General features: G+C 43.3%; 2 protein-coding genes and 1 long non-coding RNA gene across 5 annotated transcripts; 2 read left to right on the plus strand and 1 right to left on the minus strand.

Annotated features, from left to right (window-relative positions):
• Positions 1–82,111: 82,111 nt before the first annotated feature.
• LOC140741746 (protein shisa-5-like) lies at positions 82,112–188,186 on the minus strand. Of its 2 annotated transcripts, XM_073072095.1 has the most exons (5): positions 187,962–188,186; positions 171,029–171,083; positions 106,418–106,536; positions 88,184–88,405; positions 82,112–84,621 (listed from the first exon to the last, which is right to left on the minus strand). In XM_073072095.1, the coding sequence occupies exons 1-5, from the start codon at positions 188,023–188,025 to the stop codon at positions 84,401–84,403; spliced, it is 681 nt and encodes a 226-aa protein (XP_072928196.1). In that variant the 5' UTR covers positions 188,026–188,186; the 3' UTR covers positions 82,112–84,400. The 2 variants fall into 2 exon arrangements, with proteins under 2 accessions (XP_072928196.1, XP_072928197.1); XM_073072096.1 differs by lacking the exons at positions 171,029–171,083; positions 187,962–188,186 and adding an exon at positions 149,675–150,240.
• A 56-nt stretch (positions 188,187–188,242) lies between these two features.
• Positions 188,243–191,798, plus strand: LOC140741748 (uncharacterized). Its single transcript, XR_012102121.1, has 3 exons — positions 188,243–188,404; positions 189,819–190,017; positions 191,296–191,798. It is a non-coding gene; the product is annotated as an uncharacterized lncRNA (long non-coding RNA).
• A 16,099-nt stretch (positions 191,799–207,897) lies between these two features.
• Positions 207,898–228,903, plus strand: alas1 (aminolevulinate, delta-, synthase 1). Of its 2 annotated transcripts, none has more exons than XM_073072098.1 (11): positions 207,898–208,063; positions 214,349–214,563; positions 215,780–215,980; positions 216,862–216,999; positions 217,121–217,343; positions 217,749–217,933; positions 218,846–219,025; positions 221,112–221,276; positions 223,555–223,823; positions 225,288–225,450; positions 228,602–228,903. In XM_073072098.1, exons 2-11 carry the CDS (start codon positions 214,362–214,364, stop codon positions 228,760–228,762), a joined length of 1,887 nt encoding a protein of 628 aa, XP_072928199.1. In that variant the 5' UTR covers positions 207,898–208,063; positions 214,349–214,361; the 3' UTR covers positions 228,763–228,903. The 2 variants fall into 2 exon arrangements, with proteins under 2 accessions (XP_072928199.1, XP_072928198.1); XM_073072097.1 differs by lacking the exon at positions 207,898–208,063 and adding an exon at positions 213,029–213,104.
• The last annotated feature ends 37,178 nt before the right edge of the window (positions 228,904–266,081 follow it).

Raw genomic sequence — 266,081 nt, forward strand, 5'->3', positions numbered from 1 at the left:
CACTTAAAATTTTTGGATCCGTCACAAAGAACTATTGACTGAGGTCAGTTTGACTCTCACTTATTAATCATTAATCTCACTATCCAAACTTTATGAATACGTTACCCTCTTCTGTTATGAGAATTCCTTTGATAATGATTAACTGTTGTAGCCTTCGTTCCTGTGATAGCAGGAATAGTAGAGCCATGGAGTCGTATAACATGGGAAAAAATTCATGCATGCCCATGCTGGTCTAGAAGTATACTCAATCTCATCTCATGTCCCAGCACTTGGCCCACATCCCTCTGAACTCTTGTTGTCTATAGAGCTGTCTGCATACTTCTAATATCCGTGTTTCGTGTCTCGTGTTTCTAATATCCCAGCCTCGATCATTTCCTCAGTCGGCTGATTCTATAAATATGCCACCCACTGTGTAAAGACGTTGCTCTTTAGGCTCTTATGAAACCTTTCACCTTTAACCTCAAAGATATGACTTCTAGTTTTGAACTTCCCATCCCTGGAAAAAAAAGAGACTGCCCACTCCATTATAAGTACAAGAGATTCTGCAGATGCTGCACATCCAGAGCTACACACAAAATGCTGGAGAAACTCAGCAGGTCAAGCAGCATTTAGAGAGCAATAAACAGCTGGTGTTTCTGGCCCTGTTGGAGGGTCTCAGCCCAAAACATTGACTGCTTATTCCTCTTCATAGATGCTGCCTGGCCTGCTGAGTTCCTTCAGCATTTTGTGTGCTGCTTATCATAAGACATTAAGATATCTATCTATGTCCTCATGGTTTTATATCACTACAAAATCACCCTCACTCTGCTGCATATCCATAAGACCATAAGCAACAGGAGCTGAATTAGGCCATTTGGCCCATCAAGTCTGCTCTGTCCTTTCATCATGGCTGAACCATTTTCCTCTCAGCCCTAATTTCCTTTCTTCCCCCCATAACCCTCCATGCCCTGACCAGTCAAGAATTATCAACCTCTGCCTTATATATATCCAAAGACCTGGCTTCCACAGCTGCCTGTAGCAAAGAATTCCACAGACTCTCCACTCTCTGGTTAAATAAATTCTTTCTCATCCCCATTCTAAATGGATGTCCCTCTATTCCGAGGCTGTGTGTTCTGGTTCGAGATTTCCCCCACCACAGGAAACATCCTCTCCACATCCACTCTGTTGAGACGTTCCAACATTCGATTGGTTTCAATGAGATCCATCCCCACCCATTCTTCTGAATTTCAGTGAGTAGGGGCCCAGAGCCATCCAACCCTTCATATGACAAGCCTTTCAAGCCAGGGATCATTTTTGTGAACCGCCTTTGAACCCTCTCCAATGTCAGCACATTCTTTCTTAGATAAGCGGGGCAAAAACTGCTCACAATACTCCAAGTGAGGACTGGCCATTACCTTTGTGGTGAACTACATATACCTGTCTGGACACGCCCCTCTGCTGTCTGCTCCTGTGGCTCCTCTCACAGACCCCGGTATAAAGGCGGTTGGAGGTACTGCTCCCCCCTCAGTCTCCAGGATGTTTTGTGGTCGTTTCTTGCAGCTAATAAAAGCCTGTCGTTTGCCTCCTGTCTCCGAGAGTTATTGATGGTGCATCCACTTATAAAGCCCCGGCATCACATCTGATCTTGATATATTCAAGAGTAATTGGCCCGGCCTGATTTCCCTTACTCATTTCCTTAAACCAACATCCTTGTCAATCCTGCTGGAACTCTTTGAAGCTTAGTCATATCCTTCCCACAAGAAGCTGTGCAAAACGGAATGCTGATATGTTTGTGGTGCCAGAATGCTGGGTGGCCATAAATAACACACGAGAGATGGGGGAAGGTGAAGAAGTGAAACATGTGCTCTTTATTTTACTTGAATGCCTTCTTCCCAGAATGCCCTCTCACATTATGTCATTAAGTCAGTACGTTACAAACACAGGGAAGCTTGACAGCAACCCATAGAGATCAAAGTACCCATGAGTAAATAACTCGGTACACCGAGTGTGGCCTCACCAGCATCTTGTGCATTCACAGCAACTTCTATATTCAATGACCTGACTGGTGAAGGCCAGCAAGACCTTCTTCACTGCCCTATTTACCTGCGACTCTACTTTAAGGGAACTATGCACCTGTACTCAGAGGTCCTGTTGTTCTACAACGTTCCATGGGCCCTTCCATCCTTGATTTTCAAAGTTCGCACTTCTCTGAATTAATTTCCTTTTGCCCTTCCTCAGCCTACCTGCCCACCTATCAAAATCTCACTGCAACACTTGATCCTCCTCTTCACTGTTTATGGCACGTTAGTATAATCTGCAGACTTAATAGCCAGTCCTGTCACCCATCATTTATACAGAGGACAAATAACAATGGGCCCACCACTGATCCTTGGGGCACATCACTAGTCCCAAACTTCCAATCTGAGGAATATCTTTCTACCATCACCCTCTGGCCAATTTTGTGTCCAGTTTGAGAACTCTCCGTAGATGCCATGCAATCTACCCTTCCAGAGTAGCCTTCCACATGGAACTTCATCAAAACCTGTACTGAGATCTATATATAATATGTCTGCTGGTCTCCCCTCAGCAACCTTTCTAAGCGTAAGCAGGCTTTTTCCACTGAGGTTGGGCGGGACTACAACCAGAGGTCATGGGTTAAGGGTGGAAGGTGAGAAGTTTAAGGGGAGCGTGAGGAGAAGCTGCTTCACTCAGAGAGTTGTGAGGAGTGTGGAACGAGCTGCCAGTGCAAGTGGTTCCTGTGAGCTCAATTTCAATTTTTAAGAGAAGTTTGAATAGGTTCATGGATGGTATTGATATGGAGGGCTGTGGTCTGGCGCAGGTCGAAGGGAGTAGGCACTTTAAATGTTTTTGGCATGAACTAGATAGGCGGAAGGATCTGTTTCTGTGCTGTCCTTCTCTATGACTCAATGACTGTAAATTTGTAAGAAGAGTTCTCTCACATGGGCCAACCCTAGTCAACCTTTGCCCTTCCAAAATTGAGTATATCTTATTCCTCAAAATATCTTTCAGCAACTTGCCTACCAGAGATGGTAGACTAGTTACCAGGTTTATCCTCACAGTCTTGATTAAATAAAAACTCCTCTAGTCTTCCGGTTCCTTGCCAGAGGTTATCCCTAGTATGAACATCTCTAGCTTCCCATAGTGTTCTTAGACATATAGTACTGTGGAAAAGTCTTTGGACATATATATAGCTAGTTGTCGACGTGGAGCAGAGAGTGAGTTTGTAAATCTGGTGGGAGCAAAGGATGGTGGGACTGGCGAGGGTGGAGCACCACCAGAGGGGTGTGGGACAGGTGGCAGAGAGGGAGTGCCAGGGTCGGGGGGGGGGGGCGGGAGGTAGAGGGTGGCACAGGTGCAGACACACCCAGCCCTGAGACACTAGGCAAGGTCGTTTGATTCCAAACAATTGGTTTGCTGATTACTACAGAATGCCTCTCTGGTCCTTCCTGCTCCCTCCCCTTCCTTTCCTCTTTACCCAAGCACAATTCCCCTCTCCCTGCCCCCTTCCCACTCTCAGTCCACAGTGGAGACTCATATCAAAATCATTCTTATCATCACTCACATATATCATTAAATTGGTTTTTTTTTGTAGCAGTACGATGCAATACATAAAATTACTACAGTACTGTGCAAAAGTCTTAGGTGCCCTAACAATATATATGTGCCTAACACTTTTGCATATTACTGTTCCCCATTCAGACCTGGAGATCAATCTACCTTTATACAACTTAACACATGCAGCAACTATGCTTCTGTAATATGAACTGCTGCCAAAACATCTCGATTAACTTTGCCAGGTTCTCAAGCCTTCGCCTCTTTTTCCATAGTGAAAACAAAGAAGAATTAATCATTGAAAACTCTGACCACCTCCATTGGTTTCACACTTAGATTTCTATCCTGGTCTTTGAAAGACACTATCCTCTCCCTTTGTTATTGTTAAGTGCCATGGAATGGTCGTCGACTCATGGCAGCCCTATGGATAGTTGGCCTAAGTGAGTTTCAATCCTCGCAAATGCAGCCCATTGTTGATAACATTGCGTTTATAGCTGTCTTTATTGTGTCCATTCATCAACTTGGTGGCCTTCCTGTCTTCTGTTGTCCTTCCACCTTGCCAAGCTGCTTCTTCACATGATATACAATTGTCATTTGAACCTCCAGAAAGAGACTTGGTTTGATCTCGTTGAGGACCAATTCATTTGTTCTCTCCCTAGTCACTGTTTTCTCCCTTAAGAAAATCTCTTAGGATTCTCCTTAATATCCTCTGCCAAGTCTTGGAGAAAATTATCCACTTGGTCCCTTTCCATTGCAATGTGCCAAGCCCTGTAAGTGATTTGCCTTCTTATATTTATACAATTTGAAGCTGTCATTAATCTTCTCCCATCACCCTATCTAGTCCTTTCATTTGAAGCTGGCATTGGATAGGGACCGGATGACTTTCACAAGAATGATCCTGGAAATGAAAGGGTTACATATGAGGAGTGCTAGATGGCTCTGGACCTGTACACATGGGGGGGGGGGGGGGGGGTGGATTTCATTGAAATTGATCGAATATCGAAAGACCCAGATAGAGTTAATGTGGAGAGGATGTTTCCTTTATAGTGTTGGACCAGAGGGCACAACCTCAGAATAGAGGAGCATCCAACAATGTTCCCTTTAATTTGTAATGATTTGTATCTTGTGCTGTGCAATTTTTTTCCCAGTGACATGTGCACACTGAAGTATATAAGAGATATTAATTTTAACAGCTAGCAAAACACTTTCAATAAGAACTTTGATCTCTGTGTTTAATTGTTTTCGCTCATGTTTATCTGCACTGTCACAAAACACACGTAGCAGGCCTATAGCAGGTAATGAAGAATTTTCTCACTAGAACTTTTGCACGCCGTCTGTATGTGATTAATGATGCTTCAAAAAGTCAAGTTTCCAAATATCCATCCATTTCTTCCCACTTACAAATTCTCCAGCAACTTTTGCATCAAGACAATACACAGGTAACACCAGTTTCTGTATTATACATGAATATTTCTCACAGCTGCACATTCCTGACCTCACGAGCTTTCAGTGTAGTAGCTTCCACTGTTTTAGCAAGCTATTCCATTTTAAATGAACAAGAAGTTCTTTTGTGTTTCACACCCATTGCTTCTTTGGAATTCAACATAGTGAATCAATAATTTCTCCAATAAGAACAGTATAAATAAGCCAGTTCTAAAATCCACGGTCAAATCAATGCAACTCCACATTGTCAATACTGTCTGTATCAGAAACTGGAAGAGGAAATGTGATTGTGTCTGATCGTGAAATATACTTAACATGCCAATGAGATAGAGGGTGACAATGTTTTCGTGCGCAGTTTAACTTCCTTCATGCACTAGTAGCAGAAGATATGTGCGCACACATGTTAGAGGAAACATTCTTACAGAGTTGTCTTGTCTCAGGTTTTATTGATATATTTATCTACTTACCTATCTAATTAATTAATTGTTTATTTGTCTTTTTAAATTTATTATATTTGTGTTTGCACAAACTTGTCCTCTTTTGCACATTGGCTTTTTTTGTCAGTCTTTGTGCATATTTTTTAGACCATAAGACCGTACATTATAGGAGCAGAATTAGGCCATTTGGCCCATCGAGTCTGCTCTGCCATTTCAACATGGCTGATCCACTTTTCCTCCCTTCTCCCCATATCCCTTCATGCCCTGACCAATCAAGAATCTCACACACACACACACACACACACCACACACACACACACACACACACACACACACACACACACACACACACACACACACACACACACACACACACACACACACACACACACACACACATCCATTTAGAACAGAGATGAGGAGGAATTTCTTTAGCCAAAGGGTGGTGAATCTGTGGAATTCATATCCACTGACTGCTCTGGAGGGCAAGGCATTGGATATATGTAAGGTGGAGATGATAGGTTCTTTATTAGTAAAGGTGCCAAGGGTCAAATCAAATCAAAGTGAATTAATGATAAATATATATATCATATTCAACCTTGAGATTCATCTTATTGCAGGCCCCTACAAAGCTAAGAGTCAGTGAAAGACCACACACAACAAAGAGCAATAAATATATATGTGCAAGAAGAGCAAGCTGTGTAAACAATAAAAAAGAAAGCAAATAACACATGGAACATGAATCACAGAGTCTCTGAAGGTGAGTCTGCAGGCAGTGTAGTCATTTCAGTGCTGAGGCGAGTGCAGTCAGTCCAGAAGCTCGATAGCTGTAGGGCAACATCTCCCGAACCTGGCCGTGTGGGACCCAGGACTCCTACACCTCCTGCCCGATGCTAATAGCGAGAATAGGGGGGGGACAGGTCAAACGCAGGCAGATAGGATGGGCTCAGGCAGGCCAATCTCACTCTGGCACGGAAAAAGTAGGTCGAACACCGGTTCACTTTCCATTCAATGATCTGGCTCAGGAGAGTGTGGAAGAAAGGGAAGGGGGAGGAACACCAGAGAGAGGTGATGGGCAGGTAAGAAGGGAAAGGGTGAGGGGGGACCATGAATGCAGAATGGAGAGGGACAGGAGGAAGGAGGGCAATCAGCAGAAGTTCAAGAAACTGATGTTAAATGCTGTATATTTTAACAGCTTTCTATGGCTGTTTTTCCAGTTTGTATCTGCATATGCAGTTCGAATACTGTGTTGTGTATTTAATGTTTCAGCAATATTTGAGTAATCTCACTTAGAGAAAAGTCAAAGTTAGGCCCACATTCCCAGACACCCGTGTCTTTCTTTGAATTAGTTTCATGTTTTGAAGTTACAGAACTTAACACTTCTGCTAGCTCCTCAGCCTTTTGCAACATCACGGCAAGTGAGAGTGAGAAAGTGTGGGTTTCGAAGTGCTGTCGATTGTGAGTACTGAGTGAGTGTAAAACTCTGTTGTTGTTCTATACACACATCTCTGGGGTAGAGGTCGTTCATCTCCAAACACCATTAATTTCCTTTGCTGCCGGTAATTCACCAGCATCTCACTACGCCTGTTGCCTCTGAGTCAGAAAGTTGTGGTTTCAAGCGTGGGTTAAAGATCAGATTTGAAGCCGAGTGGCAGTTCAACCCTGTGTGAGGTACTATCCCCTGGTTTAGACTTAAAGTGGAGACTCACTATCCTCATGAGCCTCTCTGGTACAATTCCAAAGAGAAGCAGATGTCTCCTGATGTCCTGGCTAATATTAATCCGCTAACACTCGGTAAAATATTAGCACTATATGGCCATGTATCTCACCACCTTTTGTAGAACAACGTTCTGTGTCAGTTTATGAAGTTTCACACATTATAGCAAAGAAAGCATGTGCTCAGGAAGGGAGAAACTAGGGAACACACACCAGTCCTCATTGAGAGATCAGAGGCAGTTTCAAGTTCCTGCCTGTCCTCATCTCTGAGGATCTATCCTGGGCCCGATATACCGCTGCAGTTACAAAGAAGGCACAACAGTGGCTGCACTTCATTAGGAGTTTGAGGAGAAAACCAAGGACACGTGCAAATTTCTTCAGATGCACTATAGAGAGCATTCTAACTGATCACATCACCATCTGGTATGGGGGGGGGGCGGTGTTAGATGGTCAACTGCACGGGATCGAAATAAGCTGCAGAAAGTGATAAATTCAGTCAGCTCCATCATGGGCACTAGCCTCCCCAGCATCAAAGACACCTTCAATAGACAATACCTCAAAAGGCAGCATAAGACCATAAGACATAGGAGCAGAATTAAGCCATTTGGCCCATCGAGCCATTCATTCACGGCTGATCCTTTATTCCCCCCTCCTCAGCCCCACTCCCCAGCCTTCTCCCCATAAACTTTGATGCCGTGTCCAATCAAGAACATACCAAGCTCTGTCTTAAATATGCCCAACGATCTGGCCTCCACAGCTGCCTATGGTAATAAATTCCATAAATTTACCACCCCCAGCTAAAGAAATTTCTCCACATCTCTGTTCTGAATGCATGCCCCTCTATCCTGAGGCTGTGCCAGGGAAACATCCTTTCCACATACTCTGTCTAGGCCTTTCAACATTCAAAAAGTTTCAATGAGATCTTTCTGAATTCCAGCGAGTACAGAACCAGAGCCATCTTCGTTTGATAACCCTTTCATTCCCGGAATCATCCTTGTGAATCTCCTCTGAACCCGCTCCAATACCAGCAATCTTTTCTTAGATGAGGGGCCCAAAACTGTTCACAATACTCAAGGTAATGTCTCACCAGTGCCTTATAAAGCCTCAGCATCACATCCCTGCTCTTATATTCTAGTCCTCTTGAAATGAATGCTAACATTGCATTTGCCTTCCTCCCCACTGACTCTACTTGCAAGTTAACCTTTTGGTTGTTCTGCACAAGGATTCCCATGTCCCTTTACATCTTAGAATTTTAGGTTTTCTCCCCATTCAGAAAATAGTCCTCACATTTATTTCTTCTACCAAAATGCACGACCATGCATTTTCCAACATTGTATTTCATTTGCCACTTTCTTGTCCATTTTCCTAATCTAAGTCCTTCTGCAGCCTACCTGTTTCCTCAACGCTACCTGTCCTTCCATCGACAAAGCCATCTATTCCATCATCTAATTTATTGATATGCAGCATGAAAAGAAGCAGTCCTAACACTGACCCCTGCGGAACACCACTAGTCACTGGCAGCCAAACAGGAAAGGATCCTTTTATTTCCATACACTGCTTCTTACCAATCAGCCAATGCTCTAACCAGGCTAGTAATTTTCTTGTAATACCATGGTCTCTTAACTTGGTGAGCAGCCTCATGTGTGGCACCTTGTCAAAGGCCTTCTGAAAGTCCAAATATACAATGTCTACTTTTAGTGGATAGCTTTTACAATCCACTTTAATATTGTTTGCTAGCTTGCTTTCATATGTTGTCTTTTCCCTCCTAATTATTCTTTTAGTTGCTCTCTGTAGATTTCTAAAAACTTCCCAATCTTCTGTCTTCCCACTGGTTTTTGCTTTGTTGTATGCTCTCTCTTTTGCTTTTAAATTAAGCTTTGACTTCCCTTGTCAGCCATGGTTGTACAATTTTGCCATTTGAGTATTTTTTTGTTTTTGGAATACATCTACGTTCCTCATTTTTCCCAGAAACTCACACCATTGCTGCTCTGCTGTCATCCTGCCAGCATCTCCTTCCAGTTTACTTTGGCCAACTCCTCTCTCATACCACTGTAATTTCCTTTATTCAACTGAACACTGCTACATCAGACTTTACTTGCTTCCTACATCAGTCAATGAAAGCAAGCATGCAGATACAGCAGGCAGTGAAGAAAGCAAATGGTATGCTTGCTTTTATAACAAGAGGAATTGAGTATAGGAGTAAAGAGGTCCTTCTGCAGCTGTACAGGGCTCTGGTGAGATCCCACCTGGAGTATTGTGTGCAGTTTAGGTCTCCAAATCTGAGGAAGGACATTCTTGCTATTGAGGGAGTGCAGCGTAGGTTCACGAGGTTAATTCCCGGAATGGCGGGACTGTCATATGTTGAAAGATTGGAGCAACTGAGCTTGTATACACTGGAATTTAGAAGGATGAGAAGGGATCTGATTGAAACATATAAGATTATTAAGGGATTGGACACACTGGAGACAGGAAGCATGTTCCCGCTGATGGGTGAGTCCAGAACTAAAGGCCACAGTTTAAGAATAAGGGGTAGGCCATTTAGAACAGAGATGCAGAAAAACTTTTTCACCCAGAGAGTGGTGGATATGTGGAATGCTCTGCCCCAGAAGACAGTGGAGGCCAGGTCTCTGGATGCATTCAAGAGAGAGTTAGATAGAGCTCTTATAGCTAGCAGGGTCAAGGGATATCGGGAGAGGGCAGGAAAGGGGTACTGATTGTGTATGATCAGCCATGATCACAGTGAATGGCGGTGCTGGCTAGAAGGGCCAAATGGCCTACTCCTGCACCTACTGTCTATTGTCTATTGCCTATCAAATTTCAAGTTGAACTGAATCATATTGTGATCACTGGTTCCTAAGGGTTCTTTTACCTTGGGCCCCATAATCACCTCCGGTTCATTACGTAACACCCAATCCAGTATATCTGATCCCCTAGTAGGCTCAATGACAAACTGCTCTAAAAAGCCATCTTATAGGCATTCAACAACCTCACTCTCTTGAGATCCATTATCAACCTAAGTTTCCCTATTGACCTGCATGTTGAAATCTCCTATACTATCATAACATTGTCCTTTTGACACACCTTTTCTATTTCCCATTGTAATCTGTGGCCAACATCCCATCTACTGTTGGGAGGCTTGTATATAGCTGCCATCAGAGTCCTTTTACCCTTGTAGTTTCTTAACTCAACCCACAAGGATTCAACATCCTCCGATCCTATGTCACATTTTTCTGCTGACTTAATGCTATTCTTCACCAGCAGAGCCACACCGCCCCCTCTTCCTACCTTCCTATCCCTCCGATACAACATGTAACCTTGAACATCCAGCTCCCAACTACAACCATCCTTCAGCCACGATTCAGTGATAGCTTCAACATCAATCTATAATAGTGCAACAAGATTATCCACCTTATTTCTTATATTCTGTGCATTGAGATATAACGCTTTGAGTACAGTATTTGCTACCCTTTTTGATAGATAGATAGAGATAGATAGATAGATACTTTATTCATCCCCATGGGGAAATTCAACTTTTTTTCCAATGTCCCATACACTTGTTGTAGCAAAACTAATTACATACAATACTTAACTCAGTAAAAAAATATGATATGCATCTAAATCACTATCTCAAAAAGCATTAATAATAGCTTTTAAAAAGTTCTTAAGTCCTGGCGGTAGAATTGTAAAGCCTAATGGCATTGGGGAGTATTGACCTCTTCATCCTGTCTGAGGAGCATTGTATCGATAGTAACCTGTCGCTGAAACTGCTTCTCTGTCTCTGGATGGTGCTATGTAGAGGATGTTCAGAGTTATCCATAATTGACCGTAGCCTACTCAGCGCCCTTCGCTCAGCTACCAATGTTAAACTCTCCAGTACTTTGCCCACGACAGAGCCCGCCTTCCTTACCAGCTTATTAAGACGTGAGGCGTCCCTCTTCTTAATGCTTCCTCCCCAACACGCCACCACAAAGAAGAGGGCGCTCTCCACAACTGACCTATAGAACATCTTCAGCATCTCACTACAGACATTGAATGACGCCAACCTTCTTAGGAAGTACAGTCGACTCTGTGCCTTCCTGCACAAGGCATCTGTGTTGGCAGTCCAGTCTAGCTTCTCGTCTAACTGTACTCCCAGATACTTGTAGGTCTTAACCTGCTCCACACATTCTCCATTAATGATCACTGGCTCCATATGAGGCCTAGATCTCCTAAAGTCCACCACCATCTCCTTGGTCTTGGTGATATTGAGACGCAGGTAGTTTGAGTTGCACCATATCACAAAGTCCTGTATCAGTTTCCTATACTCCTCCTCCTGTCCATTCCTGACACACCCCACTATGGCCGTGTCATCAGCGAACTTCTGCACATGGCAGGACTCCGAGTTATATTCTGCTTTTCTCGTGCGATGATACTCACCCTGCTGGCTGCAATTTTGTCCTATCATCTGCCTGCCCTTCCTGCACGCGATCTTTGCTTTTTTATCATCCATCCTATCCTGAGTCCCTTCACTTTGGTTCCCACCCCTCCCTAATGACTCTAACAAACTTGCCCGTGAGAATATTGGTCCTCCTTGGGTTCAGGTGCAACCCGTCACTTTTGAACAGCTCATACCTCCCACAGAAGAGATCCAAATGATCCAAGAGCCTGAAGCCCTGCCCCCTGCACCAGCTTCTCAGCCATGCAGATCATCCTGTTTTTAGCCACACTGACGCGTGGCCCAGGAGGCAATCCGGAAATTACTAACTCGGAGGTCCTGCTTCTCAGCTTTCTACTTAGCTCACCAAATTCTCTTCAGGACCTCCTTGCTTTTCCTTCCTATGCACAAAGACAGCTGGCTGCTCTGCCTCCTCTCTAAAATGCCGTGGATGCGTTCTGAGACATACCTGAACCTAGCACCTGGGAGACAACGTACCATTCAGGTGTCCTGTTTACTTCCACAGAATCTCCTGTCTGTCTGTCTCTGACTGTTGAGGCCCCAACCACTACCCCTCCCCTCTTCTCCATCATTAAGTATGCCCGTCACTCAGGACATGCTCTCGTCTCATTGCTACCATCAGAGAGGAGATACAGGAGCCGGCAGGCACACACTCAAAATTCCAGGAACAGCTTCTTCCCCTTTGCCACCAGATATCTGAATTGACAATGAAACCAAGAACACTGTCTCAGTATTTTTCCCTCTCTTTTTGCACTAATAATTTATTTTAATAGATATAGTACTTCTTAATGTAATTTATAGTTGCCACTATTATGTATTACAGTGTACTGTACCACAAATTTCACGACATATGCCAGTTATATCAAACTAGACTGAGATTCTGATTATTTTATTAACTGTACAGGATTCTGGGATATCCTTTTATTGTGAGTATCACTATATCAATTAAAGTTTTTGTTCCTTTTTCTTTCTTATGACAGCAGTTTTCTACCCTCTCGTGAACAGCTGTTTTCTACCCTTTCATGGACAGATGTTATCTACCCACTCATGGATAGCTGTTTTCTACCCTCTCATGAACAGCTATTTTCTACCCTTTCGCGGACAGCCGATTTCTACCCTCTCGTGGATATCTGACTTGATTTCCCTATCTCCGTTGTAGGAAAAAAATCTGCTCTGTCCACAGAGATACTCACAAGTTTTTCTTTTGGTTATTATTTGCCACATTAAAGTTATCTCTGTGTGTTTCAATATTACTCCCAAGCAAAGCAGCTCTGGAAATGTTTATAAAACTCAAAATAGGTAACAAAGACAAAATAACAAGTTTATTGAAAGAAGCATATATGTGAAAATATCAGCAGGTTCCAAAACAGACTTTAAATTTGCAAAAGTGTAAGTAACATCATGTAAACTAAAGCAAAATATAGTGTCACCATCATTTGCGGTGTAGCTCACAGTCTAAATCTAAATTACTCACTTACATTACTGAAATCCACTACAGACTTTTACATATAGTCTTTGCTTTGCACATCATAAAGCAAGAAATTGGCAAACAATATTGATATTAACATAAAGATACAAGAAATATAAAGAATGCTATTATTAGAAAGTAGTATTTTTTGTGATATTTAGCATGATACCATAAAAATAAGGTGGAAATTGTTACCAATAATTTGTCATGTTAAATCACTCCTTTACCTGAGTTCCCTTGTGTGTTGAAATCAAGTAGGCCCACTGCCTAGATTTGTTTATGTCAGGGAAATGGTCCACGGCATAGTAATTCTTTGGTTTGATCTGCTATTGCACTTTCATTATATGTAAGGTGTTAATAGTATAGTTGGCCAAAAGTTTGCTTAAGGAGGTGGAATTAATACAACCTTTCAAAAAAGGGGGACAAGAAAAGGACAGGCAAGTCCAAGTGGTTAGAGTCAGGCATCTGATGGTAGGCCTGAAATGGCATAGCAGGTAAATTCAAAAGGCTAACATTGAAGGGGAGTAGGAGGGCTGGAGGACGCTATAGGTGAACTCACACATTGAGGAACAGGGGATTTGAATGCAAGGAAGAGAAGTTTGGGTTTAAGGTGGCAGAGTTATGGATGCTCGACTTTGTAGAGGCTTCATAGGAATTTGGCCTGGAGAGTTTTGAAACAGCCAAGTCTGAGGATAACAAATAATTAAAGACAACTGGAGTTGGAGGACTGTCATTGTGAGTGGGTGGCTGGGAGTGTTTGGAGGAAAGGGGCTTGTTTTGCTGTTGTGGTTTTGTTACTTGCTGTGTTCTGTGTTGATCTGTAGAGCATTGTGGGAATGCTATATTGGCACTGGAATGTGTGGCAATACTTGTGGGCTGCACCCAGCACATCCCTAGGTGGGTTGATTGTTAAAGCAATTAACACATTTTACTGCATGTTTCGATGTATATGTGATTGATAAATGAATCTGAATCGGAGTGAAGGTCCCAGAAGGAATACAGCTTGTGCTAAAGACCAAAAACTTTCCTCCAAGAGGACCACAACCGTGTCGTAGGGTTTGGTGGCTTGCGTGTCTCAATGACTCGGTGAGCTACATTGACTCGAGCCCAAACCTTGTGCTTTAGCACTTGATTGGGTCACCCATGCCAAACAGGGCAAAGAGCAGAGGCCAAACTAAGAGTGGCCTGCCAGCTTCTCCAGGTTTGAGGGTTCAGCTCAGGGCAAACAACCCTGACTGGTCAAAAAATATTGTTATATAAACAGCAATGAAGAATCCTACATTGGTGTGCGACGCCATGGACAGATCAATGGAGGATCTTCACTGCTGCCATAAATGCCAACAGCCTACTGGGAAGTAACTAACTACCAAAAATCTTGGCTTTAGTCTTGAAAGTAGAAGGAAGAAGTTTCTGCTTACTAGAAATGGTGTTTGAAATACATTGCACAAATAGATTGTTAACACAATAAACACATTTCACTGTATGCTTCAATGAGCAGATGACAAGTAATCTTGAGTCTTGTAATTTGTTCATTGGGAAACATATAATGATTTTTTCCAACTATAATTTCCCCTGACTCTTCCTGGCATGTTCATCTGTTTAGATTTTCACCGTAACTTCTCAAAATCCATCCTTGGCTGCTTAGTTGAAGACTACTAGGAAGAATGAAAGCAGATAGAAGCTTTTTAGTGTGAAGCTAGCAATGTTTTCACATTCCAGGTTGCACTACATCAACGAAGGTTGGATTATTGTTACACTTTACAGCAGGATGGTATGAAGAATGTCCCGCAGCAGGATACAAAGGTTGTTCAGCTATAACAATAGAGGAAATATAGTTTTTAGTATTGAACAGTTGGTCAACATAGGCTACACAGCTGCTGTGCCAGTTAAGTTTACATGCAAAAGTAAGTGAAATGATTCAACTTTCACCAAAGTCTTCATTCTATATTCTATATACTATATACTTCCTGCTGGAGCAAGTTGGGCAAAGTTGGTGCTTTGCTGCTGCTTCTGCATGGGAGGGAGGAAGGGGAGCTTTGGGATTCTAACATTTTTTCTATTATGCCTTCTTTGGGGCTTTTCTTCTGTTTTGTGGATGTCTGTAAAGAGTAAGAATTCCAGCTTGTATACTGTATGCAATATCTGATATTAAATGGAACCATTGAAGGAATCAGTGCATAATTTCAAATCATACTTTTAGACCATGTGTTCTCATGACACTTCAGAGAACTGGAAAACAAAGCGTAAAGTAAGGACATGGAATTCACAGCACACGTAGTTTTCAGCTCCCTTGGTGAGCATTCATTAGCTAAGTGGGAGAGGTGTCACTACAGCCCAGATTTATTTTTATTCTGCATAATTTATGTTAATTTATTAGGTCTATGTAGTTCAGGATTGTCATGTATGGTGCTCCTCCAAGAGGACCACAAACTTGTTGTTGGGTTTGGAGACCTCCATGTCTCAATGACCCAGATAGCAATTTTGGCTGGAGTCAGGGCTTTATGCTTTGGCTCTTGGTAGGGTCACCCGTGCCAAACAGGTCAAAGGGTAGAGGCCAGACTACGACTGGTCCACCGGTCCTCCAAGTTTGGGGATTCAGCTCAGAGCTAACAACCCTGGTTGTTCAAAGAAAGTATTGTTACAGAAACAGCAATGAAGAATCCTTCTACATGTGAGTGGGTGGCCTAGGATAGATAGAGATGGAGGACCTTAGTACGTATTGTGCTGCTACTGCAGTGTGCTGATTATCCTGGCATTTACATGCTGGGTGTGTCTGACCAGGAGAATAAGCTCGAACTTGGGCTTAAATTGATCCTAGAGGATTCTTCAGTGGATACTGAATGGGGCAGCTCCAGAATGGTTTACTGACGCCCAGGCTCTGTTCCTTTGCCATGATGGGCTGTGCTGTCCCATCACTCTTAACGGACTTACTGTCACTCAGTGGGAAGTACAGGCAAATATTTCCACCATCTGTATCTCGGGGCACCAGAATTTTGACCACTGCCTGTTGCCCCAGTGCCTCCAAAGAGCCCCAGATAGATGCATCCAATCGCAGTTCCTTGCAGCTGAGATTACATGCTCAGAAATATGATCAGAAGTTAAATTCACCCTTGTTTTCTGATGAATAAGTCCAGGAAATTAAGAAGCTGCAGATAGTAATGGACTCAACCTAATATAGCATGGACATAGCCCTCCCCACCTATGCTAGTATCTACAAAAGGCATAGCATCAAAAAGGCAATGTCTGTACAAAGGTTCCCAACCTGGTGTCCACAGACTGCCTCGGTCAATGATAGGGGTCCATGGCATAAAAAAGACTGGGAACCCTTGATCTATAATAAAAGGATCCCCACCATCAGGCCCATGCTATCTTCTCATAGCTACTATCATGGAGGAGATACAGAAGCCTGAAGTCCCACAACACCAAGTTCAAGAACAGCTACTCCCCTTCAACCAGAATGCTGGAGGAACTCAGCAGGCCAGGCAGTATCGATGGAAAAGAGTTAACAGTCGAGACCCTTCATCAGGATCTTGGCCCAGAACATCGACTGTTTACTCTTTTCCATAGACAGTGCCTGGCCTGCTGAGCTCCTCCAGCGTTTCGTGTCTGTTGCTTTGCATTTCCGACATCTGCAGATTCTCTCATATCTGTCATACTCCCCTTCAACCGTTCAGTCCTTGGACCAGTCAGCAATCCCCTGATCACAAGAGCTTAGCAAGCCCTAAGACCACCTTACATTCTAATGGACTTTTATTTTCCTTCATTTTATGTTCTTTCTTGCAGAAAAGTGTGTACAACTGTATGCTTAATTGATGTTTTTCTTGTGAATAATGCCTACCTAATGGAACATGTGATGAAGCTACTGCAGGGAAGTTTTACGTAGCAACCGTGAAAACATTTATCTGTGCATCTGACAGTAAACTTGGCTTTGACTTCATATTTCAAGTAAATACTCATTGAAATTAATTGTATTCTCCCTTGTAACCAAAGTTGTGAGGTCTGATACATTACTAATATCTCCTTACCAGCACTCACTATATAGGGGGAAAGATCTGGGATTCAGAAAATTAAAAAAAAAAGTGACTTAGAATCAAATACAGGAATAAATTCTATATAAGCAAACAACTAAGACCTCCAAGAGGACCACAACCTTGTCACAGAGTTTGGAGGCTTGCCTACCTCAGTGACCTGGAGAGCTATTTTGGTTAGAGTCAGGACCTTGTGCTTTAGTTCTTGGTAGGGTCACCCTTGTCAAACAGCTAAAAGGGTGGAGGACAGAGTAAGAGTGGTCCACCAGTCCTCCAGATTTGGGGGTTCAGCTCAGGGATTTCAACCCAGTCTGGCTCAAAGCAATTGTTACGGAAACAGCAATAAAAAATTCCTTCCATATCTGGAGGAGACGGAGGACCTTCATTGCTGCCCTAAATGGCAGCGGCCAAATCAGCAGGAAGCAAATAAACAGCCCTGAGGTTTTAAGACTTTCTGCACCATCCGATGAATATCACTTCCTTTCTTTTGTGGTTTTTCTGCTTTATGAACAGATTCAAGATAACGTTAAAGAGATCACGGTGTGCAAATTTCATTTACCGGATGCAGCCTCTTGGTATGAAGGTGGTTGTCCATGATATTGCGGTGCCATTGCATAAGGCTGGCTGTAAGGAGCTGGACCCATGGGCAGCTGTGCAGGGGATAGTTGAACCGGCACAGGTTGGTAGCCCTGGCAGACTGGATACGTCTGGATAGGTTGCGAGTAGTTTATTGGCACCACTGTGGTAGCTGATGAGCTCATAACAGCTATAGAACAAGAGAATAGCAATGTTAATTAAGCAAAAGGAACCATACCTAATTCAAATATTTCTAACATTGTTTACAAAATGCAAGTATAATCATGATTTCTCTCTTAGGCATTATGGATGATTTTAGGAGGTATACTTTTTACAGAGGTGGTGGGGTGGAGATACATCTCTACCAAAGGTGTAAGGCACTTCTTCCCTCCACTAGTCTGCAGGTCGGCCTTGGGCAAGGTGTAGCACCTGCTTAGCGCCCCCCCCCACCCCTCCATCAGGGTCATGTGAAGCCATGGGAGCAGGTGGTGGATGGTCGTAGTGCATATCACGTCCTGGTTATGTGACCACTGATGCCAGGCAGACAATCTCTGAAGAGTATTGATAATGGCTGGGGTCACCCATCTTGTAAAAACACTGTCCAGAAGAAGGCAAAGGCAAACCCCTTCTCTCTTGTTCTATTCTTCAACTCTGGCCTATTACCTCACCTGCCTATCACCTCCCTCTGGTGCCCCTCCTCCTTCCTTTTTTCCTTTAGTCCACTCTCCTCTCCTATTAGATTCCTTCCTCTCCAGCCTTTCATCTTTCCCACTCACCTGGCTTCACCTATCACCTTCTAGATATCTTGCTTCACAAGACAAGACAAAGGAGCAGAAGTAGGCCATTCGGCCTATCGAGTCTGCTCCGCCACTCCACCATGAGCTAAACTGTTCTCCCATCTAGTTCCAATTTCCAGCTTTTTCCCCATATCCCTTGATACCCTGACTAATTAGATACCTATCAATCTCCTCCTTAAACACCTCGGGCCTCCACAGCTGTATGTGGCAACGAATTCTATAAATCCATGACCCTCTGGCTAAAAAAATTTCTCCTCATCTCAGTTTTAAATGGGTACCCTCTAATTCTAACACTGTGACCTCTTGTCCTGGACTCACCCACCAAGGGAAACAGCCTTTCCACGTCAACTCTGTCCAACCCTTTCAACATTCGAAATGTTTCTATGAGATCCCCTCTCATTCTTCTATACTCCAATGAATATAGTCCAAGAGCCGACAAACGCTCCTCATATGTTAGCCCCTGCATTCCAGAAATCATCCTCGTAAATCTCTGAACTCTCTCCAATGTTAGTACATACCTTCTAAGATAGGGGGCCCAAAACTGCACACAGTATTCCAAATGAGGTCTCACCAGTGCCCCATAGAGCCTCATCAACACCTCCTTACTCTTGTACGCTATTCCTCTTGAAATGAATGCCAACATAGCATTCGCTTTCCTTACTGCCAATCCAACCTGGTGGTTAACCTTTAGGGTATCCTGCACGAGGACCCCCAAGTCCCTTTGCACTTCCGATTTTTGAAGTTCTTCCCCTCCCCCTGCATTTTTATTCTGGCATTCTTCTCCTTCCTTTCCGGTACTGAGTAAGTTTCTCGGCCCAGACCATCGACTGTTTATTCATTTCCTTCAATGCTGCCTGACCTGCTGAGTTCCTCAAGCATTCTGTGTGTGTATGTGTGTTGCTTTGGATTCCCAGCGCCTGCAGAATCTCTTGAGTTTCTAGATCATTGTTAAAATTAAACCTTCTTGCCCTTTGTCCTGGCTGTCAACAGAGTCCTCCGCTCTGCTTCTGTCTGTGCCATGTTTGTGTATGTATGCACATTTTATTCTATATCTGTACTTTAACCTCTAACTTTATTTCAATATAATTCTTTATTCTTTATATCTGTTGAATGTTGGTGTATTTTGTTGCATGTCACACCCTGACCAACAAAGCAGAGCAAATTCCTAATACACGTACATGTATATGGTGAATAAAGCTAATCATTGATGCTGCAGTCGGTTTCTGTACTTATGCCTGAGTTTTTCAAAGTTCTCCCATGGCTGCACCCCCTCACGATAACTCAGTTCAGGAACAGCTGGAAGTAGTCAATGACGTACAGAAGCTGTTGCCACAGTATGTTCCCTTCCCAGGGGTCATGGAGAGAGGTCGTAATAAGCCAGGGGCTAGCACGGAGCGACAGTTTGCCTGGAGCAGATGGTGTATCAGATACATACAGAAGGGTTTTGGCCTGAAACGTCGTCGCTACCTCCTCCCATAGATGCTGTCTGGCCTGCTGAGTTCTGCCAGCATTGTGTGTTTTTACATACAGAGTGTGAGGGGTTGCAGTCTCAGTCTGAGTATCTGAATGGGGCTGCAGCTCAAGTTCTGGCTGCACATCAGTCCCACGCTCCGCATCTTCGGTCACCCGCTCCAGAGGGCGATGGGTCTCTCGGGGATCTCCTGGTTGGTTTGCTGTAGGGCCCAGCCAAGATACCCACTCAAGTAGCTGGCAGTCAAAGGTTCTGTCCAAACCGAATGCCTACCCCTCTTCTGAGACCATGTCTGTGCCCATGGGTGCCTGGAGAAGGAGTATGTATTGTCCAGGGATATCAAGGGGGATTTCTGGGACCACTGGACATGTCAGGGGCTTAAGCGTGTGCTGGATAGTGATAATTGTATCATAATTTGAATCTGTAAATGGTATTCATGAAGACTGTAATATCGTGTTCATGTGATCCTGTAATCAATTAATAAATCAACTTTCGAAAAGGAAGGAAGACAAAAAAAGAAATGGCAGTTTCCCATTTGTTCTGAAGTCATGGACAACACTGGAGGCTTTCAGGGTGACTGTGTGTCAGAATGAGGAATTTAAGACTGATTCCTCCAGATTACAGAGATTATAGACACTAAACTGAGAGTGGCAGGGGTCATGAAGTGTGTGAAGTTGCCATTACTGCGGAGAAGGTAGAAAAGAGAACATAGAACACCTACAGCACAATATAGGCCCTTCGGTTCACAAAGCTGTGCCGAACCTGAGAAATTACCTAGACTTACCTATAGCCCTCTATTTTTGTAAGCTCCATATACCTGTCCAGGAGTCTCTTAAAAGACCCCATCGTATCTGCCTCCACCACCATCGCCGGCAACCCATTCCACACACTCACCATTCTCTGCATAAAAAACTTACCCCTGACATCTCCTCTGTACCTACTTCCAAGCACCTTAAAACTGTGCCCTCTCATGCTAGCCATTTCAGTCCTGGGTCAAAGCCAGTGACCATCCACATAATCAATGCCTCTCATCATTTTATACACCGGGGAAACTGAAAGATCTGAAGGTAGATAAGTCTCCTGGACCAGGTGCTATGCATCCAAGGGTTCTGAAGGAGGTGGCTGAAGAGATTGTGGAGGCATTAGTAATGATCTTTCAAGAATCAATTGATTCTGGCATGTTTCTGGAGGAATGGAAAGTTGCAAAATCTCACTCAACTCTTCAAGAAGGGAGAGAAGCAGAAGAAAGGGAATTATAGGTTGGTTAGTCTGACCTCAGTGGCTGGGAAGATGTTGGAATCGATTGTTCAGGGTGTTGTTTCGGGGTACTTGGAGGTGCATGATAAAATAGGCTCTAATCAGAATGGTTTCCTCAAAGGAAAATTGTGCCTAACAAATCTGTTGGAATTCTTGGAAAAAACAGCAAGCAGGATAGACAAAACAGAATCACTTGATGTTGTGTACTTGGATTTTCAGACGGCCTATGACGAGGTGCCAGTCGAGAGGCTACTTAACAAGTTATGAGCTCATGGTGTTACAAGAAAGATAATAACCATGGAATGAGCATTGGCTGATTGGCCGGATGCAAAGAATAGTAATAAAAGGAGCCTTTCCTGGTTGATGGTGCTCCATAGGGGTTTGTGTTGGGACCACTTCTTTTTAAGTTATATGTCAATGACTTCGATGATGGAATTGATGGCTTTGTGGCCAAGTTTGTGGACGATATGAAGACAGGTGGAATGACAGGTAGTTTTGATGAAATAGAGAGGCTATAGTAGGACTTGGACAGATTAGGAGAATAGGCAAAGAAGTGGCAGATGGAAGACAGTGTCAAAAAGTGTGTGGTCTGCACCAATAGAAGAAATAATAGGGTAGACTGTTTTTTAACTGGAGAGAAAATCCAAAAATCTGTGGAGCAAAGGGATTTGGGAGTCCCTGTGTGGGAAATCCTACAGGTTACCTTGCAGGTTGAGTCAGTAGTGAGGTAGGCAAATGTGATGCTAGCATTCATTTCAAGAGGACTATAATTTAAGAGACTCCTGGATAGGTACATGGAGCTTAGAAAAATAGAGGGCTATGGGTAACCCTGGGTAATTCATAAAGTAAGTACATGTTCGGCACAGCATTGTGGGCCCAGGGGCCTGTATTGTGCTGTAGGTTTTCTATATTCTATATAAAAGCAAGGATTTAATGTTGAGACTTTATAAAGCACTGGTGAGGCCTCATTTGGAGTATTGTGAGCAGCTTTGGGCCCCTTATCTAAGAAAGCATGTGCTGACATTGGAGAGAGCTCAAAGGAAGTTCACGAAAAATGATTCTGGAATTGAAAGGTTTGTCATATGAAGAGCGTTTAATGGCTCTGGGGCTGTACTCACTGGAATTCTGAAGAATGAATGGTGACCTCATTGAAACCTGTTGAATGTTGAAAGGCCTCACTAGAATGGATGTGGAGAGATTGTTTCCTAATAGGGGGGGGGGGGGGGGGACGGGACGGTCTAAGACCAGAGGACAGAGCATCAGAATAGACGGGCAACCTTTTAGAAAGGAGATGAGGAGGTATTTCTTTAGCCAGTGTGGTGAATCTGTGGGTAGGAGGTATGTCTCCTCCAAAGGAGGTGTAAGGCATTCCTTCCTTCTGCTAGCCTCCAGGTCACCCTTGGGCTAGGTGTAGCACCTGCTTAGCCCCCCCCCTCAACCCCGATCGAGGTCATGTGGAGTCATGGGAGCAGGTAGGGGATGGTCGTATGAGCAGCTGGTACATATCCTGCTGATGTGACCACTGACACCAGGCAAACAATCTCCGAATAATATTGATAATGGCTGGGGGTCACCCGTCTTGTAAGGACACTGCCCAGAAGGTGGCAATGGCAAACCACTTCAGTGAAAAATATTCCAAGAACAGTCATGGAGAATGAAAGACCATGGTCGCCAATGCCATACAATAGGCATTTCCAGCATTTGCTTCCTTCTGAAATGCATAAAAATTTTTATTATAATTTTACTAATTTGAATCATTCTGATATTTGTTCACGGTTTTTGAATTTCTCTAAACGGGTTAAGTATACACAGATTTTGATAGCTGGCAAAGCTGTCTATGTTTTTCCAGCAACACACACAAGATGCTGGAGGAACTCAGCAGGCCAGGCAGCATCTATGGAAAAGAGTAAACAGTCGACAATTCAGGTTGAGACCCTTCATCAGGATTGGAGGAAAAAGATGAGGTCAGAGTACGATGGTGGGAGGAGGGAAGGAAGAAATACAAAGTACTAGGTGATAGGTGAAACCGTGGAGGTGGATGGGTGAAGTAAAGAGCTGGGAAGTTGATTGGTGAAAGAGATACAGGGCTGGAGAAGGGGGAATCTGATAGGAGAGGACAGAAGGCCACGGAAGAATGAAAACGGGGAGGAGCATCAAAGGGGGGGTGACAGACAGGTAAGAAGATAAGGTAGAGGGAAATGGGAATGGGAAATGGTGAAGGAGAGGGGAGCGCCGTTACCGGAAGTTTGAGAAATCGATGTTCATGCCATCAGGTTGGAGGCTACCGCGATGGAACATAAGGTGTTGCTCCTCCAACCTGAGTGTGGCCTCATCGTGACGGTAGAGGAGGCCATGTCAGAATGGGAACTTGAAGTAGAATTAAAATGGGCAGCCACAGGGAGATGACACTTTTTTCTGGCGGACAGAGCGTGGGTGCTCAGCGAAGCGGTGTCCCAATCTCATCGATATACAGGAAGCCGCAACGGGAGAACTGGATATGGTTGACGACCCCGACAGATTCACAGGTGAAGTGTCGCCTCACCTGGAAGAACTGCTTGGTGCCCTGAATGGTAGTGAAGGAGGAGATGTAGGGGCATGTGTAGCACTTGTTCTGCTTGCAAAGTTTTTCTAGCTGTTTTGTGGTTAGGACTGATTCTGTTTCACATCCTCTACTCAACTCACACAAAATGGCCTGTGTTATGGAAAGTTATGACAGTGTGAGGGGTCCTTCAGTAATCTATCTATCTGACTCCTCAGCAAGCTACCAGATTTGGAGTCATTGACGCAAATGTGTTTTTTTATATAACTCAAATGCAAAGCCATAATAGTATTGTTGCATGTGGTGCTTGCAGTCTGCAAATTGGCTACTTTGTTACCTACGTCACATCAGTGACATGCAAAATATTTTGTTAGCTGTTAAGTGCTTTGCTTATCAACCAGAGCACCTTTTCTTTACGAGAAGCATTCAGAAGTTTTGTAAGAACTGGCCAAGTCAGCCACTCGGCGTTTAGTAACGGTGGAAGGAGGTACAGCCTGTCTACCAGCACATGGAAGTGGCATTTTGTCCAACAATGTCAATATAGCTAAGCTTAAAAGATGAGCTTATGTCGTTACATGTACATCAAAGCATACAGTGAAATATGTCATTTCTGTCAAATTGGATCAGGGAGGATTGTGCTGGGGTCAGTCCACACCTAGTGTGCCCACAACTCACCAACTCTAGCCCATATGTCTTTAGAATGTGGGGATAAACCAACACAGTCAACAGAAAAATGTACTAATGCCTTAGGACAGGGATGGGAATTGAACCCTGATTGGTTATTACTGGTGATCGCACTAACCGTTATGCTACATTGCTGTCCCCAAACTTAAACCTTAAAGGAAAGACACCCATTGTTTCAGCAATGGCTCAAGACAAGATTATGTCCTTAAATTCTTATCTGCAACAACCATTTTCAATGGACATTGGGAAGACTTTCATTAAATTCCTGTGATAGATATTCACTGTCCAGAGCCACAAGGCCTTTTTCGTTTTGCCAGACTCAGCCAGCTAACATAGCAGCTGACACTTGTAGGGATCAAAGAGTTTTGAGTGAGTTAAACTTCAAACCAATGTTCTTTGTTCAGCTTCTTGCCACAGTTTTCAGTTCTTAAAATAAATGGCAAGTAATAATCACTCTGAAGTTTAAAAGACAGCTTTGCAAACAAAGAGCGTTCTCTATAGAGCACAGAATTCTGGTCCACAGAACCTGGGTTGGCTGCTCAAGACATGCGGTGTAAGACAATGGAGTTATGTTAATTGGCCTGTTATTTAGTCCAAGGAAGCTTGTGGACCAGATTGATACTATCACTTAGCCCATCAAATAGCTCATCTATTAATAGTTGGAAGATTTGTGTACTTAAAGAGTCAGCTTCACAGCAATAATTGTGGGTATCTGGGAACTCTGTCCCCTGAAGCTTTTCGACCACTTGTGTAAAAAGGTATTTGAAAAATATCACATGTGCGGGAATTCACCAAGGTGGCAGAAAAACAATATAAGTGTAAGTTAGGAATAATCATGAAGCAAAGAAGAATGATGGAAAGACAGGTTGACTAGAATCCACTCCTCCGTCTATGATTTTTGCAACAGATAATTTGTTCATCAGCAAGTCGTTGGAATGTCTTTTTAGCTTTTGGATTTGTAGCTGTGTTTTAGAAATCATTTGTAATTTTGAAATGTTTTATTAGATCGAAAAAAATGTAAGTCTGAAATGTGTTTCAAAATTTTTGTGTGATTTTAAACGTGTATCACTGAAAACAAATGAACTTGGTTTAAGCTACTTTGTTAGCTGGAAATATCTCCTCCTTAGTAGAGAAAGGGGACCTACCACTCAAATAGTGGGTATTGGCAGCTAAATGCACTGCAGAGGATAAACAGGGTACTAAATGTGACAACAGTATAACTTCCATTTAGTGAGGGTACCCATGTCTATCTACATCAGATAAGACTTAAGATCTTCATTTGAGTTTAGAACTTCACGGTCAGCAAACCCAATTCCAGCACACTATGAGTGCCGTTGATGACAGCTGTTCATGCAGTTACTTACTGGGATGGCGCGGTTCGGATCGGCAACAGGCACAGCAACCACAGCAGCAGCACGTCAGGATCGCAATCACCACTCCAGCAGCAAGGACCGCACCAACTCCAATTAATATCTTTTGACTGAGGGAAAAAGAAGGAAAAATCAATTAATATATGAGCAAAGACCCAAAGTCCTGGGTCTGCAAGAGCACTGAGGCCTGGTGTCTGTGAGCCGTCGAGTTTACTGGAGGACCGGAGGGGCACTGGACGCCTATCTGGGTGTGTGTGTGTGTGTGTGTGTGTGTGTGTGTGTGTGTGTGTGTGTGTGTGTGTGTGTGTGTGTGTGTGTGTGTGTGTGTGTGTGTGTGTGTGTATCTAGTATAGAGCTTGAAGAATCTTACAACATTTTAAAAGAAAGACTGCTGCCTGGGAAAGGGAGTAACTCAGTTTTCAACAGGGAACAACTAGAACGTGGGATTCATCACAGTGACATCATAATCCCTCATTTAATCTGAACCTTAATATTTCCAGACCAATGGAAAAGGATCGATTTTCCATCTTCCACAGCAGGGAACTGACATTATTGAACAAATGGATTAGCTTCCACAGCATGGGGCATGGCCTTCAGGTAAACCTTGCTGTGTGGGAGGTTGACCAACCCTGCTCCACAAGAAAAAGGGAGGGAAGCACGAGAAAGTAGCTAAAGCTCTTCTGGGGCTCATTTGTGTTTTTCTTTCCCCGCTCTCCTCCTCTCACACACAGGTGAGATGTGGGGAGAAAACTGAAGAGATGTTGATCAGAGCATTGTTGTTTGCCTTTTCTCTGTGTGCGTGTGTGTATGTATGCGTGTGTGAGTGTGTGATTGTGCGTGTGTGTGTGTATGAGTGTGCGTGTGAGTGTGTGATTGTGCGTGTGTGTGTGTATATGTATGTGTGTATGAGTGTGAGTGTGTGATTGTGCATGTGAGTGTGTGTGTATATGTATGTGTGTGTGAGTATGAGTGTGCGTGTGAGTGTGTGATTGTGCGCGTGTGTATATATGTATGTATGTGTGTGTGAGTGTATGAGTGTGAGTGTGTGATTGTGCATGTGAGTTTGTGTGTGTATGAGTGTGTGTGTGTGCGTGTGAGTGTGTCTGTACATGCATTTGTAAATCGGGATGACAGTATTTTCAGAATTTCCTCGTTCACCAGATGCAAATACACTGGCCTATAACAGTATCACACAACATTTCAACAGGAAGCACATCTTCAGACAAAGTCACGTAGGGAGAAATGTACGCAAGATCTCAAAATTCCTGCTTTAATAAAATAGTTAGGTAACAAACCTGCAGATTTTCTGTGAATCAGTAGGGTGGAACATAAATTTATTTGATCTTTTAAGTTACAGGAAACCTTTCTGACCTATTCTGTAGGGTGTTTCGGAATGAAAAACAATGAATACAGTGTTCTGCGGGGTGTGTCCTGTAACTTTTAACTTGCTGTAGAAATGCTTGATGTGTTGTTGTTGGTATAAAATGCCCTTGTCCACCTACTCACTTATTCACACTCTAATTACTGAGGTTGACCTTTGTATGTAAACTTTTGATAGGTTTCAGCTTTGTATTTCAGCATTATTCAGTACTTAAGGTCTTTTCTGAAAAAGTTCTGCTAAAAGTATTGGATCAAGGCACTGCAGTTCAGAAGCTTCTGCTTGGAGTTGTTTACAATTGGCCCAGATAAAGACAAAAGGAAGGAAATTAGTATGAGAGGGGGGAAAAAGCATTGGCTAAGATCCTTTATCAGGACTGGAAAGGAAAAGTGGAGAAGTGAAAGTGAAGTGCTGGTGTGGGGGGAGGGGAGTGGATAGGGAAGGTAGGTAGGTGGGGAGAAGAGGGATTGATTTGAGATGTTGGGAGGTGATAAGTGGAAGAGGCAGGAGATGGTGGCCTGATGTCCTACTGCCCTTCCACTTCTACTAGCACTCCCCACCCACCCCTGGATTCTCACACCTTCCCATACCCCTTATCTCCCATTTCACTCCTCTGAGCCCCTCTCTTCCTGCCACCCCACTTTCCCTGACATTCTACCCTCACCTGACCCCAGCTCAGACCCATCTTTACCATCCCCTCTAAACATCCCCTCCGAGGTGCAACGGGCCTTACCTTCATCCCCCTATGCACACATAGTTCCGCACCGGCCACGGTGTCGAGATCTTCTTCCATTGCCTCCATTCCAGGCCTGCTTCTTTGGTACAGATTTCCCACCCTCCCACCTCAAATGCTCCTCCTCTTCTAGGACACTCCTCTGGCCTTCTGTCTGCTCTGAATCTTACTGCCTACAGTACATTAACCATCTCTATTTCCCTCTTCTGTTCCAACTTCACCCCATCTGAATGCACAACTCTCCACCAAATGCACAGTTGTGGGCGATGCTGTTGTAGTTTAGGGAACTGACCTACACCTTGCTGAGTCCAGATCGCAACTCTCAGACACCCCCATTTGCTTACTCCCAAACTGGGATCCCACTAAGAAGCACCTGGCCACCATCTCCTGCACCATCTCTGACCTCATCACCCTCGGAGATCTCCCCTCGACAGCCTCCAACTTCATAGTTACCTTGACCCATACTGCCTGTTTCAACCTGCTGCCTAGATGCACAAACCTAACTGCCCAGGTAGGTCCATTGCTTCCACCAGCTCCTGCCTGCTGAGCTCATATCTGAACCCCATTTTAACCCCCCCTGGTTCAGCCCCTTCCCACTTACATCACCTGCTCTCCATCATTTCCACAACTCTCAATATCTGTTTGTGTTCTCATCTGTCACAGGAGCGATACCTCTCTTTCCCTCGCTAGTGAGAGAGAGCCTGCCTGAGGTGGACAGTGGTTTTTTGGTGGGTTCTATATCATGTTCTCTTCGGGGGTTTTGCTATTGCTTGCACGGTGGGGGGAGAGGATCGGTGTTTTTGCTGGAGCAAGTGGGGTGGGAGGAGGGGACGTTGATGTTTTTGCTGCTGCTTGTGTGTGAGGGGGGCCTGTGGGGTTCTGACATTTCTGTCATTCATTTTTTGGGGTTTTTCTTCCATTTTGTGGATGTCTGCAAAGAGTAAGAATTTCGGGTTGTATATTAAATCGATCCTTTGAACACTTCCTTTTGACTACGGGCATCCAGTTCACGTCACCTCTCTCCCCTTCTTCGGACTCTCTGTCTCCAGAGACAGATTACCTCCTGACATCTTTTACAAATCCACAGACTCTCGCTGTTACCTTGACTACAGTTCTCCACTCTGTTGCTTGCAAAGATGCCGTTCCCTTTTCTCTGTTCCTCTTTCTCCAGCGCATCTGTTCTCCTGAGACTTTCCATTCCAGGACATCCAAGATGTCTTAAAGAAGAGGGATTCCACCTCCTTTGCTATCAATGCAGCCCCCATCTGCATTTCCTCCATTTCTCACATGTCTGCCCTCACCCAACATCTCCCCACTGACATGTCCTCAGCCTCCACATCCAACCTACCATCCTCCGCAAGTTCTGCCACCTCCAACAGAGGTCATGTTTGAGGACTGTAGATTCATTGCAGCACAGAAACAGGCCCTTCAGCCCATCTACTCTGTGTCAAACCGTTATTTTGCTCCATCCCTTCGACCTGCATCTGGACTATTGTCCCCCTCCCATCTATGTTCTCAATGAATTTCTCTTAAATGTTGAAATCAAGCCGACATGATTTGCAATATTTCATATCATACCTTTGGAAATGCTATGTAATCTCATGTAGTATCATTTCCTTTATCAATTGCACAATTTGTTTATTTACTGTTTTTGTGCGTGGGGACTTGTGGTTGAGGTTCTTGTTGCCACTTACACAATTTTTTCCTTTTTGTGCATGGGGGTGGTTTGGATGTTTTTCTTTAAACAGCTTCCATGGTTTTCTTTGTTTCATGACTGTCTGGAGAAGACAAGTCTCAGAACTGTATACTGCAGGCATACTTAGCCCCAATAAATATACTTTGAACATTGATTTACAATGATTTTATTCACGTCATTTTGCTTGTAGTGTTGGCGCGTGGCCTAGTGGATAAGGCATCGGTCTAGTGATCTGAAGGTCACTGGTTCGAGCCTCAGCTGAGGCAGCATATTGTGTCCTTGAGCAAGGCACTTAACCACACATTGCTCTGCGATGACACCGGTGCCAAGCTGCATGGCTCTTAGTGCCCTTCCCTTGGACAACATCGGTGGTGTGGAGAGGAGAAGGCCTGCAGCTTGGGCAACTGCCGGTCTCCCATACAACCCTGCCCAGGCCTACAAAACCATGGTCTCACGAGACTAACGGATGCCTATATTTTCTTTGTGGTGTGATGCTCAGTTGGGTTTTAACAGTTTAAAACAGCTCTGAGGACACGAGGGACTACAGATATTGCACATGGGCGACAGTGTGCTGGAAGAGCTCAGCATTGTCATGAGGAGAGAATGACATCATCGATGCTTCGTGTCGGAACTGAGAGTGGGGAGGTGGGAAGGCCGGTTATAAAGAGGAGAAGGAGGCGTGACAGAAAAGAAGGATTCCGAGGTAACTGGTGGTCTGACAGAGGGTTTGAGATGATCTGCAGGAAGAGCCAGGTAGGGGAAGAGACTAAGGGAGTTCAAAGATTCGAAAGTACATTTGTTATCGAAGGATATATACAGAGTACAACTGTGGGATACATCCTCCCACAGACAGCCATGAAACAAAGTTGTGTCATTCCATGAACCCTGTCTGATTTCCTCTCCATACTCTGAAACACAACAGCAGTGTGTGAATCTGTCTGCTCTAGTTTCAATATTTTCAGGATCACATCTGAATCGCGGGAACAATCATTTAAACTCATAAAACTCAAGAAAAATATCTAAAAACAAACAAGTATTTGTTTAGTACTTACGTAGTGTTGTTCTCTCTGCAACTCACTCCTGTGAAACCGAAGCTGCATTCTATGTCTAGAGCTATAAAGTAATGAGATGAAGTGAAACCTTAGATTAAAGATTATCTTTACTTGTCACATGGACATCAAAACATACAGTGAAATGTGCCGTTTGCATCAATTCAAGTCAATGAGGATTGTGCTGGGCATTGCCACGATTCCAACACCAACACAGCATGCTCACAACTCACTGGCTGCTTGTCTTTGGGAATATGGGAGGAAACCCTGGCGGCCATGGGCAGTACGTACAAACTCCTTGCAGGAGGGAGAGGAATCGAACCCCCGTCCTACTTTGCACAGTGCTGTGCTGATCACTGCGCTACTGAGCTGTCCTAATCAAAAGTGTTAAAATCGAATCAAATTGCTCTTGAGCGACGACCGCTGTTATAAAGCCAGCGGTTTTCAGCCAGGCCTCTTGGGTCAAATCAGTCCTGAAGAAGAGTCACAGCCCGAAACGTCAACTGTTTACTCTTTACCATTGATGCTGCCTGGCCTGCTGAGACCGTCCCGCATTTTGTGTGTGCTGCTGAGGCAAATCAGTCTGTACCCGAGTATGTAGTGAAAAACCTGGGAGGTGTTGGTCTCCCCTAGCTGTTGTTTTATGGACATGACTTGGAGTTCTGGCTGTTTATTCCGATGGACAAAGAGATCCTATGACACTACTTTGAAGGTAGTGCGGCCATTAGTATAATACCGTGCCAGTGACCTGGGTTCAATTCTGTCTCTGACTGTAAGGAGTTAATACGTTCTCCTTACGACCACGTGGGTTTCCTCCCACATTCCAAAGACGTAATGGGATATTGGTCACATGGGTGTATTGGGCTGTGTGGGCTCGTTGAGCTGGAAGGACCTGTCGCCATTCCATATTTCTAAATAAAATGCAAATAAGTAAAAGAGCTGAGGACTTATCCTGAATGTGCTATCCAATGTTAAACCCTCAATTGACACCTCAGAACCCAGGTTATTCAGCCATTATCACATCGCTTTTTATGGGAGCTTTTTAATGCTCTATGTAAATCCGCCACCAGGGCCTCAACTTTGACGTTGAGTTTGGAGGCTTGCGTGCCTCAATGACCCAGAGAGCTATGATGGCTGGAGTCAGGGCTTTATGCTTTGGCTCTTGGTAGGGTCACCCATGCCAAACAGGTCAAAGGGTAGAGGCCAGACTAGGAGTGGTCCACCTGTCCTCCAGGTTACAGGGTTCAGCTCAGGACTAACAACCGATCAGACAAAACTGATACAGAAACAGCAATGAAGAATCTTTCTACATCTGAGTGTAATGGTATTCCTGAGTCTCCATCTGGGACGTGTGTGACTGACAGTGGTGAAAACCGCGAGGAAGCTACTGACACAGTGAAGGTAGCTCTGAACACCACCAAAGATGGCAGACCTTCATTGTTGCCCTAAACACCAGTAGTGCAGTGGGCAGTAAGTACGTTAAGTAAACTCTCTGTAAACCAACAGTTGTGTTTTCTACACTGCGACTGTGATTACTGTTTCACTGGGGGAATGTTTCAGGATGACTTCAGGCCGCGAAGTCTACCAATTCAACTCAAGCCTTTCATTATGAAAGATTTGGCTTATTCATTAGGAATATTTTTGCAACAGATTTCCAAGCAAAATAGGGTTGCAGATGGAATCATAGACCTGTGACATGCAGGCTGGTAAATCATCATGATCACGTGTAGAAAGTTCAGCCACAGTCCAACTTTTGGATGTCTGAAGCTGGTGAAAGATCCCTGGTCGTTTTGTCGTTGGTTTTATGGGGTTGAGTTTGAACCTTGGGTGGCGAGGTGGGGGTTATGTCTCTACCAAAGGAGGAGTAAGACGCTCCTTTCCTCCATTAGCCTGCAGGCCACCCTTGGGCAAGTTATAGCGCCTGCTTACTCTCCTGATCAGGGTCATGTAAAGCCAGGTGATGGATGTTCGTATTAGCAGCTGGTGCTTACCACAGGTCTCGGTTATGCGACACTGACCCCAGACAATCTCTGAAGAGTATTGATAATGATTGGGGCTACCCATCTTGTAAAGACACGGCCCAGAAGAAGGCAAGAAACATTTGCCAAGTGCAATCATGGACCTTTCCTAAATTACTTTTCCAATTTATAAAGTTTAACAGTGCACAGACTTTTATGTATATTTTTATCTTCTCTTCTTAAGTGAATATGTTTTTTTTCCTAATTATCCATTGTCATCCATCAGCTTTTTTCTTTGCTAGTTGGTAGGGGGTTGACCTTTTTTTATATAAAAAATTTGTTTTATGATGTATGACTTATCTTTAAATTTTTGATTACAGAGTGGTATACCTTTATGTGTTATGCTATAACATTTTGATCAATTTTATTACAATATATGAATGTACACAAGTTACGTTGAGATGTATCTATGTGTTGCACTCTGTAAATCTTTTCTTTCTTATGAATAAAAATATTGTAAAAAGAAAGAAAGAAAGTACAATCATGTCACGGATAGACCATGATCACCCACGTCATGCCACATGGCACATAATGATGATGTCATACAACATGGCACATAATGATGATAGTGATGATGGTGATGAGTTTGAACCATATTGTTACAGTAGCAAGCTTTGGCTGTAATTGGTGCCACTGAGTGACCACTGACCACTGCTAATCTCTTGACTGAGGTTCTGACAAAGGCTCTCAGATCTGAAATGCGAACCCTGTTTGCTTTTCCCCAGATGCTGCCTGACCATATGTGTGCTTACAGCGTTGCTTTGATATCAATTTGTAACATATTCTGTGACGTTCGACAAGCTTTGGCAAGCTGGGTGGGGACTGTGGGGTGTGGCATATGGCTGCCTCCAGCAGTAGTGATAATGGTCAGCAAGTTTCTAAGTAGAGTCATTTCATTTGGTTTGGGATGGTCCCCAGAAAAAAAAACATGATTGAAAAACATTGTCTGAGTTTTCTGTGTCAGTCCACAGAGCAGGAGGAGCAGATAAGCGATTCATCTCCCTTCACACTCCCAACACTCTTTCCTTCACTGAATACACAACCCTGATTTTCCCCAAGAAATCCTTACTAAACACCACTTTCAGTCCACAACCTGTCCTGGGATATCCCATCTTCATCGAACCGCAGACTACTCCTATGATGTCGAAGGTGCTGCAGCTGGTAGTGGCCAAGGTCCAATTCTGACCTCCAAAGCTGTCTGTGTGGAGCTTACTTGCTTTCCCTAGCCATATAAGCACCATGGCGACCAGAGCAGGTCAAAGGCTCGGAATCCTGTGGCGTGCAACTCACCTCCTGACTCCCCATAGCCTGTCCACCATCAACAAGGCTCAGGTCAGGAGTGTAATGGAATACTCGCCACTCACCTGGATGAGTGAAGCTCCATCAACACTCAAGAAGCTTGACACCATCCAATACAAGGCAGCCCACTTGATTGCTACCCCATCCACAAGCATCCAGTCACTCCACCATTGACAAACAGTTACAACAGTGTGTACTATCTACAAGACGCACTGCAACAACACACCAAAGTTCCTAAGGCAGCACCTTCCAGAACCACGGCCACCACCATCTAGAAGGACAAGAACAGCAGATACCTGGGAACACCACCACTTGGAAATCCCCCTCTAAGTCACTCACCATCCTCATTTAGAAACATATTGCCGTTCTTTCATTGTCGCTGGGTCAAAATCATGGAATTTCCTCCCTAACAGCACTGTGGGTGTACCTACACTTCAAGGACAGCAGCGGTTCAAGAAGGCAGCTCATCACCACTTTCTCAAGGGCAACTAGGGATGGGCAATAAATGCGAACACGAGGAAATCTGCAGATGCTGAAAATTCAAGCAACACACACGAAATGCTGGTGGAACGCAGCAGGCCAGGCAGCATCCATAGGAAGAAGTACAGTCGACGTTTCGGGCCAAGATCCTTCGTCAGGACTCCCTGATGAAGTGTCTCATCCCGAAACGTCAACTGTACTTGTTCCTATAGATGCTGCCTAGCCTGCTGCGTTCCACCAGTATTTTGTGTGTGTTCAATGGCAATAAATGCTGGCGATGCCCATATCTCATAAATGAAAAAAATTTAAAAACTGTGATAGTTTCCTTTGGGTGCTCTTGATTACTCCCACAACCGAAACCATTTGGCCACTGTAAATTGCCTTGAATGCTTGGTTACATAGTTGAAACTTTATCTTAAAGATAAAGATCTAAGATTAGCTTTACTGCACTTGTCACATGTACATTGGCACACATCGTGAGATACATTGTTTGCGTTAAATCAAATCAGCAAGAACTTTGCAAGTGTCTCTGCACATTTGGCACCAACGTGGCATGCCCTAAACCCAGTCACCCTCACCTTGGGAACAAAATCAGAAGGTGCTGGAACTACTCAGCTGGCCAGACGGCATCTGCGTCGGTGAGAAACAGACTCAACGTTTCAGACCAGGGACTCAGAATAACTTACTCATAATTTGAGTAAATGGACGTCCATGGTGACTGGAGGGAGGGTGGGCATGGTGATCAGTGATATAATGGTCTCAGTACCAATCAATTCTAAAAAAAATGATCTAGGTTGCGTGTGAGCACCAGGTAGGCCGAGAGAGATGTGGACAGGCAGCGGAAGGAGAGTTGAAGCAGGCACATTATAATACAGGAAATGTGTGATTGAAAACCAAGCCAGATGCTGAACAGAATGTGGAAATTGTGTTTTTTCTTGAGCTAAGCCACAGAAAGCAGAGTGGCGTAAGATTTGATAGCAGTCAAAACAACATGGTAAGAATTTCCACCTGCCCTCTCCACACATTTTATAAATACATTGCTCTTTCCGCTGGGTTCCGTATGCCCATCATCCGTGCCTTATCTGGTTCCAGCCTCCATCTCCACCACCCCATTCCCCCCCCCACGCCCACATGGTTCCTTCTGCCCCTCAGAAATACTTGTATCAGAAACAGTTAACTCAGCAACCTCTTTAGCATAAACACAAGAGATTCTGCAGAAGCTGGAAATTCAGAATCAGAATCAGGCTTGACATCACCAGCACCAGGCATCTCGGAGAGAAGACTTTTTTTTTAACTGATCGGGGAAAAGAGGCTGGACTGTGCAGATGTGTGACGTAGCTCGCCAAAGGTTTAAGAAAAAGACCACCATATACAGCAGCCATCGTCAGAGTGGACTGAGTCAGAGTGGGACGGCTTTGGCTCAACAGGCTTCAGCATGAACAGGCAGAGGCGAGAGTAGGTTCCGGTAAGTTTTGTTTAGCTCATTTAGAGTAGAGAGTATGCCAGGCAGGATGTTGGAATGCTCCTCTTGCAGGATGTGGGAAGTCAGGGAGACCTCTGGTGTCCCTGACAATGGCACCTGCAAGAAGTACATCCAGCTGCAGCTCCTAACAAACCGCGTTAGGAACTGGAGCAGGAGCTGGATGAGTCCGGATCATTCAGGAGAATGAGGAGCTAATAGATAGTAGCTACAGGGAGGCAGTTACGCCAAAGGAGCAGCGCACAGGTAACTGGGTTACCGTCAGGCGAGGGAAGGGGAAAGGGCAGGCAGAGCAAGGCTCCCCTGTGGCCATTCCCCTGAACAACATGTATACCAATTTGGATACTGTTGGGGGGAGATGACTTACCTGGGACAAGCTGCGGAAGCTGGATCTCTGGCACTGAGTCTGGTTCTGCAGTGCAGGGGGGTGGGGGGCAGAAGAGGAGAGCGGTAGTGATAGGGGACTCGATAGTTAGAGGTACAGACAGGAGGTTCTGTGGTCGTGACAGAGACTCCCGAATGGTTTGTTGCCTCCTGGGTGCCAGGGTCAGGGATGTCTCTGATCGCGTGCACAGCATTCTGAAATGGGAGGCTGAGCAGCCAGATGTCATGGTACACATCGGTACCAATGACGTAGGAAGAAAGAGTGAGGAGGTCCTGAAGAGTGAGTGTAGAGAGCTTGGTAGGAAGTTAAAAAGCAGGACCTCGAGGGTGGTAATCTCAGGATTGCTACCTGTGCCACGTGCCAGTGAGGGTAAGAATAGGATGCTCTGGAGGATGAACACGTGGCTGAGGAACTGGTGTAGGGGGCAGGGTTTCAGATTTCAGGATCATTGGGACCTCTTCTGGGGCAGGTGGGACCTGTACAAGAGAGACGGGTTGCACCTGAACTACAGGGGGTCCAATATCCTTGCAGGGAGGTTTGTCAGTGCTATTGGGGGGGGGGGGTTTAAACTAGATTTGCAGGGGTATGGGAACCAGAGTGCCAGGGTAGATAGTGGAGCGGGGGTGAAAATAAATTATGTTAAAGTTTCATGCAAAGTCACAAATAGAAGGGTTGTGTGTGGTGGTAATAATCATCTGAGGTGTGTCTATTTCAATGTGAGGAGTATTGTGGGGAAGGCTGATGAACTGTGGATTGGCATGTGGAATTATGATATTGTAGCCATTAGTGAAACTTTGCTACAGGAGGGGCAGGACTGGCAGCTTAATGTTCCAGGGTTCTGACGTTTCAGACGTGATAGAGGCAGAGGGATGAAGGGTGGGGGGCTGGTGGTGGCATTGCTAGTCAGGGAAAATGTTACAGCATGCTCAGGCAGGACAGATTAGAGGGGAGTGGACCATGGGAGAAAAGGAAGAAGGAGATGATAGGCAGATGAGAAGAAGAGGTGAGAGGCCAGAGAAGGGAAATGAAAAAGAAGGGATAAAAATTACAGGAGTTTGTAAAAATTGATGTTCATGTCATCAGGTTGGAGGTGACCGAGATAGAATATGGGGTGTTGCTCCTCCAGCCTGAGAGTGGCCTCATCATGGCTAAAGAGGAGGCCATGGGCCAACATGTTGCAACAGGAATGGGGATACCAATTGAAATGGTCGGCCACTGGCTAATTGTGCTTTTTGCGAATGGAGCAGAGATGCTCAGTGAAGTTGTCCTCCAGTTTATGTCTAGGTAGGCTGGGCATTGAACACATTTACAAGGCACACTGCAACAATAAGGCAGCATCCATTAATTATCAAGGACTCCCACCATCCACACCATGATCCTTTCTCACTAATACAACCGGGCAGGAGGTACAGGACCTAAGGTCCCACACTACCAGGTTCAGGAACAGTTATTACCCTACAACCATCTGGCTCCTGAACCAATGTGGACAACTTCATTCACCTCAACACTGAACTGATTCCCTAAGCTATGGACTCACTTTCTAGGACTCAACAGCTCATGTACCATTATTTATTTATTTGTATTTGCTCTGTTTGTGTCATTTGCACATTGGTCATTGCCCAGTCTTTATGTATAGATTTTCATAACTTCTGTTGTATTTCTTCATTTTGTTGTAAGTGCCTGTAAGAAAATGAATCTCAAGGTAGTATATGGTGACATATGAGAAGGAACTTCTCTAGCCAGAGGGTGGTGAATCTGTGGAATTCATTGCCAGAGATGGCAGGGGAGCCCAAGCCGTTGAGTATTTAAAGAAGAGGTTGATAGGTTCTTGAGGTTTAAAGCAGAGGTTGATAGGGCATCAAAAGCAATGGGAGAACCCTGGAGAATAGGGTTGAGAAGGATAATAAATCAGCCCTGATGGAATGGCGGAGCAGAATCAGTGGGGCATTTGGTCTAACTCTGCTTCTAAGTCTTATGGTCTTACAGTATGTACTTTGATAATAGATTTACTTTGACTTTGATTGGCTTTCTTGCAGAAGGTTGTAACAAGCTGGAAACCTCTGCTTGAAAAGGTCATGAACACAGAAGCCCTCATTAGAATTTACAGACTCCTTAGTTGAGTCGTTGAAAAGTAGTGACCCACAGAACTAGTTCACACCATTAGACCGGATTGCTTTTTTTGAACTGTCATGAAAGTAATGGATTAAGTGCTTTTTTTTTGCAAGTTGGGCACCAGTGAATCACAGTGACATTTTTCAGGCTGCTTACAAAAGTTCTAAATATACCTCCTCTGAATTATTCTCACTGCAACCTGTAATTTCTCTTTCAGCAACATACTTTTGAACTAGCTATTTCACAGTCTTCTGAAAGACTTGGCAGTCTTAAGCATATGGGTACGGCTCCTTTAAGCGGCTGGAAGTGCATCACCATGGCCGGAAGAGAGGAAGGAGATGAGGACTCCAAGCCAGGCTGAGATACAGATGACTGAAATTCCCTCTACCCAGCATCTTGTTAGTAAATGTACGGTCGCTGGAGGACAAGATTGAGAACCTAAAGGTAAGATTGCTGTATCGGAAGGAAATGAGGAATTGTTGTGCTCTGTGTTTCATGGAGACATGGCTCACTCCGGACAGGCTAGATGCATCGGTAAGACCCGAAGGCTTCTCAATACGCAGGATGGACTGAATTGCTGATTTGGAAAAGGCAAAAGATGGGGTTCTCTGTTTCATGATAAACACGTTGTGTTGCTCGGATGTGGCAGTTTCGTCATACTCTAGTTCACCTGACTTGGAACATTTAATGATTAAGTGCTGACCGTTCTTCTTACTCAGAGTTTACCTCCATGATCCTGGCCACAGTTTAAACACTGCCAAAAGCCAACATTAATCAGGCACTTGAGAAAATGCTGCCATTCCAACACATTTCCAGTCATATCAGGGATTTCAAGCAGGCTTGTTAGAAGCAATCCCTGACCCGTTATCATCAGCATATAACCTGCAGCACCAGGGGTTCCAGCACACTCAGCCACTGCTATGCAATGATAAGGAATGCCTACAGTCCCATGCCTAGATCACATTTTGGAAATCTGATCACTTGGCTGCCCTCCTACCTGCATACAGTCAAAGGCTAAAGAGTAAGGCTCCAGTGATAAGGACAACAATGAGGTGGTGCCAGGAGGCAGAGGAGCAGCTACAAATTGCTTTGAGTCAGTGGATTGGGCCATGTTCAAGGACTCACCGGAGGATATGAATGAATACACCACGGTGTTATGAACATTATAAAAATGGTCATAGATGAATGTGTCCCCACAGAATCATACTCTTCCCCTACCGGAAGCCCTAAATGAGCCATGAGATCCATAATCTGCTGAGGGCCGGATCAATGGCATTCTGGGAGACCAAGTAAGGTACAAGAGGTCCAGGTACAATCTCTGAAAAGCCACCTCACATGCTAAGTGGCAATCCCAGGCCAAACTTGAATCAATGCAGGATGCTCAAGAGGTGTGTAAGGGCTTCAATACTATTACCTCTTACAAAGTGAAACCAGGCGACATGGGTGATGACAAGGCTTGGCTCCCAGATGAGCTGGACGTATTATGTGCTCGTTTTGACATCAAAACAAGGAGGAAACTTCACAAATTCGCAAGGCCCACCGATGATGCTCTGATTTCGACGTGAGAGCGTCTTTCAGCAGGGTGAACCCACGGAAAGCATCTGGCCCAGAAGGGGTACCCAGCCGAGTACTATAGACCTGTGCAGATCATCTGGCTGGAGTGTTAACTAAGATCTGTAACCTCTCACATCAACAGTCTGAGGTACCCGTCTGCTTCTGGCACGCTTCAATTATACCAGTGCCTATGAAGAACGTGGTAATCTACCTCAATGAATATCGTCCAGTAGCACTTACGTGCATGGTGATGAGTGTTTTGAGAGGTTGGTGATGAAACATAGCAGCTTCTGCCTGAGAAGCAATTTGGATCCACTCTAGTTTGCCTACAGGACCCCAGCAAGTACTCTTTTATTGGCTCTTCACTCAACCCTGGAAGATCTGGACAGCAAAGATGCATAGGTCAGGGAATCTCTCCATTGACTACAGCTCGGCATTCAATACCATCATCTCTTCAAAACTAATCAATAAGATCCAAGACCTTAACCTTCGTTATACCTCCTTGTGCAACTGGATGCTCGATTTCCTCACTTGCAGACCCCAGTCAGTTTAGGTTGGCAATAGCATTTCCTCCACAATCTCCATTATCACAGGTGCACCACCAGGCGGGGTGATTAGCCCCCTACTCTATGCTTTGCACTTATAACTGCGAAGCTAAGCACAGCTCCAATGCCATATTTAGGTTTGCTGACAACCATCATTATTGTAGGCAAATCAAAGGTGGTGATGAATCAACACATAGAAAATAGGTACAGGAGTAGGCCATTCGGCCCTTTGAGCCTGCACCGCCATTCAGTATGATCATGGCTGATCATCCAACTCAGAACCCTGTACCTGCTTTCTCTCCATACCCTCTGATCCCTTTAGCCACAAGGGCCATATCTAACTTCCTCTTAAATATAGCCAATGAACCGGCCTCGACTGTTTCCTGTGGCGGAGAATTCCACAGATTCACCACTCTCTGTGTGAAGAAGATTTTCCTCATCTCGGTCCTAAAAGGCTTCCCCTTTATCCTTAAACTGTGACCCCTCGTTCTGGACTTCCCCAACATCAGAAACAATCTTCCTGCATCTAGCCTGTCCAATCCCTTTAGAATTTTATACGTTTCAATAAGATCCCCCCTCAGTCTTCTAGATTCCAGTGAGTATAAGCCTAGTCAATCCAGTCTTTCTTCATATGTAAGTCCTGCCATCCCAGGAATCAATCTGGTGAACCTTCTTTGTACTCCCTCAATGGCAAGAATGTCTTTCCTCAGATTAGGGGACCAAAACTGCACACAATACTCTGGGTGCGGTCTCACCAAGGGAGATTGAAAATTTGGCTGAATAGTGCTACAACAACAACCTCATACTCAATAACAAGACCAAGGAAGTTATTATTGAGTTCAAGAGGAGGAAGGCGGAAGTCTATAAGCTAGTCATTAGGGGATCGGAGCTGGAGAAGGCCACCAACTTTAAATTCCTCGGTGTGATTACTTCAGATCATCCATCCTTGGACCAGCACATAAGTGAAATGACAAAGAAGGCACGGCAGCACCTCTACTTCCTTAGAAGTTTCCAAAGATTCAGCATGACATCTAAAACTATGACAAACTTCCATTGATATGTGGCTGGGAGTGTAGTGACTGGTTGCGTCACAGCCTGGTATGGAAACAGCAATGCTCTTGAACAGAAAATCCTACAAAAAGAAGTGGATATGTCACAGTTGGTCACGGGTAAAGCCTTCCCTACCATTGAGCACATCTGCAATGAGTGCAGTCGCAGCAAAGCGAGATCCATCGTCAGGGACCCCCACCACCCAGGACATGCTCTCTTCTTGCCACTGCTATCTCTTCAGCAACCTCTTTCAGAACTCTGGGATGTAGTCCATTTGGTCCAGGTGACTTAAAACCTTAAGACCTTTCAGTTTGCCTTGCACTTTTTCCTTTGTAAAAGCAATGGCGCTCACTCCTGCTCCCTGACACTCACAGACCTCTGGCACACTGCTAGTGTCTTCCACAGTGAAGACTAATGCAATATACTTATTAAGTTCTTCTGCCATTTCATTGACCCCTATTACTAGCTCTCCAGCATTATTTTCCAGTGGTCCAATGTCAACTCTCACCTCCCTTTTACAGTTTATAGAACTGAAGAAACTCTTAGTAACTTTTTGATATTGTCATTTTAAAAAAAAGAAAAAAAATGGATAGGCTGTTCCCCCCAACAGTACTCAAAATGGAGTACTTATTGTTGAGGGAGATGGCCATAGGCGTGCTCGCTACTATCTGACGTTTACTCTTCTCTATCCTGGCAGTCACCCATTTATCAGTCTCTTACATCCTTGGGGTGACTACCTCCTTATAGCTCCTGTCTATCATCTCCTCACCTGTCCCGTTACTGAACTGTTCCCACAACCTGTGAACTCGCACTCTAGGATTCTTCACCTCATGTTCTTAATAGTTTTCTTTCTTATTTATTTTTTAGTATTACTTCTGTTTTCTTTGGTATTTGCATATTTTGTTGTCCTTTGCACATTGGCTGTTTGTCCACCTCTTTCATTGACTTTTATGCTTCTTGGATTTACCGTGTATGCCCACAAGAAAACAAACATCAGGTTGAACATGTACTTTGATAATAAATTTACTTTGAACTTTGAAGTGCTCCTCTTCTACATCATAATTTGTCTAAGATTAGCCTATGTAAAGGAGCAATTAACATCTGCTTAAGTCATGGGGAAAAAACTATCATACCGTGTTTGTTTCTTCCCTGGGTGGAGGGTGTCACATTTTTGTAACCAGAGTCTTACAGGTGCTTCCTTTCTGCCACTTCAGGGCCCCCAAAGCCTTTTAGTACCCGGAAACTCACAACATTATGTTGTCACTAATCCCGGAGTACGATTAGATGACCAGTCTCAACTTTACCAACTTGGTTGATGTTAAGGAACTGAATTGTGACTTTTGTGGGAATGGATAAACGTGCCATGTTGAATCTCATTAAGTCGCATTCTATAAAGTTTCTGTGGATCTAATATTTTAGCAACAAATTTGAAATATGGGTTTGTATCTAACAGGATACCGAAGTGTTGAATACATTGGTGGTTTGGACAGTTAGAGGAGAGCGTAACAATTTCTGAAACTTCGATAGCTGCAGAGGAAGGAAAATGCAAATCACTTTGACTATAACTTATGCAAAAGGTTACGTGTAAAGAGAGAAAAGCAGACTTTGGGAGGTTAATCACCACACTTTAAAATCAACTGGAAGGCAAGTTAAATGAATAAATATTCACATCTAAGGGAATCTGATCCATCAAGTGCCTCATAGAAAGTGAATCAAATGAAGAGATAAAATTTAAACATCAGAGGGTCTGCAGATGTTGCAGATTCAAAGCAACACAACGCAAAATGCTGGATGAACTCCACAAGTCAGCAGCATCTATGGAAAGGAATAAACAGTCAACCAAGGGTCGCAGCCTGAAACATTGACCGTTTATTCCTTTCCATAGACACTGCCTGACCTGCGGAATTCCTCCAGAGTTTTGTGTGTGTCGCAAAGGATAGAATTTTACTCTATAAATTAATTCAGAAAATTTAAAGTCTCACAATTAATTCAGAAATTTTAGCATAATTTTGTTTTGCAAAACCTTTGTCAACACAGGGTTAAGATTTGAATTCATTAACTAGACTAGTACAGCGCTACCCAGAACAGTACAATTTTAATTTCACTTTAGCCTTATTTTAGAAAATCTGAGGACAATAGATTCATTCTGAAAAAAATTATATTTAATTCACTGCAGAACAATTACCAGGTGGCTTGTTGTAACTCATAAAACTAGTCTGTACAATTTGGACAAAATTAACATTTCACAAAGTTGCCTATAAATACTCCAATATGTTTTAAAAAATTAAGAAAGTAATATACTTCCAAACTTACCAGAAGACTGAACTACCATGCAAACAATCAACAAATACGTAGTCTGCCAGCGCATCATTTCTACAGATTTTTTCTTTCTAGTTCTTTAGAGAGCTCAGTTGAGATGTGTTTCTCCTGTGCCTGCAGAAGAGAATGAGGAAGTTAGTGTAGCTCATGCACTCTGCTACTATGAAAATGAGTTTGGTCAGGAAACTGTGATAGAATCATGTTGGAGAACTAGAACAGTGTCCTCTGGTGTTTAATGATGGTGATGACTGTCATAAAACAGCTTTTGCTCCCTCAGCTGAAGGTTCTTCAACTTAAAGATATAACATCAACATCTGGATTAAAATGGTGGGGAGATAGTTAATAAAGTTATAATTGATGCAGTACTGAGGAGACCAAAAGTTCCCAGAACTCTAACAAAACTCGCAAAGGGCCTTTTAACAAGTTATCATGTGGCAGATCACAAAAATTAAAATCTCATAGTTCAAAGATCAAAATAAATTTATTATCAGAGTATGTACATGTCACCATATGGTACCTTGAAATTTATTTTCTTGCAGGCATTCATACTAGAACTGAGAAGTACAATAAAATCAATGAAAAACTACACACAAAGACGGACAAGGATACAATGGGCAAAAGAAGACGAAGTGTGCAAATGAAATATAAATAAGTCAATAAATAATACTGAGAACATGAGTTCAAAACTCAAAGTTCAAAGTAAATTTATTATCAATGTAGGTACAACCCTGTAGGTTCCTGTTCTTGCAGGCATACTGAAAAATCCAATAACTGTAATAGAATCGATGAAAGACTGCACCATAGGCAGACAACCAGGGTGAAAAAGGGAGTAAACTGTTCAAATACAAAAAAGAAAAAAACAAGAAATAATAATAATAATAATAAATAAGCAATAAATACTGAGAGTATGTGATGATATGTGCTTGAAAGTGGGAACAGTTCAGAGATGAGGCAAGTGAAGTTGAGGGAAGTTAGCGCCTCTAGTCCAGGAGCTGTGAAAGTGAGTCCGTAGGTTGTGGAGTCAGTTCAGCGTTGAGGGGAATGAAGTTATCCACTCTGGTTCAGGATCCTGATGGTCGAAGGGTGATAACTGTTCCTGAACCTGGTGGTGTGGGATCTCAGGTACCTGCCCCTCCTTCTCGACGACAGCAGCAAAAAGAGAGCATGGCCTGGACGGAGTGGGTCCTTGCTGGTGGATACTGTTTGCTTGTGGCAGCGCTCTTTGTAGACGTGCTCAATGGTGGGGAGCGATTTCCCTGTGATGGACTGGGCTGTGTCCACCACTTTTTAATAGGCTCTTCCATTCAATTATGTCCTCTCAAATTCTTTTTTTTTAAACTTTTTTTATTGAGTTTTCAAATGATTACAGAAAGAAAAAAAATATATACCCTTCCCCCTCCCCTTAGCCCCTCCCCCTAACATCCCTATAGAAAAAAAGAAAAAGAAAAAGAAAAAAAAAAGAAAGAAAGAAAGAGTGCCTGGATATTGGAAGATCCCCACATGCTCCACGGAGTTCGTAATAACTTTAGTATATATATTTATTTCTTTCCCCAAATAACCAATTATTTTATCTTCGGAGCACCTATATATTTAATCCTGTCTTTTGTAAATAAGGGCGCCAAATTTTCAAAAATGTTTCATATTTATCTCTTAAATTATAAGTAATTTTTTCAAGTGGAATACAGCTGGAAATTTCATTCTTCCAACGATCTATACTTAAGTATGAATCCGATTTCCAAGTAACTGCAATAGCCTTTTTGGCTACTGCCAGTGCAATTTTTATGAATTCTTTCTGATATTTATTCAATTTGGGTTTCGATTTTATCCCTTCAATATCGCCTAATAAAAATAATATTGGATTATGTGGAAGTTGTGTTCCAATAACTTGTTCCAATAAAACTCTTAAATTTGTCCAAAAAGGTTGAATTTTAGAACAAGACCAAGTAGAATGTAAAAAAGTATCGATTTCTTGGTTACATCGGAAACACTGATCAGATAAAGTCCTCTCAAATTCTTGTGCTAGTTCAAACATCTCAAAGTTCATCCTGTCATGAGCCCCACATAGAATATGGTTCAATATTATACACTATACTCCATCAGTCTTCTAAATCTAGAACAATTAGATCTGCTCCCTGAGCGCGGGTAAGTCTTCGTCATGTCATTCTCCTACTGAAGCTATTTGTTTAGCATTGCTTTCATCCGCAGTTTGCACGTGGTAAAGTTGCTCACACCACAGAGGCTAAAACCACATCCACAAGATCATGGCTAAGCCTCTCAACACCTCTTTGGGGGGAGAAAAAATACCCTTCACTGAACTAACAGAACTCTTCAGTAGAGGTGGGTATGCTGGCTTTTTTAGCCTTCATTATTTCAAAGTTCAAAGTAAACTTATTATTTATGTACATATATGGCACCATATACAACACCAAGATTGATTGTCATATGGGCATACTCAATAAATCCATAATAGAATAATGACTATAATAGAATCAATGTAAGACTGCCCAACTTGGGCGTTCAACCAGTGTGCAAAAGGCAACAAACTGCAAACACAAAAACAAAGAAATAATAATAATCAATAAACATTGAGAATGAAATGAAGAGTCCTTGAAAGTAAGTATATAGGTAGTGGAAACATTTCAATAATGAGGCAAGTGAAGTTGAGTGAAGTTATCCCATTAGACTCAGGAGACTAGCAACACACACAAAATGCTGGAGGAGCTCAGCAGGCCAGGCATCATCTATAGAAAAAGTACAGTCAATGGTTTGGGCTGAGAGAGAAAAAGATGAGGAGTTGATTTAAAAGATGGGAAGGGGAAGGAGAAACACAAAGTGATAGGTGGAACTGGGAGGGGTAGGGATGAAGTAAAGAGATTGGGAAGTTGATCAGTGAAAGAGATACAGGGCTGGAGAAGGGAGAGTCTGATAGGAGAGGACAGAAAAGCATGGAAGAAAGAAAAGGGGGGAGGAGCACCGGGGGGGGGGGGGCGATGGGTGGGCAAGGAGATTAGGTGAAAGAGGGGAAAGGGGATGGGGAATAATAGTGAAGGATAAGGAGGGACGGCTATTACTGAAAGATTGAGAAATCAATGTTCATGCCATCAGGTTGGAGGCTACCCAGACAGAATATAAAGTGTTGTTCTTCCAGTGTGAGTGTGGCCTCAGCTTGACAGTAGAGGAGGCCATGGACTGACATGTCGGAATGGGAATTGTAAGTGGAATTAAAACCAGTGATCTCCCTCCTGGTACTTACCCTTGTAAGTAGAACAAGTGCTACACCTGCCCCTACACCTCCTCCCTCACTACCATTCAGGGCTCCAAACAGTCCTTCCAGGTGAGGCAACACTTCACCTGTGAGTCTGTTGGGATCATCTACTGTGTCCAGGGCTCCTGGTGTGGTCTCCTATATATCAGTGATACCCAACGTAGATTGGGAGACTGTCTCACCAAGCACCTATGCTCTGTCAGCCAGAAGAAGTGGAATCTCTCAGTGGCCACCCACCTTAATTCCACTTCCCATTCCCATTCCAATATGTCAATCCACAGCCTCCTCTACTGTTGCAATGAGGCCACACTCAGGTTGGAGGAACAACATCTTGTATTCCATCTGGGTAGCATCCAGCCTGATGGCATGAACATTGATTTCTCTAACTTCCGGTATTGCCCCCCACCCCAGCCCTCATCCCCTTTTCCTTCTCTCAGCTTATCTCCTTGCCTGCTCATCACCTCCTTCTGGTGTCCCTCCCACTTTTCTTTCTTCCATGGCCTTCTGTCTTCTCCTATTGGACACCTACTTCTCCAGTCCTGCATCTCTTTCACCAATCAAATTCTCAGCTCGTTACTTCATCCCTCACCCTCCCGGTTTCACCTATCACCTTGTGTTTCTCTTACCCCCTCTCCCACCTTTTAAATCATTTTTTTTTCTCCAGTCCTGCTGAAGGGTCTCGGCCCGAAACGTTGACTGTACTTTTTTCCCCATAGATGCTGCCTGGCCTGCTGAGTTCCTCCAGCATTTTGTGTGTGTTGCTTGGATTTCCAGCGTCCGCAGATTTTCTCTTATTTGAGGTTAAAAAGCCTGATGGTTGAGGGGTAATAGCTGTTCCTGAACCTGTGGTGTGAGTTCTGATGCTCCTGTACCTTATTCCTGATGGCAACAGCGAGGAGAAAGCATGTCCTGGGTGTTGGGATGAGGTCCCGAACAATGGATGCTGCTTTCCTATGACAATGATTCATTATATGTGCTCAGTGGTGATCAGGGCTTTACTCGTGATGGATTAGGCCACATCCATCACTTTCTGTAGGACTTTCCATTCAAGGGCATTGGACATTATTACTGGATTGGATCAGAGGGTGCGTCATACGGGATAACTCCCCGTGCTCGGTCTGTAGAAACAGCACTGGATTGTTTGAGTGGCATCGCTGACATACGATGTGAAATTTATTGTTTTGCAAAAGCAGTGCAGCGCAGAGACATGAAATTATTCTAAGTTATGAACATAAAGAAAATAGTGACAAATAATGAGGTGGCGGTCACATCCATTCAGAAATCTGATAGCAGAGGAGAAGGAGTTGTTTCTGAATCGTTCAGTGTGTGACTTCATGCTCCGAAACCTCCCTGCGGATGGTAGTAAGAGGGAATTGCATGTCATGGACGATGGGGATCCACTTTGATGGACTCTGCCTCCAGGCTCAGGAACGGTTGCAACTCGGGGATCACCGGGCACTTGAATGAAAGTGGATAACCACACTCTCTTGCCCATCCACTGAGATGTTCCCCCATCCAATGACTGAATTGCACTGACTTTATTTCTTACGTCCTTCACATACATGAGGAGTAAAAATCTTTACGTTACATCTCAATCCAAATATGCAATGTGCAATAATAGTAATTAATAATAATTTATAATAAATTGAACAGTCAACTTGTCAATCACTCCTGCTGGGGACCACTTCTACAAAGAAGGGATCTGTATGCTCCACAACCACTGGACTAAGCGTGTACATCTGGGAGAGGACTATGTTGAAAAATAAATGTGCTAGGTTTTCTAAAATTGACTCCTTCTTCCTTAGGCCACAAACTTATCAATCAGCCCTCGTAGAGTTTTACTGAAATCCACTTTAAGGACTCTTTATCTCGCTAGCTCATATTCTCATTATTTATTGCTATTTGTTCATATTTGCATTTGCACAGTTGCATTCTGCACTCCAGTTGCTCTTTCATTGATCCTGTTATAGTTACTATTCTATAGATTTGCTGAGTATACCTGCAGAGAAATGAATCTCGGGGTTGTATGCGGTGACGTATATGCACTTGGATAATAAAATTTACTTTGAACTTTGAGACACCGTCTATTGAAGATGTCCTCGATGACAAGGAGGATTGTGCCCATGATAGAGATGCCTGTATCTACAATGCTCTACATACTCTTGAAAGCCTGTATATTGGAGGCTCTTATATAGGTATAAGAACGTCACCAATTTACCTACAAGGGATCCAATCAGAATGAGTGCAGAGAGAGAGGGAGAAGGGCTAAGGTTACACATTTGCCTCACCCCCCCCCCCCCCCAGTTAGAAGCTATTGCTGGTATCGTACAATTTGCTTTGGTGGTATGCTTTTTGTAGTTGAATGGTTGATAGTCTGTGCGAGGGGGAGATCTGAGGTGGTGCTCTGGACACGGAGTATGGGAATGGTTTAATTCGGTGTCCTAAGTGACTAAGAGTACCGGTGGGAAATTACTGAGTGTGGCCAAGTCTGAAGGCATGGCATTTGAAGCTGGACTCACTGAGCCTGCCCAGAACATTGAACTGTTTGCAACACCCTATTAGCAACCTTTCAGTTTAATTGTGGCATCAGTTTGCACAGCCTTTGGGGAGACCTCTAGCCTCTGGACCAGTCAGAGCATTGTTCCTCTCCACCAAAGGCTGCCGTGTAGCACTGGAAAAGAGTAGAGCCTGTTGACTGTGAGATTCATGCAAGCAAGGGATTTTATGGCGCCCTGGTGTATATGAGTATAAACTCATCTGAATCTGTCTTTCTTATTTTCCAGATTAGAATGATATCAACTGACAACAGATGGTGTCTCTGACCAAGACGTGGCATTGACGTCTTGCAGAAGATGTTATAAATGTTTTAAGATTTGCCATGGAAATCTCTTGCTGTGTAAGTTATAAAAGTACAGCGGAAGCCATGTAAATATGTGCAAAAAAGTGCTCAGTACTTATAGAGAACAGTTTTGTACATGCTAATGGTAAATTACCTCCATTGGAGGTGAAGTGTAGAACTTAAGGGCCATTGCCAACTTCACAGCCAACGCCAAGGCTCAGCACGGAGTAGACTGCACTTTCAGATCCAGCATCAGCACTCCAGAAATAGCCCATTATTTTCCACACTGAGATGCAGTCATAACTCATCTCCCGATTGCCCTGCAAACTGCAAGGCGCTTCACCGAGCTAAATAAATGCAAATTATGTCGATGCATTATTCTGCAGACTCAGGTTCCAATTGCATTTTCAATAGATACTGATCTGTTTAAATCTACAGACATGATAAAAGACGCTTTTAGCTAACAGTCAGAATTGGTTGTCAGTAAAGCTTAGCATGGGATTGATACTCCTAGAGGGAACTACACATATTATGAGAAACGCACATGGTTAGACGTCAAGATTTTATTTATATCCTCTATTTGTCTCTCTTCCTCTTCTATGATTAAGAATAACTTTCAATGTGTGTCTCTAACATTAAAAAGCTATATCCCTAAAACAAATCCGCAAACTCCAACGGCTGATTAGGTCGGCTCAGCACATCATTGGGACTCAACTACTGAACCTGGAGACTATCTACAACTCTGAACGCTCGCAACACCATTAAGACCCATCCCATCCTGGATGCTGTCCGTTCAATCTCCTGCCATCGGGTCGGAGACATAGACACAGCTTAGCCAAGACAGTGAAACTGAAAAACAGCTTCTTCCCAAGGGCTGTTGTGCAGCTGAATAATACGGCACCCCAGCTTGCCAATGGCTTTTGAGAATAACGGACTATCAAAGTCTCTTGTTGCATGTAAATATGGAATTTTTAAAAAATTAAGCCGTACCACAGGCATTGTAAATATCTGTTCTACACAGACTGGAGTAGCACCACAATCTCGTTCTCCTGAGCAACGACAGTGAAGTTCTATTCCATATTCTATTCCAGACATCAAAAAATGTTTGGTTGTCAAGATTCAAGATTAATTTATTATCAAAGAATGTATAAATCATACACCCTTGAGATTTGCTTGCTCACAGGTAGTCACAAAGCAAGAAACCCAAAAGAACCCAATTAAAGAATAAAAACAAAAGGCCAACACCCAATGCACAAGAAATGGATTTACTAGGATGTTGCCGGGTCTTCAGGAGTTGAGTTACAGGGAAAGATTGAACAGGTTAGGACTTTATTCCTTGGAGCGTAGAAGAATGAGGGGGGATTTGATAGAGGTTTACAAAATTATGAGGGGTATAGACAGAGTAAATGTGAGTAGGCTCTTTCCACTTTGATTAGGAGAGATAAATACAAGAGGACATGGCTTTAGAGTGAAAGGGGAAAGGTTCGGGGGAACATTAGGGGGAACTTCTTCACTCAGAGAGTGGTGGGAGTGTGGAACGAGCTGCCATCTGACCTGGTAAATGTGGGCTCACTCTTAAGTTTTAAGAATAAATTGGATAGATACATGGATGGGAACGGTCTGGAGGGTTATGGACTGGGTGCAGGTCAATGGGACTAGCAGAATAAAGTTTCGGTACAGACTAGAAGGGCTGAATGGCCTGTTTTCTGTGCTGTGGTGTTCTATGGCTCTAAATACAAATCATGCAAACGACTGCAGCAAACAACAGCATTCCGGACCGAAACTGCATCGTCAGATCTGAACCCAGGAGTAGGCCCAAAGCCTCAGTCACCAGTTCATCATACTAGCGGGCACAGAGCACAGCAGCCGCGGCAGTCTTCGTAGCCTCAGCGCCATGGAGAGTGGAGTGACCGTCGCGGACAATGATCATTCTTTTATCGAACACCTTTACTATCAAGAACAGTTGAATGAGAAAGTCCAGGACTTTTTTTTGTATTTTGAGGTTTGTTTTTTATTAGCCTTTTTCACTGTTTCACTTCACTATGTGTGAACATCGACACTGGAGGGAAAGGGCTGCCTTTCCAGATATCACATTAAATCGCACAGAAACCGAATGAGGAAGTTAGTCTCGGTTGCAATCTCTGCCGTGATATTTATATGCATGGTTAGTAAGTTGCCAGCTTCAAAATTTCCATTTCAGAGCTGGAGTTGTAACAAGCAGTAGAGAGGGCGTCAATAGTCTGGGAACTGCATTGGAATTCAACTTTGTTGTCTTCTTGAGGGGCACCTTTAATGTTAAGGTGTGCAACTGTGTTACTGTTGGTGTGTGTTACTGACCGCTATGCCACTGGTGCTTAGGGCAGCAATGAAGGTCCTCCATCTCTGTCCGTGTTCAGGGCTTCCTTCATCGTGTCAGTAGCTTCCTCTCGGTTTTCACTACTGTCAGTCATGCAAGTCCTGGGTGGAGACTCAGGAATACCGTCGCACTCAGATGTAGAAGGATTCTTCATTGCTGTTTCCATAAAAGTTTTGTTTTACCCGTCAAGGTTGTTATCCCTGAGCTGAACCCCTGAATCTCGAGGACTGGTGGACCACTCTCAGTCTGGCCTCTACCCCTTGACCTGTTTGGCATGGGTGACCCTACCAAGAGCCAAAGCATAAAGCCCTGACTCCAGCCAACATAGCTCTCCGGATCATTGAGGCACGCAAGCCTCCAAACCACGACAAAGTTGTGGACCTCTTGAAGATGTGCCATTGTGCCCACAGGAAAATGAATCTTGTATATGGTGATAACTATGGACCCATCTTCAATGATTATACAGCTCTCATTCTCAGTATTATTTACTCTATTTATTTATTATTATTATTATTATTTTTGTAACACACACAAAATTCTCGAAGAACTCAGCAGGCCAGGCAGCATCTATGGAAAAAGTACAGTCGACGTTTAGGGCCGAGACCCTTCAGCAGGCCAGCTGAGTTCCTCCAGCATTTTGTGTGTGTTGCTTGGATTTCCAGCATCTGAAGATTTTCTCCTGCTTGTGATTTTTATTTTGGTATCCGTACAGTTTCTCTTCTTTTGCACATTGATTGTTTGTGTGCTGTTTTTAATTGATTCTAATATATTTTTTTGATTTACTGTGAATGCCCACAAGAAAATGAATCTCAGGGTAGTATATGGTGACATATATGTATTTTGATAATGCCTTTACTTTGAACAAGATTGAACATTGACATCAGTGTCCTGACTGAGTGACAATGGACAAGGGACAGCTGATTAAAGTAGTGGATGTATCTTTTCCTGGAAGGAAGTAAACAAAAAGAACAGAGTCTTTATGGAGGTGGTTTTGCAATTAAGTATGAACTAGACTAGCATGTTGGTGACACCGCCCTGTGGGATTGAGGAACTAATTATGATCCTCCAGCTCGATCTAACTATGGTTATCAGCTCACGTGCCCTTGGAGGTAACATCATCACAATCATCAGCAGTGGAAAATGTGAGCAGGTTGCTGGGTGTCACCATCCCCGAGGGTCTATCCTGGGCCCAACATATTGATGCAATTACAAAGAAGGCACGACAGCAGCTATATTTCTTAAAGAATTTGAGGAGAACTGATATATCACCAAAGACTTGAGCAAATTTCTACAGATATACCGTGGAGAGCATTCTGACAGGTTGCATCACCGTCTGGTGTGGAGGGGCTGCTGGACAGGTTTGGAAAAAGCTGCAGAGAGTTGCAAGCTCACCCAGCACCATTGTGGCCACAAGCCTCCCCACCATTGAGGACATCGTCAAAAGGAGGTGCTTCAAGAAGGCGGCGTCCAAGATAGAGTAGAGCTGAGGAGGAATTTATTGAGCCAAAGGGTGGGGGATCTGTGGAATTCATTGCCACAGACAACTGTGGGAGGCTAAGTCATTGGGTATATGTAAAGCAGAGGTTGATAAGTTTATAATTAAGGCATCAAAGGTTAGGGGAGAAGGCAGGAGAATGGGGTTAAGAGCGAAATTAGATTAGCCATGATTGAATTAACAGACTCAATGGCTGAATTCTGTTCTCATGCCCAATGGTCTTATTAAGGACTCTCAACATCCAGGACATCTTCTCATTATTACTATAAGGGAGGTGGTACAGGAGTCTGAAGACACATTGTCAATATTTTAGGAATAGCTTCTTCCCCTTTGACATTAGATTTCTGAATGGTCCATAACCCATGAACACTATTCCTCTTTTGCTGTATTTATTTATCTTATTCTTTTCTGTGACCTATAGGATTTTTTAAATGTCTTGCACTGTACTCCTGCCACAAAGCCATAAATTCCATGACACGACAGTGATAATAAACCTGATTCTGATCTACATTGAATCCACTATAATTATTTTTTCAGTCAGAAAATATGTGGATGGTTATGTTGAGAATGGTCGGAAAATCCAACAGCTGATAAATCATAAATGCATGGTGTCCTTGGACTGGGGTCATCATCTCAACTCCAGAATGAAAAAAATAAGATATGAAGGCATCTAAAGACCAAGGTCTAATGAAAATCCTGGGACTAAAGAGCAGATGCCATTTGCATAGATACTTCAGTACTGGCAAGATCATTGTCAGGGTCAGGCACCAAATGAGCAACCTTGCTAAGAGACGTTGTCTGGGGAACCAGTCAGTGCCCACTTGGAGGACCACTTTGAAGATGTCTGTCTTTGACGTGAGCATCCACACTCTCTACTGAGGTTCCAACACTGTGAAACAACAGGCCTTCTGGGGCAGGTGGCATCCTTGTTGAGATACCAAACAGGGCAGGAAGATAATTCTGGGATGGATTTGTGACCTCATTTCTCTCAACAGGGGAGAGAAGACTAATCCAGGGGATCTCGAGAATTTTGAGACGTCAAAGAATGAAGAATAGTATTTCATTATCCTTTATATTATATTTTGTGCTTGTCCATGCAATTTTAATCAATGAGGTTCACGAATCTCCAAATTTTAGTGACCTCCAGCTTTTGGCCATTTAGAAATGTTCTGTCCTTTCCCTTGTGTGTCCAATGTGGATGACTTTGCATGTGATGAGTTGAACTGTTCCTGTCTCCTACTACTGGTAGAAATGATTGGAAAGTACAATTCTTTGAAGCAAGTGACCTGACTACCTGTTAGAGGGGTCATTCCTGAGACAGGCTGGACAGTTCGAAGTCTGCCTGTCTTCAAGTCTGGTCAGCTGCTGCTGCTCATTTGGATCTGAACAGCCAGCAGGAAAGTGAAATGGGACTTGACATTACTAGGCCTGAAATTGCCGGGATACGCAATGGCCTCACTGACACCGGAGAGAGAAATGCCGCAGATGCATGCAAACCACTGGCTGAAGTGCAGCCGTGGCTAGAAAGTGCTGGCAATGATGGTGGGAATAAGAATGGAAAATGCCCCCCCCCCCCCCCCCGTTTATCTGGGAAAATTTAGCATTCCAGCTACGGCAGATTCAAACAATCTCCTGCCTTCTCCCCATATTCCTTCATACCCTGACAAATCAAGAATCTATCAGCCTCTGCCTTAAATATACATAAATACTTGGCCTCCACAGCTGTCTGTGGCAACAATTTTCACAGATTTACCACTCTCTGGCTAAAGAAATTCCTCCTCATCTCCATGCTCAAAGGACACCCCTCCATTCTGAGGCTGTGTCCTTTGGCCTTAGACTCTCCCACCTTAGGAAACATCCTCTCTACATTTACTCTATCAAGGCCTTTCACTATTCAATAGGTTTCAGTGAGGTCACCCCTCATCCTTCTAAATTCCAGTGGCTACAGGCTCAGAGCCATCAAATGCTCTCCATATGACAAGCTATTCGACCCCAGAATCATTTTCCTGAAACTCTTTTGAACCCTCTCCAGCTTCAGCACATCCTTACTAAGATAAATGGCCTGAAACTTCTCACAATACTCCAAGTGAGGCCTCACCAATGCTTTGTAAATCTTGCCTCTTGACTATTCTAGTCCTCTTGAAAAGAATGCTAACATTGCATTTGTCTTACTCACCACAGACTCAATCTGCAAAATAACCTCTAGGAAATCCTGCAATAGCCCTCCCAAGTCACTTTGCATGTCTAATTTTTGAATTTTCTCCCCATTTAGAAAATAGTCCACACCTTTGTTCTTCCTACCAAAGTGCATGACCATACCCTTCCCTACACTATATTCCATCTGCCACTTCTCTGCCCACTCTCCCATTCTGTCTCAGTCCTTCTGTAGACTCCCTGCTTCCTCAACACTACCTGTCCCTCCACCTATCTTTGTATCCTCTGCAAATTTTGCCAGAAAGCCATCAATTCTGTCATCCAAATTGTTGACATGTAACTTGAAAAGAACCTGTCCTAACACCAACCCCCTGTGGAGCACCACTAGTCACAGGCATCCAACCTGAAAAGGCCCTCTTTATTCCCGCTCTTTGCCTCCTGCCAGTCAGCCGATCTTCTATCCATGTTAGTTTCTTTCCTGTAATGTCAGGGGCTCTTACCTTGTTGGGCAGCCTCATGTGTGGCACTTTGTCAAAGGCCTTCTGAAAATCCAAGTGAACTCTCCTTTGTCTATTCTGCCTGTTATTTCCTCAAAGCCTATGCCTCTTACACTCTTATGCACCTCACATCAGCTCTCGTCATCCTTTGCTATAGAAAAGAAAAGCCCTAGTTGCTCTAACTTTCTATACAAGACAGGTATTTATATTGTCCTTGAAAAATGCTGCTTCTCCAAGGAAATGTGCCTGGGATGCTGTGTTTTCATTGCACCTGTGTACACCTGAACTTGTACAGGTGACAATAAACTCTACTTTGGTATGAAATTCAGAGAAAATGGCAGCGCGCGCGGCCACTCCAGGAATGAATATCTGTTATCTGTAAGTAGGGGCCGTGCACAATCCCGATTTGATGGGGACGGACGTGAGAAGCACGGAGGAACATCTGGTGAAACTTCTGAAACGCCTGTTTTGCTGCTGCTGCTACTGTGTGATTGGAGAATCTCCGGAGAGGAAGGCCCCGAATCCTCGGCTTTGCCTGTTGCTTGGCGGCCGGGGCCGGGGTCGAAACGCTCGGCAGAGATGGTGCTCGGTGATCGGTGTCGGAGGGCTGGTCGGAGGCTCGAAGTTTTTCGGACGGTCTCAGAATTGGCTGTGGTCGGATGCTTCCAGAGGCTGCATCGGGAAGCTTTGCGGCGCTGGAGGTTCATGGCAGGAAGAGTTTTTCTTCCTTCTACCGTCTACGTGAGATGATGGGCTATCGAGGACTTTGAGACTTTTTACCGTGTCCATGGTCTGCCCTTATCAAATTACGGCATTGTTTTGCACTGTTGTAATTATGTGGTTTTTGTAAGTGAGTCTTGGTCTGTCTGGTGTCTTTGTGATATCATACTGGAGGAACATTGTATCATTTCTTAATGCATGCATTACTAAATGACAATAAACGAGGACTCAGTGTCTTCATAATCTAAAAAAAATTACCTGGTTACTTGGATGTGATACACACTTCAGCTGGCCTAGGTTTCTCCAGCAGTGGCTAGAAGCCTCCTTGGTGCCACTGCTTGCTTCCCCCTTGGGGCTGTTGGGTACAACCGGTGACCTCTGTCAAGCTCTTGAAGTACAAGCAAGAGCTTGTAGCCCTCTGTTGCATTTGGGTCTGGTTAAAGGGAGACTGCTGACTTTGGCAGACCAAACTGGGCACTTTCAGATCTGACTGAAGATTGTTTAGGTACTGAGTAACACCTACAAAATGCTGGATGAACTCAGCCGGGCAGTTGGCATCAATGGAAAAGAATGAAATGGAGATTTTAGGCTGAGACCCTTCACCAGGCTAGAGTTTAAGACTGTTTAAATGCCATCCAATTAACACAGAGTATGCTCAAACTAAGAGGAAGAGCTTTCTGTGACACTTAGCTGTTGAGATAAACTTTTCAGTGGGTGACTCATCAGTGATTCTATTGACAACATACCCCAGGACGGTGTGAAATAACGGGACAGGAGCCAAAGACATGCCCCCTGTGCAAACCTATTTCAGCAATGCCTTCCTAAGTGGATCTCTCCAGAGAACGATGTGGCTGCAGTTCCAGCCATCCCAAGCGTGCCGTTAAAGAGATGTGCAACCTCAGTGGTGAGAGATGCAGCCAGATTCTCGAGACTACGCTGTTCTCTCTGAGTAAAAGGTCATCTTGAATCTTCACTTCCTCTCCACAGCCACAGCAGATCACTGTTCTACAGTCTGTTGTTCACCATAGTCTCAGAGAAGCCACCCAGGTCCCACAATTCACTCAGAAATAATCCCTTCTGACACAAGAGAGACAGTGGATGCTGGATATGCTGAGCAAGACAGACAAACTGCTGGAGGGCCCAGAAGGTCAGGCAGCATCTGTGGAGGGAAAGAGCAACCAACGGTTTTGGGCTGAGGCTCCCCTTTTCTGTCACCGGCATTCGCTGGGAGTCACATGTCTGTACATTGCAACGGAGTCGTAACGCAAAGACTTTTCCTCCCTCACGTTGTGGGATGAATGTAAGATGTAAATAAACTCAAGTTCCGCTTGCTGCTCCACGGCATTAACTCCACTCTCCACGCCTCCGAGTCCGACAATTTGCCCCGCTGTGTGATGAACTGAGGCTCTGGGCCTGCTCTGGGCTTCGTGTCTACGGACTCACTTTCATTCAGAATGGTGTTGCTTGCCTTTATTGTTTCTATGATTTGAGTTGTTTCTCTCTCAGCTCAGTGGGTGCTTGTCTTTTTTTAAAATTGGGCTCTTCTGGGTTCCTTGTTTTGTGGCTGCCAGTAAGCAGGCCAATGTCAAGGTTGTATAATTTATACATACTTTGATAATAAATGCACTTTGATGTTTGAACATTTATAGTCATAAGCACAGTGCCATGAAGAACCAACTTGCAGCAGCTCCACAGACACCTAGCTTCAGATAAGCAGCACTCATATTAACTGAAGTACTCTGCCAACATGGCTTCCCATGGGTCAGCTATTCAACAAGGAAGTCTTCTACTCCCTTAAAATTCAGGCTGTTGAAGATCAGCTTGACAGTGACGACTGTGCTTCTGGCGAGCTATCCTCCTCAGTGAGGCCAAACCCTCAGGCACTTTCGCGGCCAGCAATCCACCGAGGGTTGGTTCCAGGGGCACTAGCGATGCTCCTCTTCCCTGGCTCCCGGCTAACTCACTGCCTTGTCGTAGGATCTGTGAAGTGCGTGAGAACCCGAAACACTGTGGTAAACATCCTTGTTCCTCTGAAACTCAGGTTCTGTGCGAGGAAATGAGCATAAGGACCCTGTGGTGTGTCCCCAGATGGAACAGAAACTGCCATTCACTGTGAGCTGCACCAACGCACTGCCCGGCCAACAGCAGGCAGCGGCCTGCTCGGGGTGATGAGCAGGACCTGGACCTGAAGCCCGAGGGAGCCCCTGGATGAAGAGCAGCAGGAACAGAAAGAACAAGAGGAGAAAGAGGGGCATAAAGGCCCAGCAGAGGATGCCCAGCCTCACCCCACAGCAGGCCTCAAGAGGAAAGCACTAACAGCACCAGAAATAAGAACTCGCCGATAGATGGCTTGCAGGTAACTGAAGCCACACTCCCAACAATTTAAGAACAGCTTCTTCCCTTCTCATCAGTTTCTAAGTTTTCCGTGGACTTCATTATTTATTTATTTTTAATTTTGCCATGTTTATTGAGTAATTTATAGTGATTTTATGTCTGCATTGCACTGGTGTCACAGAACAACAAATTTCACGACATATAAGCCAGTGATAAAAAAAAACCTGATTCAGTCCGTTCCAGGCACCCACAGATCTTTACGTAAAGAACTTGCCCTGCATACCTTCCCCAAACCTTCTTCCCTCTTAAATGCAAACCCTCTAGTATTTGAAATTTTTGCCATGGGAACGAGATTCTGACTTATCTATGCCTCTCAGAATTTTATAAACTTCTCTCCCTCATTCTCTCTCGCTCCAGAGAGAACAATCTGAGTTTGTCCAAGCTCTCCTTATGGCCAACCGTCATCATCATTATGCGCCATGTCATATGACATCATCATTATGTGTCATGTTGTATGGCATCATTGTTATGTGCTGTGTCAAATGACATGTGTGATCGTGGTCTTTCCAGGACCATGATTGTTCTTGGCAAATATTTCTACGGAAGTAGTTTCCATTGCCTTCTTCTGGGCAGTGTCTTTACCCCTCCTTTGGTAGGGATATAGCTCCACCCCGCCACCCATAACGAGCCTGCTAAATTATTGTTTCCATCCAAGACCAACTGATCATTCCACCCTTCAGCCCTTCCCTCGCCAGCAGACATCTGAATGATGACACAAGAACCCCTCAGGACCACTCCCACTGACCAGAACAGATCACTGAAATTAGAAATTGGTTTATTATTGTCACATGTGCCAATGGGCAGTGAAAAACTTTTGTGTTGCATGCCATCCAAGCAAATTGTTTAATCACATCAATACATTGGAGCAGTTTAAGGGAAAACCGTAAACAGAGTGCGGAATAATGTGTTAGAGCTACATGGAGCGTGTGGGAGTCCATCTTATACTTGTGTCAGGAAATGCAGAGGAGGCTTGGACCAAGAGCCACATTTAGGACGATTTAATAAGAAATGTTCTTTTACGAATAAGCCACAAAACAAGAGAGAATAGATACTGAACAGCTCAAGCAACAAGGGAACTGAAAGCTAGGAGCAGCTGGTTGCGGCCGGCTGGTTTGTATGAGTGAACGAGGATTGTGGATTAGAGCCGGGTTTAAATAGGCTGCAGGTGATGACTTGGAAACGAGTGGCGGGTGACTCCTGTTAGTGGGGTGGAGACTGGAAGGTGCCTGCCTCCACAAGGCCTGACAGGAATCTCCTCCTGTGGTCTGGGGAAATCCGGGTGGGTCTGACGGAACTCTTCAATGAGCGATGGATCCTAGATGGCACCTTCAAGTTTTCCTCCAGGCCAAACCCTTCCCAGTTGACCAGGTACTGAACCCACCCCCACCCATCCACAATGACATGAATCCATCAACTGACCAACTGTGTACACTGGATCACCTTCCACCATTCTTGGTCCCGGGGGGGGGGGGGGGGGGTGCAGGATCAGGAATGTTGAGTGGTCCCACGGACAATGGGCTTGAGGCAGGACACATGGAAGATAGGGGTTATCCTGAGGGATGGTAGCAGCTGGAGATGGTAAGTGACTCAGTTGATGTGATGGGTAATCATAAAGAGACCGGTGAACCAGGATGAGAGCTTGTGGGAGTCCGTGCACAGGGCCAGCTCTCAGGTGGGCAGCCAGACACGGTCCCCAGGTTACAAATGCCTGACTTATGGACACCTGGAGATACAAACAAATTCCCTTAATGTTATTAAATTCAAGAGTTCGATGTATGTACTTACATTCATACCTATGAAAAGTAGAACTAATTTCTTCTCTCTCTCCTCTCTTCCCTCCCTTTCTCTCTAGTTCTTCCCTCTCTCCTCTCTCCCCCCTCCTCCCCTCCCCATTTCTTTTCTTTCTCTCTCCCCCTCTCCCTCCTCTCTCTCTCTTCCCCCTTTCACTCCCCACTCTCCCCCTCTCTCTCTCCCCCCTCTCTTTCTAACTCTCCCTCTCCCCCTCTCTTTCTAACTCTCTCTCTCTTTCTTTCCCCACTTTTACTACCTCAATGTTCAAAGTAAAATTTATTTATCAAAGTATATGTATGTTACATTCATTTTCTTGTCTGCATTTGCAGGAAAATACAACAGCATGCTTGAAAGTCTCTACATGAACAGTCCAAGACTGACAAACACCAATGGCAAAAGAAGACTAACTGCAAAATAAAACTGAGAGCATGAAGTGTAAAGAGTCTATGAAAGTGAATCTGCAGGTCATAGAATCAATTCAGAGTGGTGGTGATGAGCTTCATGGTTGTAGGATAATAATTGTTCCTGAACCTGGTGGTATGGGACCTAAAATTTCTCTCCCTCCTTGCCTAAGTGTCACATTCCGGGCCTGGCCTGGAATGTGGGGTATTTGATGATGGGTGCTGCTGTCTTGTATTCAATAGTGGGGAGGGTTTTGCTTATGATGGACTGGGCTGTGTCCATCACTTTCTGCAGCCTCTTCCATACCAGGCTGCGATGCCATCAGTTAGAGTAGCCTCCAGTGTGCACCTGTAGAAGATTTTGGTGTCGCACCGAATCTACACAAACTTCTAAGGAAGCAGAGGTGCTGTCGTGCCATCTTTGTGATGACACCCGTGATATATACTCAATGATATATTAACACCAACGTAGTTAATCTACTGACCCTCTCCACCTCAATGAGGACTGGCTCTTGGGCCTCCAGTTTCTTCCTCCTGTAGTTAATAATCAGCTCTTTGGTCCTGCTGACATTGAGTGAGAGGTTGTTGTGGCACCACTCAATTAGATTTCCAACCTCCCTCACCTATGGCAATTCATCACCACTTCTGATTCGTCAACAGCAGTGATGTTGTCAGCAAACTTAAATACACGCTGGAGTTGTGCTCAGCCACAGACTCACTAGTATAAGGTGAACAGAGTTTATTTCAAAACTACCTGACGTGATTTCGATGCCATTTAAGTTCAAAATTCAAACTACAATGATCAAAGTATGCATATTTTATAAAACCTTGAGATCTGTCTCCTTACAAACAGCCACAAAACAAAACAAAGAAACTCAACAGAACCCATTGAAACAAAACAAGGCCTTCGAACACCCAATGTGCAACCTCACCCGTGAGTCTGTTGGGGTCATATACTGCGTCTGGTGCTCCCAGTGTGGCCTTCTGTATGTCGGTGAGACTCGATGTAGATTGGGAGACCGCTTTGCTGAGCACCTATGCTCCATCCCCCAGTAAAAGCGGAATCTCCCAGTGGCCACCCATTTTAATTCCACTCCCTATTCCCATTCCGATATGTAAATCCATGGCCTCCTTCGCCATCGTGATGAGGCCTCACTTCGGTTGGAGGAACAACACCTTATGTTCCACTTGGGCAGCCTCCAACCTGATGGCATGAACATCGATCTCTCGAACTTCCAGTAATGTTCCCGCCCCTCCTCACCTCCGCCATTCCCCATCCCCTTTTCCCTCTCTCACTGTATCCCTTTGCACGCCCATCACCTCCCTCTGGTGCTCCTCCTTCCTTTTCTTTCTGCCATGGCTTTCTGTCAGACCTCCCCTTCTCCAGCCCTGTACTTCTTTCACCGATCAAATTCCCAGCGCTTTACTTCATCCCTCGTCCTTCAGATTCACCAATCACCTGGTGTTTCTCTCTCCCCTCACCCCCCCCCCCCCACCTTTTAAATCTGCTCCTCAGCTTTTTCTCTCCAGTCCTGATGAAAGGTCTCGGACTGAAACGTTGACTGCACTTTTCCCCGCAGATGCTGCCTGACCTCTGAGTTTCTCCAGCATTTTGTGTGCGTCGCCAGCAGAATCTTAAGAATGGTTGACAAGAGCGCCCTCCTGTGGTTGACTTTGGCTTAGCAACATCTCTCAAAACACAAAGAGATCCGACAGAGCGGCACACAAAGTGCTGGAGGAACTCAGCATCGATGGTTTTCCCTCTCCATAGATGCTGCCTGACCTGCTGAGTTCCTCCAGAAAGCTTCATCTGATGCACCACGGAAAATAACTAGTCTAGAGGTTTGTAATAGCTTGCTTGCTTATTATGCGAGACTATTGAGCCCCTTGTGTCCATGATAGATCCAGTACGAGCAATCTCTTCAATCCCATTCCCTTTACCTCATTTCCTTCATTTGCCTTGTAACTCCTTTTTTCTCAGATACCCTTTTGATTCCTGTGCCACTTAACGATGCAAGTGGGTAACTTAACCAAACTGCTTTGGGGTGTGAGAGGAACCTAGATCGGGGGCACCATGAGGAAAGCACAGGCACAAGGAAAAGGCACAAACTGCAACGAAATTGGACCCGTGCCGCGCACCGGTCCGGGAAGCTGTCTGGCAGCAGCACTACCCGCTGCGGCACTGGGACACGTGATTTCCAACCGTTTTGAAGAAAGTCATGTGTGTGATAGAAGCAAACAGGAGGAAATCTGCAGATGCTGGAAATTCAAGCAACACACACAAAATGCTGGTGGAACGCAGCAGGCCAGGCAGCATCTATAAGGAGAAGCACTGTCGACGTTTCGGGCCGAGACCCTTCGTCAGGATTAACTGAACAGACAGACAGACAGACATACTTTATTGATCCTGAGTGAAATTGGGTTTCGTTACAGCCGCACCAACCAAGAATAGTGTAGAAATATAGCAATATAAAACCATAAATAATTAAATAATAATAAGTTAATCATGCCAAGTGGAAATAAGTCCAGGACCAGCCTATTGGCTCAGGGTGTCTGACACTCCGAGGGAGGAGTTGTAAAGTTTGATGGCCACAGGTAGGAATGACTTCCTATGACGCTCAGTTACATCTCGGTGGAATGAGTCTCTGGCTGAATGTACTCCTGTAAGGAGTACATTCCTGAAAGGAAAGATAGTATGAAATTTTAAAGTAGGAGGAGAGGGGGAAATGCGAAATGATAGGAGAAGACAGAAGGGGGTGGAGTGAAGCTAAGAGCTGGAAAGGTGATTGGCAAAAGGGATACAGAGCTGGAGAAGGGAAAGGATCATGGGACGGGAGGCCTAGGGAGAAAGAAAGGGGGAGGGGAGCACCAGAGGGAGATGGAGAACAGGCAAGGAGTGATTGTGAGAGGGACAGAGAGAGGAAAAAAAAGAAAAAAAAAGAGGGGGAAAAAACCAAATATATCAGGATGGGGTAAGAAGGGGAGGAGGGGCATTAACGAAAGTTAAAGAAATCAATGTTCATGCCATCAGGTTGGAGGCTACCCAGCCGGTATATAAGGTGTTGTTCCTCCAACCTGAGTGTAGTTTCATCTTGACAGTAGAGGAGGCCATGGATAGACATATCAGAATGGGAATGATAGATAGATAGATAGATAGATAGATAGATAGATAGATAGATAGATAGATAGATAGATAGATACTTTATTCATCCCCATGGGGAAATTCAACATTTTTTTCCAATGTCCCATACACTTGTTGTAGCAAAAACTCATTACATACAATACTTAACTCAGTAATAATATGATATGCATCTAAATCACTAACTCAAAAAGCATTAATAATAGCTTTAAAAAAAGTTCTTAAGTCCTGGCAGTTGAATTGTAAAGCCTAATGGCATTGGGGAGTATTGACCTCTTCATCCTGTCTGAGGAGCATTGCATCGACAGTAACCTGTCGCTGAAACTGCTTCTCTGTCTCTGGATGGTGCTATGTAGAGGATGTTCAGGGTTTTCCATAATTGACCGTAGCCTACTCAGCGCCCTTCGCTCAGCTACCGATGTTAAACTCTCCAGTACTTTGCCCACGACAGAGCCCGCCTTCCTTATCAGCTTATTAAGACGTGAGGCGTCCTTCTTCTTAATGCTTCCTCCCCAACACGCCACCACAAAGAAGAGGGCGCTCTCAACAACTGACCTATAGAACATCTTCAGCATCTCACTGCAGACATTGAATGACGCTAACCTTCTAAGGAAGTACAGTCGACTCTGTGCCTTCCTGCACAAGGCATCTGTGTTGGCAGTCCAGTCTAGCTTCTCGTCCAACTGTACTCCCAGATACTTGTAGGTCTTAACCTGCTCCACACATTCTCCATTAATGATCACTGGCTCCATATGAGGCCTAGATCTCCTAAAGTCCACCACCATCTCCTTGGTCTTGGAATGGGACGTGGAATTAAAGTGTGTGCCCACTGGGAGATCTGCTTTCTCTGGCGGACCGAGCGTAGGTGTTCAGTGAAACGGTCTCCCAGTCTGCGTCGGGTCTCACCAATATATAAGAGGCCACACCGGGAGCACCGGACGCAGTATACCGCACCAGCCGACTCAGAGGTGAAGTGTCGCCTCACCTGGAAGGACTGTCTGGGGCCCTGAATGGTGGTGAAGGAGGAAGTGTAAGGGCAGGTGTAGCACTTGTTCCATTTACAAGGATAAGTGCCAGGAGGGAGATCGGTGGGAAGGGATGGGGGGGACGAGTGGACAAGGGAGTTGCGTAGGGAGTGATCCCTGCGAAAAGCAGAAAGATGGGGGAGGGAAAGATGTGTTTTCTAATGGGATCCCGTTGGAGGTGGCGGAAGTTACGGAGAATTATATGTTTGACCCGGAGGCTGGTGGGGTGGTAGGTGAGGACAAGGGAAACCCTATACTGAGTGGGGTGGCGGGCGGATGGGGTGAGGGCAGATGTGCGGGAAATGGGAGAGATGCGTTTGAGAGCAGAGTTGATGGTGGAAGAAGGGAAGCCTCTTTGTTTAAAAAAGGAAGATATCTCCTTCGTCCTGGAATGTGTGATAGAAGTGTTAATTTGTGATTCATTGCGTACCCCAGAAGCTGTTTCATGCCTGACTCCACAGGTGAGTTTATTTATTGATTCAAGGGGTTATTCCACTTCCCTTTTGTTCATTCATTATGTGCTGTGTCGTATGACGTAGGTGATCATGGTCTTTCCATGACCATGATTGTTCTTGGCAAGATTTTCTACAAAAGGCCATTGCCTTCTTCTGGGCAGTGTCTTTACAAGACGGGTGACCCCAGCCATTATCACTACTCTTCAGAGATTGTCTGCCTGGCGTCAGTGGTGACATAACCAGGGCTTGTGATATGCACCAGTTGCTTGTATGACCACCCACCACCTGTTCCCATGACTTCATGTGACCCGGATCAGGGGGCTAAGCAGGTGCTCAACCTTACCCAAAGCTGACCTGCAGGTAGCCTAAGGCCCTCCTTTGGCAGAGACATATCTCCACCCGTCACCCACACTTCCCTTTATTTCAACTTATTTGGTTGGTGGTGGAATCACTAGAATTCACTACAATCACTCTTTGACATTAACAGCAACTTTCAGGTCGCTGCTTTTGTGTCAAATGAAGTTGTTGCCAGTGATTTAGGGCACTTCCTCACGCTTTGCTGGACTTCTGCTGCACAGTCAAGGTAAGCCACTTGCGGTGATGTGTTTTTATTGCATTCACCAACTGGGACCGAGGTCAGACCGCCGTTTCTGGATGTTTCCTTGCTATTTTTGAATGTTTTTGCACCTTAGCATTCAGCTGTATCTATGTATGGCTCGAATGACAATTAAACTTCATTTGATTTGAGATACTCTAAAATACTTATTTTTTTGCATGAGGGTTGCGTATTTCTAATGGCCTAATAAGAACGTAATTACCGTTTAGTAATCCTATTTTGGCCCGAAAAGTTAATGATAAATAAGATATGAATTTTAGAATGGCTGCTTTATGATATCTCAATATCTATGGTTATGTAAATATTCTAATTTTTATTTAGCGCTCGGCAAAATAGGAGAATTCTTGAATGTGATAGAGCGTTGAATAACATAAGAACTGGTGGCCATGAAATCATAAGCTTTTCTCTGTATGTGACAATAATAAATCGATTAGATAGATAGATAGATAGATAGATAGATACTTTATTCATCCCCATGGGGAAATTCAACTTTTTTTCCAATGTCCCATACACTTGTTGTAGCAAAACTAATTACATACAATACTTAACTCAGTAAAAAAAATATGATATGCATCTAAATCACTATCTCAAAAAGCATTAATAATAGCTTTTAAAAAGTTCTTAAGTCCTGGCGGTAGAATTGTAAAGCCTAATGGCATTGGGGAGTATTGACCTCTTCATCCTGTCTGAGGAGCATTGCATCGATAGTAACCTGTCGCTGAAACTGCTTCTCTGTCTCTGGATGGTGCTATGTAGAGGATGTTCAGAGTTATCCATAATTGACCGTAGCCTACTCAGCGCCCTTCGCTCAGCTACCGATGTTAAACCCTCCAGTACTTTGCCCACGACAGAGCCCGCCTTCCTTACCAGCTTATTAAGACGTGAGGCGTCCCTCTTCTTAATGCTTCCTCCCCAACACGCCCACCACAAAGAAGAGGGCGCTCTCCACAACTGACCTATAGAACAGTTAATAATAATTATTATTATTATTATTTAGATTCTTCTTTCTGGTGGTTATGCTTTCCATCTTTCAGTCACTGTGCTCTCACCCTTTGAACCTCTCCAAAGTTTTCTTCAAACTCAGAGCTACTTTGACCACGTAATGATTTAGTCAACCTATTCCTTGCTGTTTCTTAACTCCACTTGATACTCCTATCTTCCCAATAAAATGTCTTACTGCAACAGTATGGCATCCTCTCATCTCCCACATAGGAAAGCTTTGATGGACATGCGTTTCCCACACCAGGCACGTCCATTATCAAAGAAATCTTAAAGTATTCCCAAACATGCAGAAAGCCTACACGATGGACATGGTTCAAATGTGAGACATTTTTAAACTGTTAACTTTAACTAATTTCTCATTAAGGAAACAAATTTCCGGATGTATAGTGTATACATTTCTCTGGCACTGAATGTAGCTATTGATCTATTAAATTGGAAATTTTCTGTTTGAAATATTTCAAACAGAACAGATTTCTTTACTTTGTGAAAAACTGTACAGAATAAAGAGGAACATCAATTATAAATGGAACAGGCTTGGGGTCAAATCGAAGCAGCAGGGCCTGGGCCCGAGAGTGAGGAGCAAGCTGATGTTGGGGCCGGTTTAAGCGCAGGGACAGATCGAAAAGGTTGGGGATCTCGGGGCCGAAGGCGAGGGACTGGCCAGCGTTCAACTCGTCTCTGCTCCGAACGGAGGCTGCGGCCTGCAACTAACGGACCGGCTGCAGCGATGGACTGGTTTTGTGCTGTGAATTTTAGTGAACTCAGGTCCAGAGTGTAATTTGTTTACTTTTTGTCTGCACAACTTGTTTTCAGGACATTGGGTACCCCTGGCAGTCTTCTTTCTTAACGGGTTCTCTTGGCCGTCTGTGTTCTGTGGCTGCCTGTAAGGAGATAAATCTCAAGGTTGTACACAGTATACACACTTTGATAATAAATCTGCTTTGAACTTTAAAATTTTGCCTTCATCATCCAAGCTAGTTATGTTCAGTTTGCTTTTATTAATGTGAAATGAAGAATGAGATATTTCTAACCCTGTAGGATTCATATCTGACATATGACTGTTTCTACACAAAGCTCCCCCTGCCTTAAATACCACCTGCTTGGTTTAGTAATGTTATTTTGTAGGAGTTCCCTGTTTTAGAAAATCAGATGCTACAGGCCAACAGAGGGAGCAGTAAACCGATCACCGCTGGTATCGTATTTTTCCACACATTGCAGTTCATTTGCAGCGATTCACTAGGGGTCATATATTATCCATGCTGAGTGGTTCTGTGTTTACAATAGACCTGTAATCTGGTGGGACTGCTAACTATTTTCTAATTAACATCCTGCAGCAAAGGCAGTCAACAAGGTTTTAGGGGGTCAGGATCACACAAATTCCTTGGTGATGATAAAATATGAAGAGGAAAATCGGGAGGGCAAAGCGAGGGTATGAGGTGGATTTGGCTGGTACGGTTAAGGAAAACCCAAGGGCGCTTAATATAACAGTTGGGGTGTTACGTTGTGGTTCTGTAAGTTGTTGGTGAGGCCACATTTTCCGTCACCCTGTTGTAGGAAAGAGTGCAGAAAAGATTTAGTGGGTGTTGCCAGTACTCGTGAGTTATAGGGAGAGATTGGCCAGGCTGGGTCTTTATTCCTCCGAATAAAGGAGAATGAGAGACGAATTTATGGCGATGTACAAAATTAGGAAGGCATAGGCGGGTGGTCAGTCTTTTCCTCAGGTAGGTGAGACCCAGATTTCGGTCTTGGCCAGAATTGTTGACTGCTTATTCCCCTCCTTCGATGCTGCCTGACTTGATGAGTTCCCCCACCATTTTGTGCGTGTTTGCCCGAAGATTCCCAGCATCGCATTTATGCGTTTATGTATATAACACGGTATTGTGTTCTGATGAGCTTTAGCATTCAGAAGGTTCAGGGGAAACCTCAAAATTGAGGCTTTGATGAAGAATAAAGAGTGAATCGTCTCCGTTTACTGCTGGGTTGCTGGCAGAGAATACAGATTTAATTGACCAAAACCCCAGGGGGTAAATGAGCAGGTTTTATTTACACAATGAACGGTGATTATGTGGAAAGCACTAATTGAAAAGGTGACGAAAGCAGGTTCAATAACAACTTTTGAAAATGAAGGAAGCTAAAAAGCATTCCAAAAGGGAGCAGCGAGTGTGTGTGTCAACTTAGATTTAGATAGATCTTTAAAGGGGCTGACAAGGTTAAAATAGACCATTCTTGTGGTTATGTCCATCCCTGATCATGAAAAACTATTGTGCAGCATCTCTCCTGTATTTCTATCTTTTTCTGAGGTGGTCGCTTGGAACGGAGGATGACTTGCTTGCACTCTGGTTTTGTGGGACCTTATGAAGCCAATATGGTAAACACAGACCCTTCCATGGATGGGACGGGAGCTTCACCAAGAGGAGGGCAAAATGGCCTGATCCCATCGGCAGCCTTGGTGAAAAAGGGTATTGCATTGGTTTATAATGGTCACGTGTACCAAGGTACAGTGAAAAGCTTGCCTTGCAAAGTTCAAGGTAAATTTATTATCAAAGTACATATATGTCCCATATACATACTCAACTTTCTTGCAGCCATACTCAAAAAATACATAATAGAATAATAACCATTATAGAATCAATGAAAGACCAGACTAACTTGGACGTTCAACCAGACAACAAACTGTGCAAGTACAAAAAGAAAGAAATAATAATAATAATTAAATAAGCAATAAAAATTGAGACCATGAGATGAAGAGTCCTTGAAAGTGAGTCCATAGGTTGTGAGAACAGTTCAATGATGGAGTAAATGAAGTTAAGGGAAGTTATCCCTTTAGGTTCAAGAGCCTAATGCTTGAGGGGTAATAACTGTTCCTGAACCTGGTGATGTGAGTCCTGAGGCTCCTGTACCTTCTTCCTGGTGGAAGCAGTGATGAGAAGAGAGCATAACCTGGGTGGTGGGGTCCCCGATGGTTGATGCTGCCTTCCTGCAACAACGTTTCATGTCGATGTGCTCAATTGCGGGCCGTTATCTTTTTGCACACTGTTCATCCAGATCAAATCATTGAGGTAGAATAAGGTAACACCATAACAATGCAGAATAACATGTAAATGTTGCTGAAAAAGTGCAGTGCAGCTAAATATAAAGTGCAAGAGCATAACGAGGTATAGATTGTGAGAACGTAAAGTCCATCCTATCATACAAGAGGTCCATTCAAGAGTTTCTACCAGCGGGATAGAAGCTGACCTTGAGTCTAGAGGAATGTGCTTTCAGGCTTTTGTATCTTCTGCTGGGTCAGAGAGGGGAGAAGAGAGAATGTCTGGAGTGAGTTGGTCTATGATTATACTGGCTATTTTACTGAGGCAGTGAGAAATACAGACAGAATCCACAGAGAGAAGACTGGTTGCTGTGATGTGCTGAGCTGGGTCCACAACTCTCTGCCGTTCCTAGCAGTCACATGCCGAGCAGTTGCCATAACAAGCCATGATGTTTGCAGACAGAATGCTTCCTGCAGGACCATTTTATGAGGCAGGATAAGGTTGATCGGACCCGTATTCACAAGATCTCAGGGGAATAAGAGATCATGTTGAAGTACACAAAACGCTGACAGGAATTCTGTTTCTTTGGCTGGCAGCTTTATAACTGTGATCATAGTCTTATTACGTTATATTAGGCGATAACGTATAAGACTGAGATTGACAGAGATTTCTTCACTGAGTGGCTGGTGAACCTATAGAAATCTTTAGCTCAGAAAGCCATGGAGGAAAAGATGCTGAATATACTGAAGGGGAGGATAGATTTCTCGATATAGTGGGGAGACAATGGAAAAGAATATTGAGACTGCGGACCAGCCACGATCATAACAACGGCACTGGCGGAGTGACCTGCTCCCACTGCCATTCTGTGTTTCTGTTTCAAAAACCTTGAAAAACATAAACAGCTAAACATTTGGAACCAGGAATCAGAAGGTTCAGGTAAGCCTCCTTGTAGAATTGTGAAATATTTATGTCACAGGACTAGTTCTTTCGAACTGCTCCCCTAAACTCTGGAGCTCAATACCTAAAACTATAAGGGTTGAAGACTCAGTTGACACTTTTAAGCGCCAGCTCGAACCGTATTTTTTTTAACCTTGATTCTAACTAACATCTTTTTGTTTATTAGTTTCACGTTCACACTTTACAGATTTATGGAGAGTACAGCACAGAAACAGGCCCTTCTGCCCATCTAGTCCATGCCGAAACCATTTAAACACCCTACTCCCGTCAACCAGCACCGGGACCACAGCCCTCCATAGCACATCCATATACCTATCCAAACTTCTCTTAAACGTTGACATCGCACTCACATGCACCACTCGTGCTGGCAGCTCGTACCACTGTCTCACGAACCTCTGAGTGAAGAAGGGACTTCATCCCTTTGCTGAGCACTTTGAATTCCATCGTTTGTGCTCTATAAGATATTGTTATAAATATTATTCCCTGCTATTAACTTACCGTCCCCTACTACAGTCACCAAAGTAATGACAACTGGTCACAGATGACTGACAAAGATTGGGACAGAAAGTGAACGGAAGTGCTTAGCTTGGGTGCTTCAAAAACACAACTTGTGTCACTAGTGGGAAAGTTTGCAGAAATGTTCAGGCTACTTCCAGAAACAGAATAAGGTTTACTATCACTGACGTAAGTCATGAAATGTGTTGTTTTGCGTCATGGTCCAATGCAAGACATAAAGAACTATTATAAGTTACAAAAAACAACGAACAATGCAAAAGAGGTATAACGAGGAAGTGTTTGTGGGGTTAGGAGTTGCTCGGTGATCTGTTGGCCGAGGGGAAGAAGCTCTTTCTAATATGTTGTGTGTAGGTCTTTAGGTTCTTGCACCTTCTGCCCAATGGAAGTAATAAGAAGAGGGCATGACTCTGATGGTGAGGGTCCCTAATGATAGGTGCCGACTCTTAAAGCACCGCCTCAGCCAGAAATCTTAGACGGTGGGAAGGGATCACTTCATGAGGAGGTGGCTGAGTCTACAACCCTCTACAGAAAGCCAGGTATAAAACTGCACACGGTACCCCAGCCGTGGAGTAATGCTTTATATAGTTGTACTGTAACTTCCTCGTACTAGGAGGCTAAGAAGGGCAAACTCGCAAAGTTCTACAGATGTACCATGGAGAGCATTCTAACTGGCTGCATCACCGTCTGGCGTGGGGGGTGGGGGTGCTACTGCTCAGGGTCGACATAATTTGTGGAGAGTTGTAAACTTAAGTCAGCTCCATCATGGGCATTAGTCTCTGTAGAACCTAAGTCATCTTCAAGGAGCGATGCCTTAAAGTGGCGTCTATCATTAAGGACCCCCATTGCCCAGGTTATGCCTTGTTCTCATTGCCACCACCAGGAAGGAGGTACAAAAGTCTGAAAGCACACACCCAGGAACAGCTTCTTCCCCACTGACATCCGATTTGTGAATGGACATTGAACCCATGAACACTACCTGACTTATTTAACTATTATAGTTAATAGGCATCCGTTAGTCTCGAGAGATCATGGATTTGTGCCTTGGAAGGTTTCTAGGGCGCAGGCCTGGGCAGGGTTGTATGGGAGACCGGCAGTTGCCCATGCTGCAAGTCTCCCTTCTCCATGTCAGCGATGTTGCCCAAGGAAAGAGAAGGGCTTAGGCTGATACAGCTTGGCACCGGTGTCGTTGCAGAGTAATGTGTGGTTAAGTGCCTTGCTCAAGGACACAACATGCTGCCTCAGCTGAGGCTTGAACTAACAACCTTCAGATCACTAGACCAACACCTTAACCACTTGGCCATGTGCCAACACACTATATAGAGACATAGAAACATAGAAAATAGGTGCAGGAGTAGGCCATTCGGCCCTTCGAGCCTGCATCGCCATTCAGTATGATCATGGCTGATCATCCAACTCAGAACCCTGTACCTGCTTTCTCTCCATACCCCCGATCCCTTTAGCCACAAGGGCCATATCTAACTTCCTCTTAAATATAGCCAATGAACCGGCATCAACTGTTTCCTGTGGCAGAGAATTCCACAGATTCACCACTCTCTGTGTAAAGAAGTTTTTCCTCATCTCGGTCCTAAAAGGCTTCCCCTTTATCCTTAAACTGTGACCCCTCGTTCTGGACTTCCCCAACATTGGGAACAATCTTCCTGCATCTAGCCTGTCCAATCCCTTTAGAATTTTATACGTTTCAATAAGATCCCCCATCAATCTTCTAAATTCCAGTGAGCATAAGCCTAGTCAATCCAGTCTTTCTTCATATGAAAGTCCTGCCATCCCAGGAAACAATCTGGTGAACCTTCTTTGTACCCCCTCTATGGCAAGAATGTCTTTCCTCAGATTAAGGAACCAAAACTGCACACAATATTCTAGGTGCGGTCTCACCAAGGCCTTGTACAACTGCAGTAGAACCTCCCTGCTCCTGTACTCAAATCCTTTTGCTATGAATGCCAACATACTATTTGCCTTTTTCATCGCCTGCTGTACCTGCATGCCCACCTTCAATGACTGGTGTACAATGACACCCAGGTCTCGTTGCATCTCCCCTTTTCCTAATCGGCCACCGTTCAGATAATAATCTGTTTTCCTGTTCTTGCAACCAAGGTGGATAACCTCACATTTATCCACATTAAATTGCATCTGCCATGAATTTGCCCACTCACCTAACCTATCCAAGTCACCCTGCATCCTCTTAGCATCCTCCTCACAGCTAACACCGCCGCCCAGCTTCGTGTCATCCGCAAACTTGGAGATGCTGCATTTAATTCCCTCGTCTAAATCATTAATATATATTGTAAACAACTGGGGTCCCAGCACTGAGCCTTGCGGTACCCCACTAGTCACTGCCTGCCATTCTGAAAAGGTCCCATTTACTCCCACACTTTGCTTCCTGTCTGCCAACCAATTCTCCATCCACATCAATACCATACTCCCAATACCGTGTGCTTTAAGTTTGCACGCTAATCTCCTGTGTGGGACCTTGTCAAAAAAGCCTTTTGAAAATCTAAATATACCACATCCACTGGCTCTCCCCTATCCACTCTACTAGTTACATCTTCAAAAAATTCTATAAGATTTGTCAGACATGATTTTCCTTTCACAAATCCATGCTCACTTTGTCCGATGATTTCACCTCTTTCCAAATGTGCTGTTATCACATCTTTGATAACCGACTCTAGCATTTTCCCCACCACCGATGTCAGACTAACCGGTCTATAATTCCCCGGTTTCTCTCTCTCTCCCTCCTTTTTTAAAAAGTGGGGTTACATTAGCCACCCTCCAATCCTCAGGAACTAATCCAGAATCTAAGGAGTTTTGAAAAATTATCACTAATGTATCCACTATTTCTTGGGCTACTTCCTTAAGCACTCCGGGATGCAGATCATCTGGTCCTGAGGATTTATCTGCCTTTAATCCCTTCAATTTACCAAACACCACTTCCCTACTAACATGTATTTCCCTCAGTTCCTCCATCGCACTAGACAGAACCAAAGTAGTTATTCAATTGGTCTGCCATGTCTTTGTTCCCTATGATCAATTCACCTGTTTCTGACTGTAAAGGACCTACATTTGTCTTGACCAATCTTTTTCTTTTCACGTATCTATAAAAGCTTTTACAGTCAGTTTTTATGTTCCCTGCCAGCTTTCTCTCATAATCTTTTTTCCCTTTCCTAATTAAGCCCTTTGTCCTCCTCTGCTGGTCTCTGAATTTCTCCCAGTCCTCAGGTGTGCCGCTTTTTTTTGCTAATTTATATGTTTCTTCTTTGGACTTGATACTATCCCTAATTTCCCTGGTCAGCCACTGGTGCACTAGCTACCCTGGTTTATTCTTTTGCCAAACTGGGATGAACAATTGTTGTAGTTCATCCACGCGATCTTTAAATGCTTGCCATTGCATATCCACCGTCAACCCTTTAAGTATCATTTGCCAGTCTATCTTAGCTAATTCACGTCTCATATATATTCACACACATTTACTGTAATTCAGTTCCTTCTCTATCATCAGGTATTCCATAGTGCTGCTGTCGCAAAGACAACACATATTTTGACATATGCCGGTGATATTAAACCCGAATCTGATTCTGATAACACGTGTCACCTTCACGACTTGAGGGACCCTTGAACTTGTACGTCGCGTCGCTCTGCTCCTCTGTACTTTCTGTGAATAGTAGTAGTAAGTAGGCAGCCCAGGGGATCATGGGTCCGCACCTCGGGTGGACTGCGTCCTCTCCAGAGTGGGAAGATTCGAAGAACCGGCTGTTGCCCACGCAGTGGGCTCCCCCTCTCCACGTCACTGATGTAGTCCAAGGGAAGGGCAAGGCCGATACAGCTTGGTACCAGCGTCGTCACAGAGGCTGCCAGAGTGAAGTTGTAAACATCAAACTGCCTTAGGGACCCAGGCTCCGGATTTCTTCCTCGGGGTTTACTCCTGAAGCCTTTCCCATGGGTGGGTATGGCCGCAAGGCAGTGGAGGTTTAAAATCAGAGTTTTCCCTCACCTCCTCCAGGGCTATTTCTGTGAATAGCCCTGCCTTATTACTCTTCCGAGAGTGCACCCCTTCACTCTTGTCAGGGCTAAATTCCTTCTGCCATTACTCTGCTCATTTTACCAACTCATCGACATCACCCTGTAGCCCAAAACTACCCTCCTCACATTTAACGTCCCTACCAATTTTCATGGCAACTGTAAATTTACTGCTCATACCTCCTGCATTTTCATTCAGACTATTGGGGCAGCGCAACGCTTTGCAGTACCAGCAACCTGGGTTCAATTCCCCACTGCTGCGGTTTCCTCACACAGTCCGAAGTCGCACCGGTCGGCAGGTTAATTGATCGTTGAAAATTGTCCCGTGATTAGACTAGGATTAAATCAGGGGATTGCTGGAAGGGTCTATTCTGCATTGTATCTCAGTCAATCGCATTATTAAAATAAATGATTAAATTATTAAATGATTTAAATAAATAACAAACACTAAATTTCCCAGCATCAATTTCTGTAGTCTATAGTACGATTCTGATTATAAAAGGCCTCTGCCTTCCCCTCTCTGCTTCCCAGAAATTGACCTGACGTAGTTTGAGAAGTCATGAGGTAAGATTCTTTCAAACTGAGTCAGGAAATGGTGTCTTCCTCAAATGACACAATCACTCAAAGATCAAAATATATTTCAAAGTATATTTATTACTGATGTATGTAGACTTGTCTCCTCACAGGCAGCATCAAAACAAAGCAACCCAATAGAACACATTGAAAAAGACTGTCAGATACCCAATGTACAGAAAATAACACAAATTTTGCTAACGAAAGCAAGCAAACAGCTGAAGCTGACGAAGTGAGTCTACAGCCACAAAGTCAGTTATTGCAGACGATCCAGTAGCCCATTAGTTGCGGGCCACTGTATCAGTTCAGTGCAGAGACGAGTAAATCTCACACAGCAACAGGCTGGTCCAGCCCCGACACCCTGACCTTCTCGGTCTTGAATCGTCCAAACCTTCCATCGTTCCTTGCTCTCAGACCAAGGCCCAGCCGCTTCGCTGTGCTTTCGTGCTCGGACCGGGGCTCAGGAAAGCTGCAAATATCCAAAAACAAAATTGAATGCACAAAATACTCTTTTCAAAAAAAGGCAGAGGAGATTGCTGGATGGCAAGTCTGTCTTAAGTATAGAATGAAGTACGCACAACCAGGATGCTAGCAGAGTATCTGTAAGGAATTTGCACGTTCTCCCCATGACTCTGGGTGCTCCGGTTTCCTCCTACAGTCCAAAGATGTACCGGTTGGTAGGCTAATTTGTCTTTGTAAATTGTCCCGTGATTAGGCTTGGGTTAAATCAGTGGTTTCTGGATGGAGTGGCTCGAAAGGCCATGAAGGCCTATTCCGCACTATATCTCAATCAATAAACAGCGCCTAATGGCCACTCCTTTCATCTTCAGAAACTGCTCTATTTCCATCTTTATTTTTCCCTTTCAGGGTTCTTTTAAAGACCTTGACCTGGAGTTACACGCCAGAGGTGCGATGTAAGAGTTCGGCTCACCTTTAGAGGCCTAGGATCTGAGGGCTCTGGAGACGGGTGGATCGAAGGTCGGTATCCCGGACCGGTGTGTAGTGGGAGCCGGAAGATCTTCGGCTGTGTGCCCAGAGACCTGAGATCTTCAGGCACTGAGCCTGGAAAAAGCAACACAACAGACTTTTAACATCGTAAACCAGCGAATTGATTGTTATGTCTCCCCTCTCGCTGTGAAACGGAGACATCTCTTTCTCCCTTATTAGGGAGAGCGAGACCTGTGGTATGTCGAATACTGGGTGAACGAGTAGCCTTTGGAGTGCTGCATGTCCGTTCCATTGCTGTTGCTTTTGCTGCACACTTCAGTGCTTGGTGGTGGGTACCGCTGTTTTGCTTTGCCGGTGGGGGGGGGAGGGAGATCATTGCTTGCTGCCGATACGCGTGGGAGGGAGAGGAGCTGGCAGGGACTTTGGGGTTCTAGCATTTAACAATCATTCATTCTTTGGGGCACTTCTCTGTTTTTGTGGATGGTTGTGAAGAAAAAGCATTTCAGGATGTATATTGTATACATTCCTCTGACATTAAATGTACCTTTGAAACGTTTGAAATAACAAGGCACATGCTTTACCAGATTCCCACGTCCCTTGGAGAGTATTTTTATTTATATCAAAGTAAACTTCACTCATAATAAAAACATTATTTACAAAAACTAATCTGTGCAATGCCTTTTCACTCTTACAATCACTGCTGTAAGTACTGTTGGGCTTGAAATTGTGTCCATCGGGCACTTGTGTCCATCTTATTGGCCCGATGCCATACACTCACGAGTTACCTGTTTCTTTTGTTTACTGAATCGCGTGACACTAGTGGTTTCGGTGTAGCGGAATCCCCAGTTTCGCTTCCCCCCTCCCTCGCATTCCGGTCTCCTAATATTACGTGAGCCACTCCTGACCTGTAATGGCAGTCTCGAATTAACCCTAACATTAACCCTAACACTCCCTCCCTTGGCCTCCCAGAGGCCACATCCCTTACAAGCTTTTCTGCGGCTGCCGGGATCAGGCAGGGAGGTGAGCGTCCCCCGGCACTCTTTGGCGTGTCCTCCCTATTTGCTTATCCTGCTTTGTCCGACCTAGGGTCACAAAATATGGGTAGGGGTTCCCTAAACATCCGCAATTTTTACAAGTAGCATGCAACATTTCAGAAAACTTATTCAAGAACAAATTCACAATCCCCCCCTTGCCATGGTCCATTTCAGTCCGTGTCCTCCCATAGCGCGTCCGCTTTCCGGGAGGGCCGTGTCCTCCCCTTCCACCAGGAACAAGGGTGCCTGGTACGCCGGTGGAGGTCCATTCTTTCCAGTCAAGGCTCGATCTATAGTCCGGATGACTAGGGTCCTGATACAGGGTATGCAACAACAACCACACGTGATAAAGGTAGCAATTGAAATAGACAGTCCTAGAGCCGACTGTCCCAGAAACGCTCCCCACTTGCCAGAGGTCTTATTTAGCCAGTAGAAAATGATGCCAGTTATTGTCCCCCTCCCTTCTTACCTTTTAATGCCCTGTTGGAGACCTCGGTGACAGGGTATGGACCATGCCACCGTTTTCCGTTCCAGGTGAGCTTCCCCGGGCCTCGGAGGAACACTTCCACTCCTACCTTGATGGTGTCCGACCTCTGCGGCTGCTCACTGTTAGATTATTGAACTCGCACAGTTATCAATTTTACCATATTTCTAAAAACTCTCATATACTCTGTTACTCAACACGCAAATGTCTGAGTTTTGGTAACTCGAAATTGAAGTGCTCCATGGCTCCCTAGTACACAGAGAGGATCAAATGTGGGACGGTCGCCTTTCAAAACCTGACCTTCGCGTGGGAGATTTCTCCTCTTAACAACCAGTCTAAGGTAGGCGCCGTCAGTATCCCTGTGTACTATGGTGTACCGCGACACTTTTCTCCTCCTCACTCCTGAGACTTTTATGTCCTTCGTGGGCGGCGGGTACCCTCACTCAGAAGACTTTTACACGGGCGGAGGATCTTCCTAAAAACAGATAAGAGTTAGTACTTACCAGTCACGATTCTGCACCGGGAATGATCTCTCCCAGGGTAATTTGGGGTTGGTCAGGATCCGTCAGCAGACAAGATCTAACTCGGTGATTTAACTATCTAGTGGAAGTCTTCGATATAACAGGCACTTCCTGACCTTAGTCGAGCTTGCGGCCGCAAGTTGTCTGCCGTCGGACCCGCCAGCCTGTGTTGTCTCTCCCTCCCCACGTCGGGGTCACCAAATGTTGGGCTTGAAATTCTGCCCTGTGTTCGTTTAGGAAGAGAGACAACCGACACCTGATTAGTACAAAACTTGGGTTTATTGCAGAATTCGTAACTGGCACAGCGAATCCACGGAGTCGCTGGAGAAGGAACGTTCCGACTTCCCCTTACAATCTGCTCTTATTTATACCCCTTTTCCCCCAGCACAACCCCCCACTACATATTAGGTAATATCGGGCACTTGTCTCCATCTTATTGGCCCGATGCCATACACTCACGAGTTACCTGTTTCTTTTGTTTACTGAATCGCGTGACACTAGTAGTTTCGGTGTAGCGGAATCCCCAGTTTCGCTTCCCCCCTCCCTCGCATTCCGGTCTCCTAATATTACGTGAGCCACTCCTGACCTGTAATGGCAGTCTCGAATTAACCCTAACATTAACCCTAACAGTACTGTTCCAGTTCATTCCTTAAAACCAATGGGACTGTTGTGGGGTGATACACTATGACAGTAATTGAGGGGTTTCCTACCCAACCTGGGCCCTCCCTAGTGGAAGAACCCCACACTGTGGTCCTTCCCCATTGAGCCCTTGCGGTGGCTGCACCAAGCTTCAGTGCATCCCTCAGCACGCACTCCTGCAGCCTGGAATGCGCCAGTGGGCAGCATTCCCCCACGGACATCTCGATATGCCGGCAGACCAACGACACGGGGGGGAAACTAAAGGGCGGCTTTTACCACCTTGGTGACCTGCCGGCAGCACTTGATTTCCACCCGCGTGCCTGTCCCCTGGGAACGGCCCAGAGGTCTGTCAGCAGCTGCTTGGGATCGACCGTGACCCAGGCCCCCCGCGCCTTTCTCCGCACCCGGTTCGCGAAGCGACAGGTCTGCAAAGAGGCGAGCGATTGTCTCACCCCCATTACGGTCATCCTGTGGGAGAGATGGTCTGGCACGCAAGCAGGGTCTGACTGGGACGACTCCTCTCGCTGTCAGCCGGGCAACGTCTTGGTGTCTGTTGGCGAGGTGTGGTCAGTCTGCTCAGGGAGCCACCCCACTGTGTCCAGTTATTTCCTTCCAATGGAAAGGACAGCTGGAGACCAGTGCTGCCCACTGCCTGGTGGTCAGAGGTGTTGGGCTGGAAGAAGTTTTCCACGAAGGGCAGGTAGTGTGGTAACATCCAGCTGATGGGACCAGACACATCCTTCTTTGCAAGCAAAACCCTGTTACGTCGTGGTACTTGGTGTCCACGTACTTGCAACTTGATGAAGGTGTTCATCAGGGTGAAGGCAACGTTTTTTTTTGCTCACCTTCTTCAGGGACCTGTGACCCATCTGATCTGCTCCATCTCGGATCAAGGTGATCTCTAAATTGAAGGAGAGGGGGTACAGGCCACGCCTGCACCACGTACTGTAGCCCTGAGAGCATCTCCAACCTGATGACCAAGTTCTTCCCAGTTGGTGACTAATATCCTTTGGTAGTCTCTTGCAATTATTTGTTTCCAATGGAAAGGACAACTGGAGACCAGGCCTCAAACAAGAGGAAATCTGCAGATGCCGGAAATCCAAGCAACACACACAAAATGCTGGAGGAACTCAGCAGGCCGGGCAGCATCTATGGGAAAAGTAGTCGACATTTCAGCCTGCAACGCTGTCTGGACTCTTTACCATAGATCTGCCCAGCCTGCTGAGCTCCTCCAGCATTTTGTGTGTGTTGCTTGGAGACCAGGCCTGCCGGTTAGACTTCCACACGCGCACACAAAATCAGGTCAGCTTTTACTCATACAATGGAATCAATTTTAAAAACAGATAAAACTAACAACATTTTGACACAGCATGCTTTTTATTTTATTGTACAGATACTAGTATTTGAACATTTTGTTATGAATATTTTTTCCAACAATACTGCATCTGAATGGTTTTGCTTAATCCTGATAATATACAAATTGCGATTCATTGAATTGAACCAAAAAGTCCTTGGGCAAAAGAGACTAAATAATTACAAAGCACAAAGGTATGAAGGAACTCATAGTTAGTCTTTGGTTAGGGGAGAGGTCAGTTCGGGTGACAGAGCAAATGAGATACAGCGTGATTTCTATCTGCGTACATACTGCACACAACTTATTTCAGTATTCATCTGGCTTTTTCCCCCGATGCTGCTAATCAACTTCCTAACTGGTTGGCTTGACAGAAACATCCCCATTTACTTTTGCAGGTGAATGAAAACAGCAGTAAAAAAAACTTCAAATATTGTGGTTTTACGTCACAAGTATAATAAAAGACACAAAGTCGCCAGTCAATAGTGCTGATCCCATTTATTCGGAATGATTCTGTTTCTGCCATTTCCTTTTGGTCTCCCTGGGCATCTCATCAAACTCCCTTGAGAACGGAGGAACAAAAGAAACAGGAGCTCTTCCGGGCTGTTCTGCCGTTCTGTAAGATCTATCTGATTATCTATCTGGGTGCAATTTTCCAACATTATCTGCACGCCTCAACCTGAGCTATCAATATTCACCACTACCCAAAACTATCCCTTTATCCCCGGATTCCCTTAATATCCATCACTATACTTTCAAGAACCTAACAAATGAACCTCCACAGCCCTATGGGGTAGAGAATTCCAAATGTTCAGCATCTCAAAGAAATTCTCTGTATCTCAGTCCTCCGTAGCCAACTCCTCCTTCTAAAGTGGTACATCTAACCTGTCAAGTCTTAGAATCATTGAGAGAGATACAACACTTTAAGAACTTCATATTCTACAATGAGATCTCTCATTTTTCTAAATGCTGGAGAATACCGTCCCCGTTTATTTAATCTCCTCTCATTACTCAAACCTACCATCCCTGGAAAGAGTCTTGTCAATCCTTGCTGGCATATCACGCCAGCCATGTCTGTGTTTTTAATTGTGCCTCACTCAGTGGGTGAGACCCGGCACTATGTGGCAGAAAGGGCCAGATAAGCAACAGATCTGAACCGCAATGAGGTTCTTACTTTAATAACATCTTGCCAATGGGGCTGCAGCAAATGTTAGTGTGCCTTCACGAAGTCATAGAGAGAGACACCATGGAAACCAGGTCTTTAGGCCCAATTAACCTGCCCAACTTCCAATACTCGTTTACACTAATTCTATATTACTTTCATTTTTATTCTGTCTACACTCTCCAATTGTTATGACTCACCTCCACCCTACATTTACACTGATCATTTGATCTACCAATCCACGTCTTGGGATGTGGCCTACCCACCTACAGAAGATCTAAACTCTACACCAGCAGTATTCAAGGTCGGGATTGAACCCACAGCCCCTGGCGTCAGGACGAAGCAGCTCTTCTCGCTGCGCCACTGTTCCGCCCTAGAACATATTGCAGCAGATGCTTGGAATAATTCTGCCACATGGAAAGAGCAGAACCAGAGAAGGGGAAATTAAGAGACCCGCCCCCAGATAAATCCAATTATTGGCCAATAACGTGCTGCTAGCCTGAAGACTGGGGAGGCCAGAGATAAACTGACGAGTGCAAGATCAGAAATCTACATGGTTTCAGCTTCTCTTTCATTTTAAGACAGAATTCCCCAAATGGTGTTAGCATTATGGAAACGGTTTACAGAACCTGCTGCCATACCCATGCCACTTCGTTCAACTTACAAAACACAACCTACACCAAACAGCAAAAAAAAAAGCAGAAAAGAAAATGGACGTGATAATGTTTGGACAGAGGGCGCTTACAAAATGTGCTACTTTTTAATTAATGGCAAGTGGTGACACGTAGCCTTCACAGAAGGGGAAACTTAGGGAATATCAAAAGACCTATTTTGTTAACGCAGGAAAAAGAGACGTTTAAAACCAACTTTCAGGTTGACCAAAATGGTTGGAAATACAAGATAATCAAAAGGTAACGTTTGCACTTAACACATCTTCTTAGGAATTAAAAATGGAGACGTGAGGCTGGGCATAGGGGATGGGGATGCCAAGTGCACTCTTTTAAACTTATGAAACTGCTGAACAGTTTAAATGCTTACAAGGTAATTCATCTCCAGCATTAAACTCGTACAAAATAGTAACAGACTAAATTAAATCAGTAAATGCACTTGATAACCAAGTTGGTCAGGTGTCCATTAATGTGCCTTCTCTGGAGATCCATAGGCAGGATTGTAGGGCGGTTGTGCAGACGGATTGTAGGGCGGCTGTGCAGATGGGTTGTAGGGCGGCTGTGCTGACGGGTTGTAGGGCGGCTGTGCAGATGGGTTGTAGGGCGGCTGTGCAGACGGGTTGTAGGGTGGCTGTGCAGACGGGTTGTAGGGCGGCTGAGCCGCAGGATAAGGTATGCCAGCACCAGCTGAAATCAAAGCAGAAGACGATATTAGAGAAAAAATGTGATTCGGTGTAAAGATGCATCCAGCAAAATACTTAAAAGGCTGTTTTTAACTTCCGGTCACTCTGTCTGAATTGGTGTTTAAATTTACCCACTCTCTTCTTGACCCACCTTGTTGACATAATCCCTCTTCATCAACTGTCCATCCAGCTCAGTCTTAAGGTCAAGTTGGTCACTGCTTGAATCACATGTTCTGGAAATGCACTTCAAAGACTCACAACACAGTACGTGTTAGATGCATCCCTCTACTGTCAATGAATATATTCCTTCATTTTTGAAGGCAGCATCGTTATTTCCACAGCAGATTGGTTGGTTGTTTCCATTTTCAACAGCTAAGATAAATTCATCCCTGCCTGCCTCTATTCGTACATCCTCTTCCTTACCCTTGATGTTTTTTCACCAAATATCAGATATCTAACAGGGTTGTGGGCTTGCTAGTGAATCCTGGAAGGTATCGGCAGTTCCACACCGAATCACTGTCATTTTATACATTAAGGACAATTTGGATTTTGGTTGCTTCCAAATATTTTGCTACAATTGCAGCTCAAGGAGAAGGAGGCACTGGGAATTAGTGAGCAGAACTGATTAGACAGCAGGTTTCGTGTGGAAGAAAGCAATCAACCAGGCATCAAAGGCTACGGGGAGAAGACAGGGTTGAAAGGCAAAATAAATCAGCCATGATCGAATGGCAGAGCAGAATCAATGGACCAAAAGGCCTGATTCTGCTCCTATGTTTTGTGGTTTTATAGGCTTGAGGTCAAAGGCCTGGCTAACATGTGTAAACTCAAGCTCCACTGTGACAATCAAGGCAGTCTGGAAATTGGATACACCTTTAAAAAAAAAATCAGGAGATGAACAACAGTGCCAGAAGAATGAAAGTGAAGCTGTCAAAGTGGCCTGAACCAACTTCCCTCAGGGAAATAAATTCAAGATGTTCCTCAGTCTGGATATACATTGATCCCTTTCCCAATACAGAGTGATTAACTCAACTGACCACTGGGGTCTCTGTTGGGACAGATTCGTTTTACGTTATATGTTAGTGATTTGGATGATGGAATTGATGGCTTTGTTGCAAAGTTTGCATACGATGTGAAGATAGGTGGAACGGCAGGTAGTTTTGAGGAAATAGGGAGGCTACAGAAGGACTTAGACAGATTAAGAAAATGGTGGAATACAGTATTAGGAAGTGTGTGGTCACGCACCCTGGTGGAAGAAATTAAATGGTTGAATATTTGCTAAATGAAGAGAAAATACAAAAATTAGAGGTGCGAAGGGATTTGGGAGTCCTTGGGCAGGATTCCCTAAAGGTTAATTTGCAGGTTGAGTCTGTGATGAGAAAAGCAAATGCGATGTTAGCATTCATTGCAAAAGGACTAGAATACAAAAGCAAGGATGTAATATGTTGAGACTTTATTAAGTACTGGTGAGACCTCACTTAGAGTATCGTGTTCAGTTCTGGCCCCTTAGAAAGGGTGTACTGAAACTGGAGGGGATTCAAATGAGGTTCACGAAAATTATTCCAGGATGAAACGGCTTGTCATATGAAGAGTATTTGATGGCTCTGGGTCTGTATTCACTGGAATTTAGAAGAATGAGAGATGACATAATTAAAACCTATTGCACGGTGAAAGGCCTTGATAGAGCGGATGTTTCCTATGGTGAGGGAGTCTAAGACCAGAGGACACAGCCTCAGAATAGAGGAGTGTCCTTTAAGAAAGGAGATGAGGAATTTCTTTAGCCAGAGAGTGGAATTCATTGCCACAGGCAGCTATGGAGGCAAAGTCTTTAGGTATATTTAAGACAGAGCATAATAGATTCTTGATTGGTCAGGGCATGAAGCGATATGGGGGGAAGGCAGGAGATTGGGGCTGAGAGGAAAAATGGATCAGCCATGATGAAATGGAGGAGAAGATTTGATGGGCCAAATGGCCTAATTCTGCCCCTATATCTTACGGTCTTAAATGCTCTGGCATTTAATTATTATGGAATATACACACAGGCTGGAGCAATTGACAAAAGCAATCCACCAGCATCTTCTCAGGACATCTGGGGGTGTGCAATGAATTTATGACTGTAACCAGAACCCGTGTGTCTTGTCCCTGCACTTAAGTGTGGCTGGGCTTTATGCTGAGTGGGGCAACTCATAAACCAAGAGTGAAGGAGGAAGAGGGCAGGCAGCAAGAACCCCCAAGGCTGAACAGCTGGCCAGGCTACTCACCAACAGGCCAGGGGCAAAACCCTTTGTTTCAGCCAAGGAGGTGTGGCTATCCTTGATCGCCCCTTTGTGATCCAGCCTTCACTGATTACGGAAACCTTTATGCCTCGCCTGACTGTGACAACAGTAAATCTACGACCTCGGAAGGACGCTTATCTGCCTTTTTCACCCTTTCCATTCAGGTCTTGTCCAGATTTGGACGTGCACACAGTCTTTACACTGCCTGCCGAGAGTACCGATCTTCAGCAGAATGCACCCATCCAAGGCCAAATGCTAATGACAATCAAAACATAAGGAGGGTGCTCTGCTTTCATTACGAAAGCGCAACGGATAAAGAATCATCAAGCACTGTTCGCTCCTGCTTGTCACTCTGAGAGACGTGTGGCTCTACAGTCAAACTTGGTTTCTGCTTGCTTCTTGAGCACACTGCACTCTGAATGTGATTACCAACACAAGACTCCTCCCCAAAGACACTAGAGACACCTTATATTCTGTCTCCAACCTGATGACATGAATATCCATTTCTCATTCTGGTAATGTTTTTCCTCCCCCCATTCCGGCCCTTTATCTCTTCTCACCAGTCTGTCTCCTCTCCCTGGGTCCCCTCTTCCTTCCCTTTCTCCTGTTGTCCACTCTCCTCTCCTATCAGATTCCTTCTTCTCCAGTCCTCTACCTTTCCCATCCTCCTGGCTTCACCCATCACCTTCCAGCTAGCCTCTTTCCCATTCTGGCATCTTCCCCCTCCCTCCTCAGCCCTGAAGAAGGATCCTGGCCAGAAACATTGACCATCTGTCCTTTCCGTAGATGCAGTGCCATGCTGAACTACATTACTGTCCTACCACACCTTCCCTGCCTTTAGCGAGCCAGTTATTCAAGATTTTCTTCTGAAATGCCCAGAAGCTCTAATCCAACACATATACCAGATGCCTTCCTTTCCTCGCTAGAGGACGTTACTTTAGCCCAGTGCTGACCTGGCTCTTTGATGAGCAGGTTTTGGTGTACTGTGTGTAGCTGCCCCACGCCACACTGCGGATGGCACGGTAGTGCAGTGGTTAGCGCAACACGTTACAGTACAGGTGATAGGGGTTCAATTCCCGACACGGCCTGTAAGGAGTTTGTACGTTCTCCCTGTGATTGCATGGGTTTTCCCTGAGTGCTCCAGTTTCCTCCCACAGTCCAAAGACGTAACAGTTGATAGCTTAATTGGTCATTGTGAACTGTCCTGTGATTAGACTGGGGTTAAGTTGGAGGGTTATTGTGCAGTACACTCCAAGCTCTATATTAATAAACAAACAAATAAAGCTTACTTACTTGCCACGGTATCTTGATATGAAGGAGGCTGCCCGGAATACGGAGTTGGATATGGTGGTGGATAGGGACTACTTGCATGGTAGGGGACGCCGAGAGCCGGTCCTGGCTGTGCTGGCATCGGTGTGTAACCTTGGTACGGGACAAACCCTTGAGCGGGTACCGGTTGGTGTGACGGATATGCAGACTGGACCACCGTAGTCGTGGTTGAACTTGTGACAACAGCTGAAGAGGAAAAATTAATCGTTAGCGACAAGAATAGATATCTTATTCATCCTGTTTGTTAAACGAACACATCAATCATGCATGTTGAAAGTAGTTAAATTTAAATGTGAAACTCCTTTCAGACACAGTGGCACAGGGTGTTGTTAAAGCTGCAAAGTTCAAAGTGCATTTATTACCAACGTACATATAGGCAGCGGTTCACGAAGGCAGCTCAACACCAGCTTCTCAAGGGCAACTAGGGATGGTCAATAAATGCTGGCTTAGCTGGCGAGGCCCACATCCCGTAAATTAATTTTAAAAAACATACGTGTCACTATATACAATCTTAAGATTCATTTTCTTGTGGGCATACACAATAAACCCATAACAGAATAATAACCATGGAGTGCTGTGTCCAGCTTTGTTCTTCTTATCTAAGAAAGGATCTACACACCATAGAGTGCAATAAATGCTCCCAGTTGCATTCACCCGTTTTTCCTGAATTTACCTTCCACAGTGGATTGGATAGTGGACTACTTGACAGATAGACCTCAGTATGTGCGGTTGGGAGACTGTAGGTCTGACACAGTGGTCAGCAGCACAGGAGCGCCACAGGGAACCGTACTCTCTCCGGTCCTGTTCACCCTGTACACATCTGACTTCCAATATAACTCGGAGTCCTGCCATGTGCAGAAGTTCGCTGATGACACGGCCATAGTGGGGTGTGTCAGGAATGGACAGGAGGAGGAGTATAGGAAACTGATACAGGACTTTGTGATATGGTGCAACTCAAACTACCTGCGTCTCAATGTCACCAAGACCAAGGAGATGGTGGTGGACTTTAGGAGACCTAGGACTCACATGGAGCCAGTGATCATTAATGGAGAGTGTGTGGAGCAGGTTAAGACCTACAAGTATCTGGGAGTACAGTTGGACGAGAAGCTAGACTGGACTGCCAACACAGATGCCTTGTGCAGGAAGGCACAGAGTCGACTGTACTTCCTTAGAAGGTTGGCGTCATTCAATGTCTGCAGTGAGATGCTGAAGATGTTCTATAGGTCAGTTGTTGAGAGCGCCCTCTTCTTTGTGGTGGCGTGTTGGGGAGGAAGCATTAAGAAGAAGGACGCCTCACGTCTTAATAAGCTGATAAGGAAGGCGGGCTCTGTCGTGGGCAAAGTACTGGAGAGTTTAACATCGGTAGCTGAGCGAAGGGCGCTGAGTAGGCTACGGTCAATTATGGAAAACCCTGAACATCCTCTACATAGCACCATCCAGAGACAGAGAAGCAGTTTCAGCGACAGGTTACTGTCGATGCAATGCTCCTCAGACAGGATGAAGAGGTCAATACTCCCCAATGCCATTAGGCTTTACAATTCAACTGCCAGGACTTAAGAACTTTTTAAAGCTATTATTAATGCTTTTTGAGCTAGTGATTTAGATGCATATCATATTATTACTGAGTTAAGTATTGTATTGTATGTAATGAGTTTTTGCTACAACAAGTGTACGGGACATTGGAAAAAATGCTGAATTTCCCCATGGGGATGAATAAAGTATCTATCTATCTATCTATCTATCTATCTACATCATTGCTTCCAAGATTCTTTTCTTTTCCTTAACTGCACTTTCCTCTCCACCATTGCTGACCGTGCTATCAGCCATCTGCCCTCCTCATTCCCCCCTCCCCCACCAAGATTTCATGGCTTCAATTCCACCCCATGCACTTCACACTCAAAGGATACCTCCTGTAGCTTCTGACAGGTACATGCAACACGATGCCGTCACCAGGATCCCTCAGCACTCTTTAGATACCATACCTTCTGCAATTCTCTGGGCCAGAATTCTACTCGTCTTTCACAGCACCCTCCTAGGCCGCCACAGGAAACCCAACACCTCCCTTTATTAACCTCTTCCCACTCCGTCACTCAGGGACCCAAATAATCTCTAACCTACTGCCTACCTTACCTCTCAGTCTTTGAATTTCATTCACACAGTGTGGAAGGCAGATATAAACTCGAAAAACAGTATCATCTTCTGACTAAGCAGATCACGTCATTCAAGACAATTTCAAGTTCATTAGTGTCAGGACGGGCATTTTGATCTCGTTTCTTACATTTCCACCATGCTGCTCATTTCCCCTCTTCTATTCCAGATCTTATTCATCTCCTCCTACTTAGATCCAGACGTGTCTTCTACCTGCTTTCAAGTCTGCAACAGCACGGCCTATCTTTAATCACAGAACCTGCCTCTCATTCTTCACACTCCTTTTCACTTCCTCCAGAATTTCTAACTTATTTTGTTTCTAACTTTGCCAAGTTCAGTTCATTAACCCGGAGTATTACCTCTGCTTCTCTCTGTAGAGACGCTGTCTGGCCTGCTGAAAATTTCTGCTGAAATGCAAGATTCTCAACACCTGCAATATTTTGCTTGTGGAGAGAGATCAGGGGAGGCAGTGGAAAGTTCTGCTTAAAGACCAAGATTTTAAGAAACTTTTGAACATGTGACCGGATGTTTAAACAATGCTGCAGGATTGGGGAGGGAGGGAGAGGGAGGGAGAGGAAGAGGGGGGGAAGAGAGAGGGAGAGAGGGGGAGAGAGGGGGAGAGAGGGGGAGAGAGGGGGAGAGAGGGGGAGAGAGGGGGAGAGAGGGGGAGAGAGGGGGAGAGAGGGGGAGAGAGGGGGAGAGAGGGGGAGAGAGGGGGAGAGAGGGGGAGAGGGGGGGAGGGGGAGAGAGGGAGAGAGGGGGAGAGGGGGGGAGGGGGAGAGAGGGAGAGAGGGGGAGAGGGGGGGAGGGGGAGAGAGGGGGAGAGGGGGGAGGGGGAGAGAGGGGGAGAGAGAACGAGAACGAACACACAAACATAGAAGTCTCACTTTGGGGAGGTTGCAGTGTGGGAGTGGTACAACACACAGTTGCATAGCTGGAGGCAGAGATTTTGAGCCGGCCTCAATAACACCAGGAAACACAAAGGAGCCTGTCAGTAAAGAACAGATGCTTGGGTGGGAGTTGGTTTGGATCTGGACATGGCTAATGGGAAGTTGGAACTGGAACTGGAGGGAAATTGGACCACTGGAGATTAGGCAGTCTCACAACCAAACAGCCAGATCCAGTAGGTGATAATCGGTGGAATCGGCTGTGTAAACACCCATTTCACCAAATAAAACATATTAATTTAATTGCTGCCATGGGAGCTTGCTGCATTCAAATTGCCCACTGGACTGCAATACTTTGCACAAGCCATTGCTGAAGTGTATCGGTCTAATCTGAAGTTATCAAAGATGTTTTTTTCTTTCTTTCTTTCCTAATTCTACCAAAGAAAGCTTAAGAAAATTGGTCTACGTTCCATGAGTGGGTGCTGAGGGCAGTGCCGAGTTTCACGCTCCAGTGACCCGGATTCTACTCGAGTTTGGGTTTAAGTTCACATTTAAGTGTAATTATCATTCATGAATACCCAAAAGAAACTGTGTTACTCCATGGCCAAGGTGCAAAGCATACACAGCACAAGACACGTATAACACATACTGTATAAGATAGCAAGCACATACAAGATATAGTCGCACAAAAAATATAGTCCAAGACCCTGAGTCTGTGAGTCAAACACAATTCAGCTTGCCTCCTGCTGAGTGACCAGAGGGGGGCAGCACTGACTCCACTTGGATGCCACGCTGCACCGACTTTGACGTCTCAATCCTGGACGGCTGCAAAAAGCTGACAACACGGGCCTGACATCTCGTCCTCACTACGACCGAGGCCACGCAGATCCCACATTAACGATGCCCAACAGGGTCTCGCAATCACAAGACAAGCGACTAAGATGATCACGCGCAGTCAGACTGCGCACCGCCTTTGTTCACTGTGCCCTCCACCGGCTCTCTGACGCAGGCAGCAGCACTAAGGTCAGCACTAGGTCCGGCTCCTTCACTTCCTCCGTCAGCGAGCAACTTGCTGATGGGGGTGGGCCTGCAGTGCTTGAAGTTCTTAATGTCCAGCAGGGCCTTGTGATTGTAAAAAAATGTTTTTAAAAAGACAAGAACCCTTTTGGTTGACCTGGAGCAATTGAACATGCCACCATCTCACTGGAAGTAAATTGTGTGAACTCTAACCTCTCAGGTGCTTTTTTTGTGAGTGTGCTTACATTTCTCCCTGGTTGCCCCAGTCCCACCACACCCCAAATACCATGCCAATTGTTAGGTGAACCTGTGAGGAGAACAGGGGCTGATAATCGGCATATATGAGGAAGTGGGTCACAGGGAAACACCTGGGGCAATGAGATTGCTGTAAGAACCAGCACAGACTTAATGGGCCAAATGGACTCCTCCTACATCTTAACAAAGTTATGATTGAAAATAATTGTATCTTATTAAAACATGTGCCACAAATTCCAACCATTTTTTACCAAAAAAAAGAGCAGGTAAGATGATGTTTGGCGTGCTTTCAGTAATTATACATCTTTCTTTCATATTATTTTCCATTGGAAAAAGTTATTTCTCACACTGTAATCCACAGACTTCAGATCATTAGGTCTATGCCCTTTGTCCACTTCCCACACCTTTGTACGCTGACCTACACTGGCTCACAGTTAATTAGTGCCTTGATTTTAAAATTCCTCTTCTCAATCCTTCCATTGACTTGTTCTTCCCGACCTCTGTAGTCTCCTCCTCTTCAATAAACCTCGGCAGTATTGTACAGCCCTTCAACACTGGCCTCTCAGCAATGCCAAACCACCATCTCCACCGGTACGGCCATTGGCTGCCAACAATCCAAACAAATCTTCTCCCTTACTCTCTCTGCTTCTCCTTGCACCCACCTTTCAGTCACAAGCTTATTGTCTCCCGTTGGAGCACACAACCATTTCTTCTCCTTGATAATGATCTTGTGATAGCTAATGAGAATTTTGTTACTTTTCCATAAAACATAGAACAGTACAGCACAATATAGACTCTTCAGCCCACGATCTTGTTCTGGACTTCGAACCAACTCTAAAACCAGTCTAAAGCTTTCCACCCTCGTAGTCCTCCATTTTTCTTTCATTCATGTGCCTAAATCTCCCTTTGGCTAGAGATGGACTCACAGGCTCTTGCTTTTGGTAACGAAGTGAACTGGGTCTTGTTTGTCCATGTGACGCAGCACACGCGCATTCCGCTGCGTGAGTCACTTGTGACGAAGGCAACCAACAGGAAGAACGAAGCCTTCCAAGCTTTTGTACCCAGAGGTGGGAAAATCAGCAAGCTCCCATGAGCATTGACGGGAACATTTATAGATACAGAAAACTGCTTCAGAAAACCACAGCTCCGCGGCTTCAAAGGCAAACGAGGCACTCAAAATGCCAATGTGGAAAACTGGTTTCCTGTATCACCTCAAAGCAAACAGATGATATCCGCAGTATTCCCTTTAATAATCCTTATTTGACGTTCCATGTTTACTCTTCAGTACGCCCACATTATATCAGAAGGTCCACCCAGTGCACTGGGGAAGTGATGATGCAGGCTTGTTATTGAATTTTCCCATATTTACTTCCTCTGTGCACGCTCTGAAGCTGGGCATAATGAGCACTGTAAACAGAAGACAAACACTTGAGGGAGCCTACCCTTCGGACAAATAATCTTGCACAGCACTATAGACTGTTGACTTCAGTGTCCCCAACGGACAAGAACGGTGACGGCTCCCGTCGTTAAAAAGTGAACTGATCCCTTCAGAACTGCAATTATCCCAGGCTGGATATTAGATATTGTAACGTGATCTGGGCTCATTCAAGTTCAATTATCATTCAACCATACGCGAATACAGCTGAACAAAACAGAGTGCCCCCGGGTCCAAGGTGCAAAACAGACACAGCTCAAGACAGCTAGCACGCATAAAGTCACGCAAAAAAGGTGTAAACTTAATTATAGATAAACAGCGCTGACTAAATGTGTGTGCTTGTGCTATTCCAGTAACACAGGCACAACAGTGTTGGTGTTCTTGTGAATAATGACAAGAAAAGCAGACAGAGATTCCAAAGCCTATAGCAAAGGTTATCCTAATATAACAACTCTCTTGGCAGTTCAGGGTCAAATTCAATAAAGCCAGTGACATCTCATAGGATCTATCCACGCAATACCCACATTGATACAGTTACAAAGGCGGCTGCATTTCACTAGGAGTTTGAGATTTTGTATGTCACCAAAGACACTTGCAAATTTCCAGAGATGTACTGTGGCGAGAATTCTAACTGGCTGCCTCACTATCTGGTATGGGGGGAGGGGGGGGAGCTAATGCACAGGATCAAAGCAAGCTGCAGAGAGTTGTGAACTCAGTCAGCTTCACCATGGTCACTAGCCTCCCCAGCACCCAGGACACCTTCAAGGAGCTTTGCCTCAAAAAGGCAGCATCCACCATTAAGGACCCCCATCACCCAGGACATGCCCTCTTCTCATTGCTACTGTCAGGAAGGAGGTACAGGAGCCTGAAAGGACACACTCTCAATGATTCAGGAATAGCTCTTCCCCTCTGCCATCAAATTTCTGAATGGGCATTGAACCCATGAACAATACCTCACTACTTTTTCCCCCTCTCATTTTGCACTACTTAGTTAACTTTTAAAGAAATATATACTTACTGTAATCTATTTTTTTTTGTGTATTGCAATGCATTGCTGCCGCATAACAAGCAATTTCACAAGATAGTCCAGTGACAGTAAACCTGATTCTGATTCGATCTTTAAAAAAATAATTTCCACAGCAGTTCTGGGCATCATTTATCAGGAGTCCTCATCACAAGTTCCTCAAAAACCATCTTTTGAGATGGAAACAGCCCCAGCTTCAAACTTAAGGTCTCAGCTGATGGACTTGTTTAAGTACTGGTTAGTTAGATGGGAGGGCAAGTCAGGGAGGAAGAAAAGGAAAAGACATGCGGCAGACAGGTTTAATCAGCGAAAAAGACTCAATGCCGCAGGTGAAGAATACACACAAACAGTGCATTACCCAGGACAATGGGACAAAATTGACAGTTAAGTTTCACAGGCAGGCATGGAGTGTAAATCAAGGTTTGCGAGCCATTCACAAATGATCAAAGTACATTTATTATCAAAGTACATATGCAACGTTCAACCCTGAGATTTGCCCTCCCACACACAGTCACAAGACAAAGAAACACCATGGAACTGGGTCAGATATAGAAAGGATGGAAAGAGTTTCCTTGTCCAAGAGCTTTTGAGTTCAAAGACTGTAACAAGAAAGCACTGACATTGATTACTGCAAGGAGCGTGCCAAAGAGACTAATTTTATTTACCAAAATTGACTCTGAAGTACATCTCATAGTCACAGAGTCTCTGCAGAAAAACTAGAGATCCTATTTTTGGACACAGTACAGAAGCTGGATCAGTAATTTAACCAACAGTAATTTAAGGTAATGGAGAGTTACAGATTTGGCAACTGGAAATTAGGATAAACAGTGAGTGATTCACTGAGAGATCTATCAAAGCACAATGACTTTGGAGAGGTAGGCTTGTATGTGCTCAGAATCTCACAATAAGTTACAGAGAAAGGTTGAACAAGTTAGGTCTTTATTCTTTGGAGCGTAGAAGGTTGGGCGGGACTTGATACAGGTATTTAAAATTATGAGGAGGATAGATAGAGTTGACGTGAATAGGCTTTTTCCACTGAGAGTAGGGGAGATTCAAACAAGAGGACATGAGTTGAGAGTTAAGGGGCAGAAATTTAGGGGTAACACGAGGGGGAACTTCTTTACTCAGAGTGGTAGCTGTGTGGAACGAGCTTCCAGTAGAAGTGGTAGAGGCAGGTTCGATTTTGTCATTAAAAAAAAATGGATAGGTATATGGACAGGAAAGGAATGAAGAGTTATGGGCTGAGTGCAGGTTGGTGGGACTAGGTGAGAGTAAGCGTTCGGCATGGACTAGAAGGGCTGAGATGGCCTGTTTCCGTGCTGTAATTGTTATATGGTTAATTACTATTTCAACTATGTAAACCCAAGGAGCTTCAGAAGTAGACCATGAAAGAATGATTTTCATAGAACAATTTATCGATAAGAACTTTCCAGAAAACTCAGGCAACTCAACAAAATGTGCTACAAACACACACAGAGGACAGGCCCATGAGAAGATGTGTCCATGTGCAGACTACGACAGCAACAGCTTTGAAATCTCAACAAAGGCAGAGTTGTTTGGAGTCATTAAACCATTGCCCCAAATATTCTTCGAAGACTGAGCTTGTGTGAGCTTTATGAGAACAAAGTTCAAAGTACAAATGCACACAAGAAGCGATGTAAGAAAACTTTGCTCTGAAAAGCGGAGACACATTACACCACAGCGGAGCTGAAGGATAAAAAGAGGAGAAACATCTCTTTAAAGCATTTGCACAAAACGGGTACCTGCAGAACATCATAAGAAGATGCCCTCAAGGTCAACAATGTACCAACCAAGAAGTGTACAAATGGGCTGTCCTTTCATAGGTTGGAAACATCTTGGAAATGGCGGCCCAAATGCACCAAGAATGCAGAATATTGGTTGCACTTAAACCAACAGCAACATCGAGGACAGTACTCCGCAGACCTGAAGATCAAACTAAGCTACTGGACAAGACCAATGTGGTCTACAAAATCCAACGTGGGGAGCACAGCAGATATTACATCAGCCAACTGGCCAACTGGGAGAAAACTATCCACAAGAATCCATGAACATCAAGTGGCTGTAAAACTCTCCCTAAGCTCTACCCATGAAGGTCAAGAGGGGCACAAATTCGACTGGGCATCAGTGAAAGTCATAGTGCAGCCAAACACGCAGCACAGTTTTCTGCAACAATTCTATAAGCAGACATAAAGATCTCGATCCCATTTATAAGCCAATGCAGGCAAAGTTCCAGACACCACACAGAGTTCGCCACACAAACAATCAGCGACAGGCCCCCCCTCCATGTCAAAATTGAGCTTCTGTAATGACGACTAATCAACTGATTGGTAAGTATATAAAGGCCAAGCATTCGGAAGACACACCACAAGTGAACAGCGCACTGATGGTGCCCACTTGTACGCTGACGAAACATTTGCAAAAGGATTGCCAAGATCGGAGAGCAACTCAACCCAACCATCAACTACCGAGTGACACACTTTCTGAGTTATTTCCAAAGTGCAAAGTAAATGTTATTATCAAAGTACATCTATGACATCCTGAGATTCATTTTCCTGTATGCATATTCAGCGATCTACGGACAGTGACTATAACAGGATCAATGAAAGATCAACCAGAGGGCAGAAGACAATAAACTGTGCAAATGCAAATATAAATAAATAGCAATAAGTAATGAGAACATGAAGTAAAAAGATAAACAACAAGAACACGAGATAAGAACATGAAGAGTCCTTAAAGTGAGATCATTGGTTGCGGGAACACTTTCAGTGATGGGGCAAGTGAGCGTAGTTTTCCCCTTTTGCTCAAGAGCCTGATGGTTGAGGGGTAGTAACTGTTCTTGAACCTGGTGGTGCGAGCCCTGAGGCTCCTGTACATTCTACCTGGTGGCAGCAGCGAGAAGAGAGCATGACCTGGGTGGAGGGGATGTCAGATGACAGTGCTTCATGTAGGTATGCTCAAAGGTTGGGGAGGGCTGGGCCTAATCCACAGGCTTTTGTTAGATTTTCCACTCCAAGGCATTGGTGTTTCCATACCAGGCCGTCAATATTACACATCTATAGAAGTTTTGTCAGAGTTTTAGATGTCATGCCGGATCTCCACAGACTCCTAAGTAGAGGTGCTGCCGTGCTTTCTTAGTAATTGCACTTGCGTACTGGTTCAATGACATGCTGTCAGAAATAGTAAAACCCAGGAATTTAAAGTTGCAGACCCTCTCCATCTCTGATCCTCCAAGAAGGACTAGCTCATGAACCACTGGTTTCCTTTTCCTGAACTTTTATAAATCAGTTGCTTGGTCTTGCTGACAATGAGTGAGAGGTTGTTGTTATGACACCACTAGCCAAATTTTCAGTCTCCCTCCTACATGCTGATCCATCAGCATCTTTGACCTCAAATATTATTGATATTAAAGCAAATGCTATGAATTATTGCGCATTAGTGGTAAGATACAAGTCGTGACAACATTTACGGTATTTTAGCAAAATACAGCAATGGCTACCCAAGACACTACTTCAACTGTAGATCGTTCTAGCGAGCTAGTGTCAGCGTTGGTCAAAGACGACACAATGATTGATGCACGTCCAGCTGTGAATTGGCTGGGCTCTGGCGCTCCTGAAGGGGCCTCCCCTACATTTGTGAGACCCGGCATGAATTGAGGGACCGCATCGTTCAGCACCTCTGCTCTATCTGCCAAAAGCGTTAGTTCCCGATGGACGAACGTTTTAATTCCAATTCCCACTTCCGTCTCAACACGTCGCTCCATGGCCTCCTCTTGTGCTGAGACGAGGCCGCCTTCAGGTTTGAGGAGCAATACCTCAGACTCTGTCTGGGTAATCTCCAACCTGATGGCATGAATATTGATTTCTCCTTCCAATAAATAAATATCCCCCCACCCTCTATTCCTCCCTCTGGCCTCTTACCTCTTCTCACCTCTACCTTCACCCCGGGTCCAAGACCTTTTCTCAGGACGGGAAAGGAAGGGGAAAGACACCAAAATAAAAAGGTGAAGAAGGGGAAGGAGGATAGCTAGAATGTGATAGGTAAGGCCAGATGGGTGGGAAAAGTAAGGGGCTGGAGGAAGGAATCTCAGAGGAGAGTGGCCCATAGGAGAAAGGGAAGGAGGAGGGGACCCAGGGGTGAGAAGAGGTTAGATTCAAGAAATATCCAAGCAGTTCATGTCCAGTGTAGGACTATTACCCCTTTTGACTCTTTATAGAAACATAGACAATAGGTGCAGGAGTAGGCCATTCGGCCCTTTGAGCCTGCAGCGCCATTCAGTATGATCGTGGCTGATCATCCAACTCAGAACCCTGTACCTGCTTTCTCTCCATACTCCCTGATCCCTTTAGCCACAAGGGCCATATCTAACTTCCTCTTAAATATAGCCAATGAACCGGCCTCAACTGTTTCCTGTGGCAGAGAATTCCACAGATTCACCACTCTCTGTGTGAAGAGGATTTTCCTCATCTCGGTCCTAAAAGGCTTCCCCTTTATCCTTAAACTGTGACCCCTCGTTCTGGAGTTCCCCCAACATCGGAAATAATCTTCCTGCATCTAGCCTGTCCAATCCCTTTAGAATTTTATACGTTTCAATAAGATCCCCCCTCAATCTTCTAAATTCCAGTGAGTATAAGCCTAGTCGATCTAGTCTTTCTTCATATGAAAGTCCTGCCATCCCAAGAATCAATCTGGTGAACCTTCTCTGTACTCCCTCAATGGCAAGAATGTCTTTTCTCAGATTAGGGGACACAATACTCTAGGTGCGGTCTCACCAAGGCCTTGTACAACTGCAGTAGAACCTCCCTGCTCCTGTACTCAAATCCTTTTGCTATGAATGCCAACATACCATTTGCCTTTTTCACCGCCTGCTGTACCTGCATGCCCACCTTCAATGACTGGTGTACAATGACACCCAGGTCTTGTTGCATCTCCCCTTTTCCTAATCAGCCACTGTTCAGATAATAATCTGTTTTCCTGTTCTTGCAACCAAAGTGGATAACCTCACATTTATCCACATTAATTGCATCTGCCATGAATTTGCCCACTCACCTAATCTATCCAAGTCACCCTGCATCCTCTTAGCATCCTCCTCACAGCTAACACCGCCGCCCAGCTTTGCGTCATCTGCAAACTTGGAGATGCTGCATTTAATTCCCTCATCTAAATCATTAATATATATTGTAAACAACTGGGGTCCCAGCACTGAGCCTTGCGGTACCCCACTAGTCACTGCCTGCCATTCCGAAAAGGTCCCGTTTACTCCCACTCTTTGCTTCCTGTCTGCCAACCAATTCTCTATCCACATCAATACCATACCCCCAATACCGTGTGCTTTAAGTTTGCACACTAATCTCCTGTGTGGGACCTTGTCAAAAGCCTTTTGAAAATCTAAATATACTACATCCATTGGCTCTCCCCTATCCACTCTACTAGTTACATCTTCAAAAAATTCTATAAGATTCGTCAGACATGATTTTCCTTTCACAAATCCATGCTGACTTTGTCCGATGATTTCACCTCTTTCCAAATGTGCTGGTATCACATCTTTGATAGCCGACTCTAGCATTTTCCCCACCACCAATGTCAGACTAACTGGTCTATAATTCCCCGGTTTCTCTCTCCCTCCTTTTTAAAAAAGTGGGGTTACATTAGCCACCCTCCAATCCTCAGGAACTAATCCAGAATCTAAGGAGTTTTGAAAAATTGTTCCTAATGCATCCACTATTTCTTGGGCTACTTCCTTAAGCACTCTGGGATGCAGACTATCTGGCCCTGGGGATTTAACTACCTTTAATCCCTTCAATTTACCTAACACCACTTCCCTACTAACATGTATTTCCCTCAGTTCCTCCATCGCACTAGACCCTCGGTCCCTTACTATTTCCGGAAGATTATTTATGTCCTCCTTAGTGAAGACAGAACCAAAGTAGTTATTCAATTGGTCTGCCATGTCTTTGTTCCCTATGATCAATTCACCTGTTTCTGACTGTAAAGGACCTACATTTGTCTTGACCAATCTTTTTCTTTTCACGTATCTATAAAAGCTTTTACAGTCAGTTTTTATGTTCCCTGCCAGCTTTCTCTCATAATCTTTTTTCCCTTTCCTAATTAATCCCTTTGTCCTCCTCTGCTGGTCTCTGAATTTCTCCCAGTCCTCAGGTGTGCCGCTTTTTTTTGCTAATTTATATGTTTCTTCTTTGGACTTGATACTATCCCTAATTTCCCTGGTCAGCCACGGGTGCACTAGCTACCCTGGTTTATTCTTTTGCCAAATTGGGATAAACAATTGTTGTAGTTCATCCACGTGATCTTTAAATGCTTGCCACTGCATATCTACCGTCAACCCTTTAAGTACCATTTGCCAGTCAATCATAGCTAATTCACGTCTCATACCTTCAAAGTTACCCTTTCTTAAGTTCAGAACCTTTGTTTCTGAATTAACTATGTCACTCTCCATCTTAATGAAGAATTCCACCATATAATGGTCACTCTTACCCAAGAATTATGAATGTTTTATGCTATATCAGAATCAGAATTTAATCGCCAAGTACCTATGCACATACAAGGAATTTACTAAACATTTGTTACCTTCCCTTAAATGGTACAGCAGATGGAGCTACACATTTACTGAAGAGAACCCTGTTCACTTGATTACGAAGGCGAAATTCTGTTTACATACCACATCATCACATTCTTTCACGGGCTGTTGCCCAGCAGAAGTGACGTCACCGTATGTGCAGAGAGGAGATTGCTGCTGTTCAGCTGTAGTAAAGGACACACCCTTGTTCTGAATCCCAGCTGACGTCTGGATACTCTTGTAATGTGAGCTTGCTAGAAATCCCCACCAAGTTTCCAGATCACTCCCAAATACTTTGCTGATGATCAAGTCATGAGAGAGATGAGGTCAAAACTGAGTGGGGGAGGGAGGAAGGAAGGAAAGTAGGAACTAAGGAAGGGGGAAGGGGGAAGGAGGGGAGGGAAGGGAAGGGAAGGAAAGGAGGGAGGGAGGAGAGGAAAAAGGGAACAGGAAAGAAGATGGGAATGAGGAAGAGGTTAGGGAGGAGGTGAATGAGAGGGAGAAGGAGGAGAAGGCAAGGGTGAGGTTATACTGAGCAACTGGGCCACCTCATCTATACATGCACGTTACTGCAGTACAAAGCAGAGCAAACACAAAATGCTGGAGGAACTCAGCAGGTCAGGGAGCTTCAATGGAATGGTTGACATTTTGTGCACAGACAGCTTCACCAGGACTGGAAAGGGAGGGGAAGAGGCAAAAATTAAAGAGAGTAGGGGGAGGGGAAGGAGTGCAAGTGAATGATGTGATCAAGTGGGGAGGGGGACTAGAGCTGCTGGAGCGGACCTGGAGGCAATTCGATGCAGTGGAGCTGAAAAGATCCGAGGTTTGATTGACTTAACTGCTGAGCCAAATTGGAAAGGTGGTGCGTGGCCAAGTGGTTAAGGCGTTGGACTAGCGATCTGAAGGTTGTGAGTTAGAGCCCCAGCACAGGCAATGTGTTGTGTTCTTGAGCAAGGCACTTAACCACACACTGCTCCTGTCCACCCAGCTGAAAATGGGTACTGGCAAAATGCTGGGGGTTAACCTCACGATAGACTGGCGTCCTATCCGGTGGGGGGGGGGAGGGGGAAGAGTCTCTTACTCTCAGTCGCTTCACACCACCGGCCTGATGAATCTATAAGGCTCGGGACAGACTTTAACTCACTTTAACCAAATTGGAAAGGTCAGTTTATTCGACAGCAGAGGTTTAATAAATGTACTTTGAACATTGAAGAGAAAAGCGGTGATAAAGTGGAAGCGTTGAAGACTGAAGAAGGAATCTGATAGGAGAGGAGAATGACTCATGGGAGAAATGTATAAAAAGCACACACAAAATTCAAATTTATTAAAATATATAATCTTAAGAGGATAGCTAGTCCAGCGACTGATTTGCAGCAAGCGAATATTCTTGATTTACAGGAATACTGCCAAGATTGATGGAATTCTGCAGCTAAGAGGCAAAGAACAGTCCAAGAAACACATTTTTTTAAAAAACATAAACTCAGATATATTTACAATCCTGAACAGTTGGGCTCAGTTTTCCCACAACTTACGTCTGAATTTCTTACTGCCATGCATATGGTTTCCAATAAGGGCATCAGCAACAGCCAAGTTCCAAATTCTGAGAAGTCCACAACCCAGCACAGAAAAACGTGCAATTTCAAATTATGGCAGGCCAGGGACCTACCATATCTAGCCATCAAAACAACACAACAGGTTACAGCTGGCTCACTCAAACGGTCAGAAATCCGATACATAACGCAAATGCACAGCAGCTGCTGGGGGTGGGGGGAGAGCAGTAAATGTGTAAACTCTAAATACACCAAGAATAATCAGGCTAGTTATACCCTCCATCTTTTTTATACCGACTGTCCTTCAAAGTCAAAGTAAATTTATTATCATTTCACCATATAACCATATAACAATTACAGCACGGAAACAGACCATCTCGGCCCTTCTAGTCCGGGCCGAACGCTTACTCTCACCTAGTCCCACCGACCTGCATTCAGCCCATAACCCTCCATTCCTTTCCTGTCTGTATACCCATCCAATTTTTTTTATTTTTTTTAAATGACAATATCGAACCTGCCTCTACCACTTCTACTGGAAGCTCGTTCCACACAGCTACCACTCCCTGAGTAAAGAAGTTCCCCCTTGTGTTACCCCTAAACTTTTGCTCCCTAACTCTCAACTCATGTCCTCTTGTTTGAATCTCCCCTACTCTCAATGGAAGAAGCCTATCCACATCAACTCTATCTATCCCCCTCATAATTTTAAATACCTCTATCAAGTCCCCCTTCACCTTCTACACTCCAAAGAATAAAGATCTAACTTGTTCAACCTTTCCCTGTAACTTAGGTGCTGAAACTCAGGTAACATTCTAGTAAATCTTCTCTGTACTCACTCTATTTTGTTGACATCTTTCCTATAATTCGGTGACCAGAACTGTACACAATACTCCAAATTTGGCCTTACCAATGCCTTGTACAATTTTAACATTACCTCCCAACTCCTATACTCAATGCTCTGATTTATAAAGGCCAGCATACCAAAAGCTTTCTTCACCACCCTATCCACATAAGATTCCACCTTCAGGGAACTATGCACCATTATTCCTAGATCACTCTGTTCTACTGCATTCTTCAATGCCCTAACATTTACCATGTATGTCCTATTTTGATTAGTCCTACCAAAATGTAGCACCTCACACTTATCAGCATTAAACTCCATATATATGCAATTCAAGTTGCATATATGTCACTATACCTTGAGATTCATTTTCCTGTAGCATTTACAGGACAATAAAGAAATACAGATGAAATTATGAAAATCTATACATAAATAAAGACTGACAATAAAAATGTGCTGAAGGCCTTTGACAATGAGGCACATGAGCTATTACAGGAAAGATACTAATATGGATAAAGCAATGGCTGATTGGCAGGAGGTAAAGAGTGGGAATAAAGGGGGCCTTTTCTGGCTGGCTGCTACTCACTAGTAGTATTCCACAGAGTCAATGTTGGGACCACTTCTTTTACGATGTATGTCAATGATTTGGATGATGGATTTGATGGCTTTGTGGCCAAGTTTGCATATGATATGATGATAGGTGGAGGGTCAGGTAGTGCTGAGGAAGCAGGGAGCCTGCAGAAGGACGGAGACAGATTAGGAGAATGGGCAGCTGGAATACAGTGTCGGGAAGTGTATGGTCATGCATTTTGGTAGAAGTATAGCCTATTTTCTAAAAGGGGAGAAAATTCAAAAATCTGAGGTACAAAGGGACTTGGGAGTCCTTGTGCAGGATCCCCTAAAGGTTAACTAGCAGGTTGAGTAGGTGGTGAGGAAGGCAAATGCAACGTCAGCATTAATTTCGAGAGGATTAGAATATAAAAGCAAAGATGTAATGTTGAGGCTTTATGAAGCACTGGTGAGGCCTCACTTGGAGTATTGTGAGCAGCTTTGGGCCCCTTATCTAAGAAAGGAAGTGCTGACATTGGAGAGGGTTCAAAGGAGGTTCACAAAAATGATTTGGGAGTGAAGGACTATCCCGTGAGGAGCGTTTGATGGCTCTGGGCCTGTACTCCTGGAATCTAGAAGAATGGGGGGGGGGGTGGATTTCATTGAACCCTATCAAATGCTGAATGGCCTTGATAGAAGATAAATTGTGCAAATAAATAAATAAATAATACCGAGAACATGACTTGTAGAGTCTTTGAAAGCGAGTCGGTGGATTGTGGACAAGGCGTACAGGAAGGCAGGCTGTAACTAACGGAGCAGCATGGACGACGGACTGCGAATGGATGAAAATGAACGAGACCCAGGAGCTTCGAGCATTCAGCCCGGACTATGACCAGCCAGTGTGGAGAGCAGCAGCCTGAGAGCTTGTGTCGCTGTCTCTCAGAACATTAGAAGCTCCAGATTACGTAATGATCTATTTTTATGTCATGCCAACCGATCTGCTCCTTGAACTCCTAGCTAGCAACATCTGCCAAAGGGCAAGTGTTGGAAGCAGTGGAGGGGAGCCCAGGCATAACCTGTTGAGGCAGTAGTATGGGTTTCAGGAAAACTGCAGAGGGAGTCACGCTTTGCAACTTAGAACAGAAGCATTCCAGTCTTCTGGGTTCAGAAAAAAACTGGAATAACTCCTTAAGTTTGTCTGTCAGGGAAGAATTAGGTGACACCATTAAGCTAATCAAAGGTTCTTTTAGGATGGACATAGGGAATTCTTGTCAACTACAGTAAGCTTGATCAGCATGTAAAAGCAGTTTCCAGGTACAAAAACCTTATACTGGAGGTGGGCAATGTCTCATTTGCTTGAAGAATAGTATTCTTAAACTATTCTAAACACAAGAAAGTCTGCAGATGCTGGAAATGAATAAACAGTCGTCGCTTCGGGCCGAGACACTTCTTCGTATCAAGCACCATTCCAAGCAGAAATATGTCATTCCACAGACATTGGTATTGATGCACCATCAATAACTCTCTCTGAGACGTGAAGGCGAGATATCGGCTTTTATTGACTGGAAGAAAGAAGCAGTAGTTGACTACCATACTACATCCTGGAGACAGAGAGGCCGGGCTCAGGCCTCAATCGCCTTTATACAGGGGTCTGTGGGAGGAGCCACAGGAGCAGTCAGCAGGGGGGGGCGTGTCCAGGCAGGTATATGTAGTTCACCACAGGTATACAGGAACAGAGCAATTTCAGGACTCTGGAGTGACCAGATGAAGCTCTCATTACTGCTTTTCCCAGATAGGGTGCATGCAAACACAGTACAAAACATCCCGTTCTATCCAACCAGCCGAGGCCACAATTCAACAGTTCGAGAAATTCCTTTAATCATAAAGCAGGGCAACTTACGCTGACGTCCTCTTCGTGCGAGTTTGTAGAGAAGGCAGCAGGGGCAACATAAACAGAGCACAAGTGAGAACAGGAATATCCCACAGAAGCTCACTCCAATGGCAACAAACGAACTAAAACTGGAACAAAAAGAAAACCAAGACCAGTTAGCAAATGAAGTGTAGAAAAACATTAACATACAACCAGCAGAACGTGCACATCTCTAACCAGCCTTGAATAATTATTTATTTATTGAGATACAGGGCAGAATAGACAGTTTGGGCCCTTCGAGCTGTGTCGCCCAGCAACCCTCAGTGTAACCCTAGCTTAATCACAGGTCAATTTACAATGACTAATTAACCTATCAACTGGTCTTTGGGGTGTGAGAGGAAACCAGAGCACCCGGAGGAAACACACACAGTTACGGGGAGAACTGACAAGCTCCTTGCAGGCAGGGGTGGGAATTGAACTCGGGTCGCTTGAACTATAAAGCATTGCGCTAACCACTACACTCTTGTGCCGCCCCAATAAGAGAGCAGAATATTCAGAATGCCATGTCATGAGCAAGGTACCGACATAGTTTCCAGCGAACCACACACACATTCTGCACTGTCACTGGCTCACTAGGGCCTCTCCAGAAAGGGAAACCTACCACTGAGAGAGCTTTGTGACATTTCTGATTTGTCTAAAGTAGGGTTATTTAATTGCAAGTGAGCGCATTCTAATATGCAGTTTTGTAACAGGACCCCTAATGATCACAAGATATATCATTAGCCATGCCCGTATGAGTTTTGGTTATTCAGTAGTTCTTTTTAAAGCTAACTGCTTGATTTGACAAAAGTTACTTGGATATGTGGCAGCAGAGCAGTCAGGCTGAAAGTTCTCTTTTCTAAGCTCCTTTTGAGAGGTTTGTTTATTCTTATTTCATGAAGCAGCACGTTTACAGGCCCTTCTGGCCCAGTGAGGCTGTGCTGCCCAGTTACACTGAGGTGACCAATTACAGACGTCCCACCTCTCCCGGAAATCTCCCGCATATTGATAGCGGCTCCCTGGCGCCCGCAAACTATATAGAATATCCTGGAAATCGATATGAGAGAGAGAGAGAGAGAAAGAGAGCGAGAGAGAGAGAGAGAGAAAGAGCGCGAGAGAGCAAGATAGAGATAGAGATAGCGATCACGCGAGAGCAAGAGCAAGATGGAGATAAGTGAGCGTCATGGCAGAGCGTTCCAAAAAAAGAAAATATAAAACGTACTTCACCCCAGGCTACATTTAAGTGTACCCCTGCCTAATCGAGGTCAGAAATAATGACAGTATTGCTCGCAGCACTGTTTGCAACAGTGACTTTTCTATTGCCCATGGTGGGTTAAAATGTAAAAGACATGTTGGGTGAGTTTAATAGGTGTCATTCGTTCATTAGCATAGCTAACGTTATTTAAACTAGCTGGCTAGCTGCTAAGGAGCTACTCTATTGCAGACACCCCACCTCTCCAGGGAGTCTCCCGCAAACTGATGGTGCTACCTCCCTGAAATGAGTTTTTGCAGGGTGGGATGTCTGCAATTAACCTATTAAACTGAATGCCTTTGGACTGTGGGAGGGAAGCAGACCCCCTCCCCCAGAGGAAACGCACACGGTCACGGGGAGAACATGCAAACTCCTTACAGGCAGCTGTGGAATTCAACCTGGGTTGCTGCCTCTGTAATAGTGCGCCACCCCTAATTTACGTTCCAAGCAATGCCCTTGCAAACAACATCCAGTGTGCGACTCCACAATCCAAAGTTAAGTTCTTTAACTTTTTTTTGATTGAAAGTTCAGATTGCATTCAATATACTTGGACTAAAGACTTTGCAAGGTCATTTTATGAGCAAGTCCCAGCTTATGGGACAGGCCAGTTAAAGTATCTGTTGATTAGTGAAATACCTGCCATTTTGTTTCTCCGATTCTCTTCACACCCATTTTTTCTTCTAAGCTAGTGTGTAGGATGAATATATCAGAGGATCTTCAGATGAAACGGATCTTTTACAGACCACAGGCCTCAATGTTGCTGTTTAGGCCTCTCATTACTGGTTGATAATGACAGTGTTTTGGATCTTCCTAAATCTAATTTAAGTTCGAGGTTCAAAGCAAATTTATTATCAAAATACAGATATGTCACCATATACCACCCTAAGATTAATTTTTGTAGGCATTCAGAGAAAAACAAAATACAGTAGAATCAATGAAAAACCACCCTCAAAGACTGACAGATAAGCAATATGCAAAAGACAAACGGTGCAAATACCAAAAAAAATTATAATAAATAAATAATACTGAGAATAACAGGTTTAAAGTGCTTGAAAGTGGGTGCTTAAGTTGTGAACAACACACACAAAATGCTGGAGGAACTCAGCAGGCCAGGCAGCATCAGTGGAGAAAAGCAGTTGACGTTTCGGGCGCTTTGGCAAGCCAGTAGCACCGACTGTACTCTTTTCCCTGAATGCTGTCCGGCCTGTTGAGCACCTCCAGCATTTTGTGTGCGGCTCGGATTTCCAGCATCTGCAGACTTTCTCTTGTCTGTGCTTAAGATGTGGAATCAATTCAATGTTGAGGTGTGTGAAGATATCCACGCTGGGTTCAGGAGCCTGACGGTTGAAGGGTATCAACCATCCTTGAACCTAGCGGTGTGGGACCCAAGTTAGTTAATGTTTCTTTGACTGGTGAACAAAATTTGAGAGGTTGAGCATAATTTTAATATTTTCATGTTTGTATGGCTTACACCAGTACTCCTGTGCCCATAACCGGTGGTGGCATGCCATGCAATTCACCGTCAATAAATATCATAAGCCATTGGGCCAGCACAATTAGGTGCTATTAATTGACATGGAAAACATGTAAGACATTTAGAATTGTAAATTATCCTGAAGTACGAGATTAAAAAGTACTGATCACTCTTTATTGCAAACACTGAAAAGACTTAGATTCCATTCACCCACAAAAATTAAAGTACATCAAAGGAATGTGGTTCAGAATGCCAAACTGCTCCAGCTTGGCCAAAGACTTTAGTGAAAGTCAACTATTGCCAGCAACTCCGTATTTGCTTTATTTCAACACATTTACAGAGATCATTTTCAGTGTAGACCAACACAATATTGAAAGGAAGTCACACATACGTCTATCTCTACATAATTGCTGTTTACAGTTAGAGTTAAGTCCACATTTTACTTGGCTGGCCTGTAAACTCAGCAAAATGGTGCCAGTTTATTCAAACAGGCAGATGATCTCAACTGTTCAACCATGTGGACACTGCTGATAAGGTGCAAGGGCAGGCAGGCGGGAACGTCGCGGTGGAGCATTGCCATTGCTCTTGTACAACACAGCACTGACACACAATCTACTGTCATATTTATAAATCCAAGAACATTCTTGAAAGTTCCTTATTTTTGTAAGCAGCCAAAATTCTCCAAAGTATCAGTGCTCTTTTTATTCTGACCCTTGTTCATCCACATCTACATTCTTGGTGACCATCTTCCCAATCCTCCCTCAATCTCCACTGTTCTTTCCTCCTTTTAGATGCTCCTTAAACTCTACCCACAGTTCTACCGACATTTGTCCTAATGTGGGTTGGCAACATTTGTTTTGCTGAAGTAACACGCACACACACACACACACAAAATGCCTGAGGTACCTTAGCATTGTAGCATTAGCTACCTTACCAGGCAGCATCTATGGAGAGGAATAAACAGTCACCGTTTCGGGATGAGACCCTTCTTCAGGACTGGAAAGCAAGTGGGAAGATGCCAGAATAAGGTGAGGGAAGGGGAAGGAGGACAAGCTCGAAGGTGAGAGGTAAAGCCAGGTGGGTGGTAACAGCGGTAACAGGTGGTAACAAAATGGCAGATGAGCTGAGTAGTATTTTCGCAACAGTCTTCATGGTGGAAATTCCAGGTGTCAGGGGTCATGAAGTTACCATAACTAGAGAGAAGGTTCTTGGGAAACGGAAAGGTTTGAAGGTAAGTTAAGTCACCTGGACCAGATGGCGTTCTGAAAGAGGCGATGGAAGAGATCATGGAGGTATTATTAATGATCTTTGAAGAATCACCAGATCCTGGAATGGTTCTGGAAGACTGGAAAAACATCACTCCACTCTTCAAGAAGGCAGAGAGGCAGCAGAAAGGAAACTATAGGCCAGTAAGTCTGACATCAGTGGTTGGGAAGATGTTGGAGTCAATTATTAAGGATGAGGTCTCAGGGTACTGGAGGCACATGATAAAATAGGCCGTAGTCATCAAAGGAAAATCTTGCCTGACTAATCCGTTGGAATTCTTTCAAGAAATATCAAGCAGGATTGATAAAAGAGAACTGGTTGATATTGTGTACTTGGATTTTCAGAAGGTCTTTGAAAACGAGGTGCCACACATGAGGCTACTTAACAAGCTACGAGCCCATGGTATTACAGGAAAGATTCTAGCATGGATAAAGCAGTGGCTGGGTGGCAGAGAGCAAAGAGTGGGGGAAAAAAGGGAGCGTTTTCTGGCTGGCTGCCTGTGACTAGTGGTGTTCCACAGGGATCTGTGTTGGGACCAATTCTTTTTACATTGTATGTCAATGATTTGGATGATGGAAATTGTGGCTTTGTTGCAGTTTGCAGACGATATGAAGAAAGGTGGAGGAGCGGGTAGTTTTGAGGAAGTACAGAGGCTACAGAAGGACTTAAACGGATTAGAAGAATGGGCAAAGAAGTGGCAGATGGAATACATTGTCAGGAACTGTATGGTCATGCACTTTGGTAGAAGTTGTTAAAGGGACGACTATTTTCTAAATGGGGAGAAAATGTAAAAATACGGAGGTGCAAAGGGACTTGGGAGTCCTTGTGCAGAATTGCCTAAAGGTTAATCTGCAGGTTGAGTCTGGGTGAGGAATGCATTAATTTCAGGAGGACTAAAATAAAAAAGAGAACACTGGTGAGGCCTCACTTGGAGTATTGTGAAAGGATGTGCTGAAACTGCAGAGGGTTCAAAGGAGGCTCACAAAAAATATTCACGATTGATTGGACTGTCATATGAAGAGCGTTTGAAGGTTGTGGGCCTGTATTTGCTGAAATGCAGAAGAACGATGGGTAAGCTCACTGAAACCTATAAAAACGGTGAAAGGCCTTGACAGACTGGATGTGGAGAGGATGTTTCCTGTGGTGGGAGAGTCTAAGACCAGAAGACACAGACTCAGAACAGAGGGGCATCCTTGTAGAATGGAGATGAGGAGGAATTTCTTCAGCCAGAGAGTGGTGTATCTGCGTAAGTCTTTGCCACGGGCAGCTGAGGAGGACAAACCTTTATGTACATTTAAAGCAGAGATTGATTCTTGATTTATCAGGGCATGAAGGGATACAAGGAGAGGGCAAGAGTTTGAGACCGAGAGGAAAATTGGATCAACTGTGATGAAATTGCAAGAAGCAGATTCGATGTGCCAAATGGCCTAATTCTGCTTCTTATGCTCTTGTGGTATAATAGAGATGGAGGACCTTCGTTGGTCTGTGCCAGCAGATGTAATGGGCACTAATTAGGTAAGTGGCACAGTGTAGACAGAAAATTCAAGTGTATTCTAGCAGTAGGTCAACTATGGTCCAGCTGCCAACATTCTTGCTTCTATGTTTGGAAACAGTGAGATCAAACCCCTTTCTGGAAATGAAAGTACTGGAATATAGACAGTCCAAAGTGTTATGTTAGCAGAGGTAAAATCTCTTCAATATGGTTTAAACCAGAACCCCACCGCTCCCTCAGGTGGCTGCAAATAATCCAGCAAACTATTTCAAAGATAACCAAGAAAGAGCCTAGGTTATAATTCAATGAATGGCAAAGGGGATTATCTGATCATTATCGCATTGTGGGCAAGTCAGCTGTTGTATTTCCAGTACAACAGGGATAACACATTGAATTTCCCATCGGCTGTTTAATACTCAAGGTTGCTATGCCCCATATTCCAACTCTTGCCCGCCTTGTTTAGTCATCAGCATCGATGGACTGCTTTAGACTTGGTCTTCCAGCACAGCGAGGCGTCCACAAAGGCACGTTGCCAACCAGCACACTCCAGGCTGCAGACAGGAGAAGGTGCCAAGGCTCGGTGAAGATAACACAAACACTCTGTGGTAAAGGATGGCAGTCTAGGCTCCTTCAGCTATCACATCAGGAGGAGCTGAGTTGTGTGGGGACTTACACCCACGAGGCCACATGTGTTCAGCAGTGTCACTATGTTTTAATAAGAATTATGTTCACCAAATCACACTAAGAATTTAAGGAGCTTTTTCACTTTTTCTTTTTGTATATATTTTATTATTTTTTGATTTTTTAATTCATATTTTGAAATATGAAAGCAGTGTAAAGCAGTCCAAGAGACATATCCAGAAGCAATGGACCAGCAAGCAACATCACGTTACGCACGGGGTTGGAAACATTTGGAAAACACCCGCTATTCTGCAGGCAACTGCAACCCTACCATGAGGCCTGATCTGGCTGGATAGAGCCACCCAGCAATTGCCCGACTGTCCTCCAACAAAGAGGATGCAACAGTTCTCCAGAAGTTACGCAGGAATTCTGGCTCCTGAACTACCTCTTGGCAGGATCTTTCCATTTAGGACTTGAGGTATCTGCAAAACATCAGTTCTGCCGCTCCCTGGGACATCAGTCGTGAGCACGGACAGAACAGGAAGTCCTGGTCAATTGTTTCTGCTCTAGAAACGCCCACAGAATACTGTCGTGCTTAATTTCCTCAGGAATTACCATCATTTCAAAAAACAGCATCAACAACTTCCCGCTCTCCCCTCCCCTCACCTGCCAGCTCTTGCTCCACCCATTTTCCTCCGTCTTTTTATACTGGCCAACTTTCAAAGTAAATTTATTGTCAAAGCACATATATATCACCATATACCATCCTGAGATTCACTTTCTTGCAGACATTCACAATGAAACAAAACACACGAGAATCAATGAAACAAAACACATGAGAATCAATGAAAAAAAACACACACAATAAAGTCAAAAATAACCAATTGCTAAGAGCAATAAAAACACAAAATGCTTGCAGAACTCAGCAGGCCAGACAGCATCTATGGGAGCAGGTAGTGACCACGTTTCGGGCCGAAACCCTTTATCAGGGTTTCATCAGGAAACGTTGTCACTACCTCCTCCCATAGATGCTGTCTGGCCTGCTAAGTTCTGCCAGAATTTTGTGTTTTTATTTATTTCCAGCATCTGCAGATTCACTCGAATTGCTAAAAGCAACAGACTGAAAGTAAAAAAAAAATAAGCAATAAATACTTAGAACACAAATTGCAGAATGCTTAAACGTGAGTCCAGAGATTGTGGAATCAGTTCAGTGTTGGGGTGAGTGAAGTTATCTCCTCTGGTTCAAGAGCCAGATGGTTGAGGGGGACTATCTTCTCCTGAACTTGGCGGTGTGGGACTTGACTCTCCTGTACCTCCATCATGATGACAGCAGAGAGAAGAGAGCATGGCCTGGATATTAGGGGCTATATGTTGGTGTTATTTTAGGTTTTGTGTGTTATTTGGTTTGATTTGGTAGGTTATTTTTTGGGTCTGGGAACGCTCAAAAATTTTTCCCATATAAATTAATGGTAATTGCTTCTTCGCTTTACGACATTTCGGTTTACAAATGGTTTCATAGAAACGCTCTACCTTCGGATTACGGGGGAAGCCTGTATAGCCCAGGACCCATGCAATCCGGTGGCCTCTGTTCTGGGGCAATGCCTACAGTGATGCCCCAACCATTAGCCTGTATAGTACAACAGTTGTAAGTACTGATGATTTAACTTGTGAGAAACGTGGATTCCCATAACCATCTTACATAATCACTACCACACGTGGAATCAATCAAATAAGTAGAAATAGCATAAGATTACTGCAGTTTAGAATGTGGCACCATGAACACTGCAGAAACTCAAACTCAAAACACATTCAATTTCTTGGCAGCTACATCAGACCTGTAGCTGAGCTAGCAAGGGAGGGGGAGGAGGATTCCTCATTAGGCAATTCTTCCTCCTCGATATAAATGATTCCATACAGGAGAACAAAAAGAATGTTAACATCAAAATCGTGGACAAACCCAGATGACCTCATCCTATCATGTAATCAAATGCAATTAAAGCTTACAATCAAGCTATTGCAACACTCCTTATTTACATGGAACATCATAACGTTTTATGACGCGTCAACCACCATTTGGAACAGGAAATCTCAGTTTTCCAATAGCAAGGTTTCTGTGCTGAGAATAAAACCCTCAAATTCCCTTCCTTCTTTACATGTTGTGTTGAATGATGTGAGCGATCATGGTTCTGCTGAAGGGTCTCGGCCCAAAACGTTAACTGTACTCTTTTCCATAGATGCTGCCTGGCCTTCTGAATTCCTCAGTGTGTTGCTTGGATGTCCAGCATCTGCAGATCTTCTCGTGTTTGTAATGGTCTTTCCATGACTATAATTGTTCCCAGCAAATTTTTCTGGTTTGCCATTGCCTTCTTCTGGACAGTGTCTTTACAAGATGGATGACCCCAGCTATTTTCAATACTTTTCCGAGATTGTCTGCCTGGTGTCAGTGGTCGCATAGCCAGGACTTGTGGCATGAACCAGCTGCTCATACGACCATCCACCTTCTGCTGCCATGTCTTCAAATGACTGTGTCTGAGGGGCTAAAGCAGGTGCTACACCTTGCCCAAGGGGTGACTTGCAGGCTAGCAGAAGGAAGAAGAGCTGTACACATCCTATAGCGGAGATGTATCTCCAACCCGCCACTCTTCCCTGCCTTATCTTCTCCAAAACACACTCACTTCCTTTCCCTGCAATCCACCTCTCCCACCGAGCCTTTGGCCATCTTTCCGGTTACCTTTAATCCTGTGGCATGCATGTGTTAGGGCAGGCAAGAATTCCTTACCCTTTGTTACAAACCCTCACAGAGGTAGTGATGCCCTAGGAATTGCTACAGTAGGCAGAGAGTAGTTCTTCAGAACTCCAGGTGAGGGTCTCCTAGACCTGGATCCAGCAAGTCAGGATAGAATGTGCCTTCGAGAGGAACCTGAGGTGAGGAAAAACAACTGTGTCCTCTTCATGACTTTCCAGAATAATCATTGGTACCAATTAATGCTGGGATATTTCACCCCATTAAAAAGAATTATACAAACAGGGTTAAAATTGTAATTTATTGCAGCAAGTCCATAGAATATTACTCCAATGTAACTAAGGTTGATGTGCCTTCTCCAGCTCTGTACAATGCCACCTTGTTGTTCTCTAATCCTGCAGACAGGACACAGCAATCTTGAGACCTGATGAAATGGAGTGTTACATCGAACTGCAGTGATTATAAATGACCTTATTTGACTTGGCTTTACAATCAGTCCACTGATTACACTATTAAGGTTTGACCTGGATTCATCTCTACCTCCCCATTTTCAGTGTGACTCCATTACAAAGCAGTCACTCAACTCCATCCTATCCACCATGCTAAGCATCCCTACTCTCCGTCACCATGGCTGCTGGGGAAAATTAATAAGGTTTCTCCAACAGCACCGTCAAAAATGCAACCTCTTACCTGCAAGGTCCCAAAGTCCTTGCAGTCACCATTCATGTACCAAAATATGACTGCCATTCCTTCCTGAATATTGAGTGTAAGTGTAGAGCCATCTATTCATCATCACCAAGGGAGTTCCCTCCTTACAATTAACTGCAGCTGTTCAAGGCAGCCTCTCACCAATACCTTGTCAAGGCCCAAGAAATAGTTTTTCCAGCTAGCAATACCCGCCCACATACATCTGAACAGTAAATATTACGGCTACTAATATCATAATGCCTATAATAGTAATGCTATGAAGGCTATCCTTATTTTGATTCAAATTCTCCTGAAGACCTGTTGAACACAACAACGGTTACGGGTCAAGAAATTTGCAGTGGGGTCACAGCAAATTAAAGTTCAACCTTTCTTGGGTTAACTACTAAGAGCATAGCTGAAGTCCTGAGCACTCGTCAGACCTTAAGAAAGCATAACAGCACCACCAAGGCAACACTTCTGGCCTCTGATTGTTATTCTGTAACCCCCCCCCCCCCCCCGCCATTCTCAAGTCTAACCTGGTTTAAAAAAAAAGATTTTTGTCCTTATACTGATATTCATGTATTATACTTAATAATTTCATTGCTAGAGTTAAGATTGTTTTTGCTTAAATCAGCAATTCAGGATTGCCGTAGCAACTGATTTCTAATTTGGTAAAGTTATTTTATATCCCTTGGTTATAAAACCAACCATTATCAATATCAGAAAATATTTAGCCAGGAATATAGTAACCAGAACCTAAACAATATAAACATCTAACGTGTGATGACGGGACCATTTGAATATCATGAATTGGCTTCAAACACCTACCTGGCTTCTTTCGTTACAACGACCATAACCCCAACATACAACCTCTGTTACTCCTGTCCCATTTGTCACCAAATCTATTTCAGCTAACATTCACTGGATCACAATTAACATGCATGTCATTAAGCTGTTTAAGCTTGCTCAGCCATTCAACAAGTTGATAGTTTATCTGACTTGCACCTCAACTTTGCCCATTTTGAGAAACTTTTGTATGTCACCAAAGACTGTAGAAAATTTCTACAGATGTGCCACAGAAAGCAAGACCACAAAATAGCAACGTCCATCATTAAGGACCCCATCACGCTGGACATACCGTCTTCTCATCGCTACCATCAGGGAGGAGGTACAGGGGAAGAAGGCACACACTCAACAATTCAGGAACAGCTTCTTCCCCTCTGCCAACTGATTCTTGAATGGATAATGAATCCACGAACTTTACCTCACTACTTTATTAATGTAGCGTGTGTGTGTGTGGGGGGGGGGGAGAAGGGAGAGGGGGAGAGGGGGAGAGGGGGAGAGGGGGAGAGGGGGAGAGGGGGAGAGGGGGAGAGGGGGAGAGGGGGAGAGGGGGAGAGGGGGAGAGGGGGGAGAGGGGGAGAGGGGGAGAGAGAGAGAGAGAGAGAGAGAGAGAGAGAGAGAGACACACACACACACTATATTATATTCTATCTTCGGCTGTCCATCGATTTTCGATGATGACTGAGGCCTGGGCAAGGTTGCATGGAAGACCGGCAGTTGCCCAAGCTGCAATTCTCTCCTCTCCTTGCCACCGATGTTGTCCAAGGGAAGGGCAAGGGCCAATACGGCTTGGCACCAGTGTCGTCGCAGAGCAATGTGTGGTTAAGAGCCTTGCTCAAAGACACAACACGCTGCCTCAGCTAAGGCTCAAACTAGCGACCTTCAGATCACTAGACCGATGCCTTATCCACTTGGCCACGTGCCAAATATATAATAATAATTGTATATATATATATATATATATATATACATATACATACACACACACATATATACATATACAGACACACGCACACACACACAAATACTGCAATTCTCTGTTTTTTTCTTTCTATTCTATTATAATTATTGCATTATACTGCTGCCACAAAGACAACAAGCTTCACGACGTTTGCCACTGATATTAAATGATTTTGATTCTGATTCAGACTGGTTGCATCACTGTCTGGTGTGGAAGCTCCATTGCACAGGGTCATAAGAGGCTTCAGAAAGTTGTTGACTCAGCCAATTCCATCAAGTGTAAAAACCTTTCCGACCATCCAGGACATCTTCAGATGGAGGTCCTGAAGAAGGCGGCATCCATCACTAAGTACCCTTACCATCAGGGCCATGCCCTCTTTTTATTACTACCATCGAGGGGGGGGGGGGGGGTACAGCAGCCCGAGGAGCATCCCTCTACCATCAGATTTTGAATGGTCCGTGAACACTACTACGCTATTCCTCTTTTGCACTAGTAAATTAATTTATTTAACACATTTATTTATTAGCCTGACACTGTGTTGCTGCCACAAATGTCACAACTCAGGTTCGTGACAATAATTCTGATTGTTGTCTTGATTCCGCTCTGATTTCAATTCCTTTTCAGCCATTCTCTAATCTACCTCTACACTGAAAATATTCCAAGTTTCTGTTTCCGCTGACTTTTGAGGAAATATGTTCCATGACTCACAACCCTGAGAGAGAATCCTTCATGGTCTCACACCTCATAACACTCCAATCCTGCAACGCTCTCAAATATCAGCATTCCAAGTCTGGTCTCCTGCCCATTCCAGAATTTAATAGCTCCACCACTCTGAAGCGTCCCTGCCTATCTGTCATTCATAATCTCTTCAACTATGTTTTTGGATTCTACCCCCAATTTCTCCTTTGGCGGCACTTTGCCCATTATTTATTTCATACAACATGTGGGAATTATCTCAAAACTTTTTGCTACATTAATGGTGTGTCAAAAATAAGAAGTGGCTCTGTTACTGTTTTATTCAATTCAACTCAAGTTCAATTGTCAGTTGACCATTCATGATTACCCACAAATACAGCCAAAAGAAACAGCGTTACTCCAGGGCTAAGGTGCAAAACACAGTACCAACAGTCGTACACAGCACAAAGCACACACAAGACCATAAACACACGGAAGGTATCAGTAGAATACAGGCACAGGAAAAAAATAGTCCAGACTGTGGAAGCATATCTGTAACCCTGAAGTCTTTGTGAATTTGTAGCTTTTGTAAAATGTAATGTGAACAAGACAGAACCTATGAAATCCCAAGGTGCTTTGCTGGTTTGGATGGGAAGCTTACAAGTTTGTGTGTGTTTTTATGAAAGGAAGCTGTTTTTTTCTGATAGGAGATTTGTTTTATTGGTGGGGGGGGGGGAACGTTTTGACAACAAACGTAAACAGGATAAAGCTTCTAAAGAACAAACGTCAAAATGAGATAACGGAGGAATGTCATGGAATGGAACAACTTAATTACTGTTCTCTGTAAAAGTATAGAAGTGCTCTGTTTGAAACATAAGATCAAAGCTATTTTTCCTGATACTTGGCTGGAAAATGTAACTCCCCTTGCAAGTAAAATAATAAATGCATGATTAATGTCATCCACTCTGAATTTGTTGTAGTTTGTTTCCTTACATTAGAAGACCTAGTTGAGTTGTACACAAGACGACCCCGAGTCCAGGAATGCCACAGAAATCTGTAGTCGACCACAAATCAGCTTTTCTGCTGCCGAGCAAATACTTGGGGGAGGTGGTGGAGAGCAGGGGTAGCTCCAGCTCTAGCCTGGGCACCATGCCACTGCGTGCCCAGTGGAGTGCACCGGCTTCAACCATGTCCCATCTCAACGCGTAATTCATTGATCTGTATGGACGGCACCTCACTGTTCCTTTGGTATATGTGACAACGATAAACCAATTTACATTGATAGGTCCAGGGAGGCTGCTTGCCAAGTTGCATGGGGCTACTTGGAATATTTTGCATTGAGATAAGCAAAGTAACAAAAGCACTAGATTTAAAACAGGGGCTCCCAACCTTTTTTGTGCCATGGACCCCCTAACAGAGGGGTATGTCGAACCCAGGTTGGGAGCCCCTGATTTACAATGTCACTTGGAACCATTTTCCCACCCGTGTACTGATTTGAGAAGCTCCTGGTGACCCCATCTTGGAAGGCAGCAGTGTTCTCTAAACCGCAAAATGATTGACAAAAGAAACAAGCTCTCAGACCCAGAGAGCTCGGCTCCAACCCTGCATTAAGTCTGTAAGTTCAAGAACCTTAAATGATTGGGTTCTGAGTAATTTCCTCTTCTTGTGACCAAAGGGGAAGAAAGAGGGTTGTGTGCGCACTTTGTGCATTGTGGAATCTCACGAAAGTTGGTTCTCTCCGACGTGATTGCCATAATTGAACTTGTTTGCTCAATTATGGGGTTTTCCTGTCACTGAAGGATCGGGCGGGGGGGGGGGGGGGGCGTAACTAACTATTAACTTCCATAGCAAACACTTGCCGAGGTTGGTCTATCATGGGTAGAGCCCTCCCCACCATTGAGAACACCTACACTAAGTGCTGTCATAGGAGAACAGCGTCCTTGATCAGGATAAACTCACCATGCTCTCTTCATGCTGCCGCCATTAGGAAGAAGGTACAAGCGCCTCAGGACTCTCAACCACTGGGTTCAGGAACAGTTATTACCCCTCAACCAGCAGGCCCTTGAACCAGAGGGAATAAGTTCACTCAACTTCATTCGCCCCATCAGTGGACTGTTCCTTCACCCTACGGACTCACCATGTGCTAAGGTGAAGCCACCCTCAGGGTGGAGGAGCAACATCTTACATTCCATCTGGGTAGCCTCCAATCTTATGGCATGAACATCGATTTCTCCTTCCAGGTAAAAAAAAATGTTTCCCTCGCCCTCCCGTCATCTTCTATTCCCCACTCTGACCTTTTGCTTATTCTCACCTGGCTATTACTTCCCCTGGGTCCCCTCCTCCTTCCTTTTCTCCTATTGTCCACTCTCCTCTTCTTACAGATTCCTTCTTCTCCAGTCCTTGACTTTTCCCACTCACCTGGCTTCATCTATCACCTTCTACCATCCTTTCCCTCCCCCCACCTTTTTATTCTGATGTCATCCCCCTTCCTTCTCAGTCCTGATGAAGGGCCTTAGCCCAAACTGTTTATTCGCTTCCACAGATGCTGCCTGACCTGCTGAGTTCCTCCAGCATTTTGCTTCTGAACCTGGTGGTGTGGGAATATTGAAAGCAAGTCGTGAAATAAAATTCTGCAACTATAAAATCCCAATCCTTAAACTATTTGAAGAAGCTGTCTCCTTCTCTCTAACAATTCAGGTGATTTTTGTGGCCAGCAGTTTAAAGTTGGTCAGCAATGGGGAAGTGGATAGCTATCACGCATAATCACATGCTTTACCAGAAGCTCAAATTAAATTCCACTTATGATGCAGCAACGTCCTGACAAATAGTTCCACCACGCCCCGAATTTCCTTATACCGTTATAATGTACTGAAGCAGTCTGAACAATTAATGCAGCTTGAAGCAGTTTTGGACAATTGTATGTTGTGGGCTCCCATACAAACACTAATTTCCTATCATTCATCAAACTTGCTTCATTTATGGAAAGTCCGCAATTTTTCAATGTGGAATAACAGAGACATTTCTTTTTGAGAGCCTTAAAAAAAAGTATTTTCTGCACACGCTTTTGGTACTTAAACATATTTTGCATGAAGTAGATAACTGCATTTTCTTTCTAAAACTTTATTTAAATCTAATTAATCTGAAGTTAATAGAAATTACATAACTGGCTCGATTATGTCAGCATTTTTTTTTTTAACAGCACATCTGTTGCCTTGCTAATCCCTTTAGCACCAGCACAGAATAACAATGTTTAAAACTTAAAGATGGGAAATTCTACAGTTGCTAGAACTCTAAAGCAACACACACAATATGCTGGAGGAACCCAGCAGGCCAGGCTGCGTCTATGGAAAAGAACAAATAGTCAAAGTCTTAGGCCTAGACCCTTCTTCTGGACCGGAAAGGAAGCGGGAAGACACAAAATTTATTAAAGGATTTATTAAGGAAATTATTAAGGGATTGGACACGCTAGAGGCAGGAAACATGTTCCCGATGTTGGGGGAGTCCAGAACCAGAGGACACAGTTTAAGAATAAGGGGTAGGCCATTTAGAACAGAGTTGAAGAAAAACTTTTTCACCCAGAGAGTTGTGGATCTATGGAATGCTCTGCCTCAGAAGGCAGTGGCGGCCAATTCTCTGGATGCTTTCAAGAAAGAGTTAGATAGAGCTCTTAAAGATAGAGGAGTCAAGGGATATGGGGAGAAGGTAGGAACGGGGTACTGACTGTGATCAGCCATGATCACATTGAATGGCGGTGCTGCTCGAAGGGCCGAATGGCCTACTCCTGCACCTATTGTCTATTGTCAAATTGGAAAGGTGGGTGGGGGCAAGGGAAGGAAGCTAGCTGGAAGCTGATAGGTAAAGCCAAGTGGGTGGGGAAAGTAAACGGCTGGAGAAGAAGGAATCTGACAGGAGAGGAGAATGAGGAGAGTGGATCACAGGAGAAAGGGAAAGAGGAGGGAACCCAGGCAGAGGTGATAGGCAGGGGAGAAGAGGCAAGAGGCCAGAATGAGGAGTAGAAAAAGAGGAGGGGGGAGGGAATTTTTTTTTACCAGAGGGAGAAATCAATATTCATACCGTCTGGTGGAATATAAGGTGTTGCTCCTCCACCCTGTGGGTGGCCTCAACTTGGCACGAGAGGTGGTCTTGGATCAACATGTCAGAAAGGGAATGGGAATTAAAATGTTTGGCCACCTGGAAGTTCTACTTTTGGCGGATGGAGTGAAGGTACTCAACGACGCGGTCCCCCAAGTTATGACAAGTCTCACCAATGTGGAGGAAGCTGCATCAGGAGCACCAGGCGTAACGGGCAGCCCCAGAAGGTTCGCAGGTGACGTGTCGCCTCACCTGGAAGGACTGTTAAAACTTAAAGTGGCATCTCTTCAAGTCCACTAGATGTGGACTTTAAGTTCAAGTTCAATTGCCATTCAACCATACATGAATACCCCCGAATACAGTCAAACAAAGCAGCGTTCCTCCAGGGCCAAGGTACAAAACACGGTACTAACAGTCGTGCTCAGCAGAAGGCACATATAACTCATATAAGATAGCACGGGCAAGCAGATAGCACTAAAATACAGTCACACAAAATAATACCTAGTCCAGGTCCCCGAGTCCGTGAATATTGCAGCAGTCTGCAATCAAATATAATATAGCTTGTCACTTGCTGAGCAAACACTGAGAGCAGCACCGACTCCAGTATGGACACCGCACCACATTGCCTCCAGCAGTCTGGTGGAGCGCCCACCTCCAACGCCCCGGGAGGCAAACAGTTAAGAGTGCGGCTTGTGGCCGAGTCCGTGCTACGACCAAGGTTACGCAGCTTCCCCGCCATTCACCAACAAACCAACGAATTAGACTTCCGGCAGTCCACACCAGCAGTGTCCAACAGGGTCTTGCAATCACAATAATAGCCACTTAGATGATCACTGGCTTCTACCTGGTATAATCCACTTCAGCTCTCCACAGACATCAGGGTGTTCTTTACAACTGAATCAAGGCAGTTTGAGTATCTCAGAAACCACAGAACTTCTCGGATTTTCCACACACAACAGTCTCTAGAGTTGCAAATCACAAACACAAAAAAGTCTGCAGATGCTGGAAATCCAAAACAACGCACACAAAATGCAGGAAGAACTCAGCAAGTTGGACAGCAAGAAGGGTCTTGGCCCGAAAAGGCGGCTATTTATTCATTTCCACAGCTACTGCCTGACTTGCTGAGTTCCTCTAGCATTTTGAAAAGGTCTTCTGGAATTTACAGAGAATAGTGTGAAAAGCAAAATAAAACAAAATCCAGTGAGTGGCAGCTTGGTTATGAGAGAGATTGGAGGAGAATGGCCAGCCTAGTTCAAGCTGACAGTAATTCAAATAACCGTGCATTACAACAGTGGCTTGCAGAAGTGCATCTCTGAATGTCCAACTTTGAAATGGATGGACTACAGCAGTAGGCCGCAGACGTACATTCAGTGGCCAAGTTATTAGGTACAGGAGCTACCTAATTAAGTGGTCACAGAGTGTAGGTAGAAAGTTTGCATGTCAGTTGCTTATATAACATACTGCCCATTACACTGCTGGTGTTTAGGGCAGCAATGAGTGTCCTCCATCTGTCTGTATAGAAGGATTCTTAATTACTATTTCCAATACAAGTATCTGTTGACCAGTTAGGGTTGTTAACTCTGAGCTGAACCCCTGAACCTGGAGTACCGATGGGCCACTCTTAGTCTGGTCTCTACCCTTTGACCTGTTTGGCATGGGTGACCCCACCAAGAGCCAAAGAACAAGGCCCTGACTCCAGCCAACACAAAGCAGTACTCTGGGCCGTTGAGGCACACAAGCCTTTAAGTCATGACAAGGTTGTGGTCCTCTTGGAGGCTGCTTAAATAAACTGAACTAAAAATGTTAAATTATCCTTTTTTTTGGGTCCTTGACCTTTTAAGCACCACTAGACTTTGAAAGAAAGTGATGTTAATTATTGGCATTTTTCTTCTATATGAAAAAAAATTGGCTTCGCTGAAAACATTTTCCCTTCCTCTTCTTCTTTAAAAAAAAAGCCAATTTTAGAGGACGAGAACAGTGATACAGATTTCAAGAACCAGATGATATCTGATATAGAGAATGACTCATGCCCCTCCTCACCACTTTTCCACTAAACTGCATTGTTTGGCGGAGCCAAGTCTTACTGGTAACGTGGGACACAAGGAAACAACAGACTTGATGCACTGGCTATAAATGAATACATTTAACATTCACAGCACTTTAAAAAGAAACACTGAAGTAGAGATGAAGCTGTGTGTGAGGGTTGGCTGTGGTTGGAGCAATTCCATGAATCTGTAAGTTACGCCACCCGGATAGTTAGAACTGTTTCTAGAACTTCTTCATGAATTTGCCGCTCTCAGGGTGGAGGAGCAATACTTTATATTCCACCTGGGTATTGATTTTTCCGTCTGGTGATCAAATTCCACCTGCCCCTTCCTCTATTCTCCACACTGACCTTTTACTTCTTCTCAGCTGCCTATTACTTCCCCCGGGTACCTTCCTCCTTCCCTTTCTCCTATGGTCCACTCTCCTCCCCTATCAGCTACTTTCTTCTCCAGCCCTTAACTTTCCCACCCACCTATCATGTTCCAGCCAGCCTCCTTCCCCTCCCTCCACCTTTTAGTTCTGGCATCCTCCCTCTTCCTTCTCAGTCCTGATGAAGGATCTCAGCCCGCAGCATCGACTCTTTACTCTTCTCCGTCGATGCAGTCAGAGCTCCTCCAGCATTTTGTGTGCATTGCTGTGGATTTCCAGCATCCGCAGGCTTTCTCATGTTTGTGATTGGCAGCCCTGAATCTGCTCCCTGAGCGAGAGCCTAGCGAGAGGATGAAGAACAAACCATATGCTTGTGCCCCAGGCCACAAAATGGTGGGAGGGAACAGATGTAAAACTGGATTGCAAATATAGCTAGATAGAACATAGAACAGTACAGCACAGGGACAGGCCCCTCAGCCCACAATGTGGTGCTGAACCAAATAAACTAGCAATCAAACAGCCAACCTTCTGCCAACACAATGTCCATATCTTTCCATCTCCCTCACATTCCTGTGTCTATCTAAACGTCTCTTAAAAGTCTCCAATATTTCTACCTCTACCACCACCCCAGGCAATGGATTCCAGGAACCCACCACACAGTGTAAAAAACTTCCTGTCACATCTCCTTTGAACGTGCCCCCTCTCATTTTAAATGCATGCCCTCTTGTATTAGACTCTGGGAAAATGACACTGTCTACTCTATCTATGCCTCTCATAATCTTCTCAACCTCCATCGGATCTCCTCTCAGACTCTGCTGAAAGCGGCGGACGCGCAAGGAACCAACGCTCGCAGTAACCGACAACCGAGGATGCTGGCCAGCGAAGATCACTCGGCTATTTGGTTGGCTGGGACCCAGCGGACAGTAGTGGCCAGTGTGACAGCCAACTAGTCCCAACAACGAGTCAAAGCAATACAATAGCGAGCACTCGGCAGAAACAAAACTCAACTGTGCACCGATGACATCACTTCGACTGGTGACCAGACGTTTGTGACCCAACCTCCAGGCTCGGCGAACAACCCTACAAACGAGCAGCCAATCCGAGCTACTGATCTTCTCTTTCATTTTAAAACAGCAACCATTAGCTCGGTTGAGTTGTTCTCCGATCCTGACAACTTACTTGCAAACGTTTCGTCACCATTTGAGGAGACATCGTCAGTGCGTTGTTAATTGTCCTCTGAATGTTGGCCTTTATATACTTCTCAATCAGCTGACTGGACGTCACTTCCGTAAGTCAGCTGTGATGTGGTGAGGAAATCTCGTCGCTGATTGGCTGTGGGGTGAACTTCCTGAACTCAAAAATAGGATCAAGGTAAACAACAACCCTGACTGCTTTTAAAAAAAAAACAATTGTTACAGAAACAGCAAGTGTTCCCTGTACGCTGAATTTTGATTAGCAAAGAAATGGGATGACAAAGATAAAAGGTTTTACAGGTAAGGCAGCATCAATGAGGAGAGAGCCAAAGATCTTTTCAGCTCAAGGAGATTTGAGAGAGTGGTTGAAGCTGGGTTACTGACAGCAAAAGTTCCTAGATGAGCACTAGAAATGCCTGGGCATTGAAAACTATGGGAGCACTGGTCCATACAGATACACCATGAGTCAATATGGACGATTTGCACGGAATGGCCTATTTCCACATGTCACAATTGTATGACTCATCAGAACAGGAGAAGTGAGAAAGGATGCTTCGAAAACACCGAAAACATTGTGAAAGTGCCATTAGGGACACACGATTTCACCTGCCTACTCAGTTATCAAACTTTAAACAAAAACATGTCAAAGAGCAGCCGCTCCCTTTCCACCCGGTGTGTAATCCCATCAGGTTGTCACTCACGCTGGCAGCCTCCTTTAGGTCTTGAGAAATATTTCTTTCACTTTGGTATCAAAGGTACTCTGAAAAGGTGTCGTCATTTTGGCAAACAAAATATAATCGAGTTTCTATAAATATTGAATACTAGTTAAGTGCCACCCGATTCCTGGAATGTGCAGACTGTTCTGTGAGGAAAGACCAGAGAGCACAGTCTGGGAATACAAGGACATCCTTATAGAAACGAGATGAGGAGGAATTTCTTCAGCCAGAAGGTGTGAATCTGTGTGATACATTGCCCCATATGGCTGTGGACACCATGCCTTTGGGTATATTTAAGGCAGGGGCTGATTAAGACCATAAGACTTAGGAGCACAATAAAGCCATTTGGCCCATCGAGTCTGCTCTGCAATTTCATCACTGCTGATCCAATTTTCCTCTCAACCCCAGTCTCCTGCCTTCCCCCCATATCTCTACATGCCCTGACAAATCAAGAATCTATCAACCTCTGCATTAGACATACATAAAAACCTGGCCTTCACAGCTGCCTGTGGCAAAGAATTCTATAGATTCACCACTCTCTGACGAAAGAAATTCCTTCTCGTCTCCATTTAAAATGATGCCCCTCTATTCTGAGGTTGTGTCCTCTGGTTTTAGATTCTCCCACCATGGGAAACATCCTCTAACATCCACTCTATCAAGGCCTTTCCCATTCAACAGGTTTCAATGACCCAATTTCCCTCGGGATCAATAAAGTATGTCTAACCCTTCATTCTTCTGAATTCCAGTGAATACAGGCCCAGAGCCATCAAACGCTCTTCATACGACAAGCTGTTCAATCCTGGAATAATTTTTGTGAACCTCTTCTGAACTCTCTCCACTTTCAGTACATCCTTTCTAAGATAAAGGGACCAAAACTACTCACAGTACTCCAAGTGAGGCCTTACCAGTGCCTTATAAAGTCTCAACATTACATACTTGTTTTTCTATTCTAATCCTTTTGAAATGAAGGCTAACATTGCATTTGCCTTCATCACCACAGACTCAACCTGCAAATTAACCTTCAGGGAATCTTACACAAAGGCTCTCAATTGCCCTTGCACCTCAGTTTGTTGCATTTTCTCTCCATTTAGAGAATAGTCAACCCTTTCATTTCGTCTACCAAAGTGCATGACCATACAGAGTATTTCAACTCCCACTTCTTTGCTCATTCTCCAAATCTGTCCAAGTCCTTCTGTAGCCTCTCTACTTCCTCAAAACTACCTGCCCCTCCACCTACCCTCACATCGTCTGCAAACTCTGCAACAAAGTCATCAATTCCATCATCCAAATCACTGACATATAATGTAAAAAGAATCGGTCCTAACACAGACCCCTGTGGAACACCACTAATCACTGGCAACCAGTGAGAAAAGGCTCCCTTTATTTCCACTCTTTGCTCTTTGCCAACCAGCCAGTGCTTTATCCATGCTAGAATCTTTCCTGTAACACCATGGGCTCGTAGCTTGTTAAGCAGTCTCACGCGTGGTACCTTGTCAAAGGCTTTTGGAATTGGAGTGTCAAAGGTTACGGGGAGAAGGCAGGAGGATGAGGTTGAGAAGGATAATAAATCAGCCATGATGGAATGCTGGAGCAGACTCGATGGGCCGAATGGCTTAATCCTGCTCCTGTGTTTTACGGTCTCATGGAAAGATTGGCCAGGCTGAGCTTGTAAACAATGAACTTGAGAAGAGTGCTAAGGAACTTGACTAAAATGTCAGAAATCTTGAGGTGTCTTGACAGGATGGATGGGGAGAGGATATACGACAACCGAGGGCTCGGAGGTCACCCTTAAAGATATCACTTATTTAAACTAGAAAACTGGCAAAGCCTTTCCTCTCAGCTGGACCTCTGCAAATCTCCCCCTCAAAGAATGGTCGAAGCAGAGATTTTGAATATCTTTGAGACAGGGCATATGCAAGAGGGTTAAAGGTTATTCGAGATAGCTGGAAATGTAGAATTGAGGTTACAATCAGGTGTCCTGTTTCATTAAGTGGCAGAGCAGGTCTGAGACACCTAAACCTGCTCTTAATCTGTATGTTAATATGTTGCATAACCGGGCATCTCCCAAGATAGGCAATTAGCTTGATCCTTGCAGCCACCTTCATGATTTTCATCTCTACAGATCTAACCAATGTCAAAGCAGCTGCACGTACAGTCTCTCAGAAACTAAGGCCCCATCACGCCAACTGCTGTGAAAAACATTAACAAAAGTTTTTAAATAGCTCTTGTATTAGGTATTCAAAAACAGCTGATACTGATTTACTAACAAAAAAAATTAAAGAGACTTAAATATAATATTCAAAATTGTAAAATAATGCCAGTGCTATTACTAATTATTAGTAGTAATAATTATTACTGGCTGCACTGTCTGGTATGGGGGGGGAGGGGAGGGCTGTTGCACTCTGTAAATTACAGAGTCTTGTAAAATTACTCATCTCCATCATGGTACCAGCCTTTGTAGCATCAAAGACACGTTCAAGGAGTGGTGCTTTAGGAAGGCGCCGTCCATCATTAAGGATCCCCACCACCCAGGACATGCCCTCTTCACACTGTTACCATCAGGTAGGAGGCACCGAAGCCTGAAGGCACACACTCAGCGGCTCAGGAACAGCTTCTTCCTCTTTGCTATCTGATTTCTAAATAGACATTGAACCCATGAACACTAACTCGCCACTTTTTTTATTTGTACTTTTTTGCCCTACTTATTTTAATTTAACTATTTTTTTATATATATATATATATATATACACATACACACACACACACACACACACACACACTTAATGTCACTTAGTTTTTTCCTCTATATTTATCATGTACAGCTGCCAAAAAGTTAACAAATTTCACAACATATGCCGTGATAATAAATCTGATTGTGGTTTCTTAGTGTCAATGACCCAGGCTCCATCCTGACCTCAGGTGCTGTCTGTGTGGGGTAGGTACTTTCGTCGGGCCGACTTGAGAGAGGTCGAGCATGGCTCCTTCAGCAGCAAAATCTAGGTCCAGAGTGACTCACGGGGCCTGGTCCCCATGCGTGTTCAGACAACTTAAATACTGGTCCATATAGTCTGGGGGCTCTTCTCTCCATGATGCTAAGGCTGTAAGACTGCCCTCAGCTGCTGTGGTTCATATCTGTGAACTTTGCAGCGATTTACCCCAAAGATATGATGAACAGAACACCAGGGCTTTGGGCCTACTCCAGGCTGCTCTGGGGATTTGAATCTACGGGCTCAACTTGTTTTGGAATGCTGTTGTTGTTGCTCGTGTCTATTGCTTACATGATTTGATTTGTGTTTTTTTTCCCTCTTTCTACAGTCGCCGGGGGGGGGGGGGGGTTGGCCTGATTTTTTTTAAAAATTGGTTTCTTTTAGGTTCTTAGCTTTGTGACTGCCTGTAAGCAAACAAGTCTCGGTATGGTACAATTTATACATTCTTCGATAATAAATGCACTTTGAACTTTGAGCAAGGAGGGTTAAGGTTTCTGCTGCTGTTTGTGCTGGGACGGCTTTGGGGTTCTTATGTTTCTGTCATTCATTCTTTGGGGTTTTTTTTCTGTTTCATGGATGTTTGTGAAGAGTATGAATTTCAGGTTGTATTCTCTGATATTAAATTGAACCATCACGTTCCAGTCCAGCAAGGATCGGATTAGTTATGAACTCCATGGAGCATGTGGGGATCTTCTGATATCCAGGCATTCTTTTTTCTTCTCTCTTTTTTTTCTTTTTCTATAGGGATATGTTAGGGGGGAGGGGGAGAAGGATTGATAATTAAAAAATTTTTTCTCTTTCTGTAACCTATTTGAAAATCCAATAAAATTTTTTTTAAAAAGGATTCAAAGTACATTTATTATCAAAATATGTACAAACTATATAACCTTAAGATTTGTCTGCCTACAAGCAGCCACAAAGCAAGAAATCCAAAAGAACCTAATTTTAAAAAAGACCAACAGCTAATGCCCAGAGAAAGAGGGGGGAAAAAAGCCCAAATCATGCGAACAATATAGCAATTTGGTTTGGAATGCTGTTGTTTGAGTCCATAGACTCGGATCCCAGACCAGCTGGAGAAGGCCCAAAGCCTGGTCAGATTCACCAGTATACAACCTTAGCTCATTCCATATTTCTGTGCTGCAATGTGCCATTGCAGAAGTCAGGAAGTGACAGACCCAAGAAACAAAAAAGCATATCTGCAATGATTCTCTTCTGAATCACTTGTCTAAAGTGTATTTACTTTTGTCAATATTCAGAATTCTTTGCTGGGGGGGGGAAGGGGTGGCTGGGGATGTGGGGGAACGGAGAAGGAAGAGGAACATTATCTGTGGTTGATGTCAAGAAGAGGCACAAGAGACTGCAATGCTGGATTCTGAAGCAATACACCTCAGGATTCCAAGTCTTGATTCAGGCTTTCAAGCTGAAATGTTGACAGTTCCTTTCCTCCTACAGAACGTCCTACTAGACCCTCTCAGTTCATCCGGCAGATTGGCCTGAGCAAAAGACATCAAAATGTCTGCCTGGAAATCACCAGTCAGAAGTGTACCAGACACTCTTCCACCATTATAATGCCTCTCTGGTTTCTTAAAACTTTGATTGCAGAATCAGTAACTTCTGCTAAACCTCCATCAGTCACTTTTGCCTAATCTCCTCTCCACATCGCAGATTTAATGTCCGCTGGTCTAAAGCACCAACAGAAATCAGGGAGAAAGTATGAAGTAGACAGTGGTAAGAAGTAAGTGGTAAAAGTTTATGAAACGTATTGGCTTCAAGGTCAGTCGGTGAATATGATTTCATTCTTCAAGGTCAGGAACATTATCCTGATAATTACTGACCTGTGAAGTTGATGTATATGCTGAAGAAAAGCGTGTTCTTCTATAATTGAGCCGATCAGTGAATACTCAACAAGAAAGGCAAAGTAACGATGGCTGATATTTGTGCAGGGCAGCTCCAAGCTTTGCAATTAACATTTATTTACGCAGTGCAGCAAAAACAGAGCTAAATTACACCATGTCTCAGTAGCAGAGTACTCCAAATTCATAGTAGGAAAATGCTGATCCACAGAGTTTGGAAATTAAAGTTCATAGTACATTTATTATCAAAGTATGTATGCATTATACAACCTTAAGATGCGTCTCCTTGCAGGCAGCCACAAAACAAAGAGATTCAAAAGAACCCATTAAAAAGAAGAGCGTCAAACAGCCAATGTACCGAGGCAAAAAAAAAGACAAATCATGCAAACAATAAAAGCAAGCAAACAGCACTCTGAACTGAAGTCAGCAAAGAGAGTGCATCTATAGGCCCTTAGTTCAGTGCGGAGCCAGGTAATCATCTCAGAGCAGCAAGCTGAACCAGCCCATCCTCCGCTTCGGGCCCCAGCAGCCTGGCCTTTTCAATCTGGTCCAAACACCAGGCTCAGTCGATCTGAAGCACCCATGAGCACTTTCAGATTTACTTCTTGACAGCCAGCAACAGGGTGCTACTGCAGGTGTATGTTCTCATGCACCGATGGTGGGACGGCTTCGAATGACATGATTTGAATGGCCGACGTCTTTGCACTGATCTCATCGAAGGGGTGATGCGGAGATCCAGCTCGTCCATCTAGCCAATGCCGAGGATGCTCAGATCTGACTGGTCTTTTAGGTAACCCACAGCATTGCCTTGATCCACCATGCAGTGCAGTTTGCCAGTCAGTTGGAGGGTTCCACCTGATGCATTGTAGGCAGAGTAATCAGATGACAGTGGGCACCTAAGTGCCCGCCACACACATTTGGAGATAATGGCGATCTCTGACACCATATTGAGTTGCAGCTTGACCAACTGATTGTTGATAAATATGTTGACATAACTTCTGGGGGCAAAGTCAACATTGAATGCCACCATTAACTTTTGAAACTTTGCGTCCTTGTGTTTCATTGGCCTAGAAGACAGTGAAGGATGACAAAATCCTTCTTTAAGACCACAGCGATGACTTTTGCTGTAAATGTTTCTTGCATTGGCAGTTTCTTGTGTAATGCCACAAGCACAGTTCCAACCATCTGTGTCTGGCCACTTGGAGACCCGCTGAGTGATGTCTGGGCCACTGGAAACTGCTCTGTTCGACCAGTTTGGAATCGTGTTTCAGGCTGATCGAGCACTGACATTCTTGAGTGACAGCTTGTAAAGTCGTATCAGGGTTTTGCTCCTGTCTGGTCAAGGGCCGATTACAAACGTCTGCATCACCAGGTGCCTGAAGTCGCAAATAAAAATTAAATATTTGAGCTGTGATTCAGTCGTGTTGCTCAGCTTGGCCTTTCCATATTCGCGGCTGACATATGCGATGAAGTCATTGAAGTCGTGTTGAATGACCTTCAGGCAAGGATAGGGAGCACTGAAGAGAGATGACTGTTCTCCAGAAGTGCTTGTTAGCTGTCGGAGAATTCTGTGAACCAATAGGTCACTCACATGGGTTCTTAGGGAGAATGAAGTTGATCTAACACTCACGTGCAGCTGTACCCAGTTTTTGGAACAAAGTCCGTGTCTTCCACAAGTCATCTTTACTGCCAAACTCAACCTGGAATGTACCTTTGTGATGTTTAAACCGTGATTCAAATGTAACTCCCAATGCGGCATCGAACTTGAAATTGCTAATGGACGCAACAACTGACTCACATGAGGTCTGTTCAGTGTCTGACACCAACATTGCTGGACTTACTGATAACCTGCTGGTCAAGATTTGGATTAACTTCAACTGAGCCGCCTCAAGTTGAGCTCGCTGATATTATAGAATTGCGCTTAAATCTTCTGCTGAAATTGCCATGTCAATATAATATCCTACTTCACCACCAACTCTACTTCATCTTTCATTCAATCTTGTTACAGTCACTGTTCTATAGATAAGCTGATTATATCCACAGGAAAAATAATCTCACTGTTGTACGTGGTGACAAATAATAAAATCCACTTCCAACTTTTGAACTTCCTCTCACCTGAAGCCAGGACAAAGCCGGAGCTCAGAATATTCCTTTATTCATTAAAACCACAAATCTCAAACTCAAAATTCAACTGTACATCCCAAAGCACAATTACTTAAATGGCTTACCTGAAGAACATTCAAGATATTGATGGGAACAATGAACAGTGAGATTCAGCCTGGGACTGGCTGTCAGCTGACCAATAGGCGTTGGTTGCTTCAGCTCGCCGGAACAGTTACATCAACTCCAATTAACGATTATTGATACAAAAGTTTAACATTGCTCCACTGTCCATGGGCGCTGCCTGATCGATTCGCTGTAAATTTCCTGTACTTTCTGGCCTTACTTTGAATGGTATTAGGGTACTGGAACCTCGGGAGCTAATCCTGCCACTGTGAAATATTGACAAAAACAAATTCAGTCACTGGGGAGAGTTGCACATTGGAGAACTTTGAATTGCTCTGCATCTTAGAGAAACAGTTCTTCCAACATGCAAGATAAGTAAACCTTAATGAAGTTATAATGGTCACGAAAAGAAAATCAGCACAATGGGCAATAAACTACACGTTCAAATGTAAAGTTTTAATGTAGAATATTAATCAAACTGCTCCTCAAAAGACTTAAGAAGATATGACAGCTGCCTTGTTTGGGGAAAATTAACTTTGAAGTGCTATCTGTGTTCCTTTTCAAAAGATGTAATAGACATTTTACAGTCTTGGCTGTGACATGTACCTCTGATCTGGGCAATTACAGATGTATAAAGTAGCATAATTTTTAAGTTATTGGAGATCTTGAAAGGAAAACACCGAAAACTATCACTAAGAAAAGTGATCAAAATTCTGAATACTCCAGAATCAAATGTCTCACTTACTCAAATTGCATCATTGCTAACCATAAGAGCTAAAAGATTCTGTTACAGATGATGAAAAACCACGACAAAATAGCAGCTGGAATAGATTGTGGTTGGGGTGACTTGGGTCCCCAATGATCCTTCGGGCTCTTTTTACACACCTGTCTTTGTAAATCTCCTGAATAGTGGGAAGTCCACATCTACAGATTCGCTGAGCTCTCTTCACCACTCTCTGCAGAATCCTGTGATTGAGAGAGGTACAGTTCCCGTACCAGGCAGTGATGCAGCCAGCCAGGATGTTCTCAATTGTGCCCCTGTAGAAAGTTTAGGATTTGGGGGCCCATACAAAACTTCTTCAACCGTCTGAGGTGAAAGAGGTGCTGTTGTGCTTTTTTCACCACACAGCCGGTATGTGCAGACCATGTGAGATCCTTGGTGATGTGCATACTGATGAACTTAAAGCTGCTCTTTTAAATGACCATCATTTAAAAAGACTTTTTAGTGAAATTTGTTGCAGTTTAAATTCTTCTTTCAATAGAACTGAAGTTTCTCCTTGACAATTTTCCTTTTAAATAAAGACAACTACATTATCAAATTCCAAACACTTTGATGTACAGAGACCTCATATCTTTCTGAATTTAGACAGAGAAAACCACAGCATAGCACTTGTCCTTTGGACTATGATGTCATGCCGATCTACTCCATGACCAATCTAATCTTTCTCTCCTACACAGGCTAGTATCCTTTTTTTCTTTCATCTATGTGCCTTAAATATCCTTATCGTAACAGCCACGACCACTACCCCTGGCAGCAATTTCCATGTACTTAGCACTCTCTGTGTAAAAAAAACTACCTCCACTCACCTTAAATTGATGCCCTCTGGTATTGGTCATTGCTGCCCTGGGAAAAGGGTACAAAATATCACTCTAAATTTCTTGTAATCTTTATCAAGTTGCCTTTCATCCTTCACTCTAAAAAGTCTTAGCTTGCTCTACTGACTTTCCTAAGGCCTGCTCTCTAATCCAGGCAGCATCCTGGCAAAGCTCTTCTGTACCCTCTCTAAAGCTTCCATATCCTTCCTAGACAGAGGCAATCAGAACTGAACACGAGTATACTCTTACCAGAGTTTTATAGAGATGCAACATTACCTCGCGGCCCTTGAACTCAATTCCCTGTGTAGTGAAAGCCAACACACCATACACCTTCTTAACCACCCTGTCAACTTGTGGGGCAATTTTGCAGAATCTATGGACTGTTGTGCACAGTATGAATTATACAGATGAACATATGTTTGCAGAATTATCACAGCTGCCTGGAACATTTTTTTTTAATCAGAGTTAAATAAATGGTTGGTGCTTTAATTGTGCACATTCTTAAACATATCTGCTGTTTATTTCTACTTCCTCAAATGTTTTAGTCTATATACTTTTTTAAAAAAAGATGTGCAACACTGCAGGGAATTTAGCAGTCAATGAAAATATATTTTAAAAGCAGCTGGTAGATTCCTGAATGAGGGGTTAAATCCTACAATCTTAGATGTGACTGTACTGGGGTGGATGAGGAAGAGTTTTATAGTGAATGGGAAATTATAGCTACGTGGATATTATTTAATTCTATGGAACACACAGTTGAGGGGATATATAACTGAGGGGTTTTCCCCAGGGCTGAAATGGTTGCCACAAGAGGACACAGGTTTAAGATGTCAGGGGTAAGTTTTTTTTTTTTTACGCAGAGAGTGGTGAGTGCGTGGAATGGGCTGCCGGCAACGGTGGTGGAGGCAGATACAATAGGGTCTTTTAAGAGGCTTTTAGATAGGTACATGGAGCTTAGTAAAATAGAGGGCTGTAGGTAAGCCTGGTAATTTCTAAGGTAGGGACATGGTCGGCACAACTTTGTGGGCTGAAGGGCCTGTATGGTGCTGTAGGTTTTCTATGTAAAATATAAAGTACAAGATAGCGTTAAGTAGAATTATTCCACTGAGCAGAGAAGGCATAGAATTACAGTAATGTAAAAGGATAACGAAAAATATCTTCCCTCAGGCACTAGTAAAAACTGGAACTTACTGCCTATTAAAGAGAGAGACTCTCAGCACATTTTAAAAATAATTTTTATGAGTGCTTGGAGAGCAGTGATCCACAAAAGTATAAATACAAGTCTGGGTAGCTTTTTATCAATGCACTGACATGATCACTCAACAAAAGGGGTTCAAAATCTGTATCAATATCAGTGCCGTTTTCCATTCCAGACTCATGCTTCATGACATCTTTGTCTGCCTCCTCTGGACTCCATCTTCTGTTTTTCTAAAACTTGTCTGGCCTCGCAGCATCTGCCCTGCCTAAGCACGCCCAGTCACGCCTGGACCAGACTGAAAACTTTTCAGCCTTCACTGTGGGCAACATTTTTCTGGCTTGAACTATAAATCAAAATATCAAATACAGGCAATTTTTTTTAAATGGTGCATGATAGGGAAATTTCATGGCAATTTTCATGATCAGCAGCCCAAAACCCATAAGCTACACCCGAAAGTACTCAGGAAGCAAGATCTTTATTGTCCAGTGTTTGCAGACTTCTGTGATATAAATTTTTGATATCTCTACACAACTAGAGGGTGGTGGGATGGATATGTAAGGTGCTCCTTCTCTCCTCTTGCCTCCAGGTCACCCTTGGGTAAGGTGTAGCCCCTCCTTAGCACCCCACCCCCCTGACCAGGGTAATATGAAGCCAAGGGAGCAGGTGGTGGATGGTCATATGAGCAGTTGGTGCAAACCGCAATTCCTGGTTATGCCACCACTGACACCAGGCAGACAATCTCTGAAGAGTATTGATAATGCCATTGACATTACCCTCTTTGTAAAGACACTGCCCAGAAGAAGGCAATGGCAAGCCACTTTTATAGAAAAATTTGTCAATCAAGTCAAGTTTATTGTTATTTAACTACATACATGTATATTAATGTATATAATATATATAGAAACAAGACAAAGTTTCTCCAAACCAGGGTGTAAAACACATAATACAAAATAAATTATGAAGGTAAGGATGAATCATACATAAATAACAAACTAAAGTGAATTAATACTAAATATTGTAAGGTACGGAACAGATTAATCAGCAACCTTTTGAATACAATGCAACTGGGAGTTCAGAAGCCCAAGGGCCTGGGGGAAGAAACTGTTTCTCAGCCTGCCCGTTCTTGTTTTTATGCATCGGAGTCTCCTGCCTGATGGTAGAAAGTCAAAGAGGACGCTGGATGAATGGGTGGGATCCTTAATAATACTAAGGGCCCTGCATATGTAGCGCTCCTGATAAACTACCCTGCTGGATGGTAGGGAGACCCCTATGATCCTCTCAGCTGTTCTCACAGTCCTTTAGAGGGACTTCTGGTCTGATGCTCGACTGCTCCCATACCAGATGGAGATGCAACTTGTCAGGATGCTCTCAATGGTGCTCCTGGAAAACAGAGCTAAGATGGGGGAATGGGAGCCTTGCTTGCCTGAATCTTCCTAGGAAGTGGAGGCACTGCTGTGCCTTCTTGTTCAGGGAGGTGATTTTAAAGAACCAGCTGAGGACATCCATGATGGGAGCTTGGTTCACTTAACTCTCTCTACAGAGGAGCAATGTATTCGCAGAGGGGGATGAGTTGCCTGCAACTTCCTGAAGTCCACAATGATTTCCCTTGTCTTCTCCACATTAAGGCTCAGGTTGTTGTTCTCACACCAATCCACCAGCCACTCCAATGCCTCTCTGTGCTCTGAGTTATCATCATCATCAATAAGGCCAACCACTGTTTTGTTGTCTGCAAACTTGATGACACAGTTTGAGCTGGGTCCTGCGACACAGTCACGCGTCAGCAGTGTGAACAGCAGTGGGATGAGCAAACAGCCTTGGGGAGCACCAGTGCTCGACGTAATGGAACAAGTGACATTGCTGCCCACATGGACTGGCTGTGGCCTTACTGTTAAGAAGTCCAGTATCCAGTTGCAGAGGGAGGTGAAGACAGTTTCCCTACCAGTTTCTGGGGTTTGATGGTGTTGAATGCCGAACTGAAGTCTATAAACAGCAGTCTGGTACAGGATACCCCTTTTTCCAGGTGGAATAGCAGAGACTACTGCATTATCAGTGGATCGGTAAGCGAACTGGAAAGGGTCCAGTGTAGCCAGGAGAAGGTCTTTAATGTGCTCTATGACTAGTCGCTTGAAGCATTTCATAACGGTCGATGCTAATGCCACCAGACAATAGTCATTTAGGCAGGTTACCGTCACCTTCTTTGGCACTGGAAAAATGGTTGCTGCCTTGAAAACCAAGGGGACAATGGATTGTTCCAGAGATCTGCAGCCATTTAAGAACCTGGCATGGTATATTATCGGGCCCTGATGATGGTCATGGACGGGGAGGGGGCTGTGGTCTTCCCCACAAGCAACGATCCTTTGTTACATCTCAGATTAAGGACAGATGGAAGAGCATGATCGCCCATCATTATGTTACTTCGGAAAAGGCTAACTGGAACCAGATGGGTACAAATCCTAAACAGGAGAGAATCTGTAGATGCTGGAAATCCAAAGCAGCGCACACGAAAAGCTGGAGGGACTCATCTGGCATCTTCCCACTTCCTTCTCAGTCCCGTTGAAGGGTCTCGGCCCGAAACCTCGACAGTTTATTCATATCCATAGATGCTGCCTGACCTGCTGAGTTCCTCCAGCATTTTGTGTGGAACCAGATGAGGTTGTAACTATGTCTTGTTCATTCTGGTAACTATTTAAGTGAGTCAGTCTTGTCTTTTTTTTTTACCTTCTGTGCATCAATGGTCAGGGTTCATTGGGTCATAACTAGTTAGTAATTTAGCTCCCAAATAGTGGTATTGATTCAGAATACAGTCACAGCACTGATGTAAAGAAGCTCAGCCACAATACTGATTGGGCCATCTGCTAACAGAGAGAGTCTAAACAATGATTCACATACACACATCATTTTTTTTTTATTTGTGTCAAGCTTCTGGATGCATAAAGTTCAGATTAGTTCACTATTTGGAAAGTTAATAAGAAAGTCTTTCATGCAGTGTTTTTGATCCTACAGTAGACCAACCAACTGCTGCCCATATCTTCACCACTAACCACACATTTGTACCGTTTCTTTATATTGAGATACATCACAGAATAGGCCCTTCCGGCCCTTCAAGCTGCACCGCCCAGCAACTCCCCAATTTAACCCTAGCCTAATCATGGAACAACTTACAAGATCAATTAACCTACCAACCAGACAGTGGGAGGAAACTGAAGCACCCAGAGGAAACCCATGTGGTCACAGGGAGAACATACAAACTCATTGCAGGCAGCGGCAGGAATCCAACCTGCTTCGCCTGTACTGTAAAGTGTTGTGCTAACCACCATGCTTAAGGACTCATCTCCTTAATGAGTAAAAGCTCAAAAAACATTGAATCCTGTATCATGAAAATCAACACTCCGGATGCTGTGGATTTTAAAGAAAGAACTTAAAACGTTGAGAATACTCAGCAAGTCAGGCTGCAGATGTGAGAGGAGAAACACGAGTCAATGGCTTTCAATGTTTTCGTCAGAAAGTGGGACACATGAGGGAGGGGAATGTTTCTGATGGGGGTGGCCATAGCAATGAGCTGTAAATAGTCAGTGAGAGAATGAGAACAAGTGAGAGTGATAAAATAGACATAAAAATGTGGGAGTTCATGCAGATCAAACTGGGCACGTCCTCCACATCCAGAGAGAAATAAAAGGAAAACTGAAAAGTAAGCTGATGAATAATTAATTATAGACCAATAAATCAAGTTCCCTTAAACTGTAGAATTCAAAATCAAATTCGCAAGGCTACAACGTGCCCAGACAGAAAAATGAGTTGCAACTTGAGCTTAAATGGAGCATCACTGTGGCAGTCTAGGATGCCATACATCAATAGATCAAAACAGCAGTGGGTTGGGGAATTAAAGTGGCAGGCTCCAGTGTTTCCCGTGACCAGCCAGTCTTTTGCTTTCTCCAATGTAGAAGAGAGCACACTGTGAACAATGAATGGAGTACACTTGATTGGAAGAAGTGCACAGTCTGTGGCAAGAGGTTACTAAAGTCAGGGCAAGAGAACCTGGAAAGGTTCATGTCCTGCTCCAGTTCGTTTAATTCTCACATCATAAAGACAGTTTCCGTTATTGAGTAACTGAGAAAAGCTTTGGTTATCCTGGTATTTCTATTCAACTCATCTGTAGTCAAATCTAACTCCCTGCGATACCACAGCGATCTACTTCAAAACACACATTGGTTTATTCCTTATAATTAACAACATTACAGGATTCAAACAAAATCAAGAAGGAGAGAGATTTTGGGAGTACGATCAATGTCTTACAACATTCTTACTTAGAAAGCTCATCTATACCACAATAAGGATGACTTCATTGAAGCCTTTCAAATGTTGAAAGGCTTTGACAGAGCGGATGTGGGGAAGATGTTTCCTATGGTGGGAGAGTCTAAGACCAGAGGTCACAGCCTCAGAATAGAGGGCGTCCTTTTAGAACGGAGATGAGGAGGAATTTCTGTAGCCAGAGTGGTGAATCTGTGGAATTCACTGCCACAAGCAGCTGTGAAGGCCAAGCCTTTGGGTGTATTTAAGGCAGAGGTTGATAGATTCTTGATTGGTCGGGGCATGAAGGGATACGGGGAGAAGGCAGGAGATTGGGGGCTAAGAGGGAAAATGGATCAGCTATGTTGAAATGGTGGAGCAGACTCAATGGGCCAAATGGCCTAATTCTGCTCCAGTATCTTATGGCTATACCACTACAGTTAGCAAGAGAAAAGCCACGTAGACGGGTTGTAGAAATAGCTATTAATGCACAACACTGCAAACCTTCCCTCACATACTATTTCTAGTGACATATAAAACTGAGAAATGCATTTTTCTTCCCCTTCTATTCCTTAAAATGTGTTGTAGCTTCAGGGAAACATACAAAAGCAATTACAACTACTAGGATAAAGAGCTTAAACAAAAGCTCCAAAAACACGAGTTCAAATTTCACCATGACAGCTGAAATATTAAATTTAAATAATAAATTAAATCTAGAATGGAAAGCTAAAATTGGAAATGGTAATCAAGGGCCAATTTTGCTGTTTTTTAGCCTTTGATAATGCAGTAATCTTTGTGCAGAATTTTTGGACTTGCTTGGAATCTAAGACCACATTCCTTCACAAAGGGCAGTGTAGGGTAAAGATTTCGCAGGCAATACATTACTGTGTAAAGTAATTTTGATTACACTGATATGGATTTCATACTTCTTTCCGTGGAAGGAGGAGGCTGTTTGGCCCATTGAAGCTTTGCCAGCTCTCGTGGCAATCCCTTCCCCCCCCCCCCCCACTATAAACTTTACTTGCAATACTTGCTGTTCTACTGCATTGGCTAAAAGAGGATTTTGCCCCATGTCTGCACTTATACAATGCTGCTGTTGCTATCTTTATTTTGACATTTTTTCTCATTATTTAGTTAATGCTTGTTTTTTTTTAAAAAGGAAGTTAATTACTCAATATTATTTCATTGCTGTAAAAATGTCTCTGAATATCAGACATCATGCAGCTAATTAAAACTTCCACAGCAAAGCTTCAGCCCCAGGTCCAAGGGCTACTTGAGGCTGCCAGGGGTGTTTTGGGGCAGCACTGCTTTGCTGTGTCACCAGAGGCCCCTCTGCTGACCAGACCATTGAGGCCCATTGGAAGCTGCATTCTGGGCGCAGGTGAGATGGGTGCAGTGCGGGTTCTGATTGTGGCAAGGAAGAGCAAACCACAAGCCCTGCAAAAACATCACTACCAGACAGTCATAAAAGAAATTCAAGGTTCTCCAATATCCTTCAGGGAAGGAATCTCAGCACCTTTGCCCACTCTGGCCTACACGCAACTCTTGACCGCCCAATGCAGCTGCCCTCTGAAGTGGACTTGCAAGACGCACAAAATGCTGGAGGAGCTCAGCAGGCCAGGCATCTATGGAAAAATGTACAGTCGACGTTTCGGGCCCAGACCCTTCAGTAGGTCTAGTCAGATTAAGGAAGGAGGGAAAATTAGGAATAGGCAGTAATTTGGCAACACCAATGATGAAATTATTTTGTGACGGATACTTGAAGATTTTAATCAATATCACTCCATGCCTTAGGTACAAGTTCTGCTCACCTTTCACCCGTGTTGATGGTTCACCATGGCTGACAAGTGAGTAACGTTTGCTAAGCCATCCATCCCCTCCTCCCTCCTTATTTCTCTGATCTCCTTCAGCTCTGGAACCTTTCAAGATACCCGTTGCTTCACTTCACAAGGATCCCTTATTGGGCATCCTTGATTTTATTGCTCCATGGGCTGCAAAATCCTAAACTCAGATATTTCTTCCACTACTTTTCTTCCCTTGATACATTCCTTAAAGCACACCTCTTAAATTCAGCATTTTGCCACCTGCCCCTAACATCTTCTGACTGATCCACTGTTGAATTTTGTTTGTTAACACCTCTGTGAAATGTTTCAGGAAAGCTTTCACAATTAAAGTTGAAATATTTAGTTTTGTGACTGTCTGTGGGAAGACAGACCTCAGGGTTGTATACCACAGACTTATTTTAAATCTTCGAACATAGAACAGTACCACAGCACAGTACAGGCCCTTCGGCCCACAATATCGTGCAGATTTTTAAATCCACTCCAAAATCTATCTAACCCTTCCCTCCTACATTACCCTCTAGTTTACTTTCATCCATGTGCATACCTACAAGTTACTTAAATGTCCCTGATGTATCTGGTTCTACCGCAACCCTTGGCAGGGCATTCCAGGCATTTACCTCTCTGTGTAAAAAAACTTGCCTTTGCCCTATACTATCCTGCATTCATCTTAAAATTATGCTCACCACCTCGTATCTGCCATTTGCCATTTCTGCCCCGAGAAAAAAAGTCTGTCAGTCAGTCTCTCTATCCTTCTGGAGATACAGCACAGAGTGGGTCCTCCAAGTCAACTCACCCAACAACCCAGATTTAACCCTCATCTAATCATGGGACAATTTACAATGACCAATTAACCTACCCCAGTACATCTTTGGACTGTGGAAGGAAACCGGAGTTCCCAGGGAAGACCCACAATTCCACGAGGAGGACATACAAACTCTATACAGAGAACACTGAGATTGAACTCCATCAGCCCGAGCTGTAACAGCGTCGCGCTAACCACTATGACGCTTCTTTATGCCTCCAGTATTTTGCAGCGCTCAATCACGTCATCAATCATCCTCCTTTGCTCCAAAGAGTAAAGGACCGTTTATTCAAACATTCCCTCATTAGGCATGCTCTCTGATCCAGGCAGTATCCTGATAAATTTCCTCTGTACCCTCTCCAAAGCTTCCATACACTTCCTACAATGAATAGTCCGAGTGTGGTCTGACCAGAGTTTTATAGGGCTCCAACAGTACCTCTCGGGCCTTAAACTCTTGTCAAAATGCTGCAGGAACTCAGCAGGTCAGGCAGCATCGATGGAAATGAATAAACAGTCAACTTTTCAGGCTGAGACCCTTCTTTAGGACTGGAAAGGGAGAGGGAAGATGCCAGAATAAAATTATGGGGGCAGGGGAAGTGGGATAGCTGGAAGGTGATAGGTGAAGCCAGGTGGGCCCAGAATTTCTCAAGTTCTTAAACTCAATACTCTGATTAATGAAGGCCAACACACCATGCGCCTTCTTAACAATCCTATCTACTTTCACAGCAACAATGAGTGATCTACAGACGTGAACCCAAGATCCTTCAGCTCCTCCACACTGCTAGGAATCCTGTAATTAATCCCGTGTCCTGTCTTCACGTTCGACCTTCCAAAGTGTATCACTACAAAAATGTATTTAAAAATGTCATTGTTTACCATTACAACAATAATCTGGAACAGTAACTCTGTGCGGTATGAGAGAGACACATTCTTTCTCATCTCCCAAACTCCTGACATTTCCCTCTGATACTTTCTATTTTCCAGGATTACCTTTTTAAACAAGTTGCTATTACGTTTTGTAACATAAATCTAATTGAAAGGCAAACGGACAAGCTGGGAGATGTGAGTCTAACTTTATTTTTTACATTTAGCAAGGCGCGCACGTATCACGTGGCGGTGTGATGACGTATGCCATTTACGTACTTTTGCATATAGCTGTAGTGCTCTATGTAAACAACAAAGAATGCTTAATAAAACAATTTACAATACTCAATTATTACTGAAATATTGAATACACAACACTCCTCCCTGCTTATTTAATTTCAAATTCAAAATAGAATGCATCTCAACTGTTACTATATAATACAACTACTATCCAAATATCCACAGCATTTTCCCATTCAGGCTTAAAGATTTAATTACTGTGGAGGATTTCTTATTCCTTCTGAGATAACGCCTTTCCTGAGAAGGGAAAGTCACTCTGCTTGGCAGGTGGGACTTGTGACTATGAAACAAGCTCAGGTTCTGGGACCTCCTCTGTGGTGATTGCAGGAGTTGACTCAGAGACTGCAGGAAGGGGTTCAGAGAGCTCTGGATGCCTTTCTCCTGGAAGTGTTGGCATCCCAAACAGTGTATGGCAAATGTTGTTGGACATTGTGGATCATAATGCGTGAGTACAGTGTGTCTGACATCACCACTTCCGTCACCTTTTGGAAAGTCACCTCACAATACTTAGTCCATTGCTATTTCTTCCCGATCTGTATTAACAAGTTCAAAGTGTGGAGCACAGTATCCAAATTTGACAGGAACCTGTTACAAATCCTAAAAAGGATCACAACTGTGATACGCCCTTTAGCCCCGAGGCATCCACCACAGTTTGAAATTTATCAGCCCATATGTGTGATCTTCATGCATTAATGGTGTGACCACAGTAACTGTTGCTTGGTTTAAAGAATTCACACTTGTTGCATCGTGCTCTAACTCCATAATCTCCCAATCTTCCTAACACAATCATGAGATTTTGGAGATGTTCCCTGTCTTCCTTACTGGTACCAATGATGACATCCAGGTAATAGTGAGCGGCTGGACAGCCCTGCAGCACCTGGCCTTCTGCCAGTGTGCAGGTGTAGATGCTACTCCAAAAATAAGGCCTATTATCCTGATAAAGCCCTTTGTGAGTGTCTCCCCAACTCCAACCCAAGGACTAGGCTAAGATCCCTCTTCTTCACTCTGATCAGACCCACATCTGCCTACCAATCAAGCACTTCAGATCCAACCACTGGGCAGCACAGGGTACAGCTAAGGACCCACAGGCACTGGTCCATCCAGCATAACCTTTCTCGGTGTAGCAGAACCTCTGGATTACCAAAGTCTGTTCAGTCTTTTCTGGAGGCTTATAACCAGGGGAAAATATGAAAAATACATTTAAAAAATAGATTATTTATACTGTTTTGGCTTCATTATTGTCATCACCTCAGACTGTATCTCTCTCTTGACCCAACCGAGGAGAACTGGCCTCATGGGATAATACTACGACAGAACATGTGACGGGTCAAGAGAGTTCACTATATGGAATGAGAAGTCATTCTGTGAATCAGATAGGAACACCACCCACATCAATGATCTCTCAGACTTGGACCTCTTCTGAACAGACAGCCTGTCCTGGCTTTGGAGGCCTGACTATTGAGTGGGTGCGGGGTACAGGGGAGTAAAGCAGCTTGTTTTGTTGCTGTAAAGGTGCTTGCTACGTTATTTTGTTTTGCTGTTGTGTTTAGGGTGGCGGAGTGGATGTACGTCTCAACCAATGGAGGTGTAAGGTGCTCCTTCCCTCCGCTAACCTGCAGGTCACCCTTGGCAAGGTGTAGCACCCGCTTAGCCCCTCGATCAGGGTCACGTGAACTCATGGGAACAGGTGGTGGATAGTCATATGAGCAGCTGGTGCCTATCACAAGCCCTGGTTATGCGTCCACTGACCATCTCCGAAGAGTACTGATATTGGCTGGGGTCACCCATCTTGTAAAGACACGGCCCAGAAGGCGGCAAATGGCAAACCACTTCCGTAGAAAAACTTGCCAACAACAGTCATGGTCATGGGACGATGACTGCCCATATCATACCACACGGCACAAAATAATGATAATGTTGTTGCACTGTTCTTCTGAACACTGTGGACGTGCTGTATTGCTGTCGGAACGTCTGGAGACACCTGCGGGCTACCCCAAGCACATACTTAGAATGCGTTGGTGCAAAGCTTCGAAGTATACTTATTACCACAGTTTATATGCAGTATACAACCCTGAGATTCATCTTCCCACAGACAGCCCACAAAACAAAAACAAACATGGAACACATTCAAGGAAAAAACATCAAACTGTCAACGCACAAAAAAAGAACAAATTGCACAAACAGCAAAGAAAAATGAGTGAAAAGCATATAGCATATAAAACGTCAAACCAGAAAGTTATCAAAACAGTCCAGGCAAGTTCAGTTCACTCTAATGTTGCATCACTGCAGACTGCAGGTTGTTAACATAAATTATGTATTTCAGATATGTTTCATAGTAATTGTGATAAATAAAATAAAATCATTATGTTTGGTTGTAAAGAAGGGTGACAAGATCCCTAATAAAATGCTTGCCCACAGACAGTTAGTTGGCATTGAGAACTAGTTCCTAGAAATGACCAAAAGCCAGGCCCATCAATATAGCAGCACATTGTCACAAGTGATATTCATCCTCCCAACCAAAGTAATCTCCTAAATGAAGTGTAAAAAGTTAAAACTTACTCACAAAAAGAAATTCAGCTGAAGTATTTCCCACCATAAACAATTAAGCAAAGCTTCAGGACACCACACTAACCCATTCATTGTCATTCTGGGAAATCAACATCTGACTTTATTATTCTCTTTATTATTATTCACTTAGGAGATTATTATTCTCATGACTCCTGAGTTTATTAGGTTCATCTTGTAAAGGGAAAAGAATTTTGGAAATGTCTCTCAAAAATACACAAAGGAGGAAGTTTTTTTATGCAGTCAAACTTTAAATCGATTTTCTTAATCGCAGGAACTTAGGGGAAAAAAAAAACTATTTTTGAGAGCATACGTCTAGTAGAGACATACTGGCCAAAGCTTTAAGTTCAAAGTAAACTTGTTGTCACCATATATAATCCTGTGATTCGTTTTCTTATAGGCATGTTCAATAAATCCACAGTAGAACAATAACTATAGAATCAATGAAAGACCGCACCAACTTGGGTGTTCAACCAACCAGCGTGCAAAAGACAACAAACTGTGAAAATACAAAAAGAAAGTAATAATAACAAAAAATAAATAAACAATAAATATCAGGAACACGAGATGAAGGGTCTTTGAAAGTGAGTCTATAGGTTGTGGGAACATTTCAATAATGAGGCAAGTGAAGTTGAGTGAAGTTACTCCCTTTGATGGTTGAGGGGTAATAATTTTGCCTGAACCTGGTAGTGAGAGTCCTGAGGCTCCTGTACCTTCTTCCTGATAGCAGCAGCGAGAAGAGAGCATGGCCTGGGTGGCGGAGGTCCCTGATGATGGATGCTGTTTTCCTGCAACAACGCCTCATGCACACGTGCTCAATGGTGGGGAAGGTTATCCCTGTGATGGACTGGGACATATCCACTGCTTTTTGTAGATTTTTCACTGAAGGGCATTGGTGTTTCCACACCAGGCTGGGATGCAGCCAGTCAATATACTCTCCACCACACATCTAAAGAGGTTTGTCAAAGTTTTAGATATCATGCAGCATCTTTGTGAATTCCTAAGGAAGTAGTTGCTGCCGCACTTTGTCTGTAATTGCACTTAGGTGCTGGGCCCAGGACAGGTCCTCTGAAATGATAACATCGGGGAATTTAAAGTGGCCGACCCGCTCCACGGCTCATCCTCTGATGAGGACGTCTCCCTGAAGTGAATAGTCAGCTCCGTGGTCCTGCTGACATTGACTATGAGGTTGTTGCTGTGGCACCACTCAGCTTCAGAACATGAACAAAGTCACTGGCACTGACCCGGTGGAACAAACACTTAGCGGCTCAGTTTAATTTCCCATCTGAAGGATGTTACCGCCAACGTAGGGCCCCTCCTCAGCACAACATGGGTGTGTCAACTTACATTAAATGCCCACATCCTGCAGCAGAGCTAAAACTCAAAACTTTCTGAAAATTAAGCAAAGCCAAGAGTCTTAGCAGCCGCTCAAAACCTTGTTCTGCAAAATTATTCTATTTGTGCACAAAATGTTGACGTTACTAACAACCTGCATTTAATTCTCATCCCCATGAACTGAGTGAACATTTCAGTGACTGGTTAGTCTTCAATCATAATGGCAAGAATGGAGTCATATGTGGGATAGACATAGCAGATGGGTTTTTTTTTAAAACAACATCCTTATAGTTTCATGGTCACTACTGCTATCACTAACTTTTAAATTCCAGATTTATTTAAGTATTTTAATTTAATTTCTACAGCTGTCATGGAGGCATTTGAAATTGCATCCCTAATTTTTTTTTAAACTCTGGCACTTGGAAACTAGCCCAGAATGCCAACCAGCATGCCTTACCCCTGTAGGTGAGGGGACTGATTTCCTTTGTGTATGTTGAACAATCAAATCACCAATGTTCTCAGATGCCCAAAATAGGCAGGAGAAGCAATCTGGACATGAACTGTGAAACAATGGAAATTCTGAAGTAAAGACTACATTCCCAAGTGCAGACAATCTTATTTCCCGGCCAAGTGTGGAGTTAGACTAGAGTCAGGTAGCAAAAGGTATGAAACTATTCAGGTTCTCAGTTCTACCGTCTATCTCAGAACACAAATTCAGTAAAGTACGATGATGGAGTTTCCTGGCAAAAGAAAGGCAAGGAAAATATTAACACACCAGCTTAACTCTGTGTTTCCTGGTTAAATAAAGGCTGCAAGCTTCAAGAGTAGTGATTCCCTATCGCAGGAAGTCACAGGCAGAATTGGCTGCCGTGTTACTCTTAAAACACAGCCAGCCCTTTGTCAACTAAAGGCGTGCTGTTTCAATCGGCACACAAGACGCAAAAGGCCAGTTCAAACTTACCTAAAACTCATCTTGAATCAAGGCGGGCTCGGGATCTGGAATCCTTTTGTGCTCACCACAGACGTTCGGCAGCCTCCGGGGTCACGCACAGCTCGTTAAGAGGAGGAAGCATCAGTCTCTCAGATCCACACGGTTTCCCTCCCTCTCCCCCCCGCCGTTGATGAGAAATGCAAGCAGGCGACTTGCCCTCCAGGCAGTCGGCGTTCCCCGGGACCTTCGAGGGCTGTCCGCCGCACAGACACCAAGTTCACTCCCGGCTCAATAGCACTCACTCAGCTGACAAGGGCTGGCCCCGCCTGCTCCACCGCACTTGGGTACCAGCCAGGGCGGCCTTCGTTCGCGATTGGCTCCGAGATGCGACAGCCCGCTTAGACCACTTCGGTTATTTATCGCCCGCTCCGGATCACCATTTTAGAAAGCCGAGCTCGAGTCCGAGGGGGAGATCCCTTCTGGAGGCTCTTCTTTTGCCAAGCCCGTCGTGTCCCGAGTTCCTGCACTGACAATCCTGCCCTCTCCAGCAGAGAAAGTTTTATCTTTTAATTGTGAATCACCGACTGTCCAATGACTCCCCCGCCTAATTCTACTCTTTCATCAATGAAACCACAGCCAAGCTCTTGGGCGCCTCTCGGAGCTGCACTGGGGAGGGGAGCAGTGGGAAGAACTGCCCTCTGAGGGTATCCCACTCCGAGGAAAATATGAGGGGCCGGACAGGGACAACAGTAGAAGTGTGTGCTACTGGCAAAAATATTGTTCAAAGACACCTGCAAGCATAATTGAGCAAAAGGAGCGCAGTACACGTCGGTACAGTTACATTGCAAGGGAAAATGTGCAGCCGCAGCTCCCTGTCTCTCAGAAGGAGAAATTAATCTCAGCACGTCTGGATTAAGTGTGCAGAGATGGCCAAAACAAAAAGGCAAACATCAGCAGTCCCGGAGAATATATTACAGTAGAAAGAACACCATCCTGAAACAGGAGGGCCTCATGGTCCGAGGAGGCAGCCGTGGCCGGCTGCTGTGTCAGCCTGAAGTTAGCAGATCACACTGGGTGTATTCTCGGCAACCGGATAAGGGGGGAAAAAAACTGGAAGGAAAGAATAACAACCTGAGTCAACATCACAGGTTTTTGTTACATTCTTCTGTCTGGGTTCTCACTCCCTGCCAGGTGCCATTCACTGATGAGCCATATACCTCATCTACAGCTTTAACCCCTGGTTTGATCCTCTCAGGGACACTCTCTCTCTCCCTGTGGCTCCACAAGCTGCATCTGTCTCCATTTCAGTTCTGACAAAACGCCTTCCTTCTGAAACACCAACTCCCTTTCTCCTCTCACAGATGCAGCGTGACCTGCCGGGTATTTTCAGCATTTTCTGTTTTTGTTCTAGATTTCCCTTTCTCCTCTCACAGATGCAGCGTGACCTGCCGAGTATTTTCAGCATTTTCTGTTTTTGTTCTAGATTTCCAGCTCTAACTTCTGATTTTCATAACTCTGCAATTCTAACTTGGTCATCTGTTCACCAAGATTCAAAAACGCAACTTCATCTTTAGTCACTATCTTCACATTCTTCAATTCTTTTAAAATTAAAAAAAAATGAACTGAACATACCCAGTGACAGGCTTAGGTTGCAGAAAATTCCAAAAGTGCAAAACATGTTTTCCCCTCATTTCTAAATAGCTGGCATCTTACTTCGAGATTGTGACCTGTACTGCAACATCAAGAAAGCTATTCAAATTTCATAGTAAATGAATTATATATAATGAACTGAGACCAAGGCTTTGGGCCTACTCTGTCTGTTCCGGAGATTCGGGTCTATGGACTCAATTTGGTTTGGAATGCTGTTGCTTGTTTTTATTGTTTGCATGATTTGTGCTTTATTTCTCTTTCTCTGTTCATTGGGTGTTGGTCTTTCTTTTTTAATTTGGGTTCTTTCTGGTTTTTTGCTTTGTGGCTGCCTGCCAGCAGGCAAATCCCAAGGTTGTATAATTTCTACATACTTTGATAATAAATGTATCTTGAACCCTTTGAAATTTATTATCGAAGTATACATACTGTATTACATCATATATAGCCATGAGATTATTTTTTTTTGCAATCACAGTAAGTACAATAAACACAATAGAATCGATGAAAGACCGCACCCAACAGGACTGACAACAACCAATGTGCAAAAAAAAACTGTGCAAATACAAAAAGAAAGAGAAAATAATAAGTAAGCCAGAAATAAATATTGAGAACATAAGATGAAGAATTCTTGAAAGCGAGTCTACAGTTTGTGGGAACCGTGCTGAGAGCAAGTGAAGTTATCCCCTCTGGTTCAGGAGCCTGATGGTTGAGGGGGAATAAGTGTTCCTAAGCCTAGCGGTGGGGGTCTTGAATTTTTTTGAGCTAAGGACCTTCTATACATAAATGTTCTGGAGTCTGTCTCTTGCTTTAGTCAAGAGCTCCTTTAAAGGACTGTTACAGGCACTATCGAGATTATTGGAACCTTTGCTCTTGCACCAGGTTCCCTCCCAGATTTCACTCTTGATCGAGGCAGGCCTGTGTACAGATCTCAGCTCCCAAAATAAAGGTGACACAGCAAAACACACACACAAAAAAAAATGGGTAGGAACCCAGTAAATCAGGCAGCATACATAGAGGGGATTAAAGATTCGAACAGTCTTATCCTGAAATGCCCACTGTTTATTCTTGTCTACAGATGTCGCCTGACCTGCTGAGTTCTTCCAGCATGTTGTGTGTGTGTGTGTGTTGCTCTGGATTTCCAGCATCTGCAGAATCTCTCGTGTTTACAATTTACAGCTAAAGACGTTTGTGTCTGAGAGTGAACAAGAAAGATGCATATACATCTTCCTGAATTAAGGGAGTGTTTTCCTTTCAAACACTGTGGAAAGTAGTCCTTCCGAAGTACGTAACACACACAAAATGCAGGAGGAACTCAGCATTGATGGAAAAGATGTTTCGGCCCAAAACCCTTCATTGGGTCCGTATGTACCGTTTTTTATGTATCTCTTTTCTTGAATGGCCTAGAAAGTTTTGTTACGCTTTAATGGTCATATTGCTGCTATTGTTCCTTTCCACACCTTGTGTGCGCGTCAGGTGGCATCATTATGGATTCCATAACATTTGACTGGTTTTTATAAAGCTAAGCTGCCAACTGGATGCTCAACCCAGCAGAGATGAAAAGTGTGCAAGGGGCCAGCCAGATTCAAACCCGGGACCGTTCGCCTCAAAGTCCAGCACTGATGCCACTACACCACCAGCCAGCTTATAGTTGACTGTGGATAGTCAGATTACGGAAATGGATTATGTAAGTTTCTGTATTTTCCTTATCTATTAATTTAACATCTTATGACTAATGTCCACAGTTAAACGGGGCAGTTTGGCCTGTTGAACTCCCAGGGTCTACAGTTACACAGTTGGTCAGAATTGGAGGTGGAGGAACAAACATGGTCTCCACTTACAACCAGACCAAGTACCCTGCTCATAATTTACACTTTCTTGTTGGCAACCCTATCCAGTTATAAACCTTGTGTTTATCAGACTCAATCAAGTCCAGTTGACACAGAGGACTGATGCAGTATGAGAGAATTTGGAAGTTGAAAGAGCATAAGATATAGGGGCAGATTAGGCTATTTGGCCCATCAAGTCTGCTCCACCATTCAAACATGTCTTGATTTATTATCCCTCTCAACGCCACTCTCAAGTCAAGTCAAGTCACTTTTATTGTCATTTTGACCATAACTACTGGTACAGTACATAGTAAAAACGAGACAACATCTTTCAGGACCATGGTGTTACATGACACAGTACAAAAACTACACTGAACTACGTAAAAAAACACAGAAAAAAACTACACTAGACTACAGACCTACCCAGGACTGCATAAAGTGCACAAAACAGTGCAGGCATTACAATAAATAATAAACAAGACAATAGGGCAGTAAGGTGTCAGTCCAGGCTCTGGGTATTGAGGAGTCTGATAGCTTGCGAGAAGAAACTGTTACATAGTCTGGTCGTGAGAGCCCGAATGCTTTGGTGCCTTTTCCCAGATGGCAGGAGGGAGAAGAGTTTGTATGAGGGGTGCGTGGGTCCTTCATAATGTTGTTTCCTTTGCGGATGCAGTGTGTAGTGTAAATGTCTGTAATGGCGGGAAGCGAGACCCTGATGATCTTCTCAGTTGACCTCACTATCCGCTGCAGGGTCTTGTGGTCCAAGATGGTGCAATTTCCGAACCAGGCAGTGATGCAGCTGCTCAGGATGCTCTCAATACAACCCCTGTAGAATGTGATGAGGATGGAGGGTGGGAGATGGACTCTCCTCAGCCTTTGCAGAAAGTAGAGACGCTGCTGGGCTTTCTTTGCCATGGAGCTGGTGTTGAGGGACCAGGAAAACACCAAGAAATATGGTGCTCTTAACGAGCCATCGATGTTCAGCGGGGAGTGGTCGCTCCGTTGCCTCCTGAAATCAACAACCATCTCTTTTGTTTTGTTCACATTCAGAAACAGGTTGTTGGCTCTGCACCAGTCCGTTAGCCGCTGCACCTCCTCTCAGTAAGCTGACTCGTCGTTCTTGCTGATGAGACCCACCATGGTCGTGTCATCGGCGAACTTGATGATGTGATTCGAGCTGTGTGTTGCGGCACAGTCGTGGGTCAGCAGAGTGAACAGCAGTGGACTAAGCATGCAGCCCAGGGGGGCCCCCATGCTCAGTGTGATGGTGTTGGAGATGCTGCTCCCGATTAGGACTGAGGTCTCCCAGTAAGGAAGTCTAGAATCCAGTTGCAGAGGGAGGTGTTCAGGTCCAATAGGCTCAGCTTTCCAGTCAGTTTCTGATGGATGATTGTGTTGAATGCTGAACTGAAGTCTATGAACAGCATTCGAATGTGCGTGTCTTTTTTGTCCAGGTGGTTAGGGCCAGGTGGAGGATGATGGCAATGGCGTCGTCTGCTGAGCGGTTAGGACGGTACGCAAATTGCAGGGGGTCCAGTGAGGAGGGCAGCAGGGTCTTGATGTGCCTCATGACAAGCCTCTCGAAACACTTCATGATGATGGATGTGAGTGCAATGGGACAGTAGTCATTTAGGCAGGACACTGAAGACTTCTTCGGCACGGGGACGATGGTGGCGGCCTTGAAGCACGTTGGAACGGTTGCGCTGCTCAGGGAGATGTTGAAGGTGTCAGCGAGAACATCTGCTAGCTGGTCTGCGCATCCTCTGAGCACTCTACCAGGAATGTTGTCTGGTCCAGCAGCCTTCCGTGGGTTGACCCTGCACAGGGTTCTTCTCACATCGGCCACGGTGAGACACAGCACCTGGTCATTTGTAGGAGGGGTGGACCTTCTCGCCGCCACGTCGTTTTCCACCTCAAAATGAGCATAGAAGTTATTCAGTGCATCTGGGAGGGAAACATCACCCGCACAGTCAGGTGATGTTGTCCTGTAATTGGTGATGTCCTGGATGCCCTTCCACATGCGCCTCGTGTCGCCGCTGTCCTGGAAGTGGCTGTGGATTCGCTGGGCATGTGCATGCTTTGCCCCTCTGATGGCCCGGGACAGTTTGGCCTTTGCTGTTGTTAGGGCTGCCTTGTCGCCTGCTCTGAAGGCGGAGTCACGGGTCCTCAGCAGCGCACGCACCTCTGCTGCCTTCTCCCCATAACCTTTGATGTCCTTACTAATCAACCTATAAACTTGATTCTGATTCAACATCTGCTTTAAATACATCCAATGACTTAGCTTCCACTGCAATCTGTGGGAAAGAATTTCACAGATTCACCACCCTCTGGCTAAAATAAAAATCCTCTTCACCCCTGTTCTAAAGGGATGTCTTTCCATTCTGAGGCTGGGCCCTCTGGTCCTAGACTCCCCCACCATAGGAAACATCCTCTCCACATCCACTCTATCTCGGACTTTCAATATTCGATGGGTTTCAATGAGATTCTCCCCCCCACCCCAAATATTCTTTAGAACTCCAGCGAGTACAGGCCCACAGCCATGAAATGCACGTTTCATTCCGGTATCATTCTCATGAAGCTCCTCTGGACCCTCTCCAATGCTAACACACCCTTTCTAAGATTAGGGGCCTAAAAATGCTTACAATACTCCTAGCATGGTCTGACAAATGCCTCATCATTACATCCTTGCCCATATCCTAGTACTCTCCAAAGGAATTCTAAATTGTATTTGCCTTCCTTATGGTTTGTAACTCTAAAACATAAAATCAATTGGAAGAAAAACAAGACAGTCCGGAAAATGAGTTTAACTGTTTTTACTTTAAGTGAGGCACCTCCATATGATGTGGTGTTGTAATGACGTATGCCATTTACGTATGTTTACATATAGCCCATAATGAATCATTTAAACAATGATTAATCAATCAATATATTTACAATATTACTGAAATATTAAATACACAACATTCCTTACCACCAACTCATCCTGCAAGTTAACCTTTAGGGAATCCTGCTCAAGTCCCTTTGCACGTCTGATTTCTGAATTTGCTGTCCATTCATTTGAAGTTCTTCTGCAGACTCCCCATTTCCTCAACACTACCTAGATGTTCAGCTACCTTTGTGTCATCTGTAAACTTGGCCACAAAGCCATCATGTTAGGATGCAGACACAAGGAAATCTGCAGATGCTGGAAATTCAAACAACACACACAAAATGCTGGAGGAACACAGCAGGCCAGGCAGCATCTATAGGAAGAAGTACAGTCGATGTTTCGGGCTGAGACCCTTCGTCAGGACTAACTGAAAGAAAAGATAGTAAGAGATATGAAAGTGGGAGGGTGAGGGGGAGGGGGAAATCCAAAATGATAGGAGAAGACAGGAGGGGGAGGAGTGAAGCTAAGAACTGGAAAGGTGATTGGCAAAGGGGATACAGAGCTGGAGAAGGGAAAGGATCATGGGACGGGAGGCCTACGGAGAAAGAAGGGGGGAGGGGAGCACCAGAGGGAGATGGAGAACAGGCAAGGAGTGATTGTGAGAGGGGCAGAGAGAGAAAAAAAGGAGGGGGACAATTAATAAATAAATAGATAAATAAGGGGTGGGGTAAGAAGGGGAGGAAGGGCATTAACGGAAGTTAGAGAAATCAATGTTCATGCCATCAGGTTGGAGGCTACCCAGATGGAATATAAGGTGTTGTTCCTCCAACCTGAGTGTGGCTTCATCTTGACAGTAGAGGAGGCCATGGATAGACATATCAGAATGGGAACGGGACGTGGAATTAAAATGTGTGGCCACTGGGAGGTCCTGCTTTCTCTGGCAGTCAGAGCGTAGGTGTTCAGCGAAACGGTCTCCCAGTCCGCGTTGGGTCTCACCAATATATAGAAGGCCGCCCCGGGAGCACCGGACGCGGTATATCACAGCAGCCAACTCACAGGTGAAGTGTTGCCTCACCAAGAAGGACTGTCTGGAGCCCTGAATGGTGGTGAGGAAGGAAGTGTAAAGGCAGGTGTAGCACTTGTTCCACTTACAAGGATAAGTGCCAGGAGGGAGATCGGTGGGAAGGGATATGGGGGGGGTGGGGGGATGAATGGCCAAGTGAGTAACGTAGGGAGCAATCCCTGTGGAAAGCAGAAAGGGGGGTGGAGTGAAAGATATGCTTGGTAGTAGGATCCCGTTGGCGGAAGTTGGACCCGGAGGCTGGTGAGGTGGTAGGTGAGGACAAGGGGAACCCTATCCTGAGTGGGGTGGCGGGTGGATGGGGTGAGAGCAGATGTGCGTGAAATGGGAGAGATGCGTTTGAGAGCAGAGTTGATGGTGGAGGAAGGGAAGCCCCTTCTTTAAAAATTTATGCTGGTCAAACGTCCAAAATTTATTGGACAAAACCATCGTGGTCTACAAAATCCAATGCGGGGACTGCAGCAAAGAGCACATTGACCAAACTGGGAATAAAATACCCACAAGGATCCATGAACATTAACTGGCTGTAAAGCAGCATGAGCAACTCTCCCTAGGCTCTACCCCTGAAGGTGGAGAGGAGCACAAAATTAACGGGACAGCAGTGAAATTCATGGCACAAGCAAACACGTGGCACGCAGAGAATTCCTAGAAGGGTGGTTTTTGGAGAACAATCCTGTAAACAAACACACAGACCTCGATCCTATTTATGAACTGATGCCGGCGCAATTCCGGACCACAACGCACAAAGTCCATCACGCAACCAATCAGCGGCAAGATTTCCTCCCCACATCACAATCCACTTTCCAAAATAGCGACCGATCAGCTGATTGAAAAGTATATAAAGTCCAAGCATTCGGAGGACACACCACAATCAACAACGCACTGAATGGTGTCTCCTCGCACGCTGACGAAACGTTTGCAAGTAAATCACCAAGATCGGAGAGCTCAACCCAGCCATGTCTGCACTCCTCACAATGCTCCCTGCTCATTGGTAGGAAGTATTGAAATGCAATTGACTCTCTTGGATACAGCATTTGTGTACCTTCAGTGAGAAATTGAGAGAGATTACCAAAATTTCCAGCCGGCAAACAGCCAAACACGTGGAAGCTCACTGCTGTGATCACCTTGGCAGCCACCTGCATTGCAATTTAATGATGTCATCTCTAAGGTGTGGATCCCCAGTGATGTCCCTGAGGTCAATTTGCTTCCTGAACACCCTGGCTGTATGTTGATCCTGTCATGAGCCCTTCTTCCTCTTACAGAACAGAAGCAGGTCCTTCCATCCATGATGTGCTAAACTCACTAAGCAAGTGACACTTGATCCCATCTGCCTGCACATGGTCAATATCCCTCCATTCTCTGCACATTTCAGATTCAGATTCAGTTTATTGTCATTTAGAAACCACAAATGCAATGCAGTTAAAAAATGAGACAACGTTCCTCCAGAATGATATCACAAAAGCAAATGACAAAACAGACTACACCAGAAAATCCACATAACTTTGGCAATCCCCAATCCAGAGTCCGGAGAGGCTGCTGTGTATTAATATCGCGCTACCGTCTTAGCGCGTTCCCCGGAAAGGAGCTCCAAATGCACCAGACAAAACAAGACCAAAAACTAAAGCTATAAGACCTGCACAAAACCACATAGTTACAACATATAGTTACAACAGTGCAAACAATAGCATAATTGATAAAAAAAAACAGACCATGGGCACAGTAAAAGTAGTGCAAAGATGTTAAAAGACTATAAGTTCGAAAGAAACCATCACACAGTTTCCACAAGTCCTCAGGGTCCCGACTGACTCGTCATCCCATGCTGACAGCAGAAGGGACTACCCCCACTATGGACTTCCACGGCGCCGCCCGACTCAGCCTCGCTGCTGCAAGCTGCGTCGCGCCGCCATCTTGGACACGCCAAGATGCGCCAAACATGCCATTTGCGTGTTTATCTAAGAGCCTAATACATACATCCATTGTATCTACCACCAGTTCATTCCAGGCACCAATCAATCTCAACATAAAAACTTTCCCTGCACATCTTAATTGATCGTCTCCCATCTCACTTTGAACGCATGGCCTCTGGATTAGACATTCTGACCCTGGGAAAAAGGTAGGGGGTGTCTATCTATGCCTCTCAAAATTTTATGAGCTTCTATCAAGTCTCCGCGGAGCCTCTGCGGATGCAGAGAAAGCAACCTTAGTTCAGCCTCCCCACCCACCCATTTGCCTTGTTTACTCTGCCAGTGAATGCTGTCTATCAAACTAAGTTCTGCTCATGCACTGTGCCTTGAAGCAACAGGTGTCGGCGGAGATATCAGGGGCAGGTGAATCAGAATCAACATCACCGGCACATATTGTGAAATCTGTTGCCTTTGCAGCAGCAATACATTGCAATACATAATAAAAGAGGGGAAAAAACTGAATTACAATTAGTATATACATTTGCTCTAATTCACAGTTTTTAAATGTTTTATATGTTTGTGTGTGTATGTGTATATATATACACACACACACATACACACACAAAAATAATATACTAAATATATAAAAACATATATATTAAATAGTTAAGTAACTAGTGCAATAATAGAACATAGAAAACTAGAGTGCATTACAGGTTCTTTGGCCCACAATATTGTGCCGACCATGTAACCTACTCTAGAAACTGCCTAAAATTTCCCTAGCACATAGCCCTCTATGCTAAGCTCCATGTACCTATCTAAGAGGCTCTTAAAAGACCCTATTGTATCCACTTCCACCACCGCCACTGGCAGTCAAATTCCACGCACCCACCACTCGCCGTGTGAAAAACTTACCCCTGACATCCCCTCGGTACCCATTTCCAAGCACCTTTAAACTATGCCCCCTTGTTTTAGCCATTTCAGCCCTGGGAAAAAGCCTCTCACTATCCACACGATCAATGCCCCTCATCATCTTATACACCTCTATCAGATCACCTCTCATCCTCTGTCGCTCCAAGGAGAAAAGGCCAAGTTCACTCGACCTATTCTCATAAGCTACGCCCTCCAATCCAGGCAATCTCCTTGTAAATCTTCTCTGCACTCTCTTTATAATATCCACAAATCCAATAGAAATAAAAAGTAGTGATGTAGTGTTCATGGGTTCAATGTTCATTCAGAAATTGGATGGCAGAGGGGAAGAAGCTGCACTGAACCGTTGATTGTGGGCTTTCACACTGCTGTACCTCCTTCCTGATGGCAGCGGTGAGAACAAGACATAACCTAGGTGGTGGGGGGGGGGGGGGGTGCTTAATGGATGCTACCTTTTTGAGACATTGTTCCTTGATGCTGTCCTGGATACTACAGAGGCTAGTGCTCATGATGGAGCTGATTAAGTTTACAACTCTGAGCTTACTTTGATCCTGTGCAGCACCCCCCCACCCATCCCAACCTTAACGTCCTTCAGCACCAGTCACACCACCCCCTCAAAAATGCAAAATGCAGGCAACGGTCAGCCAAACTATTCCCTCCCTAATCTGAAAGTAGCTGATCATCCCTCTAGAGGCTGGGTTTCAGAAGGTGGAAGGTGGAGAGGTTGCAATATGAGTTCAAGAGTAGAGAGGTTATGTTGCAACTCTACAAATCTCTGGTGAGACCGCACTTAGAGTATTGTGTTCAATTCCGGTCACCTCATTATAGGAAGGATGTGGAAGCTATGGAAAGGGTGCAGAGGAGATTTACCAGGATGTTGCCTGGTTTGGAGAACAAGACATATGAAGCAAGGTTAGCAGAGCTGGGACTTTTCTCTTTGGAGCGTAGAAGAATGAGAGGGGACTTGATAGAGGTCTACAAGATTATGAGAGGCATAGATAGGGTGGATAGTCAGCACCTGTTTCCCAGGGCACCAATAGCAAACACCAGAGGGCATATGTACAAAATTAAGGGAGTGAAGTTTAGGGGAGACATCAGGGTAAGTTTTTTACAGAGAGGGTTGTGAGTGCCTGGAATGACTTGCCAGGGATGGTGGTGGAGGCTAAAACATCAGGGGTATTTAAGAGCCTCTTGGACAGGCACATGGATGAAAGAAAAATAGAGGGTTATGGGGTAGTGTGGGTTTAGTACTTTTTTTTAAGGATTATATGGGTCGGCACAACATGGAGGGCTGAAGGGCCTGTACTGTGCTGTAGTGTTCTATGGTTCTATGATGGTTGTAGTTTGTTCTGCCTAAGGCTTGAACATCTATACAAACCTTTGGTCATCTACCCTATTTTATGTCTCCATGGCTTGGTTTGGAATACTAACAATTAATTGCTTGTGAATAATTGCCTTATTCCAAGATCCAGATTAAGAAAAGATTGATTGTCTGCGCACAAAATGCTGTAGGAACTCAGGTGGGCAGGCAAGGATGCAGGGGAATAAAGAGCTATGTTTCGGGTCGAGACCCTTCATCAGGACTGGATAGGAAGGCTGAGGAAGACAGAATCCGAAGTTGACGGGGAGAGGAAAGAGTGCAAGCTGGATGGTGATAAATGAAACCAAGTAAAGAGGGAAGATAAGTGGGTGCGGGGTGGGGGGGGGGAATGAAGTGAGAAGCTGACAGGGATAGGTGGAAACGGTAAAGATGTGAAGAAGGAATCTGATAGGACAAGAGAGTAAGCCATGGGAGAAAGTGAAGGAGGAGGGACACCATTCGGAGGTGATAGGAGAAGCGACGAAATGAGAGGGGAGCCGGAATGGGAAATGGAAAAAGAGAGGACGTGGGAACCAGAAGTTAGAGAAATTGATGTTCATGCCATCAGGTTGGAGGTTAGGCAGATGGAATATGAGGTATTGCTCCTCTAAACTGACAGTGGCCTCATTATGGCAGTACAGGAGGCCATGGACCAACATGGTGGAATGGCAATGGGGATTGGAATTAAAGAGATTGGCCACTGGGAAATCTGCTTGTTGTTTACCGAGTGAAGGTGCTCGACAAAGCCATGCTGACCCGCTGAGTTCCTCCAGCATTTACTGCGTTACCCTGGACTTCCAACATCTGCAGAGTTTCTTGTGTTTATGAATTGTCTGTGATCGATTTCCTCATCAAAATAGTGTGTGATAAGGAAGGAAACCTGCAATGGAGGAGATGCCATGAGCACTAGTCTTTTTAATTGGACGAGACAACAAGGTACAAAGGAACTTTGGTGAATAACTGCAGGAAAATTGACTTTAGGACTTCATGTGATCCTTCAAAGGAGCAACCTCTGAGGTTAAATGTGAGCAAATTTGGAGCTCCGGTCCTGGACAACCAGATCTAAATCCAAATGAAAAATGCTGGGAACAGTCAGTAGATAGCCTTCCTTTTCTACCTTCCCAGGAGTTGCCTAACCTGTTCAGCATTTGCTTTGGTAACACAGGTCCTGATATTTATAAATACACTCCAGACAGCAGCCTGTAAACATTTTCGATGAAGGGCACCAACCGGATTGTTATCAGCATCAGTATTACAAGATTTGTACATTATGAGCATTTAATTTTAGGTATTGAATAAAAAGCACTTTGTGTCTGGAACTTTCTTCACAACTCTCTATTGATTGACATTCTCATCAGAAAACTTCTTAAGCCGCTTGAGATTTGTAAGTGGTTCTGCCCCCTCTTTCCCCCCTTCTATCCCCCTACCGTGCAGTGAAGCGATACTAACAAATGTCAAAGAGTTTACAGAAGTCTGCAGATTGGCAAAGATGCCCCAGGGAAGATGTTTACCAATCTCTGGTCAACATGGATTCCACATTGTGTACATAGCAAAATCTATGGTCAAAGTAAAATTGTATTGTATAAGAAAAAGACTCACTTCCAGAACAAAATAGTTTTATCTTCATACATTTAAACATTAATTTCTCAAATTTCTAGTAATTTCTCCCCCCCTTCCTCCTCTTTTTCTCTATTCCCCAGTCTGGCTTCCCTCTCATCCCTTTCTTTTTTCTTCTCAGCTGTCCACCACCTCTCTCTGGTGCCCGTCCTCCTTCCCTCTCTTCCATGCTCCACTGTCCTCTCCTATTAGATTCTTTCTTCTCCAGGCTTTCATCTCTTCCATCTATCACCTCCCAGCTTTGTACTTCATTCCCCCTCCCCCACTCACCCATCTTCCCCCTCACCTCCCAACTTGCCAGCGTGTGCTTCTTCCCCTACCCGCACCTTCCCATTCTGGCTTCTGCCCCCTTACCTTCCAGAACTGATGAAGGGTCTCGGCCCGAAGTGTCGACTGTTTATTTCCTTCCACGGACCTGCTGAGTTCCTCAGCACTTTATAGGTGTTTCTTCATAGCCTGCCACTCTCAGTCCCTGAAAAGAGCATTTCACTTCGTGGTCGCCACGTGGCACTGTTACTGTATGAATCAGCCCGTGTTTTCAGTCCAGCCAAGATGTGGTACAGCTGCGTCAATCTGATCGAAGGTTCTCATGGGAAACCCAAACAGCATCCTTTTCGGATCATGTGGTCCTCCCAGCCTCTTCCATCCGTCCAATAAAGCTGCAGCTGATCCTGTCGCTCAACCTTCCTTTCCTGCACTCATTACACCCCATCTAAAGCTTGTAATCTCCACCAATTTAAATCATAAATCCTATTGTTAGGCATCCACTCTAGAACATTTAAAATTAAATCATGAAGCATTACACATACACACATACAAAAGTGAATAGTAAGTGAATATGTGTTTTTTTTGGCACAACCTCCTCTATAGAAAGAGGGAAATGAGGTGTTAGTTGTGTTAAGGGGCTGTAAATTATGGCACCACAGCCTCACTTCAACACGGGATTACCAGATCACTGCACTCTTCAAAAGTTAAATAAAGCTCCAGAAGTGCAACAAAATGTTTCAACTGGTTGCCTCTCTGTAACTAACACTTTAATGTGCCTTCTGAGAGTGAAAAGCATATGTCAAACACATGCTTGCCCAAGTTTATGACATAGGAATAACAGTGAGATAATTGGTGCTGTTGGTTTCTCAGGCTGGTATAGTCGTGGGTGGTAATGGGGATGAGCTCCCACTACCTATTAAATGCTCCCAATGGCGTGCGCGTCAAATAGCCTCTGACAACCAGGTCCAATTCCTGGCCTTAACGTGTGGCTTAGCTACTAAGCCCAGTGGAACCATTTCTACTGACAGAAGGGGCAAAGGCGGGTTACTGGTGCTTTAAAACCAGTCACTTCAGGCAGATGGGGCTCGTCAGCCCCTTCTGTCAGCAGCTCAGCTAGGAAGAGGGAAACTCTGATCTCAAACCTCTGCTGTCTTGCGGGTTATACCCACTAAGGGGGAAGGCTCGGGGAGTAAACCCACGAGGGAAAAATCCAGAGCTGGAGTCCCTAACGCGGTCCTACCTTGAGTTCAACGCTGACTGGTAGCTCCTGGCAAAATCTTACTCTCCCTATTGTAATGCCCTGGATTTGCGTGTCCAGACAGCTAGGACACAATATCCGTGTTCGACTCTGACCAAGAGGCCTCCGAATTGGTGCTGTTGACGAGGAGAGGATCACGAAGCAATTTCCATACATGAAGAAAATAAGAGGTCCCTGTACAATCTGTGCCCATAGTCTATTGTCTATTATAATTCTTCCTAGCCAAGAAAACTCCCCCTGCACATAAACGGCAAGAATCTACTTACATAATACATGATGCTAGAAGTAGTTGTGGCACATGTAAGTGAAGTTTTCTCAAATCAAGCTCTTTTTTGGCAGCTCCTTGGGACTGAGGATGATGTGCTTTGATTCTGGTTTTGTGGTTTCAGAGGCGGCCGAGAAGGCCCATCTTATGAACCACGGACTCTTCCATAGTCGGGCAGGAAATGGCTGTAGGGCCACGTTGGATTAGTTCTGTGTGATGAGACGCTTTTTATGCAAGGCTTCTGTGAGTTCTCAGTGAATGAAGACATCAAAGCCATCCCAAATGCCCACCATCACATCATGCACCTTTGGGTACAGGTTCCAAGGAGTCAGGAGGGATCTCATACTTCTTTAAAGAGGTTTTGATTACAAACAAACTCTCTGGCACAGAAAAATAGAGGGTCTTAATCATTCTGAAAATTTTTTGGATACTTTAAAAAGAAAGAAACAATTTTAAAAGCTGTTATTACATCTTCTTTGTCCCATTTTCCTTCTCTTTTACTTTTTAGTTTACATCGGTTTAATTATTCCAGATTACATTTGCTGATTTAAACCCTGTCTGCTTCAATCTTCCTGGCCAAAGAGGCAATGTTGTAGTTGCAGCATTGATCCAAACGCTAATTGTTCATTGCTTCCTATAAACTCTGGGCAGACTGAAGTCTCAGTTTATAAAACTAATGCCTGAGATGAGCTGCAAATCCAGACTGAATGCAACTTCAAGGAGAGGAAGTATTGTGCACTTTTGTTGTGATGTTCTTGCAAAAAAGATTCTGAAAAGACCATAAGATATAGGAGCAGAATTAGGCCGTCTAGCCCCTCAAGTCTGCTCTGCCATTTCATCTTGGCCGATCCATTTTCCCCCTTAGACACAATTTCCTGCCTTCTCCTCATATCCCTTCATACCCCGATTAATCGGACATCTTGGTAGCGTAGTAGTTAAATACAGGCGACCTGGGTTCATTTCCCGCCACTACCTGCAAGGAGTTTGAATGTTCTCCCCATCGCCCCTTGGGTTTCCTCCCACTGTCCACAGAAGTACTGAGGAATTGAAGATATAAAAAAATCATTTTGAACCTATGTAACCTCTGGCTAAAAGAATAATTGGGACTGAATAGGAATTTTTGAACTGAAGTAAACTCTGTCTTCAGCAGTTGGCTAAGAGAGGCTCATTACCAGTTCTCCTCGGCTTGCAAAGAGACATTGAGAGTTTGATAATTGTACGTTGTACCCTCGTTTGAGCAGGACTCACCGATAAGGACAGGAATGAACATCCATCTGTAATTAAGTCAGGGCCTAGCAAAGGGAATACTGATAGGGACTGGACAGCACATCCACCTGTAATTAAGCCTTGATCTAGCAGACTCTCTTATCTGTAACTAAGTTTCGCACCAACAGACTTGGTGGGCATACCAGTTCAAATGATATCTTGCTACAGCAATGAAGGGGCTTACTATGTATAAATATACGGCTGTAACCTGAGGAAACAGGCCCACTTGTCAGATGGTGGCAGTACTTATGCCTTCCCTTTGACAACTGGGTCTCAAACTCCTGCAGGAAGACGCACAATAAACTGTGCTAACTATAAGAAGCTGGTCTTCCCAGTTTTATTCAGATTCAACTTTAAAGTACCAATTGGTAAATCACTGTAAATTGTCCCGTGATTAGGCTCGAATTAAATCGGGAGATTGCTGGTGGTGTGGCTCATGTGCTGGAAGGGCCTATTCCATGCTATATCTCAGTAAAAATCTATCAACCTCTGCCTTAAATATACTCAATGACTTGGCCTCCACATCCGCCTGTGGCAACAAATACCACAGATTCGCCACTCTGGCTAAAGAAATTCCTTCTCATCTCCATTCTAAAAGGATGCCCCTTAATTCTGAGGCTGTGTCCTCTGGTCTTAGACTCTCCCTGTATAAGAAACATCCTCTCCACATCCACTCCACTGAGGCCTTTCAATATTGAATAGGTTTCAATTGGGTCACCCTCATTCTTCTGAATTCTAGTGACTACAGGCCCAGAGCCATCAAATACTCCTCATATGATGAGCCTCCTTTGAACCCTCTCGAATATCAGCACATCCTTTTTTTAAATAATGGGCCCAAAACTGCTCATAATACTCCAAGTGAGACTTCAGCAGTGTTTTATAAGCAGGGAGTGCTGCACCTCAGATTTTTTAATTTTCTCTCCATTTAGAAAATAGCCTACACTTTTAGTTCTACCAAAGTGCATGACCAGACACTTCCTGACGCCGTATTTTATTGGCTACTTCTTTGGCCATTCTCCTAATCTATCTCAGTCCTTCTGCAGCCCCTCTACTTTCTCAAAACTACCTGCCCCTCCATCTATCTTCATATTATCCACAAACATGACCATAAAACTATCAATGCAGTCATCCAAATCATCTGCCCCAACACAGACCACTGCGGAACACCACTAGTCCCTTGCAGACAATCAGAAAAGGCTCCCTTTATTCCCACTCTTTGCCTCCTGCCAATCAGCCAAAGCTCTATCCATGCTAGTATCTTTCCTGTAATACCATGGGCTCTTAACTTGTTAAGCAACCTCATGTACAGCACCTTGTCAAAGGCTTTCTGAAAATCCAAGTACAAAAAAGTATTGGGAAAAAAACCCCCACAGGATAATTTATAGTCAATAGAGCACTGTGTTGCTTCCTGTCTTGGAGGCCTAATTTGGAAACTTCATTTTGTAAGTTAGATTTAAGAGAGCAAGTTTGAACAAAGTCAGAGAGGTGAACAACAGCACACCCAAATCCTTGTCGACTCTCTAGCTCCTAATTATACAAATCCCATTTTGTTATCTTCAACACTTGTATCAACCTTCCCTCAGGTTCGACCACAGCCACGGCATATTACCTACACACTAAGGGCAATTGATAGTGGCAAATTACCCTATCGACCCATAAGATATGAAGACCTGGTGGAAATCCAGGCAGTCTCTGGAGAATGTGCAAAATCTACACTGACATCACTGGAGATTAGGGCCGAACCAGGGTCACCGGGGCTGTGAGATAACAGCACTACCCGCTGTATCGGTGTGCACTCTGTTCCCAGATAACTTGTAGAAAAAAAGCAGTGCTTTCTCCGTGGTCTCTTTTACATAATCATTCTTAAATACCTAAGTAAACTCAGAGCAGTTGTTGAATGCACAGGAGAGATTTGCTGGGTTGTTAATATTGTGCCAGGCAGCTTAACTTTAGTCCGTATATCAAATTACAATGGCAACAGTAATTCCCCAGGATCAAGAGATAAAAATTCACATGCAACTCTTCCTCAGATTCATTTTAGGGCAGTTTGCACAGCTGTTCGCTTCCACCTCAGGGCTTACATCAACAATTTTGGAGCAGGTTTTAAATCGTTAACGGCCAATCTTGTCTGCTCACTTAATGATTGTGACAAGCATGAGACAACACTTCAGAGCAGGATTCCAGCTGTCTATTGACCACTCACACCGGGATTAAGTTCCAGGTCAGAATGGTATGACGTAAACCTGCTCTGCCGTGTAAGGGGATTGTGAAGCCATCTCCAATCCACAGAACAGCCAAAGGTAGGAAATCTCCAGTTAAATGCACCTAGATTCCAGAACATGGCTTTGCACTCGCAGAGAAGAAAGCTCAGCAGGAGTGAAATTGGTTTACCCTCTCCTCTGATTAACGCAGAAACAAATTCTTGTGCTTCTAACTGTAGTAAGTAGAATTGTTGCCACCTGAACTTCGGGTCAAAAGAAAAACAAAACAGAGTAAAGAAATGCAATGAAATTCAACTTGATAGTGCAGCGGTTAGCGAAACTCTATTTCAGAACTAGCGATCCCTGATCGCGATTCTCTTCCTGCCACTGCCTGTAAGGGGACTGAACGTTCTGCCCAGGACTGTGGGTTTTCCCTCAGGGTATTCCGTCTTCCTCCCACATTCCAAAGATGTACAGTTAAGGTTAGTGTTGTCATTGGAAGCATGGTGACACTTGTGGACTGCCCTCAATAATTTGATTTGATGCAAAACAACGCATTTCACAGTATGTTTCCACGTACATGTGTCAAATAAAGCTAAACTTTACCGTTGATACCAAAACCAATTTCTAGTTCGTCGTTAAGGTTAGTGATGAGAAAAATTCTGTTGTTCCCCCCCCCCCCCCCCTTATGACAGGAGTTCCCAACCTTTTTTATGCCATGGACCCCAGGTTGGGAGCCCCTGTTCTTGGAACTATCTGTTACTATCCATGTTGAAAAGTGTTACCATTAAAACGTATTTCTGGAGAGGAGTCATGTTCTTCATTCACACAAGAAGTAAGGAAGACAAATCAAGAAATCTCAACAGCTTCAATTTATGGTGTACATATTACAGAGTAAAAATAACTTAATCTCGTAAGATACAGGAACAGAATTAGGCCAATTTGCCCATCCAATCTGCTTCACCATTTCACCATGGCTGATCCAATTTCCCTCTCAGCCCCCATCTCCTGCCTTCTTCCTAAATCCCTTCATGCTCTGACAAATCAAGAATTTATTAACCGCCGCTTTAAACGTACCCAATAATTTGGTCTCCACAGCTGCCTGTGGCAAACAAGTTCCACAGATTCACCACTCTCTGGCTAAAGAAGTTCCTCCTCATCTCCATTCTAAAAGGACATCTCTCTATTCTGAGGCTGTGTCCTCTGGTCTTAAACTCAACCCACCACAGGAAATATTCACCCCACATCTGCACTATCGAGGCCTTTCAACATTCAATAGGTTTCAATGACATCGCCCTTCATCCTTCTGAATTCCAGTGAGTACAGGCCTAAAGCCATCAAATGCTCCTCATATGATAAGCCTTTCAATCCCAGCTTAATTTTCATGAACCTCCTTTGAATCCTCTCCAATGTCAGCACATTCTTCAGAACAGAATATGACAGGAGTGTAATTACAGCTTGTATTAATGTAGCACAGTGGCTCACAATGTTTTTTTTATCCCATAGACCAATACCATCAAGCAAGGGATCCACTGACCCTAGGCTGGGAACCCCTGAAGTAGAATTTCCAATGCAGCAAAACATTTCAAGATGCTTCATAGAGCAAGATCAATGAAACACAACACTGAAACTTTTAATGCAATTTTTAAACCAGTCACCAAAAAGGTGGCCAAAGAGGGAGATAGATATTACGAGGCACCTTAAGATGGGTTCAGGGGATTGGGGGGAGTATTTAGCATCCACCAGCCAAAAAAAAAAAGCTGCAGAATGATGAATGGTTAAAGTCTAGCTTCTCCAAAAGCCAGGACTGGTAGGGGAGGGGAAGATTCTCTGAGGATTGTGAAGTTAGAGGACATTGCAAAGACAGGGAATGCAAAGCAAGGGCTTTCCTCTTTGGAGTGAAGGAGGATGAGAGGCGACTTGATAGAGGTGTATAGGATGATGAGAGGTATAGACTGAGTGAATAGCCAGAGACTTTTACCCAGGGCACAAATGGCTGATATGATGCAGCATAATTTTGAGGTGATTCGAGGAAAGTGTAGGAGGGGAATTGTCAGAGGTAAGTTGTTTATTATTCACACAGAAAGCAGTGTGCGCGCGAAACGCACTGCCAAGGGTGGTGGCAGAGGCAAGTGCAGTAGGGGTGCTTAAGAAACTCTAAGATAGACATTTGGATAATAGAAAAATGGAGGGTTATGGGGGAGGAAAGGTTTAGATTAGGACATTTAGAGCAGGTCATAAAGTTGGCACAACATCGTGGGCTTAAGGGCTCGTACTGTGTTCCGTGTTCCACGTTTAAGGCCATGGAGAGCTCTGAATGCAAGCAGGGGAGTCAGTGTAAGCCAAAAAGGACCAAAACTGAGGTATAACGGAAACCCGGAGCACAACTTGACGAGAATTTTGCATACTCGTTTGTTATTGGAGAGTACTGCAAGTTATGTCACTCTGAAATGTTTTGGAATAATCCAGTCTTAAGATAACAAAGGTATAGAGAAGAGCCCTAGCAGCACAAACTCAATAAGGGACTGCAACAGAGGTGGATGTAGAGAGGCACGAAACGCAACTCTGGATTAAGAACTACATTAGGTTCAATTTTATTCTACGACACATCAGACTCAAGTGGCCCCCTATTTAAATTTCTTCCTGCTTCTCAGGCAACTAGTTGCTGTTCCCCTGTTCTGAAAGTGCTTAGGGAATAAAATTCATTTGACAAGTTACTTCTTCATTTGCACACAGGTTCAAGGCTCTGTTGTTATTAGAGAATCCCCTGCATTGGATAAACTTAAAGTTACCTGCTTCAAATAACAGCAGCTCACTCTAGGAAAATACCAACCTGCGAAAGGGTTCAAAATCCCCTTGATGCCAGTTGAAACTAAATTCACGTACTTACCTGCTTTGAGTACACACAGGGTCATCATCATCAGAATCTTCGCAAAAAGCATGCACTGAAAAGACAAAATATACGTTAGGGCTGATGTTCCTGAGTAAATATGGGGCTATCACATCTTCTCTCAGGTACAAGAATATCACATTATACCAATAAAAATTAAGGCAATGACCATCTATTGTATAATTTCATTAGCTTACAGGAGACTTTTTTAAGTTTACGCCTGCAGTCAACGAACGACATAGCGCTAAATTGAACTGAACTAAACTGGCCTCCACGAGGACCACGAACTTGAAGGCTAGTGTGCCGCAATGACCAAGTGAGCTATTTGGCTGGTGTCAGGGCCTTGTGTTTTTGGCCCCTGATAGGGTCACCCATGACAAACAGGTCAAAGAGCAGAGGCCAGACCAACAGTGGTTCACCAGTCCTCATGATCGCAGCTAACAACCCTGACTGGCAAAACAAAACTGTTGCAGAAGCAGCAATGAAGACTCCTTCTATATCTGTGTGCAACTGTATGGACAGGCAGAGATGGGGGACCTTCATTGCTGCCCTAAATGGTGTAACATAGAAACATAGAAAATAGGTGCAGGAGTAGGCCCTTCGGCCCTTCGAGCCTGCACCGCCATTCAGTATGATCATGGCTGATCATCCAACTCAGAACCCTGTACCTGCTTTCTCTCCATACCCCCTGATCCCTTTAGCCACAAGGGCCATATCTAACTTCCTCTTAAATATAGCCAATGAACTGGCCTCAACTGTTTCCTGTGGCAGAGAATTCCACAGATATAACAGATAGTAAGAAGTAAGAGAACTAAACTGGGCATTCCGAGACTGCTTCGAGGATTCTGTTTTATGCTCTGTCTTTTTTTTCACTCATTTTCCCCCAATTGCATGATTTGTTCTTTCTTTTTGTGCATTGCGTGTTTGATGTTTTCTTTGAAAAGGTTCCATGGTGTTTCTTTGTTTTATGGCTGTCTGTGAGAAGATGAATCTCGGGGTTGCATATTGCATACATACTTTGATAATAAATGCACTTCGACTTTGATTCTCAGAGAGTTCATATTTCAACTCAATTTTGAGTGGATTTGTTAAATTTATCCATTGCCATTTGTAATATGAAGTAATTTTTATTGCAGTCAGAACTGCCTAAATCTCATTCTCACCAGTTAGAGTATAGGGTGTAATCATTTCCAGCTGTCTATGTATAATTGTTAGCCTCGCCTAATATCTAGGTTGTTCTCAGTTCCCTTATTAGTGGAACAATGTAACCCAGGGATTACTATTTACAATTACTTTTAACTCGCTCTAATTAAAAGGCTTACAAAGCTGACTTTCAAACTATTCTCTTTTCATTCTCTTTTGCCAAGCCTGGGCTGTGGATCTTGTAAAAGTCAAGTACAATGGGAAATGGAAGCAGTTTATTGCTTGTGAGGTCCTTACTCTGCACCAAACTTGCTGCCCAGCTTCCTGGGTTAACAAAAGTGAGCACATTTCATCAAGTCCTTTGTTGTTGCAAAGGATGTTGAGGTGTCCTTAATTCTGTCAGATGAATCTGAGCTTTCTTGAATCTGACAGAGAGCGCTTGGTAAACACACTGTGTCTCTCTCTCCCTCTCTCACACACACACGCACACCACCACCCTTGACTACTGTCTTCGCGCTAAGTATGCATACTTCAATATCTTCCCCGATATATTCTTATAATGGGTTGGCTTTACAGTGCCTTTCCCACCATGCACAATGCAATATACTATAGCTTTAGTAATGGGGATGAGTAAATATGTATATATTGTTTGTATACTGTATTTAATGTCAATACTTCTGTTTATTTTGTAATATGATTGTAATTACATTGTGGGTGCATTATATCCTAATTCATGTGTAAAATTAAGTTGACTTTGTAAGTAATTAAAGACAGTATGCCCTGTTGCCTAAAAACTGGGCAGATTGCTCTCACTGGGGGGGGGGGGGGGGGGGGAGAGGAGAGAGGGATGGAGAGAGGGAGGGAGGGAAACAGGGAGGGAGGGAAACAGGGAGGGACCAGGAGTTCACATTGGACATCACCTCTCTATGGATGCTGCCTGACCTATTTTGTATATCCAACATTTTGCTTTTTTTTTGGATTTTCCATTTGCAGCATTTGTAATATTTTGCTTTTGGGTCATTATGTCAATGAACCGCTGTGAGAATAAGATCAAGGAATTTCAATTGAGATTCTGACTGGCTTTGTTGTAAGTGGGCTGTGTTCTGTTGCACAGAATAGATGTCCTAATGAGCATGTGTAATACATAACGAGGCACAAGGTGGGATTTCCACGCAGAACACTCTTTTTAAGTAATAGAGTACAAGGCACACACTCTGACCATGCTTAACTACATTTACAAGCTGCTGGCTGAGGGTAGATTTTTATTCATTATTTATTGAGATACAATGTGGAATAGATCCTCGCAGCCCTTCGAGCCAGCAAACCCTGATTTAACCCTAGCCTAATCACGGGACAATTTACAATTAACCTACCAAGCAGTAGGTCTTTGGACCATCGGAGGAAACCGGTGCATCCAGAGGATACGCACACAGTCATGGGGAGAAACTCCTTACAGGCAGCGGCGGGAATTGAACCTGGGCCGCCAGTGCTGTCAAGCTAAGCACTATGCTACCACACCACCCCAGTCTGAAAGCCTTTATAGAATTGTACAAACTACCTGCAAGCAATAGATAGATAGATAGATAGATAGATAGATAGATAGATAGATAGATAGATAGATACTTTATTCATCCCCATGGGGAAATTCAACATTTTTTTCCAATGTCCCATACACTTGTTGTAGCAAAAAAAAAACTCATTACATACAATACTTAACTCAGTAATAATATGATATGCATCTAAATCACTAACTCAAAAAGTTAAAAAAAGTTCTTAAGTCCTGGCAGTTGAATTGTAAAGCCTAATGGCATTGGGGAGTATTGATCTCTTCATCTTGTCTGAGGAGCACTGCATCGACAGTAACCTGTCACTGAAACTGCTTCTCTGTCTCTGGATGGTGCTATGTAGAGGATGTTCAGGGTTTTCCATAATTGACCGTAGCCTACTCAGCGCCCTTCGCTCAGCTACCGATGTTAAACTCTCCAGTACTTTGCCCACGACAGAGCCCGCCCTCCTTACCAGCTTATTAAGACGTGAGGCGTCCTTCTTCTTAATGCTTCCTCCCCAACACGCCACCACAAAGAAGAGGGCGCTCTCAACAACTGACCTATAGAACATCTTCAGCATCTCACTGCAGACATTGAATGACGCCAACCTTCTAAGGAAGTACAGTCGACTCTGTGTGTATGTAATGAGTTTTTTTTTTGCTACAACAAGTGTATGGGACATTGGAAAAAAATGTTGAATTTCCCCATGGGGATGAATAGGAGGAAAACAAAACTCAATAAGCTCTGAAAATTCACTAGTTAAGTAGCCTATCTACACAGAAAATGCCACTAAACACTCGGCAGGTCAGGCTGCATCTTTGGAGAGCGAATATTTCAAAATGACAACCATGTATCTGAACTGAAATGACTAGAAACACAAATTTTGCTTCCTTTTCTGTGTTGGCGCTGCCTGACTTGCTAAATGTGTCAAGCATCGCCCACTTTTGCTTCCATATCTCCAGACCTTTATGAGATCCCTAAGGAAAAGTCTGCACCCTGACCCCACTGATGGTCGGATGACTGGTTTAATGCATGCCAGTGTGCGGTGGAATGGGAAAACAGCTCAAGAAACAGAAGCAGCTTGCACCGGAATTTTAAAATGCTCTCTCACGTACACATGGGCATGCTTGAACTTGCATTTTAGAATGTGGCTTGGTAGATGCACACTTAAAGATCAGGAGTCAGGAAGCATCCAGTAGGATTGCAACTGGGAGGTCAAAACAGGCAATTTTCACAGACTTGACAACCGGTTGATAAAAATTAGAAGTACATTTGGGGAGAAGTTCCAAAAACATAAGGCATAGAAGAAAAGTACTGTACTTCCTGTTTTAGTTCAACACAATGCAAAACTTGTTTTTAAAATGTTGACCAAATGTCCTATGTCCTAGTGTTGGAAGAGTCAGATGGGTTGGGTACAGATAATTAGATTAAAGTGAAGAAAGGTTTTATTTACTTCAGTGCTAAGAGTACTGTAAAATGGCCACAAATTCAGGCTGAGTTATACTTGTGTGTACGGGCTACACCGCAGCCTATGCTGTAACCTATGCTGTAACCGCCTACAAACTTGGTGGAGAAGAAGCAACCGGAAATGCTTAGGAGGAAATGCAATGCTACCAAGGGGACCAATCACAGTTGTTGCAGTCTGCGTCGCCGCGATGCGTGAGTAACTTTTCTGGAGAGGTGCACGTCACCCTACAGCATAGGGTACGGCGTAGGTATGGCATAGGGTACGCGATACCTACGGTGTCGATGCGACACACAGTATAAATCAGCCTTTACTTATGGTTCCAACAGACCATTGAACTACCCAAGCAGGTAGCAAATGAATGCAGGCAAAGTTTAAAAGAGATTATCATTTCCTTTTACACGTAGAGACAATGACGCCTGGAGCATACTGACAGGTGTGGTGATGGAAGCAGACTTGATTAAGGGGCACTTAGGTAGGTACCATTGGTTGGGTAGGGGAATGTAATGGGAGACAGATGACACATATTGTTCATAATAGAAACTTCTACAGAATTCACAATCACTGTCAATAAGTTGCTGTATTCACTTTAAGACAAGGAGCCTGACGTAACAACATCAGTGTAAAGTGACTGCCTTTGGTTTGTTCGTAATGGAAATAAAGGGCTGTGGCACACAAAATGACTCTCGCATGGCTTACTCGCAAAATCCTTCAATATAGTATCTACAGAAGGTGCCGCCCAAAGAAAGATCATCGAAAGTCCTTACCATCTGGGTTATGCCAGGTTTGCACTCTGAAGTCCCACACCACCAAGTACAACAGCTGCTTCCCTTGCAACCGCTAACCAACAAGCAAAACCCTAATCACTGCAGTTTACGAACACTGTGACCACCTTGCACTAAAATGGACTTTGATTTGTTTTTGTTCTAAACATGTTTTCTTGTAAAAATGCATGTGTTTTATGATTACTTTGATTTTCTCTTGTGAATGCTGCTTTTCTGATGCCACGTGCCCGTGATGCTGCCTCAAGGAAGTTGTACATCGCATCTGTGGGCACAGGGACTTCAGGATATGATAATAACCTCGACTTTGACTTTGAGCATGTAGGGAACGGAGGGACATGGATCACCTGCAGACAGATGGCACGGGTTTAATTTAGCTTCATCGTTAGCACAGAAATTGTGGGCCGATGAACCACAACAGGCTTACATTCTAAACAGCAATGGCTCGGGAAAGAATTAGTCCCCAAATCCTCTTGGAAACAAAATCATTCCAACTGGACTTTTAAAACAAGGTCCCTATATCCTGGGAATGCCATGTGTTGAGGCTTGCTCTGCACTCACATAATTGCCTAATATTGTGATCATATTTGACAACAACATCTGGCTTGGTTTTTATAGAATTTATGTTGCACAATGGCAAAACCACATATTCTAAACATGCTGTGGCAATTTGTCAGAAAGGTCCAGCCTTTTTGAAAGTTTAACTCTATATACTTGAATACTAAAATCCTTGGGAAATTATAATTGTACACCCTTACCCCTGTGTGTGTCCTGGAAGACTACTGTTAATTAGTTCAAGATATCCGTTTTTATTCAAAATGTTTCAGGATCGATCAGTTCCGATACAAGTCCTTTCAGATTTATTCTCCATGTCAATCAAGCAAGAGAACATAGCACAAGAACAGTTTCTTCAATCCAAGATGTTGTGCCAAACAACCTAAGCTAATGGCATCCAATTAACAAAGTTCTTAAATTATTTCCAAAAGAATCAATAAATGAAACTATTTTCCCCATTTGCCCCATACAATATGTCAAAGCCAAAGTCAAGTCAATTTTATTACCAAAGTAGATATGTCACCATATACCACCGAGATTGAATTTCCTGTGGGCATGCTTGGCAAATCTATAGAACGGTAACTATAACGGGACCATTGGAAGATCAACCAGAGTGCAGAATACAACAAACTGTGCAAATGCAAATATAAATAAATAGCAATAAGTAATGAGAACGTGATATAATGAGATAACGAGTCTTTAAAGTGAGATCATTGGTTGTGGGACTATTTCAATGATGGGGCTAGTGAGTGTAGTTAACTCCTTTTGTTCAGGAGCCTGATGGTAGTGGAGTAGTAACTGCTCTTGAACCTGGTAGTACGACTCCTAAGGCTCCTATACCCTCTACCTGATGGCAGTAGTGAGAAGAGAGCATGGCCTGGGTGAAGAGGGTCTCTGATAGTGGACAGAGATTTACGGATGCTATTGCAATCCTCCTCTGGCTCTGGGAGACTGATCCTAAGCCAAACCCACTGCAGCACTCTCCTGCTCTCAGTTAACTCTCAGTGGTTCCCCAATTGGGTATAAAGAGACCAGGCTTCCTCTAGAACTTCGTCTTCTGACTAAGCAGGTGCAGGAATGATTAGTGACCTGGTTCACTGCATTTGGCAAATGTGCCAGATGAAGACAGCTAGCTCAGAATAGTTGGTTCTTAATGGTTCACTTAATCCAGAAAGCAGAAATGTAATAAAAAATACGCAGATGCTAGAAATCTGAAGTAAAACTAGAAAATTCTGGAACTACTCAGCAAGACAAGCTGCATCTGAGTTAATGTTTCAAACTGAAGACTCTTCACCAGAACAACTTGAGACATGAACTTTTTTCCCATTTGCCATGGATGCCGACTAAAACTAACACTTCAGCCAGCACAGTGATGACAGGCTATTCCTGGTCCAAAAATTTCAGATCCCCTAGAATAAGGGTTCACAACCGTTCTGTGTCATGGACCACCATTAAGCAATGGACACCAGGCTGGGAATCCCTCCTCTTGACTCCCTCATACCCTCCTGCCAGATGCAATGGAGGCTGCTGGTCTACCCCTCTAACTGGCTGCACCATTTCTTCCCATCCCCGTGCTACAAGCACAATGCCTACTGACCAACATCAAGCTTGTTACCATGGAGATGGCCAGTTTCATAAATTCTTGAACCAAACAACCAGCTGGCATCAAATCTCGAGCACCAACATACCATCAATAAATCAACAGTATGTTCACCACTTGCAAGCAATTCAAGGGTTTTTAAAACCCTGGGCTCACTGACCTCCTCCCTCCACTGTCTGAATCTCTGCCACACCATCACATTCTCGTCCTCCAAGACATTTCTTTTAAAGACCCTTCCCTTTGATCACTAGTTTCTGTATCTTCTTACAAGCTGTTACGTACCCTGTAATGGGTTAAAAAGAACCAGCAGAAATAGACACACCTGACTCTTCCGTTATAAACTGTATTTTATTAGTAACTACGTGAATAAATTAATATAAAATGAGATAAAGTAAACAGATTAGCAAAGTATATGCATATATATAGGTGAGTAAATAAAGTTCCCAAGCTTTCTCAGCACAGGTGATTAGGCAATACAGTCTTATGGTAGTATGGTAAGTAATCAGTTCAGTTCTGGAATCTGATTTGAGTAGAGTTGGAGAGAGAGAGAGAGAGAGAGAGAGAGAGAGAGAGAGGAGTTGATTTGTCTTCCAATGCCGATGCCGATCCTCCACGTCGTCCTCCTGCTCCCGAAACTTAATTAAAGTCACCACTTGTGACCACAAAAAGAGGATGCCGTCTTCTGTGGTGGAGTTATCAACCCAGGCCAGGGTTAAACACATCAATAGCTCCCCACCGGTCACCCCTTTGCCCACACTGAGAGCAAAACCCCACCCTTGTCGTGGGTACACAAAGCTCACCAGTGCCCTCCTTGCCTCTGGAGTCGTGTGTCTCTTGTGTCTCCCCTTTGGTGTGTCTGATTTAAAAAGTTGACCGACCTTGCATATATCTCCAAGTGCTGAACACGAGCTGTCCATCATATAACTCCGCCTTTCAGTTTCCAAGGCAATTCACAGACTTTCTCTCTCTCCCTGCTGCTGAATTAGCACACAAGCTGTTCGCTCCCTCTCTCTCTCGTTAAAAGGAACAGTCCACTTTAGAATAATCCTTCAGTTCTTGTCACAGAGCACTGAAGTTAATGTTGTCTGACATTTGTTCCTTTGAAGCAGGTTTTGTTTCTTCACTGTGTTAATAGTTCTAGATCGGGGTTCCTGACCTTTACTATGCCATGGATCCCTACCATTAACTGAGGGGCCCATGGACCCCAGGTCAGGAACCCCGATCTAGATAAACCCCTGTTCTAGCATTAATAGATCAAATCTATTGGCTCGAAACAAATTTTGAAGACTTGTCTATTCAACAATTTATAGTCCCTCAGGATATCAATTCCTTTGAAATTCAAGACAACGGGTGCCAATGCCAGTTCACTGTCCACAAATCAGAACAGCCACAACTTGCTTTATATGATAGCTTCAATGCAGCAAAACCTTCTGAAGAGCTTCATAGCATGATGCACCATCAATGACTCTCCGAGACGTGAGGCGAGATATAGGCTTTTATTGACTGGAAGAAAGAACAAGCAGCAATTGACCACCATGCTACATCCTGGAGACTGAGAGCAGGGCTCAGGCCCCAATCGCCTTTATACCGGGGTCTGTGGGAGGAGCCACAGGAGCAGTCAATGGGGGGGTGTGTCCAGACAGGTATATGTAGTTCACCACATAGCAATATGACCAATTAAACATTTAACACCAAGTAACTTAAAAAAAAGTTTGCGATGAATGTCTAGCATTTGGACACACTGGTAGCTTTTAATGAGCTGCAGGAAAGATCATTGTTCTGTAGGGAGTTTTAAGGCAGGAATTCTAGGGATCAGTCCTAGATCCCTGAAACCAAGGAATTCAGTGAAGTGAGAAGGAAGTCAATCATACATCGTGAACCAGCTGGCCACTGTATCAGGTACAAGGACGAAGCCTATCCACTTCAAGGTCGACGTGTTGCGCGTTCAGTGTTGCTCGTCTGCACACCACTGTGCTAACGTGTGGTTACTTGAGTTACTGTCAATCTCCTGACAGCTTGAACCAGTCTGGACATTCTCCTCTGGCCTCTCTCATTAAGAAGGCGTTTTCACCCACAGAACTGCTGCTCACTGGATGTTTTTTTGTGCACCATTCTCTGTAAACTTCAGAGAAGTGTGCATGAAAATCCCAGGAAATCAGTAATTTCTAAGATACTCAGATCACCCCATCTGGCAGTTATTACCTCTCAACCATCAGGCTTTTGAAGCAAAGGGGATAACTTCACTCAACTTCACTTGCCCCATCACTGAAATGTTCCCACAACCAATGGACTCATTTGCAAGGACTCTTCATCTCATGATATCAATATTTAGTGCTCAGTTATTTATTATTATTCTTTCTTTATTTTTGAATTTGCACCGTTTATTGTCTTCTGCATTCAGGGTGGGCAATCTTCCATTGATTCTACTGTGGTTATCGTTCTATAGATTTATTGAGTAGGTCCACAAGAAAATGAATCTCAGGGTTATCTAATGTACTTAGATGTTTACTTTGAACTTTTATAGCACTATTGTTCTGTTCTACGTTCACCCTGGAACCTTGATGGTGACATTGTTCTTGGGAGCACATCCATACATTCCTTATACAGAGTGCTCATACCTCACTATTTCCTTGATGTTTTGCTCTGTAAACCACACGCTCTACTTTCCACACATACAGTCACTGTACTCCTTCTCTCTCCACTTTCTTGAATGCAGGCTAGATCAGGTGGACACATATCAATTTCAACGGGAAATTCTGGGGACACAAGAGCCTGAATGGTGGGAACATCTGACCAGCAGTCACAAGTGTCTGTGGTTCTTCATGTTGCAGCATGGGCTGAGACAAAGACCAATAAATCAGATATGCTATACTTGGGGGAGTAATGCTTACTGAACAGCAGTATCTGGAACAATGCTGTATGCACTCTGTGGCCATTTTATTAGATACTTGTTAATGCAAATAACTAATCAGACAATCATGCGGCCGCAACTATCCATGCATAAGAGCATGCAGACATGGTCAAGAGGTTCAGCTGTTGGTCAGACTAAACATCAGAATGGAGAAAAGATTTAACCTAAGTGACATTGACCATGGAATAATAATCAGGAAGGAAGAAGATGATACTGTTGATGTTAGTACAGTCAGAGCTATGCCAGATATTATTGGTAGACTAGTGTCCACACAAACTCTGGATGACAGATTAGATCAAGACTTACTGATATTTTTCTCCAATGCTGAGGATTTTCATTCATTATGGCTTCAGATTGAGAAACTATTCATTTCATCACCCATTAACAAGCAGTTCTACAGGCTTGATGTGCAACGAGACATCAGAGGAAATGATGAACACATGGGCAAAGTAAAGACCCTAATGTCTAAACCTTTATCGATCAAGCAATACAGGATTGCTTTGTGTGCAGACTGACTGGAGAGGGAATTCAGACAGAACGACTTAATATGATCTGACATTTATAAGAGTTTATTGAATGATCCCAGTGTGGAAATGACATAGTGGAACAGAAGGATAATTTGCTTGGAGTGCAGCTCTGGAATAAACATAATTCAAGCAATGAATGACAGTAATGTCACCATCCACTTTCTTGAATGCAGGCTAGATCAGGTGGACACATATCAATTTCAACGGGAAATTCTGGGGACACAAGAGCCTGAATGGTGGGAAGAGGAAAATATGGATTGGGATGAAGAGCAATCCACAGACTCTGGAATTAATGGAATAGTTCTGCACCATGGACATACAGCAACAGGACTTCGGCAAACTACAGGTTACAGTTAATGTCTGTCTACTGGAAAGGGCAATTGACTCAAGTACCAACTACATACATCACCACACGAGTAGTTTTACAGGAGGATTCCAACGGTAGCCTGCCATGTCAGTCTGTGGGTGTGTGCAAGGGAGTTACTACAAGTATTTGGGGAACTATCATGTACAGTCAATACAAGGACACGGAGAGAAAACTGCCAGTGACCTTGGCCAATTGAGTGAGGACTGGCAATTTCTGGCTTTATCTAGCATTAGCCTGGCACTCTGTTCATAGACCCAGTGTGAACATCTCTAAATAAAACAGTACAGGAGGATTCTTAGATACAAGTTTCACATTTGCTTTCCTCTGGGAGACAAGCCAGGTATTGATGATCATGGATAGTTCTTAAAGCCCTGAAGCCACTAATAGAAGGGTGGGGGTACTGCTGAAGAACCAGAACAAAGTGTGTCAAACTTTGTTGGTGTTGGCCCCCATTGCAAACCATGTAACCCTACACAGAACCCCTGCATAAGAGAGCAGTGCTATCCCCTGCCCACCTCCAGATTTATTACCGTTTCCAGACACTTAATACTTTGGACAGTTTGGCCCAGCCCCACTTCCACATATAGTTAACTTTTGGTTCTTTCCGCGCCTTGTGGCGCATTGGGCGGTAACCTTGCCGTACCTTTAGCATTTTTGTCCGTTTTTAAAATTTTACGGTGCTGAATTGCTAGTCGATGCTCAACCCAGCACGGATGGAAAGTATGCAAGGAGCTGGCCTGATTCGACCCAGGACCACTCGCCTTATAGTTGACTGTGAGTGGGAGGAATTCATGCCACTGACATTTAATACACATAAAAGGTTATATACCCATACCAAACTACCACATGGGGACAAGTCAGCCTCAAAACTTTGTGTCAAGGATGAACAAAATGTAAAGGATCCCAAGGAGTGTTTGAAATCAAGGCCATCACTCAAAAGGCCAAACCAGAACACTTAAAAATTCTGAGGAAAATAATCATCAGATTACACAATAAGAAAGTCCATATGAAATAGATCATGTTTACACTTATGCGCCCAAAGTTGTCCAAACAGGATTTATGGCCAATGGGAATTGATAGGTGCTGGTAAGTTGGTGTTTTCTCAGGATGTGAGATTCTCATCCAATGCCATCGGGCTTCCTTAGGATATTCAAGTATAACTTAAAAGATTTTACTAAGTTTGAACAAAATACTGTGGCCTCCTCCTCATAAGTTATTGTGGGAAGGAGATGCCCACCTGTGTGAAAAAACCCTATCACAGAAAAGTGAATTAGAGATGGTAATGTTTGAGGAAGTGAGACTGAGTAACACAGGACTGAGGAGATTTGAGATTTACAATGTGAAAAGTAACAATAGACAAGCAATATGTCTTATACCAGAGGTGAATGGCAAATTAATTCAAATGGAATTGGACATTGGCTTGACTGTTTCAGTCATTCCACAAAATGAGTTTGAATGGCATTTCTAAAATACTGACCGAAGCCCGCAGATATCCAACTAAGAACTTATACTGGAGATAACTCCAGTGGGAATGACATTTGTAAACTACAACAACCAGCAACCCATACTGGGTTTGTATGTGGTAAAAACAAGAGGGCCAGCATTGAGAGGCCATGATTGGCTGAGACAAGTACAACATGATTGGAGATCCATCCACCATTTGCATGCCATATCCTTACAATAGAGTCAACTGAAAGTGAATTAAGAAAGGTACTGGATGATGCCACAACCGTCTCTATGCTCTACGCAATGAAGCATTGCCCAAAAGATGACAAACCTCTGTGCCTCTGGACCAAGGAAGGGCCATGCTGCTCAGAGGTATCAAGAAAGTGGTCCAACTACAATAATTTTTGTAGGCAACTTATCTGAGAAAACTTCTGAAATGTTAATTAGACACTTACTTGTGAAATGTGCTTTGGTGTTAAACTGGAAGAGAGTTCAAGGAGCTTCAGGGAAGTTGCAAAAGAACTGGTATAAAGAACCAGAATCTACTCTGCATGCATTAAGGTTTTTGCATGAACTTCAAATGGGACATAAAAAGCTCCTTGTAAAAGTAGATGCAAAGAGCGAAGCACAGCTAGATGAATGGAAGGCTAAAAAGAAAGAAGTCAAAGAAGATTTGAAAACATAGGATTTGTCAGATGATGCTCTGATGAGGAAATCAAGAGGAAAGATCAGATCATAAAAGGAGAAATAGAAGGATTAATGAGATACCCCAGTGAACTAAATGCACCTTCCTAAGATCAAGATGTACATCCTAGAAAGCAGAAAATGGAAAAGAAAGAGGAAGATGACATAAGTGCCATGGAAATGGTAGAAGATAAATGAGATCTAATTTCTTCAAAAGTTAGCAAATTCAGAGATACTCACAAGAAACCAAAAGAAAAAGGAAAAAGAAAGATGAGAAGTTGAAAAGGAGAGAACAGGCAAAGAGAAAGAACCTGAATGAGAAAAGACAAAGATATAAAAGATAGAAGGAACATGAGAAAGAAAAAGGGATTGAGAGTGGGATAAAGAGAGAGAAAGAAGTTGGGACTGGAAGAAAAGCAAGGATCGAAGTCGATCCAAAGAGAGAAGACGAGAAAAGGAGGAAAAAAAGGTGTCCAGAGCTGTCAGAACCACTTCCTGCAGTTACAGCGTCACTTCCTACACCACCATGGAGGAAGCTGAGAGTGATTCACACCCACAAGTCTCACCTGCCAAGCAGACTGGTTCCCTTGTCAAGAAAGACATCCGACTAGAGTAAACAGACTCCACAGAAATTCAATCTTTGAAAATCTGAATGGGGCAATTTAAAAATTTACCATGCTGTGAATGTCCATATAGTAGTTGTATTATATAGTATACTGTATATATAGTATGTATACAAGTTGAGATGCATTCTATATTGAATTTGAATTCATAGCTAAGCAGAGAGGAGTATTGTGTATTTAATATTTCAGTAATATTTGAATATTGTAAATATGGTTTGATTACGCATTCTTAGTTTACATAATGCATTGCAGGTTATATATAAAAGTATGTAAACGGCATATGTCATCAGATCACCACATGTTACATGCGCGCCTTGCTTAAAGTAATTAGATAGATAGATAGATACTTTATTCATCCCCATGGGGAAATTCAACATTTTTTCCAATGTCCCATACACTTATTGTAGCAAAACTAATTACATACAATACTTAACTCAGTAAAAATGATATACATCTAAAATCACCCTCTCAAAAAGCATTAATAATAGCTTTTAAAAAGTTCTTAAGTAGTTTACTTAAATACATTGAGTCCTAACCCCGGCACTTTAACATATCTTACTCCTGGCGGTTGAATTGTAAAGCTGAATGGCATTGGGGAGTATTGATCTCTTCATCCTGTCTGAGGAGCATTGCATCGATAGCAACCTGTCGCTGAAACTGCTTCTCTGTCTCTGGATGGTGCTATGTAGAGGATGTTCAGGGTTTTCCATAATTGACCGTAGCCTACTCAGCGCCCTTCGCTCTGCTACCGATGTTATACTCTCCAGTACTTTGCCCACGACAGAGCCCGCCTTCCTTACCAGCTTATTAAGACGTGAGGCGTCCCTCTTCTTAATGCTGCCTCCCCAACACGCCACCACAAAGAAGAGGGCACTCTCCACAACTGACCTATAGAACATCTTCAGCATCTCACTACAAACATTGAATGACGCCAACCTTCTAAGGAAGTACAGTCGACTCTGTGCCTTCCTGCACAAGGCATCTGTGTTGGCAGTCCAGTCTAGCTTCTCGTCTAACTGTACTCCCAGATACTTGTAGGTCTTAACCTGCTCCACACATTCTCCATTAATGATCACTAGCTCCATATGAGGCCTAGATCTCCTAAAGTCCACCACCATCTCCTTGGTCTTGGTGATATTGAGACGCAGGTAGTTTGAGTTGCACCATATCACAAAGTCCTGTATCAGTTTCCTATACTCTTCCTCCTGTCCATTCCTGACACACCCCACTACAGCCGTGTCATCAGCGAACTTCTGCACATGGCAGGACTCCGAGTTATATTGGAAGTCTGATGTGTACAGGGTGAACAGGACCGGAGAGAGCACGGTCCCCTGCGGCGCTCCTGTGCTGCTGACCACCCGTGTCAGACCTACAGTCTCCCAACCGCACATACTGAGGTCTATCTGTCAAGTAGTCCACTATCCAATCCACCATGTGAGAGTCGCATCTCTTGGCTCCCTTGTTTTCCTTTCAATTAGCTTTTATGTTTTGGAGTTACAAAACACAATGGTCTGCATGTTTTCCCTATGTAAAAAGGGAAGCAGTGTAGTAGTTTAAATAAAAATTCTTTTTAAGAACTGAGTGCTATGTGATACAAACTTAGTATGCTGTTGTCTAGTTGAGTTGCTGTACTCAATAAAATGTGTTCCATTTACAGCTCCACCTCATCTCCTCTGCTTGTAACATCAAAGAGGATCTCAATAACATTAAGCTTTTCTGATTTTTCTCACTGCAATTCCTATTCAATATGCCAGATTCTGATGAGCTTCAAGCCACACACTCACATCCACTGAGGAGCAGATACTAAAGTCAATGACATGTAGAAACTCGCAACCAGAGAAGTATAATTTTCTGAATACAGACAAGTCCCTGAGGCGACATGCATCATACAAAATGCTAACTCAATACCCTTTCAGAAAGCTGAACACAGAGGATCAGTCCTATCCTGCAAGATTAGTGGTATACTTGCAATTCCTTTTTTTTTTAAACTGACCAGCACAGAATGAAATGTGATTCTGGGCAGAAAGAAACAAACAAAATTATCAGGTCAAAGGCCTAACAGACAGAAGGTGAAAGGTCAAAGATTCATGGGTGAACATACTCATCCACTACAACAGCACAGAATAATCAAACATTTCAATGTTTTAGAAGGAAAGACATTTGGGATAAAGAAAAGACGCCTTATCTGAGAAAGGATGCACTGGCATTTGAGATGATCCAGAAGAGGTTCATGAAAATGATCCGCGAATGAAAGGGTTAAACATCTGAGGAGCACTTAATGGCTCATTGGCGTTTAGAAGAATGGGGGATCTTATTGAAACCTATTGTAGACTTAGATAGAGTGGACATGGAGAGGATGTTTCCTATAATGGGGGAGCCAAAGACCAGAGGGAGCAGCCACAGAATAGAAGAACGTCTCTTTAGAACAGAGATGAGAAAGAGTTTCTTTAGCCAGAGGCTAAATCTGTGGTGAATCTGTGGAATTCATTGCCACAGACAGCTGTGGAGCCAGGTCTTTGGGTATATTTGGATAGGTTCTGGATTAGTAGGGGCATCAAGGATAACCAATCGGCCATGTTGGAATGGTGGAGCAGACTCAACGGGCCAAACGACCCTGTGTCTAATGGCCTGCGTATAGATTCCGCTGGTGAGTCAATAGTGCTTGTACCAGAATAAAGTTCACCTTTGTTAATCACACCTATCATTTAAGAACTTATGCAGCTGTTTAAAATGTTACTCCACACACACACATACACAGGTATACCACGCTCATTACCCAGGTCAACCAATCACACGGAGTCACTACAAAGTGCTGTTTATGTTTCCAGCAAAGTAACTCCCTCCCGTCAGGACTGAAGTTAATGGTCAATAGATCCCCGTTCACGTGCTCATTCCCGCCACCGGGCAGGAAGCACAACATTATAAGCTATTCGACTGCATGCGCCATCACAATTAATTCAATAACCCTCACGCAGAAGACTCAGGGGCAAGTCCTCCTCCTCGCCCCGAAAGCCCAGCCACCACTCACAACGATCAACGAGAAGGGTCGACCCTGACCCTTTTGGGGAGGGAGGTGGAAATGGGAGTTGCTGAATTCTGGAATAATCTACATTTTCTTTAAAAATGCAGCCTGGATTCACTAAACCACGGAGAAGTGATGCGGTTGAAAAACAATCGAGCACTCATCTCAAATACTGAACTGAAACATAACAAAGGGGTCTCGAAAACTCTTTAGGTCAACGTGAAACATTAATTACAATGTTTTTTTTAAAAAAAAACTCACCAAGGGGTACAAAGATCACGAAGCACCCCAAAACGCTGGTAATCGACAAGCGTATTGACGCCATTGAGTTACAGCGATAATGTAACTTTTTTCAGTTTATTTTCACAGGACGTGTACACAAACACGCGCGAGGAGTCAGCAAGTCACTGGCGGGCGGATGCACGGAACCCCGCTGCTGTCTGCCGGCAAACACGACCTGCTTGGAACTCCCAGCAACTCCGGATCTCCAGACACCACAAGCGTCGACAAGCTAACCTGCACCCAGAAGGCGAAAGCGTACCGCTTGTGACTCATCCTCGAAGAGAAGTTCTCAAACATCACAACAAACCACCGGACAGTGCCTCCCAGAGATGAAACATGAAAATGACAACGTTTGATGAGAAATGGGCATTTGAAAATGTACAAATACTCCAAATTGGTTCACATTACTATTTCCCACATGGGTATGTACATCTATCCACCTATCTGCCCCTCTCTCTATCCCTGCCTCCCTCTCCTCTCTCCCTTCTCCACCCACTCTCTCACACCACACTCATCTTAATTCCCTTAAGAGCTTACAGTGAGCAGAGCAAAAAAAAACACATAACTGAAATTAGTTCAGACAGCCATAGTTCTCACAATTTAATGGCAAGGTTTCACGTGGAACTGAACATGTGGAGATGATGACTACCAATAGGCAATATTTGCAAGCAATAACCCGATGCCATGTACTTAGTCACCAGCTATCTACCTTCTTTAAGTAACCAGCACAAATGTTTTCAGGCTCAAGTTTATTTGTCATGCAACCACACATGAATTACAGCCGAATGAAACAGAGTTAATGGGGGCGGGGGGCAAGGTGCAAAACACAGAACCAATGGCCACACATAGCACAAAGCACAGATGGCACATATAAGATAAAATATACTTACACACTAAATATAGTCCAAGTCCCTGAGTGCACAAATGGTTGCAGCAGTCTATCGTTGACACTATCTTTTGGAACTCCTACAAACATTTTTCTGTTTAAGTGAATGTAAATGTTACAAAACTTTCCTTTAACTATGAAAAGCATTCTTTCCCTTTGGTTATATCTTTTATTTTATCATTGTTTAAGGAGATATCTAAGGGAAAGTGAAAAGGGGTTACAATATATTTAATATGAACCACATGCAGTTTTAAATATATATACAACACACACACACACAAAATGCTGGTGGAACACAGCAGGCCAGACAGCATCTATAGGGAGAAGCGATGTCGACATTTTGGGCCGAGACCCTTCGTCAGGACTAACTGAAAGGAAAGATAGTAAGAGATTTGAAAGTAGTGGGGGGAGGGGGGAAATGCAAAATGATAGAAGACCGGAGGGGGTGGGATGAAGCTAAGATCTGGAAAGGTGATTGGCGAAATATATATAGTTGTTTTTGATCCTACTGTGCCCTTGGCAAGGCAGGAATGAGACAAAGCAGTTAATAATGACGTGGGTAAGGAATTACCATTGAGTGTGATTGGTACTGAACTGAATGGTGATTAAATTATATATTATTGTTAATAGTTTGGATGAAATTGCTTGCAATGGAATGTAACCACTGTTAGCATATCCACAGTGCTTCAAAAGTTGCACAGAAAAAGAATGTTTATATCAATACTGTATTTGAAGTTCAATCAGAAAAGTCCTCCTTCCCCTGGCAAGAATATATATATTAGATTAATTGAGAAATGAATTGCATCAGAACTTTGGTCCAAATTCGTACAGATGCAAAGTTCAAAAAAATGTGCTGTTGCTTTCTTTCTGCAAAGTTTTATTTTCTTGCATTTAATACCGAATTATGAAAATTCATAAGTTTGACAATTTCTCGTCTCATTCTTTTGTAGGTAAAATTGGATATTTGGTCTCCTGATGGGGATTAAGGAAATCTCTACCAATATTCAAAATAACAATGTTCAGCGTTAACAACATGTACAAAATGCAGGAGGAATTCAGCAAGTCAGGCAGCATCTATGGAGGAGAATAAACAGTCAATGTTTCGGACTGAGGCCCTTCGCCAGGACCAGAGATGCCAGAAAGTGACAGGTGAAACCGGGCATGAGGGAAGGTGGTGAGGGCAGATGCCATAAGAAGCTGCGAGGTGATAGATGGAAGTGTTAATGAGCTGAATAAGAAGGAATCTAACGGGAGAGGACAGTGAACCATTAAAGAAAGGGAAGGAGGAGGGGAACCAGGGAAGTGATGGGTGGGTGAGGAGAAGAGAAGGGTTGAAGGAGATCCAGATAGGGGAATGAAAAAAGAGAGGGGACACATTTACTAGGTTAGAGAAATTGATGTTCATTCCACCTGGCCAGAGACTACTGTTATATTATTTGCTTGTAAAGCTCTTCAAAGTAACCCATCGGGGTAACATATGTCATTTCTTGGCAAACATTTTCTGCCAAAATTTATGTTTAAGAAATAATGAAGTAATTTTATAGGTGTTAATAATAATGCTTCTTAAGATTATTATAGCTGGGAGTGGGAATGGGGGACAAGCTTCCACTACCTATTAAATGGTCCCAATGGCGTGTGACTCAAATAGCCTCTGACAACCAAGTCCAGCTCCTGGCCTTCATGTGTGGCTTGGCTACCAAGCCTGGCAGAACTGTTTCTACAGACAAGGGGCAAAGGCGGGCTACTGGTGCCTTAAAACCAGTCACTTCGGGCAGATGGGGCTCGTCAGCCGTGGCTGGCAGCTCATCTAGGAGAAGGGAAACTCCGATCTCAAGCCTCTGCTGCCTTGCGGCTACACCCACTCATGGGGAAGGTTTTGGGAGTAATCCCTGATGGAAAAATCCAGAGCTGGAGTCCCTAAGGCGGTCCTACCTTGAGTTCACTTGTGATGCCGCTGATGCCAAACTGTATCGGTTTCTGTTGTTCCTTTGGGTTCATCAGATGCTTAGAGAGGGGTTGCTTGCTACAGGGGCAGCAGCTTGTTCTCCATATTGTACTGCCCTGACTTGCATATCCAGACAGCTATGATGCAACATCCATGGTCAACTCTGACTGACGGAGGCCTCATCATCATTAGTAACACACATTGAATATAATGCCCAGTAATCACGGTTTATTACCATCCAATTATTTTATAATGTGTATATTTATCTAAGTACCCTACCAAGGCTTTTGACTTTATTATATTTAGGTATACGGTCATAAATCTTGTTTATTATCTCTAAATATTAATGATTTAATGTGCTAACAAACTTCTACAGGAGATAACCTGATTGGTTGCATTATGGTCTGATATGGCAGTTTGAATGTGCATGACTGTAAGAAGCTGCAGGAGTTGTATCTCACCCTTCCCCCATCTATTGGTAGTATTTGCTGGAGGTGCTGCCTCAAGGAGATAACGTCCCTCATCAGAGATTCCCACCATCTGGGCCATGCCATCTTTTAGAAGCTACCATCATGCAGGAGGTACAGAAGCCTGACACCCAAGTTCAAAAACAGTTACTTCCCTTCTACCATTTGGTTCTTGAACCAACCGATAAAACCCCAATCACCACAGTTTAACAGCACCATGAACCACTCGACAACTTTGCACTAAAATGGACTTTTTTTTTGTTCAATCGTAATTCAAAAAACATATAATGGAAGGTGGCACCAGCGAATAATGCCACCAAAGGAAACATCCTCAAGACGGCCTTCAGATAACTAACACTGAGCTGAACTGTATTGAAATATATTTTGTGATTTTTCTGTTTTACATTCTGGGTTTTCCTTGTTCTTGTTACCATTTGCACAATTTTGATTTTGCACTTGGGAGGAGGGAAGTGGGTTTGATGTTTCTCTTTGGACAGTTTGGTTCCATGGTTCTTTGTTTTGTGCCTGTCTGTGGGGAAGATGAATCTCAGGGTTGTATACGACATACATACTTCGATAATAAATGTACTTTGAATCTTTGAATTAATTTATGTTTATCTTGTGAATGTTGCTCAGATGATATAACCATATAACAATCACAGCACGGAAACAGGCCATTCCGGCCCTCCTAGTCCGTGCCGAACTCTTAATCTCACCTAGTCCCACCTACCCGCACTCAGCCCATAACCCTCCACTCCTTTCCTGTCCATATACCTATCCAATTTTACCTTAAATGACACAACTGAACTGGCCTCTACTACTTCTACAGGAAGCTCATTCCACACAGCTATCACTCTCTGAGTAAAGAAATACCCCCTCGTGTTTCCCTTAAACTTTTGCCCCCTAACTCTCAAATCATGTCCTCTCGTTTGAATCTCCCCTACTCTCAATGGAAACAGTCTATTCACGTCAACTCTATCTATCCCTCTCAACATTTTAAATACCTCGATCAAATCCCCCCTCAACCTTCTACGCTCCAATGAATAGAGACCTAACTTGTTCAACCTTTCTCTGTAACTTAAGTGCTGAAACCCAGGTAACATCCTAGTAAATCGTCTCTGCACTCTCTCTAATTTATTGATATCTTTCCTATAATTCGGTGACCAGAACTGTACACAATATTCCAAATTTGGCCTTACCAATGCCTTGTACAATTTTAACATTACATCCCAACTTCTGTACTCAATGCTCTGATTTATAAAGGCCAGCGTTCCAAAAGCCTTCTTCACCACCCTATCTACATGAGACTCCACCTTCAGGGAACTATGCACTGTTATTCCTAGATCTCTCTGTTCCACTGCATTCCTCAATGCCCTACCATTTACCCTGTATGTTCTATTTGGATTATTCCTGCCAAAATGTAGAACCTCACACTTCTCAGCATTAAACTCCATCTGCCAACGTTCAGCCCATTCTTCTAACCGGCATAAATCTCCCTGCAAGCTTTGAAAACCCACCTCATTATCCACAACACCTCCTACCTTAGTATCATCAGCATACTTACTAATCCAATTTACCACCCCACCATCCAGATCATTTATGTATATTACAAACAACATTGGGCCCAAAACAGATCCCTGAGGCATCCCGCTAGTCACCGGCCTCCATCCCGATAAACAATTATCCACCACTACTCTCTGGCATCTCCCATCTAGCCACTGTTGAATCCATTTTATTACTCCAGCATTAATACCTAACGACTGAACCTTCTTAACTAACCTTCCATGTGGAACTTTGTCAAAGGCCTTGCTGAAGTCCATATAGACTACATCCACTGCCTTACCCTCGTCAACATTCCTCGTAACTACTTCAAAAAATTCAATAAGGTTTGTCAAACATGACCTTCCACGCACAAATCCATGCTGGCTACTCCTAATCAGATCCTGTCTATCCAGATAATTATAAATACTATCTCTAAGAATACTTTCCATTAATTTACCCACCACTGATGTCAAACTGACAGGTCTATAATTGCCAGGCTTACTTCTAGAACCCTTTTTAAACAATGGAACCACATGAGCAATACGCCAATCCTCCGGCACAATCCCCGTTTCTAATGACATCTGAAAGATCTCCGTCAGAGCTCCTGCTATCTCTACACAAACTTCCCTCAAGGTCCTGGGGAATATCCGGTCAGGACCCGGAGATGATGCTACGGGTAACTTTTTTGTTCCACCTGTGCATAGACGTATTTGTGACAATGAACTCAACTTTAACTCGGTGTCCCCAGCCCTAAGTAGCCCTCAGCAGATTTCAAATTTCCTGATTCATCCAAGGCTTCTGCTTGGGGAAGACTCTAAATGCTTATGACGGTACACACTTGTCCATGCGAATGAAGTTGGTGATGACTGTGGCAAATCCATTTAAGTCCCCTGACAAATCCTTGAATGTTGTGAACATTTACAAGTGGTAGTGTAATGGTTAGCCCAATGCTTTATAGTACCAGTGACTCAACTGTCTGTAAGGAGTTTGTACATTCTCCCCATGACCATATGGGTTTCCTCTGGGTGCTCCAGTTTCCTCCCACGGTCCAAAGATATACAGGTTACTAGGTTAATTGGTCACTGTAAATTGTCCTGTGATTAGGCTAGGATTAAATTGGGGATTGCTGGTGGCATGGCTCAAAGGGGCAGAAGAACCTATTCTGTGCTGGATCTCAGTAATTAAATAAATAAATCGGGGAATTAATAAAGGAAGCAGAGAATGGTGTGAAAAGCAACAAAAGTTTTAGATTAGAGGAGGAAAAAAAAGCCATTCTGTTTCTTGAACAAGAGACCTATATCAAGTCCTCTTTGCAAGTTAAAAGAAAGATCAGTCATAATCCAAGGAAGCTGTGTGGAGTGAGACATCATGGAAATATGTCCTTGTCTATTGATAGCTAATAGAATCTCATCTTCACTTTATTCAAGCATTTTTCAGCAATCGGATATTGCTGGCAAATGCAGTATTTAATCTTTCTCCGTGATTGGCCTTAAGGTGATGGTACGATTTCACCCACAATGTTGTTGGAGAAGGAGTTCCAGACACTAGACACGATGATGAATGGCAAGGTATTTCCAGGTCAGAATGGTGTATGAATGCCCTGATGATGTTCCCATGTGTCTTCTGCTTTTGTCATGCCCAGTGGTGGTATAGGGGACTCAGGAGGTGCTGTTGAAGCAACTTGGGTAAGAACTCCATTGTTAATTATTAACCAGATGACTGACAGACCAGCACGAGTCTGATTATAGAACCATATGGTGTGGAAATGAACCATCCATGCCAATCAGTGGGCACCTTTTGGTATTAACCCTATTGCTCAGCACATTATCCACAGAACCAAAGTCATCTGGACACTACTTGAATGCTGTCAGTGACCCAGCTTTAACTACTCCCTCGAGCAGTGCATTTCAGGTACTTGCCACTCTCAGAGTGAAGTAAATCGCCCTCACATCCCCTCTAAATCTCTTCCCCTTACCCTAAACTTGTGATCTTTAGTTGTTTTCTACATCTGGTATGCAGAAAAGTTTTCCTACAGGGCCTATCCCTGCCCAAGCACAACTTTATACCTAAATGATCTCCCTCCTGTGCTTCAGGACGGGAAGACCTGGCTCCGCCTGTCTCTCCCCATAATGCAACTGCTCCGTCTTGGGAAACATCCTGGTGAATCTGCACTGCACCATCCCATCCTTCCTGATGAAGGGTCTCTGCCCGAAACATTAGCTGTACATATTCCCCCATTGCCGCTGCCAGACCAGCTGAGTTCCTACTATGTGGTGTTTCCCACTCTTTGCTGAACACACAGAACTCCAGCTGAGGTCTGGCCAAGGTTTATTGTGTTAGAACATAACCAGTCTACTTCTCTATTTAGTGCCCCAACTACTGAACACCAATTTCCCTTGTGCCTTCCTAACCATGCTATCTATTTGTGTTGCCACCTTCAAAGTTCTATGGGCCTGTACTCCGAGTTGCCACAGTATTCTCCAAGTCTTTGCAATCCATTGTGCTTATTGAAGCCTCATTAAAACTCCCACAATGCACGACCTTGCATTTGTCTGAATTAAATGCCATCTGCCATCTTTCAGCCCATCTCACTAAAACTGCAATAATTATCGGTAGCTTAAGACTCCCACATTACCATAAACTACACCAATGTTTAAGTCATCTATTAATTTGCTGATTGTGTCTCCTCATCTCTTGCTCACGTATCATGAACTGCGAACTGTATGCTAATGACAAAAATGGATCTCTACCATCACCCTCTGTCTCCTTACCGCCAGGCCAATTGTGGCTCGAGTTTGCCAACTTGCCCTGGATCCCATGGGCTCTAACCCGCTGAGCTAGCCTTCCTTGTGACACCTTATCAAAGATGTGTGTATTTAATATTTCAGTAGTCTTGTATATATGTTGTTTGAAGCATTCTTGTCCATTTAAATAATTAATTGCAGGTTATATGTAAAAATACATGAATTACATATGTTTGTCATGCTACCATGTGATATATGAGCACCTCACTTAAAGTAAACATGAAGTTAGATCCGCACTCCTGGATTCCCATGTCTTCCTTTGAATTAGTCTAATGTTTTAGAGTTATAAAACATAATAAAAGGTTTTGCCAAAGAATGGCAGCAGATTTCAACTCCAAAGTCTGGAATGCCCCAAGATGTAATAGCATCACTCAGAATCAGAATCAGACTTTAATCGCCAAGTACCTGTGCACATACAAGGAATTTACTTACGGCAGATGTTGTCTCTCTGCTCATAACAATAATAATGATAAATATAAATGAAAATATAGATTACCGTAGATTCCGGACTACAGAGCGCACCTGATTAAAAGCCGCTGGCTCTAATTTTAGAAATAAAATCAATTTTTTAATTGTAAAGGCCGCACCGGATTTTAGGCCGCACCGCTACTTTTAAATATACATACGTATCGGTAACACAAATTACGTTGCATATACTTTTTTACTGAACAGCACGAACAACATTCCAATATCTCCTAGCGACTGGTAAAAATATATATACCCTTCAACTTAAAAGCAGCGTTTTCGCTCGGGTCTGACGCGCTTGCGTAACGCGATCGGGTCTAATCGGGTCTGACGCGCTTGCGTAACGCGATCGGGTCTAATCGGGTCTGATGCGCTCAGGTCTGACGCGCTTGCGTAACGCGATCGGGTCTAATCGGGTCTGACGCGCTTGCGTAACGCGATCGGGTCTAATCGGGTCTGATGCGCTCGGGTCTGACGCGCTCAGGTCTTGCTTTTCTTCGAGTATTTTCCATGTTGATGAGGGTGAGTACAAATGACTGATTTACAATAATTTAATTGTGAAAGTGCGCTTGATTTATCGTACAATTTCATTGGACCTCTGTGAACTACTCATCAATTTTATTGGTCTACTGTTACGAGGCAAAATGTTTACGAGGCGGCATGAAAAAAAACCATGTATTAGCCGCTCTGGATTAAAGGCCGCAGAGTTCAAAGCTGTTCAAAATGTGGGGAAAAAGTAGCGGCTTATAATCCGGAATCTACGGTATACATACAGGTAGTGCAATCCAAGTAATAGTTAGCCGACAGTTAATGATTTACTGCCCTGCCCACATCAATACACTATTACCTCTTCAACGAATGCAATCTAATCGATCAGACAGAACTGCCCTTGGCAAAACCCTGTTGGCTATCTCTAATTAGTCCCTATCTTTACAAATGATTATAGATCCTCCCCCATTATTTTTCCGGTATCTTCCCTGTTGCTGTTGGGCTCACACGTCTATAGTTGCCTAGGTTTTCCCTGCTGCCTGCCGTGAAGAAGGAAAATGTTTGCTGTCCTCCAGTCGCCTTGTGTCAAGGAAATGCTGAATAATTTCAGCACGAGCCAAAGCAATCTCTCCCTTTGCCTCCCGCAGCCCTAGGATGTATATCACATCCATACAACTGATTTCATGAGAATGACCATAAGATATAGGAGCAGAATTAGGCATTTGGCTCATTGAGTCTGCCTGCCATTTCCTGATGCCTGGTGCATTTTCCCCTCTCAGCCCCAATCTCCTGCCTTTGCCCTGTATCCCTTCATGCCCTGACTAATCAAGAATCTATCAACCTCTGCCTTAAATATACCCAATGATTTGGCTTCCAGAGCCGCCTGTGGCATCGAATTCCGTGGATTCCCCACTCTCTGGCTAAAGAAATACCTCCTCACCTCCATTCTGAGGCTGTGTCCTCTGGTGTTAGACTCTCCCATCATGGGAAACATCCCATCCACGTACACTCTATTGAAGCCTTTCAGAATGAGTAGGAAAACTCTAGGAATCGATCAGTTTTGCTTCCAATTGACATTTAATTCTATTTTTATTGAAGAATTGCACATGCTTAAGTGGTTTGATTCCGTGTTAGCTGAATTCTGAAGTACTTTACTCTTCTACAGATGTGATTCTGTTCTATTTGGACTGGTAGCTAAGTATTTAAATTAAAAACAACAAAAACATTTTTTAAAAAGCCATATGCACAGCTTCAAGCCTGTATTGTTGCAAATGCTATTGACCTTTTATAAATTGGTAACTTGAAGTAGTCCAAACTATGACTGTGCAGTTTTGTATTCATGACCTAATGAGAGTCATATTACTAAATGAGTATACCAGTCAGAACTTTCTAAAACAGAGAATATCCTATGAACTATAATTGGAGCATGGTGAACAGGCTTTTGTTATTCAACGGGAAAAGAGATTTCATAGAGCAGTGGTTAGTATTTCCCATCCTGCAGCTCATAAGGCTAGAAAGAGGAAGTGAGGTGGAAGAGAAAGCCTTTCTGTGAAATGGAGAAGTTTTGGCCTTCTACTTAAGTTCATTCTGAAATAAAGTATCTTTTGGTTGTTTAGATGTGGATGGTGGTCAGATGTGCTGCTCCAATCTTGAAATAAAGTGTGGATTTTATAGGACACGGATTTCCATAAGATTAAAATTCCAGTAGATTGGAATTTCATTACATGGATGTCAATACTGGTAAAAGCTTTCCTTGGGCCTCAAAGGACAAAACTTGACAATGAAAGTAGTTTAAATGTTGAAGCTTTGAGAATGAAAATCCTTTGATGGATACAGTAATTCTATTGTGTGATCAGTTGGGGGAATGATTTAACTGTTGACTATATGTTTTTTTTCTTAACTCTGCACATTGGGTGTTTGATGGTCTTTGTTTTGCATTGTTTGGATTTCTTTGTTTTGTGCCTGCCTGGAAGGAGATGAATCTCAAGGTTGTATAATGTATACATACTTTGATAATAAATGTACTTTTTGAGTAGTTAATGAACAGTTTACTTCTTGTGTTGTATTTAAATATTGAATAAGCTGCTGAAGGAAATAGAGGTGGACAGGACCTTGAATAAAAAAACGTTTAGAAGGATATGGTCCAAACACACAGAAAGTGGTATTAACTCAGACAGATTACTTAGTCAGTACGATTGAATAGGTTCTATATCTTATAAGTTGTTTTCAGTATTGACAAACATAATTTTAACACCCAGGATAAATTAGAACCATTTGTTCAAAGTGGCAGGCTTAAAGGAGTGTCTAAAGCAAGGAAGTGTATTTAGAGATGAGGTAGAAAACTTAAGGTTAAGGCTTTGGTTGCTGAAGCAAGGAAGACACTGATGGTCATAGAGCATGACAGCACAGAAACAGGTTCTTTGGCCCGTCTAGTCTATACCAGCCTGGTTTTATGCCTAGCCCCATTCAGCTCCACACAGACCATACTTCTCTCACCCACCTCCCTCTCCAAACTTTACTTAATGCTGCAATGGAATTTGCATCTACCAGATCTGCTGGCAGCTTCATCTACAATTGCACCACCTCCTGGGTGAAGGAGTTCTCCCTCAGATTCCTCTTAAATGTTTCACCTCACCCTATAAGCCTGTGGTCTCTAATTCTAGACTCACATAACCTGATAGGGTGAAAAGTCTGCATGCATTCACCCAATCAATATCCCTCATAATTTTGTATAGCTCCTTAAGTTCTCCCCTCACTATCCTGTGCTCCAGGGAATAAAGTCCTAACCCATTTAACCTATTCCTATAACTCAGATTCTCAAATTCCAGCAACATCCTTGTAAATTTTCTCCGAACTCTTTCAAGTTTATTGATATCCTTCCTGTATGTAGGTGACCAGAACAGCATACAGTGTTCCAAATTCAGTCTCACCAATATCTTATACAACTTCAACATAGTATCTCAACTAATGTAGTCAGTGTCCTGATTTATAAAGGCCAATGTGCCAAAGCTCTCTTTACAATCCTATCTGTGATTCCACTTTAAAGGAATTATTGATCTGCATTCCCAGAACCCTTTGTTTTACCATTCACTGTGCAAGCCTTACCCTGGTTTGCCCTCCCAAAGTGCAACATTTCACATGTGTCTGCATCAAATTACAGTACATCTGATACTTTTCCCAGCTGGTCCAGAACAGTCTGCAAGTTCTGATGGCCTTCCTCGCTGTCTGCTATGCCCCCGGTCTTGGTGTCATCTGCAAATTTGCTGAATCGGTTTAGCACATTATCATTGATATAGATGACAAACAACAACAGATCCAGCACCAATCCCTGCGGCATACTACTAGTCAAAGGCCTCCAGTCAAGAAAGGATCCATCTACTGCCACTCTCTAGCTTCTCCTGCTAAGGCAATGTTGAATCCAATTGACTACTTCCTCCTAAATGCTGATTGACTTTACCTTCTGGACCAGTCTCTCATGTGGGACTATGTCAATGGCCTTGCTAAAATCAATATGGACGATGTTCATTGCCTCCTCTTCATCCAACTTTTAAAGGTAGCCTCCTTGAAAAACACGTAAGATTAGTTAGACAGGACCTGCCACACACAAGGCCATGTTGACTATCCCTAGTCAGGCCCTGACTATCCAAATACTTGTATAACCTGTTCCTTAGAATATATTCCAATATTTTACCCATGATTGACAATAGGTTCACCAGCCTATAAAAGACAAAGATGGTTCAGACTTGCTTATCCTTCACCTTATTTTCAGCTATCAATGTAGTTCAAAACTTCACCCAAAGCTTGGTGGCATTGAATTTGCCTAATCCCATTAGCAGTTTGATCACTTCAGTCGAGTATGATGTTTCCCCAAGGTATTATTTCCTTAATAGAGAATGCATATATGTGACTTTGTTTAGCTTGGGAGGCTGATGCATAGGAAGCCACCACATGTCCTTGACCGATCAGGGTCAAGGTCCAGTGGCATGGGATGCAGGATGACTGGGGAACATTAAAGACAAAAGATATTGGGTAGAAACAAGGTTAAATAAATGGGTTTTGAGTTGGCATTTAAAATTGTCAACTGCATCTACATCCCTTATAGGAATCCCTTACTTGAATTCCACAGTTTAGGAGTGTAGTTCAAAAAGCTGACCTATCAATTATCTTTTGAATGTGATTGTTTAATTGTTTGGAGAATCATTAAAAGGGATGAAGGAATATATTTTTTTTTGATAAAGGGTGATTTTTAGAACACCACACAACATTGACTCACACGGGAATCTGGAAAGCAGGTCAGTTGGTCAACAGTTAACTCAGCATAAGGATGAAGAGTGGAAGATAATCATAGAGGGGAGAAGAAAATTGGAAAAAGATACAAATTCATTAATAAGACAAGGGACAATCTGCATTAGAAGAATATCAGCCGAGTATGGAGAAAAAATGAGGCTGGATATACATGGTACTCATAACATCACCTGATTTCTTTGCAACTGTTATAAATTTTGATGGAAGAGAACTTAAGGTGCATGTTGTAGGCATGGTGGTTTCGTTGGAATGATCTAGGTTTGACCATTGCCATCTTTAATTGATTAATCTGCAACATTACGTGATGAAGGGCCTAAAATTTATGTCATAATTACAAATGACAGTTAGGATGCGGAATGAATTTACTAGTGTCTAGTTATCAGAAATGCTGAATTGAGCGCTTGGCTAAATGAAAAATGTTGCAAATACAGTCTATAGTTTGAGAACTGTCTTTGAAGTGCAACTATCTGAATTGGGCAATGCTTCCAGGAAGACTCAGAGGTACGAATGAAACACTGTCCCCTTTAAGTTGCACGTGTGCGCGGCTGCACAGCAACTGCAATGCTCCCATGCACGTAGCCCTTGCTGCCGCACAGCTGGGACCTTCTTTTATACATTCTATTAAAGTTCTATGCAGCTTTCAGGCAGTGTCAAAATTCCCTGCCTAGAGCAATGATTGGTCCATGCAACTGTTTAAAACAAAATTAGAGGGAACGTTGGATTGCATCCAGAAAAGAATTGTGAACTATTCAAGGAGATAATCAGAGATACAGTAATAGGAGTAATAATCACATGACATGAGTGACTTTGAAAATTTGTTGGGGAGTTTATTTGGAGGGAAGGATCAAGGTAGGGTAAACAGACAGTTATTAAGCTGGAACTGCACAGGATGCTATGAGAAAATTATTAAAGTGAGAAATTTGAATGTGACAGAGTGAAAAGCTCAAATGAAGGAAGAGGGACAGGAAGAGACCATGGTATGATGTAATGCCTTGATTGTGTAGATCATGGGCTTGAGCCATGGACTTTTCAGTAAACGGTTAAGGTCCATGGCATGAAAAAGGTTAGGAACTCCTGGTATAGATGCATCAAGATGGAAGGTACTGCCAGGCAGGGAAACTTTAGCTGACCATATTTCCATTTTGATGCTGTGAGTAATGAGGATTTTGAATACAATTTAAATAACCCTCCTGATGTGAAGCATTCTCAGGCTTTCAGAGCTTGTACAAGTCTGTGGTGGCCAGTGCTATCATGTTTGCTGTTGTGTGCTGGGGCAGCAGGCTGAGGGTAGCAGACACCAGCAGAATCAACAAACTCATTCGTAAGGCCAGTGATGTTGTGGGGGTGGAACTGGACTCTCTGACGGTGGTGTCTGAAAAGAGGATGCTGTCCAAGTTGCATGCCATCTTGGACAATGTCTCCCATCCACTCCATAATGTACTGGTTAGGCACAGGAGTACATTCAGCCAGGGACTCATTCCACCGAGATGCAACACTGAGTGTCATAGGAAGTCATTCCTGCCTGTGGCCATCAAACTTTACAACTCCTCCCTCAGAGTGTGAGACACCCTGAGCCAATAGGCTGGTCCTGAACTTATTTTCACTTGGCATAATTTACCTATTATTATTTAATTATTTATGGTTTTATATTCCTGTATTTCTACACTATTCTTGGTTGGTGTGACTGTAATGAAACCCAATTCCCCTCGGGATCAATAAAGTATGTCTTTCTGTCTGTCTGTACATTGCAAAGGCTTTTCAAGCTTGATTTCAGTCTCCCAATCAAATGTTCTATCCCCTCTGAGAAATGGAGGTCATCGGACATTTTGAGAGGTTCCTGGACTGAGTGTATGTACGTGCAAGCTGGCTAGGATTCAATGACGTTAAAAACAGGAAGTTAGTCAAATTACATCTTTTGCAAACTTGGGATGTCTGAAGTACTTTACAAAGAATAATGCAACTTTAAACTGTTGTTGCTGTTGTAATTTCTTAGGTCACTTCATTTATACTGCAACTGTAAAAATCTCTTGAATACTCTGCAACTTCAATGACAGAATAAAAATAAAATCTGGAGTTGCCACACCCTTCCATTATTTTTGAGTAAATAGGAACCTGACATCTCTTCAGATTAGAATTTGCTATCCTAAACATTTTCTGCTCGCCACACTTCATTTAATGCTGTGGTTGTAAATGAGGCATTAAGCCGTTAACATGGCAGAGTGGTTGTATTTCCAAACTGATAATGTAAAGCCTTGGATTGTCAATCTGAAGACGTGTAAAGCCGTCTGTCAGTTACTCCGATCTCCGAAAGTTCCTGGTAAGCCATTTTAGCTGTACTATCATGTTATGGAGAGGGGGTGGGTGCAGTACCTGTGATGGATGCATCTGTCCGTGATAGCATTGACTGTACAGTGTTAACTCCTACCAATACGAAAATGAATCCAGCTCTTCCTTCACACCAAGGAGCAATGCAACAAGAAGGCAGCATCCATCATCAAAGATCCCACCATCCATGCCATGCCAACTTCTCGATGTTACCATCGGAAAAGAGGTATTGGAAGCCACACCAGCAGGTTCAGGAACAGCTGTTATCTTGCAAGCATCAGGCTCCTGGACTCACATGGATACCATCAATCAGCTCTACTCTGGACTGGCTCTGCCACCTACACACTTACTTTCAAAGGCTTTCACAGCTCAACCTGGGTCACTGGCATTGTAAAAGCATTACACTAAACACTGTGCCACCCTCATTTCAACACATCAGACATTAAGCAAACCTATTAGTAGATCCAGGAATGGTCATCTTTGAAGATGTATTGGAGAAGAGTCAAACTATGACACAAGCCTTTCCTAAGAAGAAATGCCTTCACCCAGAATTTCTGGAATTCTCTACCAAGAGGCCTGCGGAGGCACAGCAACTGAGCATAATTAAGAAAGGTTAAAAATCCATTGTAAATCTAAAGTACTGTGAAAAACTTTGACGAAATAGAGGCACTGGCAAGCATTCTTGGCCGTGGCATTATATGGTTTGGACCAGGACACTGTATTAGTGACGCTTTCTTCTAGGAACCTGAAGCTTTCAACTCTCTCAATCCCTACACAAGTTCAGGAAAGAGGTGGTAATGTTTTTTTTAAAAAATATCTCTCACAACCTTTTAAAATGATTGAACAGGCACAAGGATTAAAGTGCTTATGTTTGCTTTTATTTATGTTAAATGCAGCCCAGTGAATCTACTCTCAATCATTTAAAAAATAATGGGAACTCTGAATGAGAGTGTTACTTACTCACAAGTAACCTGACGATTGCTCAGTTTGGGTTTTGCTAGGGTCACTTGGCTTCTGACCTTGTCTTTATCTTTCTTTGCACAGAGATTTAAAAAACAATCTAAAGCTGTGTTGGTTGCATTTTACTTTCTGTGGCATTGAGGGTCCTCGGTATGTAAAGGGATGCCTTTCAAAGTCTGGAGTTTGAGTTCAAGTTTAATTTTCATTCAACCATATATGAATATAGACAAACATAACAGCGTTACTCCAGGCCCAAGGTACAAAACACAGTCGTACACAGCGACTGTAGAAAATATAAGATAGCAGTAAATAATCATTGCATAAAAAAATATAGGCATGAGTGTTGTAGCTGTGTGCAGTGAAACACAATGCATTTTCTTTTCTGCCAAGAGATCACTGGGGAACAGCACGGGCGCCAGGCCAAACTGCCTCCAGCACCTGGTGGAGTGTTACCAGTTCCAACACCTCCCCCTGGGTGGCTACAAACAGGCGAGACCACGGCTTGAGGCCTGATCCTCGCTATGACCGAGGCCACGCAGCTCCGATGCAATTCGCCAATGAGCTGGACTTGCAGCATTCAACACCATCTATGTCCAGCAGGGTCTTGCGATCACAAGAAAAGTGACTAAGTCAATCACTCGCTGTTAGGCTGCATATCTCCCGATGCACACCAGTGCCTCTCTGTCACATGTAGCATCATGATCCAGACCAAGTCCAGCCCCTTCAGTTTCACCGCCAACGAGCAACTCGCTAATGGAATAGACCTGCAGTATTTTAAGACCTTAATGTCCAGCTGGGTCTTGTGATAGTAAAAAATACGTTTAAACAAAAAGACAATAGCAGCTGTGGTTGACCCCATAGATGCTGCTGCCTCTGAGTGCCCATCTTACTGCCAAAGTCTGGAGTTGTTGGAAGATGATCATGGTGATTGGCAGTCAATACTCTACTAGGTCCAACCATTTTAATTCATTGATTACAGTCCTTCCAGTATTGGGTTAGAAGTGTGGATGTTGGCAAATTGGCATGAACATTTTACAAGTGTTTGCAGCTTTTCAGTAAAGGGAGAAGTTTGCACCTGTATGCAGTGAGACCTGGGCAATGCTCAAGTATGGCATAATTAGTAAGTAACCACTGTGCCTCAGATGGACCACCTAAAAGAGTGGGCCTGATGTTAAATTACATTGCCATTAATAACTCCCCTATCACCAACACTCTGTGTGGTCACCAGCCACATTACAGAATTAGACCAGCCATATAATACTTGGGTGGTGGAGAGGAAATGCATCTCTACCAAAGGAGGTGTAAGGCGCCCCTTCCCTCCGCCAGCCTGCAGGTCACCCTTGGTCACCTAAGCACCCTAAGCACCTGCTTAGCTTTCCCACCCCCTCCCCAACTGATTAGGATCACGTGAAGCCATGGGACCAGGTGCTGGATATCACAAGTCCTGGTTATGTGACCACTGGAACCAGGCAGACAATCTCTGAAGAGTATCGATAAGGCTATGGACACCCACCTTGTAAAGACACTGCCCAGAAGAAGGCAAAGGCAAACCCCTTCTGTAGAGAAATTTGCCAAGGACGGTCCTGGTCAAAGACCACGATTGCTTATGTCGTATGACATGGCACAAAATGGTGATGATGTCACAATACTGTTGGTAGAGGAATAGGTAGAGCTTGAGTATCCTGTGATGAGTAACGTGCCTCCTGATAGCCCAAAGCTTTTCCACCATCCGCAGGGCAAAAATCATGAGTGTGAAGGAAAGTTTGATCCCATCCAGATCACTCTACCAGTTCATTCCCTCTACAAGGGGCACATATATTAATGACACTAATTAACAATTTGGCATCTTATAAAGCTGCCTGTCCACAGAATGACGAAGGTGCTTCTCATCTCAATCATCAATATTCTATCCATTTATCCATTTAAGCACACGACCATTGCGTCCAGAAATGCCATCAAGGGGAAAATCCCTCGGGTCCAAATGTCGATCTTAACTGACATTTCGATGACAAACTCTGCCACCTTCATCAAGGATGATGCCTAGGCATGTTTAGTCCAGTGGTACATAGACCTCCATCATCTGTGTCTCCTGATTGGTCAAGGACTAACCAATCAGGTTTCTGCTGTCCCACCTTGATTACAACCGAATTCCAGTTCTTACTTAGAGCGAGACCTTCATCTTTGTTAAAATTCTTTTTCTCTAGTTTTATCCCAATGGTTTCCTTCACCAGGCAGTCCCAAAAGCTGTTGGCGCGGCATGGTAGTTTTGTGCTATCAAAGTCAATCCTATGGCCATTGCGAATGCAGTGTCCTGCTACCGTCGATTTCTCCAGGTAACCCGAATGGATACGAACAGAAATTCTGTAAACACCAGCCATCCTGAATCCAGGGTCATCTTTGACCCACTGTGATTTGAACTTCCTTATGGGTTTGTGGATGATATTAATCCGGTATTTCTTCAGGATCCTTATGATGCTTCCAGAATCCGTGGAAATATAAGGAAGACGGGCAGTGGTGATGGGTTCCTCCGCATTGCTAGGTTTCCTGGTTTCTCCATTGGCCATTTTAAGGGCCTGACTGACTCTTTACATTGGACCTGCTAAGTACAACACCTCACATTTGGTCGGGTTAAACTTCATCTGCCATTTGTCTGCAACTGATCTATATCCTATTGTATTCTTTGCCGGTCTTCTATGCAAGACAGCACCAATCTTCGTATCATCTGCAAACTTACTAACCCACACATCCACATTCTTGATTGGACATGGCATCAAAGGTTATGGGGAGAAGACCGGGAACTGGGGTTGAGGAGGAGAAAAAAAAAGAGGATCAGCCATGACTGAATGATGGAGCAGTCCAGATGGCCTAATTCTGCTCCTGTGTCTTATGGTCTAAAATCCTACAATAAGTCGTGATGCAGCCCAGTCCATCATGGGTAAAGCCCTCCCCACCAATGGAAAGCTGCATCCATCATTAGCGACACACACTCACCACCCAGGTCATACTCACTTCTCGCTACTGTCATGAGGAGGAAAGTACAGGAGCCTCAGGAACAGTTATTACCCTTCAACACATCATGCTCCTGAACCAGATGGGATAACTTCACTTGCCCCATTGCTGAACTGTTCCCACAGCTTATGGACGCATTTTTAAAGACTCTTCGTCTCGTGTTCATGATATTTATAACTTATTTATTTCTTAATATTGATTTTTTTTTCTCTTTACTTTTGTATTTGCAGAGTTTGTTGTCTTTTGCACACTGGGTGTCCACCTCTTCGTATGATTTCACTGATATGGTTATTGGATTTACTCAGTATGCCCTCAGGAAAATGGATCTCAGGGGGGATCCATGGAGACATGTCCTTTGATATTGTTATTTTGAACATTAAAAGTTTTAAGCTTCTTCAGTTTGCGCTTACGTCTGTATTGTAACCCACTTGTTTTCAAAAGAAAGTAAAGTTGCGAAAAGAGAAGACGTGTCCGGCTTTGAGCAGCAGACACTTGGCTCTTTGTTGAGCGAGTTGGTGCAGTTGCAGGAATGCCTTCAACAGAGGGCAGCTGAGCAGGAGCCGAGCAAGGTGGAGCAGACACGAACGGTACGAGGTGAAGATTCCCATTCAGCCAGGAGGGGGGAAATGGGCGGGGCCGGTGATGTCACGGAGGGCGGGGCGCCGGCGAGCTCTCGCGATGGTTGGCGGACGGCGGAGCGGTGATAAGCGGCGCCGACGGGGTGCGTAGCGCCAGTTCGTCCTCAGTGCAGGGCAACGCGGAGGCTGTGTGTCTCTCTGTCTGTCTTCGGTCGTGCTCTCTTGTCTGCCGTCTCCAGCAGCGCTCACCGTCGGAGGAAGAGAGTGAACTCTGCCAGCCAACCCCGCCACCAGCATTAACACCGGGTAAGAGAGCCCAGCAGTTCTTTTATTCTAGAAACAGTTTGACATCGGCTCCTTGGGCCTCTCTGCCATCGGCCTCGGTGACATCAGCTGGTCGACCAAGGACTGAGGTTGTTGATATGGTGGTCCAGCAACAAGTGGCTGACGGGGAGCATTCGGATTGCATTCGATTGAGGTGTCTAGGCCAGGACTTGGTCGTAGAAGGGAAGGGTTCTAAAACTCTATTGTCCACCTTTCTCTCCACAAAGTTTAGAGGAGCATTCCTGAGCTAGGAAGTCACAAACCCTCTCACGCCATTGCTTTCTCTTCAGCAGAAAATTATGTATCTTGTAGGCTGTAGCAACAAACATTCTTTAAGAGTGTATCCTCAGTCAAATTCATTAAGCGATACCTGGGTAATTGGCAACTTCCTACCTTAAGTGATCTGATATGAATGCTTGGTGTATTACAACAGCGCTTCCACATTCGTAAGATGTTTGACACGACCAATGATTTGGCAATGTTGGAAATCCTCAGCAGATTAGCCAACATGGGGAGAAAAACGTATTCAACCAGGAAACATTTGGGAGAAAATTTCTTGACATGGATTATTAAATGTGTTATGTGGTTAATCCAGTTTACAAAATATTTTCTGATAGTCAACAGCAAGAATAAATATTCTAAAACACTTATTTTTGTATTTTTTTTACTGCTATTGCAGCAGTTGTGTTTATTATTGGGATGAATAATAGTCTCTACAACACTTGATTTAATCACTTTTTCTGAGCAGAAAAAATCAAAGCAGTAGTAGATCTGAGGGATTCTTCCCCCCCCCCCCCAATTCTGCAGTCTAATCTTTTACTTCTCACCTGCCTGTCACTTTACCCAGGGTTCCAACCCCCCCTTCACTTTCTCCTGTAGCCCACTCTCCTCTTTTAGCAGATTCTTTCTTCAGCTCTTTACCTTTCCCACCCACCTGGCTTCACCTATCACCTTCCAGCTAGCCTCTTTCTCCTCCCCTCAGCTTTTTATTCTGGCATCTGACCCCAACTCGATGCTGAAGAAGGGTGTCAGCCTGAAATGTCGACCGTCTATTACTTTCCGTAGATGCTACCTGACTTGCTAACTTCCAGCATTTTGTGGGTTGCTTTGGATTTCCAGCATTTGCAGACTTTCTCATGTTTATTGTATTTGTAGTAAGCTGGTTCTGTATGTTAGATCGAGATGAACTTTCTATCTGTGCTATTTCAGTGTACATACTTTTAAAATTAGATGTTTAGAGAACGCTGACTACTGTCTTCAATACATTGAAAGTGAATGGTTTTATTGGGATGTTGTTGCATTCTGTGAGCATCAGCTCTAGCCTCTGATGATCATTACTTGTCAAAATTGTTTTCATCATTTCTGTTCCTGGAACTAAAACAGTTTCAATTATGAAATGAGTATTCCTTGGTTATACTGCTTTTCAACAATTTCAGTTTCCTCTATGCTTTTTCTTTCCTGTGTCAGTATTAATATTTATTAAATGTTTTATGTTGAAACATTTCTGAAAAGTCTCTGGGAGGCAGTTCAAATTTTTCATATCCCAACGTCCTGTAATTTGCTCCTCCTTAGAGTATGTTAATCATTTTTGTTTCCTTCAGTTACATGACAAACATTTCCCAGATGTTTGGCAACTTTTGGGAGTATACATTTCAGCAGTTTTTAAGGAGTATTTTTCATAGTTCTGGCATGCTCTGCTTGCATTTTTGTAAGTATTCTGACTTTTGTAAATCTATAAGCGCGCAATGACAAAGGATGTCAAATAAATAAAAGAAATCCAAAATATTCAAAACCAACTTCAGTATTTTGACTACGGTACTGTGTAGAAGTTTTAGCCACCCTAGCTCTGTGTGTGTGTGTCTATATATATCTAAGACTCTTACACAGACTGTATCCTTCAGATTTGAAGTTTGCATGCATTCTCACTTGTTTTCCAAAAAAGTTATTCTTGTGTTGTGGAAAAAGTAATGTTCATGTAGATAATTAGGTTTGCAGCTGTTCTTAAGGAACTTGGAGTAAATCTTGCAGTTTGAGTAGTTTCCAGTTTAAATTGGCAATCAGTCTTAGAAATTTTGTTGCCAATTGTGATGATTGAAGAAGTTGCTTTCAGCTGGCACTACATTATTTATTATTTAGCAATACAACATGAAGTAGGTGCTTCGACCTTCCGAGCCACATTGCCCCAGCAACCCCACAACAAACCTGAGTATCCCTAACCGAGAATACAACAATTTAAAATGATCAATTAACCTACTTTATGTCCATGGACTGTGGAAGGGAACTGGAGCACTGGGGGGAAAACCCATGAGTTCCACGGGGAGGACATACAGAATCTTTATAGTTGGCACTGGACTTGAACTCTGGAACACCCTGAGCTCTAATCGCGTTGTGCTAACCACTAAGCTACTGTGGTGCCCACCAATTCACTGTATTTAGTGAACTGTGTAAAAAGTGATGGTGATCCTTAAAGTATCTTGATGTTCTCCATGACTTTAAACAGGGCCTTAAAGAACCTTGAGTTTTGTCAGCAGCTTGAAATCTTTTGTATCTTTTGAAGGATTGAATATTGTTTCTGGTTTGTATAGGTTTATTACAAAATAATAGTACTACATACTGTGCAACAAAAGTAGACTTGAGTGCTCTAAAGTATTGGATTGACAAATACAGCCTACTTGTTGAGCCTGATCAAATTCACTTTTGATCAGTATGATTTAATATCATTGGATCAAACTAGTGAATCTTTCTGTGGAAAATTTGTCTAAGCATAACAATGCCAGTGCCTGACACAAGTTCAGTGAACTCTTTATAAATTGTATAGCCTGATGTGGTTGCCAAATCAACCCCAACAAATTTAAATTTTAGAATTTTTACTTTAATCCATTTATCTTTAACCAGCATTCAATTGATTTATTTTACATCAATGTCAACAAAACAGCTGTCAGGAAGCAGAGTGGAGACATGCTCTTATCTGTATCAACAGTGCTTTTGGGGTGGAGATGGCTGAGAGCCTCTCGTTCCGAGGTGTATCACTGACACTTTGTCCTGGATCAGCTAAGTAAACATGATGGCCGGGATAGCACATCGCATCACTGCTTGCTCAGAAGGCCAAGGAAATTTTGATATAGTTATATCTTGATGCGTTGCAACTGCTCGGCCCAAGACGCTGAAAATTTGCAGAGAGTTATGAATGCAGCCCAGTCTATGGGGAAAAACCTTTACTAGTCTTCCCTTTATTGGCCCTCTGCACTTCCTGCTGTGTTGGGAAAGTAGCCATTGTAATCAAGGACTGACGTGCGAAGGGTTTTTTTTGTTCTCTCCCTCCCATGGGGTAGACGATGCAAAAGCTTCAGAACACGCAGCACAAAGCTCAAGGACAGCTGCTATCCCACTTGAATGAATGTCTTGTGCAATAACGATGAACTCTTGATCTGCTAATATACTTCTCACCCTTGCACTTGTCTACCTGCATGATGTTTTCAATGTAATTGTAACATTATATTCTACATTATCTTTTTTTTCTCCTTTGTACTACCTTGACCTGGATTCAGTGACCATTTTATTATGTTTACCTACAAGAGAAAATCTTCAGATGCTGAGAGACACACACACACATACACCCCCCCCCCCCACCCCGGAGGTACTCAGTAGGCCAGGCAGCATCTATAGAAAAGAGTGCAGTTGACGTTTCAGGACTGGAGGAAAAAATTGAGTCAGGAGGAGAGGGAAAAACACAAGGTGATAAGTGAAACTTGCGGGGGGGGGGGGGGTAATGAGTTGGAAAGTTGATTGGTGAAAGATGTAGGACTGGAGAGAAGGGAGAGTCTGTTGGGAGAAAACAGAAGGCCGTGGAAGAAAGAAAAGGGGGAGCAGCGCCAGAAGGAGGTGATGAGCAGATAAGGTGAGAGAAGGAAAAGTGGGTGGGGACTGGTGAAGGGAGGGTGGGCATTAACGGGAGTTGGCGAAATCGATGTTCATGCCATCAGGTTGGAGGCTACTCAGATGGAATATAAGGTGTTGTTCCTCCAGACTGAGTGTGACCTCATTGCGACAGTAGAGGAGACCATGGACTGACATATAGGAAGTGGAATTAAAATGCGTGGCTACTGGGAGATCCCACTTTTTGTTGTTGACAGAGTGTAGGTGCTTGGCAAAGCGGTCTCCTAATCTATGTCGGCTCTCACCAATATACAGGAGGCTGTACTGGATATTGTCGATGACCCCGACAGACTCTCAAGTGAAGTGTCACCTCACGTATTATTGATTTTAATTTATTCTTCAAGCCTTGTGCCATGGTTGTTCAGTGGGTGAAATAATTGACCAATATTTGTTCCTATAGCCACAGCACTAAAAGTTTGCCACTCTTTTGAAGCTATATGTAGTCAAGTTCCACTGAAAGTGTATTTTATACTTTCTAAGTGAAGTGATCTGTTAAACAATTTATTTTCTCTGTAACTAAGGTCATATTACTCAATCGTAATTTTTTTTTACCTGCTGTGTAGCAGGGGATTATCTGATCCTCATAGCAACTAGTTCAAAGCAGATTCAGTGGCAAGGTGCACAAAAGGAGCTAGACATCGATCTCCCTTTAGGATTTGTACATTCCCTATAGCAATAACTTAGGAAACCCTGTAGAAAGAAAATTTAAATGCCTGGAGAAATAGTTTAGGGAAACTTATTTGTAAAATTTAGTTATTATTTTCCCATCAGTACCTGGAGCAAACAATTTTAAGGCAGTTCTAATTTTTCTTGCATTGTATAAGCTTTGGCAAAACCTCTGTGCACCATTGTTAAATGCTATGAAGAGATGACAAATATGTCAGAACCAGCTGTCTAATTCTGAACCCTTGTTTGGAAACACTGGATCGTAGCCCATTTGAGATGTGAGTTAGCATAGCCGAGGTTTAAAGCTTTGGTGTTTCTTTTTGTTTTGTGAGGTGGTGTTTCTGAGTACAACAAACATGAGCCTTTTCAAACGTGGGTTTGGTGTTCGGTATCTGAAATACCAGTGGAATACTTTGTTCAAGTGAGTTAACTTTTCAAATCTCAGTGCAGTTGAGTTGTTTTTCAAGCTTGTGAATAGTGTTGTGCTCAGATAATAAATATGAAAACCCAATTTTGCATGTTGATTTTTAATTGACTTTAAGATCTACTTTCCCAGTATCTTCGTTCTCATGAAGACGTATTGCTAGAAGTGTTTTATTTCTGCTCAGATCTAAACAGTTACAGTAATTTATTGTATTGTATGCTGAAGCCTGTAGCTTGAATTTAATACTATACGTATTTTAAATGGACGATTGCTGGACATGTACAGAAATTTGTTAAGGCATCAAGTTGATATATTTTTGAACAGGTTAGTAGATATACAGGAAATTTATTTCTTTGTATAGAAATTGAGTTTCTATTTCTTTCAGGAAAGAATATAGTTAAATTTCAGAAATGGTATTTCAGAATTGTGCAGTGAAATTATACTTAAGAGAAAGCAATTTGTCAAAATAATATTGCATGGCACTTTTATTAGTAAACATTAATGTTGAATGTTAATAGATAAAAATCTGTATTAACTAAATATAGTAGTGAGGGAGTCTCAGAGCTTTTGCTGGTTTGCACAATTTATTTTGGAGCAACAGGGCTCCAGGAGTCTGATTCGGAGAGTGGGCATGAGGCACAATTTTACGCCACTCTGGTTATTACTCAACTGAATTTTAGCTCATTGATAATCATCCCAGGTTTGTCATTCAAGTGTTGGTGTTTTTTTTCGCTCTCTTCCCTTGCAGTTGAGATGGTGCTTTTAAGATTATGCAGATTTCATGATCAATTATCTTGCATTTGATAACCTTTTTAATGAAGTCCAAAGCTTCGTAGTCTATCCTGATAGCCTTGTTATTGTTGGCTTTTTCTACATGAGAATTGAAGTCCAAGGTATACTTTACAGATGCTACTCCTGTAGTTTACTTTCTGTCCATCTTGTTCTCGTTTTGTGTACAAGGAACATTTGTGCTGTAATCTCTATGCATTAAATTTTGTGCTTCTGTACTGGAATTAATGGAAGTGAGTCAATTCAAGTTTTTGTTGGATCACACACTGGGAAAAGTGGATAATGGTATTTATCTGCTCTTGCATGTTTTAAGTTTAAAAATGTTTAGTGACACAAATGGCTGGAAGTGTAAGCAAAGTAGGGAAGGGTTGTAACTGTAGAACGTTTTCCATCCTTTCTGACTAGTTCATTGTCATTTTATTTGAACGTAAGCCATTTTCTTCTTCCTGTAGGTTAAGGGCTACAATGGAGGCTGTTGTTCGCCGTTGCCCATTCCTTTCACGAGTGTCTCAGACTTTTCTTCAAAATGCTGGCAAGTCACTGATCTATTATGCACGCCATTGCCCTGTGATGATGATGAGGGCAGGAGTCAAGCCTGCAGTGCGTACCGTAGCAACCTCAGCTGCTCACTGTCAACAGACCAAAGAAACAACACCAGTGAATGAAAGTAAGTGTTGTTTAAGGAGGATGAGTTCCTTATTTTAATTCTGACTTCTATATTTATAATAAGACAGCACAGATGCAAGACGTGCTGCAGATGCTGAACATTTAGAGCAATACTTACAATGTGCTGAAGAAGCTCAGCAGGTTTGTCAGCATCCAGGGGTGGGAATTAACAGTCAACGTTTCCGCTCAAGACCCTTCATCCTGATCCCTCAGGTTGATCCTGAAGCATCAGCTGTTCATTCCCACCCATAGAGGCTGCTTGAACCAGTGAGCTTCTCCAGCACATTGTGTGTGTGTTGAATAAGACTGCAGAATGGAATGAAATTTGTTCCTACTGATATGTAAAATTGAATTTTTTTTCTTTTGCTGAGTGATTTATCGAGCACCCACATAAAATAAGCTTCAGGGGAGTGAAATGGATAAACTGAAAATAACATGGAAAAATGATATTCTGGCGTCCATTGATTTTAAATACTTCAATGCCAAAGTTTCCTTGACTTTTAATCCCAAGCTAACAATATATTAACGTTGAGCAGTAGTATGATTTCAGTGAGCGAAAAAGCAGCATCACATTCAACTCCACATAGATTTCAGATTTGATAGGAAGCTTATTAAATTTTTGGGAAATATGTGGGAAATGTTTCATTGATGCAGTTTTTTTTTTTAGGGTTATTGTTTTGTATTCCACAACTCAGTGTTTCATGGGTTTGCATAATTGACTGCAAATTAATTATAACAACTTCAACCAGAAGCAACACACACAATGCTGGAGGAACTCAGCAGGGTCAGGCAGCATCTATAGAAATGAACAGAGTCGATGTTTTGGGCCGAGACCCTTCTTTGGGACTGGAAAAGAAGGGAGAAGATACCAGGATAAAAAGGTGGGGTTGGGGAAGGAGGATAGCTGGACGGTGATGGGTGAAGCCAGGTGGATGGGAAAGGTACAGAGCTGGAGAGGAGAGTGAACCATAGGAGGAGAGGACCCAGGGGTAGGTGCTGGGCAGGTGAGAAGAGATAGAGGCCAGAGTGGAAACTGGGGGGGGGAAGGGATTTTTTTTACTAGAAGGAGAAATTGATATTCATGCAATCAGGTTGGAGGCTAGTAAATTCAACTCAAGTATTTTGTCAAATAATTTATTGAAGTTCTTGGACTTGTAAGGAATGTTTTGTTTGTTGTTTCTGAGTCTTCATTTCAAGAATTCCTTAATTTATTACAGAACCTAATAGTTCGACTCCAGCTTCAAGTGCCGCTGGACCCCAGCTTCCACCGGGGCACCCAGTCCCCAGTGCTGGACAGGCTGCTGCTTCTAAGTGTCCATTCCTTGCTGCTGAGATGAGCCATGGCAAGAGCAGTGTTGTTCGCAAAGCCAGCGAAGAACTTTCTGAGGATGTGCAACAAATGCACACAATGAGAGAGGGTAAATTTTTTGTCTGTTTTTTAACAATGTTCTTTTGATTTTTGTTGATCAAAACTTGCTGGAAGAAGCATTGTTATGTCGACACAAGATGATTTTCCAGAGTGTTTCCTACCACTACCAGCTTAAATGGATGTTTTATGTGCAGCAAAGCTCCATTCTTGATTATAGGACAGAGAGGTGCAGTATTATGGGGAGCTGCGTTTATGATAGCCATCACCTTGCAGTAATTCCTTGGCCATTTATTTCATTTCCATTAAGTCACACATTACTCCCTGAGATCCATTCTACAATTTATGCCAGTTCTGAAATCTCATACCGTTGCCTGTTATCAGCACTACCTAAGCCCTTCCCTAATTCAGGAGCCTTGCTCTTCTGAGAAACTGCGTTGCGTATGAGGAGCACAGCAGCGCTGTACTGGGAAATGTCTGTTCACGTGTCCTCAGACTTGAGAGGACATGACAAAGGAGGACTTGTCTGCGACTGCTTACCCATTCAATATGGTGATGTCATATTCATATATTACTGCCTTACAGTACTAAGTGTCTTAAAAACTGAACAAATTTGTCTTTTTCATGAACTATGTCCATTCCCTAAATCTGTTAAGTAACACTGGTGGGTTACATTGTCATCACTGATGAAATAACTTGATATGAAAGAAATCCTGTAGAAAGGCATTTCTGTTTGCCAGGCAGAATTTGAGGACAAAGGGGTACACATTTCCAAAAGAAAGTGGTGATTATGGACATTTTTCCAGAAAATTAAATCATCTGTAGTATGGGGGTCATCTGTACTCTTTGCTTAATGCTACTGAAATAGCTATTTTTATAGTTAAAGTTGTAGTTTTCACCTAAAGTCTTTAATTTAACTTTTCATCGCTGCAGAATTGTCTGTTAATCCAACTGCAGACAACATTAAAACAGCCAATGGACATGATAAAGATGGCCTATTGAAAACTCTGCATGGGACGGTGAAGCAAAAGCCTGCAGTTTCTCATCTCCTTCAGGACAATATACCAAAATGTGAGTGTAAACAAAGGATGGAAATGGGCAGTCGGTAGTGCCAACCTTTTTCAGCTTGCTCTCAAAATTCCTCCCTGTATGTATTTCTAACCTATAGAAACTTCCTCATGTACTTCTGCAGCAGTTCCAGCTTTCAAATATGATGGATTCTTTGAAAAGAAGATTGATGAGAAGAAAACTGATCACACTTACCGTGTTTTCAAAACGGTGAATCGTCGTGCTGATGTTTTTCCAATGGCAGATGACTACTCTGATTCCGTGAGTGTCAAGAAAGAAGTTTTTGTTTGGTGCAGCAACGATTACCTTGGAATGAGCCGCCATCACCGTGTTGTAGGGTCCATAATGTGAGTTTCTGAATTTTACTTGTCCCTAAAGAGAAGTTATTTATGATGCAACATCTATGTTTTATCATTTGATGTATTGCTCTTGGATTGATTTTATTAAAACCTCTTGAGAGACTTCATGCCTGTTGTACTTTAAAACTTTATACATTAAATAATTAGGCATTCAATACAAGCTTTTTCTTAACCCAAAAATATGAACCAGGTTGATGTACCTACAAGGCAGGAGGAGCTAATGTTTTGAATATGACTTAATTTTGCATGGACCCTTGCCATGACATCTGTCGTTTTCAAATGCATAAACAAAAAGCAAAATTTTATGTCACATTTACAAAATACTATTTAAAATGCTAGTAAAATGGTCTTTCTTGTTTCCTGCCTGATAAACTTCTCATTTTGTGTTTTTAGGGATACCCTTCGGTGCCACGGTGCTGGAGCTGGTGGAACCAGAAACATTTCAGGAACAAGCAAGTTCCATGTTGATTTGGAAACTGAATTAGCTGATCTCCATGGCAAAGATGCAGCACTGCTGTTTTCATCATGCTTTGTAGCAAATGACTCTACACTTTTTACATTGGCCAAAATGCTTCCAGGTATGAATCAACAATATTATATGTCAAAACTGGAATATTCTAGGCAAACATTTCCAAGTACCCGATCTGTCTGAACCAATATTCCATCGTTGATCACGCTGTTCTCAGATGTGTTCCCATCTCTCAAATTTGTCTGTCTTTGTTTCCATTTTCTTTCGTAACTACATAGAAATATTCAGTATTTGTTGTCTATAGTGATGTGTGTCCAATTTGTTGGATAAAATGGACCGTGGTGGTGGTGGCATCCGTCGGTCTCGGGAGACCATGGATCTGCGCCTGGAGTTTCCAGGGTGAAGGCCTGGGCAAGGTTGTATGGGAGACCGGCAGTTGCCCAAGCTGCAGGCCTTCCCCTCTCCACTCCACCGATGTTGTCCAAGGGAAGGGCACTAGGACACATGCAGCTTGGCACCGGTGACGTCGCAGAGCAATGTATTGTTAAGTGCCTTGCTCAAGGACACAAACACCCTGCCTCAGCTGAGGCTCGAACCAGTGACCTTCAGGTTATTAGTCTGATGCCTTGCCCACTAGGCCACGCGCCAACACCAAAATGGACCAGAATCTCTGCTATTCAGTGTAACTATGTTGGATGTACATACTGCTGGTGAGAACAGAAGCTGCTTCTATTCTTCCTGCTTTAACATCTAATTACTGCTATCCTGGAGCCATTTATTATGTAATAAAAGCTGACCCCATGGATGTTGACTGTATTTTTAAGTGAAGCAGAAATCTCATTCTCTTTAGGAAGAGAGTGAGAGTGATTTTGTATTTGGGGATTTTATGGAAGTCTCATTATTCCATCAATGCAACTGCACAGGATGATTTTTCTAGATTTATACTGTATATTCTTTGTTGGAATGGTCCTAATAATTCAAATTCTGGTACTGAGCTCTTGTTATCTTTTAATATGGCCAGGATGTGAAATCTACTCTGACGCTGGAAACCATGCCTCCATGATTCAAGGAATCCGGAATAGCAGAGCTCCAAAATTTATATTTCGCCACAATGACGTTAATCATCTGCGGGAACTACTGAAGAAGTCAAACCCAGCCACCCCAAAGATTGTAGCTTTTGAAACCGTCCATTCAATGGATGGTATGCAAGGCATTCAAATTTGAATATAAAGTAACTGTAGAATGAATGTTATTTTATCATATTTTTCATACTTCTCTCAAGACTGAAGCTATTTTGACCACAGAGCCCAAGGCAGCTGCTAGGAAACCCATTCTCTCATGGAGAACTTTGAAAAGTTGTGAACTGGGTGATCAAATCCAAAAGAAGTGTTCTGGGGGAGACAACCCTAAAATTCCCTTGAGATCAATCAAGAAATAAATGCATTTTCTTCCTTCAGACACTGTAGACTTTGTATAGGGACCATCCGTCACCATGGATGTCCTGTCCTTATACACTTCTATTTCCATCAAGCTCTCAGTTTCTTTCTCACGAAAAGAACCAGCCAATTCCCCTCCACCATAGCCTTCCTCTGTCTGGTAGAACTGGTCTCTGCCCCCAACTATTTTCCCTTTGATTCCTCCCACTTTTTCCAGGCTCAAGGAGTAAGTAGCCAGAGGCACCCGTATGTGACCTAGCTGTGCCTGTTTCTTCATTGGCTATGTAGAACAGACCATATTTTAAGCCTTCCCCAGTAATGCTCCCCAACTCTTCCAGCGCTACATTGACGACTGCATTGGTGTTACTTCATGCACCCATGCTGAGCTCATCATGCTCAGTTTCATTAACTTTGCCTCCAACTTCCACAATGCCCTTAAATGCACTCGGTCCATTTCTGACACCACCTTCCTCTTCATCAATTTCTCAGTTTCCATCTCTGGAGACAAACTGTCGACCGACATCTTTTACACCGACTCCCACGGTTATCTTGACTATACCTCTTCCCACCCTGTCTCATGTAAAACTGCTATTTTCTCTTCTCAGTCCCTTTGACTCTACTGCATCTGTTCCTAGGATGTGGCTTTCCTTTCCAGAACATCAGACATGTCCTCCAGAATACAGTATTTCCCTTCCACCATTGGTGATGCCCTCAGCTGCATCTCAATTTCTTGAACATTCGCACTTGTCCCATCTTCTCGCTGTCTGAACAGTGTTAAAAGTTCCTTTTGTCCTTGCCCAGTAACCTTCATATCCAGTGCAGTATTCCCCACAACTTCCATCTCCAAAGTATCCTACCACCAAACATATTTTTGCCTCTCACTCACAAACCACACCCCCCACTTTCTGCAGGCACCCCTTGTTCAGTCATCCCTCTCCATTAATCTCCCTCCCAGCACTTATCCCTGCAAGTGGCTTAAATACTACACCTGCCCATTCAGAGTCCTTCCAGGTGAGGCAACACCTCACCTGTGAACCTGCTGAGGTTGTCCATTCTGTCTGGTGCTCCCAAGGTGGCCTTCTCTACAGTGGTGAGACCCATCATAAATTGTAAACTGTTTTGTTGAGCATCTCTGCTTCATCTGCCAGAAGTGGAACTTCTTGCGGAACATTTTAATACTGATTCACATACTGATTGTGTCAGTGCATGGCCTCTTGTGCCAAGATGAGTCCACCCTCTGTGGAGAAGCAATACCTTGTATTCTGTCTGGGTAGCTGCTGACCTTATGGCATGAGTATCTCTTTCTCCTGGTAATTTTTTTTCCTCCTCCTTCCCTCTATTCCCCACTCTATCCCCTTCTCACCTGCCTATCTCCTCCCCAGTATCCCCTTCCACTTCTCCTATAGTCCACTCTTCTATCAGATTGCTTCCTCTCCATTCTGTTACCTTTCCTACCCATTGGCTTCACCTGTCCCCTTCTAGTTATCCTTCTCCCCTTCTGCCTACCTTATTAAAAAAAATTCTGGTGTCCTTCCCCCTTTCCTTTCTAGTCCTGAAGAAGGATCTCCGCCTGAAATCATTTCCATAGATACTGCCTGACCTGCTGAGTTCCTCTCGCATTTTATGTGTGTTCGTGTAGACTTTATATGTTACTCCGAATGCTGGGTAACCAGCTATTGTGGTTTACCACATCTGTGCAAACTGTTTTACTGCTTTGAACTAAAATTTGTTTAAGTTGGTTTTAAAGAACTTCTGGTTCTTAAACAAAAGATGTGATAATTACACTATTGTTTTTTTTTGATTTGTAGATTATTAGTAACATTTCTCAATTGTTCAAATTCATTCCCTCAGGTGCAGTCTGTCCATTAGAGGAGATGTGTGATGTAGCACATGAATATGGTGCAATAACTTTTGTTGATGAAGTCCATGCAGTTGGTCTATATGGTCCACGTGGTGGAGGGATTGGAGATCGGGATGGGGTCATGCATAAAATGGATATAATATCTGGAACATTGGGTAAGCTGGCCACAAACAGAGATGTTACTACAAACCTGGTGTCTGTTCTTTTATCAAGAAAAGCATTCATTAAACACGAGGTTAAATTGAAAATCTGATCTATGGAATAAAATTGCAATTTTGTACATTGTTTAAAAGAACAGTATATGCTACTAAAATCAGTCATCCGAGATACTTAATGTACCTCATTAATTGCTCCTTAATAAACCTTGCCAAAAAAGCTCATGTCACTAACTTCGAAATCATTTTGAGCATTGCAGCTGAATCACAAGTGTTGACTTCACTAGATAAATGACAGAGGGGAAAAGTTTAAACCATGTTATTTCAACTTTAAGGAAATGTTATGTAGGAGATGGGAAGTAAAGGTGGTGAGCTGAGTGCATGTAGTGAAAATAGATAAATATGGAGAAAACAAAAGAATTTTCTTTGTTTTCTGCAATTGAAAGTAAAATTGGTGTTTAGATTTCAACATACCAGCTGTGGATTTTGTTCCACAAAGTGGGGTTTTGTTTTGAGATTCATACAGTGAATGATGTTGTAAATCTGCTAATTATTTCTAATGGCAAGAGATTCCATGTGACTCCAGTCTCCAGTAACCTTCAATGAACAGTATCTTCAAACTAACTTGCTGTCCAACAGGAATATTTGCCTCTAAAGTGTAGGACATCTTTAGATGCTTAAACAAGTGTAGATGCTTAAGCATCTAATCACCTTAAATAGATTCAAATGTATATGTTTAAAAGTTTATTTTGTAGTTTGTCTGCACCACTTATCTGTAATCCTTTTGTGACGGGCAACTGATTGGAATACAAATGAACTCCTGGAGTCTGAGAAGCTGAACCCAGAATTTAAATATATGTGGGGTAATCTGGAGAATTACTGATCTAGCTAGAGCCTTTTGAGTTTGCTTTTCAACCTGTTGAGGACTAAGTTGATTCTAAGGGGTTATAATTAAGAATTTTGTAAATTGTGGCTTCTGCAGCTCGAAACCTTCAAACTATTGTGTGCTACAATATATCCTTATTCCCCCAACAATGTGCACAGTTAAACATTGCACCTAATACAAGGTGCTGTGGCTTAATTTTTTTTTTTAAAAAGTATCTTGGCATTATTCAGTTTTTGTCAGTGGGAGTTCTTATTGGAGATTTGCCAAGTGAATTGTTCTTTTTCTTTTGCTTCAATTGTCTTGCATCAAATATCACAATGACCTAGATAGCTGTTTACTTCAAAAGTCTAACTAAAGTTCTTGTTACCAAGTTTGCTTGAGCCTTTACAATTTCAAACTCCAGTATCATTCATCAAAATTTCAACTGACATGGAGCTGACAATGTAGAATGTGTAAATGAATGGTTGCAACAAAGTAGTCGTATGCAGTTGACAGACTATTTACTAAGTTCTGTTAAGCAGGCGCTTTCGATGTGAATTACAGCCTGTTTTTAGCCTTTGTAAATTTTTAAAGTAATCTGCTTTTGTGCAGAATGGTGATGACTTTTGTACAATTTGTACTTTGAAATTGGGGAAATGTGCTTTTTTCTGGAACTGGGTGTTGCTATCTTAACTTTTCAGTAGCATTGTGTCCAAGTGAGCAGTGAGAAGATGAGGTTAGTTAATATCGGCTATTGTTAAGCATTGATGGGGGTATCATATGTCGGTCATTAAAAAGCACAGGAAAAGGCTCTTCAGCCCATCTAGTCCATGCCAAACCATTTAAACTGCCGACTCCCATCGACCTGCACGGGAACAGTAGCCCTCCATTCCCCTACCATCCGTGCCTATCCAAACTTCTCGTAAATGTTGAAATTGAGCTTGCATGCACCACTTGTGCTGATAGCCCGTTCTACACTCTCACCACCCTCTGAGTGAAGAAGTTTCTCCTCATGTTCCCCTTAAACTTTTCACTGTTCACCCTTAACCCATAACCTCTAGTTGTAGTCCCACCAAGTAGGGGATTGATGTTCACTTTTGGCTTGAGCAGTAGTGTCAATTTTAAATTTGAGTGTAGAAAATACAAGGCCTGTAAAGTTGAAATATAAAATGAAACGTAAGTATGGTATTATTGAATAATAACAATGGACACATTTTAAATTCACAGATAAAATCTGATTTTTAAACTTTTAAAAACAGATTAAAACTTTCTTGTGTTGCTCAGTAAGCATCTAAGTTTTCTTGTTTTGCCAATTTTTAATTGGATCTGTGCATTTGGGTTGATTTGTTACCTTTCCAGACACTGCTAGTTAAATGAGATTGCAAATGGTTGTATGTTTTTGTTTTATTGCAGGAAAAGCGTTTGGTTGTGTGGGAGGCTACATTGCCAGTACTGCATCCCTTGTAGACACTGTCCGGTCGTATGCTGCTGGCTTCATCTTTACTACCTCACTTCCGCCAATGTTACTGTCTGGTGCTTTGCAGTCTGTTCAAATCTTGAAAAGCGAGGAGGGAAGAGCACTACGCCGTCGGCATCAACGAAATGTAAAACACATGCGTCAGTTACTTATGGATGCTGGTTTACCTGTGGTCCACTGCCCAAGTCACATCATCCCAGTCAGAGTAAGTATTGATTAATAACTGTTTTCTCAGTATTCCTTTGGGAAGTTTCATCATCTTCCTTCCTTCATCTTGGACATCTACCACACCTTGTCTGGCTCTTCTTCCCCCTTACCTGTAAACCTTTCCCGTGCCACACTTGTGAAAGGAAAAATTGGAAAAGAATTGGGGGCAAACTGCACACCCAGAGGATGGGGGTGATCTAGACCTCACTCCCAGAAAAAGTGGTGGGGCCAGAACCATGTGACATTTCAGAAAGATTTGGGTGAATCTTGACTTAGTATAAATACAAGATTTTGGACCAGAAGAAGCACATTCATCTGTGTGGCTCTTTAGCAGCCAGCATGTGGATTGAATATATTATGTACCACATGCCCTAATTCTGAGTAAATTATGCAAAATTCCCCAGTTTTTCCTGCAGTTTCCTATTTTGAAATTGTAATCTTTTTGTACGCTAAGCTGGGTAATGGATGAGATCATTTTTCTCAGATTGCATTTGGCAGCTAAGAGCTACAATGCCAAAGTCTAAGTAACTTCGCATCTAATTACCGTAACTGGTAAATTATTTATAGCATGGGTGGGGAGAGGGGAATTCTAGTGGAATTATTGAGAGTTTAAAGTTGCCAAAATGAGAGCCATCAGTATCAGATTTATTATCACAGGTATAGTGTATGATATGTGTTGTTTACAGCAGCAGTACAATTAAATACAGAAAAAAACAAAGACAATACTCAAAAACAACTGAGTTGCAATAGGTGTGTATGTATGTCTTGAAAATAGTTAAGGTAAAACAGTAGTGCAAGGTTACAGAAATAAAGTAGTGAGGTAGTATTCATGGGCTCAATGTCAATTTAGAAATTGGATGGCAGGTGGGAAGAAGCTGTTCCTGAATCTTTAAGTGTGTGCCTTCAGGCTTCTGTATCTCCTTCCTGATGGTCACAGTGGGAAGAGGGAATTGTCCTGGGTGATGGAGATCCTTAATGATGGACGCCACCTCCCTAAGGCACTACTCCTTGAAGATATCTTGGATACTGTGGATGCTGGTACCCATGATAGAGCTCACTAATTTTCCAAGTATATGCAACATATTTTAGTCCTGTGCGGTATTCCCTCCCAATACCAGACCGTGATGCAACCAGTTAGAATGCTCTGTACAGCACAGTTTTAGAAGTTTTAGTGTTTTAGTTGCCCAACCAAATCTCCTCAAACTCCTAATGAACTATAGCCACTGTCCTGCCTTCTTTATAGCTACATCAGTATGTTGTGTCCGGGTTAGTTCCTCGGATATATTTGAGGAACATAAACATGAAATTGCTTGCTCATTCCACTTCTGATCCATCTTAGTTAACCAACTAATTGTTTGAATATATATTTTAAGAAGAACTTGTCTACAGGGTCTAGGTTTAAGAAATGAAGGTTTGAATTGGACATTCATTGATTTTTGTGTTATGCTTATGCCAACTTTAGGTTGCAGATGCTGCTAAAAACACTCAGATCTGCGATGAACTGCTGAGTAGATACAACATTTACGTACAAGCTATCAACTACCCCACTGTTGCGCGTGGTGAAGAGCTCCTGCGTATTGCCCCAACTCCTCATCACACTCCTCAGATGATGAATTATTTTGTTGGTAAGTAGACTTTGTGTCAATGCCAGTGAAATTTGAACACCATACTAAGATAGGAGCCTAGTTCAATCAAGAAAGTTTCAAAGCAAACTCAAAGGGTTATTAACAAAATGGGTGAAATGCATTGAACTTTGAACCAATGTTCTGCCCTGAGTGATGGGTCAAAAGCCTAGAGTAAGAAAATATTCAAATTTACAATACAGCAGTTTTGTGTGTTTTTTTTTTGAAAGATAGGTAAAAGTGATACTTGGCAATGGTAAATGCATATCATTTGTCTAATATGTGTGACAGCAATGTAGCTGACACTTTCTGAAATAGCCATGCAAAAATCATCATATTAAACTGCTTCCAGCCAGGCAACCATCGACCACTTGTGACCTCTAACATCACCAATAAATGATGGCCTTGCAAGAAATTCCAAAGTTTTCAAAGTAAATTGTTGTCAGAGTTCTTGTAGATCACCATAATACAGCCCTGAGATTTACTTTCTTTTGGGCATACTCAACAAATTTTTATGATATTAACTGTGCAAATGCAAACATAAGTAGCAATAACTAATGAGAATGAGATACGATGGTCTTTAAAGTGAGATAATTGGTTTTGGGAACATTTTAATGATGGAGCAAGTGAGTGTAGTTAGCCCCTTCTGTTTTGAGAGCCTGATGGTTGAGAGGGAGTAACTGTTCTTGACCCTGGTGGTGCAAATCTGAGGTTCTTGTACCTTCTACTTGATGACAGCAGTGAAGGGGGAAAAAACGAGCATGGCCTGAATGGTTGGCATCTCAGATGGATGCTGCCTTTCTATGACGGTGTTTCATATAGGTGTGCTCAATAGCAGGGAGGGCTTTACCTGTGATGTACTGGGCTGAATCCCTGCATCTTGATGATGAAAATTTGATGCATTGCTTTCAAAAACTATATACTCGAGAAATGGGGCTGATCACAAGGCAAAAAAGAGGTCATTGCCATCATTCTCTGTCATTGGAGATTGAGAAGACTGAAAACTATATGAATAAATTCCAGGTTAGCTATTGGTGTAGATTATAGAAGCAAATAGATGGTTATGATTTCACATAAAACTCATTAAGTTTCTGTCTCTGCAATGTTACTGTTTTAGGGTGTTATCATGAGGAAATAAAAGGAAAATTTTGAAATTGGTATCTTTAAGTGTTGAAGTGATAATTAAGGGTAGATACAAGCAGATTGAACAAATTACTTTAAATTTAAAGACCTTTGACTTTTTAAGTACCACTAAAATTGACTTGCCAGGTTGGTTAAATCATGAATTGAGTATTTCCATATTGGATATGCAATTATATGTGTATGGGTGAAGTACTGTTGGGCTATGATTACTAAATATGATTTGACCTCAGTGAGGATTATACCTGATCTCTTTGTATTAAATGAATTGTAATATGGCTTATGTTTAGTCTTTGGATTTGCTGACCAGTATCTCCATAAAATGGAAATTTAGCAGATCCGTTCGAGTAGAGTGTCAACCATGGGAAGCAGTCCTTTTATTTCACCCACTTTTGAGCCCTGTAAGAATTTGTTTCAACAAAATTACCTGCTTAAGTTTTTTTTTCTTTAAGCACCAAAAATTTTTAGAAATATTGTACTGGCCCCTGAACGTGAACATTTAAATGTGTGAATGTTGAAAGTTCTATTTAAACAGTTTTGACAACCTGAGACAGCATTGTCACTATAGCTGACCTTTTGTGCTACATCATCCTGTACTAGCTGGTGTGCTGGGACTATGATGGTGTTGAGCCAAAACATATCCGGCCATTTTCCCCAACCGACCCCCCCCCGCCCTCCACCTCATAGATGCAACCTGATCTGCTGAGTTCCTCCAGCTGCTTGTTTGTTGCTGGGAGTTCGCTTAAATGGCATAGTCCAAGGTGCAAATGAAGGACAAATTTGAAGATAAGATCATTAAAGTTGGTACATAGCAGTAGGATTTCTTGATGTTAATTTTCTGTACTACTTGATTTCTTTGTCTACATCTTGTCTCCTTGGTGCGTCTGAGGGTCGTCCTCTTTCAGACCCTTCTTTATACTGCCTCACGGGATCTCAGGTGTCAATCAGGTTGCAGGTGATGCAATCTCTCTCTCAACCAGCCCACTTTGCCCGAGGGCTTTACAATGTCCCTGCGAGTTGGCACGTCTGCAGTTCCCAGGTGTCTCCTGAGAACAATGCCACAGTCACCAGCTTTTGTCCCAGTGGAATGCGGTATCCAGCACGTCGCTGTCTTTCCATTCCCTGTGTCCATTCAGCCTGTCTCTCTCTCTCTCTTGCTCTCTCTCTCTCGTTCTCTCCCCGCTGCCGCTCTCTCGGCTGCTGCTAACTCTCTGATCCAAATTTCATGCTGTCTTTGCCTCTCAGCTTTATTCTGCTCGTTTTCCACCTCTAACCCCTTCGCCAAATTTAACAAGTCTGATTTGGTGCTCATAAATTCACACACGTCCATCTTTGCTGGTTTTTCTGTCTGGCTACCTGCGTACCAGATCCAAATTATTTTTTTTGACTTACAATCCCGATTGACTGACCTCCCCCTTTTTGGTGTCAAATCCCGAGACGAGAACCCCACTCTTTTGCCTGTCCCTTTAACCACACCACTCTCTATGCTACCAACTCCATGAACTAAGCATCCAATTTACATAGGTTTAGCACATGGGTAAACTGAATGTTGTATATTGCTTTCCTACTCGGGTATTTGCAATTGTGTGGGGGGGGGGGGTGGGGGAGAAGAAAAGCTACTGGTTTTGGATACGGGTGTTCCCCCTTTACAAAGTTAGAGCGTTCCTATGAAACCTTCCTTAAGCCGAAATGGCGTAAAGCAAAGAACCATTAATTTATACGGGAAAAATTTTCGTAAAAGCGAAAATCCTCTTTGTAATGCAAAAAGGGTTACTAACGCAAGTCTTTTTGTAAAAGCGAAGTGGTATAAAGTGAACATTCGTAAAGTAGGGGACACCTGTACTTCAAAGTGGATTGTTTTTGGTTTTCCTAAATATAGTCTAATTTATGGGTTACTTTGAAATTGGAATACGTATCAAATAGCTGGGCTTCATTTTGTTTTTGAATAATTGTGGTGAGAATTTTAACTTGCTGAATTCTGTACAACTGAGTATATCTTTTGTTTCATTAACAGAAAAACTGTTGCTTACATGGAAGGAGGTTGGATTGGAGTTGAAGTCCCATTCCTCAGCTGAATGTAACTTCTGCCGAAGACCCCTCCACTTTGAGGTGATGAGTGAAAGGGAAAGATCCTACTTCAGTGGAATGAGTAATCTGATAACTGTGAATGCCTAACTTGGATCTGTCTCAGTTTGGACTGTCCATGTGTTAGAATTTAATGTCAAACAATATTGTATGTTTTTATAGAAACTAACTACATATTTAATAAGATTATTTCTGTAGTACATAAAAATCTAAATTTAAAAAAACAGAAAACCAATGTTTCAGTCTCTTGATTTATTTACGGTGTTGTAAAAAGAGATTGGGGGAAGTGGGAAGTAGTGCTGATGGAGGTATTTAAATAAATCAAGGTAAGAAACTGAGGACCTTCCAATCTGATGGACCATTACGTAAAGGACTAATACATTTAAGTGTGAAGGAAAAATCCCTGAAGAGAAACTTCCTTAATGTGAAATCTACTAATGTGTAGTAATTTTAAGAGTCATTAAGGTGAATAGTGTGGTAATTTTAGTTACATTTTAAGTGCATAATAAAGAACTAGGATTGACAGGGGTTGTGTAGGTGGAAATTCACATTGGCCTTACACCACTGACTGCAGAAGAGGTTTATGAAAGTGTTGGTAGGACCACAAGAATTTTGCGATGATGAAAGGGCTACGGTGTGTTTTTTTTTTTGGAGCAGTGGTAGCTAAGCAGAAATGTAACATTTATATAAATTTAAGGCTTAAGATGCAATAGCAAGGAGTTGGCTCCATATGAGGAGGGTTACAAATCATGGAATGGATTTGAAGTAAGAATTAGATTTTTGTTCTCGCTTTGGAAAAGTGAGGGGGATTTTATCCCCAAATATCATACAACACGGAAATGGGCCCTTAGACCCAACTGGCCTGTGACCAAGAATTCCATTTAAGCTTATTCCGTTTTGTTTGCATTTGGCCCATATCTTTTTTTAAACCTTTTCTATCTATGTACATCTCCAGTAACCACCTTTTTGGTGATAATCTACTTTCACTGGCAGCTCATTCCATATAATGAGCACTCTGTGGGTGAAAATAATTACCTCTCAGATTGCTATTAAATCTTATCCTCTGTTTCCTACCATCAAGCCAACTGCGGTCCAATTTGCTAGTGCTCCCTGGATCCCAAATTACTTAAATTTACAAATGCCTACTACATAGGACCTTATCAAAGGCTGTTTAGACTTTGTCAGCTACCTTGCTCTCAAAACTCAATGGATACCATGTTTTTGGGAAAAAAAATAAAAATTTGAGATGTGATCTCCCAAGCATAATGCTGTGCTGACTGTCCCTAATAACTATTGTAATTCTACATCTTGTCTTATCCCTCAGAATTTCCTGTAGTAACCTGCTTACCACTGATGTTCGATTTACTGGAAATACAATTCCCACATTTTTCTTTCCAACCCTTAAAGGCACAACATTAGCTCCTTTTCAATCCATAAGACATAGGAGCAGAATTGGGCCATTCAGCCCACTGAGTCCATTCCACCATGGCTGATCCCAGATCCCACACCACCCCATACCCCTACCTTCTCACCAAGTCCTTTCATGCCCTGACTGATCAGGAAATGATTAACTTCCACCTTAAATATACACACAAATTCCAGCACTTTAGCTGCTGTAAACAATGATGAATAGATTTCAACTGGGCCTCCAACACTTTCTTCCCTAGCTTCCCACATTGTTCTTGGATAAACCTAATAAGGCTCTGGAGAGTTAATTATCTTCATAGGCTTTAAGACATCCAGTACCTCGCTGTATTGCAGACTATCCCCAAAAGATTCTCATTAACTACCTTGAATTTTGAAGTTTACATAGCCTTCATGCTAAAAACAGGAGAGCCTGGCCCATCTATGATTTTGCACAACAATGTCCACTTTGTTCTTTAAGAGGCTCTATGCTTTGCTTATTTTTTTCACCTTAATATACACATAACGTCCTTTTTTATTCTCCTTAATCTTCTCTATAGAAAGCTGCCTCATTCCTAACAACTTTTAACAGGAGGCAATTCCAGAAATGAAGCCTCAGCTGTTCCAAGTACAGTGGCTTAGCCTTCAACTACCATTTAAAATTTTTTTTAAAAATTACTGCAAGGTTTTGGTATTTCAATGTTTAAAATTAAAAGTAGTTCAATTAAAATTGAGTTTTAAAATAAAATTATTTTCCTTATCTTCAGAGAGGCTCCAATTTGATAGGGACTTTAGACTGGGTGTGGCTGGTGTGTAATCGGAGAGGTGGATTCCCTAGCATGTTACTGGGAGGAATTCAAGTTCACCCAGGTCATGTTGTTAGATTCTATGTGTCTTGGACTTGCACCAGGTACAGTCACGGCTAACATGCTTGCAAGCCATGTCAGGACTGGTATTTCCCTTTGGAATCAGTCTAGCTCTAACCAGCATAGTTTTTCATCATTAAATGTGTGATCCAGCTGCTTTACTCCTGTATTGTCTAGCCTAGAGGATGACTTTGCACTTCTGCTTCAATATAGATGTGGAGGAGTTGCCTGAGTGCCTGCATGAAGAGATTCCCACCACCTCATTCACTCAATGTAGCCAGAGTCATCCAGCAATATTGCTCCATTGTGTTTTCCAAGTATAAACCCAGGCCTTTGGAATGAGTTCTGCAAGTGATTGCAGCCATTAGCTATCTCCTCTTAACAGTTTTAGTGGCAACAGCAAACAGTACTAGTGGTTTTCACTGGTTAAGCCATGCAAGGTATACAACCTAGAGATAACTAAGATGATAAACAGAGGTTAGTGCTTTCAGGTTACTGATAAGGAAGATGTGCATACATACTATAACGGGCTACAAAACAACGTCGGACAGTGTTGCCAACAAAACTTGATCGTTTCCTGATTAAATTGATGTCATGTTTTGAACGGAAGGGTATTGTAACGCAACCACCCACTTGGCCTCAATGCACAGCTTTTTGTTGCAGACACAAGGTCAATCTGCTGGAGATAGAACCCATGGAAATCATCTACCCTGGATGGTGGCCCTAGCTATGTCCTTAGATCTCATTTTGGCTTCTCTCTGAGGTTCCCACTTGCTTTAAGAAGACAATTATTATCCTGATACCCAAGAAAAGCAAGGTTATGTTGGTTAATAACCTCTGCCCAGTGCTGATGACATCCACCATTAAGTGCTTTGCAAACTGGTTTTGGCATGTTGTCCGGTCTCCCAGACAACCTTTATCCACTGCAATTTGCCTACTGCCAAAGCAGATCTACACTCATCTCTGGAGAACTTTAAAGACTTTTTCATTAAACCATCGCTTATTGACTATAGCTCCAACTCCAGAATTATAGTTTCAAGCAAACTCGTAGACTTGGGACTCAGCACTCACTTTGCAATTGAGTCCTTGACTTCCTGACTAATACCTTGCAATCAGTAAGGTTAGACAGCAACAACTCTGCCCTGATTATTCTCAACACTGGTGCTCCAAATGGCTATTTCCTCAGTCTCTTACTCTACTCTCCATATCATTTCTGGCCAGATTCCACTCTGATGCCACCTACTAATTTACAGATGATATTACTGTAGTCGGCTATATCTCAAATAAAGAGATACAAATAATTGCCCTCTAAAACGTATGGGATTGGGTGTATTATGTATTTCACAGATGAAAAATTGGGTGATCAACTGAAATCACAGTGAAAGTAAATGGGTCTTGGAATGGCAGCTGCAAACAAGTCCAGTATCAATGCAGTTTGTCCTTGGTCCCAGATTCACAATATATCAAACATGAATTGCATGGGGGAACTGATTAATGCCTCTAAGTTCACCAACAATATGAAGAATGAATTGTACCCAAGAACAACAGCAACTTATTGTCAGGAATATCAACACAAGTCACAAGATAATTCTCTGCAGACATTTGCAGAATGTCACCACAACGTAACCTACTAAATGTTACCACAAACACATTCCATCTTTTCCTGGCATTGACCCCCAGAGCAGTGGAAGGTGGACATTCTCATGCTCTATTCCATCATCAATCTGTGTACCTATGTTGTCTAGCAGATATATAACTGGTGGTCCCCAGTCAACATTCACCTTTCTGTCCTGTAGGGTTCCATCATAGATATGCAGACACAAGAAACTCTGCAAATCCTGAGCAACACACAAAATGCTGGAGGAACTCAGCAGGTCAGGCAGCATCCATGGAGGGAAATGAACAGATGATGTTTTGAGCCAAAACCATTTAACAGGACTGGATTCTTATTATCGCTGCTGGACTTGTGCTTCCATTTCTGCACTTTGATTCTGATTACTTGCAAAAACTCCCTCTTTATCTTTTTGAATCTTTAGAGTCCCAAAAGCAGCCTTTGCATTACTCACTTCTTCCTCTGCACTTTCAATTTCGGCATTATATCACTCAAGCTCCCTGTGCCATGCCTGGATCCATGGACATTTGCCATCAGTTCACATTGTAATATGGAAAAATACTTTTACCCTTCTTTTCATCTGTCCTCTCATATCTCTCCATGTAATTCCTTCAGTGGTTTGGCAACAATACTTCTCTTCAACTCCTTCCTCCAATCTTACAACCTTTCTGTTGATCTAATTCCAACATCTGTAGTGCCTTCTCCTGTTTCCAACATTTTATAGAACCTTTAAATCATTTCAATGCCTTTTGAATGGACTCTATATCTTACCAATATCCTGTGCCCATCCCTCTTTCATCTTCCCAGCATAGTTTTCCATCATTCAGAAATATAAGCACTTCTATTGACCATCATCTCTCTTAAAATGCAAAGTCCCCTTAGGATATGTAGGAATTCAGTCTTTCTAACTGTTTTCAAATTTCCGAGGTTCAACTCTGCGATTTGTAAGGCAAATGTACCTATAATTCTTACAGATCACTGAAAGTACCTTTAGGTCACTTTATACATACCCTCACAAATTCCCAACGTAGCTGAAATCCGCTGTGTGTGTTCTTTTGTCAGTCTGGATCCAACACGCTTCTTCAAGTCAAACGACTAGATTGGAACTCAATCTGAACTACATGGAGGAACTCAATAATTCAGGCATCACCATCTGTGGAGGCCCTCTGTAGATGCTGTCTGACTTGCTGAGTTCCTCCAGCATTTTGTGTTGCTCAACATTTCCAGTATCTGCAGTATCTCTTGTGTTTATCATTATATCAACCTCTACTCAGCTGTAGTTCCATCTGTTGATGGCCCTAGCAGTCCCAATGTTCATCTCCTCATATCCCCCCTCCTCCATTGGTTATCCTCATAGTCCACTGCAATAAGTATGAAACCATTTCATTTTTGACTACTCAAGTTTTGCTCTCCTGGTATATTCATTAGTGGATGTACAATCTGTATCATGTTTCTTCATGATCAGCTTGCCAAATAGGCTCAGGATATTAGCTTTTGTGAAAGGTTGATAGGTTGCCAAATCCAGTTTTGTCAGTAAGTTGTGCCCTTGTGCATCACAAACTGTCCTTCAGATAGATTTTTTTGAAGAATACTTTAAAGAGTTTTTATTTCTTCATTAATCATATCTTTTACATATCCTTATGACATAGAAGAAAGGCATTCAGCCCAATGAATCCATGTCAGTTGTCAGAATTGGCCTTGTCTCCCTGTATCTTATTCTCTTTCTCACATTCCCCACCAACTCTCCCAGTTCTCTTGTTGCCTACCTTCACTAGGAACAATTTACAATAAGCAACAAGTTAACATATGTTTTTGCTATTGGAGGAAACCAGAGTACTCGAGAGAATAGGAAAGAGGAAAGGTGGACAACTCTCCACACCTTCCGTTTTATTACAATAGCTGTAGACAAGAGTGTCTCCACAAAATCATTCAGAGTTTTTCCAATCAGAAGCCCTGGATGAACCATGAAATCTGCAGTCTGCTGAGAGCCAGATCAGAGGCATTCAGGTCTGGTGACTAAGAAAGTTGCAAGAGGTCTCTGGAAAGTCAGCTCATGGGCGAAGTCGCAGTTCTGGACAATTCCTGACTAAACTTGAATCAATGAAGCAACACACAGAAAATACTAGAGGAACTCAGTGGGTCAGGCAGCATCTATGGAAAAGAGTAAACAGTTGACATTTCAGGCCAAGACCTTTCATCAGGACTGGTGAAACAATGACTGTTTACTCTTTACCAAAGATGCTGCCTGATCGGCTGAGTTCCTCCAGCACTCTGTGTGTGTTGCTTTGGATTTCCAGCTTTGCAAATTCCCTCGTGTTTACTCAAGCAATGAAGGATGCTCAAATGTTGTGGAAGGGCCTGAATATTATCACCTCTTATAAAGTTAAATTAAGCGACTTGGGTGACAGCAGGGCCTGACGTCCAGATGAGATCAATGCCTTCTATGCTCGCTTTGACCATCAAAACGTGAAAGAGCCATCAGGAACTCCCACATCCCCTGATGATCCTATGATTTCAGTCCCTGAGGCCAACATGCGAGCAGCCTTCAGGAGGGTGAACCCACAAAAATCATCCAGCCCAGACGGTGTACCTGGCCAAGTACTAAAGACCTGTGCTGATCAACTGGCTGGAGTGTTCACTGAGACCTTCAACCTTTCATTTCCAGCAGTGTGTGGTACCCACCTGCTTCAAGCAGGCTTCAGTTCTTCTGGTGCCCAAGAAGAGCATGGGGACCTGCCTCAATGACTATCATCCTGTAGCACTTGCTTCCAAAGTGATTAAGTATTTAGAGAGATTGGCCTGAGAACCGCTCCAATCTTCCCACCAGCACCACAGGTCCACAGCATATTTCATCTCATTGGCTCTTCACTCAGCCTTGAAACATCTGTATAGCAAAAATGCACACACCAGGATGCTCTTTATCGACTACAGCTCAGCATTCATCCCATCAGACCCTCAAAACTAATCGATAAGATCTAAGATCATGGCCTCAATAGCTCCTTGTGCAATTGGATCCTGGATTCCCTCATTTGCAGACCTTGTTCAGTTCGGATTGGCACCAACATCTCCACAATCTCCATCAGCACAGATGCACCATAAGGCTGTGTGCTTAGTCCCTTGCTCTCCTTGCTTTTCATTATACAGGTGTCCCCCCTCCCCTTACAAAGGTAGAGCGTTCCTATGAAACCTTTCTTAAGTCGAAATGGTGTAAAGTGAAGAACCATTAATTTATATGGGAAAAATTTTCGTAAAAGCAAAAATCCTCTTTGTAATGCAAAAACAGGTTACTAATGTAGGTCTTTTGGAAAAGCGAAGTGGCGTAAAGCGGACATTCGGTAAGCGGGGGGCACCTGTAAATGTGTGGCTAAACACAGCTTCCAATGCCATATTCAAGTTTACTAATGATACCGCTGCCATGTGCCAAATCAAAGTGGTGATGAATCAGCATAGAGAAGGGAGACTGAAAATCTGGTTACAACAACCTCTATGTAAGGAATACTAAGGAGCTGATTATTGACTTCAGGAGAAGGAAACCAGAGGTCCGTGAACCATCCTCATCGGAGGATCAGAGAAGGTTAGCAAATTTAAGTTCTTTGGTGTTACTATTTCGCAGGACCTGTCCTGGGCCCAGCACATGAGTGTAATTATGAAGAAAGCATAACAGTGCCTCTACATCCTTAGGAGTTTGCAGAGATTCGGCACTCAGGAATGTCTGCTGCAGTTCCACACTGCAGTCATTGAGTCTGTCCTGTGCACCTCCATCATTGTGTGGTTTGGAGCCGCCACCAAGCAGGATAGAACCAGACTACAGCGCACAGTGAGGACTACGGAGCGCATCATTGGAGCCTCCCTGCCCTCTATTGTGGACCTGTACTCTTCCAGGTTGAAGAAGAGGGCGGGGAACATCATAAAGGACTCCTCCCATCCTGCGCACGGACTGTTTGATCTGCTTCCGTCTGGTAGGCGCTTCAGATCCCTCCGACTAAGACTAATAGGCACTGGAGAAGTTTTTTCCCTACTGCAATCACTTTGCTGAACAGTTAACTGCCGGTTAACTTTCGGCTAACTGTTACTTGGATTGCACTACCTGTATGCATAATCTATATTTTCATTTATATTTATCATTATTATTGTTATGAGCAGAGAGACAACATCTGCCGGAAGTAAATTCCTTGTATGTGCACAGGTACTTGGCGATTAAAGTCTGATTCTGATGACATCTAAAACTTGGACAAACTTCTATAGATGTATGGTGGAGAGCGTAGTGACTGGTTCCATCACAGCTTGATGTGGAAACACCAATGCCCTTGAATGGAAAATCCAACAAGAAGTAATGAATTTGGCCCAGTCCATCATGGGTAAAGTATTCCCTACCATAGAGTGCATCTACATGAAATGCTGTCGCAGGGAAGCAGCATCCATCATCAGGGACTCCCACCCAGCACATGCCCTTTTCTCACTGCTACCATCAAGAAGATGGTACAGGAGTCTCAGGACTCACATCACCAGGTTCAGGAACAGTTACTACCCTTCAACCATCAAAAGGGATAACTTCACTTGCCCATCATTCAAATATTCCCACAACTAATGGACTCACTTTTAGGGATTCTTCATCTCATATTCTCAATAGTTATTGATTATTTATAATTACTATTTCTTCTTTTTCTGTTTACACAGTTTGTTGTCTTCTGCACTCTGGTTGAACACTTTTATTTATTCTGTTATGGTTATTATTCTATAGGTTTATTGAATATGCCCACAAGAATATAAATCTTAGGGTTGTATATGGTGAGATGCATGTACTTTGATGATAAATATACTTTGAACTTGTCACCTGTACGGGAGTTTTCAGGGTTTTCACATTAGCTTCAAAACAACATTTCAGAACACACCAACCTGCAGTGGAAGCCAGTCATTTCAGACCCTAAGAGGAAGAATTAGCTTCTTGGATCTCTTGCAAATTTTTTTTGTATTTATTAAGCAAACTACAAGCTTTCTATGTGTTTGAAGGAGGCGGTTTCGCTTTTCTCAAGCATTCTGAACCTATTCTCAAAATGGGAAGGTACGTGGTGGTTTCTTTTTATAGCTGGGGACTTTTTTTTAAAAAAATAGTTTCCTCACAAAATATTATGTTATTACATGTCTTATTAAAATTATGAATTGTGTCTCAACTCATCTTATTTCCCCTTATCCGCTGAGCCCTCTTGTGCCATGAATTCAGATTTGAGCCTATTCGCAGTGAGCAGACTGAGAGATGGTACTAATGAGTAGGACAATCTGAGCTGCTTCTATGATGTGGGTTTCCATGGACAAGAGGATAAACAATTTTAATTGCTGTCTTGCTGTTATTGTGTGCTTCTCACAAGTAAAGGACATGATCTCTGACTTAACGAAGGAAAATATTATCAAGCATGGAGGAGAACTTGTCAGTGTAATAGCTTCCACTCTCATAGCTCAGTCTTAAACAAACCACTATTTTTACCATTCAATTGTTCATTTTCAGAGTCAGCGTGTTGCTCCAAAACCAGCACTTCTTGCCCTCTTTTAACTGCCCTGTGATGGTAGTGTGGGCTGCCTTCTAGAATTGCTAATATTAACGTCCTTTAATCAGCATTCTATTAATCTGAGTTACTTGAACAATTCTAGGCTTTGCTTAATCTAATGAGCATAGACGTACATCCCTTTAGAACAGAGATACGGAGGAATGTATTTTGCCAGAGGGCATTGAATCTATGGAATTCATTGTCATAGACGGCTGAGGAGGCCAGGTCATAGAGTATATTTAAAGTGGAGGTTGATAGGTTCCTGTTTAGAAAGGGCATCAAAGATTATGGGGTGAAAGCAGGAGAATGGGGTTGGGAAGTCAAGATGTAATGGCAGAGCAGGCTCGATGTCTGAATAGCCTAATTCTGCTCCTGTGTCTTACAGTCTAATATGTCACAAAGTAGAATTACTTTATTTTTCTTTTATGCTCCTTGCAAAATAATATTTTTTTGAAAGTCAGTGCCAAATTGAGTACATTGCCCAGCTGTTGTGCATTAGTCATAAATAACCAGAAACATGGTTACATACTCCCTTTCCAGTTGGCATTGAATTCACACACTAATTCACCCTTGTCAGTCTATTTACTCTCCTAAACAGAATCAGGTTTAATATCAGCGGCACATGTTGTGAAATTTGTTGTTTTTGCAGAGGCAGTACAATGCAATACATGATAATGGAGAAAACATGAATTACAGTAATTGTATATATATATATTAATTAGTTAAATAAGTAGTGCAAAAACATAAATAAAAAAGTAGTGAGGTCGTCTTCATGGGTTCAATGTCCATTCAGAAATCGGATGGCAGAGGAGAAGAAACTGCTGCAAAATCATTCAGTGTGTGCCTTCAGGCTTCTGTACCTCCTTCCTGATGGTAGCAATGAGAACAAGGCATGACCTGGGTGATGGGGTTCCTTAGTGTTGGATGCCACCTTTTTGAGGCATCGCTCTTGAAGATGTCCTGGATGCTATGAAGGCTCGTTCCCATGATGGAGCTGGCTGAGTTCACAACTCTTTGCAGCTTCTTTCGATCCTGTGTGCAGTAGCCCCCTGCCCTGCCATACCAGACGCTGGTGCAATCCTTTAATCCCAGTGTTGGGAGCAACACTCTAAAGAATCAGGCTCAGAATCTGAATCAGGTTTATTATCACCGTCATATGTCATGAAATTTGTTGTTTTGTAATAGTTTGAGTTTCTAGTGCTGTCCTTCCTGACAACCCTAATCTGTGTTCGTCTCTGAACCCACCAAAGCGAGGTTGAGCCAGCCAAGGCTCTTAGAGAAGCAGAACTCAGACAGACAGACAGACATTTTGATTCCCCAGGGAAATTGGGTGGAAATTGACCTTTTAAAACTTAATGGAAACTAAGGAACGCTGCTGTTAATATAATGTAGAATGCTACAAATAATGTAACAATAAATGATGCATGAAACTAAAAATGAGAATTATATGATAGAAGATATCTTGATAAGAAAAACTGCAAGCCACAATAAAGTACCATGCACCTTTGTAGGCTTTGTACTCTATCTATCTAATACAACTTTTAACTCTTCATTAACCGTAACTTCATCCCTTCATTCCCGTCTGCCTTAAACAGTCCTTCCTGGTGAATCAGCGGGATATACATTCAGTGGCCACACTATTAGGTACCTTCTGTTCCTAATAAAGCAGCCACTAAGGGTACGTTCGTAGTCTTCTGCTGCTGTAGCCCCATCCACTTCAAGGTTCAACATGTGCATTCAGAGATGCTCTTCTGCACACCACTGATTGTATTTTCTGAGTTACTGTCACCTTCTTGTCAGCTTGAACCAGTCTGGCCATTATCCTCTGACCTACCTCATTTAACAAGGTGTTTTCACCCACAGATCTGCAACTCACTGGATGTTTGTTGCACCATTCTCTATGGACTTTAGAGACTGTTTTGCATGAAAATCTCAAGAGATCAGTAGTTTATGAGATACTCAAACCACCCTGTCTGGCACCAAAGTCAAAGTCACTTGGACACATTTCTTCCCCAATCTGATGTTTGGTCTGAACAACAACTGAACCTCTTGACCATGTCTGCATGCTTTTATGCATTGAGTTGCTGCCACATGATTGGCTGATTAGATATTCGTATTAACAAGCCAGTGTACAGCTGTATGTAATAAAGTGGCCTGTAAATGTATGTGTGTTTCCTATTATCTTGGGTAAGGTATTCAGTGTTAAAAATATGGTCTCCTCTAAGCTGGAGACAACAAACACAGATCGTGTAACTAAGCTCAGTTACTCTGAATTTTCGAGCACCTTAATTCTCACCACCACACCCAGTTTGAACAATCAGTCTGTGATCTCTCGCAGAATGCTAATGAGGACAATGTAATGTCAAGGAACAGCACCTTATCTTTACAAACAAGAGATTCCACAGATGCCAGAAACCCAGAGCAGCACACGTAACATTCTGGCAGAACTCGACAGGCCAGGTAGCATCTTATTGAGAGGAATAAAAACAGCTGACGTTTAGAGCCAAGACGCTTCATCCATCCTAAATGGAGGGTCTCAGCCTGAAATGTCGACCATTTATTTCTCTCCATAGATGCTGCCTGACCTGCTGAGCTCCTCCAGTATTTTGTGTGAGCACCTCATCTTCCATTGGGGCACGTTACGAGTTCAGGACTCAATTTCATATTCAACAATTCCAGTTAACCGTAAGACACAGGAGCATAATTAGGCCAATCAGCCCATCAAGTCTGCTGCACCATCCCATCACGGCTGATTTGTTATCCCTCTGGACCCCATTCACCCGCCTTCTCCCCATAACCTTTGACACCCTTACTAATCAAGAACATATCAGCCTCCATTTTAAGTATACCGAATGACTTGGTCTCCATAGCCGTCTGTGGCAAAGAATTCCACAGATTCACCACCCTCTAGTTCAGTGGTTCCCAACCTTTTCTATGCCCCACACCCCTAGGAAATGTTTGATTAATGTTCGCACCCCCTACAAAAGTAATATCATATTTGAAGATGAAGAAGTCTAATTTCTAATTTTTGAACCACATACAATACTGTGGGTGAACAAATTGAACTTAAAAAAACAAGCTTTTAACTCAGTGCATAAAATGCAAATATAAACTGAGCAATTAGATTCTAATTTATTCAGAAAGAATTGTAAACAGTAAAATCAATCCCAATTGTGAACATAAAATTCAATGACTTCTTTGCTCCTGCTTCTCATTCATGATTTTGTCAAAACGTGGAACTTTCTTGCTGACTGCGATCCGCAGGTCTGCCTGTGGATTCAGGCAATTCCTAGATTTTGTCTTGATTGACAAAAGAGAACTGAATCCGGATTCACACAAGTATGTTGTTGCAAATGGAGTGAGGACACGGAGTGCTTTTCCATCAAGTCTTGGGAACATATCCAGAGCTGCACACCAAAATCCTCCAAAGTCTTGCTTTCAAATTGCATTTCAAGAGCTCGATTTGTCCACAAATCAATAAGATCTTCCTTCAGCTCTTCATCATCTGACATTTTCTCCAGATTGTAGGAATATGGATTCATGATCCATTCTTCTGAAATCTTCAGGTCTCCAGCAGCAAAATATCCATCAAACGATTCTGACAGCATTTCCAAATGAGCCACAATTTCTTCATGCACAGTAGGAGTTATGGATCCAGCATTATCAACCATCTCTTCTAGTGAAGGAAAATTTGAGAGAATACCTCTTTCCATCCTTCGATGCCAAAGGCATAACTTCTTAGAAGGCATTCAACTTTTCACAAGTCTTCAATATGTTTATCCCTTTTCCTTGAAAAGAAACACTCAGGTCATTCATACGAGTGAAAATGTCAGCTAAGTAAGCCAGCATTTGAGTGAATTCCTGTGATTCCATTGCCCCAACCAGATCACATTCTCGCTTCTCCAGAAAAACTTTGATTTCTTCCCGCAGTTCAAAGAAGCGGGTTAAAGCTTGTCCTCGTGACAACTAACGGACAAAGTGTGGAAAAGCAAAACTGGATGCTCACTTCCCAGATCCTCACAAAATGATTTGAAGATGCAATGGTTCAAAGCACGCCCCCTGATCCAGTTGATGATCTTCACACAAGTATCAACGACTTTCTTCAAATTTGGAGGCAATGTTTTTGATACCAAAGCATGCCGATGAAGAAAACAATGGGTAACTTGCAAGTCTGGAATCTTCTTGTTCATCAATGCAGAAAAGCCAGATTTATTTCCAAGCATTGCAGGTGCCCTATACCAGTTGCATCACATCCTTTGCAGTTATGTTTGTTTTCAGATCTTTACAAAACAGGAAATCTTCCTTCACAGCACCATCATTGACATACCTCACTAATGTGATGAGTTGACTACAACTGGAGACATCAGTTGACTCATCCAACTGAATAGAGATTTTAAGAGGAGTAGCTCTGCCATCTGAGATGACGGTCCAAAATATCTTCACTCAAATCACTGATTCGGTTGTGAATGACATTATTTGATAGGGGCACTTGTTCAAATGTTTTTCTTGCTTCTTTGCCCAGTATAATTGTTGTCATTTCCAGTGCACATGGCTTGATGAGATCTTCCGCAATTGTATGGGGCTTTTTAGATTTGGCCACTTTATATGCCACTTGGTATGAAGCAAGAAGTAGTGGTTTTTCAACAGAAATGAAACCTAATTTTGGAAGAGTTCCTTGTGAATCAAAACGAGCTCTTTTGATTTTCAATGACCCAACATCATGTCCTTCAACATCAGCTCCGCCATGCTTGTTCTTGAAGTGCTCTTGAAACTTGGATGGCTTCAGATTTGAGTTGGAAAACACAACGCTACAAAGAATGCACTGGGGTTTTTTGCAAGCCATCATTTCCTGTTGTGCACGTGAAACCAAAGCACACATAGTCATCATTCCATTTCCTTCTTTTTGACATGATGAAAGGTTAATGAAGGGTTAAGGGTAAAGAGAAAAATATGAGCTAATATGAGAAAAACTATCTGACTAAGTCCGGGATGACCGCTTTACTCAACCAGACATGCCTATAGCAAACTATCGCGAGAAATACTCTTTCAAATATTATATTATATTATCTGCGGTTAAGCCAAGATAAATCGCCAGGTGGAAATGCCACGGGGACGTGACGCAAATTATTAGGCTACTCTCTATTTCCGATGATTACCGGAGATATGAACTCCCATCACACGATTCAAAGTCCTCGGTGCTAACCATGATACCTCCTCAACTAACATGATTCAAAATTATCAACGATTCAAGAAAAAAACCTTTTAAGAGAAAAAAAACCTTTGAAATTCAAAAACTTCTTTAATGCGTTGAGACAAATACGAATGAATGACTTCAGCTGCTTTTTATCAAAATGCGGCTTTTTAAAATTTTATAATTGAATAATTTACCTACCGTCTGCGGGTTTGGTTTTAACGCGAAGTCGTTACTTGATGATTGATTCGGGATGTATAAAGATTTTTGCATTATGAGATGATTTCTAACTCTGAGATGTAACCTTCTAGCTAACATTGATGAGACTCCTCGACTCTGAGGTGTAACTCCCAGGTAACACTAATGAGAATCCTCAATGCTGACTCGGGCAGCGGGAGACTGGAGTGAGTTTACGTCTCTCTCGACTCGGGCAGCGGGAGACTGGAGTGTGCTTGGGACAAACGTTACTACCACTTCTCAAGGCACACTGGCAGCTGGTTGAGTGATGACTCGTGACTCATCACTCAAGGACACAAGCCACTCTTTGTCGCACCCCCTGAAATTCCATCTCGCACCCCCTGGGGGTGCAGGCACACCAGGTTGGGAACCCCTGCTCTAGTTAAAGGAATCCCTCCTCACCTCTGTTCTCAAGGGACATCCTTCTATTCTTAGCCTGTGCCCTCTGGTCCTCAACTCCCCTGCAATAGGATCATGATTTAGCTTGATTTCACCGTTTTACAATTGGCTACTTCTGCTAGTAAGATCTATGATATCAACTTAGGTTTTCTTTCTCCACCAATGTTGCCGTACTTTTAGTGCGTTTCCAACATCCTCATTCTGGCTTGTTTTCTGCCAGTGTTATAATCCACATTTGACAGCCTTTGTGTGCCCCCTTGTTTGCTTTCTCTCTCCCTAATTTCCCTCATTTATAAGACACCTTGGTAAACCATTTATATCCTATCATAGAACATAGAACAATACAGCACAGGAACAGGCCCTTCAGCCCACAATGCTGTGCTGAACCAGCTAAGAAGCAAATCAAAAACACCCAAACACTATTCCCTCCTTCCTACACCACATCCATATCCCTCCATCTTCCTTACATCCATGTGCCTATCCAAACATCTCTTAAAAGCCTTCAATGTATTTGCTTCTTCCACCATACCAGGCAGCGCATTCCAGGCATCCACAGCTCTCTGAGTAAAAAACTTACCCCTCACTTCCCCTTTGAACCTACCCCCTCTCACCTTCAACGTATGCCCTCTGGTATTAGACATTTCGACCCGGGAAACAGATACTCTCTGTCCACTCTGTCCATGCCTCTCATAATCTCGTAAAACTCTGTCGGATTTTCCCTCAGCCTCCGGCGCTCCAGAGAAAACGGCCCAAGTTTATCCAGCCTCTTGTGATAGCAAATGCCCTCTAAACCAGGCAACATCCTGGTGAACCTCTTCTGCACCTTCTCCAGAGCCTCAACATCCTTACTATAGTGGGGCGACCGGCAGTGTGCACAATCCTCCAGACGTGGCCTAAGCAGAGTTTTATTAAGTTGCAATGCAACCCCCTGACTTCTGAACTCAAGAGATAGTTCATCGCTCCCAGTCTCCCTGCAACATGAAACAAACTTGTTTCCTCACTATTCCAGATCTGTTGAAGAGCCTTCAACATGAAACATTTACTTTGCTTTTTTGAGTGGCTGAATGCCTCCATCAGTTTTTCTCCTTCTCTCAGGTCATAGTGATTTCCAGCTTTTTGCTTGGAAGTTCAAATTTCAAAGTAAACTTATTATCAAAGTACAGACGTGTCTCCATTATACAACCCTGGTGTTCAACCACTGTGCAAATACGAAAAAATAATAATAATCAATAAAATAAATGTTCTGCTGTTATTTCAAATTTTTAGCATCTGCAGCTTTGTTTCATGTCATAGAGTTAGACAGTACAGAAGCAAGCCCTTTAGCCTAATTTGCCCATGGTGACCAAAATGTCCTATTGAGCTAGACCCCTTTGCCTTCTGTGGCCCATTTCCATCTGAATTATTTGTATCCCTGTACCTGTTCCAAAGTATTTCAGGGGTTGTAATTGTATCCAACTCTACCATTTCTCTGGCAGCCTGTTCCATGTATCTCGCTCCATCTGTGTGGAAACAGTTGCCCTCAGCTCCCCTTGAAATCCTTCCCCTCTTGTCGTAAATCCACTCATTCTAATTTTGGACCCCCGCCTTGGAAAAAGGACTGACTGTTGATATTATCTGTGCCCCATTTGATTTTGCAAACTTTTTTTAAGGTCAGCCCTCATCCTCCTTCACTCCAGCAAAAAAAAAGTCCCAACCTATTCAATCTTTCCTTACGACTGAATACTTACAGTTCCAACGATATCCTTGTGGAGCTACTCTTCATCCTCTCCTTAATCTCACCCTTCTGACAGCACGGTGACCAGAACTGCACACAATATTCCAGGTCCATTTCTCACCAATGTCTATAGAGCTGTAACGCCATTCCTAACTCTTCTACTCAGTGGCTTGACCAATGAAGTCAAGAGTGCCATACACCTTTCTCACCACCTCTACTTCCTCAAGTGGCTGAAGGTATTTATTTATTTATTGAGATAGAGTGTAGAACTGGCCTTTTCAGCCCTTTGACCTGCGCCACCCAGAAACCCCTGATTTAACTCGAGCCTATTCACGGGACAATTTACAATGACCACTTAATCTACCAACTGGTATGTCTTTGGACTGTGGGAGGAAACCAGAGCACCTGGAGGAAACCCATGCGGTCATGAAGAGAGCGCACAAACTCCTTACAGGCAGCGGTGAGAATTGAACCTGGGACAGTGGTGCTGTAAAGCTTTGTGCTAACCATTACGCTACACGTTTCCATCAACCAAGCCGCAGTGCACCAACACGCATTGATGCTGCACAGAAAGCACCCTGTTTGGATGCACAAGAGCTTGGCACGGCAACTGCTCTGCATGAAACTGCAAAGAGTTGTGGATACAGCTCGGGAACCATTCTCTCTTCTGCGGACTGTGTTTAGACTTCTTGCTGTCATAGTAAAGACCCCACCAACCCCAGACATTCTCTATCTCCCCCCCCCCCCCCCCCACCAACCCCACCAAATTGGGCAGAAGATACAAAAGCCTGAAAGCATGTACCACCAGGTTCAGGGACAGCTTCAGTCCCACTGTTACCAGACTCTTACACGGACCCCTTGTACGCTAAGATGGACTCTTGGCCTTACAATTGACCTCATTATGATCTTGCACTTTATTGCTCACCTGCACTTCACCTTATTCTGCATTGTTATTGTTTTACCTCCTGTTAGCTCGATGCACAGTGTAATAATTCGATCTGCATAAAGTCCACGTAAGCCAAGCTTTTCGCTGTATATGGCATTAATAAACGAATAATCCTTGTCTACGCTTAGCACCACTTTCAGGAAGCTATCTACCTCTACCCTTAGATCTCTGTTCTAAAACCTTCCACAGGGCCCTGTCATTCACTGTGTATATCCTGTCCTCCATCTGCCATTCCTTGGCCCACTTTTCCAGTTGATCTAGATCAGTGGTTCCCAGACAAGAGAAAATCTGCAGATACTGGAAATCCGAGCAATGCACACGCAATGTTGGACTATCTCAGCAGGCCAGGCAGCATCTACAGACGATGTGTCGGGCCGAGACCCTTCAGCAGGGCTGGAGCAAAAAAGGAGAGGAGTAGATTTAAAAGATGGTGGGTGGGGGGGGGGGGCAGGGGAAATACAAGGTGAGAGATGAAACCGGGAGGGGGAGAGGTGAAGTAAAGAGCTGGGAAGTTGATTGGTGAAAGAGATACAGGGCTGGAGAAGGAGGAGTCTGATAGGAGAGGACAGAAGGCCATGGAAGAAAGGGGAGGAGCACCAGAGGGAGGTGATGGGTAGGCAAGGAGATAAGGTGAGAGAGGGAAAGGGGGATGAGGAGTTGTGAAGGCAGGGTGGGGGTGCAATACCAGAAATTCAAGAAATCAATGTTCATGCCATCAGGTTCCTAATCTTTTATATATATATATTGTTATGAAACCAGTAACTGGTTTCACTTACCAGCAAAGATAGATATGTCAGTTGAAGCCGAATGGTACTATTTTCAAAAGTTTTATTAATAAAGGGGCACAAAAATTAAGGTTAATACAAACATTCAGATAACATGCGTCAATACTCAATCTAAAACGCAGGTACATTAATAATCACTCAGAAATAAGCTCTTTCGTTGTCTAGGGTATAATACTGAGTCCAATTGGAAATATAAAGAGTCACTCTGAAGTCTGCAGGCTTTTCCCTTTTTGGTTTCACGTGTTGGAGAGAGAGAAGAGAGATTGTTAGGAAAAGAGAACACTTGCCGTTGTCTTTATGAATCAAATCCTCGGCCTCAGAGGATTTGGCTTCCCTGGTGTTAAATAAAAGCGATCTTCCGTTGGTTCTAGCCACAAACCCCGCATTCGGAATTTAACGCACGTGGCTTATTTCAAAATGGCTTCCCGTTCCCACGGGAAGCGTTATCGTGCTTCTTGGTGTCTCCTTGGTGCGTCTGAGGGTCGTCCTCTTTCAGACCCTTCTTTATACTGCCTCACAGGATCTCAGGTGTCAATCAGGTTGCAGGTGATGCAATCTCTCTCTCAACCAGCCCACTTTGCCCGAGGGCTTTACAATGTCCCTGCGAGTTGGCACGTCTGCAGTTCCCAGGTGTCTCCTGAGAACAATGCCACAGTCACCAGCTTTTGTCCCAGTGGAATGTCTTTCCATTTCCTGTGTCCATTCAGCCTGTCTCTCTCTCTCTTGCTCTCTCTCTCGGGTCATTGACCCCCCTTTCACTAGGGCTCTTGCAATTCTCACAAAGGAGGGGGCTGGTATCATAACAATATATATATATATATATATATATATATACTAAACAACAGTTGATAAGCACAGATCCATGTGGCACACCACTGTTTCCAGGCCTCAAATCTGAAAAAGAAAGACAATTCTCACTATCACTTTCTGACTCCCCCCGCCAAGCCAATTTTGTATCCAGTTGGCTACCTTACCCTGAATCCTTTGTGATCTAACATTCCAGACCAGCCTTCCATGTGAGATCTTCTTTGTCTTCTCCTGAGGTTTTATGGTGGTTGGCAAACAGCTTTAAGGTGCATTACCGCCACATTCTGAACTGGAGTGTGGGTCAGGATATCTAAATCCTGTATATTTATATTTGTATCAAATTCTATAAGGAACTGCACTAAATATTTAAAGCAATAATCCTATAATCCTTTCTGCAAAATATTGTTTTAAATTGTATAATTTATTTTGGCTCTTTGATGTGTGCCACCCTGCAACCCCTGATTTAACTTGAGCCTAATCATGGGACAATTTACAATGAATAGTTCACCTGCCAACTGGTACGCCTTTGGACTCTGGGAGGAAACCCACACGGTCACGGGGAGAACATACAAACTCCTTACAGACAGCAGCAGGAACTGAACCTGGGTCGCTGGTACTGTAAAACATTGTGCCAAACACTATGCTACCATGATGCCTATATATTAAGGTCTTTTCAGGGAAAAGGTAGGCGTTTGGGGCTGAGAGGGAAATGGATCAGCCATGAAAAAGTTGGCAAATGGCCTAATTCTGCTCCTATATCTTATCTTATTGTATTTTATTCTGTGATAACTTTAAAATCAAACATCCTCTCTCTTGATTATTTCCTAGACTCCTAGTTGATTACAATACTCACATCTCTCATTATTGTGTTTCTTTACTAAAGCAATGTACTAATTAACCCTTATGTGCCCAAAGCCCAATCTTGATATTATCACCACCTCCCTCCTGTTTTTTCCTGTATTCCTCCAGCTTTCCACTTCCTTCTGGATATTATAAAGATATCTTCCTGTTCTTCATTGTTACCTCCACATTTTTTATGTGAAATCTTGTCAAAGCCATGCTAAAGACAATGGCTACTGCCCGGCCCTCATCAATTTTCTTGATCACCTCTTCAAAATAGCCAATCAAATGAATTGATTTGCATTAATTTCAGCTCCTGTGTAATTAGCTCAATCTCTGATTCTGAACACAACTCATCCCAGTGTTGGCCATTTCCTTGCAGGTCAATTGTCTTAATCCTGGTTACTTGACAAAAAATGCCATCCGCTGCCCCAAATCCTCCATTTTATGAGAGAAAATATCATGACAGCAGCTTAGTTATGCTAACTCCTCACTTTTTGATCATATCTTTTTGTTCGTTCCCTAGAATGCCATGCACCTTAATCTAATTAGTGAAATTAGCCCGTACCATCGACCTTGAAATAAGATTTTGTTGTGGTGGGAAAAAGTTCTGAGATTTTTGGCAACAGGGGAAGTCGTTCCTTCTCCACAGACATTCTGTAGCCAAACTGTGGAGAAAGCTGATAAAATAAATAGTGTCCTTAAATGTAGTGACTACTTGAAAACAAACAAAGTCGCTGCGAGGCTATGTGAGGGAGTATCATGCTGTCTGACGCATTTCCATCTAACTGAATTCCTAGTCAAAAAATAAGTTTAACCCTTTATCAAAAACCGACGATAAAATCATTCGACTCTTCCATAATTCATGTAAAACAAAGACGTCGTGAGACGGGAGAGGTTGAGCTGCACGGTAGTGTAGTGGTTAGCTCAACGCTTTACAGTTCCAGCAACCGAGGTTCAATTCCCACCACTGCCTGTGAGGAATTTGTATGTTCTCCTCATAACCATGTGGTTTTCCTCCGGGTGCTCCGGTTGCCTCCCACCTCCCATGGACCTACTGGATAGTAGGTTAATTGGTCATTGTAAATTCTCCGGTGATTAGGCTTATGTTTAATCAGGGGTTGCTGAGCAGCACAGCTCAAAGGGCTGGAAGGGCCTATTCTGCGCTGTAGCTCAATAGTAAATGTAGTTCTAATTCTATAATATTAGCTTGATGTTTTCTGCCAACGTCCTCTGTAGTTTGTATGTAGAACTCTTGCAATCGTCCTTCATGTTTCCTGACACATCTGTCCCAAATTACTTCTACCTTTCACTTAAGAGCAGATATTAACAAGTACAAACTTCTTCCTTTTCTCTCTTCCTTTCCCATTATCCAAAGACCCAAATGGTCTTCAGGTGAAAGAACAGTTCACCTGTACTTCCACATTAATGTATTGCATTTGGTGCTCACAAGTCTCTTGTCGTTACCATACAGAGCTTTCAGTCTTTAGTCTCCTACATTGCTTCAACAATACCCAAATAAAGCTCAAAGAATAGTACCTCATCTTTGCTTCTGGGGTTATTACGTTCCTCATGTTCTTCAGTACAGAAACAGGCCATTCAGTGCCCTGCATCTGTGCCAACCATCAAGCACCCATGTACACTAATCCCATGTTATAATCTGCCCATTCCCATCACCTGCCCCAGTTTCTAGCGCTTATCTACACAGCAGAGACATTTTACAGTCTTCAATTAATCTGCTAACCTGCACCTCTGTGATGTGGCAGGAAAACTGAACACCTGGAGGAATCATAGACACGAGAAAGTCTGCAGTTGCTGGAAATCCAAAGCTACACAGACACACGCACACATAAAATGCTGGAGGAACGCAGCAGGTCAGGTAATATCTGGATGGATGGCACCCATTAGTCTCGCGAGACCATGGATCTGTGCCTGGAGAATCTTGCTTCAGTCTGTCGGTGAGGCGATGCTGGAGTGTCCTCTCCAGGGCGCAGGCCTGGGCAAGGTTAGATAGATAGATAGATAGATACTTTATTCATCCCCATGGGGAAATTCAACTTTTTTCCAATGTCCCATACACTTGTTGTAGCAAAACTAATTACATACAATACTTAACTCAGTAAAAAATATGATATGCATCTAAATCACTATCTCAAAAAGCATTAATAATAGCTTTTAAAAAGTTCTTAAGTCCTGGCGGTAGAATTGTAAAGCCTAATGGCATTGGGGAGTATTGACCTGTTCATCCTGTCTGAGGAGCATTGCATCGATAGTAATCTGTCGCTGAAACTGCTTCTCTGTCTCTGGATGGTGCTATGTAGAGGATGTTCAGAGTTATCCATAATTGACCGTAGCCTACTCAGCGCCCTTCGCTCAGCTACCGATGTTAAACTCTCCAGTACTTTGCCCACGACAGAGCCCGCCTTCCTTACCAGCTTATTAAGACGTGAGGCGTCCCTCTTCTTAATGCTTCCTCCCCAACATGCCACCACAAAGAAGAGGGCGCTCTCCACAACTGACCTATAGAACATCTTCAGCATCTCACTACAGACATTGAATGACGCCAACCTTCTAAGGAAGTACAGTCGACTCTGTGCCTTCCTGCACAAGGCATCTGTGTTGGCAGTGCATGGAAGACCGGCAGTTGCCCAAGCAGCAAGTCTCCCCTCTCCACACCACCAATGTTGTCCAAGGGAAGGGCAAGGGCCGATACAGCTTGGACCAGTGACGTCGCAGGAGTTGCCAGAATGAGATTGAAGGCAACATTGGACTGGCTTAGGGACTCCAGCTCCGGATTTGTCCTCAGGGTTTACTCCCGAAGCCTTTCCCATGAGTGGGTGTGGCCGCAAGGCAGCAGAGGTTTGAAATCAAAGTTTTCCCTCTCTTAGATGGACTGCCTTTCCAGGCTGATGAGCTCCATTTACCCGAAGCACTGGTTTTAAGGCACCGGGACCCGCCTTCGCCCCTTCTCCTGTCAGTAGAAACAGTTCCGCCGGGCTTAGAGGCTAAGCCAGATGAGAAGGCCAAGAGATGGACTTGGTTGTCAGAGGCTATTTGAGGCGCATGCCGTGAGGAGCCCTTTTAGGTAGTGGGAGCTTGTCCCCACTACCACTCCTCGGCTTGACAACCACGGAACCAGGTAGTATCTATAGAAATGAATAAACAGTTGACGTTTTGGGCCGAGGTCCTTCTTCAGGAGTGGAAAGGAAGGGGTAAGAAGACAGTAAAAACAGTGGGGGAGGGGACGGAGGATTGCTAAGTGGTGACAGGTGAAGCCAGTTGCGTGGGAAAGGTAAAGTGTTGGAGAAGAAGGAATCTGATTGGGAAGGAGAGTGGACAATAGGAGAAAGGGAAGGAGGACAGTCATCAGGGGGAGGTGATAGGCAAGTGAGAAGAGGGGAGAGGCCAGCGTGAGAAATAGAAGAATAGGGGAGGGGGATGGAAATTTTTTTAAACCAGAAGGAATAATCAATATTCATGCCAGCAGGTTGGGGGCTACCCAGACAGAATATAAGAGTTTGACCATGGATCAGGCTGGAGGAAATTCTAGCAACCCACACACAAAATGCTGGAGGAACTCTGCAGGCCAGGCAGCATCTATGGAAAAGAGTAAACAGTCGACGTTTCAGACCGAGACCCTTCGGCAGGACTGGAGAAAAAAAGGCTGAGGAGCAGATTTAAAAGGTGGAGGGAGTGGAGAGAGAAACACAAGGTGATAGGTGAAACCTGAAGGGGGAGAGATGAAGTAAAGAACTGGGAAGTTGATTGGTGAAAGAGATACAGGGCTGGAGAAGGGGGAATCTGATAGGAGAGGACAGAAGGCCACGGAAAGAAAAAAGGGGGGAGGAGCACCAGAGGGGGGCGATGAGTGGCAAGGAGATGTGAGAGAGGAAAAAGAGGATGGGGAATAATGAAGGGGGGGGGGTGCATTACTGGAAGTAATTTTTTTTCCACAGCTTTTTTTCTCCAGTCCTACTGAAGGGCCTTGGCCTGTTGAGTTCCTCCGGCATTTTGTGTGTGTTGCTTGGATTTCCAGCATCTGCAGATTTTCTCTTTATTGTGTCTGGAGGAAATTCTGTTCCTTTCTTCCTGCCTTCCCTCCCTCTGCACAAATTAAGGCATGCTTGTTTTCTTATTCTTTGTATTCCAATGACTTTGCAAAACTTTTTAAATTAACTATGCCTTCAATTCCAATCCTGAATGCAACTCATTCCCAAAAAGGCAGATAGATTTGATCCAAAATGTTAACTTTGCTATTCTTTCCGTGGATGTTGCTCGATCTGCTGGGTGGTTCCTATACTTTTCATTGTTATTTTAGATTTCCTGCACTTTCAGTTCTGATTTTCATTTTCTCATTGATTTCACTGCATCATTCTTCTGTTCAATCAATAATAATTCTTTCATGAATCTCTCTGTTGCTATATCCTTCACACATAGATCTCTGAAGCTTCTTACATCAATTGTGCTATTATAAGATCATTTCCTGACGGTTTTATCCTGAAGGTTTTCCACTTTTTAGTAGATAATATATTTTTCCTGCAGCATTTTATCTTTATCCTTTACAAAATGAGTTGCCTTCTGTAACACCTTGCCTCCTAATAAACCAGCACAGGCTTTTTGCGTTTATCACCTTTCTGCTAATAACCACATTTTTCTTTTCCACTTCTAAATTCTCTTAGCAGTAGGACTTGCCTCCTATTTCCCTGACAACCACAAGGATGTGGACCTATTTTTTTGTAATGGTAATTCCTTCTTTAAGAACCTAGGATGTAATATTGAAGCTTTATAAGACACTGGTGAGGCCACTCTTGGAGCACTGTGAGCAGTTTTGTGTCCCTTATCCAAGAAAGGATGTGCTGTCTTTGGAAAAGGTTCAAAGGAGGATCACAAAAATGATTCTGGGATTGAAAGGTTTATTGTATTGGAAACATTTGATGGCTCTGGGCCTGTACACACTGGAATTCAGAGGAATGAAGGGGAATCTTATTGAAACCTGTTGAAAGTTAAAAGGCTTTTACGGACTGAATGTTGAGAGGGTGTTTCTTAGGTTGTGGGTGTCTAGAAGCAGAGGGCACAGCCTCAGAATAGAGGGATTGTAGCGGTGTGCTACGCGCAGCGCTGAAATTACGACACCGAGTCGGTAAACTGCAACCACGGAATAAGTTTATTTCACAAACACAGTCTTGCTTAAAAGCCTGTCTCCCCCCACTCGAAACTTGGAGAGGCACGTAACTGAAACTCCCTGAGGCTATGTATCTTTGTCTCTGGCTCTGGCTAATTGTCAGCCGGTTCGAGTGTACTAGTAATTGGGTCGCCACAGGATGTCCATTTAGATTGGAGATGAGGAGGAATTTCATTTGCCAGAGAGTGGGGAATGTGTGGAATTCATTGCCACAGGCAGTATGGAGACCAAGTCATTGGGTATATTTAAGGCAGAGGTTGATAGATTCTTGATTAGTCAGGGCATAAAGGAATACGAGGAGAAGGCAGGAGATTGGGGCTGAGAGGGAAAATGGATCATCCATGATGAAATGGCAGAGCAGACTCGATTGGGCAAAATGGCTTCATTCTGCTCCTATATAATTGGTCTTATGGTCTCACCACTTCATATTTGCTTCCATTTTTCAATTTCAGAGTCCATGTTGGATGCTATTCTGTCTTTTCTGATGCCCGTAGAGTCATAGAAAAATACAGAACAGAAAGAGGCCTTTCAGCCCATCTAGTACATGCCAAACCATTTAAACTGCCTAGTCCTATCAACTTGCACCAGACTATAGCCCTCCATACCCCTCCCATCCACGCACCTATCAAAACTTCTCTTAAACATTGAAATCACGCTCACATACACCACATGCGCTGGCTGCTCGTTCGACACTCTCACAACCCTTTGAGTGAAGAAGTTTCCCCTCATATTCTCCTTCAACATTTCGCTTTTCACACTTAACCCATGACCTCTAGTTGTAGTCCCAACCAACCTCAGTGGAAAAAGCCAGCTTGCATTTACCCTATCTATACCCTTCATAATTTTGTATAGATAGGGTATATAGGTAGGGTATAGACCTAGCCTATTCGATTTTTCAAGTTCTCCAGTCCCAGCAACATCTTTGTAAATTTTCTCTGTAGTCTTTCAACCTTATTTACATCTTTCCTGTAGGTAGGTGACCAAAACTGTACACAATAATCCAAATTAGGCCTCACAAACATCTTATACAATGTTGTCTGATCATATAGCCATCCTGGTGGACTATAGCCAGCGAAGTCATACAGAGCAGAACTTGTTAAACATTTATTGAACAATCTACAAATTACAACACCGCCAGTGAACCATGGTGACGTTCTGCAGGCTACGCACAGAACTTCTAAGTATACCTCTTTTGAATCACTCTCACTTCAATCTGCAGCATTTAATTTCCCTTTAAGCAATGTACTTTTAAATCAACTTAATGATCTAAAGATTTCACAATCTTACGAAGGACTTGGTGGATTAACTCTCAAGCAAGCAGTGAGGGTCCTTTAAGTGGATGAAGGTTCTTAGCCATGGCTGGAAGTGAGGTAGGAAGGTGGACTCCAAGTGAGTTTGAAGCACAGGAAGGATACCTCCTCTACTAAGCGTATTATTAGCAAATGTCCAGTTGCTAGAGAACAAAATTGAGGCCCTGTGGACAATATTGCTGCATCAGAGAGAAATGAGAGACTGTTGTGTTCTATGTTTGAATGAAACATGGCTTAATTCTAGCACGATCGCACCAGAAGACTTCTTGAATCATAGGATGGACTGAACTGCTGATTTGGATAAGGTAAAAGATGGAGGTGTGTGTTTCATGATAAACTCTCGCTGTGCTCAGATGTGGCAGTTTTGTTGAACTCGTGTTCCCTCATCCTTGAACACCTAAATGTCAAATGTCTATTTATCTAGGGACATTTCCTCTGTAATCATGACTGCAGTTTATACAGTAACAGCAGCTGGCTATAATCAAAAGCTTGTGATACTGCATGGTGTCATCTCTATTCAAGAAACAGTCCATCCCAATGCATTTCATATAACAAACTTGTTTAAATAAAACCCTGCCCAATTACCGTCAGCATATAACCTGTAGCACTAGAGGCAGAGTTCAGATTGGGAACACAAGGAGGAAGCTTGGGGTCTTGCTTACGGATTTAATAACGCGGTCAACTCTATCAGCATTTAAGCTCCCTGATGTAGAGGAGACCACATAATAATCAGTAAGCATGCTGTACTGAATTAAAATATCAATTGTTGCTTCAGTTAGAAAGGCCCCTTGAAATTTATTGTTCAAGTTGGAGTCAAGTGATCTGCTTGACAGGATGTAACATTCCTGGAATATTGACTCAACATTTCAACTGAAGGGTTTAATTTGGCAGATGGGCAAAGCATTATTGTGAATGTGTCTTTTGATAATGTCATGACTACCAGCTTTTCTTACTCAAGGTATGTTATTAAATGCATTGATCTGAAATTGCAGCAGATTATCCTAGTAATTAATAGAGAGGATAAACACAACTAGCAGTTGCTACTGTAAGTTCATAGGAAACAGGAGCAGGAGAGAGCCCATCAACTCCTGAAACACACTTGCTTTCTCGCAAGATCGCAGCAAATCTAATATTGCCCTCAGCAGCACTCTCTTTCTTGACTCTTGTAGTTCGTGCCTGCCAAGACTCCATTCTGAGTATATTCAATGAATTCAACTCCACTCCTTTCTAGACTGAAGAATTTCAAAGATTCGCTACCATTTTGGCGAAGAACGTCCCTCCTCATATTCTTAAATGTAAAACTCCTCATTTGAAACTAAGCCTGCTTGTAACAGACACAAAGTGCTGAAGGGACTCAGCAGGTCAGGCAGCATCTGTGGAAAAGAAAAAAAAGCATTCGACATTTCGGGCTAAGATCCTTCTTCGGGATTGAAAAGGAAGGGTAAGGTGCCAGAATAAAGAGGTGAGGGGGAGGGAAAGGAGGCTAGATGGAAGGTAAAGGGTGAAGCCAGGTGGATGTGAACGGTGAAGGGCTGAAGAAGGAGGTATCTGATAGGAGAGGAGGGTGGACCATAGGAGAAAGGGAAGGAGGAGGTTCAAGTTACCCTAGATTGGGGAAGCCTCCTTTGAACAATGACTTTGTCAGTCTCCTCAGAATCTGATATTCTTCAACAGGATCATCTCTCATTTTTATAAGCAGCAATGAATTTAGGCTTAAACTACTCAAACTTTCTTCAAATGTAGGGCAGTTTTACTTAAAATATCAAAGTTGCTTCAAACATCAAAGTACAAAATGTGTTTATTATTGAAGTATGTATACTATATACAAACTTGAGATTCGTCTCCTACAGGCAGCCACAAAACAAAGAAGCCCAATAGAATCCATTTTTAAAAAAGACCGTCTAACCCAGTGTGCAGAAAAAATTGTATAAACAACAGAAGCAAGCAGACAGCTGAAGTTCACGAAACTGAGTCCACAGCCATGAGCCAGTCATAACTGCAGCCGATCTAGTAGCCCATTAGGTGCAGGCCACAGCCTCAGTTCAGCGCAGAGATGAGTAAACCTCGTGGAGCAATTGAGCTGAACACTGGGCTGTCCCTCGCCTCCCGCCGCGACACCTTGATCTTTTCAATCTGGCCCAGCGCTTAGATCATCCCAACCTCAGGTACTGTGCTTCATCCAAATTACGCATAGAATTGCCCCCCTGCTTCCTTACTTGGGCAAGAGAGAGTTTCCTGTAAATAGTGCTTTATTTCCTCCAAACAACTGCCCCCCCCCCATCAATCTTATTTTCAAGTGTTACCTTGAGCAGTTGGCTGTGTTTGACCTTAACATTTTTTTGTGTCTCACGGCATTGCCAAGGCTTCTCTGTTGCCTCCTACGAAGGATAAATTGTTTGAGTTTCGATCAACTTTTTCCATATCAGTCTACCCTCTAACCTCAGTGATGAGCCTGATAGCATTTCCTTGCACTTTTCTACTGCTTGAATATTTTCCTCGTGTCTTGATAACTGATAAATGAAAGATATACTCTGGATAGGGTCTGGCCCAAAGTACCAAAGGGGTTGTGGATTCAGTAGGTGTACAAAGAAAAGAAGTGGAGTTAGTGGAATTGGATGTAGCTTTATGGATTAATTATGTTATATTAACTATAGAAGAGGCTCTATGTTATATATTGGAAGCTTAGAAACAGAATTCAAATAGATTGGACTAAAGAGTAAATTGACACATTTTTTAAAGGGGGTTCATTTGTTGTGTGCTATGTTGTATGATGTGGGTAATCATGATCTTTCCACGACCATGATTGTTCTTGGCAAATTGTTTCTACAGAGGTGGCTTGTCATTGCCTTCTTCTGAGCAGTGTCTTTACAAGCCGGGTGAACTCCAGCCATTATCAATACTCTTCAGAGATTGTCCTGCCCTGGTGTCAGTGGTCGTATAACCAGGACTTGTGATATGCATCAGCTGCTCATATGACCGTCTCCACCAGTTACTCCCATGGCTTCCATGTGTCTCTGATCGGGGGATAAGCAGGTACTACACCTTGCCCAAGGGTGACCTACGATTAGCAAAGCAAAGAGGTGCCTTATACCTCCTTTGACAGAGACCATACCTCCACCTTGCCACCCTACTAAAGTTGGGAGGGGGGTGTAGAGTTAATTACAGATTGTATAATACTGATAAGGAGGAGGACTAGGAAATTCAAGAATACATTTGAGAAATGACATGGAATAATGACTATGAAAGATTTTAACTGTCTCTAATTAAATGGAAAAGAAGAGGAGCTGAAAGAGACAGAGAGGAAGGAGCTTTTGCAATTCATGGAAGAACTCTAAAAGTCCCAACAGAGGATAAAGAATTACGAATTTAATCATTGCAAATAAATCAGACAAGAAAGGGAAAACAACACCAAGATATAAGTGATCATAACAAAGAACAATGTGTTGATAGCTGAGATGAGAAAGCTGATATGATATATTATCACAGGTGAGGTGAGGTGTTGCTGAGGTGTATGCACCATGCAACCTGTCATCTTTAATCTCTGGCTGATTTGAATGGTTACACTGCAAAGCCTGCAATACTTGAATGTTTAATCCTTTCTCTCTCTCTCTCTCTCTCTCTCCCCCCACTCCCCTCCTCTCTCTTTCTAACCAATAACCCCTGCGCAAATAACCATCCCCATGATCTGGACGACGAGGACATTAACAGGTTGTGATTTCGTTGGCAAAGGGTGAGCAAATATGTTATCTCTTAGCAGTCAAGGTTGTTTTCCAACAAAGTTGCAATCAAAGTATGTGTGGCCATGCTCTCCACCCCATGGCCACACAGTGAAAAAGAGATCCAATTTCTGGACATGTTGATTTCACAATGCAGAGAACAGCTATTTCACCCTTTTTTTGTATCTGTTTCCTCTCTAAGAGAGAAGGAACAGGTTCTAGTTTCTTCACCATTTCCCTGCAAATTTATTTCATTCATCTCTATTTGCTTTTCAAAAGTTCTCGTGCAATCTCTTCCATCATCTTTTCAAGTCGTATATTCCTGACGTGTCAACCTATTGCACCAAAGGTTTCTCTTTGTCACCATTGTTGGAAATTGCTAGGCCTGGGACAGCCTTCAGCAGGAATGTCAATAACCACCACTGATATAAATAACAAATAGTTTTCAACCTAGGTCAAGTAATAACTCTAAAGATCTAAATTGGTCCCAGCATATTGATGCAGCTGATAAAGAAGACAAGACAGCGGCTATATTTCATTAGGAGGTTGAGGAGATTAGAATGTCATCTAAATGATACATTCTTGTGAAATAGCATATGGCATTCAATAGGGTAATAACTCAGAATCTGCCCTTTCAAATTGTCTTGACCAGATTTCTCTAGCCCACAGCCGAACTGAGATATCTCTGCCCCACTTTATGTACCTTCAGGCAAAGTCACATTTTGTCTGAGCTACGATGATGTCATAACTTTACTCTTTATTGATTGCAGTGCTTGAGATTGAACTTAAACAATAGGTGATTGATCGTGGTTCTTAATCCATAAACGAAAATGGTAGAAGCAGACCAAACAGAGAAGTGTAGACTGTATAGAAATATGGATTTATACCTGCACCAATCAACCAACAGCAGCAGTGTGTCTGTTGTGTGAAAACCATTTTTCAAATGAGGCAATAAAACTGCCCAGACTCCGTCACCATTTGAACTCCGACAAAGCAAACAAGAACTTGGCTTATTTTCAGTCACTTCATGAAAACTTTTAGGATCTTCACAAGAATTTCAGAACACTTCAAATATGTTTGCCAGCACATCACAACAAAGCAGTGATTGTTTATTTTAAAACCGCCAACACGAGGAAACCTGCAGATGCTGGAAGTTCAAGCAACACACACAAAATGCTGGTGGAAAGCAGCAGGCCAGGCAGTATCTATAGGAAGAAGCGCAATCGACCGTTTGGGGCCGAGACCCGCTATCTTTTCTTTCAGTTAGTCCTGACGAAGGGTCTCGGCCCAAAACGTCGACAGTGCTTCTTCCATAGATGCTGCCTGGCCTGCTGTGTTCCACCAGCATTTTGTGTGTCTGCAGTGATTGTTTATGTTGGTCATACATCATTTTATTGCTCATTGCTAAACTGGAAAGCCCATACATTTGGGAGAACTGGTTCTGCCAGTAGTAAGGAAGGTGCTGAGTACAGGTTTGCATAAGTCACCAGACCAAATAATTAAAGTGACTCCACTCAGCAACAACACTGTTCAGGCAAATAGGTGAGATGTCCGAGAATGTGGATGACATGTTGTACAACGTACATAGGACAACAGAATTTGCTCTGCAGTTAACTTTGCCAGAGAACAAATCTTGGCTTCTTGGTTACATTTGCTTCATAAAAGATGAAAGCATGGCTCTTGTTATTTGCAAGGTGACTATAAACAGATACAAAGGGGGAGTGATATTTTGGGTTGTTTCCTAATTTTTCAAAGAGAAGGACATTCCGCTCACCAACATCCTTGTTTGTGCAATAGATGGGATGCCATCAATGACAGGATACCATCATGGGGTTAACTATTTCCTTGAAAAAAGCTGCACCTAACATATTTACCATTCACTGCGTAATAAACATGCAGCATCCTTTCACACAGAAGAACTCCAAGTGAATTGCTGCACAAATCATCAAATACGATTATCACAGCAGTAAAAAAAATCGTGTCCCATGCTCCCAACTCTCGACTATTTCAAGAGCTTTGTATTCAGAAGGATGAACAGTTTGAATGTCTGGTGTTGCACATAGACGTCAGATGGCTCGCAAAAAAAAAACTGCCTGAGAGACTTGTATGTGATTCCTGTAACTGTGATAAATTTCTTTGAAGACTCAAATGCTTCATTTAGTGATCAAAATCAAGAACATTAGGGCATATCATTGCTTATTTGTCAGAACTGTTCTTGAACTTTACTGAAATCAGTCTTCAGGTGCAAGGAAAATATGTGAATTTTTTCAGTCAAGTCAGTCACATTCCTATCCATGTTACCCCTATTTACAGTGAGTGCAACATTGGCCATTGTGACTGTGTCCAGTTTCCAAGCCTCTCTGAATTGGAAGAGAAAGAAAGACTACCAAATAATGATCTTCAAGGATACTGTGCCCAACTGTGCTTCAGTGAAACATTAGAACTTTTGTGTAACACCAAAGAAATCTTAAATATTATGCTGATGTTTCACATTACAATGATATAGAGATTACTGGAGACATATTTCTACTACTTTGGAACTGAATATTCAGGTTTGCTGGAGCCCAAATTTGTTCCTATTTAAATAGAAGATCTATCTTACATAGTTTCTTCTGTGGCATTGCATTCTCTGACAGTGCTTTATAACAAATGAATTACTAGGAAAACAAGGATGGAGGGAACCAATAGTATAAGGATTCCTTCAGCTGAGACAACTGTCAGGGATTGGGTTAGTGTGGAAAGAGAAGGCCACACCTGATAGTGTTTCTTAGTTGTGGTGGAACCATCATTAGTTTTGTCTATCAAATGCATCACAGCTGTTTTGTCCACATATTTATTTTGGAGTGGGATTTATGTGAGGTGTACAGTTTCAATAAAAACCTGATTTTCTAGTCATCTGGAGGGTACTTTGATGGAAATGCTTTCATATGTATGATGGTATGTTGATAAGAAGCATGATGACAACTAAAGTCTTCATCATTTCTCCATCTCCATTCAAGGGGGAGAAAATAATTAGACTTCTGTTATTTCTAATCAGACTTCTGTTCAACTGTAGCCTAACTAGGATTCACCTCCAATTCAGGGTATAGTTTTGCATCCTGGAAAAGAACAGTTTTTGGGACTCAATTGAGTGATGCCAGAAACGATTTCGAATAAAAAATCTCATATTTCAGTTGCTGCTTTCATCCTTCCAAGTAGTTTTGCTTTTAGCAATTGAAGTATGCAATTGCTGGGTAGGGCTTTGTCAAAGAGGAAATAAATTATCTTAAAAATCCACCCAACTTATTTCTAATTTTGTTGACACACCATAGAAACCATCCTGTACGGATGCATAGAAACATATACAAAATGCTGAAAGAACTCAGCAGGACAGGCAGCATCTATGGAAAAGAGTGAACAGTTGATGCTTCGGGACAAGACCCTTCATCGTGAATCCTGATGAAGGGTGTTGGCCCAAAACGTCGACTGTTTACTCTTTTCCATAGATGCTGCCTGGCCTGCTGAGTTCCTCCAGCATTTTGTGTGCGTTGCTTTGGATTTCCAGCGTGTGTGCTCCAGTTTCCTCTCAGGGTCCAAGGACGTATCAGTTGGTAGGTTAATTGCTCATTGTAAATTGCCTCGTGATAAGGCTGGGATTAAATCAGGAGATTGCTGGGCGGCGTGCCTCAAAGGGTTGGAAAGGCCTATTCCTGTGCTGTATCTCAATAAATAAATAAAAATCTCTGAATCAGCTGAGCTCTGAAACACCACCGGAACTGATCAAATAACACCTGAGAGAGGTATCCCCCAGATTTGGCACATGACTTCCCCCCTGTGAAGGATGTGAGCAGGAGTGAACAGAATGCAGTGACGGGAGTAAGAGAAGAAAGTGATGAGCATCAAGCAGTCTGCAGTAAGAGAGAAGTGGGACTGGCTGTTAATGGGAGGTGGACTGCATCCCATGGAAGAAGCCTGTTTTGGTGACTCTGTAACCCAAGGTGTCCCAAAAGCACAGAGAGAATGTGTGTGTGTGTGTGTGTGAGAGAGAGAGAGAGAGAGAGAGAGAGAGTGAGAGAAAAAGAAAAAGTGTGTGTATGAGAGAGGAAGAGGAAGAGAAAGAGAGAGTGTGTGTGAGAGAGAGAGGGTATGAGAGAGTGGTGTGTTTAAGTGTGAGAAAGTAAGAGAGAGAAAGAAAGAGAGAGTGTGTGTGTTGTATGTGTGTGGTGAACTACATATACCTGTCTGGACACACACCTCTGCAGACTGCTCCTGTGGCTCCTCCCACAGACCCCTGTATAAAGGTGATTGGAGGCACTGCTCCTCCCTCAGTCTCCAGGGTGTTGTGTGGTGGTCTCTTGCTGCTAATCGTGGTCTCTTACAGCTAATAAAAGCCTATCGTCCACCTCCCGTCTCCAAGAGTTATTGATGGTGCATCAATGTGAGAGAGAAAGAGAGAGAAGGAGAGAGAAGGGTGTGTGTTGTGTGTGTGTTTTAAAGAGAAAAAGAGGGTCTGTGTGTTTGAGTGACAGAAAGAGGAGGAATTGTGTGTGTGTGTGTGTGAAGAGAAGGAGAGAAAGAGAGAGAGGGTGTGTGTGTGGAAAGCGAGAGGGAGAGAAAGATTGTATGTGTGTGTGCTGTGTGAGAAAGAGAGGAAAGGGTGTGTTGTTGTGTGTGAGAGAGAAAGAGAGAGAGGATGTGTGTTGTGAGAGAAAGGGGGAGAGGGAGAGAGGGAGAGGGAGGAGAGAGAGAGAGAGGAGAGAGAGAGAGAGAGAGAGAGAGAGAGAGAGAGAGAGAGAGAGAGAGAGAGAGAGAGAGAGAGAGAGAGAGAGAGAGAGAGAGAGAGAGAGAGAGAGAGAGAGAAGGAGAGAGAGAGAGAGAGAGGGAGAGAGGAGGGGAGGGGAGGGAGGGAGAGAGGGAGGAGAGGGAGGGAGGGAGGGAGGAGAGGGAGAGAGGGAGAGAGGGAGAGAGAGAGAGAGAGAGAGAGAGAGAGAGAGAGAGAGAGAGAGAGAGAGAGAGAGAGAGAGAGAGAGAGAGAGAGAGAGAGAGACAGAGACAGACATGACTAGATACAATTCCTTGCATTTTTCCTGGGCAGGTAATGGGAGCAGGGCAAACAACTAAAGGCTTTGCAGGCTGCACCCATTACTCGGGCAGAAATACAGCAAGTAGCTGTATCTAATATAATCCAAAGAAGCAAAGGTTAATTATATCATTTAGTTAATTCCACCAAGGAAGCTTGCTGGAACTTATCAGCCACAGCAAAAAATCACACACAATCAACCTGCAGTTATTTACAAGATCTAGTTAGCTAGTGAATATTGCAAAGGAAAGGGGCAATATACACCCTTTATTTTATCACTTACCTAGTATATCCAAGGGCCCTTCACAAGTTTACGGACAATGAGCTGTTTTTGAAATATTACCAATACACATAAAGCGCTGGAGGAACTCAGCAGGTCAGGCAGCATCAATGGAAGGGAATAAGCTAGTCGACATTTTGAGCCAAAACCCTTCATCAGAACCCTTCATAATTCCTCTCCATGGAGGCTGTCTGACCTGCTGAGTTACTCCAGCATTTTGTGCGTATTGCTCTGGATTTCCAGCAAACTGCAGAACCTCTTGTGTTTTCGGAAGACAACCAGGGTTATTCAGATGGAGATGGCTGTCAACTGGTAGGCAGCAAGATTGCATAGGCAACAGCTGAGATTGATGAGGAAGCATTGTTACCCTGAACTTTGACCAAGATAACGCAAGATCCAGATGTACCAGTAATTGTAATGCCCCATGAGGAAATATCGCTTCAGAAGATATTGCTTCACACCTCTATAATGTATGGGTAATTGTAATGATGTATTGGCAGAAAGAGAAAATCACGTGTGTTCATGTTTTCATAAAGTGACAGATGAAATGCTGAATGATGCAAGAAAGGGCAACATACCAATTGCATAAGCCAAACATTTCCCAGAACGTTGGTAATGTCAATTATAGTTCTACTCTACAGACTCTTTTGCAAGAATGAACCAAGGACTAAACAATAGATTTTCCTTGTTTGTTTTTACACACTCAGCTGAAGTTATGGGTTTGAGGTCCTCACAGATTTACTGTAACCAGTTGTAACTGGTTCACTTTCCTGAGTGAGTTTCAGGTCCCTTGGAAAACTATTTAACAGCAAATATATCGCAAGCAATCCCGATCCTGATATGCCCTTACATCTATGCAGATGTCTGGATGATATCCCTGCCCTGGTTAAAGGGAGCTAAGAGGAGTTTAGGCTCCTAAATCCTGTCAGCTGGGGAACACAATTTGTTTCTCTATGGCAAGATGTTTGAGGCTGTCTATTTATTCATTAAACCTCTGTCTACATTGCTATCAAGTATTGATTGAAGTTTATTGAACTTCTGATACCTGGAAGATTAACCAGAAAGCATTTTGTAGATGTAATACAGGGCTGACAGTGGTGGAACAAATAAACGTATTTAGTGATGAATGGGAGCCACTCAAGCAAACCTAATTGCCCTTGATAGTATGACATTTCCAGAGAGCAGTTGGAGTCACTTTATCAGAACCAGAATCAGGTTTAATATCACAGCAACAGCATATGGCGTGAAATTTGTTAACTTTGTGGCAGCAGGACAGTGCAATGCATGATAAATATAGAGAAAAGTAAATAAATAAACTACAGCAAGTACATATGTATATTAAGCTGTTCAATTAAAACTAATAGTGCAGAAAAAGAAATAATAAAAAGGTAGTGAGGTAGTGTGCATTCAGAAATCGGATGGCAGAGGGGAAGAACCTGTTCCTGAATCGCTGAGTGTGGCTTTAGGCTTCTGTATCTGCTTCCTGATGGTAACAGTGAGAAGAGAACATGTCCTGGG

Source organism: Hemitrygon akajei, chromosome 19 (genome assembly GCF_048418815.1).
Source record: "Hemitrygon akajei chromosome 19, sHemAka1.3, whole genome shotgun sequence".
NCBI classification, from domain to species: Eukaryota; Metazoa; Chordata; class Chondrichthyes; order Myliobatiformes; family Dasyatidae; genus Hemitrygon; species Hemitrygon akajei.

Excerpts from the sequence above, each read along its gene's own strand:
- LOC140741746 (XM_073072095.1), bottom strand. The coding sequence starts at position 188,025 with ATGGCGTCAATACGCTTGTCGATTACCAGCGTTTTGGGGTGCTTCGTG. Across the intron at positions 171,084-187,961 it reads CGTGATCTTTGTACCCCTTG|TGCATGCTTTTTGCGAAGAT; the intron begins GTGAGTTTTTTT and ends TTGTCTTTTCAG. Across the intron at positions 106,537-171,028 it reads CCTGTGTGTACTCAAAGCAG|TTTTAGTTCGTTTGTTGCCA; the intron begins GTAAGTACGTGA and ends TTTTTGTTCCAG.
- alas1 (XM_073072097.1), top strand. The coding sequence starts at position 213,040 with ATGAGCCTTTTCAAACGTGGGTTTGGTGTTCGGTATCTGAAATACCAG. Across the intron at positions 217,344-217,748 it reads CGTGTTGTAGGGTCCATAAT|GGATACCCTTCGGTGCCACG; the intron begins GTGAGTTTCTGA and ends TTGTGTTTTTAG. Across the intron at positions 217,934-218,845 it reads ATTGGCCAAAATGCTTCCAG|GATGTGAAATCTACTCTGAC; the intron begins GTATGAATCAAC and ends TAATATGGCCAG.